Below are 288,358 nucleotides of genomic sequence, written 5' to 3'. Positions count from 1 at the left end.
GGGCTTTCTGGTGCAAGGTTGTTCCTGTTTCAGTTTGGTTTTGGAGCTGAGGAATAAAGTTCAAACTCGCCTTCGTCTCCTGTGTTTTTCCTCATCCTGCCACAGTACAGTCATTTTGTGCTCAGTCAAGGCTTGGTTATAGTCACCATATGTCCACCAAAGGAATCTGAGTAAATCAGAGTTATCATCAGGCACTCTAACCTGGTGAAACATTGCTTCCACATCCGCCATGATTGCAACGGGTTTTTTTCTGAATCAGATTATAATGCCACTTAGACTACTGGTAAGGTGTGGACCTTGAAGAAGCTGCTCATTTAAGGATGTACCCTGATAGGATGCAGCGTAGTCAAACACAACTCTCAGTTTCTGTTTCACTGGGTGGTATACTGCCTGGTGCGGTATATACCACACTTTCCCTTCCATGTGTGTCAATTCACCATTGGACAACTGCACTGCATAGCCCTTTTGAATAAGCTGTTCCTTGAAATCTGTGTATTCCTGTTGAAAGCAGGCATTCCAGATGAACTTCCGCTTTAAGTTGTGTGCTCGCTGTTCAGCTATCTTGCAATTATTTGGCATGTTGACCATTTTGCTCTTTAGTAGTAAACATATGGTGTAATGACCATCCACCAGTTTGGCTGATTCCATGGCCATGTCCATGAACTGATGAACTTCTTTAGACATCTCTACTTCATCATTTTTTTCTCTTTCAGGGAAATCCATCTTGAACTGTTTAAGCCACAGGTTCTCTAAACAGGCCACAGATATACGATTCACCATTGTCTTCATCGGTTTTGTCATATCTGCACGACTGCAGAGTTCCCTTAAGGGCCCATTCACGGTCCAACCTAGTTTGGTTCTTACAGCGTATGGTCCATTACCAACACTGCTCACCACTTCCCACGGTTCCATAGCTTTGGGTACATTTGCTCCAATGAGCAGTCCAATGTCGGCCTCAATTTGAGGGAGGTAGATTTCTTTAAGGTCAGACCACCTTTCAAGATCCTTCTGCTGGGGTATGTTTTCTTTACCTACAGGTATTGACCTTTGCGTGAAGACATCTGGAAGTTCAAGGAACTCGCCGCCTGACAAATTGCTGACCTCCAAGCCAGACACCACGTAAGTGCATACAGGTTTCTCTTCATTCATGGTTCTCAGCAGTATGTCGGTCTTTCTTCCACTGAGCTTTAACTCATCCATCAATGCCTTAGTACAGAACGTGACAGAGCTCCCTGGGTCCAGAAAAGCATAAGTCTGCACCGCCACACTTCCCTTCTTGGCTTTGACTTGGAAAGGAACTATTGTGAGTGTGTAATCATCTTGTCCGGCCCCAGTAAACTCATAACCATCAGACTCTGCACAGACAAATGCACTCAAAACTGTTTGACCGTCACAGTTATCAGTCCTCTTCTTTGGCTCAGCAACCGCGTCCTTTTTCTTAATGTGCAGCAGTGTGGGATGAGCTAAGGAACACACCTGACAGCTCACCTTTACTTTACAGGTTTTGCTCATGTGACCATGTTTCAAGCAGCTAAAACACAGTCCTTTGCCTCTCAAGAATTCCAACTTGTCTTTGTGTGGCTTGTCTTTTAGTTTACTACATGACTCTATGGTGTGTTCACCTTTACAGAAGAGACATGTCCTTGTCATAGGTGTGATGGGATTCGTGTGTTCTGTTTGCACTGCATCTTTCGTTTGACGATCCAATGGTATAGCGCTTGTGGTGAACAACTTCTTGATTCCACTTCTTTTCTGTGCTCTATGATCGTATTGTTTAGTTGTGGATCCTTTAGCAGTTGTGCCGTCCTTTAAATCGCCAAAGATTGGATGACGTGCAATTTTGGCCTGTTTGTTTATGAACTCAACCAGATCTTTAAACCTGACTCTCTTGTCGCATTGCTCCTGTACACTACACACAAAAGCTCTCCACCTTTCATGTAGCTTGTATGGAAGCTTTGCTACGATAGCCTTTAGTAAGTTCACAACATTATCCAGTTCTTCCATTTAACTCACTTCAGTCATGGCATTACAGCATGCCGTTAGAAAGAGTGAAAATACATTTAAAGCTTCTCCATCCTCAGGCTTGATAGGTGTCCAGCTCAAGACCTTGTTCATGTAGGCTACAGCAATCTTGTAATCATTCCCAAAATGCTCTTTGAGCAGCTGTTTAGCCCTGCAATAACCTACATCTGACTTCATATGAAGATATTTTTTTTATCAACTCTTTAGGTGGACCACTAGTGAACTGCTCTAAGAAGTAGAGACGGTCCTTATAGCTTTCGGTGCTGGATTCTACTCCATGCTCAAAGGCTCTTACAAAAAGATTGTAGTCTAAAGGATCACCACTGAAGATGGGGATGTCTAACGGTGGCAAGGTCATAATTTTTTGCTGCTTCACCATCAACTCTGTAATGCTATTCTGGCGTGCCATGACACTGCAGAACGTTTCTACTGCATGATCATCTGCAATAAAGTTACTAGCCTGACCTACACAAGTGGGCTGGGGACAAGGTGGCCTGAATTCTTCACCTCCATTTTCTGTGTTGACAATTGGCTCTGCATGTGGTGGTAGAACTCCAGATTCAATAGTCATTCGACTTGTAGGACTTACTCGGGATAAGCGCTCAGTTTCAAAATTTTCGAATACTTTGGTTTTAGCGTCAGATGCAGCAATGGCAGGTTGTAGTTCTAATGCTTCCCTTTTTTGCCTTCAACTCAGCTTCCTGACGTTCAAGATCTTGCTTCTGCTTGAGAGCAACAGCCCTTGCAAGTAATGTGGCTCTCTCTACCTAAGCCTTGAGGCGCGCTGAGGAAGCACTGGAGGACGCCTTGCTTCCAATGTCTGACCCACGCCTTCTACTCTTAATGCTCGAAGCAAAGGACGCCATTGATACACTGTCTGTAGGCTTTACCTCTGCATCACAGCGTCTAGCTTGCTCTACCCGCTCCCCGACTGCCTTTAGCCGCGTTTCTACTTCTTGTATAAATCCTCTTATATGACTTATTTTATACTCATATGAATTTTGATCTTCAGCGAACTTGTCGTCATGGATTAATTGTTTTATATTATCATTTAGCTTATTTATTTCCCCAAGCGAATCCTGATAATCCAAACGTAATTTCCCTTTCACTACATTGACGTTAGCATCATCTTCCATTAGCCGCTCAAGCTCATTTGCCTGGTTGGTTAGCTGACCTAGCTTAGGTCTTCTAGACAGTGTTAACCTATGCAGTTTGTCCTCGACAGCCTTTTCCGTCATTTTCGCATTCCTCTTTTGACGAGGTCGCTCCTCAAACCCTTCCTCCATATTTCCACGTTACTTTGAAACGTCTCCAAATTAAACAATGGAGAGGAGGCGTACACAGTCCTGAAGGTGACACCACCTGACCTACCTGGTCGTGGATACACACTACGTCTGAAGATAGACACAGGTGCGTCAGGCAACACACTCCCATTACGTACCTTCAAGCAGATGTACGGTGAAAATGCATGCACCCAGAAACGACTGAAAAAAACCAACAGGAGACTATCTGCATACAGTGGTCACGCCATCCCCTGCCTAGACACCATTGACATTCCATGCCAGTAAAAAGAATCCAAATGGATCAATGCAAAGTTCTACGTTGTAGACGTACCAGGGCCAGCCATAGCTGGGCTGCCAACATGTGAACTGTTAAACCTAGTGACTGTCAATGTAGATGCAGTGACCGAGAAAGGAAATGCAAACCAGAAAAAGTCAACACAAGACAGACAAAACCCAAAATGACCATATCTAACAGTGCAGACCTAAAGAGAGCATACCCAGACCAGTTTGACAAAATTGGCAACTTCAGTGGAAAGGCCAAGCTCTTCCTGAAAAAGGATGCTGAACCATCCATAGACCCACCACGTAAGTGCATCATTCACATCAAAGACAAACTGAAAGATGAACTGAATAACCTAGTCGAACAAGATGTGTTAAGAAAAGTAGAACAGCACACAGACTGGTGCTCGAGTCTGGCATACAGCACAAAGAAAGACGGTTCCCTTCGTATATGCTTAGACCCCCAAAAGCTTAATGCCAGCCTTAGGAGATGCCCACACAAGATTCCTACTGTGGAGGAACTGAACCCGAAGTTTGCAAATGCAAAAATATTTAGCAAACTTGATGCAAAAGCTGGATATTGGTCAATACACCTAGAGGAAGAGTCACAACTGCTAACCACATTCCGAACTCCATTTGATAGATACTGCTGGAAACGTTTGCCATTTGGTCTCAGTGTCTCTCAAGATCTCTTCCAGGCAAAGATGGACCAAATCCTGGAGGGGCTCGACGGTGTCGTCAGCATAGCCGATGATATCGCAGTCTACGGAGCAAGCGAAGAGGAGCATGACAGGAACCTGACCAACCTGATGGCAAGAGCAGCCAAGACAGGTATTGTGTTCAACAGTGACAAGTGCACAATCAAACAGACAAGCATCTCATTCTTTGGCAACCTGTACACAGACAAAGGTATCAAACCTGACCCAGCCAAAATCAGGGACATCCAGAAAATGCCGACACCCCAGAACAAAGATGAACTGAGCAGATTCTTGGGGATGCTGACCTACCTATCACCCTACATCCCAAAGTTCGCAGACAAAGCACACACACTGAGGGTGCTGCTGAAAAGTGACGTGCCTTGGACATGGGACACTGACCACCAAAAGAGCTTTGAGGACCTGAAATCAGTTATCAACGAACATGACTGCCTGAAGTACTATGATCCAAACACACCTCTGACACTTGAGGTCGATGCATCACAGAAAGGACTGGGCGTGGCATTAGTGCAGAACAAAAGACCCATAGCTTTTGGCTCAAAGACACTGGACGACTGCCAATCCAGGTACAGCAACATTGAGCGAGAAATGCTGGCCATAGTCTATGGAATGCAGGGATACCATACCTACCTGTATGGGAAGTCATTCATTGTAGTTACAGACCACAAACCCCTCGTTACCATATGCACAAAGCCACTGCATGCCGCCCCGCCACGGCTTCAGCGAATGTTGATAAAAACACAAGGATACAACTACGAGGTCACGTATCGACCAGGAAACCAGATGGTCCTGGCAGACACACTCAGCCGACTACCCAACCCTGAGAACAACAGCAACATCGAGCTGGACGAGCGCATTGACGGAATAGAGGCAGAAGTCGAGGATCCAGAGATGCTCACTGTTGCAATGATAAACTTCTCTCCCGAGAAACAGGACGCACTCCGCACGGAAACCACCAGCGACCCCAGACTAAATGCACTGAAAAAGCTGATCCACCAGGGCTGGCCAGACAACATCAAAGCTCTACCAAGACAACTACGTGAGTACTGGTCATTCAGAGATGAGCTCGCAGTTGAAGCAAGAGTCATATTCAAAGGCAGACAGGTGCTCATCCCAGACTCCATGACTGATTCTATACTCGAACAGCTGCATGTAGGACACCAGGGCATCGAAAAGACACGGCGACTGGCGAGAGAAAGTGTCTACTGGATCAGAATGAACGATGACATCGAAAGAGTCTGCAGGTCATGTAGCGTATGCGTGGAACATCAGGATGCAAATCCAAAGCAACCTCTCATCCCACACAACACACCGTCAAAACCATGGCAATCCCTAGCTTCTGATCTATTCGAGATTGATGGACATCAGTATTTACTGATTGTGGACAGATATTCTAAGTTCCCTCTAGTGGACGAAATGCCCATGCCTGTGTCCAGCCGGGCAGTTGCACAAAAAAATGGAAATGTACATGTCTCTTTTTGGAAGGCCTGACGAGATACTTACAGATAATGGACCCCAGTACACAGGGCACGCGTTCCAGAAATTCACGGCTGACTGGGGAATCAGGCACGTGACAAGCTCACCCCACTATCCAAAAAGCAATGGATTCATTGAGAGGCATGGGCGACACATCAAATCCATTGTGAAGAAAACCATGAGACAAGGAGGTAACATACAAGTGGCCTTACTACAGGTCAGAGCAACACCCATCGACAGTAGACTACCATCACCAGCAGAACTGATCTTCGGAAGGCCAGTCACCACCCTGCTGCCGAGTCGAGGGGACCCAGGCAAGGAGGAAAACCGACTCCACCTGGAGCAGAGAACAGCAAACATGAAGGAACATCATGACCGCAGCAGCGGCAGAGAACTACCTCCACTCGGTCCCGGACAGCACGTATCTGTCCTAAACAAGGAAAAAGGGACTTGGTATCCAGCCACCGTCGTAGAAAAGTGCGATGAGCCAAGGAGCTACATTGTGCAAACATCAAATGGGAACAAACTCAGACGTGGCAGGAGCCACCTGCGGGAAATTCACCACCCCCATGCACTGAGGAGCGCAAGAACCCGCTTCACAGAACCTCAACGGGACACTCATGCAGCTGGAACTTCTTCCAGCCAAACCTGTGAAACACACAAGACAGTACGCACAACATATGGAAGAGCTGTTTCCAAACCAGCTCACTACAAGGACTATGAGTAGAGACAATCACACACAAAAGGAGGGCTCTGAATATGTTTATTGTTTTTTGAGATGGACAATTCTGAGTGTGTTGTCTAAAAAAAAAAAGAAAGAGAAGGAAACCTCTGTGTCATGACTGTACAATGCTGATTAATGATTGTACCACATTGGAATTGTGTGATATGTTGGTTTATATAACCAAATGTTCTAGGGTATTTTGATACTGTAAAAATTGAAAACTAAACAGGGGGGATGTAGTGATATAATGCTATATATATCCACTGGAACTACACTAGGTGTTATGTACTACCCGGACTGTTATTATGGTTACACCACTACCATGTATGGTTATTACGTCTGCCTACTGAGCCACGATTAAACCTGAGTCCTATAACCCGGTGTGGTCATTGATCCTCGACCAATACTACCCCAAGTATTACTTCACTAGTGATAAGTTTTTTACTGCTTACCATGCTGCCTTTCTTTTTACCGTCGCTCACCGTTGCTCGGGTAATCCTCGTCAGCGAGTTTCCTTGCTGTCCACAATGCCTTGAATCCGTCTCAATCTTCCTTTTCCACTTGGAGCAAGAGGGTTTTCTGACAAAGATGTAAGGGCTGCTATAGCTATCCTGATAAACTAACTACAAGAGAAGAGCCTTATGGCTGACGCGTGTTCCACTTGTCTGTTTGGTCCAAGAATGCTTCTTCTGTTGCGTTTAAATTTTTTATTTAAACTTGATTGAAGACACACAGTGAAATAATGAATTGTATCCATGAAATAATAACTTTTAACCTGACGTAATACACGTATACACAAGGCACGAATACACGTAGGCTATGCACGGTAACGTAGGCTACGCATGGTCACATAAGCTATGCACGAATACACGTAGGCTATGCACGGTCACGTAGGCTATGCACGAATACACGTAGGCTATGCACGTCACGTAGGCTATGCACGGTCACGTAGGCTATGCACGAATACACATAGGCTATGCACGTATACACGTAGCCTATGCACGTCATGTAGGCACGGTCAGAAAAACCGTGTAGCTCCACTCTTCCATTGTAGGCAACTCGCCCTTCAGCTTATGTAACCCCAGTTCATGCAACAAAAGTCAAACATTGTATTAAACTCAAGGACCCAACACCTTTCAAAGATCGACCACGTCCAATCCACCCACAGGATTATGATACTGTGAGGCGTCACCTGCAAACACTTCTGGAATCTGGAATCATCCGTGAATCGGAGTCCCCATTCTCATCACCTATGGGCGTGGATTACAGAAAACTGAACATGCAAACAATCAAAGATGCTTATGCACTTCCAAACCTCGAGGAGTCATTCTCTGCACCCACTGGATCTCAATGGTTTTCAGTGATGGATCTTAAGTCAGGGTATTACCAGATTGAGATGGAAGAAAGTGACAAGGCAAAGACAGCTTTTGTGTGTCCACTAGGTTTTTGGGAATGGAATCCTATGCCGCAAGGGATAACAAACGCACCAAGCACTTTCCAACGCTTGATGGAAAAATGCATGGATGACATACACGTACGAGAGGTGCTTGTTTTCCTTGATGACCTTATCGTTTTCTCTAAAACTTTAGAGGAACACGAAGATAGACTGACAAATGTCCTGAACCGCTTGCGAGAGAACGGTTTGAAACTATCACCAGAAAAGTGCCGCTTCTTTAAGACATCAGTGCGTTACCTCGGACACATTGTGTCTCGGAGTGGGGTGCAGACAGATCCTCAAAAGACTGAAGCACTCAAGACCTGGCCAAGACCTCAGACCTTAAAGGAGTTAAAATCCTTTCTTGGGTTCTCTGGTTATTACATGAGATTTGTGCAAGATTACTCAAAAATTGTGAACCCCTTAACAAATCTCACTGCAGGCTATCCACCAACCCGGAGAATGACCAAAGTGACCAAAACAGACGCCAAATACTTCAACCCTAAGGAGCCATTTGGAGAAAGATGGACACCAGCTTGTCAGAAAGGTTTTGAGGAGATCATTGGGAAACTAACATCATCCCCAGTCCTAGGGTTTGCAGACCCTAAGTTACACTATACTCTCAATACGGATGCTAGCACGACAGGCCTTGGTGCGGCATTGTACCAGGAGCAGGATGGGCAGAGTCGTGTTATTGCTTATGCAAGTAGAGGTCTGTCAAGATGTGAGGCTCGGTATCCAGCCCACAAGCTGGAATGTCTAGCCTTGAAATGGGCTATAACGGAAAAGTTTCATGACTACTTGTACGACAACACTTTCACAGTGGTAACCGACAATAATCCACTCAGGTACATACTTACCAATGCCAAGCTTGATGCCCTGTCCACCTTCTCATTCGACATCAAATATCGGGCTGGAAAGCAGAACCAGGATGCTGATGGTCTGTCAAGGAGACCACGTGGAGAGTTGACCAATGACAGCTGCTCTCAAGAGGAAAGCTTGAAGATCCATGAGTTTACCTCTCATCACCTGGCACCTGACGAGGTTGTCAAGGCAACCTGTCAGGTTCATACTATGATACCGAATGAGCCCCTACTATCTACCTGTCTCATTGAGTCATTAGCAATTCATCCAGATGCTATCCCAGCTGCATTTCAAGAGAAGGAAGGGTCCTTTAATGGTCTATTTACAGTCCCAAAATACATTGACACAGAGCTAATCAGGCAGCAGGCAGATCCTATCAGTAAAGTCATCAAGCTGCTTGAATCAGGGGAGCTTGTGAATGTCAGTTCAAGGTCAGAGTCGCCAGAACTTTCCCTGATGCTCAGAGAAATCGCTCGCTTTGAAATTAAAGATGGTCTGTTATACAGGAAATGACAATGTGATAACCAAACAGTGTATCAACGTGTCCTTCCAAGTGTGTTAAGGGCGTCTGTACTCACTAGTCTCCATAATGAGATTGGTCATATGGGGATGGAACGCACACTTGAATTGGTCAGATCCAGGTTTTATTGGCCTAAGATGACATCAGATGTTGAGTCAAAGATCAAAACCTGTGCAAGATGTGTTAAAAGGAAAAGTCAGCCAGAAAGGGCTGCACCTCTGGTCAGTATCCAAACCAGCCGTCCTATGGAACTCATCTGTATATACTTTCTGTCTATTGAACCAGACAGCCTAAACACCAAAGATATCTTGATCATTACTGACCATTTTACAAAGTATGCCGTGGCCATACCGACCAGCGATCAAAAGGGCACTACAGTAGCTTGATGCCTTTGGGAACAGTTTCTTGTACACTACGGATTTCCTGAACGTCTCCATAGCGATCAAGGCCGTGACTTTGAGTCTGCAATAATCAAGGAACTGTGTGCTTTAGTTGGTATAAAGAAAACTAGAACAAGTCCTTATCACCCCAGGGGTAACCCAGTAGAATGGTTTAACCGTACACTACTGAGCATGTTGGGTACTTTAAAGGGGAAAGAAAAGACAAAATGGCGTGAGTATGTGAAGCCTCTCACTCATGCATATAACTGCACGAGGAATGAAGTAACCGGGTTTTCACCATACGAGCTTATGTTTGGGCGCCAGCCAAGACTTTCTATTGACATTGCTTTTGGATTACCCATGAAAGGCAGCTCACCCATATCACACTCGCAATAGTGAAAAACCTCAAGTCTCACCTGACAGTAAGCTATCAATTAGCTATAACAAATGCAAAAAAAAATTGCTGACAAGAACAAACAAAGGTTCGACATGCGGGTGAGAGAGTCTAGTCTAGAGACAGGAGATAGAGTCCTGGTGTGTAACCTCCGTCTCTGCAGCAAGCATCAACTCGCTGATCGGTGGGAATCCACTGTTTATGTTGTGCAAAAGAGAGCTGGAGACCTGCCAGTCTATACAGTGTGCCCTGAATGTCAGGATGGGCCTCCATGCACCCTGCATTGAGACTTATTACTCCCTTGTGAGTTCCTTCATGAGGTAGAGGAAGAACTTGTAAGACCAGCACCAGCTACCAAACCTAGAATGAGACGAAATCCCATCCAAACAGAGGAGAGACCTCTGTACTCAGATTAGGAAGAGGATGGCAGTCCCTCATTCTATCCTTGGGAAATCATTGAGACAGAGACACGAGTCCTTGTTCCTTCTGGTATCATGCAACCTGAGAAAGTTACAGTAACTGGAAGTGGAACATCTACTCAAACAAAATCTTCACCAAGAATGGAACTAACAAACTTAAGAGTGAACTTACCTGATCCTTCTGAAATTGATGTATCAAGCTTACCTGTGGAGGAAGAAAACACAGCCCTGATCGAGAACTTACCTGATTTTGTCCTGGATAACTCTGAACCTGTGGAAAAACATCAAATGGAACACAAAACCGAAAAAAACCTTTGTGTTGAAAACCAAAAAATCAAACAGCTGAACGTCAACAAACAACAAAAGCTAAAACAAACTCACCTGAATTGTCCTCATCAGAAAGAGAGGAAGAACTGCCTGGAAGAGAACAAGAACAGTTAATATCTGTTGACAATAACTCTTCTCACGAGCAGACCAATTGTTACGGCTCGCCCACCCCGCGCCGTGGCCCGCTCACCCGCGCCGGCAGCCAATCAGCTCGTCAGGGCCGGATTTAGCCGTCAGGGATGGGCTTAAGTTTGGTGGCCGTTTGGTGGCCTCCCACGCGCCCGTTGTCGGTTCGTGTTGTAACCTCCTCGCAGTAGCGGCTACTCTTCCCTCACGGTGCTTTTCTCTCCGAACTCACCCCAGGCCTTGGTTTATGTTTTCCCTTGCAAAGTTTCCCCGTGGAAGTATCCTGCCATGTTCCCGTTTGGATTACCCGCGAGTTTTTCCCCTTGGACTTTCAGTTTTTCTTGTCGCTCATTGCCTTCCTGTGTTTGACTAGTTGTACGCGTAAGGAGAAAGTACGCCAGTTTTCGGCTAACCCCATCTCTGTCTGGTGTCGTGTGCTTGGGGTCTTCCACAAACCCTAACAGTACGAACTGACCATGACGACCCCAGCCGACACAGAGAGCGTACCGGCCAGTCCGCTTCGAGCGGCTCTCATCGGACAGATCCAACTGACTAACTCCCACACCCAGCAGCTAGAGGCGGCCTCCGCCGCGGTGAGAGATCTTCAGACTCGGGTCCAGCCCCTCCAGGCCTCTGTGGGTAACCTAACGAGCCAGCAGGCGGCGTTGGCGAGCCAACAAGCAGAGATCCTGCGGCAGTTGCAAACCATCACGGCGGCTCTCACCATCCAGCCGCCGGGCCAGCCTGCCCCTGGAGTAGTGGGTAACCCGCCCCCTGGGCCCGCTGCCCCGGTTAACCCTGTGGGGCTCAACCCATTTCCCCGGGAGCCCTGCCTCTCCAGCCCACGACCATTTGATGGCGACTTTGAGACCTGTGCCACGTTCATCATGCAGTGTGAGCTGGTCTTCACGCACCAACCCAGCATGTTCACGTCTGATGCTGCCCGGGTCGCTTACGTGACCAACCTGCTCACAGGCCAAGCAGCTCAGTGGGCCACTGCTTCCTGGTCCATGAAGGCCAGTTTCTGCCTCACCTACGAGGCCTTTGAGGCGGAATTACGGAAGGTTTTCCACCATCCAGTCGGTGGCCAGGACCCTGGTGCTCGGCTGAGCAGTATCCAGCAGGGCAGTGGCAGTGTCACAGACTACTTGGTGGAGTTCAGGCTGGCCGCAGCTGAGAGCGGCTGGAACAACCAGTCACTTCGGGTCACCTTCCGGAGAGGTCTCAGCGAGGCTGTCAAGGATCAGCTAGCCACCCGGGAGGAGCCCACCTCCCTCGAGGACCTGATCAAGCTCGCCATCCGCATCAACGGACGCCTCCGGGAAAGGAGGCGCGAGCGAGCCCTGCGTGGATCCCTGTCCATTCCCCAGTCGTCCAGCACTCCTAACAGGACCCCTGCTCCTGCTCGCCCCACTTTCCCTGTGGCCGTTTCTCCCCCCGCGCCCCAGACCACGACGGGGGAGGAACCTATGCAGCTGCGGCGCATGCACCTTAGTCTGGCCGAACGGCAGGCCCGGTTCAAGGCGGGATCAATGCCTCTACTGTGGCCAGAAGGTACATCTGATCAGCGGCTGCCCCACTCGGCCAAAAGACTAGGCTCACTGGGGTCCCGGGAGATCCTAGTGAGCCGCCTTTCCCATTCCCGCCGTCCTGCCCCACAGAACCATCTAGTTAGCGTTACCCTGGCCTGGGCTGACCAGCGGCTCACGGTGGGTGCACTCCTCGACTCGGGGGCTGATGAGTGTTTCCTGGACTCAGAGTGAGAAGTCATTTGAGAGCTGATAGATGGCGAGCCACCAGAGTAGCAGTAAGAAGCGGATCTGAACCTCTGCAGGACAACTCTACTTACCATCCAGTGTGGCAAGTTGTGCCAGTCACCCAGACTGGTATCCTTTGAACAAAACCCCAGAGTGCACTCTGACAATTAACTCTGACAATTAATTCTGACTAGTCATTGACTCATTGAAGTGTAGAAAATCACACTTTAGGACTATTTCTTTATTTTAAGGGCCCAGTTTATTATTTTCATTGAATTGTAAATTGTATGTGTATTTTCCAGCACACTAAAGGTACAGTTCAGATTAATTTGTGTGTGTGTGGTTATTACACTCTGCCCTTAGCTCCTCCCGAACCTAAAGCATTGCGCATTCCAAGAGTGGGTTACTGTTGTGGTTCCACCGCCCCGAGCTGCCTCCCCGGCACGTTCAAGCCACTCCCCCAGCTCGGACGTGCCGGAAACATCCGAGCGCTCGGCTCGCGCTCTGAGGAGACGAGCGCTGCACTGCACCAGGTGTTTGCCATCATCCATCAGGCACACCTGCGGCAATCAGGCAGCCCTCTACAAGAAGCCTCCCAGAACACCACTCCGTGCTTCGACGTACTGAACCCTGCGACTCTCCCTCCGCGACTTCCACGGCTCCCCCGTCCCCAGCGACCCTCACGTTTTTCCCCGGACCTCTCCAGCGATCTCTCCCCGTGTCCCCCTACCTGGATCCCTCCTTTCAGACTCGACTTCCCGGATCTCGGACCCCTCCCCCAATAACCCCCCCCTTTTTGGATTTTGAAGTCATCCTGTGTCTGTCTGCCTTGGGTTTCACCACACGGGTCGGGTTCTGGTGCGCGAGCATAACAGTTACACTTCCTCTTCCGGAGCGCATTAACCTAGGAACAGCCTTCTCTGGTTCTTAAAGTGACATGCACCTATCTGAGACTACGCAGCAAACTTAATACATACATAAAGAAAGCAGTTACCTAAAGTATACGATGTGTAAAAAGTAAGTATTTAAACTAATTATTGAAATTACTAATTAAAACATTAATTATTAACCATTAGGAGACATTTGGCTCCTACAGATAAAATGTCCATCCATCCATCCATCCATTATCTTGACCGCTTATCCTGCTCTCAGGGTCGCGTGGATGCTGGAGCCTATTCCAGCGGTCATTGGGCAGCAGGCGGGGAGACATTCTGGACAGGCCATCACAGGGCACACACACACACACACACACACACACACACACACACACACACACACACACACACACACACACACACACACACACACACACACACACACACAAAAGGTTAGCTCCTCATTAAAACGTGTATTTTACACAAATTCAAAATAACTTTACACTGAAAATCCACTGGACAGAGTTAGAATTTAATAAGAACAACATTGATAATAATAAGAAAAATCACCATCATCACGCTTCTTAAAAAAAAGTGAAGTATCCTGGCATCATCATTTCATTCATTCAGTAGCTAAACCAACAATTTTTGTAACCCATGAAAATAGGTTGTGCTGTTGCTTAATTGAAATGCTTGTGAAAAGCAGGAAACACTATCATGTTAAAACATGTGCAGTACACTTGGTTTTGAAATGCGGTTTTGCCATCGGATCACAAGTGGACAGCAATACAAGTGTAAATGATCACCAAAACGTTTTTTGAACCGATTACTCAAACCACTTGCCGAGGTGGTCTGGGACGCATTTGACCACATATCTTTTGTAGTGTAAACGCTGATGCGTCCTGATGTGTCCCCGAGAAGGACGTAACAGGAATTATTATTATTATTATTATTATTCGTCTTTTTCTTCTTCTTTTTAAAATCAAGACTTCAAATATAACATACTGTGGGGGTGCAGGAATGAGGAGACAGAGAGATCGAGTCGAGTCAATTCTGTTTACTTGCCACACAAAACAACACCGATACAGCACAATCTCTCGTGGCAACCAGCTAACCGCTAGGCTGCTGCAAACATGGCTCCACCCCAGAAACTCTAAGCAGTACGTCAGCACTCTGAATGTCTGCCTTAAAGGAGCAGCCGCTCCTGGTGAATCTACCCTCATTTGTGTATCACCACACAGCCCCCCCCCCCCCAGAATTCACCATCACGAAAAAATGCAACACAAACGTACTCAGCGAAACACGAACAGTCCTCAGTGAAACAGTCAACGTCTGGGGGGCGGACCAGGCGGCCAAAACGGCTGTGCTGAATGGGTATGGGGGCGGGGGCAGGGGTAGGGGACAGAGCCGGAGCCCTGGCAGGGGCCGAGGCTGGGCCAGGGGCCTGAGAAGGGGGGCGTCCATGCCGTGAGGGCAGGGCCAGTTCGACCGGCCCACCCAGGTCCAAATGGGCAGGCTTGAGACGGTCCACCGAGACCCGCTCCGGCTTGACCCCCATGTCCACCATAAAGTTCTTAGGCCCCGCTTCCAGGACGCGGAACGGCCCGTCGTAGGGGGGCTGCAGGGGGGTACGGTGGCTGTCATGGCATATGAAGACGTACCTGGCCGACAGCAGATCCTTGGGGACGTAGGACTGAGGGAGGCAGTGATGAGATGTAGGAAGCGAAAGCGTTGGCACTGTCCCGGGCCACAGCCCGATGAGAAGCTGCTGACCAGCTGCTGACGACAGCATCCGGGTGAAACTCACCCGGGACACGCAGCGGCTGGCCGTAAACCAGCTCGGCAGACGAGGACTGGAGGGCTTCCTTGGGGGCAGAGCGAAGGCCGAGCATGACCCAGAGGAGGCGATCGACCCAGTTGCTGTCCGTGAGGCTGGCACGAACAGCGGCCTTCATAGACCGATGAAACCACTCACAAAGTCAGTTGCCCTGCGGGTTGTACGCTGTGGTGCGGTGGAGCTTCACCCCCAGCCCCTCCACGACTGCAGTCCAGAGCTCCGACTTGAACTGCGGGCCCCTGTCAGAGGTGAGGTCAGCCGGCGTGCCAAAATGGGCCACCCAGGACACGATGAACGCCCGGGCCACCTCAGTAGACGTGGTCGATGACAGGGGAACAGCTTCCGGCCACCTGGTGGTCCGGTCCACCATGGTGAGAAGGTGAGTGAACCCGTGGTAGGGGGGCAGGGGGCCCACCAGGTCCACATTCACATGGTCAAAACGCCTCTCGGGCACCAGGAATGGCACCAAGGGGGCTTTGGTATGACGTTGTACTTTGGAACGCAGGCACGCCACGCAGGAGTCAGTCCAGGCCTTGACGTCCTTCCTGAGGCCGGGCCAGACGAACTTGGCCCCCACCAGCTTAGTGGATGCCTCCACACCCGGGTGGGAAAGGCCATGAATAGCACCATGGGGCGGGGCTGGCCCGTGGAAACGTCGCAGAGGAGCGTGGCGTTGGCGCTGTCAAACACCACATCCTCCAACCGCAGCCCTGTAGCGGCCGTCCGATAGGCCTGGATGTCCGCGTCAGCGGCTTGGTCTGCAGCCATGGCAGTGTAATCGAGTCCCAAGTGAACGGACCCTGCCACCGCCCGGGAGAGGCAGTTAGCGACCAAGTTGTCCTTGCCAGCCATGTGCCGGATTTCCGTGGTAAACTCCAAGATGGCAGAGAGCTGACGCTGTTGGCGCCCAGACCACAGCTCGGAGGTCTTGGCCATGGCAAAAGTCAGTTGCTTGTGGTCGATGAAGGCAGTGAACCTGAAGTGTTGGGAGGCGAGGAAGAGACCCATGAGCTCCCGGTCGAAGGTGCTGAACTTCCGCTCGTTGTCCTTAAGCTGTTTGCTAAAGAAGGCAAGGGGCTGCCAGGCTCCGCCCACCCACTGCTCGCACACCGCCCCGACCGCATAGTCAGGGGACAGTGGGGGACGGGTGCGCCAGCAAAGCGGCATTGGCCAGCGCAGCCTTGACGTCGTCGAAAGCTTCGTCCATCCCCGGGGACCAGTCTACCTCGCCCCTGGCTTCCTTGCCCCGCAGGGCCTCGTATAAGGGCCGCATGCGGTGAGCTGCGTGGGGAATGAACCTGTAATAAAAGTTCACCATGCCCAAGAAGTCCTGCAGGGACTCCACAGTGCGGGGGCGTGGAAAACTGGCGACGGCGTGCACTCTGGCAGGAAGTGGGACGGCTCCTTGCGGGGAGAAGCGGTGGCCGAGGAAGTCAATGGACGACAGGCCAAACTGGCACTTGGCTGGGTTGACTATGAGTACATGCGCACTGAGCCGCTCGAACAACTGCCGGAGCTGCGCCGGATGCTCCTCCGCGGATGCGCTGGCCACGAGAATGTCATCCAAGTAAACAAACAAGAACGGCATATCCCGTAGCACAGAGTCCATCAGCCGTTGGAACGTCTGCGCTGCCCCCTTGAGACCGAAGGGCATCCGCAGGAACTCGAAGAGTCCAAATGGCGTGATGACAACTATAGTTATCTTGGGCACGTCCCGAGGATGGACCGGTACCTGGTGGTAGCCCCGCACCAAATCTACTTTGGAAAAGATGGTGGCCCCCGCCAGGTGGGCGGAGAAGTCCTGTATGTGCAGGACGGGGTACCGGTCAGGGGTTGTGGCGTTGTTCAGGCGACGAAATTCGCCGCAGGGGCGCCAACCGCCGCCAGCCTTAGAAACCATGTGCAAGGGGGAGGCCCACGGGCTGTCCGAACGGCGCACAATGCCGCGGCGTTCCATGGTGGCAAACTCCTCCCTGTCGATCGCGAGCTAAGCAGAGTCGAGGCGCCGAGCACGTGCGTAGACCGGGGGGCAGTCGGTGGTAATATGGTGCTCCACGCCGTGCTTGTCCACCGCTGACGAGAATGTAGGTGTGGTGAGGTCAGGGAACTCTGCGAGCAGTCGTTGATACGTATCTCCGGCGGCGAGCATGTTTGACAGGCCGAGCGTCCCTGCACCTCCCAGTGTGCACGGGTATGTAGCGAAAGAGACATCATCGATTAAGCGACAGTTCGTAACATCCACCAGCAGCCTGAAGGCGCACAGGAAGTCCGCGCCCAAGAGGGGAACCGACACTGCGGCCATAACGAAGTCCCAGCCGAAACGCCGCCCGCCGAAACACACCTCCACATACCTGGTGCCGTAGGTACGTATGGGCGTGCCGTTCGCGGCATCCATCGAGGGGCCTTGTCCGCCGGCTATGGTGTCCGCGGCCGATGCAGGCAGGATGCTACGCTGAGCGCCCGAATCGACCAGCAGCCGCCGCCCAGATAAGGCGTCCTTGATAAACAACAGCCTGCTGTTCTCGCCGGCGCTCATAGCTACTATTGAGCGCCGGGCCTAGCGTTTCCCTGGACGCTGAAGCTGCACGGTGGGCGACACTGCTTGGCCCTGTCACCAAACCTGTTGTGGTAATAACACAACCCGCTGTCACGCTGGCGGCGGGCAGCCACCGCAGCCGCGGTGCCCGCTGCGTCCTCCAGAGGCGGGGGCGAAGTCTGGGTGGGGAGCATCGCATGAACGAACTGCTGCCGGTTGGCGAGGAAAATCCTGTCCGCTTCCGCACCCAGAGCGCGGTAGTCTTTGGTGGAGGAGAGGGGGGAGCTGGCTAGCACTGTGCGCACAGGCGCTGGGAGCTGCCGTAGAACAATATGGGTGAAAATGAAGGAGGGGTCCGCCGAGCCCGAAACGGCCAACATCTTCTCCAGCAGCTCAGAAGGTTTGCTATCGCCGAGTCCATTGAGTGACAATAGGCGATCCGCCTTCTCCATCTCCGACAGCTCGAACAGCTGTAAAAGGAATGCCTTGAGTGCGCCGTATTTTCCCACAGCCGGGGGGGCTTCCAATAGCCCCATAGCTCGGGCCGTCGTCCGGGCATCCAACGCTGCCACCACAGGGAAATACCTCGTAACATCCCGCGTTATTCCTCCCAGCTCGAACTGGGCTTCAATGTGCTGAAACCATGGCCGGGGACTGTGCTGCCAAAACTCGGGCAACTTCACCGTTGCTGCTGAGATGCTAGCGCTAATGTTACCGGCCTCAGGTCTAGGGGTGCCTGAGCTAGTAGCTAAAGTTGCTGCACAGTCCTGAAATGGCTGTGGAGCAGTAAGGAACAGACAGGTTTAGTATGCTAGCAACTCAAGGGCCATATTTATTCTGCCCCATAGGCCGCGGAACCGGTATGGTCAGTAGGGCCGTGGCCATACCTACTTTGGCATGCATCAAACATAAACATGCGTAAAAATTCAAATCACAAATACATTACATTCTTAATGTATTGCACTTTTGCGCGCTTCCTGGGCTAATTTCCACTAGCTGTAAGCCTACGTACAGTACGTAGCCTATCACAAGCAACAAACTCTGTTTCCTAACGATTGATTGGTTATTTGTGTCACGTGAGCTTAGCGTCACACGGACGTGAATTTCACAGAACAAAATACCAGCGCTCTATGTAAGTAGACTAACTGCTAGTGTGTTCGCTAAATTTAAGCAATAGTAACGTTCAAATGAATGACGAAGCGTCAAAAAATAACTGATTTCTTCGGGTCAAAGTTAACCAAGGTAGCTGAGACAACCACTGTCACTCCAGCCAACAATGAGCCCTCTGAGGAACCAGAAGTAGAATGCCTAACTGTCGCTGCTCCAACTAGCCCCTCTGCCGCTACCCTCAACGTTATGAGCCTCGCCCCAGCTGACAATGAGCCCTCTGAGCTTGAGGAACCAGCAGTAGAATTGCTAATTAGCCCCAGAACTTGACTTTGACAGTTTACGCGCACAGTTGAATATGCTGCCAGATGCGATCCGAACGTCTGGAATTACCGTCACAACAGTAGCATCAGTAACATCGGCAATGAATGCTGCTCCGGTAGCGAAAACCCTACTGCCAGATGTACACAGGCTGTTGAAATTGTTCTATACAATTCCCGTGTCAACTGCCAGCCCCGAGAGGTCTTTCTCAACCCTTCGTCGTATGAAGACTTATTTAAGGTCAACAATGACTCAAAGGAGACTCAACGACTTGATGTGCAGCCACACACACAGGGATGCTTTGGCCAATGTGGATGGTCTCGCCATTGCCAGTGACTTCATCCAGCACAACGAGAGACGGAGGAACTTCTTTGGGAACGTTTAAGACGGGGTGGTGAGCGTTGACATTTTTTAATCCTATGCAACTGGACTTGACGTGTCAAATGGTTTATGCTTTCTAATCATACTGATTATACTATTTGATTGTGATTCAAGTGTAGGCTATAATCAGGACAAATAAAAACGGCAATAAGAAATAATAATAAATAAAGTTATGCGTTACGAGTGTGGCTTGGGACGTCACGTCATTCGTGGCCCTACCCATACGAAATGCGTTCCGCGGCCTATGTTCTACCCCTGACGTAACCAACACGGCTTGAGTTGGGTGGTTCCCTACTGTACCCGGTATTACAGTGACACCTACTGTCGACCAGAAGATAACATTTAAATGAAATGACGTATAGAAAGAAGACTATTTATAATGGAGCTGGCGATTTACATGTTTTAGATTTACAAAAAAAATAAATAAGGAGGGGGTGTCAATTTTTATTTCACTTTCAATAGAGGCTATTTTCCCACCCTCTACACTCTCCCCTACTTTTAAAGATGTCTCCTGACATATACAGCTACAATAATAAGTCATCACTGTCAAGGGTTCAGCTCAGAAGAAGTCATTGCTGCCTAAAGAATCTGTTAAGTGTCTTGTCCATCATGGATCAAGTCTAGTCTTCAGTCTAGTAAGACCAGACTACTGGCCTTGGCACGTTGTTATTGTCCGGGAAGACTAGACTTGGCATTTCAGTACTTGACATGAGGTAGGGTACACATTGGAACACAGAGTTGACTCCAGGCATCAAAAGTTGATATGAAGGTTGGCCTAAACTGTTATAAGTGAACATTCCCCTGGGTCGTGGTGCACGTGAGGATCTCCTTACAGTTTGTTCACCTGGTGACTCTGGTTCAGGCTCCTCTTCTACTTCACAGTGTTCCTCTTGGACAACATTTACTTCCTCATATGTTTCTCCATCATCTGCACTTTGTGAGATTGTTGGTACTTGTTGCTGCTCTGGCCTGTGAGCTGGTTTTGGCCCTGTAACTGGTTCTTTGTCAGCTGGTACATTTCTCACTGGTTGGAACTCATGAGCGGAGGGATACAGGGGCCTCTGTGGCTGAGTAAGTAGCACGAGGTCTAATAGGAGACATCCTGTACACCGGTATGAGACGGGGGCTATATGAATCCTCTTCTTTGTCCACCTCATACGAGTCCTGCTTTGACAGCCCATTGTTGTTCTCCGTTTCGTTTGTTCCCTTTTTACAGATCCAGTTCCAGTCTCTTCTAAAGGTAAGGCATTCACTGGCAGCAATAGATTTCGATGTAGCACCGGGATGACTTTGCCTCAACTCTCGGCTTGTACTTTGGACACAGGCCCTTCACCGACTCTCTCGATCACACGGTGGACCCTCTCCTCCCAGTATGCATGGAGTTTCCTTGGGCCGCCTCTTTCGGAGAGGTTCTGCACAAGCACTCTGTCACCTGGTTGGAGGGTGGCACCATTCACACCCTTGTCATATTGCCTTTTTCCGTTTGCTGGGGATTTTTTACTATTTTCTGAGGTAATTTTGTATGTCTCCCGCATCCTGCTTGCCCATTTTTGTGCAAACATTTGTCTGTCTGGAGTCTCTTGCTCAGGTTTCAGGTCAAAGAGTAAGTCGATTGGCAAGCGTGGGGCTCTTCCATATAAGAGGAAGAATGGTGAGTATAGTGCAATTGTACGCGTGCACAGTATGAGGCAGATGCTCTTTCCAATCAGACTTTTTCTCCTCCTGTAGGGTTCGAAGCATCTGGAGCAGTGTTCTGTTTAGTCTATCAACAGGGTTCCCCTGCGGATGGTAGGGAGTGGTTCGAGAATGAGATATGCCGGCCAACTGTTGGAGTCTCTGAAACAGTGCATTCTCAAATTCCCGCCCCTGATTGAGGTGCAATTTTTCAGGGTACTCAAACCTAGGGACAAAATCCTGGAATATTTTCTCTGCCGCCGTCTTCCCTGACTTATTTCTAGTGGGGTACACTTAGGCGAAGCGGGTAAAGTGATCAGTTAGAACGAGGATGTATTCACAGCCTCCCTTGCTTTGCTCAAGGTGGAGGTAATCGATTGAGACAAACTCGAACGGGGCACTGGATGTTATGGAGCCCATGGGTGCTTTGTTTGGAACACAGGGCCGCTTCTGTTTAATACACCTTCTGATCACGTAATCCTCAATCTCCTTCTGCATAAATGGACAAAAAAACCTCTCTCTTGCCAGGCGAAGTACTTTGTCAGCACCAGCATGCCCCATGTCATTGTGCAAGCTTTTAAGCACCATTTGTTTAAGTTCAGTAGGGAGCACCAACTGTTTCCTCTGACTAGCATGCCTATAGAGAATCCCCTTGTCTAATTTTAGTTTGGTCCATTCATGTACTAGTCTCCTTGTCTCACGTGACATTTGTTTTTTGTCCTTGTCAAGTTGTGACCCATCCTCTCTTTTTCAGGGTTATGACTTCACTGATTGAAGAGTCATTTCTTTGTGCAGTTCGGATTTCCTCTGGGTAAATACAGGTATAGTACTAGGTAGTGAGTCCTCAGCTGTCGAGGTGAGGACCAATGCGGTGGCCCATGGCACATCCTCGTTTTTCTCTACTTTGTCTCCTTGCCAGATAGGTGCCACTACATCTGTCGGCATCATTTCGGTGTACTCGCCTATGCACTTGTAACCCACATGATTACATGTACCCTGTGACGTATGTAAGTTCCACGAGTAGCCTCTAGGAGGCACACGAGCTACAGAGTTTAAACCATGCAAACAACCGTCGACAATACAGAAGAGAAATACAGATATTTAGAAATACGGACAACTTTGACTATGGATACCTGAATTATTGATATTTGAACTACGGATATTTGAGCTACAGGACATTTGAACTACGACAAAAAAGATCCCTCCCACGAAGCTTCCTTGGTGAGCCGCTAGCCAAAGCTAAAAAGTAAACAGCTTTCTGTGTTCCATGTAATCATAGCCATTTACGTAGGATATCTTGATTTTATCCAAAGACAGATGATCTCCCGTTGAAGGAAGAAGGAAGACTCTTTTCTCTTGTGTTTTGTACGCTGCTGGAATCCTGGTGAGATAAGAGTTTAAAATCTTGAAATCTAAAGACTGACAATTTTCCATTGGTTGCTAAGCTAAGCTAACCCAGCTAAAACGTATATCTATGATCCTTAGCAGTTCCCATATGATTCAGAGCTTTAAAACCAGTCAGGACACCCGGTCCATAGGGTTTATTTGATGTAGGAATGTTAGACATTTTAATATAATAATATGCTTGTTGTTAAAAAAAACTGTAAGCTCCAGTTGCCACTAGCCACCGAGCCAACTCGGGCTACATGGCATGCATGGAACCCATAGCAGCCAGCTAGACGTGAATTCACGTTGATAGTGCCGCAGCCTGGCTGCGATGACATTGTTTTTAAACTGTTCTTACAGCAATAGGCTGTTGTCATTCAGCCGCATATTAGTTATATGTAGGAAATGATTTAATTCTGAGAATTGACTCTAGATTTGGGTATTTTTATTTTGTTTGTAATTGTTTGATAGAGATTGCAATTAATAAGGAATCTGTACAATTTTGTGCAGACTGGTTTTTTAGTACCCCGAACAACCCCCCTTGCTACACCCTTTTGGAACCCTTGGATACCCCCTTTGGATTGCCCCCATCATCGCCCTGGATTTGGATTCATCATCATCGCCTCTACATTAACTTACCCCTGTGATTGTGGTAGGATCTGGACATTGCACCTTGCACAGATTGGAAGACTGAATCATTCCCCCTTTTCTTTTCTTTATTATTTTCTTTGAGTGCACTCGTACTTTATTTTGGATTATTTTCTTTAATTTGTTAGTGTAGAATATGGCTGCATAAGTAATATATTAGAAGGGTATAAAATAGAATATAGATAGATATAGACAATAAATAGAATATTAGGAAGAACTTTTAAAAAGTATAATAGAGTAAAATATATATATATATATATATATATATATATATAAAACACATCTAATTTAGTATTGATATTGAAATAACTTTACTTTGAACTGTTGAAATAAATTGTTTTTTTTTATTGTAAACTATACCCACGAGTGTGTGTGTTGTCTTTGGGGTGAGTACTAGAATCCGGTCTAGAAAAAAACCTACACCAATCTCCACTGAACTTAGACATTAGACTGTAAACTGTCCCTGCGCAAGCATAGGCCCATTCCCCTGTCGTGCAGGTTACACACTCACGGAGCTTGATGGGATAACGTGACAGTGTGTCAGCGTCTGCATTCATCTTCCCTGGCCTATATTTGATGTTGAAATTGAAGTATGCCAACTCGCTGACCCAGCGGTGGCCTACTGCATTCAGCCTGGCTGTACTCAACATATAAGTCAGAGGATTGTTATCTGTATATACAGTGAAAGTAGGGACGTAGTACAGATAGTCTCTGAATTTTTCACAAATCGCCCACTTCAGAGCGAGAAACTCCAGCTTGCCTGAGTGCAAGTGATAGTTTTTTTTCGGCTGGAGTGAGTGCTCTGGAGCCATAGCCTATGACACAGTTTATCTCCCTGCTGTTGGTAAAGTACGGCCCCCACACCTTCATTGGAGGCATCTGTGTGAAGAATAAATGGCAAATCGCAGTCGGGATAACCTAGTATAGGGGAAGTGGTTAGCATGTCCACAAACCTGGAGACAATGGCACTGTACTCAGGAGTCCACTGGAAAGGTGACTTGGATGGCAGCTGACCACTGTTTGTAGTCGGGACTCTGCCTCTGGTGACCTTGGACTGAACAGTTTGATTAGATTCCTTCTGGCCCTGTGCAAGCTCAAAAGGGGGTCTGGCTATTCTAGCAAAGTCCTGGATAAAAGATCAGTAGTAGCTTAAGAAGCCTATTAAGGCTCTAACTTCCCCCACTGTCTTGGGCTCTCTGTCTTTCAGCTGTATTACTGCCTCCAAGTCCTTGGGGTCAATTTGGACTCCCTCATCGGATACTACACGACCTATGTATCTAACCTGCCGTTTAAAAATTTCACATTTCTTTGGTTGCAGTTTGACACCGTGTTCTCTCATTCGGCCAAACACCTGTCGTAGTGTTTGTATGTGACTATCAAAAGATGTGGAATAGCACAGCACATCATCTAAATAGGGGGAACAGCACTCATCCTTCAGGCCTTCCAGAACTCCTTCCATGCATCTCTGAAATGCCGCAGGTGCATTTGTGAGTCCGAAAGGGAGTCGCACCCACTCATACAACCCCCATGGCGTGTTGAATGCAGTGATGTGTTGTGAACTCTCATCCACGAAGCCCTGGTGGTAAGCATTCCCTTGGTCAAGTATGGAGAACCAAGTGTAGCCTCCGAGGTTATCCAGCAGGTGTTGGATACGTGGCAAGGCGTGTCAGTCGGGAATGGTTTTCCAATTAACCTCTCTGAAGTCGACACACAACCGTAGGCTGCTGTCCTTTTTCCGCACGCAGACCACAGGAGACGAATATGGCGATTTTGACTTATTTATTCACCCTTGATTCAGCAGATTCTTTACGTATTCTTTTACTTCCCTGTATAAAGGCTTTGGGATGGCATTGTAGCGCTTTTGCACAGGTACATCATCCTTAAGACTGATTTTGAGTTTCAGATCTTGGATGCAGCCGATATCACTATCATCTTTGGCGAAAACATCCGACTCCTCATACAGCATATTTCTTACTGTTTCCTGCTCCTTTTCCTTCAAGTGTGACAAATCAACGGGTGGCTGCCATTTCTCGTTTACTGGAGGCTTTTGTTTGTCATTTACCTTTTGACTTTGTTTTTCAGAGCTTAGTTGAACAGAGCAGGTGTCAGCCTTCGTGGACGGTTTGGCTGATGCGCCACGTTGCATAGGGCAGGTGAACAGTTTCACATCAGCAACTTCCTGAAGAGTGCCAAGTACTGTTCTTCCTGAGAGAAAAATATCATGTTTGGTCACATTCTGGATAGCGATCTTAACAACTTTGGACAAACCACTGGGGACATCTACGAGCGCAGGGAGCGGCTCTAAACCTTCTGGACAATGATTGTCTATAGCTGGCTCATACAACACTGTTCTCCCTTCTGGCCAAGCTCTAACTCTGCCCCTTAAATTACCTACGTATTTGACCTGCCGAGATTTTAAGCCCTTTCTTCCCTACCTTGACATACTGAGGAGATTCTTCATCTGACACAGTTGCACTGAGGGTAGACACTATGGCTTTGACTGTATATTAATTAACATGTAAAGCTTCCTTTAGCAGTGAGCTAATATCCATGCCATCTGTCTCCTCATTTTCCTTGATTATCTCTGTGATAACATTTGACCCTAACAGGGGGAAACTGACACTTTGGCCTACTAACATGGGGACTTGCATTGCTACATTTCCATGGTTTACACGCACAATCTCCAGGGTTACATCTATCCAGCCGTCAAATGGCACATCAGTTCCGTTAGCTGCAGCGACCTCTAGGGGTTGGTCAGCGAGCAAAATCTCAAGGGGTTGGATCTTTACATTAGGTAACTCATTTTGTATCCACTCTCTCCCAACTATGGTTACCTGAGCTCCTGAGTCTAAGAGCATCTGTACTGGAACCCTGTTGATGGCACAGGTAATGATGCATCTTTTGCCAATGAGTTGTGCAATATTTTTTTTTCTTGTTTTAGGCTGAGCCGTCACTGACACAGGTTTCTTGCCTTGAATTGAGTTGACTGTCACCAGGGACGTTGCCTTTACCTCAGTCACTGGCTTCCCCTCTCCAGTGACTGCAATCCATTTCCTGACCACTGTCTCTTTTAGACAGCCCACAGCACGATGTCCAGCCTGGCCACAGCGGAAGCAGTGAGAGCATGACGCATTTCCCTGTTGCACACATTGAGAACAACGGCCTCTGGTGTCAGTCCTCCCTGTCTGGGTGCTTATCTGGGGCTGCCGAGCATCTCGGGCAGTCTCACGGTCTACTTTTGTGGTCAGTTTAGTCAAGTGTTTTGTCAAGGTGGACACCTGCGCAGTCAGTTCCACGATAGCAGTCTGATTTGCCTGTATGTCACGGTTAACATCAGTCAGCTTTACCTGGTCAACTGGTCGGTTGTCACCCTGCGGAGCTGAGCTAACAGTCGCTGATTTGGATTTAGTCACAGCACCAAGGTGTTTAAGTCTGTCTGCCTCCTCACTAGCTGACTTAGTGATTTGCTCCAACAATAAATCATCAGTCACCCGTAAGTTTCTGAGGTAAGGTTTAAGATCACTCCTTATGCGACTATTTCTCTCAGTTAAACCTTAGTAAAGCGTTTGGAGAAATGTACCCTGTACCAGTCTTTTGTTATAGCTGAATTCAGTATCAATTTGTTGTGAGGCTGATAGAACACGCTGTTTGAGACCCATTATCCTATACAAAAATTGCTGTGGTGTCTCTTTATCCTGCTGTTTAGTATTACTCAACTCGTGAAAGAGTTCTGTGCTACTTTTATCTCTGATGTGAGACCCGAGAAACCGCTTTAACTCATCTACTGTGAAGTCATCTTTATTGGTTAGCATTTCTGTGACGTTACCTGGTTTGGTTACCTTCATCACGGTTCTGATAATCTCAGATTCACTGAACCCCTCCTTAAAGACCCTGATCTAATTGTTTGCACATACTGTTGTAAGGATTTCAGACCCAGAATCAGATAGTTGACCACCATGGATCTTAAACCCCCTACAAGGTAACAAGCTTGCGATGTCAATCAGCCTTACTACCTGATCAGAAGCACATGAAGATGTGCTGACTCTCACACCCTTCACAGAGTCTTTAACTAGAACAATAGACTTAGCTGAGATGACTGCTTCTGGAATTGACTGTGCCTCGTCAACCTCTCCGCTGTTGATCTGTGTCTTGATAGATGCGGGTGAGAATAAGTCATCCTGGTCATCAGCATCTTCGCCTTCCAACGCGGGGGGATCAGTAGGGGTCAACAGTTCCTCGACCATATCAAGAAGAAACCCCAGGCAAGACACGCCTCCATCTTCCATGTTCTTGAACTTCTCACTCCTTATGAAGTCGACAATCACATCATACAGTTCGGGTTCCGTCAATTTGGATCGATCTACAATTGCTTCTTTTCCCACATTACCGATTTCACGTGCCACGGTCTGCAGTTGACTGCAACTCAACTCTGGTAGTTTCTTCTGCAGTTTCCAGATCAGCAGCTGAGGACGAGACATTGTGACTGGGATCCCTGAAGCCGTAGCTCTCTGGATGACACTTTGGAGGGCAGTCTTCCCTGAAGCTCTGGAAACAGGTCACATTTGCAGTTCTGGCGCCCCCAAACAGCTGGTCGTATCCGGGACGAGCCCCCAAATGTTACCGGCCTCAGGTCTAGGGGTGCCTGAGCCAATAGCTAAAGTTGCTGCAGTCCTGAAATGGCTGTGGAGCAGTAAGGAACAGACACCGGTTTTAGTACGTTATCAACTCAAGCGCCATATTTATTCTGCCCCTGACGTAACCAACACGGCTTGAGTTGGGTGTTTCCCTACTGTACCCGGTATTACAGTGACACCTGCTGCCACCAGAAGATAACAACATTTAAATGAGTTGACGTATAGAAATAATACTATTTATAAAGAAGCTAGCGATTTACATGTTTTAGATTTACAAAAAAAATAAATAAATAAGGGGGGGGGGGTGTCAGTTTTTATTTAACTTTCAGAGGCTATTTTCCCACCCTCTGCACTAACATGAGCCATACCGTTAGCATCACTCGGAGCCGGAGCGGTGTTGTCATCGCTTTGGGTCAACATGTTCGTTGTCAATGTGCCGGGTCACCAGTGTGGGAGTGCAGGAATGAGGAGACGGAGACGGAGAGATCGAGTCGAGTCAATTCCGTTTACTCGCCAGACAAAACAACACCGATACAGCACAATCTCTCGTGGCAACCAGCTAACCGCTAGGCTGCTGCAAACATGGCTCCACCCCGGAAACTCTAAGCAGTGCCTACGTCAGCACTCTGAATGTCTGCCTTAAAGGAGCAGCAGCCCCTGGTGAATCTACCCTTATTTGTGTATCACCACAATACAAACACATCAAACAAAGCCAGTATACTCTAAAACAACAGAGTAGGCTAAAAACAGAACATCAAACATATCAAAGACAATGAGAAACCAAACCCAAGGAAACATAAATAGTAAAGTAAAAGGAGATAAATAAAATAAAATAATTAAAATAAAATGAAATAGGACAATACAATATTTCAGGGGTTAAATTACATTAAATTGTTCAAATGCAAAAATAATTTTGGGACATTTCTGTTTTTCATACATTTTAGAGATTTGAACAAAGTTACTAATTCGGTTTTAAATGCTGCTAAACAGGGATACGTTTTGCATTTACATTTGTGCATAAAATATTTTGCCAAAATAATTACATTATTCAACAAGAATTCTATCTTTCCATCTTCCATAAACATTCCACATTTGACATTTACTAGTAGAAATAGCGGTAAAGCACCAATGCTAGACTTCATCCATACATACAAATTATACCAAAACTTATAAGTAATGTTACAGGAAAAATAAATTATCCGTTGTTTCTATGTCTGTCTTGCAAAACTGACAGAAATTACAGTCTCCATTAAATTTTAATCTTATAAATTGACTGGAGGGGTAAATATCATTAATTATCTTGAAGTGGACCTATTTGGATATGGGGGGGATAGGGAATGAAATGTATCTTTTTCTAATTTTATGGGCATTCATATTTGAGTACATGTCTAAAATATGATTCCTTCTTAAAGGGTTAGAATAGCATATCTTCAACAGAGAGTTTCTGATAAAGAGATTATTGCAGGTTCTGTCGACAAATTTTAAGTTGTCAATCATTAAGGGGCAAAGTTTGGGGCTGACAGAGGAGTAAATGAGACATTGTGAGACCATCATCTTAAGTTGTATGGGGAGCGCGCCTATAACCATGTCATAGCCCTTTACAGAGGAGGCTAAGCTATATTTCAAACACAGCTCATTATAATTCACTAAATTGCCTCTGTCATGTATGGTGTGCGTAATGGACCAAATACCCTTCTTCCACCACTCTTCCAAGGACAAAGATTTTCCCTTAAACAGGATACATCTATTATTCAAAATTGGGCTGTATGGGGGGTAAAGTTGTGTTTAAACAACAGTTTCAAGCAAAACTTGTTTATGAAAGGTGGATAAATGTAACGGTATCTTGGACAGTTCAAAATCACAATTCGAAAGAAAAGCAATCCCTCCCAACTTTTCAAAGATTGCATTAGGAATGGCATGCCAAAACACAGTCTCATCCATGACAAAGGCTTTTAGCCACTTCAGTTTAATCACACTGTGGGGTACTTGGGATTTAGTAGCCCCCCATCTATTTTTATTTTATATACTTACCTTCTATTTTATATACTTACCTTCTATTTATATACTTACGTTCTATTTCATATACTTACCTTCATTGACCACTCACTACTAGTAAAGAGGAGAATTGTCTGCTGTGTTGTTGTGATAGCCGGTTCTCGCCACAGGAGGGCACCGCAGGTTAATTGCTTCTAGCCTGTGTGACGAGTGCTGGCTCTCGCGGTGCACTCTGGGGCATTCGGGTAGAATCGTCAGATGAGGGTTGCCTTTCGTATAGTGAGCCATACTCTGAAAACATGTCCTCTGTAATGTCTATTTGACAGGTAAGCAGACTAGTTAGACATATGGAATTAGGATGGTGATTAAATATGATGTGTAGGTGGGATATGGATGCCTATTAGAAATACGCACGAAGGGACTTTCATATTTATTTTGATAACGTCATATCACTGGCTAACGTTAGCTAGATTGCTAGCGAGTTGCTAACGTTAGCATAGCCATAGCTCCCGCGGTCTGAACCCATTGTTCTGTAGCTTGGCTTTGACATTGTCTGTATGTGTGATTAGTCTCCCTTTACTATGTTTAGTGTCTCCACAGCGTGTAAATATGAAGGTAGGCCTATGTGTGTTGCTATTTTGATCCCCCCATGTTCCGTAACGTTATATACTGTTTAGCTTTGCTAGCTGTAGGCTAGACTAATGTGAATTTACAGATGAGTGTTGCCTTTCGTATAGTGAGCCATGCTCTGAAAACGTGTCCTCTGTAATGTCTATTTGACAGATGGAGTAAAACAACAAAAACACCAGCCCTTGTAAGTGTCATTCTTATCAAGTGTGCTACAACACCATTCATAATGTCAAAATCAATGGCATTCAACCCCCTGTTTTCATAACTTTTCAAGAGGTCACTTTTCCTGATATGACACTTGTTTTTCCAAATAAAATTGAAATTAGTTTGGTTTATGGATTTAATCATTCTAGATGAAATACCCAATGAGTAAGGAGGATAAATAAATGTAAGAGAGACTCTCCATTTTGGTGAGTAGAGTCCTCCCAAACAGAGTAATGTCCCTCTGTAACCAGTTGTTTAATATAACTTTACATTTTGTAACGTTATTCTGAACATTCATCTCTTCTCTTGATTCAAGGTTTTTACTTAAGTTAATTCCTAAATATTTAACAGGAACACCAAATAAAGACCTAGAATTTTCAAAAGTCGATGACAACAACGCTCGTTGCCACAAGTGCAACAAATCATTTGCCAGTAAGGGCGGCAATACAAGCAATCTGTCGAAACATCTTTTGTCGAAACATGGTATTAATCTGCAGAAATGCGGCGTTTTCGACTGCTTTCCTCGTAGTGTTCCATCCAAGTCCACTGCAGGTAAGCCGTATGAGCCATAGATACGGAGTTAGCTAGGCTAATAACGAATTATTACGAATAGGCCAATAAATAAAATATAATTGCTTAGCTAATTGTTTAGCTACAATTATATAAGCCATAGATACGGAGTTAGCTAGGCTAATAGCCGGGGACACTATAAGTCAGGAGTGATCACGACTCCTGCCGGAGAAGGCAGATATGTTGATTTTTCTGCAGAAGAACTGTTAGGATAATGTTCTAGGTTCTTGTTTGTTTGAACTTCCGTTGGCCTTTTGCTGTAAAAATTTATTTTTAATATATATGTATTTTTTTCTTTATCTTTATCTACTTTTATTTTTTATCTTATTTGTTGTTGTCGAATGTTGATTATAAAGTCTATAATTCAGACGCATTTAAAACATTGCTGCTGCTGTTGCTGCTGAATTAATAATATTTGTTTATATTTATATAAAGTTATATAATAGAATAATAAAGCAATGTCGATTCTGTTCTTAATTAAGTGTCTTTTTTTCTTGCATAATAATAAAAAAGAACCGATAATATGATCGATAAAGTACCGAACCGATAAGCAGTACCGATAAGAGTAGTAGTATCGATAAAATCCTAACGATACCCATCCCTAGGTACCACCAGGTAAGGATATACAACTGTTTATATCCTTGTATAACATGCTTATGACACCAACAAACCTTTCTCCAAAACCAAAATGATGTAGGGTTTGTAAGATGAAAGGGTGTTCAACAGAATCAAATGCTTTGTGAAAATCTAGAAACAGTAAGAACCCATCATCTTCAACTAAATCACTGTAATCTCGTAGATCCAGAACCAGATGGATGTTATTGTGAATAGATCTTCCCTTGATAAAACCACACTGTGTTTCACTAATTATTTGTGTTATACCTTCTTTTAGTCTGGCAGCTAACACTCCTGACAGAATCTTATAGTCTGTATTTAGCAAAGTGATAGGCCTTAAATTATCAAGAATACATTTATTTTTCCCCGGTTTAGGGATCAATATTTTTACTCCTTTTGTCATAGTTGGGTCATTTCCTGTCTTTCTATGCAGTCCTTTATTGCATTTAGTAATAATTCTCTAATATCTGACCAAAAACCTTTGAAAAAAATTGTAGTAAGACCACTGGAGCCAGGAGATTTACCTGTAGCCATTTTTCGGAAAACATAATCCAATTCTTCTATAAGAACGTCTGAATCACACAAATCTTTGAAGGGTTGATCAACGCTAGACAGGTGACCTTTAACCTTGTCAAAAAAAACTGCATAGAGCCAGACTCAGAAAACGAAGAGGAGTATAGTGACTTATAGAAATTAAATACCTCATTTACTATATCCTTTGGCTCAGAGGATTCAGACCCATCAATAATAAGCTTATTTATTGTGTTTTTTATCTGTCTCTTTCTTTCAAGTTGAAAGAAGTAAGCTAAATTTCTTTCGTCTTCTTCCATCCACCTGGCCCGAGATCTCATATATGCTCCATGGGCTTTTTTAATGTAAAGCTCATCCAACCTAGACTGCAATGAAACAAGATTGTCACTCTGTTCATTACTGTTGTTATTGTCCTGATTAGTATACATGCAGATGTCATTTAGCAATGTACATTCATATTTTCTGTTTTGTTTGCACAGATTTTTTCCTGACGCCAATGGAGTGCTCTCGAATCTTCTATTTCAGAAACTTCCATTTGCTGCAGTTAGATGAGAGTTGAACATCATTTTTAATTTCAGAAATCATTCTTCAAATATTGGCACAATATTCCTAATTTTTTCAATAGATCTGTAGTGTATGGAGATACACACGAAAGCAAATGTTTTTTATTGGCATTAATATGTATTTTATGTTTGACCTCTGACCCTCGATGTCCATTGGTTGTGTATGTTGTATAAATGTACGCGCGCCACTCTGGTGCGCGCCCTTGGAAGAGGACAGAGCAAGAGGTTCACTCGTGTTTTCGTGCCTGCTTAACGCAGTCGTTTTGAAATGTTACTACGGTCTAGCAAATAAAAGAGAACGACCAAGATAAAACTTGATCGTTGTATAATTCAGTTATCCTGTAGATACACGACACTCACTAGCTTCCTTCAGCTGTTTCGCTAGAGCAGGAAAGTCTTGCCACACAGCCTTGACGGTTTTAAAACTACTGGCAACCCAGCGTATCATGAAGATTTTGCCTATCTGTAAGAGTATCGTTTCCAGCGCCAGCTTAGCTTCTTTCAGAGGTCTGGTATTTTGGGGGGATTGATGGTAGATTGCATATAACTTTGAAATGAAAATGTCAAAATAGTTTGTTCCCATAACTGCTTTAAGCCGAGCCTGTGTGGGTTCCATTTCTGCTCGGGAACAATATCGACTCGGGGTCCTTCGCCTACATATGACGTCATGGATTATGTTGCTAGCTAGCGTTGTTTAATGCTAGCTTTATAGTTATTTAGCTGTGTGTTTTTTCGAAACCAAGTTGAAATATAGTTGGTTAGTGACGATAGAGCTGCGTCTAACGTCAATCTAAATTTTCCCGCTGTTCCTATACTGAACTAGCCCCTACCTTAGCCCCTACCCAATCATAATGAGCACATCTGGCAGAGCAATATTTTTTTCCTAGGATGAATCCGGAAAGTTCCCGCCCTCATGCGCTAGGGTGGGCCAGATCTACCTGTCAGTCAACTTTTCGTATTTATCCTAGGAAAAAAATATTCACTTACCGTACACACACACAGTTAAGTTGGCACAGTTAGCTTGGCTGCAAACGCGGCTAATGGCTAACAGTTAGCTAGCAAACGTGGGTAGAGTTAGTGTTAGGGTTGTTGCGCGTTCGCATCAGCCTTGACTGACAGCTAGATCTGGCCAATCCTAGCGCCTGAGGGCGGGAACTTTCTGGATTCATCCTAGGAAAAAAAATCGCATCCGGTAGGGCGAGTAGATCAAGTACCGACACCGGTGTGCCAAACAATGCACTGCCTGATATTGGGGAAATCTGTTTTAAATCGGGCAATAAGTCCAGACACCTTTCCGGTTAGAACGGAGGCCCCATCTGTTGCGATACTAATTAAATGCTTGCGCAACCACTCATCGTCCAACCCAGCATCATGTAGACTTTCTCTCAAAGAGGAATAGATTGATGCAGCATCCGTGCCCTGTTTTAGCTCAACCAAGTCCAAGAAGATATTTCCTAAATCACCATTGCCACTGATGTCAGACCGAAGGTAGATGATGAGGTAAGTGATCCCATACACTGAGCTTTCAATTTCATCTATTGAGATGCTAATTGGCAAGTTTGCTTTTTTCAGATTGGATATTATTGTGCGTTTCATTTCGCTGGCTAAGTGGGTTGTAATCTCGGCCCACGAGTGGTCTGACCTATGTACGTTTCCCATTTTAGACCCGTTTTGTTCTTGCAGTTCTATTAAGGGGCCCATCTACGTGAATGACATTCGTTCTTTTGCAATACAGTAAGCGGTTCTGAATGCTGCTTCTGTCTCATCAAAGTGGTGTGCACTAGCCTCAATAATAATGTTACTCATCACGTCCCTTTTTCTCTGTTTGGCCGCTTCTTCGGCTTGTTTGTGCGCGACACTGCCCTTGTGTTTATATATTTTGTTGCGCATAACTTTTGCACTGTCACTATGCACACTTACTTTTCCCCACTTGCTGGATAAATGAACCCCTCTCTCTGGTCCAAGTAGTATTTTTGCCTCTTTACATGTTAAACATCCGATGCAACCCTCATTGAAAAAAATCCATGGTTGCCGCTCCTGCCACTCCTGCTGCACGCCACACTTTTGGAAAATCTGAAGTAACGTTAGATGGCACAGTCTCAGGTGGACCAGATGCTGGTGGTGGTGAAACAGATGTTGCTGGTGGTGGGACAGACGTTGCTGGTGGTGGGCCAGATGCAGCTGGTGGCAAGGGTTGATGTGCTGCTCCTGCTGGGGACTCCGCCGTTGTAGCTAGGCTAGCAGTACTGGCTATGCTAGCATTAGCTAGCTGGACAACGTCCTTGTTCGTTATCTGCTCCTCCACTTTCTCAATTTATTTTCCATTTTTCTTGTTTGGCCTTTTAGTAAAACCAAACTTTATCAAGTCTATTTGTTTTCGTTTCGACATTTTATACTATGTTCCATCTGACGTCTAATTTTCATCTGACGTGAGACACACAACGGACGACGTAGGCACATAGATACTACGACCTTCAAACAGCAGAACAAGTGTGATCCTGTGGTGATACACAATTGAGGGTAGATTCATCAGTGGCTGCTGCTCCTTTAAGGCAGACGTTCAGAGTGCTGACCTAGGCACTGCTTAGAGTTTCCGGGGTGGAGCCATGTTTGCAGCAGCCTAGCGGTTAGCTGGTAACCACGAGAGATTGCTGTATCGGTGTCGTTTTGTGTGGCGAGTAAACGCAATTGACTCGACTCGATCTCTCCGTCTCCTCATTCCTGCACTCCCACAATCCGATAATTGTCAGCTAAACAATAACAGTTCCTAGTGTGTGCACATGTACATTACTGTTGTGGCAGGATGAGGAAAAACACAGGAGACGAAGACGAGTTTGAAGTTTATTCCTCAGCTCCAAAAACCAAACTACAGCAGGAACATCCATGCACCGGCGAGCCCGGGAATGTAAACCACGCCCCAGCTCACAGTCCTGCTGGGTGAGAGGTATAGACTACCGGAACACTTCCGGGTACCTTGACAACAGGACGCCAGGAGAGGGGGATAGAAAACCCAAGCCGCCAAGCCGCACTGTATTAGATACGCAGCCTAGCCGTAGCTACAAATCAAATCAAATCAAATCAATTTTATTTGTATAGCCCAATATCACAAATTACAAATTTGCCTCAGTGGGCTTAACAGCAACACAACATCCTGTTCCTTAGACCCTCTCATCGGATAAGGAAAAACTCCCTAAAAAACTCATTTAACAGGGATAAAAAATAGGAAGAAACCTCAGGGAGAGCAACAGAGGAGGGATCTCTCTCCCAAGACGGACAGCGTGCAATGGATGTTGTGTTCACGCAATTTACATAATATAACATTGAAAGAGGATAACAGAATTATAATGGACATAACAATTTATGAAGAACATGATGCACAGGATGCCAAGCAGTGTCCACGTGCCAACGGAGCAGTCCGGGACCCAAGCCACCCGACCAGCACCATCATGTAATCAGAGAAAAACTTAGGTGAGGAGTGGAAGGGCAGGCAGCATCCAAATGGCGGCCATCATCACCACGGAAACCTGGGAGGAGAACCGACTGCACATGCACGCAAGAGAGACTCACATGACACCATTCAAACACAGAAAAAGAGAAAAGAGAAGACATCGTTCAGAGAGAGAGAAAAGACATGTTAGAGAAGAGAACAGTTTGCAATAGTCATTAGCCATAATCAATTAAGTTATCAATTCGTCATAATCTATACTGGATACTCTCGTCGGCAGAAGAGTGGTTGGTAAAGCTACGATGCCCAAAAGTTGCTGTGTGGTGGACTGTACTGTTAACAAGAAAAACAACCCAAATATTAGTTTTTTGTATTGCCTAAAAGGCAGAAGGAGGGAGAAAAACGATTGAAATGGCTCCAGGCGATCAGAAGGAAAGACAAGGATGGACAACTTTGGGGTCCTGACAGCAAACATGTTTACGTCTGCGGTCTGCACTTATCACTGGTAATGTTAGCTAGTTTAACTAGCTAATAATAGGTTACGTCTATTCTACATTTTATAATCACCAAAATGTCAAGTTAGAATGCCAATAGATCAGTGGGTCCAGATGGGAAAACGAATTTAGTCAGTGTAATAGGCTAGCTACATTGAACGAGATGTAGCCGAGTTAGCTAGGCTACAACCCGCATAATGTTAGCTACACTGTAGTCTCCCTCGCCAGACTCCCTTCAGCTACACTGTAGAAGCTAGATGTGAAACTCAGTTGCGGGGTAGGTTGATTCATCTCCCTCTTCCCCTCCCCTTGCCTTACCTCCTCCACTCATATTTTCTAAGACCCGCTCTGGCCCCTCCCTCACCTCCTCCCCTTCCCCTCTCTCTCCCTCCCTGGAACAGTTTGGTCTGGCGCAGGTTGAGCCGGCGGCTATATGGAATTCCACATTTAGCTAAACCTCTCTGAATGGGATCACATTCTTCAAACCAGTATGTATTTTTATCCATTAAAAATCATAAAATGGTCCCTTCCCCCTTGAATATTATGTCACATGCTCAATTTTGTTTATCTTTCCTAGAAACAAGGGGTAACTACCCCTGTCTCTCTTACCCAGTTAAAATGCAAACATTGTTATTGTGGTGGACACGTATTGGGGATAGAATTCACCCCAGGAACTAAGGGTTAAGTCAGGGTTGCCCTGGCAGGTTAACGCAGGGTTAAGTTATGGTTGTTCAGCCAGTTTTATGATTATTCTTGCCGCCCCCGCTCAGTCGAGCTGTGGTTTTGTTGTCTCTCTGATTTACCGTTGATTAAAGAAAGTTGCCTACATGGCTAAAGTGTGAACCTACGGTCTTCTCCGTTCCTTCGGCTCTACACTGGTGACCCCGACGTCGGTTTTCGGATAAGTTTTCTGAAACCACACACATTATGGCTACGAACGCCGTTGCAATTAAACTGCCGGAGTTTAGGAAGTCTTCCGCGGCTACATGATTCGCGCAGGCTGAGGCACAGCTCGCGCTCAGAGACATAACAGCAGACGAGACCAGGTACTAATACGTAGTGGCAGCGCTGGGGTGCGCTACGGCTTCCAGGATAAGCGGTTTCATAACCAACCCGCCGACCGATGGTAAATACGCCGCACTTAAAAATCTCCTCCTTGAAACTTTTGAACTATCAACAACGGAGAGAGCACGTCGCCTCTTCGCAATTCAGGGCTTGGGAGATGGCAAACCATCGGAGCTAATGAGCAGGATGTTAAATCTACTGGGTCAAAGAAAAGCCATGTTTCCTGTTTATGGAGCTGTTTCTGCGCAACATGCCGCCCCACGTCCAGACTGCGCTCGCTAACTCCACCATCACTGATCCCCGTGAGCTGGCAAAGGAGGCTGACCGATTCTTCGTTGCTACACAACGTTCCTCCCATGCTGGGGTGCTGGCTCCTACCTTCACTGGCCCCCCGCCGACATCGCGGGCGTGGCCCGACGGTGGCGCCACAGCGTCAGACCGCTACAAGCCCTCTGGACTCTGTATGTACCACGCTCGATTTGGTGCGAAAGCTAAACGGTGCCGTTCCCCCTGCAACTACAGGCCGACGGGAAACGAGAGGGCCAGCACTCAGTAGTGGCCATGAGTGTTGGCGATACGAGCAGGCTACTCTTCATCCTCGACACCATCTCCGGTCGGCGATTTCTCTGTGACACGGGCGCACAGAGAAGCGTGCTCCCTGCTACTGACGTCGACATTATGGGCGGGGAGCGGGGCCCCCAGCTGGCGACGGCTGACGGCAGCCCTATCCACACCTACGGCGTGCGGTCTGTAGAACTGTGTTTTGGTGGACAACGTTTCACGTGGGAGTTCGTCATGGCCAATGTAACGCTTCCCCTCCTCGGAGCTGATTTTTTTGTACGCTTACGGTTTGCTAGTGGACATTCAGAACAGCCGTCTGGTCGACGCCTTAACCTTCTCCTCCTTCGCATGTACGCGGGGGGAAGCGGCCTATGCAGGTCTAGCCAACTCTCTCTCAGAGGCAGACAAGTTCAACCGCCTCCTCGCTGAGTTCCCTGACCTCACCCAGCCTACCTTCTCTGCACCCACCGCTAAGCATGGGGTGGAGCATCACATTGCTACGAAGGGGCCCCCGGTCTACGCCAGAGCCAGGCGTCTCGACCCCGCCAAACTCGCCATTGCCAAGTCTGAGTTCGAGCACCTGGAACGCATGGGGATCATCCGCCGCTCTGACAGCCCGTGGGCGTCCCCACTCCACATCGTCGCTAAGCCTGATGGAGGTTGGCGCCCATGCGGGGACTACCACCGACTAAATGACGCCACCACGCCCGACCGCTATCCTGTCCCGCATATCCAGGACTTTTCTGCAAACCTGTGTAGCCCGTGGAATTAGATACCACACAGGACACAATTACTTCCGGGGTTCTTGTAGCTTTAATTTTATTGTTTGAACCTTCGAATGCAGATCATTTTACTGAGTGCATAAATTTCTGTGTCTTTCGAGCAAACAGCTCATAAATGTTCACAGATGTGGCAAGTTTAACAGAAAATATTTTAAAAGGAAAATAAATACAACATACAACATACGGTGCAAAATACGGCAGTGGACTATGTACGTTAAACAGGGTTTAACAAAGACATGTGGAACTTCCTGAAGATCGCGCAACTTCTCACTCTGTCAGTTACCTTTAAACAGAATTAAAATGCATATAAAACCTTTACATCCCAAATACAATGGCATGGTGTGGCTTTATTCACGCCAACATTACCTTGTCATGCCTGCAATGGCGAACAGTGGTCGACGGCTCGCGCCCAAAATCACCGAACATCAACTCCAGTAGCGTCTAAATCAAACCATCTTGTCAAATTACCGACATACAATATTGTTTGGAATAATGTTACAGGTATATTTCACAAGATATTTACCTTTACTTACTACGGAGTCAGAGCACCGTCACACCGCAATCTTCAGGCGCTCCACACAAGAAAAAAAGAAAGAATACCCAAGATGCACTTGGATAACTTGCACGGAGTTACAATAAAAGTCCGCAACACTGCCACTTACTGGTCAAAACATGCAATGACAACCAAAACTATAAAAATACACTCACAATCTGCTTCACAATTTAACTACATCAAATGACATTTTACATGGCTTGACGGTGTAACAATTACATATATTAACAGTTAAACTATACTAAATTTAAGTGGAAAATCATTTAACATATTTAACAGATTTACCACCCGGCTACACCTGTCTGGCAAACGCGTCTTCTCAAAAGTCGACCTGGTCCATGGTTATCATCAAGTTCCCGTGCACCCCTCGGACATCCCCAAGACAGCGGTGACTACCCCATTCGGCCTATTTGAATTCCTACGAATGCAATTTGGACTCAAAAACGCGGCCCAGTCCTTTCAGCGGCTGATGGATTCAGTGCTCCGTGGCCTTCCTTTCATCTTCGTCTATTTGGACGACATACTCATCGCCAGCGCCTCCGAGGAAGAACACCTGTCCCATCTTCACGCCCTCTTCACACGCCTCAGCCAGCATGGGCTGATCGTCAACCCGGCGAAGTGCCGGTTCGGACTGACGGCCATTGATTTCCTCGGGCACCGCATCACTGGGGACGGGGCGGTCCCCCTGCCCGCAAAGGTGGAAGCGGTGGCGGCCTTTCCGCGCCCCAAACAGCTCGTGCGCTCAGAGAGTTCATCGGGATGGTGACATTCTACCACCGCTTCATTCCCCGAGCCGCCTTTATCATCCGGCCACTGTACGAGGCGCTGAAAGGCAAGTCCCCCAACCAGGCGGTCGACTGGACAGCAGAGCGGGACCGTGCGTTCATCGAGACTAAAGCTGCGCTCTCCCAGGCTACCCTGCTAGCGCATCCTTCACCTACAGCGCCTATTTCCATAACCACGGATGCATCGGACTATGCTGTTGGTGCGGTTCACGAGCAGTGGGTGGGTGGGGGGGGGGCTTGGCAGCCTTTGGCCTTTTTCAGTCGCCAGTTTACACCCCGAGAGCACAAGTATAGTACTTTTGACAGGGAATTCCTCGGTCTCTGGCTTGCCGTCCGGCGTTTCCGGTTCCTGCTAGAGGGCCGCGAGTTTACTGCGTACGTGGACCACAAGCCCCTCACGTTTGCCATGTCCAAGACGGCCGAGCCATGGTCCGCTCGCCAGCAGCGACAACTCTCCTACATTTCGGAATTCACTACCGACATCCAGCACGTCGCTGGTAAGTCTAACCAGGTAGCTGACTGCCTCTCTAGGGCAGCGATTGGAGCGGTCCACCTAGGCCTGGACTATGCACAGATGGCCGCTGACCAGGCCACGGACCCGAGCATCCTCCATCTCCGGACGTCCGACACGGGGCTCCGCCTGCAGGATGTTCCTTGCAGCGACACAGTTGTCACCCTCCTGTGTGACGTCTTCACGGGACAGCCCAGGCCCATCGTCCCGGAGAGCTGGAGACGCCCCGTGTTTGAAGCTGTGCACGGCCTCTCTCATCCAAGCGGTAAGCCATCCGTGTGCCTGGCCTCTGCTAAGTTTGTGTGGGAGGGACTTAAGAGAGACGTGAAAGCGTGGGCAGACTCGTGTGTTGCCTGTCAGCGGGCTAAGATACACCGCCACATTAAGGCGCCCCTGGAACGCTTCGCAGTGCCAGCGAGACGATTTGACCATGTCCACGTCGACCTGGTTGGTCCCCTACCCCCCTCCCATGGGTTCACCTACCTCTTCACTGTGGTGGACAGGACTACGCGCTGGCCTGAAGCTGTTCCCCTGGCATCCACGACGTCTGCTGATGTGGCCCGGGCTTTTATTGGGTCGTGGGTCTCACGTTTCGGTACGCCTTCCGACCTTTCATCTGACCGCGGGCCACAGTTTACCTCAGAGCTATGGAATGCTGTGGGTAAGGCTCTGGGCGTCAAGCTTCACCGCACTACCGCCTACCACCCTCAGGCGAACGGCCTATGTGAGCGCTTCCACCGGTCCATGAAGGCTGCGCTTCGGGCTACTCTCAAGGACTGCAACTGGGTCGACAAGCTCCCATGGGTCATGCTGGGCCTGCGGACCGCCCCGAAGGAAGACCTATAAGCCTCCTCTGCGGAGCTGGTGTACGGCACGCCGGTGCGAGTCCCAGGCGAATTAATGCCCAACGCAACGCGTCCCTGGTCAGCTGTGGACCAACGAGCCTCCTTGCTGGACGGGGTCAGAGCTTTCACACCCGTCCCTACCGCCCAACACGGCGCTCCGGTGTCCCAGGTGCCCCCAGGTCTGCAGTCAGCGGACTACGTGTTCATCCGTCACGACGCACACCGCCCCCCTCTGCAACCCCCTTATGACGGCCCCTTCCGCGTCCTGGAACGGGGAATTAAGCACCTGGTGGTGGATTTTGGGGGCACGGCCGAGCATGTTTCAGTGGACCGTGTTAAACCCGCACACCTGAACTTGACGCAGCCGTTGGAGTTAGCCCAACCTCCTCGTCGCGGTCGTCCCCCAGCTCCGCCTCGTCCCCCCGTGGAGGCCCGCGCTGCCTCTTCTGCTCCTCAGGCCGACCTCCACAGGCCCGCGTCAATGCCTCCCAGAGACACTCCGGCCCCTGTTACCCGGAGCCGCCGCGGACGGCCTGTCGTCCCCCCGCGCCTGCCTGACTTCGATTACTAGGGCGAATTCTGGGGCGGCTCATGTGGTGGACACGTATTGGGGATAGAATTCACCCCAGGAACTAAGGGTTAAGTCAGGGTTGCCCTGGCAGGTTAACGCAGGGTTAAGTTATGGTTGTTCAGCCAGTTTTATGATTATTCTTGCCGCCCCCGCTCAGTCGAGCTGTGGTTTTGTTGTCTCTCTGATTTACCGTTGATTAAAGAAAGTTGCCTACATGGCTAAAGTGTGAACCTACGGTCTTCTCCGTTCCTTCGGCTCTACATTATCACATTATTATTGTCATCCTTATTGAGTAGTATATCATGCATCATTGTATGCAGTCATGTGCAATCCAGTAAAAAGTAATAATTGAATAAAATGCAAACATTTGTTGAAAATGTAGCCTAGTTCCTGTGTCTTTTCCCCATGGCTGCTCTAGGTCATGATGTGTGATTTAATTTTTGCCTTTTATCATTTCAGGGTGTAATGCATGAGTGGGGTTATTAACCCATTCCCCTGTTCGATTGAAAGGACACTGGCCACCGATACTGCGAATTTTTCGCAAATATCGGTTCTTGTCCGCAGCAGCCAACGTAGCGACATAGTTAGCCATTTAAACCGTGTTCAAACTTGCCGACTTCTATCCCCCTCTAGCTCCCCCCGCTCTAACGTTCGAACGCGGAAGTGCAGACGGGGAACCTGGGCCGGAAACACAACTTTGCCTGCCACCCTGTGCGCCGGTTTAAGCCTATCAAGCGCGACTCGCTCCCTACGCCCACCCATATCCAACAAAAAACCCTTAGGACCTGTAATATTTGCTAGTAATATTTGATTTGCTAATGTCCCTTACGGCTTTCCGTAGCGCCACAACAAAGTCACGTGATGTACGTAACAACGTCAGTGGGAATCCGGTCGGTGAATAAACACCCAGCACGAGAGAAGTCGTCCTTGCTTTATTAATATTATAAGTTAACATAGCCAGAGGGCACAGAACATTACATGGTGTCAGAGTAGCGGAGTTTAAATACCCAATATGGATTCGTACGGCGTTCCAGCTCCACGGACGGACTGGGAATCGGCGAACTTACCTGAAGCATGGAGACGATTTCGACAAACAACGGAGCTAATGTTCAAGGGCCCCCTGCGCGGGAAGTACGAAGAGGAGAAATGCAGCTACCTCCTGCTCTGGATAGGGGAAAAAGGGCGCGATGTGCACAACACTTGGACACTCAGCGGAGAACAAGCCAAGAAGCTAGAAACGTACTACGATAAGTACACTGAGTACATCACCCCCAAAGCAAACCCGATTTATGCCAGATATAAATTTCATGAAAAGATGCAGGGAGAGAGTGAATCCTTCGAACAATTTGTAACTGAGCTAAAGCTCCTAGTCAAAGACTGTGGCTACCCAAATGCCGACGAGATGGTCAGGGACCGTATCGTGTTTGCCACCAACTCACCAAGAGTGAGAGAAAAGCTACTTAGCCAGGGAGCTGAGCTAACGCTAGAAAAAGCCATAGATGTAGCCCGCTCACACGAGCTAGCAAAGCAACAGCTAAAGTTTATGGGCCAGGGCAGCACACATGAAACGGTGCACGCAATAGGCAGAAAGATTTACAAGCCGAACGCACCCAAAGCAGCTAACGCTAACTTCAGACAAAGGGAGGATAACGTTAGCACCGCCGCCAGGGCGTGTAGCTATTGTGGAGGGCTACACGGCGCTAAAGCCACTTGCCCAGCTAAGGGTAAACTATGCATTAAATGCAAGAAGCTCAATCATTTTGCTAAAGTATGCAAGTCTAGCTCCCAGGGACAGACAAAGTACTACCGCGGCACAGTACATGCCGTCGGAGAGAACCCAGAAGAGTACACCACTGACAGAGAGCAGGAAGAACTGTACTTCGACAACATTACAGTGGAGGGCACCGCTGTGGGAGAAGAGACAGAGCTGTACATAGACTGCATCTCAATAGAGAACAACGGAAAAAGCAACGAGCAGGCTTACGTAGAGTTTGGAATTGGCACACCTCCACAGAAGGTAAAGTTTAAACTAGACACTGGGGCACAGGCCAATACTATTCCCACCAACCTGTTCCAGGCGCTGTTCAAAAATGTGACACTGAAACCAGCAATACACAGACTCACTGAATATGGAGGAGGCGCGCTGAGCGTGAAAGGCACATGCAAACTCAAATGTAAGTACAGAGACAATGCAATGATGCTGGACTTTTACGTCATTGACACAAACGCCCCACCAGTCATGGCAATGAAAACATGCCGTGACCTAAACTTGGTAAAAATAGTGATGGCTGTGAGCGAGGAAAACAATGTCAAATCACAGAGCATAATGGATGAGTATGCAGATGTTTTCCAGGGAATAGGAGAGTTCCCAGGCGAGTGCACCTTCCGCGTCACACCAGATGCAACGCCGGTCGTCTGCCCGCCACGCAGAATCCCCATCGCCCTACGCAGCAAACTGAGGGACGAGCTTGACAGCATGGAGAAAGGCGGCATAATCTGTAAGGTAACAGAGCCCACAGAATGGGTGAACGCACTCGTCATTGTTGAGAAGCCAAAGACAGGCAAACTTAGAGTGTGTTTAGACCCCAGAGCTCTTAACAACGTGATACAACGACCTCACTACCCCCTCCCCACGCTGGAGGACGCCACCACAAAGCTCGCTGGAGCTGAGTACTTTAGCGTGTTAGACGCGCGGTCAGGCTATTGGGCCATCAAACTGAGCACTGAATCCTCAATGTTGACGACATTTAACACAGTGTTTGGCAGGTATCGTTTCCTCAGACTGCCATTCGGAATCGTGTCCGCTCAAGACGAGTTCCAGAGACGTGTGGATGAAACATATGAAGGATTGGACGGTGTGACAGCCATAGTGGACGACATACTAGTGTTCGGCAAGACTAAAGAGGAACTTGACCAGCGTCTCAGAGCGATGCTGAAGCGCACAAGGGAGCGAGGGGTGAGGCTCAACCCCGACAAGTGTCACATATGCGTGTCCGAGGTAAGCTACTTCGGCCACACGCTCTCACACGAAGGCATCAAACCAGACCCACACAAGGTGAAGGCGGTCAAGGACATGCAACCCCCACAGAACAAAGCAGAGCTGGAGACAGTCCTCGGCATGATCAACTACCTCGCCAGATTCGCTCCACACCTCTCACAGATAAACTCACCCCTCAGACAGCTTCTGAAACAGGACAGTGAGTTTGTGTGGGATGCAGTCCACGACAAGGCGTTCCAAGAGATGAAGAATCTCATTACACAGCACCCAGGTCCAGTACTCTCATATTTCGACCCGCAGAAAGAGCTGCGACTCCAAGTGGATGCATCCAAAAGTGGCCTTGGGGCTGTCATGCTCCAAGATGGCAAACCAATTGCCTATGCGTCCAAGTCACTCAACAGCACTGAAGAAAACTACGCACAGATAGAGAAGGAGCTCTACGCTGTGGTCTTCGGCTGCAAGAGGTTCCACGAGTACATGTACGGACGACAAGTGATTGTGGAGTCAGACCACAAGCCTCTGGAGGCAATACTAAAAAAGCCACTGGCAGCAGCACCACCTCGGCTGCAACGGATCATCCTGGCGCTCCAAAAATACGACATCCAAATCATCCACCGCCCCGGTAAGGACATACCGGTGGCCGACACACTGTCACGCAAGTCAATAGAACACCACGACAGTGACCTACAGGAAGGGATGGAGGCCCAAGTGCACACAGTCCTCAGCAACATCCCTGTGAGCGACACAAGACTCACAGAAATCAAGCAGGAAACAGCGCAAGATCCACAGCTCACCGCACTCAGACGAGCCACACTCACTGGCTGGCCAGACACAAAGAAAAAGTGCCCGCCCAGCATCCAGGAATACTGGAACCACAGAGCAGAAATCTCAGAAATGGACGGTATCCTGTTCAAAGGTGAGAGAATCATTGTCCCCCAAAAGCTTCGCAAGGACATGATACAGCGCATCCATGCCAGCCACCTTGGCGTGGAAAAAAGCAAATGCCGAGCAAGAGACTTACTGTTCTGGCCTGGCATGGGGAAACAGATCGAGGATGCGGTAGCAGACTGCAGCATATGCCAAGAACGGCGCAGCGCAAATGCAAAGGAACCAATGATGTCACACGCCATACCCGAGCGGCCGTGGCAAGTGATAGGCACAGACCTATTCACATGGAACTCACAGGACTTCATAGTCACTGTGGACTACTACTCCAGATTCTTCGAGCTAGAGAGACTTTACAGCTGCACCTCATCTGCCGTCATCATGAAGCTGAAAGCAGCAATGGCTCGACACGGAATCCCCGAGACTATCATCAGCGACAACGGTCCGTGCTACAGCTCTGGTGAGTTCCGCAACTTCTCACAGACATGGGGTTTCTCACACACCACCACAAGCCCCCACTACCCACAGAGCAACGGCCTCTCCGAGAAGACTGTCCAGACGGCCAAACGCATCCTGGACAAAGCCAAAGCTGAGAACAAAGACCCCTACATGAGCTTACTGGAGTATCGCAACACACCGGTGGACAACCTGAAATCACCGGCACAGCTACTGATGAGTCGGAGGCTGCGGTCCATTCTCCCATCAACAGCAAAACACCTGCAGCCACAGATCGCCAGTCAGGAGGATGTTCACAAAAGGAGAGAGGTATGTCAACAGCGCCAGTAGGCATACTACAACCGAACAGCCAAACCTCTGCCCCACCTGCCCGCAGGCACACCAATCCGCTTCCGGCAGGAGGATGGATCCTGGAGACCTGCAACTGTGGAAAGACCAGCGAACACAGACAGGAGCTACCACATCCAAACCAAAGAAGGTCAGATCTACCAACGCAACCGTCAACACCTGCGACAAAGCAGAGTGAACACTCACACTACACACACACACACACTTCACAGCAGACTGTTACCAGCGCTAACAACACAAGCCCATCAGCAAGAGCATGCTGAACCTCCAGACACGAACAATCAGCGACAACCAGACACACAGCCTGGTTACACCACGAGGTCAGGTCGCACGGTCAAACCAAGACAAATCCTTGACTTATGAATGTTAAAAAAAAAGATGAAATGTTATTACGGTGTCACATTTAGACAGGGGAGGAAATGTTTTACACTACTTTGTTGCAGTCCAGTTATATAAGAGTTCCACTTTCATATTCTTTCTTATTAAGATTGTATTCGCTTATAAACGTGCTCAACGTGGTCTGTATCTCTGCAGAGAAAGCAGCACTTTTCAGAAAAAGGGAGATGTAATATTTGCTAGTAATATTTGATTTGCTAATGTCCCTTACGGCTTTCCGTAGCGCCACAACAAAGTCACGTGATGTACGTAACAACGTCAGTGGGAATCCGGTCGGTGAATAAACACCCAGCACGAGAGAAGTCGTCCTTGCTTTATTAATATTATAAGTTAACATAGCCAGAGGGCACATATCATTACAGGACCCGAGTCTCCCTCGCCAGACTCCCTTCAGCTACACTGTAGAACAGGGGTCTCAAACTCAACTTACCTGGGGGACGCTGGAGGTAGAGTTTGGGTGAGGCTGGGCCGCAAGTATTCCAAAAAAAAAAAAAGTACAACCGATCCAATGTTTTCAATCTTTTTTTTATATATACAGGTGATCAAAACAAGACAGGTAACAGTACAAGTGCAGGAACAAAAACGAACAGTGTGAGACAAAAAGGGGACACCAGGTTCTGTTATGACAAGATGGAATACTAATAAGCTAATAAGCTAAAAAAAACAAAACAAAACAACAAAAACAAACAAGCTATCAAATAAGCTCATTGACCTGCACTGCAGGCCAATGAGCTCCATTTGAAGCACAGGAGGGGCATCTTGCACATCAAAGGAGAAGGGGTCATCAAAAATTTGAAAAGTGGCTCTGTGTGTCTTGAACTCTGCAAACCTGTGATCAAATTGCTCCTGTAGCTTCACAATGGCATCAGCATACTTCTCACCACTGAATGGTGTTCCTGCATCCATGAGTGCCTTGCATGCTGGGAAATGGCAGAGGTTTGTCTGAGAGAGCTGGGCTTTCCATAACACAAGTTTTGTGGAGAATTATCTCACGTTGTCATAGGCAGCACTGACAAGCTGCCCCTGGTTTTGTAATTTCTTGTTCAGTACATTCAGCTCATGTGTGATGTCAACAAGGAAAGCTAAGTCCATGAGCCATTTGGGATCACTTAGCACAGGAACAGCCATCCCAGCGTTCTCCATGAAGGCTTTCACTTCTGCTCTCAACTCAAAAAACCTCTTCAAGACGTTTCCCCTGCTGAGCCAACGTACCTCAGTGAAGTAGAGCACATCCTCATATGCTGACTCTATTTCCTCCAAAAAGGCGCGGAACTCCCGGTGCTTTAAACCCCTGGATCTGATATGGTTGATGCATTTCACAACGACAGACATCACATTGTCAAACTTCAGGCATTTGTTGCAAAGGGCCTGCTGATGGATAATGCAGTCCAGCGCAATGGCCTCCTCCACACCCTCCTCTTCCAGTTTTTTTTGAACAAGTGACACCACTCCATTTCTCCTCCCTGTCATTGATGGCGCTCCGTCGGTTGTTATTCCAGCAAACCTCTTCCATGGCAAACCCGCATCCACAATGGCATCACACAGCTGGCGGAATATCTCCTGAGAGGTGGTCTGGCCATGCATTGGAATCACTGTGAGCAACTCCTCCATCACTTCAAAACTGTCGTCAACACCACGGGCATAGATTGCGAGCTGCGCAGTGTCAATGGTGTCTGTGCTCTCATCAAGAGCGACTGAGTATGCACAGAAACGTTTGGCTTTCTCACGCAGTTGATCATATATGTTACCTGACAGGTCAGAAATGCGCTCTGCCACTGTGTTGGCTGAAAGGCTGATGTTGCTAAACTGACCCTTCTTTTCCGGACAGACTATACTTGCAGCCTGTAACATGCACTTTTTAACAAACTCCCCTTCTTTGAATGGCTTTCCCGACTTAGCAATCATCTCACTCACCACGTAGCTAGCTTCGACTGCTGCATCATGATCTTTGCTAGCTTTCTTGAAGAAATCTTGTCGCTTCAGTAAACATGTTTTAAGATTGGCGACCCGTTTCTCTCTCTCATCTCCCTGGTATTTTGTATACTCATCAGCATGTCTAGTCGAGTAATGACGTCTGATGTTGTATTCCTTGTGCACCCTAACTTTCTCGGTGCATATAAGACACGTCGGGCTGCCTCTGTGCTCAACAAAAAAATATGCCGTCTCCCACTTTTCCTGAAATTGTTTGTGCTCGTCACCAACTTTTCTCTTTACGGCAGGTTTTGAGAAAGACATAACTGGGGCTTGCTGACAGGATATATTTTCCTTCCACTTGGTGTCGATCCGGAATCAAGTTTCAACCAAGTTTCAACCGTTGCTAATTCGCGCTGCCGATTAATGGTGCGTCATGTTGTGCTCGGAAGTCGGACTTTCTGAGCTCCGAGTTGGACATTTCAACCGGAAGTCTGAAATCCGAGTCGTTCCAATTTACAACTTCCAACGTAACGGGAACGCACCATGACTTGACAACAAACGCGACACCGGAAGCTGTCATGAGCCTGCGCTATGGTAGCTCATAAGTGAAAAATAAAAGCCCAGGGCAAGCGCGGGCCGCACTAACACTAAACTTTGATGTCAAGTAGGGGACCACAAAATAACGTCCCGCGGGCCGCAATTGGCCCGCGGGACGCAATTAGCCCGCGAGCCGCGAGTTTGAGATCCATGCTGTAGAAGCTAGATGTGAAACTCAGTTGCGGGGTAGGTTGATTCATCTCCCTCTTCCCCTCCCCTTCCCTTGCCTCCTCCATTCATATTTTCTAAGACCCACTCTGGCCCCTCCCTCACCTCCTCCCCTTCCCCTCTCTCTCCCTCCCTGGAACAGTTTGGTCTGGCGCAGGTTGAGCCGGTGGCTATATGGAATTCCACAGTTAGCTAAACCTGTCTGAATGGGATCACATTCTTCAAACCCATATGTATTTTTATCCATTAAAAATCATAAAATGGTCCCTCCCCCCTGAATATTTGGTCACATGCTCAATTTTGTTTATCTTTCCTAGAAACAAGGGGTAACTACCCCTGTCTCCCTTACCCAGTTAAAATGCAAACATTGTTATCACATTATTATTGTCATCCTTATTGAGTCATGCATCATTGTATGCAGTCATGTGCAATCCAGTAAAAAGTAATAATTGAATAAAATGCAAACATTTGTTGAAAATGTAGCCTAGTTCCTGTGTCTTTTCCCCATGGCTGCTCTAGGTCATGATGTGTGATTTAATTTTTGCCTTTTATCATTCCAGGGTGTAATGCATGAGTGGGGTTATTAACCCATTCCCCTGTTCGATTGAAAGGACACTGGCCACCGATACTGCGAATTTTTCGCAAATATCGGTTCTTGTCCGCAGCAGCCAACGTAGCGACATAGTTAGCCATTTAAACCGTGTTCAAACTTGCCGGCTTCTATCCCCCTCTAGCTCCCCCCGCTCTAACGTTCGAACGCGGAAGTGCAGTGGTCTATAGCCCCTAGTGTCCGCCACACAGCCCCCCCAGCCCCCCCCCCGAACGCCCAGAAGGGACTCCCGGAAAGAAAATCAGTGTCTCACTGGAGGCTTAAGCAGCCTGCCACAACGGCTGCGCCGTCCCTCAGCCGAAACTGTAGGTGAAACACAGTCCAATGCCGGCTGAGAAGCAGAATGCTGAACACGTGAAGACACTGCCGGGGTCCTGGAAGGAGGGCTACCCCGACGGGGAACCTGGGCCGGAAACACAACTTTGCCTGCCACCCTGTGCGCCGGTTTAAGCCTATCAAGCGCGACACGCTCCCTACGCCCACCCATATCCAGCAAAAAACCCTTAGGACCCGAGTCAAGAACCCGAAATGGGCCATCATATGGGGGTTGGAGGGGCGAGCGGTGAGCATCATGCCGCACAAAACAAAACGAGCCGACATGAGCTCCGCAGGCACGAAAGACAGCGGAAAACAGTATTGAAAGGGCCTGGAACCCGAGTGCTGTCGGACAAAAAAGGATAAACGGCCGGACGGGGTCGAGGAGCGAAACTCCCATGCAAAAACTCCCCAGGGACGAGGAGCGGCTGACCGAGCACCAGCTCAGCGGACGAAGCGTCGAGGTCCTCCTTCGGAGCCGAACGTAACCCGAGCATAACCCAAGGTAAACGATCCACCCAGTTACCATCCGAGAGCGCAGGGCGCAACGCTGCCTTGAGCCACCGGTGAAAACGTTCACACAAGCCGTTAGCCTGAGGGTGGTACGCGGTAGTGCGGTGTACCTGCACACCCAAGGATCGCGCAAGTTCCGACCAGAGCTCTGACACGAACTGGGGGCCCCTGTCTGAGGTGATATCTGACGGAGTGCCGAAACGGGCGACCCAGGAGGAAAGAAACGTGTGTGCAACGTCCGAGGATGTTGTGGAGGACAGAGGGACAGCCTCTGGCCACCTGGTGGTCCGATCTACCATTGTGAGCAGGTGCGTAAAACCCTGTGAAGAAGGTAGAGGGCCCACCAGGTCCACATGCACGTGGTCGAAACGTCTGGCCGGGATCAGAAACGGTTCGAGGGGCGACTTAGTGTGCTGGTGGACCTTAGCGCGCTGGCACGCCACACATGCAGCCGCCCACCCCTTGACGTCCTCGCTGGGCTGGTCGGCAGCCATAGCGGAGAAATCCACACCGAGGTGCACAGGACACACAAGCACACGCGACAGACAATCAGCAACAGAGTTGGACTTCCCGGCCTCATGCTGAATGTCCGTTTTGAACTCGGAGATGGCCGCTAGGTGGCGCTGCTGACGAGCAGACCACGGCTCAGTCACTTTGGACATGGCGAAAGTCAGTGGTTTATGATCCACATAAGCCGTGAATGAGCGAACCTCCAGCAGGAAGCGGAAATGACGGGTTGCAAGGTGCAGTGCCAGCAACTCCCGGTCAAACACGCTGTATTTGCGCTCGCCATCTCGCAGTTTGCGGCTAAAAAATGCGAGTGGCTGCTACGCATTCGCCACGCGCTGTTCAACCACAGCCCCCACCGGCTATGTCAGACGCGTCGGTTGTTAAAGCTATGGACGCCGTGGATGTGGGATGGGCGAGGAGGGCAGCGTTAGCCAGGGCGCACTTAGCTCCGTCAAAGGCCTGGACTCGTTCGGGAGTCCAGTCGACAGGGTCGTCAGCCTTCTTAAACCGCAGGGCTTCGTAAAGAGGCTGAAGGAGGTGGGCAGCGCGAGGGAGGAAACAGTTATAGAAATCCACCATGCCCAAGAATTCCCGCAATGCCTTAATAGAGACTGGGCGGGGAAATTCCGCCACCGCTTGCACCTTAGAAGGCAACGGGACTGCGCCTTGCGGCGAAATGCGATGACCCAAGAAGTCAATCACCGGCAGTCCAAACTGATACTTGGCCGGGTTGACTATCAGGCCGTGTTCGCCCAGACGACGGAAAACCTGTTTCAGGTGCGCCAAGTGCTCTTCAGCTGACGGACTGGCCACTAATATGTCATCGAGATAAACGAACACGAACGCAAGGTCACGCAACACCAAGTCCATCAGCCTCTGAAAGGTTTGCGCTGCCCCTTCAAGGCAAAAGGCATGCGCATGAACTCGAAAAGCCCAAATGGGATGATCACTGCGGTCTTGGGCACGTCCTCTGCGCGCACGGGAACCTGATGACAGCCGTGCACCAGGTCCACCTTAGAGAAAATAGTGGTACCTGCCAGGCGTATGGAAAAGTCCTGTATGTGTGGGATGGGATAGCGGTCATTGGCGGTGATGTGGTTCAGGCGGCGAAAGTCGCCGCAAGGCCGCCACGACCCATCCGCCTTGGGCACCATGTGAAGCGGCGAGGCCCACGGACTGTTGGAACGCCTCACTATACCCAGACGCTCCATGATGGCGAACTCCTCCTTAGCTGTAGCCAATTTTATCGCGTAGAGGCGCCGCGCGCGCGCAAAAACTGGCGGTCCCACAGTGGGAATGAAATGTTCTACCCCGTGTTTAGTAACCGCGGTGGAAAAGGCAGGTGTAGTCACCGATGGAAAATCCGCCAGCAAACGTTGAAAAAAATCACCTAATGCTAAGAAGTTAGCGTGTGTTAACGGCCCGGCTCCCCCTGTCTCGCATGGAAAAGTGGCGAAAGACAACGCATCAATTAAACGGCGGTTTGCAACATCAACAAGCAGACCATTAGCACACAGAAAGTCCGCGACGATAATAGGGACAGTAAAGGAGGCGACTACAAAGTCCCACTCAAAATGGCGCCCGTGAAAGCAAACAGTCACCAACCTTGTGCCAAACGCCGAAATGGACGAACCGTTAGCTGCACTCAACTGTGGGCCGACGCCTTCGGCTGACATGTCTGTTTTAGCTGGAGGGATTAGGCTCTTTTTTCAGCCTGAGTCCACCAGAAACCGTCTTCCTGACATCGAGTCCGTAATGAAGAGCAGCTCACTATGTCCAGTAGCGCCCACAGCTGCTACTGAGCGCTGGCCCTGGAGTTTCCCGGCGCCTCAAACGTGCACGGAGGGACGCAGCGCCTCACCTTGCCGCCGAACCGCTGGTGGAAGAAACAGAGGCCGCTCCCGCGCCGTCTCCGGGCAATCACTCCAGCCATCACCGCCGGGTCCGCGTCCTCTGACGCCGGCTGCAAAGGCTCCGATGCCACACTCTTCACAGAGAACCGTCTGGTAGCCAGCAGGACCCGATCGGCCTCCTCAGCCAAACCTCGGCAGTCACCAGCGGCCAGACACGGGAAGTTAGCCAAATTCGCGCGCACAGGAGACGGGAGCTGTCGCAGGAAAACGTGAGGGAAAAGGAATCCGCCTTCGTCCGAGCCTAGCAGCTGTGGTTTTATTGTATTGTAGCGAATTCGGGGGACAATGCAACCACGTCCCCGCGCCCAAGCACACCAGCTCCACCACGCCTCAGGGCGCACACGCCTCCTATAGACCACTGCACTTCCGCGTTCGAACGTTAGAGCTGGGGGAGCTAGAGGGGGATAGAAGCCGGCAAGTTTGAACACGGTTTAAATGGCTAACTATGTCGCTACGTTGGCTGCTGCGGACAAGAACCGATATTTGCGAAAAATTTGCAGTATCGGTCTCATGGCGACATCTACAATTACCTCATCGATTCTCCAGGTAGGCAAACATTGATTTCTGTCAGCTAGCTAGCTAACGTTAGAGCTAGCCAGCTAGCTAACGTTAACTAGATATGCCTTTTCGTGTCAAGATATAGGCGTAGCTACGTCTACAACTTAGTCTGTCCACTTTATATTGTAGCGTGCATGGATAAGAAGACACGCTGGCCGCTGGCTCGCGGGTCTGACCCTTTAGTCGAGCGGTTAGCGATGTCTCCTGCGGTGCGGGCGATACGGGTTCGCTTCCCGGCCGCGGCAGTTCCTGTGGTTGCGTTGTCCCCCGAATTCGCTATAATATTGAAGTCATAATATAACCCTATACACGTAACTACAGAAACATAGAGCGAGCGGGAGAGTATTCTTCTCTCCAGAGAGAGGGGGTTGTAGCCAAAACAATGGTTAGTCGTCGTGTCAGAAATGACATGCAGATTAGGCTGCACCTGTAATGTAGCTACGATTGACTCCTGCTTTTGACTGGGACACTAGCTATCGTTGATGTTAGCTAGGCCTATCTAATGGACGTGATTTGATCATGTTTGAATAACCACCTTGTCCGGCAGAGGGAAGTTAACTTTACTCCCCTTAAAATCCGACAGCTTTCAGTATAAGTAATGTAGGCTATATAATGAATGTGAGCACAGTGTCTCAACCTGATTTGAATTTCCATGGTCTCATACAGGTATTTACACGGCGAAGAAAATGAAAAATTACAAATCACTGGAGGCTCACAAGTTTTTTTCAAGTGGGTGGGTATCTGTTGTTGAACACTACAATCCATCGAAGGACATTACCGTATTCAGGACCCAGGTGAAGCCATCGTATAGAGTCACAGAGAAACCCCACAATACATGGGTTGCTGTCAGGATCCCAAAGTTGTCCATCCTTGTCTTTCCTTCTGATCGCCTGGAGCCATTTCAATCGTTTTTTCCCTCCTTCTGCCTTTTAGGCAATACAAAAAAACGAATATTTGGGTTGTTTTTCTTGTTAACAGTACAGTCCACCACACAGCAACTTTCGGGCATCGTAGCTACAGCTAGGCTGCGTATCTAATACAGTGCGGCTTGGCGGCTTGGGTTTTCTATCCCCCTCTCCTGGCGTCCTGTTGTCAAGGTACCCGGAAGTGTTCCGGTGGTCTATGGCCTTACGGTCGCCCCATCCCACTTCAGACAACAATGTAGCGAATTCGGGGGAGAACGCAACCACAGGAACTGCGCTCCAATGGTGGTCATGCCCAAGAAGGACCGTAAAAACGTGCGGTTGTGTGTGGACCTGACCGGCTTGAATGAGTATGTGTGCCGTGATAAATACATTCTGCCGTCAGTAGAACAGAGGCATCGGAACGCTTTTTGGAGCAAAACTGTTCCGCAGATTGGATGCCAACATGGGGTTCTGGAAGATTCCACTTACAGAGGAATCTGTTGTGGTCCAGACGCAAGGCGCGTCTCCGCCTGAGTCTACTGGCAGGGTTCAATCAGCGCGCTCGTTGAGAGCGCAGCCACGCACCAGAGGCTCATCGGAGATCAGCGCACCTGAAGCCAATCTGCAGCCAGCTATAAGAGAAGACGCTGACGTGCAATCGGTGCCAGATTGTGCCATCTAGTACGAACCCCCGGTGCTTCTCGGGCTCCGTCTTCCTCGCGTCCCTTGTGTTCCTCGGACCCCTCCCTTGTGCTCCCACGCTGCCTCCCGCCGAACCCCTACTCCTGGACTTGCGCATCACCAGCACGCACACACCCCCTCCGATCATTTACATTCCTGCACACACGCACCACACTTGCCCTGCACAAAAACACATAGTCTTTTACACACCCCCAATCCAATACTCTAGTTGCACCATACACATCCCGCATTTCCCTTCCCTGAATATAAAGAAACGTGCCTACGGGCTTGACCCTGCCGGACCCCTGCATTGGTTCTTTTCCGACGCACAACAGAATCAGCCAAGTACACTACATTCATTACACCCTTCGGGCGGTTCCACTTTAACCGTCTTCCATTTGGCATCGCCTCAGCACCTGAACATTTCCAGTGCAGGATGGCTGAGGTCATAGATGGGCATGAAGGTGTGGTCTGCCACATCGATGACCTGTTGGTGTGGGGGCGGGACCAGGGAGAGCATGACACTCGACTCCAGGCTGTGCTACAAAGAGTGGAAAAGGAGGCATCACCCTGAATGTGGACAAGTGTGAACTCTCCAAGAGCGAGGTGGTCTTCTTGGGTCATATTATCACAGCCGCGGGCATCCGCCCCAACCCAAGAAAGACAGAGGCCATCACAGAGATGAAGGAGCCTACAAATGTGGGCGAGTTGAGGAGTTTTCTTGGTCAACCAGCTGGGAAAGTTCATTCCCCAGCTGGCGGAAAAAGATAGGCCGCTTCGTGACCTCCTGTCGAAGAAAAACTGCTGGGTCTGAGACGTGGACCAGGGTTTATGGGTTTAAACACATCACCAGCAGCCCAAGGTTTCCACAGAGTAACGGTGAAGCAGAACGGGCAGTCCAGACCGTGAAAAACCTCATGAAAAAAGCAGGAGACCCCTACCTGGCTCTACTCGCCTATAGAGCTACACCTCTCCAGACAGCCCGGCTCAGCTCCTCATGGGCCGACGTCTTCGCACCACAGTGCCGACTCTTCCATCTCAGCTGGACCCTGCTCTGCCCGACAGCATCACTTTGGCCCAGCCAGAAAAGGAGAAGAGGGTGTCAGATGCTGAAAACTACAGGCGACACCGGGCCAAAGCTCTCAGTGACTTGTCACTGGGAGAACAGGTATGGGAAACCAACGCAAAGATGTCTGGAACTGTGCCCCAGAACCACCCCACTCCGAGGTCTTACTTGGTGGATCTACCTTAGGGGGTGGTGAGACGCAGCCGCCAGCACTTGATACCTCTACACACGTCTGCACAAGACAGAGGTTCTCCACCACAGCAACAAACACCAGAGCTAACTCCTATGCAGGTGCCCATGTCACCTGCTGTGGTGCCCCAAGTCTCACCTGCAGAGACTCCTGCTCCCAGAACCAGGTCTGGGAGAGCCATCATTAAACCGAGTAGGCTTAAACTTTAACTGAAAAAAAGAAACCATATGTTATGTTATGTTATGTTATGGAAAGACTATATTAAGGTTTATGGGGTGTAGTTTTGAACACTTTAAGTAACACTGTGAGAATTTAAGAAACAGCTATTGCTAAATTACATTAGATTGAATAATCACTAAAGTGCCTACGTTAACACTGTTCTTCCACACAGGTTTTAGATAGGAACTGACCTTTCAACAAAAGAGGCAGAATATTCCTCTAAGGTCTGATGAGACAAAGGCAGTCTACCCTTTGTTCTCTAGAAAGGGGAGAAGTGGTGTTATTGTATGTTAGTTCATAAGATGATTGATTGACATGTCTTTGACTGGTGGGAGGACTTAGTAGTGGGGGCGCTGCTGGGTGCGTGAGGGGATTGTTGGACATGTTGGTGAGAGCTGAAGAAGTGCATAAAAAAGAGTTGCAGATTCAGATACGGTTTGTCTCACGTGCATATCTTCTTTACAAACTCGACAGCAGCGACAACATATTTTCCATGAGATCCACAGCCGTCCCGTCGCCCAAAACGGATAGGGAAAGGATCCTAGCTGCCCTCTCTGCGGCAGATAGGCTGTACCTCCGGAGCAGAAGATGTTTGAGGGCGACGTATTTACCGTGTTGCGGAGGGGCGCGCAACAGCTGCATGGCACGGCGTGTGGACAGCTGGTCCAGCGCAGCGACGACCAAATAGTATCTGGAGTCGTCCGCGGAGATTCCACGCAGGTGGAACAGCGCCTCGACATGCTGGAACCACGAAGCCGAGTCGCTCTGCCAGAAATCTGGGAGCCTCACAGCCGCGGCGAGAACGGCCGGCTGTGAGAGTTGGGGCGGCGTGGCCGAAGTGGATTCACACTCGTCTTCTGCTCCAAACATGTTCAATTCGGGGTCACCAGTGTGGTAGGATGAGGAAAAACACAGGAGACGAAGGCGAGTTTGAAGTTTATCCTCAGCTCCAAAAACCAAACTACAGCAGGAACAACCCTGCACCAGCGAGGCCGGGAATGTAAACCACGCCCCCAGCTCACAGTCCTGCTGGGTGAGAGGCATAGCCCGTAGTGTCCGCCACACTGTACTGTATTGTACTGCACTGTACTGTACATTACATCCAAATTATAAGTGGATGTAATGTAGCCCTCAGGCATGACACTAGGGGGAGCCAGTGACACAGAAATGGGACACTCCTGAACTTTGTATCTAGGTATTTCATGGCCAGAATTAGGTATGCCAGACACACCGGGGCACCAGCGTAATTCGAACCCAGCTTAGAGCCACCACGGCGAGAAAGTCCAGATGCAGCTACGTTAGCTAGCAATGAAAGTCCTCTTCAAATTTTGACACACGGGTGGTATTACTGTAAGCTATTCAAGTTTCAACTTGTCTTTTTGGTAGTGAGAACGCGGAAGTCTTTCTTCTTCCTTGACTCCTCCTCTCCTTTTTTTCATGACTCTTGTGAAGCATGGGAAATGTAAATTGCATTAATAACTTAATCAAAACAGTGTTTATGATTTTTCATTAACAGATGAATATCAACCTTAACATTTAACACAGAGAAATGCAATTTAGGCTTTATTACAGTAAGAACTCACATAGCACACAGGTTATTTTTAAATGAAGCTTTTTAAATGAATAGGTAGATGGGCACAAGAGCAAACATCATGACCAAGCAGAAACTGAAAGGTCTCACTGAGTAAATGAAAAATCAAAATGTTCACATGGAAGAAAATGATGAAGAGGTGACAGCAGAGTTGGAAGAGAGAAAAAGGAAGACACTGGTTCAAGATTAGAGAGTGCTGGTTTAGGGAGAACGAGAAAGGAGAAACAGAAGGGAAGAGGTCATGAAACCATAGGGAAACATAAAAGACGGAAATGTGATGGACGTCAGGACATCGGGGAGTGAGTACAGCACTTTTAGTTTTTTTGAGGGAGACAAGATTCCTGAGTAGAATCTAGTTTTATTGTTTTATCTATTATGTATTTATTTTTCAAATAAATGAGTTCCTTCGTTTCTAAACCCCACTCAAACCCATTAGGTTGGGCTAATATTGTAACGATCACGGATGAATAGGCTCGGTAGCGCTTGGTTAACGGGTTAGCCAACTGTCGTCTGGTTAACGTTGTCGCTTGCGGTCTGGGAGACACGGGTTCGGCGCCCCGGCTGTGGCGTTGCCCCCCCGAGTTCGCTGCATTGGTGTCAGTAGTGGGATGCGCGCGAACGCGCTTCCCGAAAGAAGGGGGGGCAACCGCAGGAACCGCCACAGCCGGGACGCGAACCCGTGTCTCCCGCGGACATCACTAACCGCAGAGAGCCAAGAGCTAACGTTTCTGCTTATCCGTGTACGTAACGATAATAGGTATATATAGTATGTATATGAATGGTTTAACTGCCATTAATGTTATTTATGTCAGTATTTGATATATTTTGTTTTCTCACATTATATGATTTATTTTCGTGAATTTTGATTTTGTTTGTATTGGAGCTGCACGAGAACTGGGTGTGCAGTTTGTGTTGCACAGGGGACATATTGTAACGTGCACGGATAAATAGACTCGCTAGCCCTTTGATGACGGGTCGGACCCTTTAGTCGACTGGTTAACGTTGTCGCTTGCGGTGCATGAGGTACGGGTTCGCGTCCCGGCTGTGGCGGTTCCCGGATTACCGCCCGAATTCGCTACAATACTTTCTTGTTGCACGTGATGTTTTCCATGTGGCACAGTTTACCTCTAAGAAGTCGACAGGTGTAAGACGTTTTGTACTCCATTTAAAGTCGGGAGTTTTTATTTCTGTGTTCATTTCTTCGAAGAGCCTATTTATTTATACTCAAGTGGACTCATTCCCTCGAGGTTGGTGCAGCCAGCGAGGTATGTTTAAGTCATAATAATAAGTCAATAATAAGTCATGCTATGTTCAGCGTCTAAAGGGCTTGGAACGCAAACTCAAGAGAGACCAGAAATACTATTCAGACTATGTGAACTTCATGGAAGATATTATCGCCCGTGGCGATGCAGAGAAGGTCCCAGATGAGGAACTTATTAATCAACCAGTCTGGTATATTCCTCATCATGGGGTATACCACCCACAAAAGCCTGGGAAGATACGTGTTGTCTTCAGTTGTTCAGCAAGGTTCCAAGACACATCATTAAATGACCACCTTCTCACAAACACCTTGGTGGGAGTTCTTTGTAGATTTCGCAAGGGCCCAGTTGCTGTTATGTGCGACGTGGAACGAATGTTTCATCATTCCACGTAAGACCTGAAGACCAAGATTACCTAAGGTTCTTATGGTGGGAGAAAGGTGATCCAGTGTCTCCGCACTCAATTTTTCGGATGAAAGTCCATCTGTTTGGGGCAGCCTCCTCACCCGGCTGTGCCTATTTTGGACTTAAACATCTAGCCACCGAAGGTCAGTGTAATGTCCGTAGACGCCTTATCTTACTGACATAAGAATAATTCAAGAATGAGCCGACTTCGTAGGTTCTTAACTGTGTAGCTTTTACTAGCGTTCGTTCATCGTACAACCTTCATAACATGAGCCTCTAACTTCCTGTATACGTCACACGCACTGCACGTACGCCCGTGAGTAGGTCAAGTTAAACAAGTGACAGGACCTTCAAAATAATATCTTTCATTCATTAAATTTCCCCCTCTAAGATGATTTTCTAAACATTTCTCTGGACATTTACTGCCAGCAATTTTAACTCCAGTTTAGCAACTCCTGACTTTAACCGTAGCTTTATTTGACAAATAAAATAATACCATTTTCTGTCTTTCAGCAGCTGTAAAACAGAAAGAGCAAAGACATCAAACATCTTTGATTTACAGTGTCCAACATTTTACTGACAGGCCTGGGGTGTAAGCTTTAAAGAGTCCCTAACTCAACTGAAATATTTATATTTTAATTCCAACCTGTATATCACCCCCCTTTTCACAAAAAAAAATAATCTCCCACAGTACACAAGTCCATACGCCTCACAAATCCAGCCGGATTGCTGGCTTGCTCACCCTGCCAGAGCGAGTAACATGTGGTGTGGAAGTTGGCATTTCTGCTGCTCGGGACTCATCCGTGTTTCCACTCTCCCCTTGGAATGACATGGTCAGGATCCCTGCTGACAAAGGTGAGTGTTTGGGGTGTGGCCAACAGGTGGCGCCTGTTCCTTCTGTAATGTTCACCTTGAGCTGTCTCCACTATGTAGGATCTGGGAGTGGAGCTCTGACTGTGAACAACTGCTGGCATTGTCCATGTTTTCTGTCCATCAAGTTTGGTGAGTACTGCGTCACCCGAGTTCAGTGGGCGCAGTGTCCGCACGCCGTTCCTGCGGTTGTAGTAGAAAGCCTGCCTCGATTTGGCTGCAGCGTCAGCGGTTTTGATCAGTTCCTCTTTACACCAGGCCGGTTTCAGGTTATGCTGCAATGTGGGTAAGATGGTTCTGATTCTCCTACCCATGAGCAATTCCGCTGGACTGGCTCCAGTGGAAGAAGAGGGTGTAGCTCTGTATGTCAACAGGGCGAGGAGAGGGTCTTCCTGTCTTAATATGCTTTTGGCTATCTGAACAGCCCTCTCTGCCTGTCCATTACTCTGGGGGTAGTGTGGGCTTGAAGTCACATGGATGAAATCATAATCCTCACTGACCCTCCTCATCTCTTCTGAAACTAGCTGTGGCCCATTATCGCTAACTACAATTTCAGGGATACCAAAACGTGCAAATGTAGCCTTCAGCCTAGCTACAACCTGACTGCTTGTAGTTGTTGGTAGATTTAGGATCTCCAAAAACCTGGAATAATAGACACTATCAAGTAGTTTTGCTTTTTGTACTCACACAGGTCTATGCCAACTTTCTGCCATGGTCTGGATGGGAGCTCACTTGACATTAAAGGCTCTTTTCTCTGTGTTCTTGTTCTCTGCAGAATTGACATTGCTGTGTCTTTGTTGTAATGTGCTCCATCATTTTGGGCCACCACACTGATTGGCTAGCTCTCTTTCTGCACTTAACTATCCCCTGGTGCCCGTCGTGTATTCTCTCTAAGATCACCTCCCTCATTTCTGTGGGAATGACGATACGACTGCCTCTGATGACTAAACCATCTACCTCAGATAACTCCCCTCTCACCTGATAAAAGTCTCTGACTGTCTCCAGCACTTTATCGACATACTCAGGCCAGCCGTGTCTGATGAAGCCCAACACTGTCTGGAGCTGCAGATCCCCATCCGTGCTCTGTTTTATCTCCTGCATCCTTTGAGGTGTGGCAGGCACCTGGCACACGATGGCATCGATGTGCGCCGCAACATCATTATGAGAAGCACCATCTCCGTAGCGCTGCTCTGGGCCTCTGGAGAGTGCGTCAGCCACAGCTAACGTTTTGCCTGGTGCGTATTCAGCCACTGCATTGAAACGCATCAGCCTCATTAACAGTCTCTGGCACCTAATGGGCACATTATCCAAGTCTTTGCTGTTCATGCGAGGCACTAGTGGTTTATGATCGGTGACAAGTCTGAAATTGCCAAGCCCAAGCAAGTACTTCTCGAACCTTTCACATGCCCAGACGCTGGCTAAGCACTCTTTCTCGATCTGTGCGTACCTTGTCTCTGCGTCACTCAGCCGTCGGGAGCAGTAGGCCACGGGCTTCCAGTGTTCCCCGTGCTGCTGGAGCAGAACGCCCCCCAGCCCGTAACTGCTGGCATCTGCTGACACCACCGTAGCCTTAGTGACGTCATAAAAGGTGAGTACCGGGGCGGCGGCGAGTGCTCCTTTAAGGTCTTGGAATGCTGTGTTCTGAGCAGGTCCCCACAGCCACTCTGTCGTTGTTTTAAGCAGTCCATAAAGCGGCTGACCTACAGTGGACAGCTCTGGGACGTATTTTGCCAAATAATTCACCATCCCGAGGAACCTCTTGAGTTCCATCACGTTCTGGGGCTGAGGAAAGTTCTCTATTCCGGCCACTTTGTCCGGGTCAGGTCTGATGCCTGCCTTGTCGATGGCGTGACCAAGGAAGCGGACTTGTTTCTGTTTGAACTTGCATTTCGCTTGGTTCAGTTTGAGACCTGCTGTTTCAATGACCCCCAGCGCCTCTGCTAGGCGCCGGTCATGGATTTCCTCAGTCTCTCCATGTATAAGGATGTCATCCATGTACACCTCTGTGCCCTCTAGCCTGGTCAGAGTTTCCGCCATCTTTCTCTGGAAAATCTCTGGAGCACTCGTTATACCAATTGGAAGGCGGCAGAAAGCATACCTCCCAAATGGGGTGATGAAAGTGGTCAGCCCCCTGCTGTCTTCATGCAAGGGGATCTGGTAAAACCCACTTGCTGCATCCAACGTTGTGAAGAACTTTGACCCTGCGAGCCTTGGCATTATTTCCTCCATAGTGGGCAGCACGTATTTCTCACGTTTCACCGCTCGATTCAGCCTCCTGAGGTCAGCGCAGCAGCGAACCTCTTTCTTGTTCGGTTTCAGCACCGGCACCATAGCGGCGCACCATTCTGTGGGCTGAGTCACTTTTTCAATAATGCCCTCATTTTCCATGCGCTGCAGTTCTTTCTTAACCAGTGGTACAAGTGGCAGCGGTATCCGTCTGGCTGTATGCACCGCGTATGGCTGGGCACCCTCCACCAGAGCTATTTTCACTGGGTCTGTTTTCAGCAGTCCACTTGAACCGAAAACTCCACTGACCTCATCCATCCGCTTCACTAGACCATCTCCACTGCCTCTAGACGACTCATCAGACACCTGCCTCTCCCCTTGATCACATACACTGGAAAGGAGTATTGTTTCTCCTTGTAGTTGGTTGTGGCTTGAAACTGTCCTGTGCAGCTGATGTTTCCACCTGGGCTTCTGAAGCATGTGTCAGGAGGTCCCAGTTTTATGTTTGGCTTCAGCTTTTTAAATGCCCCTTGGTTGATAACAGTAGCGTCAGGCCCCGTGTGAATTTTAAAGGTTATTGGTACATCACTTATTGTTAAACTAACAGTCCAATCTTCCTGACTGCTCTCTTTGCCAACTTCTCCCAGAAAGTACAGCTGTTTAACCTCTTCAGTGACTTCCCTCACCGCTTTAGAGTGACATACACGCTCCCAATGTCCCTTTTTATGACACTTGTTGCACTTACTGTTCATTGCAGGACACTTCCGCTCATCGGTGTGCTGCGTCTTGCCGCACCTCCCGCATTCATCTACTTTGTTGGTTGCAGGACTGCTGCCACCATGACGCTGTCCGCCCTTTTTCTTTTGGTGTCCGTCCCGCCGTCGGACAACATTGACGTTAGCCAGCTGGGCCTCTGGTTGGTTAGCTTGGAGGCTGAGCTGCTTTGTTATTGCCTCCGCCTGGCGCACTTGTTCAATGACTTTCACCAGAGTAAGGTCCGCTGTGAGCTGGAACTGACGGGAGAGCACTTTGTCTTTTATGCCCACTACCAGACGATCTCTGATATGTTCATCCCTCTTGTCCCCAAACTCACAGTGTTCAGACAGCTCATACAATGTACGGATGTACATCTCCGCTGTTTCTCCTGGCTGCTGGCTACGTTGATAGAAGCACGCCCTCTCATGTATGATGTTACGGCGGGGAATAAAGTAGTCGTCGAACTTTTTCAGTACGATATCATAGTCCACTTTATCATCCTCCGCCGCGAAGTCAAACGAGCTGAATATCTTTTCAGCCTCGCTTCCCATTGCATAAATCAGCGAACTCACTTGAATCTTCCCGTCGTCTTTATCCAGCTTTGTCGCTAGCCTGAAGCGCGAAAACCGTTGTTTCCACTCCGGCCATTCAACGGGGCAGTCAAACTTGAATTCACTCAGCGGATTAAACGTCGGCATGACCGCTCGTGTTCAGATACACAGACTATTCTGACACCATGTAATGTCCGTAGACGCCTTATCTTACTGACATAAGAATAATTCAAGAATGAGCCGACTTCATAGGTTCTTAACTGTGTAGCTTTTACTAGCGTTCGTTCATCATACAACCTTCATAACATGAGCGTCTAACTTCCTGTATACGTCACACGCACTGCACGTACACCCGTGAGTAGGTCAAGTTGAACAAGTGACAGGACCTTCAAAATAATAACATCTTTCATTCATTACAGTCAGGATCGATTTAACCAAAACGCTGTTACATTCATCCAAAATAATTTTTATGTTGACGATGGACTTGTGAGTGTAGCATCTGATGCTGAGGCAATCCAACTTGTTAAGGATGCTAGAGAGCTCTGCAGCAAAGGCAAGCTAAGACTACATACGTTCATTTCCAACAGCGAGAAGGTATTAAAATCAATACCAAAGGAAGAGTGTGCTGACAGTGTCAAAGACCTGGATATGGCCTTAGGGGAGCTGCTCATGGAAAGAGCTCTCGGTGTTCAATGGTGTGTGTCCTCTGATGACTTCCAGTTCAAAGTTATTGTCAAAGAACACCCGGTGACCAGAAGAGGAGTGCTATCCACAGTAGCTTCCATCTACGACCTACTGGGGTTTGTAGCAGCATTCATCCTCCTGGGCAAGCAGATCTTACAACAAATGTGTAGAGACACACTTGGTTGGGATGAGCCACTCCCAGAAGAGCTCAGAAAACAGTGGGAATCATGGCTACAATATATTCAAAACCTGTCTAACGTAAAGATCAGAAGGTGCTATATTCCAGAGAACTTCATAGATGTCAAGCAGTATGAGCTTCATCACTTCTCAGATGCTAGCGTCACAGATTATTGGGAGTATACATATCTCAGAGCTATCAACACCAACGGAGATGTCCATTGCTCGCTAGTCATGGGGAAAGCGCGTGTTGCACCCACCAAGGTAACCACAGTCACACGGCTTGAGTTATCTGCAGCTGTGGTAGCAGCAAGGACAAGTGTTATGCTCAGAAATTAGCTAGAATTAGATGGTCTTCAGGAATACTTTTGGACAGACTCGAGGGTCGTACTTGGATATATAAACAATGATGCCAGACGGTTTCATGTGTTTTTGGTGAACAGAATCCAAAGAATCAAGACCACTACAGATCCCAAAAAATGGCGATATGTAAGATCCGAAGATAATCCTGCAGATCATACTTCGAGGGGCCTAATGGCAGATCAGCTTGTGGCTTCAAATTGGTTTACTGGCCCAGACTTTCTATGGGAAAAGGAGCTGCCCATAGGGCATGTTATAGTGGGAGAGGTCATTGACAACGATCCAGAACTTCGAAAAACTCAGGCGCTTAACACCAAAGTGAAGGAAGCCAGGACGTTGCTAGACCGCCTGTCAAAGTTTTCTGACTGGAAAAGAGCTGTCAAAGCCATTGCTTGTCTCAAGCCTAAAACAAGTGAAGCCACAACTGTTGAGGAAAGACAAGAAGCCAATCAATCAAATTGGTCCAAACAGAAGCATTCAGCGGTGAAATCAAAGGTCTAATGCAATGCAAGGAAGTAAAACCCAAAGACAAAGCAAACAAGCTGCACAAACTAAGTCCATTTGTAGATGAGTAGGTGTGCTCAGGGTTGGAGGACATTTGACAAGATCTAGTCTTAAACCCCCATGTCAAGAAGTATGGTCTTCTTTTCACTTGTATGTGCTCAAGAGCCATACATATTGAAATGATTGATGATCTTACTACAGACGCTTTATTCAATGCATTGCGTGCATTCATTGCAATCCGTGGACATGTGAGACAGTTGAGATGCGATCAAGGCACCAACTCTCTACGCGCAAAAGGAGAGTTCGTGAATCTAATGAAGTATTTGGATCATGAACAGTTAAAAGAACATGGATGTGAGTTCATAATGAACACCTCATCATCAAGCCACATGGGAGGTGTATGGGAAAGACAAATAAGGACGATCAGAAGTGTTCTAACAGCAATCTTTGATCAGTCTGCTAAAAGACTTGACAGTGCCTCACTCAGAACCTTTCTGTATGAAGTAATGGCTATTATAAATAGCAGACCGCTGACTACAGAGCACTTAAATGATCCAACAAGCCTTGAACCCCTCACTCCTAACCACACCCTCATGATGAAATCCAGCATAATATCGCCCCCTCCTGGTCAGTTTGTGAGCCAGGATCTATATCTACGCAAAAGATGGTGTCAGGTGCAGTTCTTGGCAAATGAATTCTGGACCAGGTGGAAGAAGGCATACCTCCTTAATCTTCAGCAAAGACAAATATGGCAAAAGGATAAGAGAAATGCAAAAGTTAACGACATTGTCATCCTCTGTGAGGACTGTTCTCCACGGAATCAATGGAGATTGGCAAGAATAACAGAGGTGTATCCCAGTACTGATGGAAGAGTCAGAAAGGTGAAACTGTTAATGAGTGACTCGACCTTAAACAACAAGGGAAAACGCATCACTAAGCCAGTCTATCTTGATAGACCTGTACAAAAGACTGTTCTACTTCTTGAAGCAGAATAAATGTCATGGTTGTTCTTTTCATAGATATTGAGTTCATTGTGTGAAACTGAACTTTGTGACCTGAAAGTGTGATGTGAAGGTGAAATTGTGAAGTGAAATCACCATAACTGTGATTTGGTGGGAATTTAACTGCCATACATATTATTTATGTCAGTATTTGATATATTTTGTTTTCTCACATTATTTATATGATTTATTTTCGTGAATTTTGATATTTTTTGTATTGGAGCTGCACGAGAACTGGGTGTGCAGTTTGTGTTGCACAGGGGACATATTTTGTCACATGTGGCACAGTTTTCCTCTATGAAGTCGACAGGTGTAAAAGGTTTTGTACTCCATTTAAAGTCGGGAGTTTTTATTTCTGTGTTAATTTCTTCGAAGATTCTATTTATTTATACTTAAGTGGACTCATTCCCTCGAGGTTGGTGCAGCCAGCGAGGTATGTTTATTTGTATTTTTGTTCATTATTGTGCATATTTATATTATTGTTTTACAGCTTGTACTATGTGATAGTAATATGTTGTTGTTCTGTGTGTAACAATAGGAACTATTGTTAGGAACCATTGTTTAGTTCCTTGTTTACACAGGGGTCGTTTAGGTTGTTGCACCTGGAATAACGGACCGAGCATGATGCATAACCTTACGTGCCGAAGTTATTATTAAAGTTTATAGCCCCGTGGGGTTGAAACGAGTTGTAACGTCTCATTAGTAGAAGGTAACAACACGCTTTAACATGGTGGCAGCGGCGGACGACTCGGTTTGAAGTTTGGTGCGGAAAAGTTTCTAGGAGCGGGAGAGCGGTTAGTGTTCCTAAGCAACGTTCAGTATATGTTAGCATTAGCTGCTAGCGTGAGACTGCCGTGTGACATGGATGGGCTTAAACCACCGCAAACGTTATGTCTGGACTCAAGCAACCTTTCGAGGACATGGAAGGCCTGGAGGGACGAGTTTGCTCTGTATGTGGATTTAGCCATGGCTGACGCCGATGACAAACAGAAGGTGAAACTGTTCAGCTATCTTGTCGGGGAGAGCGGCAGGGAACTGATGGACTCAGGGCGGATCCAGAGAAAGTGCTTGCCGTTGAGAAGATGCCGGCACCGACTGATGTGAAAGGAGTGCAAAGGCTGCTAGGTATGGTAAATTATCTAGCCAAGTTTTGTCCCCACCTCTCAGACCAGTGCATAGTGTTGAGAGATTTGACACACAAAAACGGAGTGGAACTGGACAGCACAGCATGAGGAGGCTTTCCTCAAATTGAAAGAGACTATAGCAAAGGTCCCAGTACTGAAATATTACAACCCAGATGAGGAACTCACAGTGCAGTGTGACGCTTCAGACACAGGTTTAGGCGCAGCGCTCATGCAGATGGGTAAGCCAATAGCATTTGCAAGCAGAGCACTCACTCAAACAGAGCGTGGGTATGCACAAATAGAAAAGGAGTTCTTAGCAATATTTTTTAGCATGGAAAGATTTCACCAGTACACATACGGCCGAAAAGTGATCACAAGCCGTTGGAAACAATAGTGAGAAAACCTCTACTAAGTGCACCCAAAAGGCTGCAGGGAATGATGCTGCGCATACAAAAGTATGATCTAGATGTAGTGTATGTGCCAGGTAGAGACATGCTGCTAGCAGACACTCTGAGCAGAGCTTATCTTCCTGAGAGTGCACCGGATGCAGAACTAGAGACTGTCAACATGGCACAACACTTACCTATCGCAGCAGACAGGCTACATGATATACGATCTGCCACAAAAGAGGATGAAACACTGCAGCTTCTCATCAAAATGATGCAGCAAGGATGGCCTGACGATAAGTCAAAAACACCAAGGGAAATCAAGCCCTACTTCTCATTCCAAGAGGAGTTAAGCCACCAAGATGGAATAGTGTTCAGGAGTGAGCGCGCTGTCATCCCTGATGCATTGAGGAAAGACATCACTTGCCGCCTACACGCATCACATCTGGGTGTGGAAGGATGCCTACGGAGGGCTAGGGAGTGTGTCTATTGGCAGGGCATGAACGACAAAATAAAATCATATATAGCAAAGTGTGACATCTGCAGATCAATGGACATTAAACAACAAAAAGAAACACTAATGTCACATGATGTGCCAAGCAGGCCGTGGGCAAAGGTGGGCACGGATCTGTTCATGTTTGAAAACAAAGACTACCTCATAATTGTTGATTTTTTCTCAAATTTTTGGGAAATAGATTACCTGGCAGATACCAAGTCAACCACAGTGATACGGAAGCTGAAAGCTCATTTTGCCCGCCAAGGTATCCCAGATATTGTAATCTCGGACAATGGCCCACAGTATTCGTCACAAGAATTCCAGAAGTTCAGTCGACTGTGGGGATTTCAACATAAAACCTCATCACCAGGTTACCCGCAAAGCAACGGCAAAGCTGAGTCAGCTGTTAAGACAGCAAAAATACTCTTGCTCAAAGCCAAGGCTGCTGGACGGGATCCTTATCTCGCCCTTCTGGACCACCGCAACACACCATCACAGGGTACTGATACCACACCAGCACAGCGGCTGCTCAGTCGCCGTACCAAAACACTACTGCCAACCAAGGCAAGCCTGTTACAGCCGAAAGTTGTGCAGGTGAAACAGGATTTACAAAATAACCAACAACGGCAGAGGGCATACTACGACAGGTCGGCTAAAGACTTGGACACGCTTGCCCCAGGTGAATGTGTGAGAGTTCAGCCTGTCGCACCCCACACTGGCTGGAGAGTGGGCAAGGTGCTGAGGCAGGTCGATAGGAGATCCTATGAGGTCCAGCTGCACACGGGTGGTGTCATCAGGAGAAATCGCAGACACCTCAGGCATGCACCAGGGGCAATCTTCACTGACACTATGGACATGGAGATCAGCAGCCCCAGTCAGCCAGAGAGTGTTGAACCCGGACATTCAGAGAGTGTTCCTTCTCGCAGTGTCTTAGCAGGAAACAAAACCAAGGACACTGGTGACAGGGCCAACCCTGTTACCACCAGATCAGGCCGCTCTGTTGTGCAGCCGCAGCGATACAAAGACTTTGTGACCTCACATAGATGAATGGATCTGTAGCACTAATGGACTTTGGGGGGGGGGGCATGAATGAAAAAGAAAAAAAGTGAATCACAAATGTTGTGCAAATGTATTAAAGGTTCTAGAAAAAAAAGAAGAAACTGAAAAGAGAAAGGATGTAACAATAGGAACTATTGTTAGGAACCATTGTTTAGTTCCTTGTTTACACAGGGGTCGTTTAGGTTGTTGCACCTGGAATAACGGACCGAGCATGATGCATAACCTTACGTGCCGAAGTTATTATTAAAGTTTATAGCCCCGTGGGGTTGAAACGAGTTGTAACGTCTCATTAGTAGAAGGTAACAACACACTTTAACACTGTGCATTTTGAATCTTTAAAGTTTGACGGTGGATTTAAGGACGAAAAGCAGTGTAGACAAATAAATCCATCTGTGGCAGATAACTCATGGTTTGGTCTAATTCCTGGAGGGAGTGACAAATGGTGTGTGTAGACTAGTGTAAGCGTAACTGCAATTGAGTGTGCGCTTAAGTCGCATAGTCTTGAATCCAAGTAGGCGGTCGTCTGACACGAGCAGGTTCGTGCGAGTGTTCATGGTTTCAGTGTTGTCCTGTTCAGGAACGGAGAAGTAGTGACTCGGTAGATCCCGCGATGAGCTCGTGCATGTGTCAGGCAAAGCAAGTGTTATGACCTTTAGCTAGATTGGATGCATGCCATTTCTTACCGTCAGCCAATAGATAAGTGCATGGGCCAATATTCTTTCTAATCTGCAACGGCTGAGTGTATTGTAGGTGCGCCATCAGTGCAATCAGTGTAGGCTTTTATTTTTCCCTGACGAAGGGACGCTCTCTGACAAAACGCGTCGGAGTCGGTGTTCGTCAGTGGTGGGGCGAGAACGTTGTGGCGCGTGCGCATTTTCCTGCCATGTAGCTCGAACGAGACACTCCGGTGGTTGTTTCGGATTAAAACTGAAGAGATTTCTTATGAGTGCTGACGCACTAATTTTATCAGGCTCGGACACAACTTCCGGGGCACACAACATCCGGGGCACAACGCCCTTACAACGACACACAGCCGGCAAAGCAGCACCACCCAAATTCCAACAGATGGCAGCAACCGTACCATTCAAGACCCGTAACATCTTCCCTTTCTGAAATGTACTTAGGTAGTTGTGTACTTCGTACTTATCCCTCCATTACTGAACAGCACAAATATTACAAATCAATCTCAAAAATTATACTGACAACAGAGACCATGATACCAAGCTGCTGGCCCTAATGGACCGATGCAGGCAGGTCAAGCTGCGACTTAGCTCCGATATACCCGCTAACTTTAACTTTACCACACTTAAACTAGTAAGCTAATATCACGTCCCTTAGGGAGAAAAGGGTAAGTGTTGCTATCATTCATCCCACTTCTGACACCATGTTTCGGAGTTAAAAATGACGAGCTTGCTCATGAGTGCTAACGCACTAATTCTATCAGGCTCGGATACAACAACTTCTGGGGCACACAACATCCGAGGCACAACGCCCCTACAATGACACACAGCCGGCAAAGCAGCACCACCCAGATTCCAACAGATGGCAGCAACGTGCCATCCAAGTGGTGGCATGTGGAGTAGCGCAGTACACTTGTAGGAAGTCTGTGACTGTAGTCTTCCACGGCTTCTCTTGCACGATAGCGGACTGGATGCATGACTTGAGTACATGGTGAAAGCGTTCAATTGCTCCATTTGCAAATGGGTGGTACATTGAAGTGCGGACGTGCTGTATGTCGCGGTCTTTTAAGAATGCAGTGAATTCCACGGTCAAGAACTGAGATCCATTATCAGACACGATGGTATGTGGATTATCTAATCTATTAAATACTGATGCAATGATGTTTGCAGTACTAGCAGAGGCTGTGAATGCTACTTCAGGCCACTTACTATGATAGGAGCAGTCTTCCATGCTTTCTTCTTTTGGCTGCTCCTGTTAGGGGTCGCCACAGCGAATCATCTGTTTCCATCTCTTCCAGTCCTCTGCATCTTCCTCTGTCACGCCAATCACCTGCATGTCCTCCCTCACCACACCCATAAACCTCCTCTTTGGCGTTCCTCTTTTCCTCTCCCCTGGCAGCTCCATATTCAGCATTCTTCTCCCAATATACCCAGCATCTCTCCTCCGCACATGTCCAAACCATCTCAATCTTGCCTCTTTTGGCTTGTCTCCAAACCGTCCTTCTTCGTCTCCCCCAACGAAAATCTTAGCATCTTCAACTCTGCCACCTCCAGCTCTGCCTTATGCCTTTTCGTCAGTGCCACCGTCTCCAAACCATACAACATTGCTGGTCTCAGAACCAGTTTGTAAACCTTCCATTTAACTCTTGCTGGTACCCCTTCTGTCACAAATCATTCCTGACACTTGTCCACCCACTCCACCCTGCCTGCACTCTCTTCTTCACTCCCTGCTACTTTGAACAGTTGACCCCAAGTATTTAAACCACATTCGTCACCTGTACTCCTTGCATCTTCACCATGCCGCTGTCCTCCTTGTCGTTCAAGCATATTTATTCCGTCTTGCCCCTACTGACTTTTATTCCTGTACATCAGTCACATTAGACGCTATGAAGTCTCTAATCTATCACAAATTACAAACTTGCCTCAGGGGGCGTTACAGCAACACAACATCTTGTCCTTCGACCCTCACATTGGATAAGGAACAACTCCCTAAAAAAAACTTTTAACAGGGAGAAAAAAATAGGAAGAAACCTCAGGGAAATCAACAAGAGGAGGGCTCTCTCTCCCAAGACGGACAACGTGAAAAGGAAGTTGTCTGTAGACAATTTACAGAATACAACATCGAAAGAGCTCTGCTCGATATAACTACGTAATGCCCAATACATAATTCTGTATTGGGCTTTACGTAATTATAGCAACCCACAATTAAATCCAGAAGGTGGCGGTCATGTACCTAAAAACTGTCTGGCAACCGCAATAAAGTGCAAGAAAAGGGAAGAAGCAGAAGAAGAACAAGAGGAGAATTTCCGGTGTAAATATAGCAACTGCGGTGAAAGGGATCGCGGTTTTGTAAAAACAGTTCTCTTCATTCTGAGGATGTCGGAGTGGAACTGGCAGGATGAGGAGATCCGGGAGCTCCTCCTCATCCGCGCCGATGAGGACATTTGCCGCCAGGTGTCCGGGACGGTACGGGACGCGGCGGTTTATAAAACCATATCCTCCCTGCTCTCCGCCCGCGGCATTCGCCGCACCAAGGCGCAGGTCCACAGCAAACTGCGATGGTTAAAGAAGAAATTCAACGCCGTGCACAACACCGTGCACGACAAGAGCAGAGGAACTGGAGCCGCGGTTGGACAGACGGACTGGAGGTTTTATGATCAGTGCCGGACCATCTGGGGGGACGGACCACCCGCTGACCCGGCGTCCGTCTCCGGGAACGTGGCGCGTCCCGTTCAGCAGCGGAGGACCGTGGAGGAAGAGGAGGAGGAAGAAGAGGAGGAAGAGGAGAATGACGAAGAGGACTGTCAGGTGTCCTCAGGCTCCTGCGGTTCTCCATCCGAGACCCGAGTCGTCGTCCTTCCGGAGACCGGGAGACAGCCGCGTCACCCAGATCCAGTCAGACCAATGCACCACACAAACGGTAAGATCAGAAATCAAGTTAAAAATCAAGAACGCAGTCTGCCACATTTCTACAAGGAAATCTTCCACCATTAGCTACAGCAGTGGTTCTCAATCAGGTCCTCAGGCAACAGCAGCACTACGGCTCGTTTTCTATTATACCAGGTAGTTTATTACAATCACCTGTTGTTCCAGGTGTCAAACCTCCCAGAGTGGAGAATAACCGGAACAACAGTTGAACGTAATGAACTACTTGGCCGAATGGTTAACCAGTACTAGTGCTGGTACCTGAGGATCCGATTGAGAACTACCCAAGTACTTAATCTAATAATATTTTTTATGGTAACCAGGGCTAGGCTACTGCTGCTACTATTTGTGCACGGGGACATGGTTTCAGATGTTTAGAAAATAAGTCACACCGAATCTGATCAGCTGACCATTTATTTGAGGTAGCATAGCCTGAGACATGGAGGAACTGCTGGCAATAATTTATTTCTAAAATCACGGCTGAATATTAGTAACTGATTTCGACAATATGGATGAGGCATTTAAATTTGATGGCCCCACGTATTTATTTGAGCAAGAGTATACGGATGAAGAGCTCCTAGAAATTGAAGACGAGGAAAGAGAGGCAAAGGAGGGTGAACCAGCTTCTTTGGCTGGCAGTAGTCATCGATCGTAAGCGGCGATCAGTCGCCAGTTTTATCAGCAATTGGTGGATGCATATGCATTCATATGCCAGGCTGGTTTCATAAACCGACCCCTGTCATTACACATCAGGGTGTGATCCCAGAAAGTTGACTCAGTTCATTTGGACACAAAGTTTAATGGGAGAAATGTTTCATCGCTCATCTAAGTGACAGTCTCAACTGACTGCAGGTATCCCCAACCTTTATAAACAGCACAGCTACATAATGACCCTGCAGTCAGCTGATATTGACTAAGTCTCTTAGATGAGTGATAACATTTTTCTCCCACTATACATTGTGTCCAGACTGTCCCGGGTAGATGAAGCTCGTTAGCCTTGTCAGGCAGTTCATCTAGGAGAAGGAAAACTGATTTAAAACCTCCGCTGCCTTGCAGGTATACTCATCTACGGGAAAGGCTTGGGGAAGAAACCTTGACGAAAAATCTGCATCCGTCTCCATTGCCAGTCTTAGTCTTGCCACTGGTAGTAGGTGGTCTCGGACGAAAGAGTGGGGTTGATGATGCGCAACTCTTTCTCACTAGAATCATCATGCAAATCATCAGTCATCCATCACAGGATTCAGTTCAATTCAATTTATTGTCATTAAAAACAATGTGCAGGCACATGTTAAAAATGAAATGAGGGATGACTAGATGATCCTCATTGCTGTGACGGACGAATAACATGTGTCCAGATAAACTGATTCCTCTGAATGGGATCACATCTGACAACGACCGGTTTCATACCGCCGATCGCCGATCACATATATGAAACCGGCGACTGGTTATGGTCGATGGCTACTGCCAGCTTAAGACGCTGGTTCACCTTCCTCTCCTCTGACTGTTGCCCCTTCTCTCTCTCTCTCTCCTTGTCCTCTCTTCAGTTTCTAGGAGCTCTTCAGAAAAAGAAAAAGAAAACAATAAAAGGGATGTTACAACAGAGGCCAGAAGAAGCGAAACATAAAGATAACGGTCTACCTCTGTAGGGATCCTTTCGATAATGTTGCCAGACACCTAGAATAACAATCTGAGCCTGTCAGTGGAAAAAAAACCAAGCACTTTTAGCGGATGTATGTTGACAGGTGCAGTTGCCCCCAAGGATTACACTGCAGCCCGTTTTGCAACTGCCAGCTGAACCATTACCGCTCAATACTAGAACAATTCCAAAAATAGTTGTCCCTATTATTCATTTACACCCCAAATGATAGGAAAATAGGGCCCAGGTTTAAAAAGACCAGAAATACCCTTGAAGTTATATATCACCATAATCAAAATTCCATACCATATCTAGTGTTATATCATTATATCTATTTTATATTGCTATATCATCTGACTCTAATGGTAACAAGTAAGCAGACCAACACACTCAATATAGACCAAATCACAAACTGAGCTTATTGAACGGAGGAGCCTTTAAATTAATGGCACCTCATCATGTGCCATGGACAGCCATTTGTATCGGGGTTCCAATAAAAACACCACTCTCTTGTCCAGATGGTTGAGTTTACAATGTTGTAAATGGATGTTAACCTCTGTTTTCAGGGTCTAACATTATACGTACCCTGTTTCAAATAGAAAATAAATGCTAAGGAGCTGACATTTTTTCTCATCTGTTTGATTGGTGCTCATGGTCCAGCAAAAAAAAAAAAGAAGACCAAGATGGAGCAGGCCACTGAGACTATGACATCCGCCATCTTCCAGCTGTTGAAAGAGATGGACCAGAGGTTCCAAGACCAGGAAGACTTGCGAGCCCGTCAGTACATGGACTTTGAACGGGAGCAGCGAGAAGCAACGCACAATTCATTAATGGCTCTTCAGATGGCAATGTGCAGAGAGATGAGAGCCATGCAGACAGCTCTCTGTGACCGGCTTCTAGCCAGGATGCCAACTGCTGCAGCAGCTGCCATGCCCCAGTATGCAGACAATTCATTTTCACAGTTCATGTCACATGATGGACAGGGAAGTGACGTTACGGAAGTGATCATAGGACGGGAAGTTGTCTGATGTAACTGAAATCTATCGATTCTGTTAGTTGTAATTTAAGGTGTCTTGATGCATGCTCAATAATCCAGATAAGAAAATCAAAGGTTGAATCAGTTCATTTGGATACAACATTTATTGACGGATACATTTCATCACTCAAATAAGTGACATCTTAAGTCCATACTGACTGCAGGTATCCCCACCCCTTATAAACAGTTTCATAACGACTGAAACCAACGACCAGTTTCATATGCAGATATGGGTATGACTATTAACTAGAGTTTCGATGGCCATGCTATTCACAGACGATTTGTGAATGTTTGCAATCACAGCATTGTAAGATGATGACAGATGCATAACAACAGAAACCAATGATCAGTTTCATGTGCAAATATGGGTGTGATCATTAACTAGAGTTTCAATGGCCATGTGTAGTATTCACAGAGGATTTGGGAATGTTTGCAGTTGCAGCAGTGTAAAATGGTGACAGATGTACTCTTAGGCCCCCCTCTCAGTTCAGAGATTGTTGTTCCCTCTTAACATAAATGGCCTCTTTGACTCCCCATTTGGTCATTTAAGGTGGCTTTCTAAGTAGAAAATTGACATGTTGGTCCAAAAGGTGGGCTTATCAACAATCCCAGGATTGTAAATACAGGAAAATTGTAGGACTGTGGTGTGAAATAGTTGTTAGTCTGAGTTGAGGAAGTGTGTGATAGAGGGGAAGTGTGTTCTGGAGAGTTGGTCTGGCCAATGGATCAAACCTACTTATTTCATGTTTCTTCTCTTTCTTGAGTGCATGTGATTATGTTTACACTGGCATGAAAATGTGTGATTTCCGTGTGCCTAGGCTGATTTCCATGTGACTATGAGCACATGCTAGGTTACGGAATGAGACCCACATGGCTGCATGGTTTTCTATGTAACAGTCACCATTTGGCCATTAATGCCATTGTATCAGAATGACCAGTCAGACTAGTCAAATGAAATCAATCAGTCAATCAGATTTTATTTGTATAGCACGTTTCATACAAACAAAGTGCTTCACACAATAAAACAATAAAATCTCCCCCCTCACAAAAAAGTACAAGCACATTTTATAAACGATAAAAGTACAGACAAGTTTAAAACTGAGTTAGTAAAATAAATAAAAGTGACATAAACACTGATTAATTAAATGTAACAACAATGAGAGCAGAATATATAAAAAATAGCAAAATATATAAAACACACAATAATATCAACCACTGAACCATATCTCAGCATCTTTTCTAACAATTTTCTTTTCTTTATGGCTTTGTAACTTTGATCGGTCCTTTTGATCTTAGAACAAGAGCATTTTTACACTTGACTTACTGTAGCTCTTAAACATAAATGGTAGATTTTCATGATTGATTCCCTGTTTCACAGAGAATGTTCAACCTACTCAGGGTACTTTACTAGTGTTAGGTCTTGTATAGCTACTAAGACAGTCACAGATAAACAGTCCCAATCAACCCACTCTGTCAATCCAGATTTTTCTAGGCGGGTTATAAGTGTCTTGATGTAAAATGGGTTGTGTTCATATCAAATAGTCATTCACTTTGATATGGACACATCCAGAGTTCCAGAAAAGTGTGTTTTCTCAAGAGAAAATTAGAATAGCTCACACCAAACCTTCTAACATTTTAGCAAAAAATAATGCTGAATGGCAATAGTTGTGCAAGACTCTGAAAGGTAGAGCGCCACTGTGCATAGAGAATATACAGTAGACCTGTTTCCAATAGAGCAAACCAACAGTGTCTTTATGCATGCTCAAACTACAAACCAAACAAACCAACAGTGTGTTTCTGACTCTCTCATAACCTTACCCTGTGATCAAACCTCATGAACCCTCCTTTAAGTTTTCTTATTGTGTTTGTGTGTATAAAAGTCAAGACCATGTACAACTTAAATAAGTCACCAGTTCATGTTAAGTGTATATAAATCAAGCAAAATGCAATTTTACACAGGATGAAATTAATATAACGAAATCAAAGCAACCAATTTCAATTTGGATACCGTAAATATAACATACACATTAGATAAATGCTAGTCTGTAAATGCATAAAATATGTCACTTTCTGGGCACCAGCAAAAATTTCATAGAAAAGCATGGGATGCATCTATTTTTCCAGCCAACTTTAGATCAAACCATGCCCCTAAACTAAACCTAATCCTATCCTTAACCTATCGCTTAACTTAAAGCTGGGGTAGGCAGTTTTTTTGTTTGTTTGTTTGTTGTTTTTTTTGTATCATTGGGCAAAAATTCCATAATAACCTTTAGCATATTGTCATTCAAGTCATCCGAGATAAAACTACACTTCTGTATCTCCTCTTGGCTTTGTATTCAGGCTCTAAAAAAAAATCTAGCCCGTAATGGGAGACTTCAGCCAATCACGGGTAATTTCAGAGAGAGGGTGTCCCTATTGGCTGTTCTACAAAAGCCGATGCGTGTGTACATGTATAACTAGTGAATATGACTTGTAAATATGAGATTAGTGAGCATCGTAATATGACTAGTAGATACATGTTAACTAGTAAATATATTTACTAGTTACAGTTACTAGGTTACAGGAACCCCGGGTTACTGAGCATTCTGATTGAAACAAAGTAAATGACCTGCTGCCCCCCCCACTCCCCAGATTTCTACATTTAAAACGTTTTTTTTTTGCTATTTTGAAGACATTCTTGATGACATGCCAGGTTTTATCAGTACCTGATCCGTGCCGGCAGCATGATCCGTTCTGCACATGCACAGAATTTAACCACGGTCTCTAATCCTACTACGCATGCGCAGAATGGGTCGAGCGCCGGCAAATTTCATGCATTTTGATTTGATGTTTTTCACATTACTGAACAGCAGAGGTCAGCATTCAGTGGGTTATTTCATAATATACCTTACCATAGTTTGATTCTTCATTCTTACTTTTTATCTGCACTTTTTTATACCCATTCAACGCTGTTATAGAAATTCACAAAACATAATTGGTTTATTTTTGTGTTCATAAGAATAATGTTTTCCTCTTCCTGACAAATTAAGATTTTAGTTATGCCATCCTGTGTACCCAATGAATAAATGGGAGTGAGATTGAGAGAAGACGGGTGATCTTCCACCACCAAACTGAAACTAGCTAATAGCATTTGATGTCTGTGTCTTTCTAAAAATGCCTGACTATTATTGGCTGTCATTCAAATCAAATTCTCGATCTGCCGAGCTGCATCAAATCACAGAAGTAGGCAGTGGTTAGATGTTGTTTCATGAGACCTTTAAACTGTAGATAAATGTAAAATATTTCGCGGAAATTATTGTCAAGTGAAAAATGAAACTGACATCCATCTTTGTTCACATTTATGTAATCCTACTTTAAGGTGCTTTGGCTGATATGACAGCCTGTGTAATCTGCTCTGAAGGAGGTCAGTCAGTGCTCTATCCTGCTTAAAAGTGAGACACCATCACAACAATGAAAACCCTGGCAGGCTAAAGACCAAAAATAACTCTCTAACCTTCCAACCTCACACCGCAAACAAAAGGGCCCAAGACTTTCCTGTAAATCATGTGAATGCATTTTCCTCTCTTGCCTCATTCTGCTAACGTCAGAACATTCTGTGTGAAAGTTAGGAGCGTGTGTTGGGATGTGTCTTGGATTAACACCTGGGTTTGATGTTTTTATGGATTTTTTTGTTGTTATTTTATTTATTGAGATAAGGTGGTACAAGCCCTTTGGAAAATGTTTAATCTCCCTCATACATTAGTACTTTCATCTGTGTTTGTATTATTTTGTATATTATTTGCATTTAACTTTATAGGTCAAAATTTCCATTGTGTCACTCTTTTAGATAAACTTAACTAATAAATAACTTAAAAATAATAATTTTAAAAACTAGTATTTACACAGATCAAGTGGTTTCAAAGCATACTTTTACCTTGAGGTGAAAAGTTTATTTTCCAAGCTTGACTTGAGTAGGATTTTGCAGTGGGATGATCTTTGCACCTTTTTTTTAGCCCAATAGTAGAATAAACACCGACAGTCAACCAGTTTCAATCTGTTCAGTCATCATTAATCTGTAGCAATCGACCAAATCTGCAACTGTTGATTGGGAAGCTACGTCCCCCTAGCGAAACTCCTCACTGTCAGGTGAAATAGAAATGGAAATGGTCTCAGTTGAAATAGAAATTGTGTCAGTTTGATGCTCACGTGAAACATTTTTTGGCTTAAGATGAAGTAGGAAATCCAGCATTTATAACCAAGTTTTTTTAAGATATTTTCTGTGTAACACAGCACTTACCACATTGATTTTGCAATATATCATCTTACCTGAAGCATAATATTACCAGTTAATATCAAAGCAAACCAAATGAGCCTTAACAGTTGAATCAGGTTCAACTTCTTAAGCACAACCTTCAAGTCTATTACACAAACTCTTCATTCCTTTAATTTTGTGTTAAATGTTTATAAAAATTACTCAACTTACTGTAAAACAATTCAAATCGTATGCATAGGTAGAATATTTGCTATACACTAAAGTTGACAGAAGTCCCTGCATGAACTTTAGCGACTACTTCTGAGAGCGCTATATTCAAGTCATATATGAAGAATATGATGAGGAGGATGCCAACCAGTGTCCGGATGCCACCGGAAAAGACCAGGACCCGACTACCATCACCATGGAGACCTGGCAGGAGGACAGACTACATATGCACACAGGAGAGACTCACATCACACCATTCACATACACGGGAGAAAAGACAAGAAAAGGCATTATTCACATCGGAGTGAGAGAAGGATATAACATTGAAACAGGATAACAAAATTATGTGGATTTTATAAGATAAATAAACAACGTGATGAGGAGAATGCCAAACAGTGTCCAGGTGGCGACCACCATCACCATGGAGACCTGGGAGGAGGACAGACCACGTGCATGCAGGGGAGACTCACATCACACCATTCACATATACAGAAGAAGAGAAAGGAGAAGGTGTGGCGGACACAAGGGGCTATGCCTCTCACCCAGCAGGACTGTGAGCTGGGGCGTGGTTTACGTTCCCGGGCTTGCTGGTGCAGGGTTGTTCCTGCTTTAGTTTGGTTTTGGAGCTGAGGAATAAACAGCAAACTCGCCTTCGTCTCCTGTGTTTTTTCCTCATCCTGCCACATTGGTGACCCCGAATTGAACATGTTTGGAGCACAAGATCAGTGTGAATCCACTTCGGCCACGCCGCCCCAACTCTCACAGCCAGCCGTTCTCGCCGCGGCTGTGAAACTCACAGAGTTCTGGTAGAGCGACCCGGCTTCGTGGTTCCAGCACGTCGAGGCGCTGTTCCACCTGCGTGGAATCTCCACGGACGACTCCAGATACTATTTGGTCGTCGCTGCGCTGGACCTGCAGTCCACACGCCGTGCCATGCAGCTGTTGCGCGCCCCTCCGCAACAAGGTAAATACGTCGCCCTCAAACATCTTCTGCTCCGGAGGTACAGCCTATCTGCCGCAGAGAGGGCAGATAGAATCCTTTCCCTATCTGGTTTGGGCGGCGGGATGGCTGTGGATCTCATGGACAACATGCTGTCGCTGCTAGGCTCGGACGAAGGCGGATTCCTTTTCCCTCACGTTTTCCTGCGCCAGCTCCCGTCTCCTGTGCGCGCGGCTTTGGCTAACTCCCCGTGTCTGGCCGCTGGTGACTGCCAAGGTTTGGCTGAGGAGGCCGATCGGGTCCTGCTGGCTACCAGACGGTTCTCTGTGCAGAGTGTGGCATCTGAGCCTCTGCAGCTGGCGTCGGAGGACGCGGACCCGGCGCTGGTGGCTGGAGTAACTGCCCGGAGACGGCGCGGGAGAGGCCTCTGTTTCTTCCACCATCGGTTCGGCGGCAAGGTGAGGCGCTGCGTCCCTCCGTGCACGTTTGAGGCGGCGGGAAACTCCAGGGCCAGCACTCAGTAGCAGCTGTGGGCGCTGGCGGACGTGGTGAGCTGCTCTTCATTAAGGACACGATGTCAGGAAGACGGTTTCTGGTGGACTCAGGCTCGCAAAAGAGCCTACTCCCTCCTGCTAAGACAGACAGGTCGACCGAAGGCGGCGGCCCACAGTTAAGTGCAGCTAACGGTTCGTCCATTGCGACGTTTGGCACAAGGTTGGTGACTGTTTGTTTCCACGGGCGCCATTTTGAGTTGGACTTTGTAGTCGCCGCCATTACTGTTCCTATTATCGGCGCGGATTTTCTGTGTGCTAATGGTCTGCTAGTTGATATTGCAAATCGCCGTTTAATTGATGCTATGTCTTTCGCCACTGTTCCGTGCGAGACAGGGGGAGCCGGGCTGTTAACACACGCTAACTTTTTAGCATAGGGGATGTTTTTCAGCGTTTGCTGGCGGATTTTCCATCGGTGACTACGCCTGCCTTTTCCACCGCGGTTACTAAACACGGAGTAGAACATTTCATTCCCACTGTGGGACCGCCAGTTTTTGCGCGCGCGCGGTGCCTCGACTCGGTAAAATTGGCTATAGCTATGGAGGAGTTCGCCATCATGGAGCGTCTGGGTATAGTGAGGCGTTCCAACAGTCCGTGGGCCTCGCCGCTTCACATGGTGCCCAAGGCGGATGGGTCGTGGCGGCCTTGCGGCGACTTTCGCCGCCTGAACAACGTCACCGCCAATGACCGCTATCCCATCACACACATACAGGACTTTTCCATACGCCTGGCAGGTACCACTATCTTCTTTAAGGTGGAGCTGGTGCGCGGCTATCATCAGGTTCCCGTGCGCGCAGAGGACGTGCCCAAGACAGCAGTGATCACCCCATTTGGGCTTTTTGAGTTCATGCGCATGCCTTTTGGCTTGAAGGGGGCTGCGCAAACCTTTCAGAGGCTGATGGACTTGGTGTTGCGTGACCTTGATTTCGTGTTCGTTTATCTCGACGACATATTAGTGGCCAGTCCGTCAGCTGAAGAGCACTTGGCGCACCTGAAACAGGTTTTCCGTCGTTTGGACGAACACGGCCTGATAGTCAACCCGGCCAAGTGTCAGTTTGGACTGCCGGTGATTGACTTCTTGGGTCACCGCATTTCGCCGCAAGGCGCGGTCCCGTTGCCTTCTAAGGTGCAAGCGGTGGCGGAATTTCCCCGCCCGGTCTCTGTTAAGGCATTGCAGGAATTCTTGGGCATGGTGAATTTCTATAACCGTTTCCTCCCTCGCGCTGCCCACCTCCTTCAGCCACTTTACAAAGCCCTGCGGCTTAAGAAGGCTAACGACCCTGTCGACTGGACTCCCGAACGAGTCCAGGCCTTTGACGGAGCTAAGTGCGCCCTGGCTAACGCTGCCCTCCTCGCCCATCCCACACCCACGGCGTCCATAGCTTTAACGACCGATGCGTCTGACATAGCCGTGGGAGCTGTGGTTGAAGAACGTGTGGCGAATGCGTGGCAGCCACTCGCATTTTTTAGCCGCAAACTGCGAGATAGCGAGCGCAAGTACAGCGTTTTTGACCGGGAGTTGCTGGCACTGCACCTTGCAACCCGACATTTACGCTTCCTGCTGGAGGGTCGCCCATTCACGGCTTATGTGGATCATAAACCGCTGACTTTCGCCATGTCCAAGGTGACTGAGCTGTGGTCTGCTCGTCAGCAGCGCCACCCAGCGGCCATCTCCGAGTTCAAAACGGACATTCAGCATGTGGCCGGGAAGTCCAACCCTGTTGCTGATTGTCTGTCGCGTGTGCTTGTGTGTCCTGTGCACCTCGGTGTGGATTTCTCCGCTATGGCTGCCGACCAGCCCAGCGACCCGGACGTCCTTGCTCTTAGGTCAACGCGTACCGGCCTCAAGCTGGAGGACGCTGTGATGCAGGAAGGCAGTCCTGCCCTCCTCTGCGATGTGTCCACCGACCGTCCCCGCCCCGTTGTTCCAGTGGCCTGGCGCCGTCGAGTTTTAGATTCGATTCACTCCCTCCCGCACCCTGGAGTTCGGGCGTCGGTGAAGTTGGTCGGTTCCAAGTGCGTCTGGCCTGGCCTCCGCAAGGACGTAAAGGGGTGGGCCACTGCATGTGTAGCGTGCCAGCGCGCTAAGGTCCACCAGCACACTAAGTCGCCCCTCGAACCGTTTCCGATCCCGGCCAGACGTTTCGACCACGTGCATGTGGACCTGGGGGGCCCTCTACCTTCTTCACAGGGTTTTACGCATCTAATCACAATGGTGGATCGGACCACCAGGTGGCCAGAGGCTGTCCCTCTGTCCTCCACAACAACCCCAGGTTAAGAGTCTGGATGTCATTTTGTACAGCACATTATCTTTTGAAGCTCACATCAAAAATGTTACTCGGTCTGCGTACTTCCACCTACACAATATTAATTGTCTTCGCCCGTCACTTACACCTAACAGCACCACCATACTCATTCACACCCTGGTTACATCCCGTATTGACAACTGCAATTCTATCCTCTTTGGTCTTCCTCTCAAGTGTCGTCATAAACTTCAATTGGTCCAGAATTCAGCTGCCCGTATCATTACCAGAACTCCTTCTATAGATCATACCACTCCTGTTCTTCAGCAACTTCATTTGCTCCCTGTTAAATACCGTATTGACTACAAGATACTGTTTCTCGCCTTTAAAGCCCTTAATAGCCTAGCTCCTTCATATCTTTCTGAACTCCTTCATATTCATACACCCTACCACACTCTCAGATCCTCTTCTGCTCTCCAACTCACGACACCATTGGCCCGCTTGACTACGATGGGGTCTAGAGCCTTCAATCATTCTGCCCCCCGGGCTATGGAACTCTCTCCCACAAGACATTCGCAACATTGACTCTCTTTCAATCTTCAAAACCCATCTGAAAACGTATTTTTTCAAACGGGCATATTCAGTCTGATCCACGCTTCATTGAGTTTTGTGCAGATGATGATTTTATACTTGTATTAACTTTTTTATTGTCTACCCTGTTTTTATTTTATGCTGTCTGATACAGTGCTGCTGTTTTTTTTAGCTGTGTTCTGTAAGGTGTTCTTGAGTGCTCTGAAAGGCGTCCACAAATACATGTATTATTATTATTATTATTATTATTATTATTATTATTATTATTATTATTATTATTATATTAATAATACCCATATCCGGCTTCCCACCCGCAGACACGGCCAATTGTGTCTTCAGGGACGCTCGACCAAGCTGATGATAACACGGGGATTCGAACCGGCGATCCCCCTGTTGGTAGGCAACGGAATAGACCGCTACGCGAGGAGGCGCTACCGAACGCGAGGAGGAGGTTTCTGACCTCAAGTAAACAAACAGGATTACACATACTATATCTTGCAACTGCTTTTAACATTTTTTTTTTGGAAAACAGCATTTCTGCTTTGTATAATTTAGAGAATTTGCTTATCAATAACAGAATCAGCTCAATATAAACAGCACAAAAAGTAAGGAAATTGGCAATAAATCTTATATCAGGCACCTGATTGTCAGCACCTGGGGTACCAGAAGCTCAAAACAAGAGTCAATAGCAACAGCAAAATAAGCTGTTTGGCACTGGCAGAGAAGATTTGTCAAATTTTTCATGGGCGCAACCCACATACTCAGCTCTGCTGCTCATCCCAAAAATGCATGTTCCTTACAAATGTGGCACCATTTAAAAGGGGAATAAACAGGCTTTCCAACGGTATAAGATTTATTGCCAAGAAGCATTGTTACAACAAAGAAATAATCTACCAAACAAAGATGTCCTTATTTTTTGTGCTTAGTATATTTAAATTCTACTCATTGACTGAGACTGTATGTTGCCTTTCGGTGAGATTGAAAAAGTGAACCCATTCAACATCTAAACCAGCGTTTCCCAATCCAGTAAAGGAACCCCTATCCTGCAGATTTTCATTGTAACCCTGCATAGGTAGCCCTGCTTGTACTTACTCAACCAATAATTTCACAGCACTTAATTATGCAAGGTGTGCAACATCTGACATAATTAATTGCTGATTGTTGATTAACTACAAACAGGTACCTATTCAGGGTTGCAAAGAAACTCTGCAGGATAGGGGTTCCTTGAGGACTGGGTTGGGAAACACTGATCTAAACATCACTTACTAAGTCTTTTGGCGCAAATCAATATGAAGAGAGTGGAATGAGTCCACACCAAGGGATTATATAAATGTGTTTTATCCCTATGTATCAGTCAACAAAAAAATCTTTGGCTTGGAAAATCAATGAAAGAATTCAATAACCATGTAACAACAAAGATCTGTGTTAATAAAACCAGGACATCCAGCGATCGAAGAGGTTGGTGCCAAGGCTGAAGAGAGTCGCAAACTTTCTTTATTCGACATTCTTAAAGAACAATATAACACTTTTAGTTTTAAACTCTGTGTTTATATTTCTGTCACCCATATGACATATAGGGCTACTAATAGTCATTGATTTAGGTGTAGTGACATGCCGCTCCTTAAGTGGCGCACTATGCAACTCGCTATAGGGTAGAAACTGCTACACGCAGTCGTCATCTGTTTTTCTTTTGTTTTTGTTATCTTCTTGGAAATTGTGCTCTTGAACCAACGACTGAATTTCATTATAAATAGCCTCAGAAAGTATTGACATTTTTTGATTCTGAAAAGTGTTATGTATATAATCAGAATCTCATCTGTGAGCTTACGAGACAAAGGTCTGTTGAGTTTTAAGTATTTGGAACTCCGGTGAGTGAAGCACGTTTTTGTGCTAGCTTATTGCTAACCGAAGGGAAAAGATAACGCTGGATCATATAGCTGTTAAGATACTCTTCATAAAACCAGTCGGAGTTATAAGAATGTCTCATGTTTGAATAGCCTGTACTTTGGTACGTATTGTATCATAGTAATGAGAATGTTAATGTTTAGAACTCACTTTGGTGCATACTGTATCACTGAGTCATGTTGAATGTTTTAGAAGATAGCTCACGCCAATAGTTGGCTAGCTTAGTCAGTGAAGCATTGGGGAATTGTGTAGCATTAAAGATTCGTGGCACTTATCCCGTTGATGTTAAAGCCATTCGGATTAAGTGGTTAGCGCACTTAAATGGTTTGTATTAGGCTACACTGTGATTGCACTGATTTTGTGTAACAGAATTATATATGTGTAGTGATTAAGTAATGATATTGCAATTCATATACATGTTAATGGAAATCATATTGTAAGATGTTCTGAATGAAAAGAAGTTAATGAGATCTCATGTTAGAAACAGATATAGAATGGAATACTTGCTGTTCTGCACTATTTCTGTAGATTGTTTTTTTTGAACTACCAGATAGAATTTGGAAGATTGTGAAGGCAAGCCCAGCCCAGTGAGACTGTGGACGATCATAGAAGCGGTGGCCTACCGTAGGATCTGTCCCAGGAAATGTCTGAAAAGCCTGAGTCATTCATCCAGACACCCAGGGGTGTCAATTCACCAGAAGCGAAGGTATGGCAGAGTCAGATGACTTCACATCTGACATCACGTGACATCAAATCAAGTCCCTCAAATTCTAATTCCATCTCAAACATGTGGCTCTGTGCTGGTTAGCTACAACCATTTATTTCATTTATACAATCGCGTCACCCTAATACAGTCAGAGCCTTGACTGATTCACCTAGACATTCCTCATTGCCCTAAACGGAATTTGTATCCCCCGCAATAGGTGCAACGCCTTGGCCCTGCTACAGATGATAATATGGCAAGTATGTATTATTGTTTTTCACGTTTTCAAATTGAAACTTTTTCCACAAAATTAAAGATGGCTGCTAAAAATAAAAAATGGTCACCGGTAAATGGACACAACCTCACTGGAGAAAATCACACAGTCAACAATTTATTTTTCCAAGATTATCAATGTTTCAAAATTGCTTTGGAATAAGGCCTATGGTTATACATCTATGCCACTGGGAATTCCAACAACGTAGTTTGACTTTCTGATCGAGGGGGGGGGGCAGTTGCCAAAATAGATTATATAGTAAGCAAAAATATGATCCCTGCAAAAACATTCTATTGTGCTCCTCCGCCTATTCTGTTACAATTAAGATGTCAAATAACGTGCGCAGATTGTTTTAAAATTTTATCTACACTTCGTTTACATTAGCATGCTAATGGCAATTATTATGGAAGTATTTTCTTTTGCGGTTGCATCCGTAATTAGGCTATGATATTATTGTTTGCATTAAATAAAGAAAGAACAGTGTAATGTTAGTTTATTGCATCCTCTTGAACACTCTCTTGTAACATTTTATAGGCGAATAATAGGCTACGTTTTATTTATCAACCTACATTAATTACATAAATAAAAACAAAAGGCATACTAAAGCTATCCAATTAATTGATTCTGCGAGTTTCTTAAAACATCCTAAACATAGCTTCCTATCAATATGGAACTGCCATAGCCTATTATCCTATAATCATAAAGAAATACAAACAAGACATTTTTAAATAAAACACGGTAATAAAGTTCGGTCAAAAGCTATGTTGCTATTTACAAAGCCCATTCTCCTTCACCAACTAAAATTGCTACGTCAATAATAAACAAAATATTGTTCTCAGTAATAATATGTATAATTAATACATTACAATAACCAAATTAAAGATGTCAATTTTCAGGATTATGGCTCGCTCTTGGCTGTTTAAAAACGTTCAAGACAACGCAGATACTGTCTGCAGTGAGTGGCGTTGCGAGATGGGGGGGGGGGTGCAGCCGCAGTTTCGCTCGCTCTATTCATTTTTCCAGGACAGGAGAGAGATTCACGCACTGGAAATAAAAAATAAAAATAAACAAAAATTAAGAATTTTTCATCGTTTCATTTCATTTTTTACTGGTCCCTTCTTTTGGAAGAAGCTTGACTTCTATGAATAATCGTCCATTCAATTAGATTAAAAAAAATCTTAATTTCTCGCTGAGGGTAAACTAACCACTAACAACAAATATGGCGAGCTGCAGTTTGCGCCTCTGGACGCTAGGGGGACAGTGACCCCACTTGCCCTAGCCAAACTACGCCCATGATTCCAACATAGACCCAGGTTATGATATCTAGAGCGAAATTCCTGGGTGCGATTGCAGACATTAAAGCGTCTAAGAGCATTACATCTTAGGGCTATATCAGAAGTTCTGATGCAAGTATTTGTGCAATATAACTCGATGCGCTATAGTTATATATCACTGTATTTTTTCTTCCCACATTTATTCAAATCGGTGAAGAATTATACCTTGCAGAGTGCTCACAAGCTCCATTAAATAGGCCAAACCCACAACGTTTAACCCATACAACAGTCACATATTGAAATACTTTCAAATTTTTCAAGGGGCCGTGCCTATAGTCCCCGGGTCCTATATTCCCCGGGTCCTATGTTCCCCGATCGGGGAACATAGGACCCTTTCGAAAAAAAAGGGTCCCATATTCCCCGTTTTCCCCTAAAAAGGTCCTATAATCCCCATTGCAATAGACACCGGGGAACATAGAACCCTCTTTTGGAAAAAGGGTCCTATATTCCCCGCTGTTTCCAGGGGAACATAGGACCCTTTTTATAAAGAAAGGTCCTATGTTCCCCTGCACATACAAAATGGGGAACATAGGACCCTTTTTGGGAAAAGTGGGGAATATAGGGCCCTCTGTATACAAAAAGGTCCGATATTCCCCGGTCTCATACAAAGCGGGGAACATAGGACCCGGGGACTATAGGACCCGGGGACTATAGGGAGGACCAATTAAAGTCGCCAGCTATTATGTATTTCCCAGGATGATTTGAAGCAGTCAAAAACAGACTATTATAGAATTTAGAGTCATCTTCATTGGGGCCGTAAACATTTATCAAAGTTAAGGTTTCAGATAATAACCCACCTGTAATGACCTACTTTTCACTCTCACAGATGATAACACCGTTTCTGAATTAGCCGTGGAACTTCGGCATGTTTATTTCGCTCCATGCATAACGTGCACATAATCCGACTGACTCTCGTCTACCTTCTCACTCCCGTGGCTGCTCTGTTTACTATCCCATAACTCCCTGTGTCCTTAAAGGTGTATTCCCCTAATACTGAACATCACATCCCTCCAACATTCCCAAGAAAGTAAACATTACATTCCTGCTATAGGATAGGGGTTGAAGTTTAAACACTACATTCCTGCTATAGGATAGGGGTTGAAGTTTAAACACTACATTCTTACTATAGGATGGGGTTGAAGTTTAAACATTACATTCCTGCTATAGGATAGGGGTTGAAGTTTCTTTGTAGCAAATCCCACTAGAGGTATCACAACATAAACATTTTTTTTAATTAACGGCATACAAAAACCAAACTAATGCTCCACTACAACACAGTCCAAGGTGTTATGTTATGGCACAAAATCATTAAGGTACTCTGGCCGCTTCACGGCAACCCTTCTTGGGTAGCAAGGGGCGCCTGAGGTCACTGGGCCTGACGTTGGGTTGAGTTCATCATTGTAAACAAAGTCATTTGGGTCAGTCTCACTCCGCGTGCTGTTGTCCTCTCCCAGTGTACCAGTTGGACCAAGTGTGGGGGACACTCGCTTGAAGTGTGACGCATTTCTTGTCACCACCTGCTGCCTCCTTTGAGCAGTGATCATTGTTCCTTTTGCTGCAGTGACTTGAAACGGCTCCGGATGGAAAAAGGACTGGAATTTGTTCTCTGGTCGCAGTCTTTTCACCAGCACATGGTCACCCACTTTCAGAGCAGGGGATGGGCGACAGAAGTGTTTGTTGTGATGCCCTTTCATCTTCTCTTTTGCTTGAGTGTCTCTGGCTCTCATGAGCTTGTCTGGAACTGTGTTTTGGACATTGGGTAGTGCTGTGCGCACCTGCCTGCTAAAGATGGATGTGGCAGGTGGTTTCCCAGTGGTGCTGTGTGGGGTTGTTCTGTATGATCTCAGGAAGCGATTCAGTGCGTGTTGAGTGTTTTTGCATTCAAGTGTGGCAATCTGGATCGTTTTTTTCAACGTTTTCATAAAGCGCTCAACCTCCCCATTTGCTTGGGGCCAATAAGGGGTTATCTTTCTGTGGCGGAAGCCTAGGCATGAAGTAAACCTGGAGAAGTCCTCAGAATTGAAAGGAGGACCATTGTCACGCTTGACAACTTCTGGGATGCCAAATAATGAGAACATGCTGTCTAGCTTTGGTATAACAGCTTTTGCAGATGTGGTGGACACCTTCTCCACCACTGGGAAACTTGTGTAACCCTGTGGTTAAATTATAGGCCTTAGATATATTATATTGCACTATTAGATAAGAGTTTGGCCTGTGTTTGTTATTTTGTTTACCTTTTGAATATGAATATATTATATTGTTGATATTGTTCTGCAAAACAGTTGTTGACCAATGTGAAATGCATTTACTTTTATTGTTGAAAACTTACCATTGTTGTGATTGGTTGGCTGTGGAGAGAATAACTTACCTTGAATGTGATTGGTTGAGAGGGCAGCGGGGAACGTCAGCGCGAGCAGACTGAACTGTGAGAGAAAGGAGGTCACTCGTCCCTTGTGTGAGCAAAACGGAGCAGTTTGATGTCAAGTTGTTATATGCTATTTTGCGGTGAGAGAAATGTAATTGAAGTTTAGTGAACAGTGATGTGTGCGGGTGTCTGACCGAGACCCATCCCGGGAACTGTTTATGTGGACTGGGGAGACAAACTGACTACTCGTCAGTCCCATATGTGGACCCAGTGACGTTACGGAGCGAGCTAGCCAGTCGGTGTTCGTTGCTAGCACAGCAAGACGCGCGAATGGACTGGATGCGGTAAGGGGCTTGCCCCACAGTGAGTCGGGCCGTCTTCTAGTTTAGCGAAGTAACGTTATCAGTTACAGTGTAGTGTTGTGTTCATGCGACCATCGAAAGACGGTTCGACCGTGAGATGGTGCTAACGGCTAACTAGCCAGTTGGCTAGGAGGGCTGCCTGCCTGACGTTCGCTGCTGCGCTGCGGCGGGAAGCGCGAGACGAAGGGGAGCATTCCTTCTTTGTGAGTACAAGCTGGATGTGCGGGCTCCCAAGGGGAGCGAAGAGGGCTGTTTAGGGCCCCAACGTACCCGATAAAGAAACAGGCCTGCAACTGGGGGTTGACTTTCTTTTATTTTTATTGCCGGCTTAGTTATAGGGTTGTTGAGCTGTATGCTAATGTGTTGGTCTGATTCATTTGTGTGTATATGAATGCAGATGCTTGTTAGCCATTGAGGCTTATTACTTTCATTCATTCTAATAATTATTACTCATAATACATTTGTATATATAATTATATGTACCTGTGTGAGTGTGGATTATTGATGTGTGTTTATTCCTGTGGTGTCTAGGCTATGGTAAGTGACATGTTGAGTTAGCCTTAAAGGGGCCGTCCACCATATTTTTACAACCTTAAAGGGCTAGTCCACCTTTTTACTGGAAGTAACCTAGTGACACCCAGAGATGTGTAGACCATAGTATATAACCTTAAAGGGCTAATACACCATATTTTAGAACCTTAAAGGGCTAGTCCACCGTTTTAATATAAGTTACTCGGTGACACATTGAGGTGTCTAGAATGTTAGATTGCCTTAAAGGGGTCATATGCCATATTTAAGCGCCTTAAAGGGGAAGTCAACCTTTTTAGTTGGAGTTACCAGATGACACTGTAAGACATTTAGAGCCTTTAGAACATACTTTAAACACATAAAAAGCGAAGTTAGCATACTTCAATAGTTTATTGGATACCGAGTTGTATAGAGAACTCAGGAGCGTTGTCCTTGACAGTTAAAAGGGATAGATAGCGCTACACTTGAATAATCATCCTTCACTACAAGTAAGTACTCTCCATTTGGCAATGAGCAGAAATCCACAATCACCTCAGTCCAGGGTGCAGCTGGAAGGGGAGTCATCTGGAGTGCCGCGTGAGATTGTGTTGTGTTTGTCACTGCTTGGCAAGCAAGACAGGTTTTGACACAGTCTTCTGTCTTTTGGTCTATACCAGGGAACCACACTTTTTCCCTCAAAAGTTTCTTTGTCTTTACCAACCCCTGGTGGCCTTCGTGAGCAATGTCAATCACTCGGTTATGCAGGGATGAGGGTATTACCAGCTTGTTACCTCTGAGAAGGAGGTCAGATGTGGACACCATGAGCTCTGACCTCTGTGCATGAAAACATCGGAGGAGTGATTTTTGGGCTGGAGACATGTCTGCTGTCTGTTCCAGGAGAGTGTGCCACTGTCCTGTTCTGGCCGCAGCTATGACCCTCTGGAAGCATGGGTCAGATTGTGTGGCAGTGTGGATCTCTTGCAGTGTCATAGCGTGGGGAACATCATGGTCAATGATGAAATGCACGTGTGCTTCAGCCAGCTCGGTGGCATGTGTGCTATTCGACTTGTGTGTGGGGACTGGGTGTCTGGAGAAGTAGTCTGCTGGGTTACCAACACCTGCCTTGTAGGTCACAGAGAAGTTGAAGTTCTGTAGCTTTAGTAGCCAGCGTTCAATTCTGGGAGGGGGAGAGGAAGATGGCTTCTTAAACATGGGCACCAGCGGCTTGTGGTCAGTAACCACTGTGAATGGGCATCCGAGTAGATACAGCTGGAAGTGAAGGCAGCCCCAGATTATAGCTAAAGCCTCCCTCTCAGTCTGTGAGTATCGCTGTTCTACAGGTGACAGTGTTTTGCTGGCATAGGCAAGTGTGAGCAGTGTACCATCAGAGTCAGTTTGGGTAAGAACAGCCCCTAGGCCTACAGGGCTTGCGTCCACAACAACTTCTGTGTGTTTCGATTGGTCAAAATAGGCCATGACTGTGTCGCTGCTCAGTGCATTTTTGAGTTTGTCAAAAGCTGTCTGGTGGGTTGGGGACCAGTCCCACAGCTGGTCTTTCTTTGTGAGCTCTCTGAGAGGCTGTGTAAGGGTGGCTAGACCTGGAATGAAACGACCACAGTATGTGACAAGGCCAAGGAAACTTCTGACCTCTCCTAGGTTCCGTGGGGCTGGGGTCTCCTTGACTGCAGCCACCTTCTTGGGGTCCACTGAGATGCCTTGATCTGAGAATACATATCCGAAAAACTCCTCCTTTGTCTTGTTGAAGTCACATTTGTCAGCATTGAGTGTGAGGTTACATTCACTGAGATGCGTAAGGACCGCCTCTAGGCTCTTGTCATGTTCTTCTTGGCTAGTGCCATACACCAGCATGTCATCACTGACGTTCAGAACACCCGGGATGTCAGACAGTGTCTCTCTCATGGTGTTTTGGAAAATCTCTGCCGCTGAAGATATCCCAAAGTTGAGTCGTTTGTAGCGCCTCAGGCCCACATGTGTTGTGAAGGTTGTTATGTAGCGGGAGTCAGGATGGAGTTCAATCTGGTGGTAGCCAGCTGTCAGATCAAGTGTGGAAAACACTTTTGCCCCATTGAGGTCTGCTAGAATGTCGTCCACTGTGGGAGTGAGGTGCCTCTCACGCTTGATGGCTTCGTTTGGGCGTCTCATGTCAACACACAGTCTGATTTTTCCTGGTTGTTTGGGCTTTGGAGCTACCACCACCGGAGAGACCCACAGCGTGGGGCCTTAAACACGTTCGATGATGTCTAGCGCCTCTAGTTTCTCCAGCTCCTGTTCCACTAGCTGTCTCATGTGGAAGGGGATGCGCCTGTGTTGTTGAGCCACTGGTTGCACTGTAGTGTCAATGTGGATTTTTACTTGGTGATCCTTGAGCTTTCCAATGCCTTGAAAAACGGTGGGGAATTTTTTTTGGAGCATGAGCGGTACACGTACATTGTTGACAAGGCGGACTAGGTCGAGGGCAACTGCTGTCTGGCAGCTTACTACAGAAATCGCTGGCTTGTCGACCACGAAGAATGTTTCTCTGACAATTCTGTCTCGGAAGCTGAGTTGTGAGCAGAATTGCCCGCGCATTGGCAGAGGCGTGCGGGAGCCATAAGCAAAAATCTGGACTGATGTGTTCTGCAGTACTGGGCGGGCTGGGAGTGACTGAAATGTGTAATAGTCCATTACATTGACTGAGGCTCCTGTATCTACCAGCACTTCGAGAGGCGACCCATTTATTTGACTGATCTGTTTTGGCGCTGTGATAGCTGGGTCTTTCAGTGTAAAAAGATATCTGGGGGAGTGGTCTGTGCTGTCTTCATTGGGACGCGGTGAGTGGGCATTTGATTTTGAGGTGTCATCTGACTGTTGACATTGTACATAGTTCATACTTTGTCTTGGGCGCGACCGGCACATTTTTGATAAATGATTTTGTTTGCCACAATTGCGACATGCAAGTCCACGTACTGGGCAGTCACCTTGATGAGGGAATGAGCCACCGCAGTTGAAGCACTCACGTCCGTGCGCGCCTGGGGCCGCATGTGAAGGCTGCCGGGCAGAATGAGCAGGTTGCCTAGCCCGCTGATTCCTGCGCTCTCGGTGGCGCAGAGCTAAAATACCATCCGAAACGGTGTCTGATCGTTTCTCCATTTCACGTGCTTGTTGTTCAGACGCTTCTTCCAGCCTGGCTAGTTCTCGGAGTTTTGTCAGATTCACCGTGGGATCAGCGAGAGCTTTTCTCCTAAGCTTGTGCGATACGCAGGTTTGCACAATGTGGGGTCTTATTTCTGCGTCAACATCAGAGAACTCACAGGATACTGCACGTGTGCATAAGCGGACATAGTATTCCCCAACGGTTTCATTCTGAGACTGTGTAGATTGCCTAAACTTGTACACCTCAAAATCCACATTCCTCTTTGGTGAAAAATAAGTCTCAAGTGCTTTAACGGCGTTATCAAAGTCTTTAGCGTCTCCCTTATCAGGCAGCTTCACAAAAATGTCATATACCTGTTCGCCCGCATAATGAATTAGAATGGCACGTTGACTAGTGTAGCCGGGTGGTAAATCTGTTAAATATGTTAAATGATTTTCCACTTAAATTTAGTATAGTTTAACTGTTAATATATGTAATTGTTACACTGTCAAGCCATGTAAAATGTCATTTGATGTATTTAAATTGTGAGGCAGATTGTGAGTGTATTTTTATAGTTTTGGTTGTCATTGCATGTTTTGACCAGTAAGTGGCAGTGGCGGACTTTTATTGTAACTCCGTGCAAGTTATCCAAGTGCATCTTGGGTATTCTTTCTTTTTTTTCTTGTGTCGAGCGCCTGAAGATTGCGGTGTGACAGTGCTCTGACTCCGTAGTAAGTAAGGGTAAATATCTTGTGAAATATACCTGTAACATTATTCCAAACAATATTGTATGACGGTAATTTGACAAGATGGTTTGATTTAGACGCAACTGGAGTTGATGTTCGGTGATTTTGGGCGCGAGCCGTCGACCGCTGTTCGCCATTGCAGGCATGACAAGGTAATGTTGGCGTGAATAAAGCCACACCATGCCATTGTATTTGGGATGTAAAGGTTTTATATGCATTTTAATTCTGTTTAAAGGTAACTGACAGAGTGAGAAGTTGCGCGATCTTCAGGAAGTTCCACATGTCTTTGTTAAACCCTGTTTAACGTACATAGTCCACTGCCGTATTTTGCACCGTATTTTGTATTTATTATTTCCCTTTTTAAAATCTTTTCTGTTAAACTTGCCACATCTGTGAACATTTATGAGCTGTTTGCTCGAAAGACACAGGAATGTATGCACTCAGTAAAACGATCTGCATTCGAAGGTTCAAACAATAAAATTAAAGCTACAAGAACCCCGGAAGTAATTGTGTCCTGTGTGGTATCTAATTCCACGGGCTACACTAGTATTGTCTTTGATGTCCCTGGCCAACAAGAAATTTTCGAAACGAGCCCTCCATTTCTCCCATCTAGGCCCCAACGTCTCCGGGGCACCTCCATGGATGTCAAACGCCGGGAATGCGTCGTCCGACGCGAAAAACGTTTGCATGATTAGATGGCGGATGACTTGGGTGAATTTGTTGATTCGTGCTAGCTACCTCAGCTAATGCAGTTAGCTGAACGTTATTACCCTTTTGTTACTACTGATTAGAGTTCATAATTCAATTCCGCAGTGCAGGTTCCGTCAATCCACAAAGTCCTCGTCGCCATTGCAATGACCTACTTTTCACTCTCACAGATGATAACACCGTTTCTGAATTAGCCGTGGAACTTCGGCATGTTTATTTCGCTCCATGCATAACGTGCACATAATCCGACTGACTCTCGTCTACCTTCTCGCTCCCGTGGCTGCTCTGTTTACTATCCCATAACTCCCTGTGTCCTTAAAGGTGTATTCCCCTAATACTGAACATCACACCACCCTGGACTATAATATACCTCCCTGCAGGGTCCTTAACTACATGCTGTACCTGTAATGGAACCGATTTATGAATTAGTATCATAACTCCTCTAGCATGAATGGTGTAAGGAGCAGACAATACTTGACCCTGCCATCGTCTTGCTATTTTGGGAACATCCTCATCCACCATGTGTGTTTCTTGTAAAAAAAACGATTTTTGATTTCAAGGATTTTATCCTGCTCATTACCTGCTTCACCTTTGTGAGTTTGATCAAACCCCTACAATTCCACGAAGGAAATTTTACCTTGCAACTCTCTGACATTGATTCCGGTATGTTATATTAGGAACCGTAGTGAAAAAGTACTTTGACAAACCACACCCACTGATGAAAGAATAAATAATAAAATGAAACCACAAAAACCCACCCTCAACCCCATACGAACCTAAAGTCCACGAACTCTGGACATCTCCTCCCATCCCACGTTTAACTACCGCTAAAACGAGTTTCTCTAACTTTTATTTTCGCTCTAGCTCGCTATCTTACTTTTTCTAAATACTAATCACACATAACATCAGTAATAAACTGTTCAACGTTTACAACATGTAGGCATATATAAAATTAACCAACCGAACACATACACAAACCTGGAACCCGTGCATGTAGACTGGAAGACAAGGAGAGAGAAACGTCTGTAGCCTGGTCACAAGAGTCCGCGATGCATTGGGCCTTCCTCCGACAGGCGCATAAACCAATGATGACTCTGTCCATTAGGCCTAGGCCTACTTGGATGTGCCCATGTCATTTCGGCTGGTGCTTGGACATTGTCTCTCATTCAGGGTTAAGTGCATTCCACAAAAGCTGAATAGTCTATAAACGAGACTCATTCCTGTCCAGATAGAAAAAGAAAACCTAAACCAAAACAAAATGGCAACAGTCCGAACACGTAGCTACATCTTTCGTGTAAATGGAAATAAAATAAAATAAAGTGGGCTTAATAGCCTACTGCGTCAGTCCTTATCCAAGGGATTGAATAAACCTCTCCACTTCTGCTGGGGTTTGAAAGGTGTGGGGTCTCTCGTCGTGTGTTACCAGGAGCCGGGCTGGAAAGATGATTCTGTGCTTGTGGATCCCCCTATCTCTCAGCTTCTTTCGGACCTGATCGTAGTCGCGCTGCATCTTGTGCACCCCAGCAGAGAGGTCGATGTGAAAACGGACCGGGGTGTTCTTGTAAAGGACCTGTCCCTTGGTTTTGGCTGCCTTTAGTACTCGCTCCCTGTCCTTAAAGTTCATGAACCTCATGATCAATGTCCTTGGACGACCCGTGCGAGAGTCTACCGGAGCGCCGATTCTATGAGCTCGCTCCACTACCAAGCCCTCCCGTGGGTCCATGTTCAGAGCCTCCGGCAAAAACTTCTCCAAAAATGCAGGTGCATCCCGGCCCTCTTCTTTCTCCGGTAGGCCCACCAACCTTACGTTATTTCGCCTACTCCTGCATTCCAAGTCATCCACTTTGTCAGTAAGGCTTTTCACGGTGCTTTCCAGCGTGCTAACTCGGGGTGTTAGCTTCTTAACGTCGTCCTCCACGTCAGAAATCCGTTGTTCGGCCTGTTCCATGCGACCCATGCATTCCTGTATTTGTTTCTTTACATCCGCAATTGTCGCTTGCACTCCATCAATTTTCTTGTAAAGTCCACTTTTCAAAGACTGTATGGCTTTCATGATATCTTGGTTGCTATTCTTATCTGTGTCTAACATTTCGTCATCTTCTTCCTCGTGGTCGTCTTCTTCGTTAGCCATATTTTCAACCTGCACGGCGTCGCTAGCCTTCTCAGCCCCTTCCTCGTGTCGCGATTTCCTTTTCTCCTTCTCTTTCTCTCTCTTTGCCTTTTCTTTCGGGTTTTTCCCTGACATTTTAGTTCTGGGTACTCTAAAACACGTATTGCGTGACTTTGGACAATATTCAGATTAGTATTGTAGGATTAATCTACACGGTATCTGCAGAGCTTGAGATTTGCGACCTCCTAGTCCCTCGCCATAACCGGAAGTCGGGAATGACCACTGTTGTTCCTTTCATTACAATGTCATTGTCCAACCCATTGTCGATGGTGAGCTCATCCCGGAATGCAAAGAATGGTCTTGCAGCGGCTGCAGTACTGCTTGCTCGGTCGGGCCATCCTTGCTTTATAGTGCGGCAGAGAGCTTGCATTGAAGAGTCTGCAGCTGTGTGTTCTCGCAGCTCCTTCAGGCGATTTGATGAGATGGGCTGGACTGCCATCACTTTGTAATCGTTCTGTTCAGTTTGATGCTGTGATGTGCTCTTCCTTGGTGCAAGAGACAGCGTGTCGGCCAAGTACATGAACTTCCCTTTCTTGTAGACAAGCATCAAGTTGAACTTGTGCAGCTTCAGCATCATGCGTTGCAGACGCGCTGGTGCGGTGTGGATTGGTTTGTTCAGGATTGTGATGAGAGGCTGATGGTCGGTTTCAACTGTGATTGGCTTGCCGTAGACATAGTCGTAGAACTTGAAACATGCAAACACCACCGCCAGCAGCTCCTTTTCTATCTGTGCATATCTTGTCTCAGTCTCCGTCAAGGTGCCATATGCTATGGGTTCGCCTCCCTGTAGGCAAGCTTTACCAAGGCCATACTGTGATGCATCACAGGTGAGTGTGACAGGCTTTCTCATGTCGTAGTATTTCAGCACCGGAGGGCTTAATATGTGGGCCTTCAGTCTGTTGAATGTATCTTCATGTTCCTTTTCCCAACACCAGGCTACGTCACATTGCAGTAGCTGGCAGAGTGGTGCAGACAGTTCGCTGGAGTTAGGGATGAACTTTCCAAGGTATGTTGTCATTCCTAAGAATCTCTGAAGAGCAGCCGTGTCTTCAGGTGGGGGTATCTCAGCGATTGCTTTTATCTTCGTAGGGTCAGCTTTGAGTCCCTGGTCTGTGAAGACGTGTCCCACGTAGCTCACCTGTTTGAGTCTAAACCTGCATTTCACCGGATTCAGTCTGAGCTTCACTTTCCGAGCCCTGTCCAGGACCTTTTTGAGGTTGGCATCATGTTCCTCTACTCCGTTGCCGCCCACGATGATGTCATCGACGATGATCGCATATGGATAGCCTGTGAAGACCTGCTCCATCGCTCGTTGGAAGACCTCTGATGCCGAACTGATTCCAAAGGGCATTCTCAGGAATTTGAACCTCCCCAGGGGTGTGGCAAATGTTGTTCGGATGGAGGATTCTGTGTCTAGTTTGATTTGCCAGAATGAGTTTTTTGCATCCAGCACCGAAAACACAGTGGCGTCACACATTTGTGTATCCACCTCTTCGACCGTGGGCTCTGTCATTGGTGTGATTACTCCCAAAGTCACCATCTGATCCAGCTCTTTTTTGACTTTGTCCTTCATCGCTACGGGGATGCGCCTTGGTGGTCTCACGACGGGTGTGACATTTGGATCGACTTTCATTGTGTATGTTACTGGTAGTGAGCCAATCTCGTCGTTGAACAGGTCAGCATATTCAGATAATATTTTGTGTGAAAATGTTGAATCCTCGCTGACGTCAACTTGATGTACGTCATTGTTTAGAGTGATTAAGTCCATCTTTAAGCAGTCTGGTAGGCCAAGTAGTGGTTGGACATTGTTTTTGACCACATGGAACTGCAGTGTGTGTGTCTGCGTCCTCATTAGACAGTTTAGCAGCGCAGTGCCTTCTGTGTGGATCACGGTTCCGCCGTATGCGACTAGTTTGGCTGTCTGTGTCTTGTCGATTTTCTCTACCTGTTTCACGAAGTTGTAAGTGTCTGAGGAGATGACATTACACTTGGCCCCAGTGTCTACTTTTAGTTTCAATGGTTTGCCATTCACCGTGATGGAGCAATAGATCTCCTTTTTGTTCTTTATGTTCTCCAGGTTGATTGTGCTGATTTCTCTAGTGTCTATTGATAGTCCATCTACATGAAATGAGCCATCGCTGCTGTCTGAGTCCTATGCTGTGACCAAATGATTGACAGGTTTGTATGCACGGGCTTGTCTAGCGGACCTGCAGTACCTTTTGAAATAGTTATATTTGTTGCAGTTGTGGCACTGCTGCCTGTATGCCGGACACTCCCTTGGTGGGTGATTTCCACCGCAATTTTTGCAGTTGGTGATCCCTGTTGTTGAAGTTTGTTCACTCTGCAAAGTTAATTTGACTCCTTTCTGCTTTTTTCTAAAGGCTTTTGGATATTGGACAGCATCCACGCTGACTGGGGCATGCATTGGAGTGGTCAGAGTTTTGCTGTGTTGCTCAGCTAGTTCACTTATTTGACACATACGAATAGCCGTAGCCAGAGTTAGCTCACTTTCCTAGAGTAGTGATTTTCTGACACTATCACTGGTAATGCCACACACTAAACCGTCTCTGATCAGCGCCTCCTGGAGAACTCCGAAATTACAGCTTTTAGATTTGATCCTGAGTGTGCTCACATATGCTTCCACTGTTTCCCCAGGTTTCTGGTTTCTGGTGTTGAAGGCCTCTCCATGGTGATGTTTGTCTGAGGGTTGCAAATTTCCCTGAATTTTCTTTTCAAACATTCTGGGTCTTCTCGTGTCTCTGCTCGCCTTATGACGACCCCATCTTCTGCGAGCACCGCTGGTAAATACGTGAATGAGCATTCACGTTCGATCGCCTCTGCTCCTGCTAAATTTAGCAGTATGTATGCTTGCGTTTTGGCTGGTTTGTCACTGTGCGCCGCGGCGATGAATATGTCATATTCCTGCTCGAATATGCGCCAATTCTCTGCTACATTACCATCGAAGGTAATAGGGTCTGGTCGCCGAAATCCGTCTGCCATTGTCGTCCTTTTAGCGAGCTTTTTCTTCTTTCGTCTTTGTGGAGTTCCTTGCGTGCAGAGGGAACGGCTACGTTAGTTAGCCTGTGCCGCTAACTGAACTCACTTTGCCGAACAAGGCGTCGGATCTAACTATGTACCTATCGAGTCGGGAAAGTATCAGGTTTCACTTCTGAAACCATGTTGAATGACTCGCATGGAGGCAGTGTTAGCGTCTAGGCTTAACATTTAATAATCATTGCAGGGGAACTCAGGTACAGTGTACAGGCATGTAGCTGTGTGTATAATGCCGCCACTAGGCTGCACGATCACGTGACTACTCTGCAAGTACGGAATGCAGGTTAGTACAAACATAACGCTACAAGGTTATCGACGTTTGGTACGTATTGTATCATAGTTATGTTAATGTTTAGAAATCACTTTGGTGCATACTGTATCATTGTGTCATGTTGAATGTTTTAGAAGATCGCTCACGCCAATAGTTAGCTGGTGCCAAGCGCTAGCTTAGTCAGTGAAGCATTGGGGAGTTGTGTAGAATTAAAGATTCGTGGCACTTATCCTGTTGATGTTAAAGCCATTCGGTTTAAGTGGTTAGCGCACTTAAATGGCTTGTATTGAGGCTACACTGTGATTGGACTGGTTTTGTGTAACATAATTATATATGTGTAGTGATTAAGTAATGATATTGCAATTCTTATACATGTTAATGGAAAGCATAATGTAAGCTGTTCTGAATGAAAAGAAGTTAATGAGAGCTCATGTTAGAAACAGATATTCATGGGTTTCACGTCATTTGAGTGGTGCGTCACACCGCCATCTTGAGGACCAACGGATGCCAAGATGCCTTCGATCTGTTGTGCTGTGGGTTGTGACCACAAAACGTCACAAACAAATGGATTACAATTTTACAGAATCCCTAAAAACCACGATCATCGAAATAAATGGATCTCAGCGATCAAAAGGGACCACTGGATTCCCACAGAACACTCCAGGCTATGCAGTGAGCACTTTGTTTCGGGAAAGTAGCTGACGTTAGCTAGCTAACGTTAGATAGCTGGCTACCGCGTTAGCTTCATAGCCTTGTAACAAGACAGTCTTGTTGCAAGGCTAGCTAGCTTCATAGATGTGTCCTGTGCACTGATGCTAATATGACATTTATCAACAGACTGTCATTTACCCTTCCTGTAAAGACGAACAGTCTTTTCGTTTTTACATGATTAATTTTGACGTCCTTTACCCATCCTGCGGGGAAGTAGCGGTAGGCTTCAGTGCTTTTGAAGGCTTTCAGGGCTTCACCTGACTATGGCGAGGGATTGTGGACGAGGTACACGTAAACGTCGTGAAACGTAAAATTAGGAAGATCTATAGCAGACTGAAGTGGGGTTCATTGGTCTTTGGATAGAAGATAAGGATCCAATTCTAAAAACTCGATTTTTTGCAGATAACGCTGCTTCTCCTCCGTGGTTAAGTGAGCGATTCTGGACAGTCTTTCAAACTTCCCGGGGACCGCGGTCCTCAACATGGCGCTCATATTAACAAAAACCACGTGACTGAAACCCGTATAGAATGGAATACTTACTGTTCTGCACTATTTGTGTAGATTGGTTTTTTTGAACTACCAGATAGAATTTGGAAGATTGTGATGGCGAGCCCAGCCCAGTGAGACTGTGGACGACCATAGAAGCGGTGGCCTACCGTAGGATCTGCCCCAGGAAACGTCTGACAAGCCTGAGTAATTCATCCAGACACCAGATAAGAACCCATTAAACACTGGCCTATTTCCTCTACCAGGGTAGAAATAGTCATCGTTGAAGTATATTCAATACACTCATGGATCAGGAACTGAGCTCTTGGACCAACACATACACTCAAGGAAAGGAACTGAACTTTTCTTTCATCTCAAACTGCTAACACTCATTGAGGGTTGTGATTTGAATGAGGTTTTCTTTGGTTTATTATTTTATTTACTTTAAGAGCTCTATTTTGTTTTATTTCAAGTATTTTATGTAAAAGTCAGCATTCTGTTTATTTTGCTGTTGTGAAGCAATAACATTGTCAACTGTTCAACTACACGTCAATTCCTCTTGTGAGTTAGTCAAGGCAAACCCCTCACCGAACCTAGTTAGATGTTAGCGCCTTTACTGCTACCCCTAGTTTGCACTGGAGGTGCTACATTTCCTTTTGTAATGGGGCTGGTCATGAATGTCACTACCGTTCATCACCTATACGACTTTAAGTGTTTTTCCAAGTCAGAGAATATGACTGTCCCAGATGTTCCTCTTCTAAGAGACCATCCATCCATCCATCCATCCATCCATCCATCCATCCATCCATCCATCCATCCATCCATCCATCCATCAATCCATCTGGAAGATGGCTCATTGTTGTTAACTCGACTTGATCCAACAGAGAATCTGAAAAGTTTGATGGAGCACTAGGTCTTTTAAGTCCAAGCTACCCTGCCATCCTCTTGATTTTCGTACAACAGACAGACAGATTTTACTGAGAGAGTAAAAAACAGATTGCACTGCTAAATATCCCCCTAAAATATAAAAAATGAACAGCGATAATATTTGGGATCAGGTGATTACAGTTACTGCAGGTGCAAGTAATCATGAAAAATCATCAAAATAAAAAAAAGACTCCGCACATTGTTAAAGAAAGACTGGGGCAATGTTATAATTCAACAATCAAAATATTTATTCCATAGTACACATGGAACACATATTTTGATTTTTGAACTGTAACTATGTCCAAGACTTTCTTTTGCGGTGTACCAATATCCCAAATATTGGGGTTGCTGTTGAAATTATTTTGTATTATGACATAAGGTGAACCCTGGCTGCATAACAAATTTCCACTAGTGGGACAATAACGATTACCTTGAACCTTGAACCCCCTGTGTTGTGAGTGAAGGTTTACAACCGGTTGTAAACACAGGGAGGTTTTAGGAGATTTTTGTCTACCTTTGTCTGTCTGTCTACTTGTAATGTTTCACTTTACCAATGGGTGAATTCCGATTTCTGTTTCTGAAGTAGAGTCAAGAAGAAAAAGAAGAACGAAGAAAGCCGCTTTATTTTGTCATTGTACAGGTTACAATGAATACGTTCTCTGCATTTAACCCATCCTATTGTATGGGAGCAGTGGGCAGCTGCAGTGCCCGGGGACCAACTTCAGTTCTTCTTTCCATTGCCTTGCTCAGGGACACAGGTATGAGTATTAACCCTAACATGCATTCTTTTTGATGGTGGGAGGAAACCAGAGCACCAGGAGGAAACCCACGCAGACACGGGGAGAACATACAAACTCCACACAGAAAGGACCTGGGACATTCTGGGGTTCGAACCCAGGACCTTCTTGCTGTGAGGCAACAGTGGACCACCATGCCGCCCTAAAACAAGTATAGAAGTAGAGTCAAGTGCAAGAGGTTTGTCTCATCAGGAATGATGTCGTAATAAATTTAAAAAAAAAACAGAATCGTCTAAATACCTTCTGCATGCTTTTAAAGGTTTTCCTTGCAACATGGTGACATACAGTATATCTGATATTAAGTCTGTGTGAGACCAAAAATGTCAATCAAATGTTACACACATATAACACACTTTGTCCTAACATGAGACATACTTCATCCTAACGTGTAACACACCTTGTCCTAACATTCTAACATTTTACATCCTAGCTGTACTTAGACACGTTGCTGTAAGCAGGTGAACAAGTCTAGTTTAGCTGTGAACATGGAACAAGTTTAGATTACATTAGATTCGATCAGGAGGGAATTTAACGGTTGCTGCATCAGAAAAATGAATAGAATTGATAGGTCTCATAAAGAAAATAAAAAAGCACAACATAGACTGATAAAAAGGTATTAAAGAATTAGAAGAGAAGAGGTGGGAGGAGGAGAGGAGGGAGTAAAAGGAGGAGTCGGGATGAGTGGAAGGAGTATTTGGACAGGGATGTGATAGAGCGGGGGGGCAGGAGAAAGGAGGACAGGGAGGAGGAGGGGGTGAGTAGGGAGGTCCAGCAGTGGAGAGGAGGAATGTTTCCCATGGCTGTCCTCTGAATGACCTCGCCTCCCTGGAGTGTGGGAGTTACTGGGGATAATTAGCCTCCTTTACCACAGGAGCTGTTTTGCCCCGCGCCTCACCGGGGTTAGCGGAGGCATTTCGGAGAGCCAGTGTGTTCCGCTGCTGTCATACTGAATAGGCTTCGCTTCGTCTTTTTTACATAAAGTCACTGATGCCATTTTGGTGGCGTTGTTAAATCCTTGTGATGTTTCCCATCTTATCTTTTCATTGGGTTTTTATTCCATCTCGATTTTGGGAGCAGAGAAGCAGCTGCAAACACTGGCAGTTGAAATACACTGCAGTGGGCTCCATTAGTCTGAAATGGAGCATGTTTCATTCAGTTCACCCCCACCCACTCCCCAACCAGACTAAAGGTGACCCATTTTACCCTGGACAGATCTGATTAAGGCCCATCCCAACGGCAAAATTGTCTTTCTTATGTCAGGGAAGAAGAATCAAAGTAGACAGCGATGAAGATAAAGGGGGGCTAAAGATCATTATGTAAAAGTCCCTTTGGGCTCAATCATGAACAGTATAGATCACCGTGTTGACCAGAGAGCCCTGAAACATGACAGCATGTGAGGGTAATAGGAATAGGAATAGTAGTAGTAGTAGTAGTAGTAGTAGTAGTAGTAGTAGTAGTAGCAGTAGTAGTAGCAGCAGCACCAGCGGTAGTGGCAGTAGTAGTAGGCTCAGACTGAAATTCACAAACATAAACGTGACGTTTCATTTGTATTGAGACTGAAAGAACCGTCGACGCTACCTGCCACAGGAAAACAGTCAGCATTTCAAGGTCTTATTACTATTATTCCAAAAATTCGTTTTGCTTGGTGAGATATCAGAGGTTTGTGAGAATACAACGGCTGGCATTAGTGGTCAGTGAATACTTTGATCAATGGTGTTCACTTCTCAGTGGGGATGTTTAAAATGATCCAGACTTGATCCATATGATGTATGAAACAGTATCTGATAGAGATGCGTGTGTGTTGTATTGTACAATTACAACATTACGAGTCAGTTTTGGCAACTACTTTGGAGCTAATGTGGGATAAATACAGGCTAGGTAGAAGATGTCTGCTGACATTCTGAGATGTTATAAATATGTTTATGTAGATATGAGACAGCCTATGAGTTGTTGATCTGCATCTTCTAGATCGTGAATATGAAATAAAAGTCACATACTTTTTGCACGATGTTCCATCACATTTGTTGTTTCTGTACACCGTCTTGGAAATAATTCTGAAAACTAATTTTTTTTAAAGAAAATTACACTCTTTAAATTATAAATAGCTTTTTTATTTTTATGCTATAAACTGAAGCGTTGTAGTGACATGATTTATTATCAGATAGATAGATAGATAGATAGATAGATAGATAGATAGATAGATAGATAGATAGATAGATAGATAGATAGATAGATAGATAGGAGCTGTGGGTGGTGTCAAATAGAGGTTGGGTCTCTGAAGGGTTCATACAAAGTTCAGTTGCATATATTATATTATCATTCCATTCCATCGGGGGCTGTGTGACATAACCAGTATGAAAAGGCGAAACCATCCGTCAGAAAACAAGAGATAAAAAGTCCGCATTAAACTTTATGTAAAATCTGTATTCAGGTTCACGGGGATCTTCTCCACAGGACAGCATCAAGACGTTTTGTTCGTTATCTTCGCTGGAAGGAAACACAGGCAGCACAGCCGCCGGAAATCTAAATATCTAAATATCTGTAGAGTTGGAGAATATGGACGATGTGAAGACAATCATTTAAAATGTACCTTCGATAAAAACTAAAGAGAAACAGGATTTCGCCGGAGTGCTTTTTCCCCCCTCTTTCATTTCTTCGGTGTGGATGGACACACCTCGAAAAGGACTTACATTTGAACGAGGGTATTTCGGATCATGTTCGACTATATGGATTTTCTGGACTTGGAATTCGGAGAAGTTCTGGATTTTTACACTGCCAGCAGCACCAGCAGCAGCCCGTCCTGCACGCTGCCGGACCCGGACGAGCCTTTCCCCGCGTTCTTCGGCGAGCTGACCGAACCAGACCGCCAGATCCACCGGGTCGCCCCGTGTAAGGTCCACTACAATCCACCTGCTAATAAATCATTTTTTACACGGTCCGAACAGAATGCACGGTACACAGTGCTTATCATCAGGAACACTGCAAATGTAGCCCTATCATTGGCTTTGACGTGCTGCTGTACACGATGTAATCCATAAGACTTTTATTATCTTAAATTCTAATAAATCACCCAAACACACCGGAAAATATTTCGTCCAAAATGTTAAAACCGTTTATATTAGATATTATATTATATAGTCTGTATTATAGATCCTGTTCTGTATAGGTAGTGTTGTTGGCTTTTAGGAAGCCTCTCTCGTTTCCATATGTTCGTAGATTTTTTTTAATCTAAAATTAGATAATAACTTTGAAATTATTTTTTTTCAGATTATAAACCACCCGTTTCGTCTATTGCTGCTTTGAACAATCATATTGTTTTTATGCAAGATTTTTTTTTTCGTGAAGTCTTTTCACAGAGTGGGACTACTGACCACTGAATGCTACGTAAAAATGTTTATTTAAAAATTAAACAAGCAAAAAAAAAAATCGACAAATTTCAGTATGTATGGTCTGTAGTTTGGATAGAAAACAGAATAGTCAGTTTGGTTTTGGTTCACTGGATTCACTGGCTCGTCGCTGGTTCAGAAGGGCAGACAAGACCCCCCCCCCCACACACACACAGAGCCGTTTTCCAGAAAATGGCTTTATCAAATACCTCCCAGTCTACAACTATCTGAATTGTTTATTTTTTTTCTAATCCATGCTGATATGTTACTAATAGATGACACAAATGAAGCAAATCCATATACATGAAAAACAGCCAAAACAACCGCCTTAATGAGGTTAATCTCTCTAACCCCCTTCCCCTGTCCGGGGATAGCATCCTCCCCCACCTCACTCTCACTCTCACTCTCCACATACACACACACACACACACACACACACGCACACACACAGACACACGGGAGTGAAGAAAAGAATAGAACCTCAAATCCTAAAATGAGCCCTCAACTTAACCCTCATACAACCAAAATTTAAACGTTACCCTAACCCTTAGCCTAGTTCTAATGCCTAATTTTAATACTATACCTAAATCTACATATAACCCCAATTGTAATCCTACCCTTAAACTCAACCTAGCCCATAAATAGCTGCTTTCCTCATGGGAACCTAAAAATGTCCCAGTGAGCGTGAGTAGGTGGCTTGAACTATCATTGTGAGGACATATTTGGTCCCCACGAGGATAGATAAGCGCGCGCGCGCACGCACGCGCACACAGACATATATACACACACACTTTCTGTTTCTCTCTGTCCCTCTCTCATCTGTCAGTTGTGCTTGTGGCAAGCTGTCACATTGTTTTGCTCTGCAAGACAATGAAGGCTAATGGGGGCGTCCCTGTTTGACCGGTTCAGCCAGAGGTCACGAGGTTCAAGGGGAAGAAGATGAGCAATTTTTCTTCTCCCGAGCTCCCTTTGAGAATGACTCCCTCACTTTCTCTGGCGGTAAAACTGAGGAGGGGCTGTCAGAAAGGCAACACATGGGACCCTTGTTTTCTTCGTAAGAAACATCGGAGCTGGATGTTTCTCTTATTGATGGTGGAAAAGGATGACACCTTGAACAGAAAAGTGATACTGAGCTAAAAACTATGAGGTCCGCATGTTTTTATTACATATTTTGTCGATGAATTTTTTTGTTTTCAGTGTCATTGGTTTTGAGTGTCTATTTTCATGCATTTTTTTCATGCATATTTTCATTCATCAGCACATTTTCTTTCCTGTACTCCAAAAACACTCCAAAAAAGGAAATTTGAATACTCTTAAAATGTTATGTTCACGGGCGTCCGGGTAGTGTAGCGGTCTATTCCGTTGCCTACCAACACGGGGATAGCCGGTTCGAATCCCCGTGTTACCTCCGGCTTAGTTTAGCGTCCCTACAGACACAATTGGCCGTGTCTGCGGGTGGGAAGCCGGATGTGGGTATGTGTCCTGGTCACTGCACTAGCGCCTCCTCTGGTCGGTCGGGGCGCCTGTTCGGGGGGTGGACTGGTGGGAATAGCGTGATCCTCCGAAGTGCTACGTCCTCCTGGCCAAACTTCTCACTGCCAGGTGAATAGAAGCGGCTGGCGACTCCACATGTATCGGAGGAGGCATGTGGTAGTCTGCAGCCCTCCTCGGTTTGGCAGCGGGGGTGGAGCAGCGACCGGGACTGTAGTGGAACATCGGGCCTATAGGGGGCGCTAGACATTAGGTCAAGACAATAAGTCATACGAAATGTATGTTGTGCCAGGGCACAACAGTCCATGTGGTGGCCTGGGATGACAAGAGATATCAGAGAGCTGGTGGAAAGATGTGACAGGTGCTGCCAGTTTTCCAGTTATCGAACAGAGCCTCTGATGACAACACCATTACCTGCAAGACCATGGCAGAAAGTGGCTGCAGACATCTTTCAGTGGGGAAAAGGCCACTACTTAGTTGTAATTGATTACTTCTCAAGATATGTTGCCGACGCTCACAACTGCTACCACGGTGGAGAGGTTGAAAGTCATCTTTGCCAGATTTGTCATTCCTGAGGTACTAGTGTTGGACAATGGGCCACAATTTGCCTCTTCTGAGTTTACAGCTTTCACTCAAGAATATGACTTTGTGCATATCACTGGTAGCCCCAGATATCCACAGAGCAATGGAGAGGCAGAGAGAGTGGTGAGAACAGTAAAACCGATACTGAGCAAGAATCAAGATCACCAGAAAGCTCTCTTGGCTTACAGAACAACCCCGTTAGCTGATGGAGTCTCACCAGCAGAACTGTTGATGGGGAGAAGATTGAGGTCTACAGTTCCAGCCCCTCCTCGAACACAGACCAAAATGGCCAGACCTCCCAGCTTTTAAAAGGAAAGATATGAGGATGAAAGAGAATCAAAAGAAAGCTTATGGAGCAAGACACAGAGCAAAGGAGTTTCCAATACTTGAACCGGGCCAGAGAGTCTTGATTAGAACAGCAAAGATTATTGGAACAGTACAAGCACCGGTTTCAACTCCAAGATCATACAAAGTAGAGATGGCGCTGGGAACACTGAGAAGAAACTGAACTCAGTTTACTGCTCTTCCAGAACCTGACCAGCACGACCAGATCCAGCCCGACCCTAATGTGACTGTGACCAGATCAGGGAGAGTCTCCCATCCACCTGAAAGACTGGACTGGTAAAACGGGTCATGTTCAGTATTAGGAAGAGCTGCTGTGAAAAAGGGCAGAATAAATCCCTGCAGCAGTCAGAAGGGTCAGGTAGTCCACCCTGCCCTTAAGATTAGAATATATATATATATATATAACACTGTTCATGTTCATGTCTTGGGGGCACTAGACTTTAGGTCCAGACAATAAGTCATACGAAATGTAAAGAGAAGACAATAAAACGTAAGCATGATTCTACAGAGTTGCCTGTGTCGTCGTGATATTAAAACCAAGGTTCAATACAAAACATTATACAGGGACGGCTCGCAAGAGTGGGGTAATGAAAAATCTAAAAAAAATTTAAAAAATGTTTTGTGCAGTGGCTCCACGCAGCTGTATTAAGTAACCTCTAATTCCTTGAGAACATATGAAGTTTCTTGGGATTTACCCGTGGAACCACTTCACATAACAATTTAAAGTAAATCCAACATTTCGTTTGATGAGTGTAACTGTTACATCCCCGCAATGTTTTTGAGAGGTGAAATAAGACAAAAGATGGGTTTGTTTATGTTCCGATGAATCTTCTTAAACAGAAACTCATCCAGTTTGATCCACAGCTGCTCCAATAGAGACTCAAGGTAGATGACTGATTGTACTGGTCTTACTCGTTGTCCTGGGCATTTCTCAGGTGTGACCAATGCACTATATACTGTGAATGTAAACAAAAGTGTTTATTAAAAAGAGGATGGTCGGTCAGCTTCTCCTGGATAAATGTTAGATCAGATATCGTAACTTGGTCTCTAATCAGCACCTCCTCCTTCTCCTCGGTACTGTCTCTACTACCAGCAGTGGAGATCCAGGGCTTCAGCTCAGAAGAGCTCTTTGCCGGTCCTCCGTCTCCTCTTCCTCTTCCTCCTCGTACCTACAAGCCGTGCTTCGTGTGTCAGGACAAATCCTCAGGTTATCATTATGGAGTCAGCGCCTGTGAGGGCTGCAAGGTAACATCGTCCTCCATCATGTTTTATCACAGCATCCTCCTTTCTTTGCAGAATAGATATGTTACATAGAGATAAAAATACATTATTTGGTTAAACTAGTAGAATGGCCTATAGTGGTTAGAAAGCCTGTCTGTACTTTAATAGAAGAAGAGAAATCCACCCAGTGCCGTCTGTATCAACGCAAAGCGATCTGATCCGTATAGCTAACATGATGTTACAGACAACATAAAGCAGAAGTAAATGACCATTTTACTTTGCAAAGCTGTAAAATATCTCGCAATACAACTACTATTCTACTACTGTAAATAATAATAATAATAATAATAATTATTATTATTATTGTAACATGCATGGAGAAGTAGACACGTTAGCCCTTGGCTAACGGGTCGGACCCTTTAGTCGAGTGGTTAACGTTGTCGCCGGCGGTGCAGAATACACGAGTTTGCGTCCTGGCTGTGGCGGTTCCCGGGTTGCCCCCCGAATTTATTTCACTGGTGTCAGAAGTGGGATGTATGCGGGCGCGCTTCCCGAAGGAGGGGGGTAGTGTAACGTGCACGGATAAGTAGACACCTTAGCCCTTGGCTAACGGGGCGGACCCTTTAGTCGACTGGTTAACGTTGTCGCCCGCGGTGCGGGAGGTACAGGTTCGCGTCCCGGCTGTGGCGGTTCTCGGACTGCCCCTCTTTAATTTGGTACATTGATGTCAGAAGTGGGATGGTGAGACCGTGAGGCCATCGGAAGCGCGTGCGCCCAGAGGCGTGAGGGAGCTGATATGCTAAAGCGCGTGGACGCGCTTCCCAAAAGAAGGGGCTAGTGTAACGTGCATGGAGAAGTAGACACGTTAGCCCTTGGCTAACGGCTCGGATCCTCTAGTCGACTGGTTAACGTTCTCGCCCGCGGTGCAGACTACACGAGTTCGCGTCCCGGCTCTGGCGGTTCTCAGGCTGCCCCCCCAAATTTGCTGCATTTGCTACAGGTGAGTGTGCTAGAATGAAGGAGAGAAGTAAACTGACCCTGAAAAGGGGAGAAACAGACGTACAGCTAGAATTTTGGCTAGCAGACATACGAGAGGGCTGTATCCTTGGACTGGATACTTTGAGAGCCATTGGTGCGGTAGTACGGGCGGCCGGATCACAGCTGGAGGTGGGCAACCAAGTGCTGAATGCCATTACCGTACACAGCAATCCGGGAGGCAATGCATGTGGACCATGAATCTTGTGCTTGGCTTCAGGGCCATGGGACGGTACATCACCAGAAACGGCCTCTGTACTGGAAGAACTGTCCCAAAAGTGCATGGAGGGGTTGAGCCAAGAAGAGCGGGAGCAGTTACGGAACCTGCTGATAGAGAACAGACACCTCTTCACTTCGAGTGATCTGGAGTGTGGCCGCACCAATCTTGTACAGCACCACATTGACACTGATAATGCGGACCCAGTCCGCCAGAGAGCTCGCCGTCTCCCTCTGATGAAGTTTCACGAGACAGAGGCAAAGATCCGGGAGATGGCAGCTGCGGGCATCATTGAACCCTCAGATAGCCGGTGGGTGTCCCCTGCTGTGCTGGTTACCAAGAAGGATGGGTCCCTCCTATTCTGTGTGGCCTATCGGCGACTCAACAACCACACCACAGAGAGTACCAGCACCAGGACAACGTATGGGTGTATAACCCACGGCGAAAGAAGGGACGGTCCCCAAAGCTGGACAGCAACTGGGAGGGGCCCTGTCTCATCCTGAAGAGGATCTCAGAGGTTACCTACAGAGTGAAGCTGCACAGCCGCCCTCGGATAGTCATCTTTCATCAAGATCACCTCGCACCTTATGTCAGCTGGGACAGCGACCAAGCCGAGACTGAAAGTGCGGTGGGTGGAAGTGGGGTGCCAGACCCCTCTTCCTCTGTAGACCAGGCTACCGGTGTCCATGGAGAGGGTAAGGACACTGCTGGATCAGAGCCAACCTCCCTGGATGTCAGCAAGGAGCTACCACCAGAGGACCTTGTTTTGGGCCAGGGAGGGGACGGGGACACTGGGCTTGCTTACAGAGCTGCCCTCCCTGGCCAGGAACGGAAACAGCGGTGACGTCAAGGGCGGGGGCTGGGACCTAGCAGATACAGTGCCACCCCCATCATCCATCGGCAGCCCGCTGCAAGGAGCAGCCCAGGATGGGAGGGGTGCTCGGCGGAAGAAACCCTCATGGTGGATGGACCCATCCACATGGGATTTGGGTTAGGCCAACGGGACGTTGGTCTTTCAAGGAAGAGGGAAGTGTGGCGAATTTTATTGGAGGGTTCCTGCTGGGAGTCAGGGGGTTCATTTGCATATTACCCACAATGCAATGCAGATGAAGAGTGTTAATGTTTTGTGTTATATTGTATGATATTGAACATGTTAAGAACGGAGGCATATTTGTTACAGATAGCGGGAGTGTTGTGAAAGGTAATGGGGACGTTATTAGAAAAGTTGTGTTGGACAGCATGCTATTTCCCACCATGGGTGTAAAGAGTAGGCAGATAAGTAAGGTCGTTTCTGTGGCCATTCAAAGGGTGAAGCTGAGACAATACTAACCTATTTGTGTTATCACTGGCTTGTCTTAAGGTCATTAAAAGATTGCTGGTTAACTCTGAAAGGTTGGCTGAGGAGTCCATTATTTGATCACGTTACTATTATTATTATTATTATTATTATTATAAATACTCCTACTCCAGTTATAATAATAATGATAATCATCATCATCATCATAATAATTACTACTACTTACTATGACTACTGTTGCTACCACTACTATTACTAATGATAATTATGATAAAAATACTAAATAATAACAACTACTCAACAGCAAAAACAATAATGACAATAATAATAATAAAAAAGAAAACATAATGTATAATTTCTCACTTAGAAATGCAACTAGTGATGTTTTATTAGTTACCAGCTCTATTTTTACAAAATGTCTTTAATTTATAACTTTCAATGGTTAATTGCAACTTGCTAAAGGAATTTTCTCATTGTGTGTGAAAAAGCTAATTGTTTTTACTCACTTTGTCAATTAACAGAACTTATAATACCACCAACGTGTTTCTAGTTGACCCTTTTCACTTTGGCTAAAATAATGTTATTACTTCTATAGCTATCCTTCTACTAGCAAGTCAAAAATATCAGTTTTTACTTTAAATTCAGCCCATGGGCGTCAGTTTGTTTTGAAAAGAGCTGGGTTCATCGTGTTCTCATCTTTTTTCAGTGGACCATATATTGCCGATAGATGTAAACGGCCTCCTTCTAAGGATTGCCTTGAAAAGCTGCTTGCGCTTTTTATGTGTTATGCTGCTATAACATTAAATCTGCTTATATGGACGACGATGCATCTACTTTACCACATCATGGTAAAGTAAATGCATTTGCATATTTTTTAATTCAAGTGTTTTAAAAGTCAATGTCATGTAAAACAAAAAGTTTATGAAAGCAACATAACGGACATGTCTAAGTTATGTATGTCAAGCACACCAACTATGCATGTGTAGCGAATTCGAGGGGGCAGACGGGAACCGCCGCAGCCGGGGACGCAAACCGGGGTCTGTCGCACCACGGGCGACCACGTCAACCAGTCGACTAAAGGGTACGACCCGTTAGTCAACCAACTAGCGAGTCTACTCATTCATGATCGTTACCCCCTCCTTCAGTAGGCGCGTCCCCGCGCTTCAGCATATCAGCTCCCTCACACCTCTGGGCGCACACGCTTTCGATGGTCTCATGGTCTCATATCCCCCTTCTGACACCAATGTAGCGAATTCAGGGGACAGCCAGGAACCGCCGTGTGCGGGACGCGAACCCGGGTCTCCCGCACCACGGGCTACTACGTTAACCAGTCGACTATAAAGGGTCCGACCCGTTAGCCAACTTGCCAGCGAGTCTACTCATTCATGATGTTTTGCCAAATGCTGAGAGCGTGTTAGACCTACGGATACCGCTACGCCCGGCCATATTGCGGCACATTAGAAACAGGTAATGCTGAAATCAGTGCCGACATCAAAAAGGTTTTTCATTGTGTAGCCCGTGGAATTAGATACCACACAGGACACAATTACTTCCGGGGTTCTTGTAGCTTTAATTTTATTGTTTGAACCTTCGAATGCAGATCGTTTTACTGAGTGCATAAATTCCTGTGTCTTTCGAGCAAACAGCTCATAAATGTTCACAGCTGTGGCAAGTTTAACAGAAAAGATTTTAAAAGGAAAATAATAAATACAAAATACGGTGCAAAATACGGTGCAAAATACGGCAGTGGACTATATATGTTAAACAGGGTTTAAGAAAGACATGTGGAACTTCCTGAAGATTGCGCAACTTCTCACTCTGTCAGTTACCTTTAAACAGAATTAAAATGCATATAAAACCTTTACATTTCCCTTACTACGCAAATACAATGGCATGGTGTGGCTTTATGCACGCTAACATTACCTTGTCATGCCTGCAATGGCGAACAGTGGTCGACGGCTCGCGCCCAAAAATCACCGAACATCAACTCCAGTAGCGTCTAAATCAAACCATCGTGTCAAATTACCGACATACAATATTGTTTGGAATAATGTTACAGGTATATTTCACAAGATATTTACACCTACTTACTACGGAGTCAGAGCACCGTCATACCGCAATCTTCAGGTGGTTCACACAAGAAAAAAGAAAGAATATCCAAGATGCACTTGGATAACTTGCACGGAGTTACAATAAAAGTCCGCAACACTGCCACTTACTGGTCAAAACATGCAATGACAACGAAAACTATAAAAATACACTCAGAATCTGCTTCACAATTTAAATACATCAAATGACATTTTACATGGCTTGACAGTGTAACAATTACATGTGTTAACAGTTATACTATACTAAATTTAAGTGGAAAATCATTTAACATATTTAACAGATTTACCACCCGGCTACAATTGGTAGAACTGATATTCATTGCCAGCCCCCAGACATGCTGACATTAAACACTGATAGTCAAGTGCAATACAGTCCCTAGAATAGAAGAAGGATATTCCAGAGGCGAATGCAGGCAAAGGACAAATTAAAGGTTCGGGCTACCAAAACTGCCCCTGCTATAGCCATGCGTCCATCCATTATCTGAACCGCTTATCCTGCTCTCAGGGTCGCGGGGATGCTGGAGCCTATCCCAGCAGTCATTGGGCGGCAGGCGGGGAGACACCCTGGACAGGCCGCCAGACATGCCAATATGAAAATCGGCTGGCTTTGCTATTCGCATCGGTCTATGACTGTACGCAAATAGCCCAATGTAATTGTTGCCTGTAATACACAACCAGTTTAGCTAACGTTAGCTATATCTAGCACCGGCTACTTTCTGCTGCCAACTGCTGCTATACCCAAGTTTAACTAGGATAGCTAGCTAGCATTAAAATAGCCCAAGCAGTTGTGGGCAAATACATATCGAACTTAGCTAACAACAGTAAAGTTTATTAATAAACCAGTCTTACCTTCATATTGTCCACTAAAAATTTTCCATGTAGCACCTAGTGCTTTTATGTCCATAGTTATTTTCATAGTAAGTTGCTTGATTACTTTCCAAAAGCAATGTAGTTTCCAGTGAGACAAAAGTAAATTGCAGGCTAGTGTGTGTTGCTAGGGTTATCTCGTGAAATATGACTAACCAATGTCATGAGTACAATCCACCAATCATGTCCTTTATGTAAATTAAACATGTGAATGAAAATTCAATAACAGTGAAATTCATTATGACTACGCTACCTTTATTTAACCACATTCATGAAACAAGTAACAGTCATGAATGGCAGCTTTATTTTTATTTTAATTTTATTTTCTTTTTTTTTTGACAAAAACTAATGATCTATGATTTGACTGATTAACATATTTAACACACTTTCAACCAGACAGACGATTCATCAGTGAAATAAGATGGTGTGGTGCTGATTTGGAAATAAAACTGCAAACATATGGCTGTCTATGGTACATGAATAATTATCACTAATCCACAAGTTATAGTTATTTTATTCATTAAATTACTTTCGTTGATAATCATGCATAACATATAAAAATCATCCAAATACCCTTACTGATGTGTCTAAGTCTCATCCTGTTTTTCTTTTCTTTTTCAATTTATCTCTGTTTGTCTTAATTGAATCTTACTGAGCTGCAGTTGTTCCAAATAGACATTTTAATTGTTTTTACAACAATGAACAAACAGACTAGCATAAGTGACTATTTCTCTGTTCATCTGATGTTGCAGGGTTTCTTCCGGCGCAGTGTGCAGAAGGACATGGCGTATTCCTGCCACCGCGACAAGAACTGCATCATCAACAAGACGACCAGGAACCGCTGTCAGTACTGCCGCCTGCAGAGATGCTTTGCTGTCGGCATGTCTAAGGAGTGTAAGTGTTTGCCCCATTTCCCCAACATGCTCCATACTCATACTGTTATGATCAGTAGAGGCAGACCCAAACTCAGACATACACAATGGAATCAAGTGATATAAGGGATTTGTTGTAAGAATAAAGGGGAATGAGGAAGGCAGGCAAGGGAGAAGTGAGGCGATGGCAGACAGAAGAGCTTAACTGGATGGTGGATGGCAAAACTGAGCTGAGCAGGATAGTGGTTAACAGAGTTGAGCTGAGCAGGATAGACGGATGAGGGGGTGAGCGTGGCTGGCTGAAGATAAACTCTGGGGTTTAGTAAGCGAGCAGGGGAGGCAGGCAGGTGGACTGGAGGTTATTGGTCCTGGAAGCACAAGGAAACATGGTAAATACAGGTGATGAAACCAACATGAGGAATGACTGAATATGATATTGCAGAGTGGCTGAGAGTAATAGACTACCACTGTAGTTAAAACAACGATCTGGGGATGAGTGAAAGGAGAACCGGAGTAGATGTACTGTTGGGTTGATGAGTTGATGGAAAGCAGATGTGCAGGCTGGACAGGTGAGGTGAATGAGCTGCAATCAGGAGGGAGAGTGCCAGGGAAGGAAGTCACGCCCACACCACATACACATACACAGACAGAAAGGGGAAAACAGGGGAAAGGGGAAAGACATGAAAACACAAGGGAAACAACTGGAGGCACAGCCAGGGCCATGACACTCAGCTATACATATTATTCGACTGTACAGCCAGAAATTCTTTGTTTGCAACTAGATTGTATTATGTTTTCCAAACAAGTAATTTTAAGGTAAGTAAGAATAATCAAGGTAATGTCCTCGGGATTTCAACAGAAAAAAAAGAAAAACAATGACGGGAATGGTCTTAAGTCATTCATTCTAAATAAGAACATCAATTCTGACATATTTATTCATTATACAGTGAAATCACAGGAAAAGGTTTGATGGACCTCTCCTCTCACTCCTTCTGTTCTTAATGATAAATACAAATTTCCGGGCAGGCATCCCATTATGCATTGCATAACAGTTAAATTAAAATTTGCATCAGTACACTGTCGTTTTTGAAAAAGTACCTAAAGTGAGTTGCATTTCACAATGAACACATGAATACAATCATTAATTAGAAATTTGAATGTGAAATCCTAGCAGTTACATTACTAAGCTCCATTCAGTCACAAAAAAAAACCAACAGCACACCATTACCCACAAGCCCAGTGACCCAAATAACAAAATCTCTATTACAAGATGTAGCTGAGGACAATCCACACAGACACATGTTTTATTGTTCCCTATCCATGACACACAGACACATTACATAAATCCATTACGTGTGTCTGGTGGCTGGAAGCCCTGTGACCATTGGCTGGCTGTCTGCAGAAGCTACATTCACTGATTGGTGGTTCATATAATCTCTCTGCTAGCGTTTTAAACAATGACAATTGGAATGTAGGCCATCCAGACTGTCTCTGATAGGAGGCTGTCACTGTGTCTGTTATGTAAGAGAATTCCTCTGACAGATCAAACGCGGCTTCGGCCCGAGCCAGCAGGCTGAACTGAAAAATGTCAACACTGTTCCTGGAGTGTTTATGAAAGGTTACCCTACTTCAGTTACTTGAGCCCACTTTACCCGATTCCTCAAGAAGACCCAGTGAAAGACTCTGGTGGACCAAAAGATATGGATCTTCATCAGATACCAGTTTACAAAAGAACACAACCAGTTTAAAACATTGCTGTAATGATTGACTCAAAACTATAGATTTTAAGATTTCAAGTTGTTAAATTCATTTGCCATATATGAAAGCAAGTTTACACTTATTCTCATAATGAAATGCTTGTTTTGCTGACTCAACACACAAGTGGGAAATAAAAGTACATATAAGAATACTTATATGTACTTTTCAAAGAAGTCAAAGTGCAAGAACAGGATATGTACAAAAACAGTCAGACAGTGCAGACTTTGGATATATTGTTGGAAAGTCTGCTACAGTGGGGAATATCTGTACAATAGTTAGGGGCCATATACAATGGTATTGTAACCAGTAAACTTGTGCAAATAACAGATTGTGCAGTCAGTAAAAGTAACCATAATGAATGGGTATTTCAACATTCAAAGTGAAGATAGCTGATGGCAGAGTTGGTGTCAGCAATCATAATGAAAACAGTAAAACAGTGAACAATACAGCTTGTACAAATAGTAATGAGTGATCAGTGTTATGAGTCTTATGGTTTGGGGATAGGTGCTGTCTCGAGATCTGTTGGTCTGAGATTTGATAATCCAGTCCCTCGTGCCAGATAGAAGAAGAGAGAACAGTTTGTGGCCGGGTTTTGTGGGCCTTCTTCAGGCATCTCTGGGATTAAATGTCCTGCATTGTGAACAGACCCCTGCCAGTGATGTACTCTGCTGTTTTCACTTCCCTCTGCAGAGCTTTGTGAACGATGGCAGAGCAGCTGCCATACTGTGCAGTGATGCAGCCAGTCAGAATGCTCTCAGTGGTGGATTGGTAAAAGTTAGTAAGGGTCCATGGGGCCACACCAAATTTCCTCAGCCCCCGGCTTGCTATCTTAGTTTAGTTTATTGTTTAGTTTATTGTTTATTTGACAGGGACAATGCACAATTTTACAATTGCACCAGAGTTAGCCAGCAGCTAATTTGCATCTGCAGTCCCTGGGCAGGCAAACAAACAACAATTAATACAGAAGTAAAAACACAACAATACATAAGAAAAATATTGAACAGGCAGACAAAGAACAATCAAGACAAAATAAAAACATGAAAATACATCAGAAAACCAATCTCAAAAGCTATAAGTTAAATCTGATCTATTTAAAACAGTGGATATAAATAGCAATCTGGCCTATATAATAACAACATAATGAATATGGATTTCAGCTATTCAGCAACAATAAATTTAATTAGTAAACTGACCTGAAACCTCAATAAATAACACTCTGACCTAAACTATGACAACAGCTACAAAAATCAATCTGGCCTATTCAATGGCAAGAATTATAAATTACACACAGTCTACAGTCATGTTGCACCTGGGCTGGTTCCAGCCAGAACCCTAGGCTGCTCCTGACTAAGAAAAATATAGTAACTACTCTGAATAAAAAGTAAAACAAAAACCCTAAGTGAAATTTAAAATATGTACAAAATATTAAAGCAAGGACATTTATTTTTGATTACACGTTTGTGCTGATTTTAACCAAAGCTTAAGACGCTTTTTAAACACTGCAAAGCTGGCTGACTCTCTGACATTAGGGGGAAGGGAATTCCACTTTTCCACCACTTTTACTGAAAAGGCTATTGACCAAAAGTAGTCTTCCTAAACTGTGGTACCCAAGCTTCCCTTGAATATGCTGTGGTCCTGACCCTTACAGTTCTGTCACTGTCGGGAGAGGCCAGGCATGCTCTCAGAGGGGGGGGGGGGCTGTGCGAGTCCATGAATAATCTTAAACATCAGGCATACATCTAAATAAAACAAAAAAATTATCAAAATTAAAATAGTTATATTTTTTCAGGATATGGCAGTGGTGAAATTCCCTTGGGTTTTTTTTATCCAATACTTTTAAAATCTGTTTATATAGAGAAGATACTGGCTTGAGGGTGGTCACACCTGCTTGGGACCAAGTGGTTATACAATACGACAAATGAGGGAAAATCATGGCATGTAGAAAAAGATTTGTGGCAGATGAAGACATTTTTATGCCTGATGCTCTTAAAATTATTCAAATTGAACGTAACATTCCTGGTTACCTTACTGACATATTTTTAAAAGACAAGTGCTTGTCCATTATGATGCCTAAATATTTTACATGAGTCACCATATTAATAACTTCACCGTTTAATAAAATGTCCGGATCAACTGTATTGTTGGTCCTTGATGTAAAGTACATGCAGACTGTTTTGCTTACACTGGGAGTTAAGCATGAGTTTGTAAGCCAGTCAGATACCTTGCACATGGCAGCTGTTAATTTAGCTGCAACTTGCTGTGTTGAGCTTGCATGAGTGAAGATGACCGTATCGTCGGCATACATTTGAATGTTTACACCTGGACAGGCTTGTGGAAGGTTGTGTATGTATATACTAAATAAAATTGGTCCTAGTATAGACCCTTGACGGACCCCAGCTGTACAATATGTGTTTGCTGAACACTTGTCACCAATTTTAGTACACCGTTTTCTCTTATTTAAATAGGACTCCATCCAGTGTAATGCATCAACGGAAAAGTTAAATAGTGAAATCTTTGAGAGTAGGACGTCATGATTAATGGTGTCGAAGGCCTTTGTAAAATCCAAAAACACAGCTCCGACCACACCGCCATTGTCAAGATAATTTTTAATCTGCTCCACAAAATAAATGATCGGAGTTTCTGTAGAATGATGCTTATGTAAACCCAATTGCATTGGGTGTAAATTATATGCACCTTAATTTAAGTGGGCGACTAGCTGGTCACACAATCTTTTCAGCAATGTTAGAGGCTATTGGGAGAATACTGATGGGTCTGTAATTTGATGGAACTGTACTGTCCCCTGACTTAAAGACAGGTGTCACTATCGCAGCCTTACAGGAAGATGGAAAACATGATTTTTTATTGATAAATTTATCAGATGAGTTAAAGGTTTACAAATAATCGATATATAATTCTTAAGAAATGAGAGTCAAGGTCGAAGACATCCTTGGATTTGGACCGTGTTAAGCTGTCAAGCACTTTCATAACAGCAGCTTCAGCGACACATTCAATTGTGAATCTTGATCACAGTGTCTGTACAAAGGGATCAAGACAAGTCCTCTGTGATGCGGACACAGAGGAACTTAAAGCTGCTGACCCTCTTTGTTATTGTAAGTTATTGCAAGATACTACAAATATGTAGTATCTTGACTACATGAAACAAGCACACACAGGATTTGTTTAACATTATATTGATGAAAACTTCGGGAGCACAACACAGCACAGCCATCTAAGCAGGCATTCATTACAGGCATTCATTACGTGCAATCTTTCTGGCACACCAAACTTCATAAACCATTCCCTGAGCAGGACTTTAGCTGTTGTGTCAGCTTTCTGATTTTTGGTGGGGTAGGCTTGTGTGAATTTAGTGAGCACATCGGTGACCACTAGGACATTTTCACGGCCATCTGAAGCCGGCTCCAACACAGTAAAATCCACCGCCAGCACCTCAAGTGGTCTAGATGCTAAAAATGCTTTCACAGGAGCATGTATTTTAGGCTGAGGCATCTTTGTAAGTACACTTCTTTACCCAGTTTTCCACATCTTCGTACATCCCTACCCAAAAACCACCTCTGCCTTAGTAGGTTCACTGTACGTTTGATTCCTTGGTGCCCCATACTGTCATGGACACTTTCCAGGACCTGGTCTCTCAAGCAAACAGGTAAGAGTAACTGCCAACACTGGTCGTTTGTGACACGATACAGCAGCCCTTCTCGCTAGTTTATGTAACCCCACTGTTTCAGAAGGCGTTAGACAGAACTAGACAGCCCTACTATCTCTGTGTGATTTGGTTTCTTATCACTGTCCCAAAACCTCCTAAACTCTCTAAGAGTAGGATAATTTTTCTGGAATTCTGCCAACTGCTTTTGGGTATACCCTGGAAGAGTATTTGTGTTCCCCTGTGGCTCATTCACTTCAGTGGAGCCTGACTCTAAAGCACGGATTTGCCGCAACTTAACACACTCCACACTGGCAGAGACAAGGTCAGGCTCTAAGACTGTTCCTCTTCTCATGAGGTTGCAAATTGCCACACAGTCATCATATTCTGAGTCAGAGTTTGGTCCAAGCTCCCCTGCAATCTCCTGCCGAGAAAGGGCATCTGCAGCAGCATTACTATGCCCATGACGATAGTGGACCTCAAAATCGAACACTGACAGCTGCACAACCCATCTCTGCTCTATGGCACCAAGTTTAGCGGTCTTAAGGTGACATAGGGGGTTGTGTCGGTAAATACGACAAACTTCGATCCAAGTAAGTATTCCCTGAATGTTTCAGCCATCGCCCATTTTAACGCAAGTAGCTCCAGCTTCATGCAGTTGTAGTTGCGGTCATTCCTCTCAGCCTTACATAGTCTGCGGCTAGTATAGGCTATGACTATTTTTGTGTCACCTTGCTGCTGGTACAACACAGCCCCTAACCCATGCTGGCTTGCATCCGTCTCGACTATGAATGGCTGTGTGAAGTCAGCAAAACCTAAGATGGGAGCAGAGGTGAGTCTTTCTTTCAGCTGCTCAAAAGCATTTGGACATTCAGTAGTCCTTTGGGAACTAAACATTCGACTCATCTTATCTGACTTCCCCTCACTTAGACAGTGATTTACCAAGTCATGCAGCGGTCCAGCTACCTGACAAAAGCCCTGTATGAACTTCTTATAGTAGCTGCAAAATCCAAGAAACGATATAAGCTCTTTGACAGTGCTTGGGACCTCCCATTCGCTCACAGCTGAAACCTTGCTAGGATCTGTACCAACACCGTCTGCAGACACCTGATGATCTAGAAACCGTACACTCTCCTGCAGAAAGTCACACTCCTGCAACTTTACTGTGACGTAACTTTATTAGAATGTGAGAAGAGTATTTTTATTTTGAAGTTCATTTACTCCCTCTAGCCTTCCTCACGCGACTTTAATTCAGGAAATAGTTTGCTGCCTGGTAGTCATGGTAACAGTACAGTCCAGCTTTCCACGCAGAGTTTCATGTTTGCCCAGCTCCTGTGTTTATTGATTGTATCTACGTTTGTGCCTTGGAGAGCATCGTCTGTAAGTTCAGCTGTGACATTATTTATGTGATTGATGATGTCTGTTATAAGAACTTCGTTGTATTCATGTTAATATGAAAATAGCTATGTGTAACGTTAGCTTCTCCCGTTTTCTGTTAGCTAGTTAGCCAGCCGGGCTTTCAGTTGCTAGTTAGCTGTGTCAGCTCCGTGGTAGAAATGTCACGTTATTCTGTCTGCCCGTATTCCGCCTATATTATAGCATATTGAGCTATGTTATATATACATTATTTACATGCAGTCATGTGCAGTTATTTACATGTGTTATGTAGTTATTTCATAGACATAGACATGTGATAACATTTTCTAATTTATGCAATGTTTATTGAAACATTTTTTCTCTGTATTCCCCCCTTATACAGTTTTAAGAAAGGTTTGAATTCTCAAAGTTCTTCAGTAAAGTTCCTCAACTTGGACCGGGGCTCTGTATTTCTTTGGGATTCTTCATGTTAGTGTAACGGGGGCAGTCCTATACTGTTCTATGCTGGTCAGTCTGCTGCACGCCCGTCACTCTCATCGTTAGTTCTGCGTTGTGTTCTAGTTGAGTGGGGCCCCAGGTGTTGTGGGGGGCCCTCAGTCTCTCATCATCATCATCATCATCATCATCAAGGAAGGAGGGGGGACACACAGGACTCTATTTGGCCCACCTTGCCATTTATTTTGGTTTCAAACCCTTCGACAAACGTCCAGTCCTCCAGCTGGAGTGGTGTTTCTTACGGACGTGGGGATCGAAGCTCAACCACTGCCCGGACTTCACTCGTGTGCGTTAGAAGGAGAAACCGTCCACGGGACTCCGATGTAAGAAAGGATAATCAAGTATTTTATCCAACAGCTTGCAGTATCTTCTTACAGGGATACTCAAGGTTACGTTCTCCTCAATCAGCAAAACTGTCCTACGGTAAGAAACACGCGTGGCTCGGCTCGATCGCTGCTTGAGACTCCCCCCACAAAACAAAAATGGCCTCTCCCGCGTTCCCTCTTCCGTGTACCCACAAGACCTCTCTCTTAAAGCGACAGTACAAGTATATGACGGTCGTTATAAAACATACATAAAAGTAAATAATGACATAAAATAAAATGTAGTAAACACAAATAACAGCACACAGACAGGATTTGGTGATATTTCATACTCAAACAAAATAAAATAAAAACATTAATTTTAACCTGGTTACATTCACCCCTCCTGAAATTCACCAACATCCTGACGGCAGGATAAAAAGAGAAAGAGGAAAGGAAAAGCCCATCACTGACTACTGGCACAAGTGAAAAGAAGGACCTAGTCCTCCAGTCAACTTAGGAGCTACCTCGGTTACGAGGTCCAGAAAATAATGAGGTTGATCAAGTCTCAGAATTCCCTTAGATCAATGTGACGCCTGATACGCCACACCATGCACTTGGCCCAAAACAACCCTGTCTGATAGACACCTAATAACTCACATTAAACTAGTTTGAATGACTCCAACCTCCATCAAAGTTCAAACCCTCACACTCCGTAGAAATGGCATCTGAGCCATAGATTCTATTAACCTGTTCACTGTCCTCACCACCCTCCCTGTGCGTGTCCTAACCCGACCATCGCTCTCTACTTGTGTGCGTGAGACAGTGCGAGCTGCAACATCTGTATCGAGTGAGGGTGGTGCCCCTGTGTGCGAATCAGTGTGAGATATAACACCTACATCGAGTGAGTGTGATGCCTCTATGTGTGGTGCATGTGTGTTGTGTGGTGCGTGTGTGTTGGGTGGAGACTGAGCAGTGGCCTCCACAGGACTGACTACCAGAGTAGACGGAATGAACTCTTCCGCTTCTGCCCACTCAGATCTAGGCGAGTCTCCAAGTGATGAGACTGCTAGCCCCACTGCATCCCCTGAGACCGTCAGGCCATCTGCACTGTCCTCCTCATCGGACTCTGCGCAGTCAAGCAACTGACTGGTTGTACTGGACTCCTCACCCTGATCTAACTCAGGAAGGGGCAAGAAGTTGACCTCCAACAAACGGTTCCTGTGCATCACCCTGGTGTGCCCCTCTGCATCCTGAATCTTGTAGACGTGGATATTGGGGTTGACACCGACAACCGTGTACACTCCGTTCTCCCATTTGTCAGCCAACTTTCTCTTCCCTCGCTCACTCTGGTTCGCAACCAAAACACGATCCCCGACAGACAGGACAGTGCCCTTGGCGTGTCTGTTGTACTGTCGCGCCTGATGCTGCTGCTCAGCCGTGGAGTGCTTCTGAGCGATCTCCATTGCACTCCTTAGACAGGAAAGCAGAGACTGAGCATAAGAGTCATAGTCAACAACGTGAGGGTCATGCAAAACCTGCTTGAACATAACATCCACCGGCAGTCTTGGGACACGCCCATACATCAGGAAGAAAGGTGCGTAACCCGTGGTCTCGTGAACAGTGGCATTGTATGCGAGCGTGAGAGAATGGATCTGCTGAGGCCACTGTTGCTTCTGCTGAAGCGGAAGGGAACGGAGCATATCCCCCATCGTGCGATTAAACCGCTCTGTCCCGCCATTACCCATAGGATGGTAGGCCGTCGTGTGGGACTTCGCTACACCCGCCAACCTGAGAAGCTCTGCAATCAGGTTGCTCTCAAAGTTTGTGCCCTGGTCAGAATGTATTCTCTCCAGAAACCCGTAAAAACAGAATACATGAGCCCAGAGTTTCTTGGCGACCTGCTTCGCTGTCTGATTGGCGCAGGGGAACGCGTGAGCAAGCTTAGTGAAGTGGTCAGTAACCACTAGGGCATCGACCGACCGCTGCTTACTGTCCTCAGCGGACCAGAAATCCATACACACAAGCTGCATCGGTGCGGAGGTTTTAATGCTCTCCAGGGGCGCGCAAGCAGCTGGCTCCGGGGTCTTCCCAACCACACATCTCCGACAGCATCTGACATATGCTCTGATATCCCTCTCCATGTCAGGCCAATAAAAACGCTGCCTTGCAAGAGAGAGAGAGTACGGTCCTGGCCCTGATGACCAGCGTGATCGTGGATGCCAGACAGTGCCTTGTCTTTCAGACTCAGAGGTAAAACCTACTGAGACCTCCTCTGCTTGGACACTGGGTCCTTTGTCACCCTGTACAAGACACCATCATTGACTTCCAACTTCTCCCACTGTTTCAACAGCCTGAGGACCTTCTGGTCAGCACCATGCCTCTCACGTCTCGATGGCCGCTTCCGAACAGCGACAAAGGGCAACACCTTGGAGATGCAGGGGTCCTGCTCCTGACTCAACCTGAGCTCCTCGGTGGATAACATCGGCAGTGTATCCTGACCACCCGACAGATGCTGAACGTGCTGGACCAAACTGAGTGCTGTGAATACTGATGCATCAGGCCAGTCACATTTGGCTTGACAAAAAGCCTTGACCTCAGCTGCATCACAAGCAAACCCAGATCGCGCACAACTCACTGTTTGGGACTGGCAACTGAGTCTGAAAACATCCTGCAGAGTCCCCCTCAACCCCGTCGGCTTCCTGAACAAGGGCCGGGTAGGGCTCCCTAAGTAGCCTCTGACTGACGGGCTTGGAAAAAGGGTCGCGACTCAACGCATCCGCCACCACGTTTTTCTTCCCTGGCAGGTGTTTGAGATCGAAGGTGTAAGACGCCAACTTAGACACCCAGCGGATCTCACACGCGTCAAGCTTCGGCTTCGTTAGGAGATAAGTCAGCGGATTATTATCTGTCCAAACGGTGAAGCTTTGACCCTTCAGCCAGTGGCTGAACTTTTCACAAACACTCCACTTCAGCGCCATGAACTCCAGTCTATGAGCTGGATACTTCCGCTGTGAGGCACTGAGGGACTTGCTCGCAAAACCAACAGGTCTGGCCTTGGACTCTCCTCGGGGTACTTGAGACAGCACCGCGCCGAGTCCGTCCAAAGACGCATCGACCGACAAAATGAAAGGCACCTCAAAGTCTGGATGGGCAAGCACCACACACTCCAGTAACATCGTCTTCAACAGATCAAATGCTTCCCCACATTCCGCCGTCCAGTCTGCGGAGGTAAGCTTATGGAAGCTGCCATGGGGCTTCTTATCCTTAGCTGACCTCCCCCTCCTCTTTTGTCCAGCTGTAAGGGCGAACAGGGGCTTAGCCACGGAGGAGCAGTTCGGGAGGAAATGCTGGTAGTAAAATACCATACCAAGGAAAGATTTGATCCTACGAACAGAAGGCGTGCACCCATCACCTCCCATGAGATCCTGCACTGTCATGTTGGAGATTACCTCTATTTTGGAGGGATCGACAGACACACCTCCGCCATCAACCACGTGCCCAAAAACCGCACCTGCTTCTGCAGCAGATGACACTTTTTTGGAGCCAGTTTCAAGTTGTTCTCCCTCAACCTCTGAAACACAGTGCGGAGCCTCGACAGAGCCTCAACCTCTGACGGCGCGAAGACAAGAAGATCATCAAGATAGCACAAAAGCTTCGTGAAGTTCAGATCCCCAAAGATCCCAATCATCATTCTCATGAAGGCTGCATGGCTATTACAAAGGACCTGTGGCATGCGATTGTATGCATGCAACCCAAGGGGAGTCGTGAAAACAGTGTACTTCTTGTCATCTTCATGCATTGGGATGTTGAAGAAGCCAGAGGTGAGGTCCATCGTACTAAAGAGGCAGTTACCACCCAGCGCGGCAAGCCAGTCCGACTGGTGTGGCAAAGGGATGAGCGTCTTTCAAGGTCCGAGCATTCAGCCATCTGAAATCAGTGCAGATCCGAAGCCCGCCATCCTTCTTCATACCATAACCAGCAGTGAAGCGTATGTGCTCGAGGACTTCCGGATAATCCCTTTCTCCTCCATATCAGTGAGAACCTGTCTCAACTTCTGATAGTGGGCTGGGGGAACCCTCCTGTAGGGCAAGCGAAAGGGGTGCTCATCCACCAGATGGATGCGATGTGTGTATCCTGTGACCTCGCCACAGTCCAGAGAGTCCCTGGAGAAGATGTCATGGTACTCGGTGAGCAGCTGAGTGAGCTGGGACTTGCATGCCTCACCAACCTGACAGGAGCTGAGGTCAATGTCACTGAGTCCGAGCTCTGACAAACTCCTAGCCGGCTGGACAGGGGGACAGGCACTACCTGTGGTGTTGGACTCATGCCTCCCTGCAACTGATTGCAGTCCCTGGAAAACATTAAAGTCCTCAATCGCCAAGCATGGAAACACATCAGCCAACTTGCAGTTCCTTTTCAGCGTGATGGCTTTGCCCTGCGGCGCTAGCTGGTGGTTGAGTCTGCGTCGGTGTCCGGACTGCAGCGCTAACTGGAACCTGAGTCTGCATTGTGACCAAACGTTCTAGCAAGCTTACCAAACTCCTCATATAGTCATCACCGTCAGAGACAGGTGCGGGAGACGGTGTAGGAGACCTTGCACAAAATGGTGTAGGAGATGACGCATGAGCCGGGACGGGAGATGGCACCACCGGCACGGTCGTGTTCAAGTCGGGAGCCACGTCGACTACAGGGACATGAACCTGTGAATGGAACCTACGCTCTACCGCGCCTGCTTCACGTTGTCCACCTGCAGCAACACGGGACTTCCTCTCCAGCATGTGCTCATCAAGCTTCTCTTGGATCTCGCTAGCAGACCATTTCCCTGCGGACTTGAACTTAAAAACATTGGCAAGAGACTGATCTGGACAGTGTTTGATAAACATCATGCTTACCTCGTGGCTTGGCTCTTCAATACTACGGCCCTGCCACTTCAAGCATTCGTCAGCCACCTCCACTGTTTTATTAAGCCTAATCCAATACTCCATAGCGTCCTCACCTGGCTTGGGCAGCGTACTGTAAAAGTCCGCCAGGGGCATGCTCGAGTATGTGAGGTCACTAAAGTGTTGCTTCAGTACATCAAAAATAATGCGGGGGATCGCTATGTGGTCGACTTCTGTGTTGCGCAGCTTTATCCCCACCGCGTCCCCTGCTTTCCCCATAAGCTTAGCTAGAATTTCATGTGACTGCTCACTAACTGGAATGGCTCGCTTCCTCAAATACAAAGTCATAAGGCTCTCCCACTCATGAACTGTAAACTTATCAGAGCTATCGCCCCTGAAAATAGGAGGCTCCCTAGCGTCTGTCTGCATTACTACTCTAACACTAGGCACTGTCTCCGAACACTGTTCAGCAGACCTAGCACTGTCTGTGTGTGTGTTTCTAAGTATTTGTGTTTCCTGCAGCTTAGCAGTGATTGACTCTCCTATCTTCTCTGCTAACTGAGTAATGAGCATGGCTAACTCACCCACTGGCTGCTCGCTGTTACCTAGCACAGCCCCTTCGCTGATACCTGGCCTGGCCCGTTCTACGTAGCGTGTGGAGGTGAACTGAGGAGTGCCAAATGTGGTCGGGTCTCTAGGTCCTGGTGCTCTGGTGTCTGGTTCCCCGCCCTCTAAGAGCTGCCCGAAACTCCTACCTACACCTAGCCGTAAACCCCCACCCACATCTAACTGGTACCCCCTCTCCATAGCACACTGGCGATCCAAAAGATCCTGATCAGCAATGTTACCCCCACCTACGTACGAACCACCCTCTGCCATGTTCCTACCTCTAACACTCAGATAAAATAAAAAATAAAATAAAAAAGTGAAAAGCTCAATTCATTTAAATAATTGAATCTAGAAAGCACTAAGAGATTGAAACAATCACATACAATCAACAAATTCACCAATAGATTAATCACATATGCCCATATCTAGTAGTTCACACGAGTCCTTCAATCACATCAACATTAACTTTTTTTCCTTTTTTTTTCGTGTGTTTTTCTTCCTTCAATATATACAAATGTCCTGTTCACAAGCCCAGTCCATGGTAACCACAGCTATGACTGTCCAGTGTCCACACAGCTCAACTCCAGTCCACTGTAACATGAGTGTGCAGTCTATAGAAATACCTGAGGACGTCTGGGGCTTGATGACGACAGCAGCCTCCCGCGGCGAGCAACTGATGTCGCTGTCAGGATCCAGGAGGATCACGGCACCAATGTAACGGGGGCAGTCCTATACTGTTCTATGCTGGTCAGTCTGCTGCACGCCCGTCACTCTCATCGTTAGTTCTGCGTTGTGTTCTAGTTGAGTGGGGCCCCAGGTGTTGTGGGGGGCCCTCAGTCTCTCATCATCATCATCATCATCATCATCAAGGAAGGAGGAGGGACACACAGGACTCTATTTGGCCCACCTTGCCATTTATTTTGGTTTCAAACCCTTCGACAAACGTCCAGTCCTCCAGCTGGAGCGGTGTTTCTTACGGACGTGGGGGTCGAAGCTCAACGACTGCCCGGACTTCACTCGTGTGCGTTAGAAGGAAAAACCGTCCACGGGACTCCGATGTAAGAAAGGATAATCAAGTATTTTATCCCACAGCTTGCAGTATCTTCTTACAGGGATACTCAAGGTTACGTTCTCCTCAATCAGCAAAACTGTCCTACGGTAAGAAACGCGTGGCTCGGCTCGATCGCTGCTTGAGACTCCCCCCAAAAAACAAAAATGGCCTCTCCCGCGTTCCCTCTTCCGTGTACCCACAAGACCTCTCTCTTAAAGCGACAGTACAAGTATATGACGGTCGTTATAAAACATACATAAAAGTAAATAATGACATAAAATAAAATGTAGTAAACACAAATAACAGCACACAGACAGGATTTGGTGATATTTCATACAAACAAAATAAAATAAAAACATTAATTTTAACCTGGTTACATTAGCTATCTGTCGGCCTGTTTATGCATGGACACAAACACGTAGGACATGATAGTAAAAAGAAGACTTCACGGCGGGCACTACAGCAACAGGATCAATAAACAATGACGGACAACGGCGTAACAAATGGAAACATTGAAGATGATGAGACGAAACAGGACCGCTCACCTGACGCTGCATCTCTGCATTCCGTCTCATCATATGGATCTAAAACCTCCTCAACTGGCAAAGCTGCAATCAGGGCTCGCGCCAAAGTCGAAGCTGCCCGCGCACGTGCATCCTACGGTCAACGGGAAGCTGAATTATAGGTAGAGGAGGCCCGTATAGCAGCTCACCTGAAATGAGAAGAGGCTCGTCTAGCAGCTGACATTACATTTAAAGAAGCTCACATAGCCGCCGAGTTATCAACATTGGAGAATGAGAAGGAGGTAGCGGCAGCTATAGCAGAAGCTCAAGTTCTCGAAGAAGCGGCTGAACTTGAAGATCGTGAGGGAAGTGAGAAGAGTCGATACAAATCGGTTAGCAACAGCCTTCAACGCACACGTGACTACGTCGAACACCACTCTCAGCTACAGACTAGTTACGAGGAGCCCCCAGAAATTGAACGATATACGACGCTCAGAGCCCCTCACCTCTCAGCCACGAACGATGTTCATGCAGTACAGCAACCTGCAACCACAACGCCAGCTGCAGCACATCAACCTGCAAGTTCAACGCCAGCAGCTCCGGCACAGCAACCTGCAAGTTCAACTCTAGCAGCTCCGGCACAGCAACCTGCGAGGTCGATGTCAGCTGCAGCACAGCAACCTGCGAGGTCAGCGCCTGCAGCTCCGGCACAGCAACCTGCGAGGTCAGCGCCTGCAGCTTCGGCACAGCACCCTGCGAGGTCAGCGCCTGCAGCTCAGGCACAGCAACCTGCGAGGTCAACACCTGCAGTACATCACCAACATCCTGCTCCGCTGCACCACTCTCCTCTCAGAGCCTCACCGCAGCCACATCGTGATGACACGACTGGTATGAATGACATTGCGAGGTACACTCCCACCACCCTATCTACCGCGCAAAGGAATGAGCTCAACGTCTTCTCTGATGCTTCAGTGAAGGCTATCGCCGCTGCAGCTTACCTCAAGGTGATCGACAGTGATGGAGAGTGTCATGTCTGCTTTGTCCTGGGAAAGGCGAAACTATCCCAAGACTGGAGCTCGGCGCCGCTGTGCTGGCAGTGGAAATGGCAGAGCTGGTGGAGAGGGAGTTGGACATCAGTGTAGACACGATGCGGTTCTACACAGACAGCAAAGTTGTCTTAGGATACAAATACAACCAGACCAGGCGATTCTATGTGTACGTCTGCAACAAAGTGCAGCGAATCAGGAAGTTCACCAAACCAGAACAGTGGAGCTACGTCCACACAGCTCAAAACCCAGCGGAACATGCTACCCGATCGGTACCTGCCGCCGCGCTAACAAACACTACATGGCTCACAGGACCCCCTTTACTGTCCCTGCCTGACGGAGTTCACACTCCTGAAGAGGAGCCTCACGAACTCGTCGACCCGGATTCTGACAGTGAGGTGTGTTCTCATCCCACGACTCTCTCCGTCCCTCCAGCTAACCTGGGATCTCATCGTTTTGAGCGGTTCTCCTCAAGGAAGTCTCTTGTGCGAGCTATCGCATCCCTAACCCGCATCTTGGAGCTCAAAAAAGCTGCAGTGGAAGACAACCTCAAAACCTGTACTGGTCCCACAAAGCCTTGCACGGCGGAACAGCTATCGATGTCAGAGAGTCTCCTCGTCAGTTGTGTGCAAAGAGAGACCTACAGAGAAGAGTTCACCTGCTTGGCTGCTGGGAAAAGTATTCCCAAACACAGTCCTCTAAGAAAGCTGGACCCCTACGTGGATGAAGATGCTGAGGATAGGGGGAAGGCTCAAGCATGCAGCAATCGACACAAGAGAACAGTTCCCAATCATCATCCCAGCTCGCAGCCACATCGCGACGCTCCTTGTGAGGCATTACCACGAGAGAGTCAAACATCAGGGTCGTATCTTCACGGAAGGGTCCATCCGCACAGCAGTATTCTGGGTCGTCGGAGCCAAGCGGTGCATCAAAAGCACCCTCCGAAATTGCGTGGCTTGCAACAAACTTCGAGGGAGGATGGCCGAACAGAAAATGGCGGACCTACCCTCCGACCGTCTGAGCACAGAGCCACCCTTCACCTACGTAGGACTCGACGTGTTCGGTCCTTGGGCTGTCACCACAAGACGAACCCGTGGTGGTCAAGCTAACAGCAAGAGGTGGGCAGTCCTCTTCACGTGCATGAGCACGCGTGCCGTGCACATCGAACTCATCGAATCGATGGATACATCAAGTTTCATCAATGCGTTACGACGATTCTTTGCACTGAGAGGCCCTGCGAAGCAGATTCGTTCTGACTGTGGTACGAACTTTACAGGCGCCTGCAAGGATTTGCATATGCTCCTCACAGATCCCAAAGCGCCCAACGTAAGGAAGTACTTGGGAGAGGAAGGGTGTTCATGGATCTTCAACCCTCCTCATTCCTCCCATATGGGAGGAGCCTGGGAGCGTATGATTGGAGTCTCCAGACGTATTCTTGACTCCATGCTCAAGGAAATCAGCCAATCACGCCTTACTCATGAGGTGTTGTCTACCTTAATGGCAGAAGTTACGGCAATCATCAACGCCAGGCCCCTCGCACCAATCTCCTTGGACCCAGAATCTCCATTCCTCCTGACCTCCGCTTCACTACTGACGCAAAAGGTGTGTACTCTCCCTCCCCCTACGGGGACCTTCGACAGCAAGGATCTCCACCGCCAGCAGTGGAGGCAGGTGCAACATCTCGCCAACACCTTTTGGCACCGATGGAGGCGTGAGTACCGCCCCACACTCCAAAGTCGCAGCAAGTGGCAGGACATGCTTCCTAACGCCAAGGAGGGCGACCTATTGTTACAAAGACATTCCCTGGCCAGGATGGAAAGGTCAGGAAGATTGAGCTCAAGGTCACAAGATCTGGATCTACAAAGACCTTCCTGATGTCTGTCTCCGAGACAGTCCTACTCATGCCTGCTGAGGATATGGACTGAGTTAGTTTGTGTTCTCCGGACATGCTCCTCATGTTACTTTAAGATAGTGGTATAGTAATTATACAACCCAGTCGCACGGACTTTCGTGATGACATCATGTTAATTAATCTATCGTGATACCATCACGATTATGACCTGATTTACGTGATGTGGTCACGATCTGATAGAACCCTAACCCTAACCCTAACCTTCGTGACCACATCACGTAAATCAGGTCATAATCGTGATGGTATCACGATCGAAAGTCCGTGCGACTGGGTAGTAATTATACCAGGCGGGGAGTGTGGCGTTACTTTATTAGAATGTGAGAAGAGTACTTTTATTTTGAAGTTTATTTACTCCCTCTAGCCTTCCTCACGCGACTTTAATTCAGGATATAGTTTGCTGCCTGGTTGTCATGGTAACAGCACAGTCCAGCTTTCCACGCAGAGTTTCATATGTTTTCCCAGCTCCTGTGTTTATTGCTTTCTATCTACGTTTGTGCCTTGGAGAGCATCGTCTGTAAGTTCAGTTGTGACATTATTTAAGTGATTGATGATGTCTGTTATAAGAACTTCGTTGTATTCATGTTAATATGAAAATAGCTATGTGTAACGTTAGCTTCTCCCATTTTCTGTTAGCTAGTTAGCCAGCCAGGCTTTCGGTTGCTAGTTAGCTGTGTCAGCTCCGTGGTAGAAATGTCACGTTATTCTGTTTGCCCGTATTCCGCCTATATTATAGCATATTGATCTATGTTATATGTACATTATTTACATGCAGTTATGTAGCCTACAATTATTATTTATATGCAGTCATGTGCAGTTATTTACATGTGTTATGTAGTTATTTCATAGACATGTGATAACATTTTATAATTTATGCAATGTTTATTGAAACATTATTTCTCTGTATTGCCCCCCTATACAGTTTTAAAAAAGGTTTGAATTCTCAAAGTTCTTCAGTAAAGTTCCTCAACTTGGACCGGGGCTCTGTATTTCTTTGGGACTCTCATGTTGGCTATCTGTTGGCCTGTTTATACATGGACACAAACACGTAGGACAGAATATTTACCTTAAGGCCCGCCTCAGCTAGACGCCTCAACACAGTCTCCAGTCCATCTAGATGATCCTTGAATGTTTGTGACTAGACCAAGATGTCGTCTAGATAAACTAACATAATCTGAAAGATAAGGTCACTCATCGTAGCCTCCATGAGCCTTTAAAATGTTACAGGACCGTTGCAAATCCCGAATGGCATCCGTGAGTACTCAAATAAACCAAACGGTGTGGTAAAGGCTGTCTTTGGTCTATCTCTCTCATGCATGGCCACCTGGTGATAGTTACTTGCCAGATCGATTGTTGGGAAGAACTTGTCTCCCCTCCATGCATCAAAGCTCTCGTCTATTCTAGACAAGGGGAACACATCGTGTTTTGTCTTAATCTACTGTAGCCCGTGGAATTAGATACCACACAGGACACAATTACTTCCGGGGTTCTTGTAGCTTTAATTTTATTGTTTGAACCTTCGAATGCAGATCGTTTTACTGAGTGCATAAATTCCTGTGTCTTTCGAGCAAACAGCTCATAAATGTTCACAGATGTGGCAAGTTTAACAGAAAAGATTTTAAAAGGAAAATAAATACAACATACAGCATACGGTGCAAAATACGGCAGTGGACTATGTATGTTAAACAGGGTTTAACAAAGACATGTGGAACTTCCTGAAGATCGCGCAACTTCTCACTCTGTCAGTTACCTTTAAACAGATTTAAAATGCATATAAAACCTTTACATCCCAAATACAATGGCATGGTGTGGCTTTATTCACGCCAACATTACCTTGTCATGCCTGCAATGGCGAACAGTGGTCGACGGCTCGCGCCCAAAATCACCGAACATCAACTCCAGTAGCGTCTAAATCAAACCATCTTGTCAAATTACCGACATACAATATTGTTTGGAATAATGTTACAGGTATATTTCACAAGATATTTACCCTTACTTACTGCGGAGTCAGAGCACCGTCACACCGCAATTTTCAGGTGCTCCACACAAGAAAAAAAGAGAGAATACCCAAGATGCACTTGGATAACTCGCACGGAGTTACAATAAAAGTCCGCAACACTGCCACTTACTGGTCAAAACATGCAATGACAACCAAAACTATAAAAATACACTCACAATCTGCTTCACAATTTAAATACATCAAATGACATTTTACATGGATTGACAGTGTAACAATTACATATATTAACAGTTAAACTATACTAAATTTAAGTGGAAAATCATTTAACATATTTAACAGATTTACCACCCGGCTACACTACGTTCAGACCAAAGCCGGCGCGAATTTTTTGGGCGGCGCGAATGCATGCAAAGTCAATGGGAGGAGGCGAATGGGCGGAATAATTCGCGGCGAAATTACGGGCGGCGCGAATTGGGCGAATCGAGCGACGAACGCGCCTTCGCGGGAGTTCAAAAATGTCCAACTCGGGCGAAGATTTCGCCAAGCGATAGCCAATCACCTTCAAGTAGGGTTAGAACCCGCCTTCATGTTGGGAAAGAATACACGCCCCCTACCCAGAATTCCGGTGAAATTTGCCAAGCTGGGCATGTCTCCGGTTTATGCTATGAACCCAAACCGAACGCTGACGCCGGTTTCGGCGGCGCAAGTTGATATAAAGCAGAGCCACCGCAACTGATCTCTGTCATTCATCCATGATGATCACAAGTAAACACAAACTGCTCGTGTGTGGTATTTGTTGTGTGCGGTCTAGCAAACTTGCTAGCAGCGTTGGTGTAACCAGACTGCTTGTTGTGACGTCAACACAGCGAATTCGCGTTCTGTTCGAACACACCTGGCGGAGCTGGCGGCCAAACTCTGGCGAACAAAGTGGCGCCAACTCTCTCGCCGCCTTTGGTCTGAACGTAGCATTAGAGTTTAGTCTCCTTTAATCAACACATCCTTAGACTACCATCGACCTTGCGCACAAGCACCACAGGCGAGGCATATGCACTTGCACTCTCTTGAATGACACCCTTTTTCAACAGCTTGGCAATGTGCTCTTTAAGCTCCTTATATTGTGTTGCGGTAATTCGTCTGTAAGGTTGTGTCACTGGTACATCATCAGTCAATTGTATCTCATGTTACACTTTGTCAGTGTGGCCCAAATCCTCATCCTCAGAGGCAAAAACAATAGAGTACTTCTCAAACAGTGCTCTCAACTGGGCCTGCTGTTCTGCGCTACCTCCCATCTTGAAATTTGCAAAAATTGACTGTGTGTCTATCGGCTGGCCTATGTGGGTGTCAATAGTGACCTCCTCTGTGTCTGCTGAGATTCTCTGAAACTTAACCTCACAGAGCTTTTCTGTGTCCACACTCTGTATGTGGGACATCACACCTAGCCTAATTCTAGGCTGTCACCAGACATCTTCCTGAGATAGATTCATGACTTGGACTGGGAATATATGACCGTCAGATATCACCAAAGTGGGCACAACTACAAAACCACTTGGTAAAGGAGTGCTTACGAGCTCTAACAGCAGTAACGGGCCGTCATCGTTCACAGTCCTAAGTCCCCAAGCCATAACTGTAGCCACAGATGAGGCTGGTACATGGACTACATCTCTCCCAGAGACTCGAGCGAAAGTAGCCTGCTCTGTCACCCAGGCTGATTGTATTTGCTGAAAAGCCTCTCTCCAACCTGAATCAAGCTGGCCACCCAAGATTGTGTAAAATTCTGCCTGTGCTAGCTGCCTACACCTTTCTTTATTTTTTCTTTATTTTTTTGTGTTATCACTCTAAATTGAATTGAGTAATTAAGTTCCGCCTTTATGGTTTAGACAGAAAGATTTAATGAAAACCAAATACAAATAAAACCTCAAAAACAAATCAAAATACGGCAGTGGGCTTATCACTAAAAGAAAACACGAAAATGTACAAAATAAACATACATGCCCTCTGACCCCACTAGTAATAATGAAAAATGTGAGAATTCAACTCAACAGTAATACTTAAAGCACACTCACATTCAATTTCCCTTCACAGGGACCTCCAAGTTGAGCTTCTGGCTTTGTACAAAATTCCTAATATCTACATGAAATAAAGATATATTTATAGAAACATTTGTTAAACTTAACCAAATACATAGTGTAGTGTATGGAGATACACACGAAAGAAAATGTTTTTATTTGCAGTAATATGTATTTTATATTTGACCTCTGACCCTCGATGTCTATTTGGTTGTGTATGTTGTATAAATGCGCGCCGTTGGTAGAAGACAGAGCAAGAGGGTCACTCATGTGTTTTCGTGCCTGCTTAACGCGGTCGTTTTGTAATGTCACTACGGTCTAGCAAATAAAAAAGGAAGACCAAGATACACCTTGATCGTGGTATAATTCAGTTATCCTGTAGATACACGACAAGTTTTGGCGACGAGGATGGGATTTTCCTCTTTATTTGTGTGTGCAACGGGTTGCTCCCGTCTTGACTGGTAATTTTTGAATGATGCTAGCAGCTTAGCAGCTAACGTACGCGATGGCACTCTGTAGTACAGATATAGGACTGCAGTTCGACGAAACGGCAGAAACCTTCGACAATTATGAAGAAACGCTTATGTAATTCTTGTCTGCTAACCAAATTGAGCAAGATAGGAGAAGAGCCGTATTTTTTTCCGTGGTTGGACAGAAGAATTTTGCCTTGCTAAAGGGTTTGATATCACCGAAAAAGTTCAGTGAAGTTGCTTTTGCTACCTTGCTACAGACGTTGCGGGATTTTTACACGCCAAAGAAGAACGTATTGGCGGAAAGATTTGCCTTTAGAAGCCGTCGACAACAGTCTGGGGAGACTTTTGCTGACATTGCTAGCTTGAAAGGTTTAGCTTCTACATGCAATTTTGGCGCGAGCTTCGAGGAGCAGCTCCGAGATCAGTTCGTGTGTGGGACATCTAACAAAGAGCTGCGTCGAAAGTTACTGAATGCCGCCATTGGCGAGGGATTAACATGGCAAAATATGGTGGAATTAACGAACAATTTCGTATGCATGAGTTCTGGATTATAAAGCATGCAGAAGGGACAGTCATCTGTGCATATGCGAGCGGATCATGTCGGAGTGCGGAGACACCGAGAGCCCAGGACTGCGCGGAACCAGAGGGAGGTCAGCGACAGCCACCAGGACTGCTACAGGTGCCTCGGGAGAGGACACGGACCGGGGACCTGCCGTTTCAAAGTCTTCAAGCGTCGTGGATGTGGAAAGAACGGACATCTGGAGCGAGCCTTTCGGAACAAGCGAACCGACGCCGGTAGGGACCAAGGGATGCGGTCTGCTGGACATTCGTCTGCCCGCCCGCCTCGGACCATAGGCGGCTCCGAGGTGAACTTTGTGGACCAGACAGACGCAACTCGCGAACCGGACTCAGGGACTGATTCTAAACAGCGAACTGAGATGAGACTGTATTCAGTAAAGACTGAGTGTGAGTGTGTGAAACCTTACAAGGTGATGGTAAAATGCAATGGTGTTAGGATGTACATGGAGGTAGATACCGGGGCAGCAATGTCAGTTATCTCAGAGAGCCTGTACAAATCGAAACTGAAAGGGTCGAAATTACATTCATGTGACGTTACATTGAGAACATACACAGACCTACCGTGAGCTTTGTTGGGTAAAATCCTAATGAATGTGCAATGTGGGAAGCAGCATTTACAGCGGCCCTTCCTAGTGGCCCGTGGTAAAGCACCGGCGCTGATGGGGCGTGAGTGGATTCGAGTGCTCAACTTAGATTGGTCAAACGTGAATCGCGTTGCCGCATCTGACCCAGTGGAGCAAGTGTGCTCAGAGCACAGAGAAGTTTTCAGCGCAGAAGTAGGCCGCGCAAAAGGCGTCACTGCATCCTTGCGTGTATCAACGGATGCTATACCAAAATTTTGCAAAGCGAGGCCAGTGCCTTATGCACTCCGTGAAGCCGTGGATAAAACGTTAATCGAACTCGAACAACAGGGAATTATCTCTCCTCTGCAGTATAGTAAATGGGCTGCGCCGCTAGTGTGCATTCCGAAAAAAGATGGGTCAGTGCGCATTTGCGGAGATTATAAGGTGACGGTAAATCAGTGGCTTGATGTAGATCAGTGCCCACTTCCAAAACCGCAGGATTTATTCTCCACTTTAGCAAGTGGAAAGCATTTCACTAAACTTGACTTGACGCAGTCCTACACTCAGCTCGACATGGATGGGAAAAGTAAGCCGTTTCTCACCATCAACACGCACAGAGGTCTCTATGTATGCAACCGCTTGCCATATGGGGTCGCTAGCGCGCCCGCTATTTTCCAGCGCACTATGGATGAAGTATTACAAGGGCTTGATGGCGTGGTATGCTACTTAGACGATATTTTGATAACACGTACTTAGCCATGCTCAATTGCTATGGCAAATTTATACTAAACCTGTCCAGCGAGATTAAGCGTATGACTGAGTTCCTACGTAAAGATAAAGAGTGGGATTAGACAAGAACATGTCGAGGCGTTTGAGCGTAGTAAAGCACAGCTTGTAGCCGCGCCAGTGCTTACACATTATGATCCTAAACTGCCTGTAATTTTGGCATGTGATGCTTCTCCTTACGGCATAGGTGCCGTGATTTCACATCAATTTCCAGACAACAGTGAGAAACCTATAGCCTACGTGTCTAGGACACGTCAACTATTCTCAGATAGAGAAAGGAGCACTTAGTATCATCTTTGGGGTGACCAAGTTTAATGACTATCTGTATGGACGAAAGTTTACTCTGCTTACAGACCACAAACGACTCCTAAAGATACTAAGGCCCAAGACTGGAGTGCCTACATTGGCAGCAGCTAGGCTGCAGAGGTGGTCATTAATTTTAGCAGCATACCAGTATGACATACGTTACAAGCCATCCTTAAAACATGCAAATGCAGATGCATTATCGCGTTTACCACTACAGACTCAAGAGGCAGACTCAGATTATAGTTCTGTGTTTAGGGTCTCATTCTTAGTTAAAGTGCCAGTGTCCTCACAAGAGATTGCAAAACAGACAAAGACTGATGCAGTACTACAGAAAGTGAAGCACTTCACATTGAATGGTTGGCCAAAGCATTTCAATGAAGATAAGTTAAGGCCATACTTCATAAGAAACACTGAACTGACTGTTGAATCTGACTATGTGATGTGGGTTTTTCCGGGTAATCATACCAGAGATGTTAAGACCACAGATGTTACGTGAATTGCATGAAAATCACCAGGGAATGGTAAAGATGAAGGCATTAGCCCGTAGACACTTTTGGTGGCCAAACCTTGATTCTGACATAGAGTCACTGGTAAACAGTTGCCAGACATGCCAGTTAAACAGACATCTACCTGCCACAGCTCCTGTTCACAATTGGAGCTGACCTAACCATCCTTGGCAGAGGATACACATAGATTATGCTCAGAAGGGAAAGTTCAACTTCCTAGTGGTCACTGATAGCTATTCACATTGGCCAGAAGTAGTTTTGATGAGTAGCACTACATCTGAAAAGACCACAGAAGTTTTGAGGGGATACTTTGCCACTTGGGGTCTTCCAGACGAACTTGTGTCTGATAATGGACCACAATTTGTATCTGCTGAGTTTGAAACATTCCTGAAAAACAATGGGGTGAAACACATTAAGAGTTCTCCTTACCGCCCAGCTTCTAATGGGGCTGCACAGCGTTTGGTGCAGAACCCGAAAACAGCTCTGGAAAAGGGAAAGAGTAGCAATATGACATTGCAGCACTGCATACACAATTTCCTATTCTGTTATAGGAGTACACCACAGTCTACTACAAGGAAAACACCTGCATAATTGTTTCTCAGACGTCAATGCAAAAACAGGTTGTCTCTCACCAAACCTAATTTCGCAGAGTCCATGCAACAGAGACAGGACAGTCAACAGTCCAAGCAAGCAGATAAGTTGGCACAAGTCAGACACTTCCTATCAAAACAGAAGGTGTTGGTTCGAAACCACAATGGAGGGGAAGGTGTTAAGTGGGTCCCTGGGTGCACTGTAAAGGCACTTGGTCCTGTCACATATCTTGTGAAAGTGTATGGAAAGGTGTACAAGAGACATGTCAATCAAATGATCAATACTGAGATTGAGAACTGTAATGTATCAGATGAATCTGATGATGATCTGAGGGTTGTTCCAAATGTATCACATGCATGTGTAGCAATGCCTGTAACGTTCCAGAATCCACTGAGAGGGTTGTGCAGCAAGGATCCAGTGATACTGCTCCCTCCTCAGTTGCAGAGGGTGTCCAGAGGCCGCAGCGATATGTGAAGCCGCCTGATAGATTAAATCTGTGAGAACCCAGTTGTTGTTACAACAATGTAATGTTGAAAAGATGTAAAAAATGTTGTTTTTAAAATGAAATGTTGTTGTACTGTAAATGTACTGGGTTCAGATGTCAGGGGATGAATAGTGTATGGAGATACACACGAAAGCAAATGTTTTTATTTGCAGTAATATGTATTTTATGTTTGACCTCTGACCCGCGATGTCTATTGGTGTTTATGTTGTATAAATGTACGCGTGCCACTCTGGTGCGCGCCCTTGGAAGAAGACAGAGCAAGAGGGTCACTCATGTGTTTTCGTGCCTGCTTAACACAGTCGTTTTGTAATGTTACTACGGTCCAGCAAATAAAAGAGTATGACCAAGATCCCCCTTGATCGATGTATAATTCAGGTATCCTGTAGATACACTACACATTGTAGTGATATAACGCCATGTATATACACTGGAACTACACTAGGTGTTGTGTACTACCCGGACTGTTATTATGGTTACACCACTACCATGTATGGTTATTACGTCTGCCTACTGAGCCACGATTAAACCTGAGTTCTATAACCCGGTGTGGTCATTGATCCTCGACCAATACTACCCCAAGTATTACTTCATGGTGGCAGCGGTAAAGTACTCTCTATGAAGAATGAAAATAGACTGATAAAATTGTCCGTGGATAATTTATGTCATCATTCAAGCAAGAGTGCGCAGGAGCTGAGCTAGCCGCAAAGCTAACTAGCTAGCTAGCAACAGGAGACGTCATGGCATCGCATCTACCAACGATGAATTGGTCAGACCCGGACCTGGGTGAGGCAATTTCACTGTATAAACAGAAAATGACTCTGTATTTAGAAGATGAAGAAATAAATGGCGCAGCTAAACAAGCTAGGAAAATATGTCGTGGAATCGGAGATGAAGGATTAAAAAGACTGAACGCCAGTGGTCTCACCGATGATGAAAAGAAAAAGCCTGCCAAACTATGGGACTTCTTTGAAAAACAGCTGAAGTTGAACGTAAATTTCAGAATCCATAGACTGCAACTGATGCAACACAGACAGAAACCAGATGAGAATATTGATGATTTTGTGACCAGAGCCAGAACACTAGCACAGAAATGTCAGTTTTCAGACGAAGAGCTTAACGAGCGTATGATTGAGCTTATTATTGCGAGCACTCCCCATGATGCCCTGAGGAATGATCTATACAGCAAGCCAAAAGGATATTCCTTAGCAGAGGTTCTGGCCGAGGGACGAAAATATGAAGCCCTAACAGCAGGCAATGAAAAGTTAGACAAACTTAGCCTGTCACACAATGAGAGAATCCACGCTGTGGACAGGGACCGCATATGTCGTAACTGTAGGAGAAACCACAAACCACGTCGATGTCCTGCATATGATGATGAATGCAATGCGTGTGGTGCAAAAGGTCACTGGGAGCGGTGCTGCAGGAAAGCCAAACGAGAGCGCCAGGAACACTCCAGCCAGAGCAGGAGCGGGGGAAGTAAGTCCCACACACCACAACACAAACAGCACAAGCGCAAAACCTATATAGACAAAAAGCAACAGAGCAGGACTCGCATACATGCTGTAGAGAGTAGCAGTGAAACAGACAGTGAGAACGAAAGTACTTACCAGAAACAGTTCCACTCCATAACTATCAGTGAAAAGTGCATGCATAGCATAGACAGCAAGCCGACCAGAGAGGAGGTGTACACAGTCCTGAAGGTGACACCACCTGACCTACCTGGTCGTGGATACACACTACGTCTGAAGATAGACACAGATGCGTCAGGCAACACACTCCCATTGCGTACCTTCAAGCAGATGTACGGTGAAAATGCATGCACCCAGAAACGACTGAAAAAAACCAACAGGAGGCTATCTGCATACAGTGGTCACGCCATCCCCTGCCTATAGTCCATGGGCCAGAGCCCAAATTTTCCTATTTCGGTACACTCAAGGTGGCAAAACTTACTTATAATTTTTGAAAGGATCCATGTCTGTAGATGATATTTTGGTATGATAACCATTCCTGAGTGGCAGCTGTATCACAGTTATCAGCTCATGAAGTTAACCACCCCCTAAAGTAAATTGCATTTTAGACGCTGGTGCATATCCTGGTTTAGCCTCATGGTCAGGACATTTTTCAATGTTCTATAATAATGTCGTTGGTATCATTTTAAAGGGGACCTTCTTAGCTTTCATTCAAGCCCTGTTGTGGATATTTCTCACAAATATAGAGGTCACTTGAGCTCTTCAACCCGTCAATAACACACATCTTTCTGCAATGTTCGCCTAAACTATATACTTTCTTTTAGCCCTGTGGCATCTAGGAATATCAGGGACACAAAACACAAAAACTGGAATACTCACAGGACTGTAAAGATTCAGGAAATGTATAATATACCCATACTATTTCATTGTGTGAGGTGATGGTGAACCTTAAATTAGAAGGGCATTATTACTAAGAAACTAACTAGACCAAAGCCTGTTAGTCCATGGGTCAGACCAGATATCGATATCACCCAAGGTGACACAACTTCACTGGTGCCATTTTATTTGGTACACTAACAGAAGTAAAATAATACATGATAACCTTTCCAAATGAGCAGCTATTTCATTTTTCTTTCAGGAAACCTGTTTCTGTGCCTCTCACGATTGTGTGTTTGCCCAGATTTTTACAAATATAGCATTTCAACACCCCTGGTACTGATTAGCCTAGCTTAAACTCTGGGACAGTTCTTAGTTGGCCAACAACCAAGGATAACCAGTACTGTGTACTTCCATTCATTGTGCTAAGCTAGGCTAACGTGCAGCCAGATAGCTTTCTACTAAACACATATAGAGGAAACTGGTATCTATCTTCTTGTCTCACTCTGGAGAAGATTGTAAGCTAATTTCCCATAATGTTAGCATGTTCTTTTAATGTATATGTTAATATGATTAGTTAAAGTGGCTACGAGGAACTTTCATCTTGTGTTGATTTTAGCGGCCTCATGTGCACAAAATACAGCTGTTGCATAGCAACTAGGTAATGTATCTATTTGTGGCTATGTAAGATAAATAATGGTAATATGACGCTGGTGAAGCAAAGTAAACTTTGTTTTAGTAGTGTTCATACACCTAAGTTACATGTATTTGTTTGTATGTGGCAGGTGAAAACAGACTGAATATGGCCACTGGTGAACAAGCAAGTTTTTACCCAATACCAAAGCGCCCACGGGTGGAGTGCATTATCCACTGTTCTGATGATACAGATAAGCTGGTTTCACTACAAAGTGTCGTCTCATGGAGAACTCTGCTCAGGGCAGCTCAGATACGAAATCATGCACCAGTTTTGAAACTGGCAAAAGACATTCCTGAGGGTCAGATTCCAGCAATCTACTACCACAGAAAGTGTCGCAGTATCTTCACTATGAAGCAAATTCTTGATGGCCTCCTTGCAAAAGAAAAGAAAAGTTGTGTCTCTGCTGAAGAGAAACAATCTAAGAGAGTAGCTCGACATGCTCCAAGTAAATCTAGGACTTATGATGCAGAGTGCATATTTTGTCAGAAAAACAGCAAATATTCCAAGAGACAGAATACGAGAGAAATACTGGTGCAGTGTCGAGAACTGCGAGCTGATGCAAAGATCAGGAGTGCAGCCACAAAGAAAAGGGACAGCAGAATCCTTGCCATTGTGAGTAGAGACCTTGTAGCAGCTGAAGGGCACTACCACAGGTCATGCTATAGACTTTACACCAAATAAGAGGTTTCCAACGGAGAGGTTGCCAGCAATGAAGATGATGATGCTGCAGCCCAGCATGAAGCTGCTGTGAATAAGGCATACAATGAGCTGTTCCTCTTCATCAGGATGGAGCTTTTTGGCAATCCTCAAGTGATGACAATGACTGATCTCTCTTCTAGACTGGTAGCTTCAATGAACTCCCAAGGCATTGCCCAAGTCAAGGAATCAACCAAGAAGCACATAAGGCGAAACCTGGAGGGTGAGTTTGCTGGAGCCTTGCAGATATTCCCTGATGAGAAAGGAAAATTCCTCCTCTATCCCGATAACTTGTCCATGAGGGAACTTGCCAAAGAAAATCAGTCTCTCAAAAGGGAGCTGCAGACCCTGAAAAGTGTCAGTACACAAGATGTTATAGCCAAAGCAGCCATCAAATTGAGAGCAGACATTAAAAGTCAAGATGTTCCTCAAACCTGGCCGCCTGAAGTCAAACCAGAAGCAGAATGTCCTACCATTCCAGAGTCGCTCATTATCTTCCTGTACTCTCTACTCACAGGCTCAAATGATCCTGATCATGCATCCCAGAGAGTGCAGTGCCTTCTGCAGTCTTTTGGCCATGACATAGTATATGCAGTGACATGTGGAAATACCAAGCCTTCCAAGCACATTGTTCTGCCATTCAGTGTCAAATCGTTGACAGGAAATGTAGAGTTGATAAACATCCTCAACCGACTTGGTCACAGTGTGTCCTATTCACAGATGGAAGAGATCAACACTGCCCTGTGTCTCCAGAAACTCTCATCACCAGGGAGTGGTATTGCCCTTCCAGCTAACATCCATCCTGGCATATTCACAACTTTAGCCTGGGACAATATCGACCGTCTTGAAGAAACTGTCAGTGGTGAGGGAACATCTCACAGAGTCAATGGGATTGCTGTGCAAGCAAAGCCAGTCAACCCTCTTCCTGTCCAACCCATGCCCACTGTTCCCAAAACAAAGAAGAGAAGCATTGATGGACCCCCACCAATGTTACCAACTTACAATGCTGGACAACGGGTAGGGCCACCACAAAGCAAAAAGTCAGATGCCAATACTGCAGTCAATACTAAGCTTGCCAGAGAGAAAAACCTTCTTTGGGTCCTAGCACGCATGTCACAACAAGAAGAACAGTCAGTCAGCAGCTGGACAGGCTTCAACATCCTGACTCGAGGAGAGATGACGGTCATCCCCGACAATATAGGCTATCTGCCTACCATCAATGCTCCAGCGACACAAATGTCTACTGTCAACGAGGTGCTTAACCAGTCACTGAGCATCATGCAGTGCTTAGGCCTGAGGAAGATTGTCTGTGTCTTTGACCAAGCCCTGTATGCGAAGGCTGTCGAGATCACATGGAAACACCATGACAAGTTCCATGATATCATCGTTAGGCTTGGGGTATTCCACACCATCTGCACACTGCTGGCAATAATAGGAAAGCGTTTCCAAGATGCTGGACTCAAAGACCTCTGCATTGAGTCTGGCATGATTGCAGAAGGCTCAATTGCTGGTGTTATGGATGGCCGCAAGTACAACAGGGCAGTGCGACTTCACAAGCTCCTGTATGAGGCTCTCATGCGACTGACCTTGAATGGTTTCCTGTCCTGGTTGGAAGAAACTCACAGGAATGACATGGTTCACCTGAATGAGACACTGAAGACCATTGACAGCCTTGGGAAAGAAGTCTCACAACATGCTTTGGGGGAGGTCCTCGAGAACAGCTCCTGTACACGCATCATGGATCTATTTGAAGTCTACCGTGAGTTCCTTAGAGGTGGAAACGGCAGCCTCTCGAACTTCTGGATGTCCTATTTGGACATGGTTGAAATCTTGTTGGGGCTCATCCGAGCATCCAGAGAGGGAGACTGGATGCTACACTTGGCTAGCATTCGAGCAATGATCCCATGGTGCTTTGCTTATGACAGGATGAATTATGCACGCTACCTCCCCTACTACTACGCCCAGATGTCTGAGCTGCCCATCACACACCCAGATGTGTACACAGAATTCATGGAAGGAGGCTTCTCAGTCCAACTGGGCTCCACCAATCCCTTTGGCCAAATCCCTGTTGACCAAGCTATAGAAGAAACGGTGAACAAAGACACCCAAACAGCTGGAGGGACAAAGGGATTCAGCTTGAAGCCAGGAGCTGTGACCAAATATTATCTCACAGCTGAGTATAGAAGCATGTACCTCAGACAGCTGAGAGACCTGACAGGTCAAGGCAGGTGCAAATGGTCTCATCCAGATCTACAGAGTCCAAGGATCAAGAGAGATGAAGCAGATGTCCAGTCTGTCATGGACCTTATGGAGAATAACTGGCTCAATCCTATGTCCCCTGATGAGATTGATTTGGTTAGCCTCTCCACTGGCAACATGGCTCCACCTGATGTGACCATAGATCTCTTGAGAGCTCTTGAGAAAGGAGAAGAGGCCTACCAAGCATTCCAGCAAACAAGGTTAGATGCAGACCCACCACCTGTGAAATTCCACGACAAGATGACCAAGCAAAGTCTGAAAACATTCTCCAATGTCAGCACAAAACAAGCTCATGGAAAGAAAGCACAGGATGTGGTTCTGAAGGCAGATAGAAACCTTTTCAGTCACATGATCCTGGTGGCTGAAAGCAGGAAGGTGAATCTGAAGGATGTCCTTGCCTACCCATTGGGCCCACTACCATGGGCACTGGCAAATGCTGATGGGTCCTTACGAAAAACAAACAAGGCTGCACTTGCCAGAGAGCTTGAAAAGAATGTATGTCCTGCAGAAGACATCCCAATCCCATCTACTTCCATCATTGATGGGATGAGCCTGGTCCAAAAAATGAATGGCAACAACAAAACCTTTGCACAGGTGGCAGAGTCAGCCTTGACCCAGGTCCTCCATGAGGGAGCACAGAGTGGGAGGATTGATGTTGTTTTTGATGTCTATCACCAGACTTCGATCAAAGATGCTGAACGACTGAACCGGGGTGGAGACATCACTCTCCAGTACAAGAATCTTGCAGGGGGACACCACGTCCAGCAGTGGAGAAAATTTCTGTGCAGTTCCTCCAACAAGACCAGTCTCATCAAGTTTCTGGTGGAAGAGTGGAAACTCCCACGATACAGAGCTATGCTGCATGGCAAGGTGTTGTACATGACCTGTGAGGAAACCTGCTACAAGTTGACAGAAGATGGGTGTGAGGAAGCAGCAGAACTGCACTCCACACATGAAGAAGCTGACACCCGTCTGCTCCTGCATGCATTGCATGCAGCAAATGCGGGCTCAAAGTCAGTTATCATCACAGCTGAGGACACTGATGTCATGGTGCTTTGTCTTGGCTTCCAGAAGGACATCACCTGTCCCATCTACCAGAAGTGTGGGACTCAGAACCGCACACGGTTTGTCGACATCACCAAACTGGCAAGTTCACTTGGAGACAGCATCTGTGACAGCCTAATTGGCTTACATGCCTTCACAGGCTGCGACACTGTCAGTGCATTTGCTGGTCGAGGGAAGCTGAAAGCCCTGAAGATAGTGAGAAAGCACACTTCCTGCCAAGAGACTTTTAGTCAACTGGGACAGACATGGAATGTGAGTGATGAGCTGTTCCAGAAAATTGAGCAGTTCACCTGTCGGATGTATGTTGCTAATAGCAGCACTGCTGAGGTGAACAAACTGCGTTACCAGCTCTTCTGCACCAAAAGGGGAGAGGTTGAGTCCAGCCAGCTGCCACCATGTAGAGACTGTCTCTTTATGCATGTTCAACGAGCCAACTATCAGGCAGCAATATGGAAGTGCTGTCTGCAGGCTAACCCTGTGGTGCCAAGCCCTACTGAGTATGGATGGACAGACGATGAAGGCAAGCTGGCCATTTACTGGATGCGCTCCCCACCTGCACCAGATGTGGTCTTGGAAATGCTAACATGCAAGTGTGTGCATTCATGCAAAATGCCAAGCTGCATGTGCCTGTCAAATGGACTTCCATGCACAGACATGTGCAGGTTACAGACCTGCAGTAACCAAAAACAGCAGGATGGTCCAGAACTGGACTTTGAACTTGGGGAGTCAGATGATGAGAGAAACGAGCAGTTTGATGAATGACAGTGTGATGATTCTGATGGTATTACTGTGGTAGTAGTCTATTGATGCACAGGATTTTGATTCTGGACTTGGTTACCCAGAGCTTGATAACAATAATGTAACCATATTCACATATACCCATTACCCTACCCATTACCATTACATATACCCACTAATGATATGGGATTACATGTATCATTGACTAAGTATATGTAAATGTCAATTTTGTTTAAAATATTAAAATAGTTCATTACCTCACTATGGTATTCCTTTTTATCATGTATTTTGATTGTGTATTTAAACAAATGTATAGAGACCAGTTTGTGACCTAACTGGCTTTGGTCTAGTTCTCATTTAAGGCTCACAATCACCTCACACAATGAAATAGTATGGGTATATTATACATTTTCTGAATCTTTACAGTCCTGTGAGTATTCCAGTTTTTGTGTTTTGTGTCCCTGATATTCCTAGATGTCACAGGGCTAAAAGAAAGTATATAGTTTAGGCGAACATTGCAGAAAGATGTGTGTTATTGACGGGTTGAAGAGCTCAAGTGACCTCTATATTTGTGAGAAATATCCACAACAGGGCTTGAATGAAAGCTAAGAAGGTCCCCTTTAAAATGATACCAAAGACAATATTATAGAACATTGAAAAATGTCCTGACCATGAGGCTAAACCAGGATATGCACCAGCGTCTAAAATGCAATTTAGTTTAGCGGGTGGTTAACTTCATGAGCTGTTAACTGTGATACAGCTGCCACTCAGGAATGGTTATCATACCAAAATATCATCTACAGACATGGATCCTTTCAAAAATTCACAATCACCTCACACAATGAAATAGTATGGGTATATTATACATTTTCTGAATCTTTACAGTCCTGTGAGTATTCCAGTTTTTGTGTTTTGTGTCCCTGATATTCCTAGATGCCACAGGGCTAAAAGAAAGTATATAGTTTAGGCGAACATTGCAGAAAGATGTGTGTTATTGACGGGTTGAAGAGCTCAAGTGACCTCTATATTTGTGAGAAATATCCACAACAGGGCTTGAATGAAAGCTAAGAAGGTCCCCTTTAAAATGATACCAAAGACAATATTATAGAACATTGAAAAATGTCCTGACCATGAGGCTAAACCAGGATATGCACCAGCGTCTAAAATGCAGTTTAGTTTAGCGGGTGGTTAACTTCATGAGCTGATAACTGTGATACAGCTGCCACTCAGGAATGGTTATCATACCAAAATATAATCTACAGACATGGATCCTTTCAAAAATTAGAAGTAAGTTTTGCCACCTTGAGTGTACCGAAATATCGTCTGGCCCATGGACTACTAGGCACCATTGACATTCCATGCCAGTACAAAGAATCCAAATGGATCAATGCAAAGTTCTACGTTGTAGACGTACCAGGGCCAGCCATAGTTGGGCTGCCAACATGTGAACTGTTAAACCTAGTGACTGTCAATGTAGATGCAGTGACCGAGAAAGGACATGCAAACCAGAAAAAAGTCAACACAAGACAGACAAAACCCAAAATGACCGTATCTAACAGTGCAGACCTAAAGAGAGCATACCCAGGCCAGTTTGATAAAATTGGCAACTTCAGTGGAAAGGCCAAGCTCTTCCTGAAAAAGGATGCTGAACCATTCATAGACCCACCACGTAAGTGCATCATTCACATCAAAGACAAACTGAAAGATGAACTGAATAACCTAGTCGAACAAGATGTGTTAAGAAAAGTAGAACAGCACACAGACTGGTGCTTGAGTCTGGCATACAGCACAAAGAAAGACGGTTCCCTTCGCATATGCTTAGACCCCCAAAAGCTTAATGCCAGCCTTAGGAGATGCCCACACAAGATCCCTACTGTGGAGGAACTGAACCCAAAGTTTGCAAATGCAAAAATATTCAGCAAACTTGACGCAAAAGCTGGACATTGGTCAATACACCTAGAGGAAGAGTCACAACTGCTAACCACATTCCGAACTCCATTTGGTAGATACTGCTGGAAACGTTTGCCATTTGGTCTCAGTGTCTCTCAAGATCTCTTCCAGGCAAAGATGGACCAAATCCTGGAGGGGCTCGACGGTGTCGTCAGCATAGCCGATGATATCGCAGTCTACGGAGCAAGCGAAGAGGAGCATGACAGGAACCTGACCAACCTGATGGAGAGAGCAGCCAAGACAGGTATTGTGTTCAACAGTGACAAGTGCACAATCAAACAGACAAGCATCTCATTCTTTGGCAACCTGTACACAGACAAAGGTATCAAACCTGACCCAGCCAAAATCAGGGACATCCAGAAAATGCCGACACCCCAGAACAAAGATGAACTGAGCAGATTCTTGGGGATGCTGACCTACCTGTCACCCTACATCCCAAAGTTCGCAGACAAAGCACACACACTGAGGGTGCTGCTGAAAAGTAACGTGCCTTGGACATGGGACACTGACCACCAAAAGAGCTTTGAGGACCTGAAATCAGTTATCAACGAACATGACTGCCTGAAGTACTATGATCCAAGCACACCTCTAACACTTGAGGTCGATGCATCACAGAAAGGACTGGGCGTGGCATTAGTGCAGAACAAAAGACCCATAGCTTTTGGCTCAAAGACACTGGACGACTGCCAATCCAGGTACAGCAACATAGAGCGAGAAATGCTGGCCATAGTCTATGGAATGCAGCGATACCATACCTACCTGTATGGGAAGTCATTCATTGTAGTTACAGACCACAAACCCCCCGTTACCATATGCACAAAGCCACTGCATGCCGCCCCGCCACGGCTTCAGCGAATGCTGATAAAAACACAAGGATACAACTACGAGGTCACGTATCGACCAGGAAACCAGATGGTCCTGGCAGACACACTCAGCCGACTACCCAACCCTGAGAACAACAGCAACATCGAGCTGCACGAGCGCATTGACGGAATAGAGGCAGAAGTCGAGGATCCAGAGATGCTCACTGTTGCATTGATAAACTTCTCTCCCGAGAAACAGGACGCACTCTGCACGGAAACCACCAGCGACCCCAGACTCAATGCACTGAAAGAGCTGATCCACCAGGGATGGCCAGCCAATATCAAAGTTCTACCAAGACAACTACGTGAGTACTGGTCATTCAGAGATGAGCTCGCAGTTGAAGCAGGAGTCATATTCAAAGGCAGACAGGTGCTCATCCCAGACTCCATGACTGATTCTATACTCGAACAGCTGCATGTAGGACACCAGGGCATCGAAAAGACACGGCGACTGGCGAGAGAAAGTGTCTACTGGATCAGAATGAACGATGACATCGAAAGAGTCTGCAGGTCATGTAGCGTATGTGTGGAACATCAGGATGCAAATCTAAAGCAACCTCTCAACCCACACAACACACCGTCAAAACCATGGCAATCCCTAGCTTCTGATCTATTCGAGATCGATGGACATCAGTATTTACTGATTGTGGACAGATATTCTAAGTTCCCTCTAGTGGATGAAATGCCCATGCCTGTGTCCAGCCGGGCAGTTGCACAAAAAATGGAAATGTACATGTCTCTTTTTGGAAGGCCTGACGAGATACTTACAGAAAATGGACCCCAGTACACAGGGCATGCGTTCCAGAAATTCACGGCTGACTGGGGAATCAGGCACGTGACAAGCTCACCCCACTATCCAAAAAGCAATGGATTCATTGAGAGGCATGTGCGACACATCAAATTCATTGTGAAGAAAACCATGAGACAAGGAGGTAACATACAAGTTGCCTTACTACAGGTCAGAGCAACACCCATCGACAGTAAACTACCATCACCAGCAGAACTGATCTTCGGAAGGCCAGTCACCACCCTGCTGCCGAGTCGAGGGGACCCAGGCAAGGAGGAAAACCGACTCCACCTGGAGCAGAGAACAGCAAACATGAAGGAACATCATGACCGCAGCAGCGGCAGAGAACTACCTCCACTCGGTCCCGGACAGCACGTATCTGTCCTAAACAAGGAAAAAGGGACTTGGTATCCAGCCACTGTCGTAGAAAAGTGCGATGAGTCAAGGAGCTACATTGTGCAAACATCAAATGGAAACAAACTCAGACGTGGCAGGAGCCACCTGTGGGAAATTCACCACCCCCATGCACTGAGGATCGCAAGAACCCGCTTCACAGAACCTCAACGGGACACCCATGCAGCTGGAACTTCTTCCAGCCAAACCTGTGAAACACACAAGACAGTACGCACAAGATATGGAAGAGCTGTTTCCAAACCAGCTCACTACAAGGACTATGAGTAGAGACAATCACACACAAAAGGAGAGCTCTGAATATGTTTGTATTTTGATACTGTAAAAATTGAAAACTAAACAGGGGGGATGTAGTGATATAACGCCATGTATATACACTGGAACTACACTAGGTGTTATGTACTACCCGGACTGTTATTATGGTTACACCATTACCATGTATGGTTATTACGTCTGCCTACTGAGCCACGATTAAACCTGAGTTCTATAACCTGGTGTGGTCATTGATCCTCGACCAATACTACCCCAAGTATTACTTCACACATAGTTAGCTAAAGAGGCTATAATGTAGGCTCGGTTACCTTGCTAATCATGTTTGGACTTCCTCAAACAGTCTGTACATTCCATGATGCCATCGAGATGTGACGGTCGGAATTATTGCCTCCGCCTTGTAGGGGTAACAAAGTCCTTAATCTGGGGAGGACTGAGTGGGACAAGATCTAGGTCCTCCCCACCCAATGCTTATGGTGTAGTGGTTATAGAGATACATAATTCCCCTTATTGAGCTGGTAGGAACGTTTGTTTACAGCTGCTGTTTTCTCGGTTCGTGTTTACAGTGATACACGTCCGCTGCGCGGGTTTTTGTTGTTGTTGTTGTTATGGTGAAGGAATAAATGGTGCACGTTGTGTAGCCGAAAGAGAAAGTTGTCACGACTCCTGATTGAGCTCCTCTATACTGGTGCGCTTGTCTCTTGGTAGTTATCAGAGACAATTTTTCAAACGAACATGGTTGAGTTGCCAGAGTTCTGGGAGTCATCGGCAATGACATGGTTCGCCCAGGCGGAAGCGCAGTTTGCTATCCGCAAAATAACAGATGATGCTCATAAATACTACTACGTGGTATCGGCGCTCGGGTGTTCGACTGCAACTAGAGTAGTGAGTCTCCTGGTGGACTGCAGCTCACTCTACCAACTCATTTTCATCTATGTGAGAGCGTAGTCCTGCGTGTTTGTTGATAAAGCAATAGGAGAAGATGTTCGGTCTCAAAACCATCCGTTTTATTTAGCAGTAAATGGATAAAGCATACAGAGCTCTGGGTCTAGATCTTTCTATCCCTGACAAGCAACATATTGTGTCAGTTCACGAAGTCTGACTCTCTCTCCTTTCCCTCGCCCAATCTTTATACTATACAAAGTGTTGACTAAACATGAATGTGTGGTCTTCTTTGTGATTGGTCCGTTGACCTGACTCCATCTCCACCTCAATGATATCCGGACTCCAAGCAATCTTCTTCTGCAGCTGCTGTGACCTCCTGCTCCTATTTCTGAAACCACAGATCACAGCATATCCTGTCTCTACTCCCCCAAGGCCACAGCACCCTTATTGTTTTCTTTTACCATTTAGAGCCGCTAAGGTTAGCGACCCTCACTCTTTTACCTTCTCTGGAGATAGACACAATCCTCTTAGGACATCTTATCCTGTTCTTGCCCCCCACTTCTTTTCCTATAGCTTACTGTGCATTTCTCTGTCTGCTGACATACTCAATACTTTTCCACTGCCACTATAGCCCCTCATGTCCTTGTAACAAGCCTTGTTCCTTATGCATATGATTTCCCAATGATTAATCTATCCTTATATTCCCTATTCCAATCAATATGTTGTAATCATCATTATTAAACATCACACCATTGCATTTATCCACAAGTCCCCCTTTTGGTCTCATATAAATGAGACCAACCAACCAATCGGATTCAAAAATCACATTCAGCCTCTGTGTCACTGCCCAGTTCTTCACACCCTCCATCCTCCATCAGAGCCACCGTCTCCATCTCGACTTGAGCCATCTGATAGGGTGATGGGGGACTCTTCTTTTCGATGGCAGTGACAATCAACCTTTCAAACAGAGATCTGATAAAGGGGATACAACAGCATCCACACAACACAAGTGCAGTCATCATGCCTACCAGGGACAGAAACACAGACACTATCACACCTTTCTACTTCCCAAACCACTGTTCAAAAATTCCTCCCAGTGGGTTGTTTATACCTGAGTGTTCATGCATCTCCTCCGACAGGGTCCTAAGTCCTTTTAGGGCTCTAGTTACCGAGCCATCTGGAGCAGTGTTGTTGGGGATGTACGTGCAACATTGATCATCAAACATAGAGCAAACACCCCCTTTTTCAGCTAATAACATGTCGAGGGCCATTCTGTTTTGAACTGTCATCAACGAGGTGGCAGCTAATTGTTCAGATAAGCCTGCTACAGCGTCCCTAGTTTTATTGGCGAGCCTCAGGACGTTATAATGGATATAATTAATTCTATCCACATTCTTATTGAGAGTGACTGGAAATAGCGCAGTAATGATTGGGATGTTCTTAAATCCTGCTGCCACTTGATTTACCAACTTATACTCATCTGGAACTCCCCTGGGAACGCCTATGGCATCTATGTATGTGGTAGAACCATAGCCAACCTCAAATATGTCTGTCCTGTGGCGGGTATATGTGAAATTTGCCTGTTGGCGTGGCCCTAGCAAAAACAGGGGTAGAACCAACCTGACCATTGCACACGTTCCAGATCAGTCTGCTGGCAGGCTGATATGTAGAGTCCTGTCCCTGCAATACCAAAACAGGTCAGCCCTTCCCCACACCATAGAGCTAGGGGCCAACCAACGGTTGACATCAAGTATGTTTTGCACCAGCCGTCAGGCATGTGTCCCATCTTCATACCGGAGCTGGAGCTCCTAGAAAAACACGTATAGTTATTAGCTCTCGGGGTGAACGCCGGCGGCACCGTGGAGTTTTTAACGGGTGGAAAAATAGAGCTGAGAGTAGTACAGTTAGGGGGGTCAGCTTGCATAGTTAGGGCCATCATGCAATGAAATCCTATAGGATCTGTATCGGGAAACAGAGGTGCTGGGACGGTGAACAGAGTTGGTCTGGCTGAAGAACATGCAATACAATTACTCATGTTCATGGAGGCAGCAGTAGCTGCCATCCAATCTAACCACAGGTTTTGTCCCCATATCCAGTAGCCAATTTGACAATATCGCCTCTCGTTAGTTTATTGTAATCTATGATGATTACATCCTTGCTCTGTCTAGGTTTAATTTCGAATGCGCTAGTCGTGGCTTCTGTTTTCTTGGGGGACGGAGGTGTTAACAAATTCACCTTCATGAGACCCATGGTGTCCGTGCCATCTTGATGTACTCCCACAACCACATAGAATGCCTTTTCTGACCTGTCACGATTTGATCATCCCACAGGTCGTGTATTGTCAACAACAGGGGATTAACCCAACCCGACTTATGTCATAGTTGACCGCGTATGAAACTAATCTTGTTAACCGTATCTGCATGTTTGACCGCGGTTTTGATAGAGGTCCATGATGGACCAGTATACTGCCAAACCAATTCCCATCCGGTACACAAACTGCCCATGCCAGAGTTCCTAAGCGGATCCCCTTGCCTTAGACAACTAGAGTGAGTTTCTGGACTTCTGCACAGGTATAAATCATATCTTCTCCACATCTCCTGGCGTTTCCCACAATTAATAACATGGCATAAGTCAAATTGAAATGTCGCGTTCGTTCCCAGAGTGTAGTCTACGTCTATACCTCCATATGGTTTAATGCAGTAATCTGGTTGGCTCTGGCCTTCCCTCTTTGTTCTGTTGTGGTGTTGGTTTTGATCTGTGTGTCTGTCTCTGATGGATGACACTCCCAACCACCGCCATTTGGCTTGGTGGGTTTTTCCCGTTCCCTCAAACATCTTAATCAACATATATCAAAAATTCTTAGCAAGCAAAACCTTCTTGTGTTCTGGTTATCAGTTCCTTGTATCCTAGAAAACCTTTTCTGGGAGAGCTTTTGACATTCTATAGTAACATCAGAATATTCTTTCCGCACCTGGCAAAATTCGTCATTCCAATCTTGAGTATTGTGGCTTGCCTGAGCAAAGCCGGTTACTATAAATCTTATCCAAAAGTGATAGCTATAATAACTGTCGCCACAGATAGTGGCTCGTGTCTCTACACTTATTGAGAGTCAACTGTGGTGTTTCTTGTGTGTTCCAGTGTCCTAGCGGGTGAATCCGCTGCTGCACACTGGCACCAGTGGTACCAGCTGTCTCCTTTGCCCTGTAGTCGGACCGCGTGTGATGTCCTCTCAACCACCTTGTAGGGCCCTGTCCACCTTGCCTCCGACCACTTCCTCTTGATCACCTTCAGCAGAACCCAGTCCTTAGTGGGCGGTGTCTGACCCTCTAGGTTCCCCTCTGCTGCTGCAACCTGTTTTGAGAAAGCTGACACGAAAGCTGTTAGTTGGTCATAGTAAGGTTTGTACTTCAGTGGATCTCTTTCCTTTTCCGTGGTTGGGATTCCAGCTCCCGGGAACTGCTGCCCTGTTGTCAACTCATATGGAGTGTAACCTGTGATGGAGTTTACTGAGCTCCTAATTGACATTAGAGCTAGGGGTAGGGCATCCACCCAATTCGTTTTTGTTTGAGCACACACTTTTCCTATTTTTCCTTTAATGGGCTGATTCATTCTCTCCACCTTTCCCTGTGATTGGGGGTGATACACTGTTCCAAACGCATGTTTCAGTGCTAGGGCCGCTTCTACTGCCTGCAGGTCTTTGTTCTTAAAATGTGTGCCATTATCTGACCTGATTCTTTTTGGAAACCTATGCATTGGTATGTATTGGTTGATTAGGAATTTGATTACCGTTTTGGCATCTTCATTTTTAGCAGGTACTGCTTCTGGCCAGCCAGTGTATGCATCCACAGCGACCAAGAGGTACCTATACCCATTTACTCTTTCCAACATGTCAGTGTAATCAATTATGATTTATTGACCTGGCATTTTTGGCAAAGGAAATTTTCCCTCGTGTGGCTTTACTGTAGCCCTGATATTGTATTTTGTACATATTTTACATTCCCTGATATGGTTCACAATTATTGCGGGCAAAAATGGATGCCACCAATGGGTCAGATGTCTCTGCATCTGTGCCTTTCCACAATGTGTTAGACCGTGCGCCTCCTGTAACACGGAAGCCATCCACCCTGGGGGTAACACAGGTCGACCGTCCGGCGACCTCCACACTCCTTCGGATTCCGTTGCCCCTCTCTCTTTCCAAACTGTGAACTCTTGAGGAGAGGCTTTCTGTTGTTCCTTTATTAACATATTTACATCGCAGGCAGGTAGTAAATCATACACCGTTTTTCCCACCTGCATCATCATGTATTGGGCTGTGTAACCTGCTGCCCTTTTAGCTGCAGAGTCTGCCTCCTGATTTCCTTTTGCTATCATTGTTTCGGTTTTGTCGTGACCTCTGCACTTTATTACTGCTACCTCTGTTGATTTCATTAGAGCTTCTACCAGTCTCTTGATGTCTTTCTCATGTTTGATTGGGGTTTTTTGCTGCTGTCAAAAATCCTGCTCTGATCCACTGACTGAGCTCCACCTGTATTGCTCCTACCACGTATCTGTGTAGATGTTTACTCTTTTCCCTTCTGCCCATTCTAATGCAGCTATCATCCCCTGTAATTCAGCTAGCTGCGCTGATTCTTTTCCTATTACTCCCCTTGTCACTACCTCCTCAAATCCTTCATCTGTTTGTCTTACCACGGCATATGCTGCCTTCAGTCCCTCCGTGGGATGTCTGTAGCAACAGCCATCTGTGAACAGCACTTCCTCTGGGTCAGCTAAGGGTTTTGCCCATAAATCTGCTCTGACCTTAACATCTTTCTGTACTCTTTCTTCACACACATGTGGCTCACCTTCCCCCATGTTATCTGCCATGTTGAGTCCCTCGTGTGTAAACGTTATGTGTGGTGCATTGAGGATTTTTTCCAACCTTGTCTGTCTTAATGATGTCATGGTGAATGCTGCTGAGTTCACATAGGCCACTATGCTGTGTGTTGCCAGGACTGTTAGAGCATGTCCCATGACTATGTGTGCTACTTTTTGCAGAATTTTTGCTACCCCTGCTGCATGTCTTGTGCATGGTGGATGTCTATCTTCTGTTGGATCGAGTGTCACACTTGCATACATCATCACCTGCCTACCTCCCCCTTTTTTCTGAAAAAGAACACCATTTACCTTATGTGATTTTTCTGAAACATCCAGATAGAATGGCTCTTTGTAGTCAGGCACTGCTAAGTCAGCAGCGTTTGTGAGAGCCTGTTTGAGGGGAATGAAATTGTTCTCTGCTTCAGTGGTCCATTGTAAGCATGCTGGTAAATTTCTCATCCCCTGCTCATTGACCATGGCCCTTAAGGGGTGTGTGAGTTCCCCATATGATGCTATGTACTGTCTGCTGTTGCCCGTCAACCCCAGGAATGAGAGCATGTCTTTCACTGTGACTGGTTTAGGATGGTGTAGGATTAAGGATCTATGGGCTGGGGACACACATGTTCCTCTACTAGAGATAATTCTCCCTAGGAACGAGACCATCTGTCTGCAGCACTGGAGTTTGGTTTTTGAAACTTTGAACCCAATGTGATACAGCTGAGTTAATAGGATTTGGTGGCTGCTAGGCAGGAGACATGATCTGGAGCTGCCAGAAGGATGTCATCCACATACTGAATCAACACCACCCCCTTTAGGAGGGTGAGATCAGTGAGCTGCTGTTTCAGAACCTGATTGAACAGCCCAGGAGACAAGATGAAACCCTGGGGAACCCTCTTATACCTTAGCTGTTGGCCTTTATAGGTAAACGAGAAGATGTCTCTCACATGGTCAGCTAGTGGTAGGCAGAAAAATGCATTGGCCAGATCAATACAGGAAAACCATTTGTGTTCTGGGGACAGTGCAGACATAGCAGTGTATGGATTTGGTACTGGGACTGTAGGAGTTGACACAACACTATTGACCCGTCTAAGGTCGTGAGCCATTCTATATTTCCCAGTATTTTGCTTCTCTACTGGTAAAATAGGTGTGTTCCAGCCAGATTCTGAGGGCTCCAACACCCTAGTTGCCAACAATCCCTCAATAGTATCTGTGATCCCTGCTTCTGCCTCAGGTTTTTGGGTCCAAGCCCAGTCTGTCAGTGCCATCAGACGCTTGCACATCGGCCCAAGATCTCTAGCCTGGTGTTTAACATGCACTGCTAAGGTGATATGGGGCACCGCCTCTTCAGACATCTCATACTGCCCAAATTGTTCTGGTGTCAATTCAACAGCAGCTGCCACACCTTCATTCCCCACTAGAATACAACTAGACAATACTTCCCACTGTGTCCCTTCAATGTCATTGTGAAAAGTTTGCTGATAAATTTCATCCCCGTCCCTATCATAGTACAGAGTAACATGGAGGGGGTCGGTTGGAGGGGAGTAGGGATGTAGCATTTGGACCCACGGCCGCCACTGATGATACAGAGTCTGTACGCCTTTGCTTTGCTTGCTTCCAGGTTCTAGGAGTCCCCAGCATATATCTGCCCAGAGTCCTTCAGCCGTGGGTGAAACATCAGCTGACAACAACATTTGAGAGCTGGACTGGATCATTGACAGAGAACAGTTCACAGAATACCCACTGGGAAAAATCACTACCAGTCCCTCTGGCCCACACATGACTGATGCCCCACACCTCACCAACACATCCCGCCCCATCAAATTGACTGGGCACGCTGGTGATGAAATGTATTGATGTAAAAAAGTCTCTCCTGCCACCGTGGTAGTCAGAGGTGTCATCAACGGCAGATTTTCTGGTTTACCCGAGAACCCTACTAGCTGGACGCTGGAGGATGAAAGGTTGGACCGAGACATGGCGCACGTGATAGTGGTAACTTGCACCTGTGTCAACTAGGAAATGCAGATCCATGTCCATTACCCTTATTTGCAGGTAGGGTTCTGCCAGCCCCACCTGCCCTTGAGTTCCCGGGCTCCTTCAGTACTCATACCCCTGACCACCCAGCATGGTCTGGGGTTATTGTCCCTGCGGTGGAGCTGCTGCTGCATGAGGGGCTTGATGAAGTGGAACCATAACTGGAGGCTGCCCTTGCACCGGGGGCTGCACATAACCACCCCTGTTGCTGACTGGACCTTGACCTCCCCTGGGTGCTCACAGCACGGGACACTCCCTTCTCCAGTGTCCAGGCTGGCCACATCCAAAGCATGTAGGTGGCATACCTCTGGGTCCTCCGCGACCCCTCCCTCTACCTCTCATGCCTCCTGTTACTCCTACAGGCCTGCCCCCATAAGGGGAACTAGGCACCCATTCAGGCACTGGGTACAAATTTGGGGTGTAGTTTTGTGGTGGCGGCTGTTGAACCATCTGATTGGCTACCTTTTGGTTTGTCTTTTTAGCATAATTTACCCTTTTCCTTGCCTCATCCAATTGGAGCTGTAGGAGCTGCACCTGGGCTGACTCTGTGCTCTGTCTCTCCTCATCCTGTGTAGCCTTGTGTCTTTTCATATGATAAATCAGATGTTTTTCCCATTGCTCAATAGAGCAGCTTTTCTAAACAATGTGGTCTGTAACTGTCCTGAACCTGGATGGCTTCCTGGGGTGTCTGTCCATATGCCTTTGCATCTGCCTAAAAATGCTGACATGTCTTCTCCGTCTTTCATGGAAAAGGTCAGTGAATGCATTGCTCCGGGAGGAATGGGGAATTTATCCCTCATTGCCCTTCCCACAGCTGTGGCTTCTCTGGTAAATGGTTCTGAATCGGGTACAAAACTAGTGCCTGACACAGCCTCAATCTGATGTATTTCCCACATAGCTAGTTGTTTTCCCAATAATGCTCTCCAGTCTCCCATAGCTAATTTGTGTCCCAAGGTGTGTTGGCAAAATTTCTCCATCCAGGGCCCTCCTCCCTCAGTGGGAGGGGGCATCTTATCCAGGATGCAATTCATGTCTGTGAATGAGAATGGTTGACACACATCCCCCGTTTGGGGTCCTTTATATATCAGTGGCAGTTGATGATATCTAGCGGGTGGTTGTATCTGTTCCCTGTCCCTAAGCTGGTGTCTATGCCTGTGGTCAGCACGGGGCACTATATGAGTCTGGTTGTGCCTGGTTAGTGCCCCTATAATTGTGACCGGGTATGTGTCTTTGTTTTCCTCATCACTCCTCATACCCTCTGCCTCTGTACCTGCCTCCGAGCTCTCCTTGTGACCGTCTACCCTATTCACTTCCTCTCTTATCTCTCTGAGCTGTCTCTCCTGGAACCCATCCATTGTTTCCCCCTCCTGACTCTGTATCTTCCCCTGTCCTGCTCCTCCCCCATGTCAAATTCCCCTTCCATTGTGTTTTATCTATCCCCACTCAGTAGCCAGCTGGTTTTTATGACACTTGCGTTCTGAGCAACCAACCCAATCAGAGAAGAGTTCAGTAGCCAGTCAGTTTGTATGGCACATACGTCCCGAGCAACTGACCCAAACAGTGAGTTTTATCAGGCAGTTTACGTTGACACCAGTTAGGTTTCCACTGCTGATTCTTTCTCACTGAGACACTCCCTCCTTCCTCTCTGAGACACTACTTAGTTTCTACCACCCTTATACACAGTTTTATCAAACAACACACTTTTTAATCATACAAAATACCAAACATTCACACTTGCCGTTAAAACACAGCACATATCATAAACCAGTGAGCGCTGCTTTTATGGGTACTTCTCTTTTTTTTTTTAACCCCAAGGGTCTGTAAACCTACTCACTCGGGCCTCTAAGGCCTTATACGGACATGCGCTGCTTTTATTGAGACTTTTATCCGTATGGGTCTCTAAACCCGTCTCTATTTCCCACGCGCATGCGCTGCTTTTATGGGATTTTTTAACCCATGGGCCTCTAAACCCGCACATCTTCTTTTCAGTACTGTTGTTGCTTTCAAGGGCCTCTCACCCCAGGACTTTAAACCCGTGCACAATTTATTTCAATGCTTTATTCATCTACTTTAACTCGGACACTTGTTGTATAATGACAACACACAATATATATATTGGTATAGCCAATAACAGAACTTCGATAAAACAGGCGTCTGTTTACCTTGGTTTTTTTCAGCGGCCGCTTGTTGTTGCCATCACACTGCAGTTGTCCGTTGTGTTTTTCTTCTGTGGTCAATCCGTCACTTCTCCGTCTTTATCACGTTGGGGTCACCAAATTGTTGGACTGCAGCTCACTCTACCAACTCATTTTCATCTATGTGAGAGCATAGTCCTGTGTGTTTGTTGATAAGGCAATAGGAGATGTTCGGTCTCAAAACCATCCGTTTTATTTAGCAGTAAATGGATAAAGCATACAGAGCTCTGGGTCTAGATCTTCCTATCCCTGACAAGCAACAGACTGTGTCAGTTCACGAAGTCTGACTCTCTCTCCTTTCCCTGACCCAGTCTTTATACTATACAAAATGTTGACTAAACATGAATGTGTGGTCTTCTTTGTGATTGGTCCGTTGATCTGACTCCATCTCTGCCTCAATGATATGCGGACTCCAAGCAATCTTCTTCTGCAGCTGCTGTGACCTCCTGCTCCTATTTCTGAAACCACAGATCACAGCACATCCTGTCTCTACTCCCCCAAGGCCACAGCACCCTTATTGTTTTCTTTTACCATTTAGAGCCGCTAAGGTTAGTGACCCTCACTCTTTTACCTTCTCTGGAGATAGACACAATCCTCTTGGGACATCTTATCCTGTTCTTGCCCCCCCACTGCTCTTCCTATAACTTACTGTGCATTTCTCTGTCTGCTGACATACTCCATACTTTTTCACTGCCACTATAGCCCCTCATGTCCTTGTAACAAGCCTGCCAGCGGCAGACAAATACAAGGGGCTCAAAGATCACCTCTTGAAGATTTTTTAACTTTCCGTCTCTTTTCTCTGCAAGGCTTGGGTGACAGCAAGCCATCCGAGCTCATGGACAAAATGCTGAATCTGCTGGGACCGGCGCACACACCAGATTTCCTCTTTGTCCAACTGTTTCTGCGACAACTGTCTGCTCAGGTGCTGGCCGCTTTGGCTAACACCAGCATTACCGATTGCCACAAGCTAGCTGAAGAAGCTGACAAGTTCTTCCTGGCCAGCCAACAGCAGCACTGCGCGTCCGCGCTCACCCTTACCCACCCCCACACGCCACCACCTGGTGACTCAATGGTGGTCGCCGCGGCAACCCCCAGTCGGCGACAGGAGCCCGGCCTGTGCTTTTACCATGCAAAGTTCGGGGCCAAGGCGAAAAAGTGCAACTCCCCGTGCAATTTTAGCTCGTTGGGAAACGCCAAGGCCTGCGCTCACTAGTGGCCATGGGCGTCGGCGTGGAGGACAACAATGCTACTTTTTCTGCAAGACTCCATCTCGGGGCGGCGTTTCCTATGCGACACTGGGGCGCAGAGGAGTGTCGTACCTGCATCGGGTGTGGACGCCCTGTCGGGCACTCACGGCCCTCCCATGGAAGGTGCTAACGGCAGCTCTATCCGTACGTACGGCACGAGGCACATTGACATGTGTTTTAACGGACAGCGTTTCAGCTGGGATTTTGTCACCGCCGACGTGGCATTTCCCCTCCTCCGTGCAGATTGCCTTTGTGCTCATGGGCTGCTGGTGGACGTCAGGAATCGACGCCTGATTGACGCCGTCACCTTCGCTTCACACGCGTGTACACTCAGCGATACAGGGTCCTTCAGGCTGTCCAGCATGCTCTCCAACGAGGACGTGTTTCTCCATCTTCTCTCTGAGTTCCCTGACCTCACTCAGCCCACATTCTCGTCATCTACGACCAAACATGGGGTTGAGCACCACATCGTCACCACTGGCCCACCGGTGCACGCCCCAACTCGGCGCCTCGACCCGACCAAGCTCTATGTCGCCAAGGCGGAGTTTGAGAACATGGAGCGCCTCGGCATCATCCGCCGCTCCAGCAGCCCGTGGGCTTCACCCCTCCACATAATGCCTAAGCCTGGCGGTGGGTGGCGTCCATGTGGTGACTACCGTCGGCTCAATGACGCAACAACACCGGACCGCTACCCGGTCCCTCAGATCCAAGATTTCTCCGCCCACCTAGCTGGGAAAATGATCTTTTCCAAGGTGGACCTCGTCCGTGGATACCACCAGGTGCCCGTCCATCCCGCTGATGTCCACAAAACGGCTGTGACAACTCTGTTCGGACTGTTCGAGTTCCTGCGCATGCCGTTTGGGCTCAAGAACGCCGCGCAGTCCTTTCAACGCCTCATGGACTCCGTGTTGTGGGACCTGCCTTTCCTCGTTGTGTACCTGGATGACATCCTGGTCGCTAGCGCCTCTGTGGCCGAGCACTTGTCCTACCTCAGAGCCCTTTTCGAGAGGCTCAGCCTGCACGGGTTGATAGTTAACCCGGCCAAATGCCAGTTTGGTCTGTGCAACATCGACTTCCTGAGCCACCGGGTCACCCAGGACGGGGCCGCCCCCCTTCCATCTAAGGTGGAGGCCGTCGCAGACTTTCCACGCCCACACATGGCCCAGTCCCTCCGGGAGTTCATTGGCATGGTGTCCTTCTACCACCGGTTCATCCCCCGGCCTGCCAATCTCCTCCGCCCCCTATATGAAGCTCTGAAAGGCACAGCCCCCAAACACACCGTGGACTGGTCTCCAGAGAGGGACAAAGCTTTTAAGGACGTGAAGGCCGCCCTGGCTGACGCGGCGATGCTTGCACACCCTGTGTCTGGAGCGCCCATCGCCATCACGACGGATGCTTCGGACTACGCTGTCGGCGCGGTTTACGATCAGTGGGTGAGCGGTGCGTGGCAGCCGCTTGCCTTCTTCAGCCGGCAGTTGAACCTGAGAGAGCACAAATACAGCACCTTTGATCGTGAGCTGCTTGGCCTTTTCCTCGCTGTTAGGCACTTTCGTTTCCTACTGGAGGGCCGTCAGTTCACGGCTTTCGTCGACCACAAACCGCTGGTGTTCGCGATGGCCGTGGTCAGCCCGCCAGCAGTGACAGTTGACCTACATCTCAGAGTTTACCACCGACGTGAGGCATGTTGCTGGGAAGTCCAACACGGTCGCCGACTGTCTCTCCCGGGCCATCGCTGGTGCCGCCCATTTGGGACTCGACTACAGCCAGATGGCAGCTGACCAGGCCGCCGACACAGGAGTGCAGGCATGCAGGACCGCCGTCACAGGGCTGCAGTTGGAGGATGTGGCTTTCAAAGACGCCGGCACCACGCTCCTGTGTGATGTCTCTACGGGTCAGCCCCGCCCTGTCGTTCCGACTGCTTGGAGGCGGCGGGTCTTCGACGCAGTCCATGGGATGTCTCACACTGGCAGAAAGCCTTCACAGAGGTTGGTGGCGGCAAAGTTTGTATGGCATGGACTCAAAAAGGAAGTGAGGAACTGGGCTGACACCTGTGTGGAGTGCCAATGCTCCAAAGTGCTCCGGCACGTCAAAGCGCCCCTGATACCTTTCACGGTACCTGAGAGGAGGTTCGACCACGTGAATGTGGACCGCCTGAAGCCTGCTCACCTGGACTTAGACCGCTCTGTTGGTCTGGCCCTACCCCCACGGCGGGGGCGCCCCCCGGCCCTGTCCCCCTCCCCCGGCGAGCCGCCCCCTGCTTCCCCAGCCCCTCCCTTTCCCCGGTCCAGCTGTGAGGACTCTGCTGCTTTGCCTGCGGTTAACCAGCCCCCAGCTCCTGTTCAGCGGAGCCGTTGGGGCAGAGAGATCCGGCCCCCTCGCCACACTGACTTTTCGTATTAAGGCGAATTCTGGGGGGACGTGTGTAGTGGTTATAGGGATATATAATTCCCCTTATTGAGCTAGTAGGAACGTTTGTTTACAGCTGCTGTTTTTTCGGTTCGTGTTTACAGTGATACACTTCCGCTGCGCGGGTTTTTGTTGTTGATGTTATGGTGAAGGAATAAATGGTGCACGTTGTGTAGCCGAAAAAGAAAGTTGTCACGACTCCTGATTGAGCTCCTCTACAATGGCTTCAATATTCAGGTTAGTGAACAAGTGGTGCGCTGTTTAGCAGCCTGGACCAACGGTAGCTTCTTAGACTGTGTAAAGTAGGCTCCAGGGTACTTATAGAGTCCTAAGGGGCCGACTGAAGTGTGTGCAGTGTGTGCAAGGTAAGTACCGAACTGACCTGATACCACCCCCCTACTTTACAAAGATCTAGCTAAACAGGTGAAGCGCCCCTACCCCAACGTAAGTATCCCAATACACTGGTAAATTACATAGAAAAATTGCAGCTTTTTCTCTCTGATGTTTACTTTATAATAAACACAGGGCATTTAGGAAAATTATTAAAATAAAACTTGGTAACAGTATGACTTCATTTAAACACTTGGCCACTAATACGAAACCCACGAATGAAATCCATGCAGTACCCTTACCATTTAACATTAACATTTAAACGTGAGAAACAAACATCCCATAATGCAGCCCTATTATGACAACGGAAATGGCTCCTTTCAAACAGGCCAGAAACTTACTTTAGAATACAGATTATCTCTAGACAGGCATTTAACATTCAAATGACATGTCACTCAAAATCACGGTTTCCATAAAGGGTTACATCACGCTAAAAGCATTTGGCTTCAGCAATAACAGGAAAGTAAAACACTTCTTTCTGATTAAACGATTATTCAGTAATGGCAGACGTCTGCTGTATCAGTCTGAATGACCGTGTTGCTCCGTTAATAGTGTGGTGTGTGTTTGTTTCGCGTGTGCGTGTGTACCAGCGCCTTTGCTGTGCGGTCGCGTTCAGTTCACTGGGCGCTGATGTGTGCTTGTGTGCGGGTGTATGCACGGAATGCACAGCGGTGCAATGTCCCTTCCAGTGCGTGTGTGTGTGTGTGTGTGTGTGTGTGTGTGTGTGTGTGTGTGTGTGTGTGTGTGTGTGTGTGTGTGTGTGTGTGTGTGTGTGGGCGCACGAGCGCAGCGTTAGTTTGTTCAGTTCACAGACAGTTCTGTTCAGGCTGCGCACGGTAGCATATGTGTGTTTGTCGATATCAGTGTTAAAGTGTGGTGCAGAGTTTACCCATACAACAGCAGAGATCGCACGTCAGAGATGTATGATGGCTGGCAGGGCAAACTTCTCACGAAACGTCTTGTATGGCACAGAGAACACGCAGGTTTGTCTTCTGCTTTCTGGCCGCTTACAGTAGCAAAGCGTTTTCCCTCACGATTCACACACGGAGTGGGGGGAGCGGTGTCCGTAACGTGTTTAACTAGCCCCTCACACCCTTCGATATTGACGACGTGCAGGCTTGCTCTTCCAAAACAAAACTCTCAAAAAGTTAACGTTGTAGAGCCGAAGGAACGGAGAAGACCGTAGGTTCACACTTTAGCCGTGTAGGCAACTTTCTTTAATCAACGGTAAATCAGAGAGACAACAAAACCACATCTCGACTGAGCGGAGGCGGCAAGAAATAATCAGAAAACTGGCTGAACAACCATAACTTAACCCTGCGTTAACCTGCCAGGGCAACTCTGACTTAACCCTTAGTTCCTGGGGTGAATTCTATCCCCAATACGTGTCCACCACATGAGCCCCCCCAGAATTCGCCCTAGTAATCAAAGTCAGGCAGGCGCGGGGGGCCGACAGGCCGTCCGCGGCGGCTCCGGGTAACAGGGGCCGGAGTGTCTCTGGGAGGCATTGACGCGGGCCTGTGGAGGTCGGCCTGAGGAGCAGAAGAGGCAGCGCGGGCCTCCACGGGGGGACGAGGCGGAGCCGGGGGACGACCGCGACGAGGAGGTTGGGCTAACTCCAACGGCTGCGTCAAGTCCAGGTGTGCGGGTTTAACTCGGTCCACTGAAACATGCTCGGCCGTGACCCCAAAATCCACCACCAGGTGCTTAATTCCCCATTCCAGGACGCGGAAGGGGCCGTCATAAGGGGGTTGCAGAGGGGGGCGGTGTGCGTCGTGACGGATGAACACGTAGTCCGCTGACTGCAGACCTGGGGGCACCTGGGACACCGGAGCGCCGTGTTGGGCGGTAGGGACTGGTGTGAAAGCTCTGACCCCGTCCAGCAAGGAGGCTCGTTGGTCCACAGCTGACCAGGGACGCGTTGCGTTGGGCATTAATTCGCCTGGGACTCGCAGCGGCGTGCCGTACGCCAGCTCCGCAGAGGAGGCTTGTAGGTCTTCCTTCGGGGCGGTCCGCAGGCCCAGCATGACCCATGGGAGCTTGTCGACCCAGTTGCAGTCCTTGAGAGTAGCCCGAAGCGCAGCCTTCATGGACCGGTGGAAGCGCTCACATAGGCCGTTCGCCTGAGGGTGGTAGGCGGTAGTGCGGTGAAGCTTGACGCCCAGAGCCTCACCCACAGCATTCCATAGCTCTGAGGTAAACTGTGGCCGGCGGTCAGATGAAAGGTCGGAAGGCGTACCGAAACGTGAGACCCACGACCCAATAAAAGCCCGGGCCACATCAGCAGACGTCGTGGATGCCAGGGGAACAGCTTCAGGCCATCGCGTAGTCCTGTCCACCACAGTGAAGAGGTAGGTGAACCCATGGGAGGGGGGTAGGGGACCAACCAGGTCGACGTGGACATGGTCAAATCGTCTCTCCGGCACTGCGAAGCGTTCCAGGGGCGCCTTAATGTGGCGGTGTATCTTAGCCCGCTGACAGGCAACACATGAGTCGGCCCACGCTTTCACGTCTCTCTTAAGTCCCTCCCACACAAACGTAGCAGAGGTCAGGCGCACGGATGGCTTACCGCCTGGAGGAGAGAGGCCGTGCACAGCTTCAAAGACGGGGTGTCTCCAGCTGTCCGGGACGATGGGCCTGGGCTGTCCTGTGGAGACGTCACACAGGAGGGTGACACCTGTGTCGCTGAAAGGAACGTCCTGCAGGCGGAGCCCCGTGTCGGAGGTCCGGAGACGGAGGATGCTCGGGTCCGTGGCCTGGTCAGCGGCCATCTGTGCATAGTCCAGGCCTAGGTGGACCGCTCCAATCATTGCCCTAGAGAGGCAGTCAGCTACCTGGTTAAACTTACCAGCGACGTGCTGGATGTCGGTAGTGAATTCCGAAATGTAGGAGAGTTGTCGCTGCTGGCGAGCGGACCATGGCTCGGCCGTCTTGGACATGGCAAACGTGAGGGGCTTGTGGTCCACGTACGCAGTAAACTCGCGGCCCTCTAGCAGGAACCGGAAATGCCGGACGGCGAGCCAGAGACCGATGAGTTCCCTGTCAAAAGTACTATACTTGCGCTCTCGGGGTGTAAGCTGGCGACTGAAAAAGGCCAAAGGCTGCCAAGCCCCCCCACCCACTGCTCGTGAACCGCACCAACAGCATAGTCCGATGCATCCGTGGTTATGGAAATAGGCGCTGTAGGTGAAGGATGCGCTAGCAGGGTAGCCTGGGAGAGCGCAGCTTTAGTCTCGGTGAACGCATGGTCCCGCTCTGCTGTCCAGTCGACCGCCTGGTTGGGGGACTTGCCGTTCAGCGCCTCGTACAGTGGCCGGATGATAAAGGCTGCTCGGGGAATGAAGCGGTGGTAGAATGTCACCATCCCGATGAACTCCCTGAACGCACGAGCTGTTTGGGGGCGCGAAAAGGCCACCACCGCTTCCACCTTTGAGGGCAGGGGGACCGCCCCGTCCCCAGTGATGCAGTGCCCGAGGAAATCAATGGCCGTCAGCCCGAACCGGCACTTTGCCGGGTTGACGATCAGCCCATGCTGGCTGAGGCGTGTGAAGAGGGCGTGAAGATGGGACAGGTGTTCTTCCTCGGAGGCGCTGGCGATGAGTATGTCGTCCAAATAGACGAAGATGAAAGAAAGGCCACGGAGCACTGAATCCATCAGCCGCTGAAAGGACTGGGCCGCGTTTTTGAGTCCAAATGGCATTCGTAGGAATTCAAATAGGCCGAATGGGGTAGTCACCGCTGTCTTGGGGATGTCCGAGGGGTGTACGGGAACTTGATGATAACCACGGACCAGGTCGACTTTTGAGAAGACGCGTTTGCCAGACAGGTTTGAAGAAAAGTCTTGGATATGCGGGACAGGATAGCGGTCGGGCATGGTGGCGCCATTTAGTCGGCGGTAGTCCCCGCATGGGCTTCAACCTCCATCAGGCTTAGCGACGATGTGGAGTGGGGACGCCCACGGGCTGTCAGAGCGGCGGATGATCCCCATGCGTTCCAGGTGCTCGAACTCAGACTTGGCAATGGCGAGTTTGGCGGGGTCGAAACGCCTGGCTCTGGCGTAGACCGGGGGCCCCTTCGTAGCAATGTGATGCTCCACCCCATGCTTAGCAGTGGGTGCAGAGAAGGTAGGCTGGGTGAGGTCAGGGAACTCAGCGAGGAGGCGGTTTAACTTGTCTGCCTCTGAGAGAGAGTTGGCTAGACCTGCATAGGCCGCTTCCCCCGCGTACATGCGAAGGAGGAGAAGGTTAAGGCGTCGACCAGACGGTTGTTCTGAATGTCCACTAGCAAACCGTAAGCGCACAAAAAATCAGCTCCGAGGAGGGGAAGTGTTACATTGGCCATGACGAACTCCCACGTGAAACGTTGTCCCCCAAAACACAGTTCTACAGACCGCACGCCGTAGGTGTGGATAGGGCTGCCGTCAGCCGTCGCCAACTGGGGGCCCCGCTCCCCGCCCATGATGTCGACATCAGTAGCAGGGAGCACGCTTCTCTGTGCGCCCGTGTCACAGAGAAATCGCCGACCGAGATGGTGTCGAGGATGAAGAGTAGCCTGCTCGTATCGCCAGCACTCATGGCCACTGCTGAGTGTTGGCCCACTCGTTTCCCGTCGGCCTGTAGTTGCAGGGGGAACGGCACCGTTTAGCTTTCGCACCAAATCGAGCGTGGTACATACAGAGTCCAGAGGGCTTGTAGCGGTCTGACGCTGTGGCGCCACCGTCGGGCCACGCCCGCGATGTCGGCGGGGGGCCAGTGAAGGTAGGAGCCAGCACCCCGGCATGGGAGGAACGTTGTGTAGCGACGAAGAATCGGTCAGCCTCCTTTGCCAGCTCACGGGGATCAGAGATGGTGAAGTTAGCGAGCGCAGTCTGGACGTGGGGCGGCATGTTGCGCAGAAACAGCTCCATAAACAGGAATCATGGCTTTTCTTGACCCAGTAGATTTAACATCCTGCTCATTAGCTCCGATGGTTTGCCATCTCCCAAGCCCTGAATTGCAAAAAGGCGACGTGCTCTCTCCGTTGTTGACAGTTAAAAGTTTCAAGGAGGAGATTTTTAAGTGCGGTGTAGAGCCGAAGGAACGGAGAAGACCGTAGGTTCACACTTTAGCCGTGTAGGCAACTTTCTTTAATCCACGGTAAATCAGAGAGAGAACAAAACCACAGCTCGACTGAGCGGAGGTGGCAAGAATAATCAGAAAACTGGCTGGACAACCATAACTTAACCCTGCGTTAACCTGCCAGGGCAACCATGACTTAACCCTTAGTTCCTGGGTTGAATTCTGTCCCCAATACGTGTCCACCACATGAGCCCCCCCAGAATTCGCCCTAGTAATCGAAGTCAGGCAGGCGCGGGGGGACAACAGGCCGTCCGAGGCGGCTCCGGATAACAGGGGCCGGAGTGTCTCTGGGAGGCATTGACGCGGGCCTGTGGAGGTCGGCCTGAGGAGCAGAAGAGGCAGCTCGGGCCTCCACGGGGGGAGGAGGCGGAGCCGGGGGACGACCGCGACGAGGAGGTTGGGCTAACTCCAACGGCTGCGTCAAGTTTAGGTGCGCGGGTTTAACTCGGTCCACTGAAACATGCTCGGCCGTGCCCCCAAAATCCACCACCAGGTGCTTAGTTCCCCGTTCCAGGACGCGGAAGGGGCCGTCATAAGGGGGCTGCAGAGGGGGGCGGTGTGCGTCATGACGGATGAACACGTAGTCCGCTGACTGCAGACCTGGGGGCACCTGGGACACCGGAGCGCCGTGTTGGGCGGTAGGGACGGGTGTGAAAGCTCTGACCCCGTCCAGCAAGGAGGCTCGTTGGTCCACAGCTGACCAGGAACGCGTTGCATTGGGCATGAAATCGCCTGGGACTCGCAGCGGCGTGCCGTACACCAGCTCCGCAGAGGAGGCTTGTAGGTCTTCCTTCGGGGCGGTCCGCAGGCCCAGCATGACCCATGGGAGCTTGTCGACCCAGTTGCAGTCCTTGAGAGTAGCCCGAAGCGCAGCCTTCATGGACCGGTGGAAGCGCTCACATAGGCCGTTCGCCTGAGGGTGGTAGGCGGTAGTGCGATGAAGCTTGACGCCCAGAGCCTCACCCACAGCATTCCATAGCTCTGAGGTAAACTGTGGCCCGCGGTCAGATGAAAGGTCGGAAGGCGTACCGAAACGTGAGACCCACGACCCAATAAAAGCCCGGGCCACATCAGCAGACGTCGTGGATGCCAGGGGAACAGCTTCAGGCCAGCGCGTAGTCCTGTCCACCACAGTGAAGAGGTAGGTGAACCCATGGGAGGGGGGTAGGGGACCAACCAGGTCGACGTGGACATGGTCAAATCGTCTCTCCGGCACTGCGAAGCGTTCCAGGGGCGCCTTAATGTGGCGGTGTATCTTAGCCCGCTGACAGGCAACACACGAGTCGGCCCACGCTTTCACGTCTCTCTTAAGTCCCTCCCACACAAACTTAGCAGAGGTCAGGCGCACGGATGGCTTACCGCCTGGATGAGAGAGGCCGTGCACAGCTTCAAATACGGGGCGTCTCCAGCTGTGCGGGACGATGGGCCTGGGCTGTCCTGTGGAGACGTCACACAGGAGGGTGACACCTGTGTCGCTGAAAGGAACGTCCTGCAGGCGGAGCCCCGTGTCGGAGGCCCGGAGACGGAGGATGCTCGGGTCCGTGGCCTGGTCAGCAGCCATCTGTGCATAGTCAAGGCCTAGGTGGACCGCTCCAATCACCGCCCTAGAGAGGCAGTCAGCTACCTGGTTAGACTTACCAGCGACGTGCTGGATGTCGGTAGTGAATTCCGAAATGAAGGAGAGTTGTCGCTGCTGGCGAGCGGACCATGGCTCGGCCGTCTTGGACATGGCAAACGTGAGGGGCTTGTGGTCCACGTACGCAGTAAACTCGCGGCCCTCTAGCAGGAAACGGAAATGCCGGACGGCGAGCCAGAGACCGAGGAGTTCCCTGTCAAAAGTACTATACTTGCGCTCTCGGGGTGTAAGCTGGCGACTGAAAAAGGCCAAAGGCTGCCAAGCCCCCCCCACCCACTGTTCGTGAACCGCACCAACAGCATAGTCCGATGCATCCGTGGTTATGGAAATAGGCGCTGTAGGTGAAGGATGCGCTAGCAGGGTAGCCTGGGAGAGCGCAGCTTTAGTCTCGGTGAACGCACGGTCCCGCTCTGCTGTCCAGTCGACCGCCTGGTTGGGGGACATGCCTTTCAGCGCCTCGTACAGTGGCCAGATGATAAAGGCGGCTCGGGGAATGAAGCGGTGGTAGAATGTCACCATCCCGATGAACTCCCTGAGCGCACGAGCTGTTTGGGGGCGCGGAAAGGCCGCCACCGCTTCCACCTTTGAGGGCAGGGGGACTGCCCCGTCCCCAGTGATACGGTGCCCGAGGAAATCAATGGCTGTCAGCCCGAACCGGCACTTCGCCGGGTTGACGATCAGCCCATGCTGGCTGAGGCGTGTGAAGAGGGCATGAAGATGGGACAGGTGTTCTTCCTCGGAGGCGCTGGCGATGAGTATGTCGTCCAAATAGACGAAGATGAAAGGAAGGCCACGGAGCACTGAATCCATCAGCCGCTGAAAGGACTGGGCCGCGTTTTTGAGTCCAAATGGCATTCGTAGGAATTCAAATAGGCCGAATGGGGTAGTCACCGCTGTCTTGGGGATGTCTGAGGGGTGCACGGGAACTTGATGATAACCACGGACCAGGTCGACTTTTGAGAAGACGCATTTGCCAGACAGGTTTGCAGAAAAGTCCTGGATATGCGGGACAGGATAGCGGTCGGGCGTGGTGGCGTCATTTAGTCGGCGGTAGTCCCCGCATGGGCGCCAACCTCCATCAGGCTTAGCGACGATGTGGAGTGGGGACGCCCACGGGCTGTCAGAGCGGCGGATGATCCCCATGCGTTCCAGGTGCTCGAACTCAGACTTGGCAATGGCGAGTTTGGCGGGGTTGAGACGCCTGGCTCTGGCGTAGACCGGGGGCCTCTTCGTAGCAATGTGATGCTCCACCCCATGCTTAGCGGTGGGTGCAGAGAAGGTAGGCTGGGTGAGGTCAGGGAACTCAGCGAGGAGGTGGTTGAACTTGTCTGCCTGTGAGAGAGAGTTGGCTAGACCTGCATAGGCCGCTTCCCTCCGCGTACATGCGAAGGAGGAGAAGGTTAAGGCATCGACCAGACGGCTGTTCTGAATGTCCACTAGCAAACCGTAAGCGCACAAAAAATCAGCTCCGAGGAGGGGAAGCGTTACATTGGCCATGACGAACTCCCACGTGAAACGTTGTCCACCAAAACACAGTTCTACAGACCGCACGCCGTAGGTGTGGATAGGGCTGCCGTCAGCCATCGCCAACTGGGGGCCCCGCTCCCCGCCCATGATGTCGACGTCAGTAGGAGGGAGCACGCTTCTCTGTGCGCCCGTGTCACAAAGAAATCGCCGACCGGAGATGGTGTCGAGGATGAAGAGTAGCCTGCTCGTATCGCCAACACTCATGGCCACTACTGAGTGTTGGCCCTCTCGTTTCCCGTCGGCCTGTAGTTGCAGGGGGAACGGCACCGTTTAGCTTTCGCACCAAATCGAGCGTGGTACATACAGAGTCCAGAGGGCTTGTAGCGGTCTGATGCTGTGGCGCCACCATCGGGCCACGCCCGCGATGTCGGCGGGGGGCCAGTGAAGGTAGGAGCCAGCACCCCGGCATGGGAGGAACGTTGTGTAGCGACGAAGAATCGGTCAGCCTCCTTTGCCAGCTCACGGGGATCAGTGATGGTGGAGTTAGCGAGCGCAGTCTGGACGTGGGGCGGCATGTTGCGCAGAAACAGCTCCATAAACAGGAAACATGGCTTTTCTTGACCCAGTAGGTTTAACATCCTGCTCATTAGCTCCGATGGTTTGCCATCTCCCAAGCCCTGAATTGCGAAGAGGCGACGTGCTCTCTCCGTTGTTGACAGTTCAAAAGTTTCAAGGAGGAGATGTTTAAGTGCGGCGTATTTACCGTCGGCCGGTGGGTTGGTTTTGAAACCGCTTATCCTGGAAGCCGTAGCGCACCCCAGCGCTGCCACTACGTAGTAGTACCTGGTCTCGTCTGCTATTATGTCTCTGAGCGCGAACTGTGCCTCAGCCTGCGCGAACCACATAGCCGCGGAAGACTCCCAAAACTCCGGCAGTTTAATTGCAACGGCGTTCGTAGCCATAATGTGTGTGGTTTCAGAAAACTTATCCGAAAACCGACGTCGGGGTCACCAGTGTAGAGCCGAAGGAACGGAGAAGACCGTAGGTTCACACTTTAGCCGTGTAGGCAACTTTCTTTAATCCACGGTAAATCAGAGAGAGAACAAAACCACAGCTCGACTGAGCGGAGGTGGCAAGAATAATCAGAAAACTGGCTGGACAACCATAACTTAACCCTGCGTTAACCTGCCAGGGCAACCATGACTTAACCCTTAGTTCCTGGGTTGAATTCTGTCCCCAATACGTGTCCACCACAGCGGCGTATTTACCATCGGCCGGTGGGTTGGTTATGAAACCGCTTATCCTGGAAGCCGTAGCGCACCCCAGCGCTGCCACTACGTAGTAGTACATGGTCTCGTCTGCTGTTATGTCTCTGAGCGCGAACTGTGCCTCAGCCTGCGCGAACCATGTAGCCGCGGAAGTCTCCCAAAACTCCGGCAGTTTAATTGCAACGGCGTTCGTAGCCACAATGTGTGTGGTTTCAGAAAACTTATCCGAAAACCGACGTCGGGGTCACCAGTGTAGAGCCAAAGGAACGGAGAAGACCGTAGGTTCACACTTTAGCCGTGTAGGCAACTTTCTTTAATCAACGGTAAATCAGAGAGACAACAAAACCACAGCTCGACTGAGCGGAGGCGGCAAGAATAATCAGAAAACTGGCTGAACAACCATAACTTAACCCTGCGTTAACCTGCCAGGGCAACCCTGACTTAACCCTTAGTTCCTGGGGTGAATTCTATCCCCAATACGTGTCCACCACAACGTATCACTTTTAGCGACCTAGACGATATCTACGCACTAGACTAACACTTGAATGCCCATGCAGCCGTCTTCCTCCGTGTCTAGCCTATCCGTGCATCGCCATGCAGCTCCAGCTGATAGCAGAAGTTAACAGTATTTCAATGCAATACTCGCACTCGCGCTCGCACTAGCAAAGAAAACGAAAACACATACGTAATCACGTTACTGGTATCCAAAGTGTCACCGCCTATGACCACTTGATAAGGTTTTAACATTAATCTGTTTTGCACAGCAGTAGAGCTCATCCACCATGACCGCTCCGTCCATGCTGCTCGCACTCTCTCTCTTGCGCCTTTCGTTTCTTCGTACGCGTTCATGTGTCTTAAAGGTGCAGTCAATATTTGCACCCGCTACAGAGAGATGGCATCATTAAGGCATATTCACCCATGGATTTCATTAGATGGACTCAGAATGCATGTCGCCTGCATCTCTCAGCTTACTAAACCGGAAAAGGGACCAGAATCCCCTGAGCACAAGAAGAAATGCGCCAATCTCGCCCTATAGTGGCACCAGATTGTAACAGCTAAGAGTTAATCCTTTTTATGATCTTTGTTGTTCCCTTAGGTACAATCTTACATTTTAAAATGATTTGTACATATGCATTATATTTTAACATAACAATAACTGTAAATACCTCTTCCCTTGTACATAGTTAAACAAAAATAAAATCTATTCTCTTTTTTACACTGAACACATTTACACAGGGTACATAGAATTTACCACCTGGCTACGTCCTGCAGACATTTTGCCCCTGCAGGCAGTTATGGATTTCGTTCAGAGGAAGCTTTTACTGTGTTTGGGTTCCAGAATTGGAGTAAAGCACAAGCATCTTTCAAACCCCACAACGTAAGTGCTGTACATACGTTTTCCATGGAAGCATGGTGTGAGTTTAAGCAGAGAAAGCAGGATGATTCGAAAATTGAGAAAATGCTCGATAAGGGACATTCAAAGCTGGTTCAAGAAAACCGGGAGTATTTGAAGGCGGTAGTGGAGAGCCTGCGATATACAGCGTGCCAGGAGATAGCTCAACGAGGCCACAGAGAGGACGGTCAGGCGGCTAACTGTTGTGGTTACACCGCCCCGAGCTGCCTCCCCGGCACGTTCAAGCCACTCCCCCAGCTCGGACGTGCCGGAAACATCCGAGCGCTCGGCTCGCGCTCTGAGGAGACGAGAGCTGCACTGCACCAGGTGTTTGCCGTCATCCATCAGGCACACCTGTGGCAATCAGGCAGCCCTCTACAAGAAGTCTCCCAGAACACCACTCCGTGCTTCGACGTACTGAACCCTGCGGTAAAGTTCTGACAAGCCCCCCAGCGGTCCTTGCATTCTGTTTATTCCCCCAGTGTCTTATCTTCGTGTCTCTGTTTCCTCCCAAAACTCTCCCTCCGCGACTTCCACGGCTCCCCGCGTCTCCCTCGTCCCCAGCGACCTTCACGTTTTTCCCCGGACCTCTCCTGTGATCTCCCCCCTTGTCCCTCTACCTGGACCCCTCCTTTCGGACTCGACTTCCCGGATCTCGGACCCGGACTTCCTCGGACAACCCCTCTTGGATCACGGACTGGACTTTCTTGCCAGGTGCACGCACATTATTTCAATACCTCCTGGTAATTTACATACCGCACCACACATAGGCTAAAAAAAATCACACATAGTTATACACGCAAACCACGGGACACCACACATAGTTTATTCACACATCCCACTAACAGAACGTTTTTCGCACCATACATTCCCCTCCCACAATAAAACCACCTTTTTGGATTTTGAAGTCATCCTGTGTCTGTCTGTCTTGGGTTTTGCCACACGGGTCGGGTTCTGGTGCGCGAGCATAACAGAACGTCGAAGCCATTATGGACCCAGGCAAACCCAAGGAGCAGACGGTCGCTGTGACGCCCCAGAGTCCCGTCCCCCTAGAGGCAGTAGTAAGAAGTCACAGCTGCCAACTTGCCTCTCTCCACTCAGAGCTTACTACTGCCTTCACCCGTGTCACCAGAGAGATCGGCGATCTTCAGTCTGGCTCCCAGGCCGCGACGAGCGCGTTAGACGCCCTCTTCGCGCAGATCGCTGCACTCTCAACAGCGGTCTCCAGGATGAGCGACCACCCTGCTCTGACCTCGGTCTCTGCCCCCAGCTCGGCCTCCGGTTTCCCCGTTCCTGGTCCCTACGTTCCCCCTCCTCTGACTCGACCCCCGGTGCGAGCCTAACCTTCCCTGTCCGAAGGCCTTCGGTGGGGAGTTCGAGCTGTGCAGGGGTTTCCTTGGTCAGTGTGAGCTCCTGTTCAAACACCAGCCAGGTATAGGACAGGAGAGACCAAGGTAGCCCTTATGTCCCTCCTCACCGGCAAAGCCCTCAGCTGGGCCATAGCGGCGGTTGGCCATACCAAGCGGCTCGCCTCGGACTATAGTGCCTTCCGCCGCGAGTTCAATCTGATGTTCGACCACCCAGCTGACGGGCAGGACGCTGCCAGCCGCCTCCATTCCATCCAGCAGGGAGCCAGGTTGGTGGCAGATTAATCCTTGGAGGTGAGGATACTCGCGGCAGACAGTGGGTGGGATGACACTGCGCTCAAGAGCGCGTACAGGAGGGGGCTGAGTGAGCCCATCAAAGATCTCATTGTTCGGGACCGCCCTGCCTCCTTCAACGAGCTCTTCACCCTCGCCCTCCTGATGGACGAATGGCTGCGGGAGCGGCGCGAGGAACGCGCCCCGCGCACTGGCCCCTCCCATGGACCAACCCCCGTCCGTTCTACCGGTGCCTTCCCCTGGTCAGCGTCCCGTGGGCTCTCTTCACCCTCACACTCCCCCTCGCAACCCTGGGTGGCTTCTGGATCCAGGCCGGAGGAGGAGCCCATGCAGTTGGGTCGGTCACGGCTCCCGCTGGAGGTTAGGGAGCAGAGGATGCGTGACCACCTCTGCCTCTACTGCGGGAGGTCGGGCCACTACATCAAGGCCTGCCCGACTCGCCCAAAAAGACCCGGCTCACTAGCGAGGGGTGTCCTAGTGAGCCTGACGACCCTTCCTCAGCCCCAGCCCAAGAAGGAGCACAACCAGCTGTTACCGGTCACTCTCACCTGGGGTAACGACTCACTGTCTATTGGTGCACTCCTGGATTCGGGGGCGGACGAGTGTTTGATGGACATCTCGCTGGCCCGGCAGGCCGGCATTCCACTCGTCCCCCTAGACACACCCCTCACAGCCCAAACCCTAGATGGTCGTTCACTTGGTGAGATCACACACAGCACTGCTTCCCTCATACTTTAGGGTAATCACGTGGAAGCTATGCGTTTTTTGGTTTTGCACGCCCCCACAGTGCCCCTGGTGTTAGGAAGACCGTGGTTGGAACGGCACGATCCCTACATCTCTTGGTCTACTGGGCGGATTTTGGGTTTGAGCGTTGCGTGTCATGCCAACTGCCTTCGCTCCGCCCACTCCCCGTCCAGCGGCCTCAGACCCGTGCCGCCTCCCACGGATCTCACTGGTGTTCCTCCCATTTATCACGATTTAGCCCCTGTATTTAGTAAGGACAGTGCACTTTCCCTCCCCCCTCACCGTCCCTATGATTCTGCCATAGATCTCTTTCCCGGGGCCGCCCTTCCCACCAGTCGGTTGTATAACCTCTCCGTCCCGGAGAAGGAGGCTATGCGCAATTATATCACAGAGTCCCTGGCCTCAGGAATCATAAGGCCCTCGTCTTCCCCGGTGGCAGCGGGCTTCTTTTTTGTGGCAAAGAAGGAGGGCAGCCTGAGGCCTTGCAGAGATTGACTGTTAAATGACATCACGGTGAAAAATAAATATCCACTCCCCCTTATTTGTTCCACGTTCAAGCCACTCACTCACGCCACGGTGTTCACGAAGCTGGACCTGCGCAGCTAGACCTGCTGGAAAACAGGCTCTTCGTGAAAGCTGAGAAGTGCGTGTTCCACTGCGCCTCCATAGAGTTCCTTGGCCACATCGTGGAGAAGCGGCTCGTCCGCACCGACACCAGGAAGACCCGAGCGGTGGAGGAGTGGGCACCGCCCACTAACAGGACGCAACTCCAGCGCTTCCTGGGGTTTGCAAACTTCTACCGGTGCTTCATCAGGGGTTTCAGCCGTGTGGCCGCCCCCCTCACTGCACTCACCTCCGCCTCTTCTCCTGGACCTCGGAGGCAGAAGCCGCCTTCTTGGCCCTGAAGAGGCTGTTCACAACGGCTCCGGTGCTCGCCCACCCGGACCCGTCCAGGCAGTTCATCGTGGAGGTGGACGCATCGGACACGGGCATCGGAGCCGTCCTCTCCCAGTGGTCGGAGGAGGACCAGAAGATCCACCCGTGCGCCTTCTTCTCCCGGCGTTTCAGTCCTGCGGAGAAGAACTATGACATCGGCAACAGGGAGTTGCTGGCTGTCCACGCCGCCCTAGAGGAGTGGAGACACTGGCTGGAGGGAGCAGGGCAGCCGTTCATCGTATGGCCCGATCACAAGAACCTGACCTACATGCGGACGGCTAAGAGGCTCAACCCCAGGCAGGCGCGCTGGGCTCTCTTCTTCAGCCGGTTCGACCTCACCCTCACCTACCGCCCGGGCACCAAGAACATCAGGGCAGACGCCCTCTCCCGTCTGTTTCCCGAGGGGTCCCCTGACGCCCCAGACACCATCCTTCCCCCGACCCGGGTGGTGGGTGTCGTCACCTGGGCCATTGAATGGGTGGTGAGAAGGGCCCAGCGTGCCCAGACCGACCCAGGCAATGGACCCCGGAACCGGCTATTTGTGCCTCCCTCTGTCCGGCCCCAGGTGCTGGAGTGGGGCCACTCCAGCCGTTTTGCCTGCCACCCCGGTGTCCACCGAACGGCGGCCTTCATCCGCAGGGGTTTCTGGTGGCCCACCATGGAGGCAGACACCAAAGAGTTCGTGGCTGCCTGCACCACCTGCGCCCGCAGCAAGGCTCTCCATCGCCCTCCAACAGGTCTCCTGCGCCCCCTTCCTGTCCCCGGCCGACCTTGGTCCCACATTGCCTTGGACTTTGTAACTGGCCTCCCCGTGTCCCGAGGCAATGACACCATTCTGACCATTGTCGACCGGTTTTCCAAGGCCGTCCACTTTGTTGCCCTCACCAAACTCCCCTCTGCAGCCGAGACGGCGGACCTTCTCTTCTCCCACGTCTTCCTACCCCATGGGATTCCCCTGGACATTGTCTCTGACCGTGGTCCCCAGTTCACTTCTAAGGTGTGGCAGGCCTTCTGTAAGGGGATTGGGGCCACGGTCAGCCTCTCCTCCGGGTATCACCCCCAGACCAATGGGCAGGCAGAGCGGGCCAATCAAGCCCTGGAGGCGGCTTTGCGTTGCGTTACCACCAGAAACCCCGCCTCCTGGAGCAAGTACCTGCCCTGGGTGGAGTACTCGCTCAACTCCATGGAGAGTTCGGCTACCGGTTTGTCCCCCTTCGAGTGTTCCCTTGGCTATCAACCCCCTCTGTTCCTCCATCAGGAGTTGGAGGTGACGGGCCCTTCTCCGCCGATGTCGTCGAGTTTGGAAGACCGCCCGGGCCGCTATGTTGCGAGCTACAGAGCGGGCCGGCGGAGAGTTGCCGGCCCCAGCTTATCGACCTGGCCAGAGGGTATGGCTCCTGACCCGGGACCTGCCCCTCCCTACCCTCAACCGGAAGCTGGCTCCCCGCTACGTCGGTCCCTACACCATCGACCGCATCGTCAACCCATCGGCGGTGCGTCTCCATCTCCCCACCTCACTCAAGATCCATCCCGTCTTCCATGTCTCGCGCCTCAAACCGGTAGCCTCCAGCCCCCTGTCTCCCCCTGTCCAAGCTCCTCCACCCCCCAGGGTCCTCGACGATGGTGACATGGTCTGGGATGTCGACCGGCTGCTCGCCGTACGCCGCCGGTGGCGTGGGTACCAATACCTGGTGGACTGGGTTGGCTATGAGCCTGAGGACCGCAGCTGGGTTCCCCGGTCCTACCTGGCCGACCCCGCACTCCTGGAGGAGTTCTATCGGGCCCAACCCAAAGCCATCGGACGGTCGCCCGGTGTCTCCCGTAGAAGGGGGGGTCCTGTTGTGGTTACACCTCCCCGGCACGTTCAAGCCACTCCCCCAGCTCGGACGTGCCGGAAACATCCGAGCGCTCGGCTCGCGCTCTGAGGAGACGAGAGCTGCACTGCACCAGGTGTTTGCCATCATCCATCAGGCACACCTGTGGCAATCAGGCAGCCCTCTACAAGAAGTCTCCCAGAACACCACTCCGTGCTTCGACGTACTGAGCCCTGCGGTAAAGTTCTGACAAGCCCTCCAGCGTTCCTTGCATTCTGTTTATTCCCCAGTGTCTTATCTTCGTGTCTCTTTTCCTCCAGAGACTCTCCCTCCGCGACTTCCACGGCTCCCCTCATCCCCAGCGACCTTCACGTTTTTCCCCGGACCTCTCCTGCGATCTCCCCCTTTGTCCCTCTACCTGGACCCCTCCTTTCGGACTCGACTTCCCGGATCTCGGACCCGGACTTCCTCGGACAACCCCTCTTGGATCACGGACTGGACTTTCTTTCCAGGTGCACGCACATTATTTCAACACCTCCTGGTCATTTACATACCGCACCACACATAGGCTAAAACACTCACACATAGTTATACACGCAAACCACGGGACACCACACATAGTTTATTCACACATCCCACTAACAGAACGTTTTTCGCACCATACATTCCCCTCCCACAATAAAACCACCTTTTTGGATTTTGAAGTCATCCTGTGTCTGTCTGTCTTGGGTTTCGCCACACGGGTCGGGTTCTGGTGCGCGAGCATAACACTAACCCAGGAAACATTCTCCAGCTCCTAGATATTACTGTTATGTTTAACAAAACAATTGCTAAAAAGATCTCAGCAACCCATCAAACGCAAAATACACCCACCATGAGATACAAAACAAAACGAAATGTTTAGTATTATGGCTGACATGGTGAGGATACAAATAAGTGATGAGATAAAGGAAGCTGGGCATTTTGCCATAATGGTCTATGAGAGCAAGGACATCAGTAAAAAAGAGCAAATCTCAGTGGTGGTCCGCTATCTGCACAACGAAATTGTGCTTGAAGAGTTTTTACACTTTATGCCAGCTGATGGATTGGATGCAGACTCCCTGCTGAAAAGTATTAAAATGACACTTAGCCAATGCAACATTGACGTAAGTAACTGCATCGGCCAATGCTACGATGGAGCCGCAGTGATGTCGGGATGTAATAACGGGGTACAAGAGAAGTTCAGGAAAGAGGTGCCACAAGCTCTATATGGCCACTGCCATGCGCACCGGTTACATTTGGTTCTGGTTGATTGTGTAAGTAACGTGCACCCTGCAGCCGAGTTTTTTGAGACAGTGCAACTATTGTACAATTTCTTTTCTGGCTCGGTGGTCCATGACATGTTATTGAAAAAGCAGATCTGCAACCATCAGAACAGGATGTTGAGTTGAAAAAACTATCCGATACACGCTGGGCCTATCAATACACGGTATTGTGCGCAATTAAAAAAATGCTCCCAGCCATCCCGGCTACTCTCCAGGACATCATCTACTACTACTTTCGGCTGCTCCCGTTAGGGGTCGCCACAGCGGATCATCCGTTTCCATTTCTTCCTGTCTTCTGCGTCTTCCTCTGTCACACCAGCCACCTGCATGTCTTCCCTCACCACATCCATAAACCTCCTCTTTGTCCTTCCTCTTCTTCTCTTCCCTGGCAGCTCCATATTCAGCATCCTTCTCCCAATATACTCAGCATCTCTCCTCCACACATGTCCAAGCCATCTCAATCTTGCCTCTCTTGCTTTGTCTCCAAACCGTCCAACCTGAGCGGTCCCTCTAATATAATCGTTCCTAATCCTGTCCTTCTTCGTTACTCCCAGTGAAAATCTTAGCATCTTCAACTCTGCCACCTCCAGCTCCGCCTCCTGTCTTTTCGTCAGTGCCACTGTCTCCAAACCATATAACATAGCTGGTCTCACAACCATCTTGTAAACTTTCCCTTTAACTCTTGCTGATACCCTTCTGTCGCAAATCACTCCTGACACACTTCTCCACCCACTCCAACCTGCCTGCACTCTCTTTTTCACCTCTCTACCGCACTCCCCGTTACTTTGGACAGTTGACCCCAAGTATTTAAACTCAAATGCCTTTGTCACCTCCACACCTTGCATCCTGACCATTCCACTGTCCTCTCTCTCATTCACGCATAGGTATTCCGTCTTGCTCCTACTGACTTTCATTCCTCTTCTCTCCAGTGCATACCTCCACCTCTCCAGGCTCTCCTCAACCTGCACCCTACTCTCGCTACAGATCACAATGTCATCCGCGAACATCATCGTCCATGGAGACTCCTGCCTGATCTTGTCCGTCAACCTGTCCATCACCATTGCAAACAAGAAAGGGCTAAGAGCCGATCCTTGATGTAATCCCACCTCCACCTTGAACCCATCTGTCATTCCAACCGCACACCTCACCATCGTCACACTTCCCTCATACGTATCCTGCACCACTCCTACATACTTCTCTGCAACTCCTGACTTCCTCATACAATACCACACCTCCTCTCTAGGCACTCTGTCATAAGCTTTCTCTAAATCTACAAAGACACAATGCAACTCTTTCTGGCCTTCTCTATACTTTTCAATCAACATTCTCAAAGCAAACATCGCATCTGTGGTGCTCTTTCGTGACATGAAACCATACTGCTGCTCGCTGATCGTCACCTCTCCTCTTAACCTAGCTTCTATTACTCTTTCCCAAATCTTCATGCTGTGGCTGATCAACTTTATACCTCTGCAGTTGTTACAGTTCTGCACATCGCCCTTGTTCTTGAAAATCGGTACCAGTATGCTTCTTCTCCACTCCTCAGGCATCCTCTCACTTTCCAGGATTGTGTTAAACAATCTAGTTAAAAACTCCACTGCCATCTCTCCTAAACATCTCCATGCCTCCACAGGTATGTCATCAGGACCAACTGTCTTTCCACTCTTCATCCTCTTCATAGCTGCCCTCACTTCCTCCTTGCTAATCCGCTGAACTTCCTGATTCACTATCCCTACATCATCCAACCTTCTCTCTCTCTCTCATTTTCTTCATTCATCAGCCCCTCAAAGTATTCCTTCCACCTTCTTAGCACACTCTCCTCGCTTGTCAGCACATTTCCATCTCTATCCTTGATCGCCCTAACTTGCTGCACATCCTTTGCAGCTTGGTCCCTCTGTCTAGCCAATCGGTACAAGTCCTTTTCTCCTTCCTTAGTGTCTAATCTGTCATACAACTCACCATACGCCTTTTCCTTTGCCTTTGCCACCTCTCTCATTGCTTTATGCTGCATCTCCTTGTACTCCTGTCTACTTTCTTCATCTCTCTGACTATCCCACTTCTTCTTTGCCAACCTTTTCCTCTGTATACTTTGCTGTACTTCCTCATTCCACCACCAAGTCTCCTTGTCTTCCTTCCTCAGTCCTGATGACACACCAAGTACCTTCCTAGCTGTCTCCCTCACTACTTCTGCAGTGGTTTTCCAGCCATCTGGCAACTCTTCACTACCACCCAGTGCCTGTCTTAACTCCTGCCTGAACTCCACACAACAGTCTTCCTTCTTCAACTTCCACCTTTTGATCTTCGGCTGTGTCTTCACTCGCTTCCTCTTCTTGGTCTCCAAAGTCATCCTACAGACCACCATCCGATGCTGCCTAGCTACGTTCTCCCCTGTCACCACCTTGCAGTCTCCAATCCCTTTTAGATGGCGCCTTCTACATAAGATATAGTCCACCTGTGTGCACTTTCCTCCACTCTTGTATGTCACCCTGTGTTCCTCCCTCTTCTTGAAATATGTATTCACCACAGCCATTTCCATCCTTTTCGCAAAATCGACCACCATCTGTCCTTCCACATTTCTCTTCTTGACTCCATACCTTCCCATCACCTCCTCATCACCTCTGTTCCCTTCACCAACATGTCCATTGAAGTCCGCTCCAATCACCACTCTCTCCTCCTTGGGTACCCTCTCCACCATGTCGTCCAACTCACTCCAGAATTCTTCTTTTTCATCCATCTCACACCCAACTTGTGGGGCATATGCGCTGATAACATTCAGCAATAAACCTTCAATTTCCAGCTACATACTCATCACTCTGTCTGACACTCTCTTCACCTCCAGCACGCTCTTGACATACTCTTCCTTCAGAATTACCCCTACCCCATTACTCCTCCCATTCACACCATGGTAGAAGAGTTTGAACCCACCTCCGATACTCCTGGCCTTACTCCCCTTCCACCTGGTCTCTTGCACACACAGTATGCCTACCTTTCTTCTTTCCATCATGTCAGCCAGCTCTCTCCCTTTACCAGTCATAGTGCCAACTTTCAAAGTTCCAACTCTCACCTCCACATGCCTACCCTTCCTCCTCTCTAGCTGCCTCTGGACATGCTTTCCCCCTCTCCTTCTCCTTCGCCCAACAGTAGCATAGTTTCCACCGACACCCTGCTGGTTAACGGTACCGGTGGCGGTCGTTGGTAACCCGGGCCTCGACCGATCCGGTATGTAAGTCTTATTTATGATCCGCATATTTGATTTGGCAAAGATTTTACGCCGGATGCCCTTCCTGACGCAACCCTCCCCATTTGTACGGGCTTGGGACCGGCACTAAGGATGCACTGGCTTGTGCATCCTCAGTGGCTGGGTTACTCTCCAGGACATCATAGGCCAGACAAATGCGAAAAGAAAGACAAAGGCTAGGGCTGTGCAAGGGCTTATCGATGAACAGCTCATTTTAAACCTCATTTTACTTGAGGATGTATTCAGGATGAGCAAGTTTTTCACGGACCAGTTACAGTCACCCAACCTGGATATCTCGTCTGCAAATGATCTGGTTCAGTCAGTCATCGCAACGTTTTTGGAAAAACGGTCAGAAGAGTCATGGAACAACATACAAGAGCATGCTAAGGAGCTGTGTGTTAAGGCTAGCATAGCACAGCAGAGACTGCCACCACAAAGGAGAGAGGATCGGCAGCAATCCAGCCATTTACGGGACTATGTGGTTGAAGCCCCGAATCTGATACACCGCACACATTCATCAGATGAATTGAGGAGACGCTTCTCCACAGATGCGGGTCATGTGCTGACAGGGGTCTCAGCCCTCAACCCAAAACAGAAATCTTTCTTAGATAAGCAGTGCATAATGCCAATGGCACAGAATACCAAATATCATTTAAATGCTGAGTTACAAAAAGTCCGACGTCTACTCGAAAGGAAATTGTTAAGCTCGCGCACCAGAACCTGACCCGTGTGGCGAAACCCAAGACAGACAGACACGAGATGACTTCAAAAGCTACTAAGGGAGGTTTTATTGTGGGAGGGAAATGTATGGTGAAAAAGGGCGTTCTGTTAGTGGGATGTGTGAATAAACTATGTGTGGTGTCCCGTAGTTTGTGTGAATAACTATGTGTGAGTGTTTTTAGCCAATGTGTGGTGCGGTATGTAAATGACCAGCAGGTGTTGAAAAAATGTGCGTGCACCTGGCGAGAAAGTCCAGTCCGTGATCCAAGAGGGGTTGTCCGAGAAAGTCCAGGTCCGAGATCCGGGAAGTCGAGTCTGAAAGGAGGGGTCCAGATAGAGGGACAAGGGGGGAGATCGCAGGAGAGGTCCGGGGAGAAACGTGAAGGTCGCTGGGGACGAGGGAGACGCGGGGAGCCGTGGAAATCGCGGAGGGAGAGTCTTGGGAGGAAACAGAGACACGAAGATAAGACACTGGGGAATAAACAGAATGCAAGGAACGCTGGAGGGCTTGTCAGAACTTTACCGCAGGGTTCAGTACGTCGAAGCACTGAGAGACGTTCTGGGAGGCTTCTTGTAGAAGGCTGCCTGATTGCCACAGGTGTGCCTGATGGATGATGGCAAACACCTGGTGCAGTGCAGCGCTCGTCTCCTCAGAGCGCGAGCCGAGCGCTGGGATGTTTCCGGCACGTCCGACCTGGGGGAGTGGCTTGAACGTGCCGGGGAGGCAGCTCGGGGCGGTGTAACCACAACAGGACCCCCCCTCCTACGGGAGACACCGGGCGACCGTCCGATGGCGTTGGGGTGGGCCCGATAGAACTCCTCCAGGAGTGCAGGGTCGGCCAGGTAGGACCGGGGAACCCAGCTGCGGTCCTCGGGCCCATAGCCAACCCAGTCCACCAGGTATTGGTACCCACGCCCCCGGCGGCGTACGGCGAGCAGCTGGTCGACATCCCAGACCATGTCACCACCGTCGAGGACCCTGGGGGGTGGAGGAGCTTGGACAGGGGGAGACAGGGGGCTGGTGGCTACCGGTTTGAGGCGCGAGACATGGAAGACGGGATGGTTCTTGAGTGAGGTAGGGAGATGGAGACGCACCGCCGAAGGGTTGACGATGCGGTCGATGGTGTAGGGACCGACGTAGCGGGGAGCCAGCTTCCGGTTGAGGGTAGGGAGGGGCAGGTCCCGGGCCAGGAGCCATACACTTTGGCCAGGTCGATAAGCTGGGGCCGGCACTCTCCGCTGGTTGGCGCTGCGCCGGGCCCGCTCTGTAGCTCGCAACATAGCGGCCCGGGGGGTCTTCCAAACGCGCCGACATCGGCGGAGATGGGCCCTCGTGGATGGGACCGCCACCTCCAACTCCTGATGGGGGAACAGAGGGGGTTGATAGCCCAGGGAACACTCGAAGGGGGACAAACCGGTAGCCGAACTCTCCATGGAGTTGAGCGAGTACTCCACCCAGGGCAGGTACTTGCTCTAGGAGGCGGGGTTGCTGGTGGTAACGCAACGCAAAGCCGCCTCCAGGGCTTGATTGGCCCGCTCTGCCTGCCTATTGGTCTGGGGGTGATACCCGGAGGAGAGGCTGACCGTGGCCCCAATCCCCTTACAGAAGGCCTGCCATACCTTCGAAGTGAACTGGGGACCACGGTCAGAGACAATGTCCAGGGGAATCCCATGAGGTCGGACGACGTGGGAGACGAGAAGGTCCGCCGTCTCGGCTGCAGAGGGGAGTTTGGTGAGGGCAACAAAATGGACGGCCTTGGAAAACCGGTCGACAATGGTCAGAATGGTGTCATTGCCTTGGGACACGGGGAGGCCAGTTACGAAGTCCAAGGCAATGTGGGACCAAGGTCGGCCGGGGACAGGAAGGGGGCGCAGGAGACCTGCTGGAGAGCCTTGCTGCTGGCGCAGGTGGTGCAGGCTGCCACGAACTCTCTGGTGTCTGCCTCCATGGTGGGCCACCAGAAACCCCTGCGGATGAAGGCCGCCGTTCGGTAGACACCGGGGTGGCAGGCAAGATGGCTGGAGTGGCCCCACTCCAGCACCTGGGGCCGGACAGAGGGAGGCACAAATAGCCGGTTCCGGGGTCCATTGCCTGGGTCGGGATGGGCGCGCTGGGCCCTTCTCACCACTGATTCGATGGCCCAGGTGACGGCACCCACCACCCGGGCCGGGGGAAGGATGGTGTCTGGGGCGTCAGGGGACCCCTCGGGAAACAGACGGGAGAGGGCGTCTGCCCTGACGTTCTTGGTGCCCGGGCGGTAGGTGAGGGTGAAGTCGAACCGGCTGAAGAAGAGAGCCCAGCGCGCCTGCCTGGGGTTGAGCCTCTTAGCCGTCCGTACGTAGGTCAGGTTTTTGTGATCGGACCATACGATGAACGGCTGCCCTGCTCCCTCCAGCCAGTGTCTCCACTCCTCTAGGGCGGCGTGGACGGCCAGCAACTCCCTGTTGCCGATGTCATAATTCTTCTCCGCAGGACTGAAACGCCGGGAGAAGGCGGCGCACGGGTGGATCTTCTGGTCCTCCTCCGACCGCTGGGAGAGGACGGCTCCGATGCCCGTGTCCGATGCGTCCACCTCCACGATGAACTGCCTGCACGGGTCCGGGTGGGCGAGCACCGGAGCCGTTGTGAACAGCCTCTTCAGGGCCAAGAAGGCGGCTTCCGCCTCCGAGGTCCAGGAGAAGGGGCGGAGGTTGGAGGGGAGTGCAGTGAGGGGGGCGGCCAAACGGTTGAACCCCCTGATGAAGCGCCGGTAGAAGTTTGCAAACCCCAGGAAGCGCTGGAGTTGCGTCCTGTTGGTGGGCCGTGCCCACTCCTCCACCGCTCGGGTCTTCCTGGGGTCAGTGCGGACGAGCCCCTTCTCCACGATGTGGCCAAGGAACTCCACGGAGGCGGAGTGGAACACGCACTTCTCGGCTTTCACGAAGAGCCTGTTCTCCAGCAGCCGTTGGAGGACCAGGCGGACATGCTGGTGGTGTTCCTCCTCAGTCCTGGAGAACACCAGTATGTCATCCAGGTACACCACCGCGAACGTGTTCAGCATGTCCCGGAGCACGTCGTTGACCAATGCCTGGAAGACGGCCGGGGCGTTGGTGAGGCCGAAGGGCATAACGAGGTACTTGAAATGCCCTAGGTGGGTGTTGAAGGCCGTCTTCCATTTATCCCCTTCCCGGATGCGCACCAGGTGGTACGCGCTGCGCAGGTCCAGCTTCGTGAACACCGTGGCGTGAGTGAGTGGCTCGAACGTGGAACTCATAAGGGGGAGTGGGTATTTATTTTTCACCGTGATATTATTTAACATTCGATAATCTATGCAAGGCCTCAGGCTGCCCTCCTTCTTTGCCACAAAAAAGAAGCCCGCCGCCACCGGGGAAGACGAGAGCCTTATGATTCCTGAGGCCAGGGACTCTGTGATATAATTGCGCATAGCCTCCTTCTCTGGGACGGAGAGGTTATACAACCGACCGGTGGGAAGGGCGGCCCCGGGAAAGAGATCTATGGCACAATCATAGGGACGGTGAGGGGGGAGGGAAAGTGCACTCTCTTTACTAAATACAGGGGCTAAATCGTGATAAATGGAAGGAACACCAGTGAGATCCGTGGGAGGAGGCACGGGTCTGAGGCCGCTGGACGGGGAGTGGGCGGAGCGAAGGCAGTTGGCATGACACGCAACGCTCCAACCCAAAATCCGCCCAGTAGACCAAGAGATGTAGGGATCGTGCCGTTCCAACCACGGTCTTCCTAACACCAGGGGCGCTGTGGGGGCGTGCAAAACCAAGAAACGGATAGCTTCCACGTGATTACCCGAAAGAGTGAGGGTGAGGGAAGCAGTGCTGTGTGTGATTTTACCAAGTGAACGTCCATCTAGGGCTTGGGCTGTGAGGGGTGTGTCTAGGGGGACGAGTGGAATGCCGGCCTGCCGGGCCAGCGAGGTGTCCATCAAACACTCGTCCGCCCCCGAATCCAGGAGTGCACCAACAGACAGGGAGCGGTTACCCCAGGTGAGAGTGACCGGAAAAAGGTGGTTGTGCTCCTTCTTGGGCTGGGGCTGAGGAAGGGTCGTCAGGCTCACTAGGACACCCCTCACTAGTGAGCCGGGTCTTTTTGGGCGAGTCGGGCAGGCCTTGATATAGTGGCCCGACCTCCCGCAGTAGAGGCAGAGGTGGCCATGCATCCTCTGCTCCCTAACTTCCAGCGGGAGCCGTGACCGACCCAACTGCATGGGCTCCTCCTCCGGCCTGGATCCAGAAGCCACCCAGGGTTGCGAGGGGGAGTGTGAGGGTGGAGAGAGCCCACGGGACGCTGACCCAGGGAAGGCACCGGTAGGACGGACGGGGGTTGGTCTATGGGAGGGGCCAGCGCGCGGGGCGCGTTCCTGGCGCCGCTCCCGCAGCCGTTCGTCCATCTGGAGGGCGAGGGTGACGAGCTCGTTGAAGGAGGCAGGGCGGTCCCGAACGATAAGATCTTTGATGGGCTCGCTCAGCCCCCTCCTGTACGCGCTCTTGAGCGCAGTGTCATCCCACCCACTGTCTGCCGCGAGTATCCTTACCTCCAGGGAATAATCTGCCACCGACCTGGCTCCTTGTTGGATGGAATGGAGCCGGCCGGCAGCGTCCTGCCCGTCAGCTGGGTGGTCGAACACCAGATTGAACTCGCGGCGGAAGGCACCATAGTCCGAGGCGAGCTGCTCGGTATGGCCTACCGCCGCTATGGCCCAGCTGAGGGCTTTGCCGGTGAGGAGGGACATGGCAAGGGCTACCTTGGTCTCTCCTGTCCTATACCTAGCTGGCTGGTGTTTGAACAGGAGCTCACACTGACCAAGGAAACCCCTGCACAGCTCGAACTCCCCACCGAAGGCCTTGGGGCAGGGGAGGTTAGGCTCGCACCGGGGGTCCAGTGGGGGTTGACTCAGAGGGGGAACGTCGGGACCAGGAACGGGGAAACCGGAGGCCGAGCTGGGGGCAGAGACCGAGGCCAGGGCAGGGTGGTCGCTCATCCTGGAGACCGCTGTGGAGAGTGCAGCGATCTGCGCGGTGAGGGCATCTAACGCGCTCGTCGCGGCCTGGGAGCCGGACTGAAGATCGCTGATCTCTCCGGTGACACGGGTGAAGGCAGTAGTAAGCTCTGAGCAGAGAGAGGCAAGTTGGCAACTGTGACTTCTTACTACTGCCTCTAGGGGGACGGAGCTCTGGGGCGTCACAGGGACCGTCTGCTCCTTGGGTTTGCCTGGGTCCATAATGGCTTCGACGTTCTGTTAAGCTCGCGCACCAGAACCTGACCCGTGTGGCGAAACCCAAGACAGACAGACACGAGATGACTTCAAAGGCTACTAAGGGAGGTTTTATTGTGGGAGGGAAATGAATGGTGAAAAAGGGCGTTCTGTTAGTGGGATGTGTGAATAAACTATGTGTGGTGTCCCGTGGTTTGCATGAATAACTATGTGTGAGTGTTTTTAGCCAATGTGTGGTGCGGTATGTAAATGACCAGGAGGTGTTGAAAAAATGTGCGTGCACCTGGCGAGAAAGTCCAGTCCGTGATCCAAGAGGGGTTGTCCGAGAAAGTCCAGGTCCGAGATCCGGGAAGTCGAGTCCGAAAGGAGGGGTCCAGATAGAGGTACAAGGGGGGAGATCGCAATAGAGGTCCGGGGAGAAACGTGAAGGTCGCTGGGGACGAGGGAGACGCGGGGAGCCGTGGAAATCGCGGAGGGAGAGTCTTAGGAGGAAACAGAGACACGAAGATAAGACACTGGGGAATTAACAGAATGCAAGGAACGCTGGAGGGCTTGTCAGAACTTTACCGCAGGGTTCAGTACGTCGAAGCACTGAGAGACGTTCTGGGAGGCTTCTTGTAGAAGGCTGCCTGATTGCCACAGGTGTGCCTGATGGATGATGGCAAACACCTGGTGCAGTGCAGCGCTCGTCTCCTCAGAGCGCGAGCCGAGCGCTCAGATGTTTCCGGCACGTCCGAGCTGGGGGAGTGGCTTGAACGTGCCGGGGAGGCAGCTCGGGGCGGTGTAACCACAACAGAAATCACAGCAAGTCTGTGAATGTTGTCATTCATCCAGGTCATGGTTATCCAAAGGAATTTAATCAAGTGCAACTGGACTTGGTACAGTGCATCCGGAAAGTATTCACACCCCTTCACTTTCCCCACATTTTGTTATGTTACAGCCTTATTCCAAAATGGATTAAATTCCTTTTTTTCTACACCCAATGCCCCATAATGACAAAGTGAAAAAGGTTTTGTAGAATTATTTGCAAATTTATTAAAAATAAAAAACTGAAATATTGCATGTACATAAGTATTCACACCCTTTGCTGTGATACTCAAAATTGAGCCCAGGTTCATCCTGTGTCCACTGATCATCCTGGAGATGTTTCTACATCTTGATTGGAGTCCACCCGTAGTAAATTCAATTGATTGGACATGATTTGGAAAGGCACACACCTGTCTATATAAGGTTCCACTATTGACAGTACATGTCAGAGCAGAAACCAAGCCATGAAATCAAAGGAATTGTCTGTGGACCTCCGAGACAGGATTGTATCGAGGCACAGATCTGGGGAAGGGTACAAAAAAATGTCTACAGCTTTGAAGGTCCCGAAGAGCACAGTGGTCTCCATCATTCGTAAATAGAAGAAGTTTGGATCCACCAGGACTCTTCATAGAGCTGGCCGCCCAGCCAAACTGAGCAATCGGAGGAGAAGGGCCTTGGTCAGGGAAGTGACCAACAACCCGATGGTCACTCTGGCAGAGCTCCAGCATTCCACTGTGGAGATGGGAGAACCTTCCAGAAGGACAACCATCTCTGCAGCACTCCACCAATCAGGCCTTTATGGTAGAGTGGCCAGACGGAAGCCTCTGCTCAGTAAAAGGCACATGACAGCCCACTTGGAGTTTGCCAGAAAGCACCTAAAGGACTCTCAGACCATGAAAAACAAGATTCTCTGGTCTGATGAAACCAAGATTGAACTCTTGGGCCTGAATGCCAAACGTCACGTCTGTAGGAAACCAGGCACCTCTCATCACCTTGCTAATACCGTCCCTACAGTGAAGCATGGTGGTGGCAGCATCATGCTGTGGGGATGTTTTTTAGTGGCAGGAACTGGGAGACTAGTCAGGATCGAGGGGAAAATGAATGGAGCAAAGTACAGAGAGATGCTTGATGAAAACCTGCTCCAGAGCACTCAGGACCTCAGACTGGGGCGAAGGTTTACCTTTCAACATGACAACGACCCTAAGCACACAGCCAAGACAACGAAGGAGTGGCTTCGGGACAAGCCTGTGAATGTCCTTGAGTGGCCCAGCCAGAGCCCAGACTTGAACCCCATTGAACATCTCTGGAAAGACCTGAAAATAGCTGTGCAGTGACGCTCCCCATCTAACCTTACAGAGCTCGAGAGGATCTGCAGAGAAGAATGGGAGAAATACCCCAAATATAGGTGTGCCAAGCTTGTGGCTTCATACCCAAGAAGACTTGAGACTGTAATCGCTGCCAAGGTTGCCTCAACCAAGTACTGAGTAAAGGGTGTGAATACTTATGTACATGCAATATTTCAGTTTTTTATTTTTAATAAATTTGCAAAAATTTCTACAAAACCTTTTTCGCTTTGTCATTATGGGGTATTGTATGTAGATTGATGAAAAAAAGAATTTAATCCATTTTGGAATAAAGCTGTAACATCACAAAATATGGGGAAAGTGAAGGGGTGTGAATACTTTCCGGATGCGCTGTATATATCCGTGAAGACGTTTCGCCTCTCATCCAAGAGGCTTCATCAGTTCATGCCTTTCTGACTAGACCAAGCTAGTCTGACTGGCTGGTGATGAAACTCAGATATGTATCCTATTTGGATTCGTTATCAGAGCTATTGATGTCCATGGCTATTTGTGTTCCGATGTTTACCAACGCCCGTCGTTATCAGAGGTATTGATATGCGTGGCTCTTTTGTGTTCTGATGTTTAGCCACGCCCATCGTTATCAGAGCTATTGATGTGCATGGCTCTTTGTGATCCGATGTTAAGCAGCGACGGTCGTTGGGGGTGCTAGTTTCGACTTCGTTAGTGCTCCATTCAGTGGTCATGAGTCGTTGGAGCCGTTAGTGACCGACTGTTGTTCTTGGAGGCTAAGCTTCTTGAGTCTCCTGGGTAGAGATGAAAGGACGGCATTGTAAGTGGGAGATAGGTGGTGTCACAGACCTCCTCCTCTGTTGGGGGATGGTTTTTCCAGTTTCGCATAGATGGCTTCCTTCACCCCTCTTTCAAACCATCTATCTTCCCTGTCCAAAATGTGTATGTTGCTTTCCTCGAAGGAGTGTGTCTTCTCCTTTAGGTGTAGATAAACTGCTGAGTCTTGTCCTGAGGAGTTTGGCCTTCTGTGTTGGGCCATCCGTTTCTGTTGTGGTTGTTTGGTTTCTCCTATGTATAGGTCAGTGCAATCCTCATTGCATTGTACAGCATACACCAGATTGCTTTTTTGGGTGTGTGGTACACGGTCTTTGGGATGAACCAGTCTTTGTCGGAGTGTGTTGCTGGGTTTGAAGTATACCGGGATGCAGTGTTTGTTAAAAATTCTCCTGAGTTTCTCGGAGACCCCAGAAACATACGGGATGACTATGCTATTCCTTCTGTTCCTTTTCTCCTCATCGCTCAACCGGTTGATCTTTTTGGAACGTGTTGCAGTTTTCACAAAGGTCCAACTGGGGTAGCAGCAGGTTTTTAAAGCTCACGGTGGTGTTTGTGTTCTTCCCGTTGGGCCTGAGTGCTGCTGGGCACATTGTCAGCTCTGTGTTGCAGAGTTCTGATGACACACAGTTTGTGTTCCAGAGGGTGGTGTGAGTCGAAAAGTAGATATTGGTCTGTGTGTGTAGGTTTCCTGTATGTAAATCACAGCAAGGACACACCGTTAATACCAATTTGGAATTTTTGTCACTGATGGCACCATACAAGGATGCGTTTATGGACCTGTACAAACTCACATGTATATCTGCATCCTGTGAGCGAACTTTCTCCTGTCTCGACGCTTGACTACATACTTGAGGAGCACCAGCGGAGATGCTTGTATCGGTAACCTTGGACTTTTGGCCGTGAATATTCGGAGAGCAAGAGCCTTGGATGTCCACCAGATCATCTATACATTTGCCCTCAGCCACAACAACCGACGCATTGTCCTTCTGTGAAACGTCGACTGGTAATTGACTGGTGTTTTGTTTTTGTTTTTTCCCCTATGGCGATGGATTGAATATTGTGTTGTATATTGTGAATGATTGTAACTGTGTGTTGAATATTATCATATGAATAGACATTTAGTTGTTTTGGTATCATATGGCATTGATGGTTATAACCAATTGTTTAATAATTATGTGGATACTGTGTTTGAATTCCCTGCAGTTTTGTGTTTTGACATAGAGACCTCTGGTCTGTGCTTCGCATCGTGCATGTCGTGTTCTGATTATGCTATAAATCTAGCTGTTTATCTAAATCTGTGTGAAACGCCAAATTTGACTTTTGTGTTGAGTGAATGTCAGCCATTGGCATTATAGCAATTACAGTTCTGTGATACTTGCAAACCAATATTAAATTAGCATGCCCACGCCCGTTTTTGTGTTTTGTAGCTCCCCCAGTCAATGATCAAGCACTCCCATAGCACCGGCAATCAAAGTTCTCTGGCGCCGCCACTAGATGATGGAGATGTGCTTCGTGACCTCACGGTGGAGCCGGAGGGCCGAGCAGGGGGCTGAGCCACAACAGTACCCCCCTCCTGACAGGAGACACCGGGCAACCACCCAGGAGCGTCAGGGTGGGCACAGTAGAAGTCGTCCAGCAGAGTAGGGTTGGCCAGGTAGGAAGGGGGAACGCAGCTCCAATCCTTAGAGCCACAACCCTCCCAGTCATCGAGATACTGGACCCCCCCCCCACGACGGACCGCAAGCAGCTGCTTGACCGACCAGACTGGGTCGCCATCGTTCAGGACACGGGGAGGTGGAGGAGCTGCAACATGGGGAGACCCGGAACTGGAGGACACAGGCTTGAGCATCGAGGCATGGAACACCAGATGGACATTCAGAGATGATGGCAGAGTGAAACGTACCGCAGAGGGATTGATGATGCGTTCGATGGGCTGAGGCCCCACGTAGCAGTGTGCAAGCTTCCAGGAGGGTGTTTGGAGGGGCAGGTGCCTGGCCAGCAGCCAGACCCACTGTTCCGGACAGTAGGCAGGAGCCGGGACCCGACCCCCGGTTGATGCCACGGTTAGGACCGCTCCACAGATATAACCAGAGCGGTACGGGCAGCCTTCCAGACGTGGTGACACCGGCGGAAATGGGCACTCGTGGACGGGACCGCAGCCTCCAACTCCTGACGGGGAAACATAGGGGGTTGGTAACCAAGCGAGCACTCAAAAGGAGACATACCCGTGGCTGTGCTGGTCATGGAGTTGATGGCGTACTCTACCCATGGGAGATGTTTGCTCCACAAGGCGGGTTTGCTGGTGGTCACACAATGCAGGGCCGCCTCAAGGCACTCGTTCGCCCACTCCGTCTGCCCATTGGTCTGGGTTTGGTACCTGGAGGAGAGGCTGACCGTGGCCCCAATCCCCTTACAGAAGGCCTGCCACACCCGGGAAGTGAACTGGAGACCACGGTCAGAAACAATGTCCTGGGCAATGCCATGTAGGTAGACAACATGGGTGACCAGGAGGTCCACTGTCTCGGCTGAGGAGGGCAGTTTGGGGAGAGCCACAAAGTAAACAGCTTTGGAAAACCGGTCGGCAATGGTCAAAAGGACGGTGTTACCTTGGGACATGGGGAGACCAGTTACGAAGTCCAGGGTGATGTGGGACCAGGGACAATTAGGATATGGGAGGGGACGTAGGAGACCAGCCCGGGGCCGATTGGTGGTCTTACTGCAGCGCAGGTGGTATAGGCGGCCACAAACTCCTTCCTGTCCACGTCCATGGAGGACCACCAAAAGCACCGGCGGATAAAGGACAATGTCCTATGAGCGCCGGGGTGACAGGTGAAGTGACTGGAATGGCCCCATTCGAGCACCTGGAAACGCACGGAGGCGGGCACGAAGAGGCGGTATGGGGGTCCGTTGCCCAGGTCAGGCTGAGCGCGCTGGGCCATTCTTACCACGAAGTCAATAGCCCAGATGACGACAGCCACCACCCGGGCCAGAGGAAGGATGGTATCAGGAGTGCTCTGGGCCTCCCCCGGGAACAGACGGGGGAGCGCATCAGCCTTGGTGTTGCAGGAACCCAGGTGGTAGGTGAGGGTGAAATTGAACCTGTCATGGGTGTCTGAGTCATTGGGGCTGTCCCATACCCTGATTGTTGTTTTAGTTCACCTGCGCCAGTGTGCCTGAGTGACTGTGATTGCCCGGCTTCACTCACCTCCCCTTTCTCTGATTAGCTGTACGGGTCCTGCGCACCTGCGCCCAATCTCCCTAATTGGTCTCCCCTGGGTATATATGCCCCTTCGTCTCTCGAGCGCTTGGTCGGTTCATCTCACACACTCACTGAGACACTCCCAGAGACACTCACGGAGACTCTTGGTTTGTCAGATCGCCACGCCATTTTGTGCACTTTCCCGCTGTCTGTACCTGCTGTCTGTTCCTGCTGTTTGTAAGTGTTTTTGTTATTAAAGCTTTGTTCAATCCCAGCCTGTCCTTGTTTTCTGCATTTGGGTCTTCTCCTTCTTCGGCCGTGACAGAATGAACCGACCTCAGCTACCACTGTGACAGAAGGGACAGAACAAACTATTTCATGTATGGACCCAGCAGACCTGCTCAGCCTGCCATATACGTGTGGGGAGTTTGGTGTATTGAGGGGCACTTTCCTCCATGAAGAGCCAGGCTTCTTTGAGCTTCTCACCGTACTTTGGAAGCAGGACCCTAATGTAGCCCAAGAAGTGGCTTTATTCAGGTGGAAATTCCAATTGAATCCGGTTATCCCAAGCCCTGCACGACAGCGTCTAATCTGCCCAGCACCCCCGAGCCTAAGCTGCCCGGCGCCCTGAGCCTAAGCTGCCCAGCGCCCCAGAGCCTAAGCTGCCCAGTGCCCCCAAGCCTAACGTGCCCAGTGCCCCGGAGCCTAAGCTGCCCAGCACCCCCGAGCCTATGCTGCCCAGTGTCCCAGAGCCTCAGCTGCCCAGCGTCCCAGAGCCTCAGCTGCCCAGCGTCCCCGAGTTCCAGAATGGTCTGTCTGTTCCTGTCCCGCCGGCCACCCTGGCCAGCGTACGGGCTGTTCCTGTGCCACTGGCTGGTTTTCGGTCTGTTCTTGTGCCCCCGGCCGATGTGCGGTCTGTCCCTGTGCCCCTGGCTGGTGTGTGGAGTGTTCCGGTGCTCCCGGCTGGTGTGCGGTCTGTTCTTGTGCTGCCGGCCAGCGTGCGGTCTGTTTCTGTGCCAACGGCCACCCTGGCCGGCATGTGGTCTGTACCTGCACCGCCGGTCATCCTTGCTGACATGCTGTCTGTTCCTGTGCTGCCGGCCGTCCTTGCCGATGTGCTGTCTGTTCCTGTGCTGCCGGCCGTCCTTGCCGACGTGCTGTCTGTTCCTGTACCGTCAGCCGTCTTTGACGACGGGTGGTCTGTTCCTGAGCCATTGGCCGCCCCGCCTCCGAGGCCTGCCCCCCAAGTGACTGCCGTGCCCCCTCCGAGGCCTGCTCCCCGAGCGACTGCCCCGCCGCCTCCGAAGCCTGCTCCCCAATCGGCTGCCCCGCCGCCTCCGAAGCCTGCTTCCCGAGCGGCTGCCCCGCCGCCTCCGAAGCCTGCTCCCCGAGTGGCTGCCCCACCGCCTCCGAAGCCTGGTCCCCGAGCGGCTGCCCCGCCGCCTCCAAAGCCTGGTCCCCAAGCGGCTGCCCCACCACCTCCAAAGTCTAGTCCCGGAGCAGCAGACCTCCCGCCACCTCCGAAGTCTGGACCCTGAGCGGCGGTCCTTCCCCCTCCTCCCAAGTTTGGTCCCCAAGCGCCGCCCCTTCCGTCGCCTCCGAATTCTGGTCCCCGAGCGCCAGCCCTTCTGCTGCCTCCGAAGTGTGATCCCCGAGTGGCCCTCTCACCGCCTCCCATGTCCGGTTCCCGAGCGGCCCTTCCACCTCATCTGAAGTCGGCTCCTGAGTGACTCTTCCGCCACCTCTGAAGTTCAGTTCCTGAATGGGACTTCTGCCACCTCCAAAGTCCGTTTCCCGAGCGGCCGTCCCGCCGTCGCCGATGTCTGTTTCCCAAACGGCCGTTCCATCACCTCCGAAGTCCATTTCCTGAGCGGCCATCCCGCCGCCTCCGAAGTCCGTTCCCTGAGCGGCCATCCTGCGGCCTCCAAAGTCCGTTTCCCAAGCAGCCATCCCCCCGCCTCTGAAGTCCTGGGATAAGAGTATGTCTGTCACCATCTTACCATCTTACAATCCCTTGATTGTAACCATTCCCAAATCCTCTGTGACTAGTACAAATATCCATTGAAACTCTAGTTAATGGTCATGGCAATTTGTATGTGAAACGGATCATTGTTTTCATTTGTTATGCCACAGTATTGTTGATAAGGGTTGGGATACCTGCAGTCAGTTGAGACTGAAGAGTTCACTTAGATGAGCGATTAAATGTTTTTCTCTCAATAAACATTGTATCAAGATGAATTGATTTAATTCTCTGTGATTTTCACATACATGTTCCTCTTATCCAGATAGGAAATGGCAGTGTGCAGAGTGGTAGCAATGGTGTTGTTGGTGGATCAGTTTGGTCTGTAGGCAAACTGCAGTGGGTCCAGCTTATTAGAGAGTGATGGGGTGATATGGGTCTCAACTAGCTGCTCAAAACACTTCATGATGACTGGTGTGAGTGCTGCAGGGCGGTAGTTTAGCAGGTTACCTTGGCTTTCTTGGGAACTAGGACGATTGTGACCTTTTTGAAGAATATGTCCGTCAACACGATGGTCAGCTGGTCAGCACAGGGAGAACCTGCCCTTGAATGCCAACCAAAAATGCAAACAGAAAAGGTCAAAATAACAAAATATCTAGTATGTATAGTCAGTTAAAATAATTGCACTATAATACGGGAAGGTTCAGGATCATGTTTATAAAATGTTCAAAGGTTATGAGAGTTGATTTTTAGTATGGTTTGAGCTTTAAGTGTGAAAAGGATGTTGACATATTATCTTGACACCTTTTGTATTTTTTTTGTGTTTCAAAAAAAGGGACATCAAACTCAACCCAAACAAAAAACAAAAAACAAAACAAAAACCTAGTTGTGTTAGGTGACGTCAGGCTCCACTGTTTACTTTTAATATCTTATGTTCATTCATTTAGCCTCTCCTATCCAAATATCTTTCTCTCTGCTCTCACCAGCGGTGAGGAATGACAGGAAGAAGAGGAGGGAGAAGAAAGAGGCGGTGAAGATGACAATCATAGAGACATATGAGCTGACGGCGGAGCTTGGCCTCATCGTGGAGAAGATCTGCAGAGCTCACAGAGAGACCTTCCCACCACTCCGCCAGCTGGGAAAATACACCACCGTGAGTTCACATCTCTAAAACCTGCCTTTCCACATGGACATCACAGAGTGAACCTGTGGTCAAATGGACCGTCTAATTCTTGTCTTATCTAAACCATTTTGCTTACAAGAGCTTTGTGTCCTATCAAACTGGCCCTCAGGACACTGAGCCTCAAACTGCTGATTTATTGTTTGGATGTCTAAATCATGTAAAAAATCTCCGGTACCAAACCCCTTCCATAAGATGAGACATCGTGTCATCGTGTCATGGCCTGAGGAAATTTTTTGAGGAAGCCAAGTGAGACAAGACTTCAAATCTGTGTCGTTTGTGTGTGTGTGTGTGTGGGGGGGGGGGTCTTAATTGACAGGAATATGTCGCCTCTTTAACAGCCAAGGTAATGTAACCAGATGAGCTATTAGAGCGCCCGGTATTATTTTATACAAAATTGTATCAAACAGATGCAGGACTTGCACATGCTATCAACCTTCGTGTTGTACAAATTATAGGCTATACAATATCGCCCAGTTACTCAGATGTACAGTACAGATTTGGTAATGAATATAAGAAGTATTCATTCACAAATTCAATCAAATGACGTTTTACATTCACATCATAAAGTATCAGTAGGCTACATGTATAAAACACGCGATTTACAAACACCATTGAATGTGCTTGACATACACAAATACTTTCCATATTGTTTAAAACTAGGCTAAATGTAGCAGTGGTTCGGCCTGGATTCACCTTGTCACGGAAGTGGCGAGGCATCTCCTTCGAGACTGCCGGCCGGAGAGACGCAGTTGACGAACGCATATAGTACGAGGGTGGTTGTTTGAGCTAAGAATAGAGAGCATTTGGCCACTAAAATGGGAGAAAAGGAGAAAAATCAGAAATAAATTTATAGAACACTAGGCCAAATGTTCATTATACAACATGACATAAAAGACTAAAAACCAAGTACATGACCTGCAGAGGCTATAAACAATCACCATCTCATCTACACAGGTAACCTGGCCCTATGGCTGCTGTCTGTGGTGCCTATTTTCTTTGTGTAAACAACGGCAATAAAACAGCTAGTGGTGTGTACTGTGGACTGACTAACACATGCAGCTAAACCCAGTCAAGCAAGGCACAATACATCTAAGCAATATAACCACATCAAAAAATTGCACTTAAAACTTTATGGGTAGCTCCGTCAGCAATAACACCACAAAGAGAGAAGGGTGATGTGTATTCCACGTCCCCTATTTGAAGAGGAAGGCCATTCTCATGACGGCCAGCAAAATAACCGCAGAAATTTAGTGCTAGCAGCTAGCCACCCGTGCAGACATAATTTTCTTCTTTGAAAGTCCGAATCCCTCCTTTCTTTTTTCCTCTCAGTACACAGCTCTAGTTTTGCCGTTGGCCTGCCGTCTTAATTTTAAATTCATTCTTGCAGTGGTAGTTTGGTAAACTTGTTTTTTTTATTAAAAACTCCAAATCACCACCCTCTATAGCTGCACGCCTCTACTTGCTTTTTTCTCGTTTATTCTATAGAAAAAAACATTCAAAATACAACACCAAACAAACAGGGACATAAAACATTTCATAAACCCATCGAACTCTACAGAATCAAAGATTACAACACAGGACGACAAAACAGAAAATAGTGAGGTAACCTGTAGGCCTTGGCATGGCTTCCGGCCTACAGACGACCCCCCCCACCACCACCAGATCAAAGAAATCAAACAAAAAATACACATATACCACACAGTATACTGGGTTTTTTTTTTCCAAATTTTTTATTGGGTTTTTAAAGACAATATATATCAAGCAAGAACAGAGGGGGCATATAACAGCCCCCCCCCCCATCATATTCCCCTCCCTCCCAACAACACGGTCCCCTGGAAAATAAAAAATAAAATAAAATAAAAGATAAAAACACGTAAAAATACAAATAAAATAAAAAATATACTCAGACAACATCAGGAGAAAAAGAGAAAAGAACAAGGGAAGGTACAAACGAGAAAAAGTAAACGAGGCTTGGTCTAAATTAATAAAAATTAAAAATTAAAATTAAGATTCAAAATCATTGCTGGTCGTCGGAGGGGAGCCTCCGCAGAGCGGTGAAGTATGAAATGAGGGGCTGACACCTCACAGTAAATTTGTGGGCACAGCCGCTGAGCGAGAACTTGATTTTTCAAGTTTTAGAAAGTGGATCACATAATTTAGCCATAGGGAGACCGAGGGGGGGGGGCGACTTCCAGTGAAGAAGAATCCTGCACCGCGCCAATTTTTGTAAACAGTGATGACGTAGGTGTGGATGCGCGCGCATTTAGGCAACGGAAGTATGGCGGAGTTAGCTAGTTTGTCAAACTATGCAAGGGGATTAACGACAAAAGATCGCGCAGTTACCTGAATAAATTAATTTTGGCGAACGGCAACCGACTTCCAGATCCGTGTGGTATTACCGATTGGGTGGAAAACATTACTAAATGGCCTAATATCCAGAACCCAGATATATGTACATATTTGGTGGAGAAACCGAGCGTATACACAAGAGACAAGTTACGGGCATACAAGTCACTGGGTGGTTACAACTATGTTGTTTGTGGTCACGTACAAAATGTAAAATACCATGACATAGACTCTGAGTTTTTTGTCCTGAAATCCGAAGTCTTGCCAAATCAAAGACAAGGACACAAGACGGCTATGTACGAGGCATGGGTCATCATAAACAAACCCGAGAACTATGTCCTCACAGCCAATTGTACCTGCATGGCAGGCCAGGGTGATTATTTTTTGTCCTGTTGCTTTTCTAGTTTGCTCAGGGTTAATGATATCGGCCTAGTTGTTGTGCAAACATGAAATCTGCTTCTATTTTACTGTCAGTTTCTCCCCTCATCACATCAAAATGTGCCTTTCACTGTAACTCAGTCATGATAAACGGGGCATGAAATTCACATTATCTTGAACTACGCAGTGTCTTGTTGATTCTGAGTTCCAACTGTGGATGTTATTAATTTGCAGTGGAAAAATGTGAAATTATATAGTAGAATTTACAGTCTTCTCAGCCACAGCCTAATTTTGACTGAGATTAAGTGTTAATTGCAAGTCCTGGTCATCAAATTGAAACATATTGGATAAGTCAATATGTTTTATTCTGTCTTTTTCACATTTCAGACTTGGATCATGCTGCCGCTATGCAGCAGCAGTTTTATTTAAAGTTGAGCTCTGTGTTAGGATGGGGAGGACAGAGAAAGCAGCAGTTACAGTTGAAGCATGTGTGTGGAAAGAGCTAAGCAGGAAAGATGTCAAGCCAGCTCCACTTGGGGAAATCAGCTCCCATAAATCAAAGAGGCTAGGCAGGCAGCCCCCAGCAGCTTCCAAAACTTCTAGGAGGAACAGTGTCAAACCAGGAGGCATGTAATAGTTGACAGAGGCTAGATACGTTTCATTTTGTCATTGTGCATTTAATTCATTTCAAAAGTTCTCTTGCCTCTTGTAACACCATAAACTACCCTGAAAACCGAGCTTTTTTATAATACAGATGAAAATCATAAATACGTATAGACACTGAGTCATTTCAATGTATTTGTTTGACCTTTACCTTCAGATTATTTATTCTGGAAATCAGATTGTCTAGTTTCTATTGTTTACTGTTTCTGTTTTAATGCTCTGCTTCATGACTTTAGTAAAAATTCAAACGAGATTCATAAAATCTTGAAAAAAAATTATTCAGCATAATAATTGACTTCTTGTTGCCCTGTCATCATTTTCATTGCTAGACCCAGTAATCAGTCAGATTACTGGATCTAGCAATGAAAACCTCTGTGCAATCTATTATGCACCGGCATCTTTTAAAGTTTCACTTGAATATTTTAGGCATGTTCTTTAGTATAGCTCCCTTACTTGGCCATTTAATGAGTGGCTTGAGGACTATGGCCATAGCAGGTATCCAGCTCCGATAAATATAGGATAAGGTGGTTTTTGATACCTTAAATCTATAGGCTAAATCAGTATTAGTTAGGCCCAGCCTTAATTTCATTAGCACAAACAATAGATGATCCTGTAGAGACAAGTTTTGGCTAATTCTTTCTACACACAGCACACAGCCAGTCAAAGATAATGGAGGTACGTCCTGTGAAAAAAATCAGTTGTCCCATGTTGAACTTAGTAGTGGCATAGGAAAACGTAGAGTTTTGCAGCTCCTCTTTAAGCTTCTAATTTTCAGCCCGTCGTTTTTCACACTCCTGCTGCAGGTTGACATAGTCATTCTGAAGCTGAGTGTACCTCAGGTTCAGATCATCATATTCTGTCCTTGGAACTGGGATGTCCTCTTCAGCTTTAACAGAAAAGCGAACAGTTAGGATATGCCGGCACAGGCTCACAACAAATTCGTTGATTGCACAACAAAAATATATCCTTACCAGGACAGTGATCCATGCTGTTGACTTGTCCTGGAGTTTCAGAACGAGCAGGCTGATTTGGTGGAGTGTAAACCCTTTCATCTCGTCTCCATTTCCTATGGTACCTTAACATAAAAAAGCTAAATTATTGAACAGAAATACTGATCAGAGGCCATATTACAGGAAATTCCTAACTTGCAGATCCTATCTTAACTGTTTGGTTACAATTAGATATTAGGTTATGATTTGCTTAATACCAACTGGAGAAAAATCCTATCTTAGACATCCCTATCTTCACTTTAAACTTTGTAATCTCCTCTTCCTCGTCTGAATCCGTGAATGAATGGGAGACTTGGGGATGGCATTTCACTTCCGTTGCCTAAACGCGCGCGCATACTTTTGATGACGTAGGCTGCCTTTTACAGCATTCGTCAAGAGCAGATTACAAAGTTTATTCAGAAGTATAACCAGCATCAAAATGTCTGGTTGTTTTGTGTTTGGCTGTACGAATCGCTACTCTACCAACAGCAGACTGAAGTTTTGCCGAATTCCGACGGGATCACAGCCATTTCAGAGCAACCGGAGGCGCCTGTGGTTGCAAGCCATCAAACGTATTGATGAAAACTGGACTGAGGACACGATCAAAAATGCTGGCGTTTGCAGTGCCCATTTTATATCAGGTAAGTTATCTATCTACTCTTTGGTTTCACTGGAATGCCTGGTTTAGATGTAGACTAATATCTAAAGTAACCGATAAGCAGCGTTAGATGGTATTATTTGGCTAATGTGGTGTGTCTGGCTATTTACAGGTGAGGCGTCACTGGAGTCACAGAATCCTGATTTTGTACCCTCTGTGTTTAAGTACACAAAACAAAGTCAGAACCCCGAGGCAAAGGTGGAAAGGTAAGAATAATTAAGCCTTACACTTCCTAATCGTTTTAGAATTACTTTTCCCCTCTTTCGTTTCATGCTATTCAGTGCACTCTGGAGCTTGCAGCTGCTGGCTTTGAGAAAATGGGGCTGTATTACAAATATTTACCGTCTTAAGTTTAAAGTGAAGACAGGGATGTCTAAAATATGATTTTTCTCCAGTTGGTATTAAGCAAATCATAACCTAATATATAATCGTAACCAAACAGTTAAGATAGGCTCTGCAAGTTAGGAATTTCCTGTAATATGGTCTCTGATCTGTATTTCTGTTCATTAATTTAGCTTTTTTATTTTAAGGTACCATAGGAAAAGGAGACGGGATGAAGGGGTTTACACTCCACCAAATCAGCCTGCTCCTTCTGAAACTCCAGGACAAAAACTACGGGCTGAAAATGAGAAGCTTAAAGAGGAGCTACAAAACTCTACGTTTTCCTATGCCACTATTAGGTTCAACATGGGACAACTGCTTTTTTTTCCACAGGACTTACCTCCATTATCTTTGACTGGCTGTGTGCAAAAATAACAGACAGTGTAGAAAGAATTAGCCAAAACCTCTCTCTACAGAATCATACTATATTGGCTGTGCTAATGAAATTAAGACTGGGCCTGACTAATAATGATTTAGCCTGTAGATTTAAGGTATCAAAAACCACCTTATCAAATATTTGTCGGAGCTGGATATCTTCTATGGCCATAGTCCCCAAGCCACTCATTAAATGGCCAAGTAAGGGAGCTATACTAAAGAACATACCTAAAATCTTCAAGCGAAACTTTAAAAGATGCCGTTGCATAATAGATTGCACAGAGGTTTTCATTGCTAGACCCAGTAATCTGACTGCCAGGGCCCAGACATGGTCAAATTATAAACACCGCAACACCATTAAATATTTAATTCAATTCAATTAAATTGTATTGTCATTAAAAACAATGTGCAGGCCCATGTTAAAAATGAAATGAGGGCTGTGGCTTCACCAAACAGTGCAAGACAGACACAGACAAACACAGCAAACACAGTATAAGATATACACACATGAAGACCAAAAGCTAAAAATAAGTTAAAAAAGAGCTGGAGTACAAAATATTTAACAATATCTACAGACATTCAGTGAGTAGCCAGGTTCATGTGGGCAACAGCTTGTGGAAAGAAGCTGTTTTTGAGCCTGGTAGTGCGGGCTCTAAGGCTCCTGTAGCGCCTCCCAGAGCGCAGGGGGGAGAACAGTCCATGGTTGGGGTGGGTGGGATCTCTGCTGATGCTCAAACCCCTTCGAAGGCAGAGTTTGTGATAAATGTCTTTTATGGTTAGGAGCTGGGTACCGGTGATATGCTGGGCTGCCTTGACGACCCGCTGCAGAGCTTTCTGGTCTACTGAGGTGCAGTTGCCATACCACACTGAGATGCAGATGGTCATTGGCATGGTAATTGGTAATTGGCATCACTCCAGCTGTAGCAATTTAATTTCTGTCCCCTGGTTGGGGCGGGCTGGTTTCTGACAAGCAGACAACAAAGGAATCAGGGTTTTTGGAACTTTTGGAACATAACGACGAGATTCAGGCAGATAGGGGATTTCTAATCCAAGACGAACTTGCAGTTTATGGTGCCACCCTTCGTATACCTCATTTCACAAAAGGAAAAAAGCAACTCTCTGCAGAGGAGGTGGACTCATCGAGACAACTGTCTCGTGTAAGGATACATGTGGAACGAGTAATTGGACGATGGAAAAACTTTAAGATTTTGCAAACAGTAATTCCAGTGTCACATGTAGTGTGTGGCGCTCTCACAAACCTCTGCAAAAGTGTTGTTCCCAAAAAAATCGAAAAAATTAGCGAATTCTATCATTCATATGTTGCCATTTCACAAACAGCACTGCACTGTGAATTGTCAGAACATTAACATTGTTGTTTTCCTCTCAAAATAATTTAGAACTGCAACTATTAATTGAGAGCTGTTATTAAATATACATTTTGACAACACCTTGATCTGAGTCATTTAGAAGAAAAATTGTGCAAATTCTCTGCTTTTAGCCTCTTACATGTGAATATTTCTCTGGCTTATTCCCTCCTCTGTGACAGTAAACTGAATATTTGTGTTGTGCACAAAACAAGACATTTCAGGATGTGATCTTGATCTTTGAAAAACACCGATCAACATTTAATCATCTTTTTCAGACATTTTAGAGTCTAAACAACTACCGTAACCGATTAATCCAGAAACTAATCAACAGAAAAAAAAAGATAATTGAATGCAACCCTTAAAACAATTCAAATGATGTAATGCATTTTGAACATTTAATCTTATTCATGAATGAATTATTATGGCAATGGTATTTTACATTTTGTACGTGACCACAGACGACATAGTCGTAAGCATCCAGGGACTTGTATGCCCGCAACTTCTCTCTTGTTTATACGTTCGGCTTCTCCACCAAATATGTATATATATCTGGCCACTGGATATTAGGCCACTTAGTAACGTCTTCCACCCACTCGGTAATACCACACGGATCTGGAAGTCGGTTGCCGTTCGCCAAAATTAATTTATTCAGGTAACTTTCGCGATCTTTTGTCATTAATCCCCTTGCATAGTTTGACAAACTAACTAACTCCGCCATACTTCCGTTGCCTAAATGCGCGCGCATCCACACCTACGTCATCACTGTTTACAAACTGTAAAAGGGTCTATAAGGATGTGAAAGCCACCATGTCCGTATGCTTAGGGGTCAGAGATAACAGATCTTCTGGGACACCAAAGAGAGCTATCCGGGGGCATGGTTGCAGATCCAGCACCTCGGATAGGATTTTGAAAATAGAGTCCCAGTACGTTCACAGCTTAGGGCAGTGAAGAAACATGTGGGTAAGGTTGCATAGAGAGGCGTGGCAGCGATCACATTCATCACTCACATTCGGGCAAATCTCAGATAGTCATGATTTTGAAAAATGTACTCTTTGTAAAACCTTGAACTGAATGAGACCGAGGCAGGACGTAGTGGAGCATACTCTGTCAATCGCCCCATCCCACCACTCATCCGCCAACTCAACCCCCAACTCACGCTCCCAGGCCGCTTTAGTTTTGTTGGTAGAATGTTTTTCCAGTGACATAATACAACAATAGAGCTCAAAAACGGCCGCTTTCCGGCCAGGTATAGGGGTCAATAAGTCCTCCCAGCACTGGCGAATAGGTAGGGCAGGGAAGCCGGGAAATTGGGAGGAAACAAAGTGTCTAATTTGGAGGTAACGGAAGAGGTGGGATAGAGGCAGAGTGTGTTTAGCGGCCAAGGAAGGAAAGCCGGGGAAAATGTCATCTGAATACAGGTGTTGAATGGTTTTGATACCTTTCCTTTTCCAGTGGGAAAAAGCATTATCTATCAAAGAGGGGGGGAATAAATGATTCTTTTCAATGGGGCCCAGACTGGATGCAGAGTGGAGTTTAAAGTGACGCCAAAATGTATACCTAATTTCGAGTGTGGAAATTTCTACAGGGTTGCCTGTGTGGCGCGAAGGAGGGGTCAGGAGAGAGGAGCAAAGCAAGGTGGGGAGAGGTGAGGAGACACAGGATCGAGCCTCCAGATGGCACCATGGAGTGTCTGAGTCGTGGAACCAGAATGAAAACTTCTGGATTTTGGCTACCCAGTAGTAATATAGAAAGTTGGGTAGCGCAAGGTCTCCACTGAATTTACACCCTTGCAACAGAGATAGCAACTCTGGGGGATTTTCCATCCCATATAAATATAGTAATGGCCCGATTAACTGACTTAAAAAAGGGATTTAGGCAAAAACAGGGGAATAGACTGAAATAAATAAAGGAATTTGGGCAAGCTATTCATTTTTACTGCATTAATCCTACCTATAAGCAATAAAGGCAAGCTACCCCATCTCCGAAAATCGGCTTTAATTTGGGTGAGAATGGGAGCGAAATTTGCTGAAAAGAGGGCAGGCCACGAGCAAGTCACGTTCACTCCTAGATATTTGAAGCCGGAGTGGCATAGTGTGAAAGGTGAGTCCATCTGCTGAAGCTGTGACGCCGCCGAGCTAATCGGGAAACACTCACTTTTCTGGAGATTCAACTTATAACCAGAGAAGGAGCCGAAGTTCTTAAGAATAGAGAGAATAGAAGGCAGACAGGTCACCGGGTCGCTAACATAGCGCAGTAAGTCATCCGCGTATAGCGACAGCCTATGTTCTACTCGCTCTCGCACTATGCCTCGGAAGGAGGCGGACAACCACAACATGATCGAGAGGGGCTCGATGGCGAGGGCAAACAACAGCGGGGACAGCGGGCCCCCCTGATGTGTCCCACGTTCAAGGGGAAAGTAGTTACAACGGGAATCACTGGTGCAGACACTGGCCTGGGGGGATGTATACAAGAGGTGAATCCATGAGCTAAATTTGTTCCTGAAGCGGAACTTCTCAAGAACAGTGAACAGATAATCCCACTCAACTTGATCAAACGCCTTCTCAGCATCGAGTGAAATGATTATTTCAGGGAAGTTAGAGACTTGTTTTGAATAAATAATGTTAAATAGCGTTCGAATGTTAAAAAATGAGTGCCTGTCCTTAATAAAGCCAGTTTGCTCCTCTGAAATAATGCCTGATAAGACCACCTCCAGACAGTTTGCCAACACCTTCGCCAATATTTTTACATCCACATTAAGGAGGCTCAGGGGTCTAAAAGAGCTACACAAAGTGGGGTCTTTCCCCTTCTTAAGAAGTAGCGATATCAACGCCTGTGGTATGTTGGGCGGCAGTGAGCCACACTCAAGTGATTCATTATACATAGATAAGAGTAGAGGGGCCATCTTGGCACGAAATTTCTTAAAGAACTCCGTTGGGAACCCGTCGGGTCCCGGGGCCTTGCCACTCTGCATTGACATGATAGACTGACTAACTTCATGTAGAGTGAGAGAGGAATCTAGGTCGTTCGCAGTCTCAGCATCAACAGAAGGAGTGGCTAGATCGCCCAGAAACTGATTCATATTGGAAGGATCCGGAGGGAATTCAGATTTATACAGGTAGGAATAGAAGGACTTGAACGTGTCACTGATCCCCGCAGGGTCGGAAATCAGAATACCGGAGGGGTCTTTAATTTGGGGAATCAGACGGGAAGCGGCGCGGCGCTTTAACTAGTGAGCTTGCCTTAGAGGGCTTGCCTTGTCGCCATGTTCATAATAGGTGCCGCGTGAGTGCAGTAGTAAGTGTTCTGCCTTGTCAGTGGTCAAAAGATTAAATTCAGATTGTAGGTTTAGGCGCTGTTTGTATAGTTCAGGGGGTGGTGTGGAGGCGTATTGGCAGTCCAAATCAAGGATATCTTTAGAGAGTCGATCCTGTTCAGCCTTTATAGTTTTGTATAGGTGCGAGAAATAAGAATTAATTTGCCCTCTAAGGTATGCCTTAAGCGTCTCCCATAGGAGAGAGTGGGAGGTCGAGTCCGTCAGATTTAGGGAGAGGAAGACATCAGAGGAGCTTTAGACATATGTGCAGAAAGCTGCATCTGATAGGAGGAGGGAGTTGAGTCTTCAGTGTGGCGAGGTGCGAGTCTGCGCGGACAGGGCGATGTCGAGGGTGGCAGGACTGTGGTCTGAGATTACAATGGGTAAGTAATCGGAGGAGGTGACTTTTGGTAATAATGAGTGGTTGACGGAAAATAATCAATGCAGGAATAAGAGTGGTGTACATGTGAGAAGAAAGAGTACTCCCTTGCCTGGGGGTTCTGAAATCTCCAGGGGTCAGCGCACCCAGTCTGAGCCATAACATCAGAAAATGTCTTAGACATAGCAGAGGGAAGCGTGGGATTGAGGGTGGAGCGGTCCAGGGCCGGGTTAATGACACAATTCAAATCACCGCCGAATATCAGAAGATGGGAGTTTAAATTTGGAATTTTACCCAACAATCCCTTTGCAAACCCTACATCGTCAAAATTAGGGGCATATACATTCACTAGCACCACAGGAGTGTGCCAAAGTTTACCAGTTATGATTAAGTACCTCCCATTCTTGTCTGAAATAACATTGGTAGTAGAAAACTGGATTGTTTTACTAATTAATATGGCAACACCGCTGGCTTTGTTGTTGAAGTCTGAATGAAAGACCTGATGAAATCCAGGGTGCCATCTATTTTGGTCTTTAATGTGTAAATGTGATTCCTGTAGGAAAACCACGTCTGCTTTTAGATTTTCACGTGGGAAAAGACCCTAGACCTCTTCACAGGATCGTTCAACCCCTTGACATTCCACGACAAGAACGTCACCGAGTCAGGGCTTCCCATTCCTAGGTTGTTACTACTAGCGTTGCCAGCCATCTAAGTTGTTGGGAGAAAAGAAAAAAGGGAGAAAGCAAACCAAGCACCCGTAAAAAGAAAGAACGAAGCAAAAAAAAGGAAGCCCCCCCCCAAACCCAAAGTCTCCCCCTCTTCTAGGGGAGATAGCAGGTCAAAGCACACACATGACATCCAACTGTGGAACAGAACCCCTGTGTGATGAACCGCACAAGACTCCCTATACGTTACTCACCCCTACCAACCCCCAATCCCACATATAAATTCACACATGTATTTTTGCCCTGAAACTGAGAACAAAGCGCCATAAAAAAAAACTAAAAAAAAACTGCTCACACTGTCGTCAGCTATAGTAGTGAACGTTATAATACAATCAAGTTACTGTTGCCTTGTACCGGTGTGTAATTCAATTGTTTGAGGCTAAGGTTGCTACGTCACCGGTTGCGATGTCAGCTAACCCGTGAACCGGAAGTACCGCCATATTCGGTAGGCTACGCACGAAAGCCAACCAGACATCAAGGGTCCGGATTTATGCCTGGTTTATAGTGTATTGCATCTAATAACAACTTTAAACGAATTAATATTGTTAGCTACCGCAACAAGCGGCACAAATCGATAAGAGGCAGTAAAGCTAAGCTAGCTACGTCACCGGGTGTGTAATGCGACCCGGAAGTATTTCGACGCTTAGCAGTCTACGCACGAGGGTCAGCGAAACCAAAGACTCTCTTACTTTCAAGAAGCTCTGTGGCGAAGCTAGGGTATGCTAGCGAAGCTATGGTAAGCTAGCGAGCTAACGAAAGCTGTTAGCCGAGTGTCCGAACGGTGAACTTACCGACACGGTGGCCAGCAATCGCAGGTCCGGACCCCAACCGTATTTACGTTTCACACCAGGCAACAGGTCCTAGACATCAAATCAAATAGACAGTGTTGTGCTGCCAGCTAGCACACCACACCATGCAATCAACAAAGGCGATGTGGCGTGTTAGCCCACCAAGGCCAGAGGTGTCTATTAGCACAATAAGTTTATGCAAGCACGACAGTACATTTTGGTGATATCCCCATCAGTCCCCCAAGTTAGGACGGCCAAAAACTGTCTTTAAGGCGCAGTGGAACGTTCAAACATAAAACAACACGGCGTGTCCACTTAACCCAGTACTAGCTAGCTGTATAGTTTAGGAAGAATGGGCTGGCTATATGTCTGTAAATTAAAAGACGATTTCTCAAAACGGCACTATTACTGAGAAAAAAATCATGTTTTCCCACCCTGTCCGGAATTAGCTAGCTTGCCGACCGATGCGAACAATGTTGATAGCTAGTCAACATAGCATGCCCGCTGCAGGCCAGCAGACATCAGTTCCCCGACCCGTCCGGCAGCGCTGCACGGTGAAGCTGGTGGGATGTTGCAAAATCGTTAGCTTCTCGAACTGAGGCGATCCTCCGGCGGGATCCATCTTGGGCTGTGACTAGTAGCCTAGCTGGGAACAGGAGAGAAGGCCTGAGGCCTAGTTTATACAACTTAGCCATGACATCCTTATAAGCGGCCCGTTGATCCAGGACATCGGGAGAAAATTCTTCATACAGATGGATTTTTTGCCCATGGTATTGCAACGACCCCCTGCGCTTACGAGCCTCGCGGATCACGAGCTCCTTTACCTGGAAACGGTGAAAACGTGTCAGGACCGCCTTTGGCCTTTGATCAGGCGCTGGTTTATCAGTGAATGAACAGTGAGCGCGATCCAATTCGGGTGGAGACTCCAGCAACTCCGAGCCCAGGACTTCAACCAGCAGGTCGGCGAAAAAGGTCGTTGGACGGTTGCCGATAATTCTAGTGTTATTTCTAGCTTAGTGTAGTCCTCAGCTAAAGTAGCACAAGACGTCTCGAGAGCTTGAATGCGCTAGCTAGTCGTCTCGGCATGGGATTTGAGAGATAGCAACCTCTGCCCATTGGTCCGATACAGTGACCTTGATATTGTCCAACTTGGTGTCCAGGCTTGCAATGGCCTGTTTGAGCTCTGAGTTTTGAGTTGTGAGGTCAGCTTTGAGATCGCCGAGCAATACTAGCTATGGTAGAGAGGTCGGCGGGTACCTCGTGTTTCCTAGCCTCATCCTGTCTCGCCGCATGTCTCGTGGTCTTACCGGCAGTGGACATATGATCAAAACAGTATTTAACTGTGTTCAAAAAATCACAAAGTGTGCTTTTTAAGTGATAAAAATGGGCAAATAATAAAAGCAGTACTGAAAACTCGTGGGAGGTTGGGACGACACGTCTAGTCCATCAGAGCGTTCCACCAGAAGTCCACACAGTGTACTGTAGCGAATTCGGGGGGCAGCCGCGGGAACCGCCACAGCCGTGACGCGAACCCTTATCTCCTGCACCGCGCGGGCGACAACGTTAACCAGTCGACTAAAGGGTCCGACCCGTTAGCCAAGGGCTAACGTGTCTACTTATTCGTGTACGTTACAATACTGTTTAACCAAAATCCAACATTACCCTCCCTCCTTCCCCAATCACAACAAAAGTGCTCTCCTCTACAAATCCACCAACAAACTCTTCTTCTCTAACATAACCATAGAACATATTGTGGTGAATGTAGAACGTGCCACCTTCCTTCGGGATTCACGTCCCCACGAATCGCCACAGCCAGGACACGAACCTGGGGTTCCCGCACCGCAGGCGACAACGTTAACCAGTCAACTAAAGAGTCTGACCCGTTAGCCAAGGGCTACCGAGCCTTCATCCGTGTGGTCGTTACATTGTCCCCTTCCTTCGAGAAGGGCATCCCCGGCCGGACCGTCACAGCCGGTGGCGCGAACTTGTGTGTTCCGCGCGTATCCCACTTCTGACACCAATGTAGCGAAATCGGGGGGGGGGGGGGGGCAACCACAGGAACTGCCGCAGCCGGGACGTGAACCCGTAGTTCCCGCACCGCGGGAGACATCGCTAACCGCTCGACTAAAGGGTCCGACCCGTTAGCCGACGTGTCTACTTATCCATGCACGTTACACTACTCCTCTCCTTCGGGAACCGCGTCCGCGCGTATCCCACTTCTGACACCAATGTAGCGAATTAGGGGGGCAGCCCGGCCGGACCGTCACAGCCGGGACGTGAACTCAGATTTCCCGCACCACGGGCGACAACGTTAACCAGTTGACTAAAGGGTCCGACCCGTTAGCCAAGGGCTACCGAGCCTATTCATCCGTGATCGTTACAATATGGTTAGGGTTTATATACCTGTCTGTGCCCCTGACCGAGGCATGGCAAGACGAACTGGAGTTGGTCCCCGGGCGCTGCACGGTAGCTGCCCACTGCTCCTAGCTACACAGCTAAGATGTTAAATGCAGTGGAAGAATTTCCCCACGGGGATCAATAAGTAGTAAAATAAATAAAATAAAATAAACATATTAACTTCTCTTTCCATTATACTCCTAAAAATATTCCACACCTCAGCTTTCCTCTTTTCATAATGGGCTATATACCTCCTTGGCTTGACAGCAAACTAAAAACATAATTTAATAAATTAACATTACATCCGCTGACTTTGCCAGCCACCCCAAACAACCACAATTCTCTCCATTTCATTCTGCCAACATACCCACCTCTCCAACTTCTACTTATTAATTCTTTCATTTTCAACATCTACCGCTCCAGTTCACAACATTCAACAAACCCATGCATAAATGTTTCTATTGTATTTAGAAATCACGTCAGGACACAGCGCTGTCGCTCGACACAACCTCTCCGTGGCATTCTTTATTTAGACTGACACAGCATCACAGGCAGACCCGATCAAACAACCCAGAGCCCGCAGGCATCACCAATCGATCCCAGCACAATGGAACAGCACCAAATCAAATGCAGCACTGTCGATGTGTGCAGACATAACATTCCCCGCCCCCCCGGCAGGATTTCAAACATGAAAGGTTGACACAAAGTCCTCTAGGTGGCCAGGGCGTAAACGTGTGCGAACAGGTCGCGGGGCGGCCTGAGGCTGGGCAGGCCGAGGTGGGGAGGGAGAAGGCAGGGGAAGCTGAGGCCCAGGAATGTCTGGGGCCCGTGTAGGAGCTGCATGAAGCCCCGGGGTGTCTCGCCATGCTGAGGGAATGGCTAAGGTTGTGTCACCAGCTGTGTGTGGCGGAGCTGACACCTTCCGTAGACGACTGGAGTGCCACTGAGTGCCATCGCTGAGGAGGTAAGTGGCTGGGCCCAGCTGACGGGTGACTTGGAGAGGAGAGGACCAGTATGAAGCCATTTTATTGTCCCTGTGGGGCCTGCGGACCCTGACCCAGTCTGACACATTGATGTCTGGCACCCTGGTTCGTTTTGACTGGTCAAACCGTTGCTTCATCCGCGTCTGCTGATGAGTGACTGAGGCTCTGACCCCAGAGGGAGGTGCCTGGGGTGTGGAGGGGCGGAGCCTGTCAAGGGGCATGCACAGTTCCCGGCCTAGCATGAGAGAGGCTGGGGAGACGCCTGTGGTCGAGTGCTGTGTGGCCCGATAGTGCAGAGTGTGACGGATGGCCTGCGTGAAAGAGCACCCTTGGGCCATGTGTGCTCTGAGGCCGTTCTTCAGTGACTGGTGAAAACGTTCAACGCCACCATTGGCCTGGGGGTGGTAGTACGCAGTGCATATATGACGGATGCCCTTGCTTTCGAGATAAGCAGTGAACTCAGCAGAGACCAGCTGAGGGCCGTTGTCAGTGGTGATGGTCTTTGGGAGGCCCCAGCGAGAGAAAAGAGAGTCCAGGAAGTCGATGATGATCTGTGAGGTCACAGTGCCAGAAGTGGTGAGTTCAGGCCATTTTGAGTGTAGATCGTAGGCGACCACCATGAAGCGTTGGTGGTGGGGAACTCCATGGATCTCACCACAAATGTCCAACTGCAGGTGTTCCCAGGGCTGAGAGGGCCAGGCAAGAGGTTGCAGGGGTGGGGGAGGCTGGTGGCCAGACTTGCCACTCACAAGGCGGGCAGAACAGTCCTTCACCAGAGCCTCAATATCTCTGTCTATCCCCGGCCACCACACCAGGTCTCGGCAGCGCTGTTTCAGTTTCACAATGCCAAGGTGGCCTTCATGCGCCATATTCAAAACACGTGCACAGAGAGCAGCTGGGACCCCTGTGCAAAACCCACGTGCCACACAGGTGTCGTACCAGCAGGAGAGTTCCTGCCTGCCTCGGGCGAACGCAGCCAGCTCCTCTGGGATCTTGTGAGGCCAGCCGTTCTGGATGTAGGTGCGGAGCTGGGAGAGGACAGGGTCCTGTTCGGAGGCTGCCCTCAGCTTCTGCAGAGAGACAGTGGCCTGTCCCAGATGTGGACAGCAGCGCTGTCAGGGCCTGGTGATCTGTCCTGAGGGTGAAGGAGCGGCCATAGAGGTAGAGGTGCCACCTTTTACAAGCCCAGATACAGGCTAACGCCTCACGCTCACCCACGGAATACCGCTGCTCGGTCAGGTTGAGGGCACGGGAGGCGAAGGCGATGGGCTTCTCCACACCGTTCTGGGTTTGAGACAGCACAGCCCCTATCGCTGTGGCTGATGCGTCACAGGTCACAAAGGTGGAGCTGGAGATGTCTAAGTGAGCCAACACTGGTGGTGAAGTCAGTTGAGTCTTGAGATCATGCACAGCGTCACTGCATGCCTTTGACCACACCCATGGCTCGTCCTTACGCAGCAGCTGGCGCAGGGGGGCTGTGGTCGCAGAGTACTGGGGAAGAAACCTCAGGTAGTAACTTGTCATACCCAGGAAGGAGGCGACCTGGGCGGCCGAGCTGGGCTCAGGGATGGCCTGAATGGCGTCCACGTTGGATTGTAGTGGAGTTACACCGCTCGCTGACAGCCGGAACCCCACGAACTCGATGGCTGGCACAGAGAGGACACATTTCTCAGCATTGAGAGTTAGCTTGTGCTTGGACAGGGCTGCGAAGACCATGTTGAGGCGCTTGTCGTTGATTTCACTGGTGGGCCCGTGTACCACTATATCGTCCAGATAAATTGCCACGCCCAGTATGCCAGCCAGCACGGAGACCATGATTTTCTGGAAGCAGCTAGGGGCGGAGCTGAGACCGTAAGGCATCCTGGTGTAGCGAAACACTCCTGCATGTGTCACAAAGGCTGTGACATTTCGGCTGCTGGGGTGGAGGGGCACCTGTAAGTACCCCTGTCTGAGGTCGAGCTTGGAGAACACCTCAGAGCCATAGAACTGAGCAGTGAGTTCTTCTGAGGTGGGCAGTGGATACTTATCAGGGACCACTGCCTTATTTACTGCACATAGATCGATGCAGACACGCAGGCCCCCCGACTTCTTCTTAGCCACCATGAGGTTTGAGACCCAAGGTGACACGTCCACCGGTTCAATGATGCCAGCTTCCAGCAGTTGTTGCAGCTTGGCGGAGACCCCATCACGGAGAGCCAACGGGATGCGGCGCAGTGGTTGGATGACAGATTTCACAGCAGGGTTGAGGAGAGGTTGATGGGCGAAGGCAGAGGCAGCCCAGCCCCATAAACAGCGATGGCCACTTCTGCTGCCAAGGTGTGGCAACAGTCAGGATTGCTGTCCCCCTTGTGTCTAAGAGGGAGAACCCCAGAGCGGAGAACAGGTCCAGGCCCATCAGGTTGGCCCCACGGCGTGCCACATGAAAAACTGCATTGGGCACCAGCTTGGTTCCATAGCGGACAGTCACTTGGAGAGAGCCAACCAGATCGATTTTGGAGTCACCATACCCACAGAGGACAGCTGAGGGTGCGGGCAGTGGCAGTGAACCGAAAAATTGACTGTAGGTATCAACATTCAGGAGAGACACACCTGCACCGGTGTCCAACAGCAGGGGGATGCACACATCATTAATGTTAACCGTGTATGATTTGAATGACACTGGCCCAGAGCTCACCTTGTGAATGACGGCGGTTGAAGACTGGAGGGTGTGGCCCTCTGACCCAGCCGGGGAAGATCGACAGACGTTGGCAAAGTGATTTTGCTTACCGCAGCTACGGCATGTCTGGGCACGGGCAGGGCAGTTCTGAGCCCTTGAAACATGAGACCGAGATCCACAGTTACCACAGGACTGTTGAGGGCGGGGCCGAGAACGCCGTCGTTGCAGTTGCAAGACGTCCCCAGTGGAGTCGGCGCCCGCCTCGCTCTGGCTGGGTTGCGTCCCGAGGGGCAGCCGTGAGTAGAGGGAGGAGTCGTTGGCAGCTTGACTGGAGGTGGCCACTTGCTGTGTATTTAGCATAGCAGCACACTCAGCTGCTCCCTCAACCTGTAGTGCGATGGTAAGTGCTCTGGACAGCAGCAGATCGTCTTTTTCCAGCAGGAGAGTCTCACGCACCTTTGCGTTGTTGGTGTGTTCGATTAGCTGGTCGCGAACCATCTCGTCCTGAAGCGCGCCAAACTTGCATGAGCTGGCTAGCCCTCGCAAATTAGCTACATACTGCTGCACAGACTCACCAGGCAGTTGGTGTCGCTGACGGAATATAAATCGCCGAAGGAGGGCACTCTGTGGAGCAGCGAAATGGGTGCTCATAAGTCCCACAGCTTCGTCAAAGTTTGTGACGTTCCCCAGAGTCCCGAGCACACGATGACCCTCTGCTCCCAAGCAGTGTAGCAACAGAGCCGTCTTCCTAGCCTGGCTCACGTCGTCGAGCCCTGAGGCGATGATGTAATTTTCAAAACTATGTAGCCAGCGAGTCCATGGTACCGGAGGCTCGCCAGGTAATGCCAGGAAGGGGGCAGGTGGTGGGAGAGAGATATCAGCCATCCTCGTCGCCAATATTGTATTTAGAAATCACGTCAGGACACAGCGCTGTCGCTCGACACAACCTCTCCGTGGCATTCTTTATTTAGACTGACACAGCATCACAGGCAGACCCGATCAAACAACCCAGAGCCCGCAGGCATCACCAATCGATCCCAGCACAATGGAACAGCACCAAATCAAATGCAGCACTGTCGATGTGTGCAGACATAACAGTTTCCACACCCACACACATCACAGTCTTTCTTCACATTCACATCAAACTTACTGATTATTAAATTATTGAATACCCTATTGTGCCTTAATAAAAAAATCAAAATTCTCACATTCAACACTGTTCCACTTCACTCTCAGAATTCTCCATATCCTCCCTACATCCATTTCATTCATAACGCTCCCCCACACTTTCTCCACAGCCGGTCTTCTCACTTCTTCCCCTCTTAAACATCTATACATCACTTTCGTTTTCACACTCAGCAGACTCACTCTCCTCTCTCCTCCCACTATCTCTCCTTCCTCAACCAACCCAGCCTCTCTCTCAATCATACTGACCCAATCTCTCGATACCCTCCCCCCGATCTTTCCAAATATCCCCTCCGCCGTTCCCAACCACATTCCATCACCCCTTCCCCTCACTTCATCTACCAGTACCTGTGCCTTCATAAACCCTAGTACATAGTCATTGATTACATCACTTGTCTTTCTAAACCCCGCTCTCCAATTGCTAACGGTGGTGTCAATGCCAGAATAAATAAATAAATAAATAAATAAATAAATTGTTGTCAGAGTTGAATTGTTCAGCGATGCTGGCGTGTATACCCAGTGCTAGACCGAAATAAATGTTAACTTTACGGAGGAATAAATGCACCGTGGGGCGTCAGCTCTGTTCTTACCGGGATCAAACGTAGAAAGAGGAACTTTATTGACAGATGCACTGTTATATACGCACAGACCACATGTCAGTCTCAGTGCATTTCATTTGCTGTTGTCATTGTCCGTCACACAGTACCCGTATGTACTCATGACGTTTGCCTGTGTTAATACAAAAATAAAGATGTACTTCTACAATTGAGTGCACACATTTCATATATGTCAACCTAAATAAATAAATAGGGCTAAAAAAGACTAACAGTTAAATCTACCTTTTTTTCATTTCAACGAAGTTAATAACATGCTATGATTTGATTGGTGTGAGGTCAAAGGGCGTCTGGTTTCCTTTGACTTACTTCCCTTGGGAGGTGGCCGGTAAAATGGTGGACTGAGCAGTTGTACTTGTTACAGCGTAGGCTAAAGTTCCTTATTCTTAAATAAGGAATTTTCCCCTGAAAGAAGTTTTGGATTACAAGTCTAAAATGCCAAACAAAGGAAAGGAAGTGAAATCTATGAGGGAAAAAAAAGCTAAAGATATGACGAAGCACACCGAAGCTAGCAACAAGGATGATGTACCGGACGCGCTTCTACTTCATGACTACATGATGGAGGCTACTAATACCGGGCCCGATACACGAAGTGTCGACGAGCTAGAAGATTTCCCATTAAACACACCATCTAAGGGCTCCCATATTCGGAAATGGGTAAGGCCAAATGAGGAATCTGTCCGTTTTGGCTGCAATAAACACACTGGGCACCAGATTTGATAAAAAAAAAAAATTTAAGAAAAAAAAAAGAAGCCGGAAGATATCAATACTCTGATTAAGGAGAACAGTACAATGATTGGCAGCCTGGCTACAGCACTGGAATTCAATGCGGCGAAACTCAAAGAATGCAAAATTAAAGTAACTGCTTTAGAAGAGAAAGTGGCAACTCTGGAAAAAGAAAACACCGGTCTTAAAGAAAGAGCGGACGAACATGAAAGGTACAGCAGACGAGTGGAATCTGAGAATAAAAGGCATGAAAGAAACGGTAAATGAAAACACAAGGGAGGAGGGGATTAACCTACTCAAGAAGGTTGCGCCGCAATGGGCACAGAACATGGATGAGATAGTAGACGCTGTTCATCGGGTGGGGAGAAAGGAGGAGAAGAGAACGCGTCAGGTCATTATCCAATTTGACAAAAACGTCAACACAGAGATGGGATTTGGAGAATGACGAAGGAGTCGGAAATATGCAGGAAAGCGGGAGTTCGCTTTACTGAATACCTACCATGGCAGATAAACAGGCTAGAGAAGCTCTTTGGCCTCGGATACAAGAAGTGACTATCGCGGATCCCTTGGATTCATCGATGGGCAACGGATCTAGTTGACAGAGTGAACATTGATATGTAATCCTACCGGTAAAGACATTAAACAAATGATGGAAGGGCATGGATGATTTTTTAGAGGAACTTCTGAGTGGGGGATACGTTTAAAGAGGGTGGTTCTTTTCATTGTTCCTAACAAGTGTTGTGAGGTTAAACTTTTTTTTCTGACTTTATCTCTTTAAATCTCTGACTTTCTCTAAAGTCAGCGATTTCTTTTTTGTCTTTAAATGCAAGAGGACTTAAGGATAATGTAAAACGCAAGGCTCCTTTTTTGTTTTGTTAAAGGTCTTAAAGCACACTGGACGTTTTTGCAAGAGACTCATTCATGTGAAAATGACACTAAATTTTGGAAGAACCAGTGGGGAGACAATTCTTTTTTCTCACGGTAGTAATCGATCTGGGGGTGTGGCTATATATTTTTATAGATTCCATGTGGAGGTAGTAACATTCAAAAATGATAAGGATGGTCATTGGATTGTTGTGGTTGTAAATTTAGAGGGGTCATTTGCAATTATGATTAATATCTATGGAAAAATATTTGTCAAAACAAAATATTATTAGGAGATCTTATAGAAATTATTGCTGAATATGAGCAAACTTATGGTGTAAGATTTACTTTAATAGGTGGAGATTTTAATATGGCACCAGATGAGTGGTTAGATAGATGTCCATCTTTTCATAATGATTACTATTACAACACTGTATTGAAAGAATTCATAAATGTCAATTATTTTATTGATTTTTGGAGAGAAAAAACCCATATAGGAGACACTCCTCTTGGATAAAACCCAGTGCGAGATCAAGATCCAGAATCGATCTTTGGCTGATGACTCCAGAAATCACAAATTCTCTGACTAACATCGCAATATCTGCTGCTCAATTGGCAGACCATTGTGTAACTGAAGTAGCTCTGAAACCAGATGGTAATCATACATGTAGAAAAACTTATTGGAAGTTCAGTGCTGATCTGTTAAACTTAGAAGAATATGTTAAGGAAATAAAGGCATTAATGGTGGAAAGTAAAAGTGAGAACTGTTATTTAATGCCCTAAAAGAATGTATTCAAAACAATAACTTAATGTCGGCCATGAAGCAAGGTATTATTACTTTGTTACCTAAACCTGGTAAGGACAAAAGATTTATTGATAACCTGAGATCAATAACTTTATTGAATGTGGATTATAAATTATTTACGCATATAATTTCATCCAGTCGGATGAAAATAGGTATAGGATGTCAGTACAGGCTTGGACTCAAAACGCACTCAGTCTCAGTTCACAAAAATCAGTCCTTTTAATCGGAAAGAGGTCGGTACACAGGTGATCAGATAACAAGGCAACAGTGTGCAAATCGGCAGGCGAAAAGCACGGTCGAAAAGGCAAAAAAAAAAGTTTAGGAAACTATAGGGCTAAAGAAACTCACACAAGGGAAAAAGTGCTGGAACGCTGTCACAAGGAACAAGACGAACTGGCACAGAAGGAAGAGAACACCAAGACTATATACTCTGGAGGAGGGGAGACAATGAGACACAGGTGCAACACATTAAGGCAGGGCAGGTAATCACACAGGAGGGAGACACGTGAGGGCAGGAAGTAAAGGACTATCCAGACGGGGCGTGACATGGGAAAGATAATAAGTGAAACTCAGTCGGGTTTCTTAAAGATGGGTCCATACATAATAACATTAGGCTGGTTCTAATTTACTAGATTACAATTATATGATTGATGACAATGTTTCCTAATGTTTTTAGATTTTTACAAAGCCTTTGATTTAGTTGAACATCCCTTTATAATATTTTGGTTTTGAGTTTTGTTTTGTTTTTACTGTTTTTGTTTTATAATATTGTGGTTTTGTCTTTAGAATATTTTAGTTTTGGTCCAAAATGTATAAAGGTAATTAATATGATGCATAATGGCATTAATAGTTCAGTTTCTCTCCCTAAAGGAACATCTAAAAGATCTGAGGTTAAATGAGGGATTTGACAGGGTTGTTCTTGCTTCCCTTTATTTTAGTTGCAGAATTGTTGGCTATTTATGTATATATATATATATATATATATATATATATATATATATATATATATATATATATATATATATATATATAAAATCCAGACATTGAGCCTTTTTAAATGTGCTAGGCAATCATCTGGTCATAACTCAGCTGGCAGATGATACTACCATCTTCCTCAAGAGGTCAGAACAGACCCCTATTGTAATCAAGAAGATAGATGAGTTTTCTAAAGCATCTGGACTACACTTCAATTGAAAAAAATGTGAGCTAATTGCCATACATGACCATCCATTAATAGATTTGTATGATATCCAATAAAAAAAATGAAATAAAATACTTAGGAGTGGTTATAACTAAAGTTTGTAAAACTAGAGAAGAACTAAATATTGAGACTGTTATAGCAAAAAGTAAATCTATACTCAATTCTTGGTTAAAGAGGGATTTATAAATCATCGGACGTATTTTTATTACTAAAATTGAAACATTATCTAGAATTATGTACCCAGCTTTTTCATGAGCCATTCCTGACAAATTAATTAATCAAACAAATTTAAACTTTATTTGGAAAAACAAACATCATTATATTAGAAAAGGGGATGTGGTAAAATTGTTAGAAGAGGGCTTAAATGTGATTGACTATGAGGCAATGAATGGAATTATAAAACTAAATAGGTACAACAATTCATACAAAATAATAATGGATTCTGGTTTAATTGTTGTGGTTTCACCGCCCCGAGATGCCTCGCCGGCACGTTCGAGCCACTCCTCCAGCTCGGACACGCCGGGAACATCCGAGCGCTTGGTTCACGCTCTGAGGAGACGAGTGCTGCGCTGCACCGGGTGTTTGCCATCATCCATCAGGCACACCTGCGGCAAACAGGCAGCCCTCTACAAGAAGTATCCCAGAACGCCTCTCTGTAAAAGCTCTGACAAGCTTATTCCAGTGATTCCGAGTATCCCTTTTCTCGTGTCTATTCCCACGCTGCTGTTTTGTTTCTCCCAGTATCTAACTCCTGTGTTCCTGTTTTTCGTCTCGCTATTTTTGTTTCCCTCAAGACCCTCCCTCCGCGACTTCCTCGGCTCCCCGCGTCTCCCTCGCTCCTTGCCCCCAACGACAATCACGTTTCCCCGGCCCCCCTCCAGCGATATCCCTCCGCGTCTCTCTCCCTTGACCCCTCCCTTCGGATTTGACTTCCTGGATAATGTACTCCGGCTTCCTCGGACAACCCCTCACTCAACGGATTTGGACTTTGGTAGCTAGGCGCACGCACATCGTCACAACACCCCGCCAAACATATTTCCATTATTACACGTAGGTTAGATTTTGCAAGTTAGACACCAGCTTTAATTACACACGTGTAGTATAGCACACATCTCATAAACAGGCCCTGCTATCCGCAGCATACATCCCCCGCCTTAGATCACTGGAGAGATCAGCGGGCTCCAGACTAACTCACGTACCTTGGCGAGCGCCCTTGCATCACTCTCCGCGCAGATCGCCGCTCTGACAGTGGCAGTGTCCAAGATTAGCGATCATCCTGCTCTGACCCCAGTCTCTGGCCCCAGCCCAGTTCCAGCTCCCAGTCCCTCCGAGCCTCCCTCCGGTCAACCGTATCATGATTCCCGTGTTGAGCCTAACCTCCCCTGTCCTAAATTAGCCTTCGGTGGGGAGTTTGAGCAGTGCAGAGGTTTCCTCGGTCAGTGTGAGCTCCTGTTCAAACACCAGCAAGCCAGGTATAGGACAGGGGAAGCTAAGGTGGCCCTGGTGATATCCCTGTTAACTGGCAGAGCCCTCAGTTGGGCTATGGCGGCGGTTGGCCATCACGAACCATTCTCTACCGACTATGATGCCTTCCGCCGCGAATTCTGCCCAGTGGACAGGGAAGACGCAGCTAGCCGCCTCCATTCTATCCAGCAGGGAGCTAGGTCAGTGGCAGACTACACCCTGGAGGTTAGGATACTGGTGGCTAACAGTGGGTGGGGTGACACGGCGGTTAAGAGTGTGCAAAGGAGGGGGCTCAGCGATTCCATCAAGGATCTCATTGTTACAGACCGGCCCCGTTGCTTCAACGACCTTGTCAACCTCACTCTCCAGATAGATGAACGGTTGCGGGAGCAGCGTCTGGAGCATGCTCAATGCGCCGGAGCCTCCCATAGACCTAGCCCCGCTCCTACTACCAGCGGGTCCCCTGTTCTAGTGTCCTGCAGCCACTCTCCACCCTCTCAGTACTCCATGCAACCCCCAGCATCATCTGTATCCAGGTCGGAGGAGCAACCTATGCAGTTGGGTCGGTCACGGCTTCCACTGGAGGAGTGGGAGCAGAGGATGCCTGACCGACTCTGCCTCTACTATGGGAAGCTGGGCCACTACATCCGAGCCTGCCCGACTTGCCCAAAAAGACCAGGCTCACTAGTGGGGGGTGTCCTAGTGAGCTTGACCATCCTGCCCCAGTCCAAATAAGAGCACAACTGGTTGTTTCCTGCCACTCTCACTTGGATAAGGAATCACTTTCTATCAGCGCACTGTTAGATTCGGGGGCCGACAAGTGTTTGATTGACATCTTGCTGGCCCAGCAAGCCGGCATTCTACTCGTCCCCCTTGACACGCCCCTCACAGCCCAAGCCTTAGACGGTCGTTCACTCGGTAGGATTATGCACAGCACAGTTTTTCTAATGCTCACTCTTTCAGCTAATCACATAGAGACAGCACGTTTTTTGGTCCTGTACGCCCCTACAGTGCCCCTATTGTTAGGTAGACCATGGTTGGAGAGGCACGATCCCCACATCTCATGGCCCACTGGGCGGATATTGGGTTGGAGTGTTGCGTGTCATGCCAACTGCCTTCGCTCCGCTCTCTCTCCGTCCAGTGGCCTCAGTCCCGTGCTCTCTCCCCCGGATCTCACTGGTGTACCATCTGTTTATCACGATTACGATTTTGCTCCCGTGTTTAGCAAAGACAGTGCATTTTAACTCCCCCCTCACCTTCCCAATGATTGTGGCATAGACCTCCTTCCTGGGGCCGCTCCTCCCATCAGTCGGTTGTATAACCTCTCGGTCCCGGAGAAGGAGTCTATGCCTAATTATACCAGAGAGTCCCTGGCCTCAGGAATCATAAGGCCGTTGTCATCCCCGGTTACAGCAGGCTTCTTTTTTTGTGACAAAGAAGGATGGCAGCCTGAGGCCCTGTATTGATTATCGTTAGTTAAATGACATCACTGTTAAAAATAAACATCCACTTCCCCTTATGAGTTCCACAATATGTACCATTTGGTACATATTCATTCGGGAGGGTGACGAATGGAAGACGGCCTTCAACACGCATCTAGGGCATTCTGAGTACCTCATCATGCCCTTTGGCCTCACCAACACCCCGGCCGTCTTCCAAGCGCTGGTCAACGACGTGTTGTGGGACATGCTAAACACATTTGTTGTGGTATACCTGGACGACATCCTCTTGTTCTCCAGGACAGAGGAGGAACACCAACAGCACGTCTGCCTGGTCTTCCAACGGCTGCTGGAGAACAGGCTGTTCATAAAGGCCATGAAGTGTGTGTTCCACTCCGCCTCCGTGGAATTTCTCGGTCACATCGTTGAGAAGGGGCACACCTGCACTGACCCCAGGAAGATCAGAGCGGTGGAGGAGTGGGTGCGGCCTACCGACAGGATGCAACTCCGGTGTCTCCTCGGGTTTGCCAACTTTTATCAGCGCTTCGTCAGCCGAGTGGTCGCCGCCCTCACTGCACATACCTCCACCCTCCATCCCTATTCCTGGACCCCGGAGGCAGAGGCCGCCTACTTGAAGGGACTGTTTACGATGGCTCAGGTGCTCACTCACCCAGACCCATCCAAGCAGTTCATTGTGGAGGTGGATGTGTCAGACACGGGCATTGGAGCCGTCCTCTCCCAGCGGTGGGAGGAGGACCAGAGAGTCCAGCCATGCGCCTTCCTCTCCGGGCGTTTCAGCCCAGCGGAGAGGAATTATGACATTGACAACAGGGAGTTGCTGGCAGTCCATGCCACCCTGAAGGGGTGGAGATACTGGTTGGAGGGAGCGAAGCAGCCATTCATTGTGTGGTCAGACCACAAGAATCTGACCTACATGCGAACGGCAAAGAAGCGTAACCCCTGCCAGGGGCGCTTTCCTCTCTTTTTCACCGTAACCTACCGCCCGGGTTCCAAGAACATCAGGGGAGACGCCCTCTCCCATCTGTTTCCAGAGGGATCCCCTGACGAACCAGACACCCCTGACACCATCACACCCACCACCCTAGCCCGGGTGGTGGGTGTCGTCACCTGGGCTATCGAATCGGTAGTGAGAAGAGCTCAGCGCACCCAGCCCGACCCATGCAACGGACCCCAGCATCTCCTGTTTGTGCCATCCACCGTGCGGTCACAGGTGCTAGAGTGGAGCCACTCCAGCCGGTTCGCTTGTCATCCCGGCGTCCACTGGACAGTGGCCTTCATCTGCAGGCGCTTCTGGTGGCCCACTATGGAGTTCGTGGCCGCTTGTGCCACCTGTGCCCACCGTAACGCTACACATCGCCTGCCGGTGGGTCTCCTGCGCCCCCTTCCTGTCCCCGGTCGACCTTGGTCACACATTGCCTTGGACTTCATGACTGGCCTCCCCGTGTCCCAAGATAATACTATCTTAACCATTGTTGACCGGTTCCCTAAGGCTGTCCATTTTGTCACCCTTCCCAAGCTCCCCTCTGCGGCTGAGACGGCGGACCTCCTCGTCTCCCATGTTATCTGTCTCCATGGGATCAATCAGGACGTTGTCTCCGACCATGGTCTCCAGCTCACTTCTAAGGTGTGGCAGGCCTTCTGTAAGGGGATTGGGGCCATGGTCAGTTTCTCCTCCGGATACCACCCCCAGACCAATGGGCAGGTGGAGCGGGCCAACCAAGCCCTCGAGGCGGCCTTGCGTTGCGTCACCACCAGCAACCCCGCCTCCTGGAGCAAGCACATACCCTAGGTGGAGTATTCCCTGAACACCATGGAGAGTTCTGCTACCGGTTTGTCCCCCTCAGATACCAACCCCCTCTGTTTCCCCGTCAGAATTTGGAGTTGGCGGTCCCATCCACCAGGGCGCATCCCCGCTGGTGCCGTCACATCTGGAAGACCGCCCGGGCCGCTATGATGCGGGCCACAGAACGGTCCCGGCGCGGCGCCAACGGGCAGAGAGTGCCAGCCCCGCCCTATCGTTCTGGCCAGAGGGTGTGGCTACTGGTCCGGGACCTGCCCCTCCCGACTCTCTCCCGGAAGCTGGCCCCTCGCTACGTCGGTCCCTACACCATTGACCGCATCATCAACCCCTCCGCGGTACGTCTCCTCTTCCCTGCCTCACTCAAGATCCATCCTGTGTTTCATGTCTCTCACCTCAAACCGGTAGCCTCCAGCCCCCTGTCTCCCCCTGTCCAAGGTCCTCCACCTCCCAGGGTCCTCGACGGTGGCAATTTGGTCTGGGACGTCAACCGACTGCTCGCCGTTCGCCGCCAGGGCCGGGGTTACCAATACCTGGTGGACTGGGTTGGGTATGGGCCTGAAGACCACAGCTCGGTCCCCCGATCCTACCTGGGCGACCCCGCACTCCTGGAGGGGTTCTATCGGGCACATCCCGACGCCGTCGGACGGTCGCGCGGTGTCTCCTGTATGAGGAGGCATCCTGTTGTGGTTTCACCGCCCCGAGCTGCCTCGCAGGCACGTTCAAGTCACTCCGCCAGCTCGGACGCGCTGGGAACATCCGAGCACTCGGTTCGCGCTCTGAAGAGACGAGCGCTGCGCTGCACCAGGTGTTTGCCATCATCCATCAGGCACACCTGCGGCAATCAGGCAGCCCTCTACAAGAAGTATTCCAGAACGCCTCTCTGTGCTTCGACGTACTGAACCCTGCAGTAAAAGCTCTGACAAGCTTATTCCAGTGATTCCGAGTATCCCTTTTCTCGTGTCTATTCCCACGCTGTTGTTTCGTTTCTCCCAGTATCTAACTCCTGTGTACCTGTTTTTCGTCTCGCTATTTTTGTTTCCCTCAAGACCCTCCCTCCGCGACTTCCTCGGCTCCCCGCGTCTCCCTCGCTCCTTGCCCCCAACGACAATCACGTTTCCCCGGCCCCCCTCCAGCGATATCCCTCCGCGTCTCTCTCCCTTGACCCCTCCCTTCGGATTTGACTTCCTGGATAATGTACTCCGGCTTCCTCGGACAACCCCTCGCTCAACGGATTTGGACTTTGGTAGCCAGGCGCACGCACATCGTCACAACACCCCGCCAAACATATTGTAACGTGCATGGATAAGAAGACACGCTGGCCGCTGGCTGGCGGGTCTGACCCTTTAGTCGAGCGGTTAGCGATATCTCCTGCGGTGCGGGCGATACGGGTTTGCTTCCCGGCCGCGGCAGTTCCTGTGGTTACGTTGTCCCCCGAATTCGCTACATTGGTGTCAGAAGTGGGATGGGGCGACCGTAAACCCATCGGAAGCGTAGGCGGCGTGAAGGAGCTGATATGCTTAAGCGCGGGGACGCGCTTCCCGAAGGAGGGGGGTAGTGTAACGTGCATGGATAAGTAGACACGCTGACCGCTGGCTGGCGGTTCTGACCCCTTAGTCGAGCGGTTAGCGATTTCTCCTGCGGTGCGGGCGATACGGGTTCGCTTCCCGGCCGCGGCAATTCCTGTGGTTGCGTTGTCCCCCGAATTCGCTACAATATTTCCATTATTACACGTAGGTAAGATTTTGCAAGTTAGACACCAGCTTTCATTACACACACGTAGTAAAGCACACATCTCACAAACAGACCCCGCTATCCGCACCATACATTCCCCCCACCTTAGATTCCCCTTTTATTATTTTGTGGCGGTTTGTTTATTTTGTCCTGCATTAAAATTTTCTTCGGGTTTCTCAGTACGCTGTGTCCGTCTGCCTTTGGGTTTCGCTACACTCTGGTCTTCATTCGAGAGTGGTAACATTAATATTCCTTCTAAAATATTTAGTAAGTGCGGTGGGATAGATTTTCTGTTAAGATGTTATTTCTGTATTGCTAAGCTACCTATTAAGCTGTCTAGATTTCATCAGCAGGCTCTCTTATATTAGAAACTGGTTTATAAGCACAATTTCACACCTCATAGCTCTCCGATCTGGAATAACAAATGTATCTTGTTTAAAAACAAAATCTTCATGTTGTTGTGATTGGGTGGAGAGAGGTATTTGGTCATTATATTTTTTTTTTCATTTGATGCATTCAAGAGGAAATCTTCTAGAGTATAATGAATTCATTGATAAATTCAAGGTGATGTGTACAAAAAAAACCAATACTCAGTGGTTATCAAGGCAATCCCATAAGTAATGGTGAATATGATAAAAGGAATTTTGACTTATGACGTGTAATACCATGTATGCCTTCGCTTTACATAGACAATCTCGATTTTATGGAGAAAAAATGCACAAACAAAATTGTAAGGGGTGCTCTTACCTCCCATACCCTTTCCTCTACCATTGAAAAGAAAAACATCTATTAAAAAATTATCCAAAAGAGATTATAGGCAGAATTAGTACCAGATACCTCACTCTTCCTATTTCACCAAAAGCGAAGGAAACTCGTGTTAAATGACAAATTATATATTTATCCTAATGAGACAATGATTTAACATTGAAAAAAACAATTATATGTTTTGTGATTCTGTTATCGAAATGTTAGAACATTTGTGTTTTACTTGTAATTATACTATAGCCTTTTGGGAATTATTTCAAAATTGGATATCTGAAAACGACTTTCATTTGCCCAATTTAGATTATAGGATATTACATTTTGAGTTATAAGGGAGATAAAAACATGGAAATGTTGTACAATAGCGTGATTATTATGACTAAGCAATTTATCCATAGATCTAGATTTATTAAGGCCAGGCCACTGTTCTTAGTCTTCATGAATGAATTAATACATTTTAAGAAAGCACTGAAATGTATACAAACCAAACAAGCTTAGCATATTTACAAAAACATAGATATATTGATTTCTGATTAGACCTCTTTCTGTCTTTTTCTCTTTTTATTATTAGTTTCCTTATTTTTTATATTGTTTTGTGAAATACTAAAAAATTGTAATAGCTCAGTCTGATTTGTACTATTTGTTAATTAGTTATTGTTATGACCATACTTTGTTCTTTTGTTCATATAATAAAGGTACTACTACTACTACTACTACTACTACTACTATTACCACTATTATTACTACTACTACTACTACTACTACTACTACTACTACTACTACTACTACTGCTACTTTCGGCTGCTCCCGTTAGGGGTCGCCACAGAGGATCGTCCGTTTCCATTTCTTCCTGTCTTCCGCATCTTCTTCTGTCACACCAGCAACCTGCTTGTCCTCCCTCAACACATCCATAAGCCTCCTCTTTCGCCTTCCTCTTTTCCTCTTCCCTGGCAGGTCCATATTCAGCATCTCTCTCCCAATATACCAAGCATCTCTCCTCCACACATGCCCAAGCCATCTCAATCTTTGTCTCCAAACCGTCCAACCTGAGCGGTCCCGCCAATATAATCGTTTCTAATCCTGTCCTTCTTCATCACTCCCAATGAAAATCTTAGCATCTTCAACTCTGCCACCTCCAGCGCCGCCTCCTGTCTTTCCGTCATTGCCACTGTCCCCAAACCATATAACATAGCTGGTCTCACAACCATCTTGTAAACCGTCCCTTTAACTCTTGCTGGCACCCTTCTGTCGCAAACCACTCCTGACACTCTTCTCCACCCACTCCATCCTGCCTGCCTCTCTTCTTCGCCTCTCTTCTGCACTCCCCGTTACTTTAGACAGTTGACCCCAAGTATTTAAATTCATACATACGCATTCATCAACTCTACTCCTTGCATCCTCACCATTCCGATGTCCTCCCTCTCATTCACGCATATGTATTCCGTTCGTATAATAAAGGTATAAAAGAAAAAAAATACGACTAACCACAGTTTGACATGGCATGGTGTCAGCCTCATCTAATTGGCTAATCCTTCAAAAATGTTCCCCAAGGGAAGCCAACTCTGGCCTAGCCTCCTCGCGGACTTGACATGACTACGTCTACAGTAGGAGTGCGATAGTGTTTCATCACACACAATGACTGACATTCACTACATGTTAACATTTCGAGGGACGCTGTTTCAATTATTGTAAAGTACGCGATGAAAATGGGGAAGAGATGGCAACAACAGCACAGAAGAATTACCGAAACGAAGTGTTTTTATTAAAATTATAACCACAGTCTGACAAAAAAAGAAAGAAAAAAAGACTGGCTTCCGATGGCCTCCAGGAGAAAACGCCACTGCTGCTCATCATGGTTTTTTCATGTCCCTAAATAACGAAAATAAACAAAAGAAATGTTCACACATTCAAGGATTCCATGCAGTTTAATTCAACCGACCTTTCACCTGACAAGCTGGTTTCATCAGTGTTTAGACATTTCAGTTACCACAAGGCTTAAAGAAGTTCAGAATTAGAATCAGGTTTATTGGCCTTGTACGTTTGCACACACATAGAATTTGTCTCTGTTTTCGTGGCTTACACAGTGTACTTAACATTGAATCACACAACAATATTCTGTTATATACACAATCATTGACTATATACAGGTGAAACAAGAGGCAATAAAGTGCAATGGTACAGAGAATATATCAAGAGATGCTGAAATAAATGCTAGCAGGTTACTAACATACATGCCTGAGCATGCTGGCCATTCCAAAGTGTACCAGTATACGTACAATGTACAGAATGTACAAAATGATTGGACTTATTTGACAATGTTAAGCGTTCATTTGAATGAAAGCCCGCTGTAAGAGACTAGTTTTTATATCTGTCTTTTGATGTACAGGGCTCTATAGCGCCTACCAGAGGAGAGGAGTTGGAAGTGACCAGGGTGTTTTGGGTCTACAGTGATGTTGCCGGCCCATTTCCTGACTCTGGAGACGTAGAAATCCTGAATTGAGGGCAGGTTTGCGCCAATGATTTTCTCTGCAGACTGAACTGTCTGTCCCTGTCCTGTTTGGTGGCCGATCCAAACCAGACAGTGTTTGAAGTGCAGAGAACAGTCTGGATTATTGCAGTGTAGAACTGAATCAGCAGTTCCTGAGGCAGGTTGAACTTCCTGAGCTGGCTGGGAAAGGATATCCTCTGCTGAGCTTTTTTGATGATTGTGTCTATGTTGGATAACCACCTTAGGTCCTCTGAGATGGCGGAATCTAGGAATCTGTTTTCACTGCGGACACTGTGCTGCTGAGTATGGTGAGGGGAGGTAGTGTTGTGAGGCTCCTCCTGAAGTCCACTGTCATCGCCACAGTTTTGAGCATGTTCAAGTCTACATTGTTATGGCCGCACCAGAGGGCCAGCTGTTCAACATCCCATCTATATGCAGACTCGTCACCATACCAGATAAGACCAATTATGGTTATCATCCGCAAAGTTCAGGGGTTTAACAGACAGATCTCCTGAGGTACAGCCATCTGTGTACAGGGAGAAGAGTAGTGATTTTCTCCAGCCTCACCTGCTGTCTCCTGTCTGTCAAGAATTTTTAATCCACTGGCAGATGGGGGATGGTACAGTGAGATGGGTGAGTTTGGAGTGGAGGATATCTGGGACGATGGTGTTGAACACTGAGCTGAAGTCCACAAACAGGACCCTTGCGTGTGTCCCTAGGAAGTCAAGGTGTTGGAAGATGTAGTGCAAACCCATGTTGACTGGATCCTCACTGACCTGTCTGCCCAGTAGGCAAACTGCAGAGGGTCGAGCAGGGGGCCTGTGATTTCCTTCAGGTGAGCCAACACCAGTCTCTCGAAGGATTTCATGACCACAGATATTATCAAACCTGCAGTAAAAGCCATTTACATCATCAGCCAGTTGATGGTTCCCTGCAATGTAGGGGGATGGTCACCTGTAGTAATATCTTTCAAACCTCTTCAGACTGATGCTGGGTTGTTGACAGAAAACCGGTTTTTCAACTTTTCAGAGTAGCACCTTTTTGCCACTCTGATCTCCTTTTGAGTGTATTTCTAGCTTGGTTGTACTGGATCCTATCTCCACTCCTGTAGGCTTTTTCTTTGGCCTGGTGGAGCTGCCTGAGTTTTGCTGTGAACTGGGGCTTGTTGTTGTTGAAGGTACAGAAAGTTTCGGTGGGCACACACATATTCTCACAAAAGCTGTAAGATGTCACAGTGTCAGTAAGTTTGTCCAGGTCTGAAGATGCACCCTCAAAAATACTCCAATCAGTGCAGTCAAGACAGGCCTGGAGCTCCAGTTTTGACTCATTGGTCCATTTCCTCAGTTTTAAAAACATGCTTTGCAGATTTTAGATTCTGCCTGTAGTTTGGGATAAGATGAATCAGACAGTGATCAGCGAGTCCCAGGGCTGCATGGGAGACAGAGCTTTAGCATCCTTTAATATTGTGAAGCAATGATCCAGAGTGTTTTTGTCACTGGTGGGGCATTTAGCATTCTGTCTGTATATCACAGAAAATTAAATCAGTTCATCTGGACATAAGGTTTATTGAGAGAAACGTTTATTTCGAGAAAAGTTACTCATCTAAATGACCTCTTCAGTAACTGACTGCAGGTATCCCCACCCTTATAAACAATACAGTGGCATAATGACTGAAAACAATGATCGGTTTCACATGCAAATTGCTGTGAGTGTCACAATCGATGTGCTCAAGTTCTTTCGCACCCCAGTGCAATTTCAGGACAGACGACTAACAACAGGTATTTCTTGAGGTAGCAATTTAATTAAGGAAAAAGTAGAAAAACAATTTAAAAGAATTGTTCATTGAAATACGTCCATAAAAATAGTGTCTTTTGTGGTTTTCCTATAGACTACAAAACATTCCAAACAGTGTCTCTAGATCCGTAGTCCAAAAGGTTCCTATAATCCAATACTGCAAGGATTCCTATACTCCATGTAGGCTACTCATCCCAATTTTGTCAGTCCCAGGCATCTGGTCTCCTCTTTAGGGAGTGCCTTCTCGTTCGTTGGATTAGTCGTCCCTCGTCGGGTGGATGCGGGATTCCGGGTAGGCGGCTGCGACAGCCAACCGTGGCCGCACTCGTTCTCCCTCCATGTCCTGCTTGGTCTCCTCATTTAAAAGAGTCTCTCCATTTACTACACCTGGGCACAATCAAGATAATCGGGAAAAGGCATGCAGAGCGTTACTCAGTTCATGGGGAGAAGGCGTATCATTGGTTGAACGTCGATCTGCGAAACACGTGAAAAGGCAGACTTCGTCACCAAGTGACACTCCTCCCCCTTTTGAGAGTTGACGTCCCGGCAACCTAAGTTAGCGTTCTATGATTGGTACCTTAGTGGTCTTTGCCCTCTAGTGGACCGCTGGGACTTTCGGGGTCTGTCCTCAGCTACGTCAGGGCAAGCGGGGGGCACTCATGGCACTTCTGGTTCTATATCTGGGGGAAGCAGGGGTCTCACCTCTAATGTTTGAGCCACTCGGTGTGCAACCCAAGGTTGTTTGAACCACTCCCATCCAGCCCAGGGCGTGGTCGTGTTTTCCTGGACTGGCTCCTCCCCGACATGCCACTGTGCCGGACATGCTCGCAGGTGATTCCTGTGTATGGTCCGCTCAGGGTCCTCCTCTTCTTCGGGGCGGATCCGGTAAGTTGGGTGTCCGGACCGTAGAGCGGCCACCACCACATGGGCTCTACGGGTCTCAACGATCTGCCAGCTTTCCATGTGCTCTCCTACGGAAACAACGAACAAGCACCCGCTCACCAGGTAGTAGGGGTGGGGCAAGTGGCCTGTTGCTCCTGCGCTGTTGGTCGTAAGCCTGCCGTTGTCTGGTAGCTTTCCCGCCTTCTCATAGGTCTCCAAGAGAACCTCGTGATGATGTAGCACCCACTGGTCCACTGATCCACCTGTGCGGGGAAATTTAACTCCAAGGGTACATTCAATGGGCAACCGTGCATGTCTACCAAACATTATATAGTGTGGAGTGTACCCCGTTCCACTGTGGACTGTGTCATTATAGGCCTGTAGGATAGCGGGTAGTTGTTCCTCCCAGTGTTGCCGCCCTTCAGTGCTCAATGTATTTAACAGTCAATAGTGTCTGGTTCATCCTTTCACAAGCCCCATTCCCTTGCGGCCAGTATGGGCTAGTTCTGGTTTTTATACCCCTATATAGTTCACAAAGCTGCTTGACCACCGCTGACTCAAAAGTCGCCCCTCTGTCACTATGGAGACGCTCTGAGCAGCCGAAAGTTTGGAAGAGATGTTTCCATAGCACCCGAGCTGTGGTGTGGGCCGTCTGGTACTTTGTTGGCACTGCATATGCATATCTGGAGAATATATCGACCATCACCAATAAGTAGGGACATGCATCACCTGGGCGACCCAGGGACAGGTAATCAATAGCCACCATTTCCATCGGGGCACTAGTGACTACTGGCATCATGGGCGCATGAGTCGAGGACCCAGGTTTACTCACCACACATTGTTGACATTGGCCAGTTCATTCTTGGATGTCTGCTCTAATTTTTGGCCAAAAGAAACCCCGCTGTAATACAGATAGGGTCTTCTCTGCCCCTATATGTTGTAGTGCATGGTGGTAGTGTCGCCATACTTCTTACCGTTTCCCCTCAGGGACTACAATCTGGATAGGCTGTTCTCCTGTCTGTTCACCTAGTGCCTGTCTGACTATCAACCCCTCCTGTTTTTTGAGCAGGTTCCACTCCTGCAGGAAGCTTTTGATGTGCTGGGGTACTTCTTGCAGTCTTGAAGCATCTAGCAGTGGTACTCACTAATTTTCTTAGGAGAGCCACTTGTGAGTAAGACCATTCCTCAAAGAGCCACAGAGATTGCAGATATAACTCGGGTGTTTTTTTATCATCACTGTCAAGATATTTACCATCTTTGTGTATGTTTTAAAAAATATATAGTACCATGCTTTCCATCCTTACATCTCTTTTTATTCTAATAATAAATCTGTCCATTTTGAGAGGGGTGGAGGTCGAGACAATATTTGATATAACCTTACGCGCTAAACTTGCAAAACATTTCGCAAATACAAAGCTACACACATAGGCTATACGTCTACCCATGATCCCACGCTGTTACGTAGCCTACGTTCTTTGACGTATCTTCAGTATGCTGCCATCTGCTGGATAATTCATTTCAATGTGCTAAAACAGGACACAAACGGAACCTATAGAAGTAAGTTATAGCTATGTTCTTATTGTTATCAGTGCATCTATATGAGGCGCAAAACAAAGTCTCACGAGTCGCATGTGGCTCGCGAGCCGCGTAAAGAGCAACACTGATAGGGGCTGGTCCTGGTCTAACAGTTCTCCCATTGCTCGAAGGGCCTCATCGACTTGTTGCCAAACGCTCCAGGGCCATAGGTTTGGGCTCCCTCAGCCTGGGCTATGGGTGTCTCTTCACCTTGTTTACAAAGCCTGTCTACTAGGGTCCCTCCAACATCATGGACCTGGATTTCCTCGCCCTCTTGCTCTGGGAGCCTGGAGAGGACGTCGGCATTGATGTTGCGAGCTCCCGTCGGTACTTTATGTCGAACTGGAAATTTGCCAACTTTGCAGCCCAACGCTGCTCAATTGCCCCAAGGTTAGCTGTTTGCAGATTAACAAGCAGATTATTGTCTGTATACACTGTGAACTTGGAGCCCCACAGGTAAGGTTTACATTTCTCAGTTACTGTCCATCTTAGTCCCAGCAGTTCCAGCTTGAATGAGCTGTAGTTTTGGTCATTTCGCTCTGTCGGGATCAGGCTCCGGCTACTGTAGGCGATGACCCTTTGCAGTCCACAGGATACAGGTTAACATTTCGTACTCTAACCAGACAATCATTCCCTTCAATATGGACCAGAGCCCGAGCAACCTGCCATTCCGCTTCATCCTGCATCCCTTCCACTATGCCACAAAATGGTTGTTTTACAGCAGGGCCACATACCTCAGTCCATACCACCATCTCGCTTTCCGGGGGGATAAGGACTGGTGATTGTGGCCGGAGGCAGACGGTAAGGTGTACTTCTTCCCCTCTTGCAGCTTCCTGAACTTTGTTGCAGAGGGTAAATTCCTTCTCCCACTCCTTCCGGGCCTCAGATCTCATGGTGGTCTGAAACTTAACATGTTGAAGAGGAGTAGCTCCAAGGAGTTCTTGCCAACAGGCAGTGATCACATTCATTCCTAACACTCCCCAATCGTTCCCCAAACAATCATCTCTTACTAGGACCACTCCTCTTTGGGGGATCTTTACCCCTCCTACCTCAAAATCCAAGACAGCGTATCCTACATATGGGATCGACAGCCCATTACCAGCTTTCAAAGTCAGCCTGTCAATGTCTTTTGGATCATATCGTGTCTGGTTTTGAATCAACTTCTGAAAGAAAGGTTCACTAAATAAAGTTACTTGAGATCCTGTGTCTAATAGACATGGGATAGTGACACCCCCTATTTCGACTGATACTGATGGGCAGTTTCCAACTAGAGTTAAGGATAATGGTGGGGGTTGGGGCAATGGACAGGGCCCAGCCACTTGCTCTACATTGGCTGGGGGGGATAATTTAAAGCCGGTGCATGCTCACCTTGACGACAGCGTGCTGCAATGTGACCACCTCTCCCACAAAGATAGCAGATGGGGCAGCCCCTCTGGTCCCACTGGTAATTTGGGGCAGCTCTGTCACCCCGCCTTGCAGCACCACGCTCTCCTAATAGTCTATCAGGTACTTGGACAGCCTGCAACTGGGTATGAATCTCTGTGGACAAGGTGTCGGTTAAGGTTTTCATTTCACCTCACATTTCAGTCAGGAGTTCCGCTCGTACTTCCCTCTTCCACTTCTCCATGTCGGTAGGCCCGGGAGGTGCTTGGTAGCCAGCCGCAGCACACTGTGCTTCCCCCCTAGGTGTCCGGCCACTTCCCTCCAAGGCCCGGCCCTCCCGAGTGGCCTCGGCAAATGGCAAAGTTGTTTGTAAAGTTCTTGACTGACCGGGCCTGCCACCAACTCCTGTAGCCAAGTCTCAAGTAGAACAGTGTCTGTTAATGTTTCACCTGTGTTTTGTTCTACTCTTTTTGCCAGCTCTTTCAGTCTAAGAGTATAGCTGTTAATGGCCTCCATTTCCCCTTGTTTGCATCCAAAAAAAGGGTCCTCAGCCTAGCTACTGGTGTACTTGGCCCATACAGTTCTTGGAGAAACTTAAAAATTTGAGTCACATTAGCTCTGTCAACAGCAGGTAGAATCAGGATCTCCCTTTTCGCCTCACCTTCTAAGGCAAGCAACACACAATCCAGCTGTTGTTCTGGATTTAACATTTGTGATCGAATCAGAAACTGAATTTGGTCTTGCCATTCAGCATAAGAAGCGGCATTGTCTACCCCTTTAAATTTAGGCACCCATGGTGCTGCCATCATCCATGGCATTAACACTGTATCTGTTTGGGGAGCTGCAATGTTTTGTCCTTCCTGATTACTTCATGAAAAGCACTGGGCGTCCGTCCGACACAACGCCAAATGTCACAATCAATGTTCTCAAATTATTTTGCACCCCAGTGCAATTTCAGGACAGACGACCGACAACAGGTATTTCTAGAGGTAGCAATTTAATTAAGAAAAATGTAGAAAAACAATTTAAAATAATTGTCCATTGAAATACGTCCATAAAAATAGTGTCTTTTGTGGTTTTACTATAGACTACAAAACATTCCAAACAGTGTCTCTACATCCGTAGTTCAAAAGGTTCCTGTAATTCAATATTGCAAGGATTCCTATACTCTATGTAGGCTACTCATCCCAATTTTGTCAGTCCGAGGCATCTGGTCTCCTCTCCAGGGAGCGCCTTCTCGTTCGTTGGATTAGTCGTCCCTCGTCGGGTGGATGCGGGATTCTGGGTAGGCGGCTGCGACAGCCAACCATGGCCGCACTCGTTCTCCCTCCAGGTCCTGCTTGGTCTCCTCATTTAAAGGAGTCTCTCAATTTACTACACCTGGGCACAATCAAGATAATCGGGAAAAGGCATGCAGAGCGTTACTCAGTTCATGGGGAGAAGGCGTATCATTGGTTGAACGTCGATCTGCGAAACACGTGAGAAGAAGGTAGACTTCGTCACCAAGTGACATGAGCATTAACTGGAGTTTCAAAGGCCGTGTTCACAGAGGGTTGGGGACTGGTTCAGTATTGGAAGATGGTGTTACGGCCCTTCTGCCATGTGTTGAGTGTCTGTGCAATTTTCCCTCTCCAGGTAATTCCCCGCCTCCTTTGGAGCTGCTGGTTGAGCCCAGATGAGTCCAATCATCATCAGCTGGGTATATAACTTGGACAGAGACGCCCAGCAGTGCCAGTGGGCCATTGTTGGCAGCCAGAGAACGAGCTCTTGTGTCAATACTCAATACTCATTGAGAAGGAGGGTGAAACCTGTGTTAGTATCCTTGTTTCTTTCTTTTTAGTCTGATCTGAGTTTTTGTTAGTTAAGAGCCAGCTTCTTCAGTTGCCCTTTTTGGTGTATATATTGACTTAGGGTTAGTTTTTGTTAATAAATCTGTTTTGTTTTTTCACCTGGTGCGGCCTCCCACCTTTCTTATTTCCTTACTTTCCCTCATCCCCTGGACCTTAAACGGGGAACGTTACAATTGGGGGCTCGACTGGGATGCGCAGTTAAAAGTCCATCTTGCTTGCCTCCAGTTGGAAAAGGGGGAATGGAGAGGGAATTTCAGCTTCACAGAGAGTTGGAATTGAAGAAATTGGAGGCAGAAACGGCTATTAAAATGCGACAGCTGGAGGTGCAGTATGAACAAAAAGTGTCCACTCTGCATCAGGCTGCAATGTTGGCGGAGGAATTTGCGCTCACACACAAAAGCGTTTTTGTGCCATGAAATATTTCCTCCCACTGCTGCGACTCCTCACGAAATGCTAACCTGCATATTACTCAAGCTTCACGTGTCGGTACCCCTCCAAATCCTAAAGTGGAGAAACAGTGTTTTTCTTTTTTTTTTTTTTTGCCATAGGTCTGGACATTTGGTTGCCGATTGTGAGGCGTTAAAATGTAAGCGGCAGAACCTCGGCGGGCGGTCGTGTCCCAGATGAGAGAGAATAGGGAGGACCTAAACCAGCCTCAGAAGCAGGAGGTGAGAATTGCACACCTCGAGTCGAGTCTGCCTCACACGCCAGGGCCATTGCAATGCATGTTGAGGCAGAGAAGCTTCGTTTGGAACTGGCAAATCAAGAGGAAAGAGATGGAGCAGCTGAACATTGTCTGTGCAGAACTCAGAAAACATGCACCCAAGTAGCAGAGGGACAAAGTCCAGCTCATGGCGGCTGAGAGGACCAAGTCAGAGGCAGAGGAGTTGAGGCAGAGGCTGAAGGACCTGGAAGAGGGAGCAAAGGGAAGGCAAGAAAATGGCTGACGAAGAGGCCCTGGGGAAGATTCACTCTGTAGAGGAGCAGCTCGACATCCTCAGCAACAAGCTTTCAATAGTGAAACAGGAGGGCAATGCCTTGCTCAGCGAGATGGATGTGACAGGCCAGAAATTTGAGAACATGCAAGAGCAAAACATCTGACTGATGGAGCAGCTCAGGTGCCAACTTCAAACTGAGTGAGCGGACCAAGTCCAACCAGATCCACAAGTTTCCCAAGGAAGAGCTGGCCAACCAACTGCTCACTCTCAAAAGACAGGTGGATGCACAGCTGCAGGTGATGAGGGAGCTGGAGAACAGCAGGGGTGAGACAGAGAGATACAGGCAACAGGTGTGTACAGGATTGGAGCGAGAGAAGGCTGTCGGCCAAAGGTGTGTTCAAATAGCCTTGGAGTGACAGAGGCGCTGTGAGGATGCCAAGGATAAGCATTACCTAGCCAGTGAGCAGTTGATACAGGACCTCACGCAGGCCAGGGACCAGGCTCAAGCAGAACAAAAGGAGCTGACAAGCTGGTGGCTGATGCTCTGTCCCATGGGTGAAATAGCTACCCTGTTACCATGCAACAGGGTGTGTAAACTTAAAAGAAAGAAGATATTTTTTTGTCACTGTGCATACTTACAAGAGGTAAGTAGTAATGGTGTCAATTTTTGAAGAGGATTACCCTCTTGAATACAAATCTAGGGTTTGTATTTATGGGAGGGGGTGGTATGTTATGGCCCCAGTGTTGTATGTGTAATTACCCCCCAAAACATAGGGTTTTATTTTATGGGAGGGGGTGTTATGTTAGTGCAGTGTTTTGGGTTTCTGTGGAATTTTCCTTCTCCAGATAATGCCCTGCCTCCTGTTGATCCCAGGTGATTCCAATCATCATCAGCTGGATATATAACTTGGAGATGCCCAGCAGTTGGCAGCCAGAGTGAGAGATGGCCAGTGGGCCAGTGTTGGCAACCAGAGAGCGAGCTCTTTTGTCAATACTCAATACTCCTTGAGAAGGAGGGTGAAACCTGTGTTAGTATTCTTGTTTCTTTCTTTTTGGTCTGATCTGAGTTTTTGTTAGTTAAGAGCCAGCTTCTTCAGTTGCCCTTTTTGTTGTATATGTTGACTTAAGGTTAGTTTTTGTTAATAGATATGTTTTGTTTTTACACCTGGTTCCGCCTCCCACCTTTCTTATTCCCCCGGGATATTTTCATTTTCTTTGTTACTTCCCCTCATCCCCTGGACCTTTAATGGGGAATGTAACAGATGGCAACAGATGTTCTCTTAGCCCCCCCCCCCCCAGTTCTGTAATGGTCGGTCCCTCTTCACATAGATGGCCTCTTTGACTCCCCATTCAAACCAGCGTTCATCCCTATCAAGGATGTGCCCATCCTCGTACTGAAAGAGTGGCCACTGGCCTGTAGATGGGTGTAGACTGCGGAGTCCTGGCCTGCGTGTTTGCTCTTCTGTGTTGTGCCATTCTATTGGCCTGCGTCTGTTTGGTTTCCCTGATGTACAAGTCACAGCAATCCTCCCGGCACTTAACAGCGTACACTATATTGCTCTGTTTGTGCCAGGGGACTCGATCCTTGGTGTGGACCAATTTCTGGTGTAGCGTGTTTTGGGGTTTGAAAGCAACCGAGAAACAATATTTGGTGATTGGTGATCACCAAGCAGTGATTGGTGACAAAGGTTTTATAATTGTTTTTTTTTCCCCAGCATGATGCATCATGGATCCAGACAGGTTCTGATGGTTTCTCTACTGGTGATAGGTCCACCCACACCACCTGATTCTCTTATGTCTGAACAATATGTCACAGATTTGTCTTTCAGAAAACCCACAATCTACCAAAAAAAAAACAACTACAAACAAATAGAAAATCAGAAAAAAATACAAGTGTGCCTCTACTATTCCATGAAACTCTACAGTACTACACATAAATGAACTATCCAGCCTGGGATAGGTTCCAGCATCCCCGCGACCCTGAGAGCAGGATAAGCGGTTTGGATGGAAGTCTGTGTTATTCATGACCTCACAGCTCCTGAACTCAGAACTTTATCAGAGCTGCTGGTTGACAGTTGGTCAGAAAATGAGCCGACATCTCACAAATGACTGCAATTCAAATGGTTTATCTGGGATGTGTTATTCAAGGCCATGAATCACATATCTGTGGTTTTTTCACGTTAAACTCCCTCCAAAGTATGATTCCCTTTGGAGAGGGAAGGAATATCTGAAAGTTTCCTTATCAAGTTGAATTAATGGAGCTCTAAGGTCCACACTTAGACCCAAAATGAAGGAATGAACATCAGCGATAGTGACTTATTTCATTCAAGAAAGAACTAAACACTTTCCTCTTCCAGGCCAACCTTAATCCATAGACGGTCTCTGGTGGCACTTTACAGCTAATAAGAATCGTCTTATGCTACTATTGGTGTCAGCTATTTCTACTGCACTACTTAGACACCAATATTATCAATATCTACTATTGTGTCCTGTCTCCTGCCTGCACTTGACATTTAATGTTCTTGTGATGATAATATGTTATACTGATATATATCAGTGTAAATATACTTAGTATTCTTATTCAGCTATTCACCACCTCTTCATTATCTAAGACACGTTTACACTAAATGTACTTCATATGACATGTTCTCTTGATAATCATATCATTATGATACATATCATATCATTCGATACAAAGCAATTATATAATTATGATTGCTTTTTATCAAATGTACTGCTATTACTACTTCATATGATACTGTTATGATACGATTACCATGTGGCAAATGTACTACTGCTACATAAAGTATTACTATGTGGTAAATATGTAGCTGATGTACTACTATTACCACTTCATTTTGTTTTAATATGATCAAATTAGTATGTAGCAAATGCACTACTAGAACTACTTTATATAGTGCTATGCAGTGTTCGAATTACCCCGAGGCTTTCAGGGGTGCCCACCTATGTAGGGTTTTGTGTGCGTGTGTGTGTGTGCTGGAGCGCAATATTTCAATATGACGTCATCAACATAAACGGTTCCACTATGATTATTGGGAGGCCCCAGTTCCACATTATTTGTAAAAGGTGTGCATTAATTTATAGGGTGACACTGGGTGACCGCGGGGCACATAGAGTATACAGTATATTACACAATAAGAAATATAAATACCACAATAACCTTTTGAAAATGTATTAGCCTTCTTTTATTTTTTACATTGTACAAATCATCCCATTTTAAGACATACAAATACCATCACCATGTGCCTTTTTTAAATTATTATTTCATGTTTACCATTTTGCAAATCATCCCATTTCAAGCAGTCTGTTCCATTCATATCCAAGGTGTGCCAAAGCCATCATCACCTATTGGATGCAGCCCCAAAGTGGCCTCTTTTCCATTCTCTTGACATCTTTTCCCGATTTCCATGAAGTTGAAAGACGATGGCCGGCCTTCAGCCACGACCTCACGAAAGGTTTTGGGTTGAAATATTCCAATGGGGGTCCATTAATGTCCAAAAACAGAAGTGCGCTTAAACTCTGCTCCCGTAGACGGTTCCACGTCTTGCGATCAATGTCATTGAGCGCAGAGAAACTTCTTTCGCACTCTGCAGAGCTGGGTAGAGAAGTTTTAGCAGCAATAGCAAGTCTCCTCAGAATGCTCCCTTCAGTCCCCTGCAATTTCCAGTCTCTGTACTCCTCATCAGTCTCCGTCGATGGCTCCCCAAGCAGCTTGGCTAGTTTGTGGACCGCTCGTTCACCAAACAGAACCAGCTCGCCACGATCCGTCGGCCAGCAGCTTTTGTCCAGCGGTTTGAGTAGTTGTACAAGATCGGAGTCGGGTAGACGTTTCACTAGATTGTCTACTACAGATTGCTGAAACTGCAGTCTGTTGATGTTCTCTTTGCCATCGACCAGTTGCACACCATGAAATGTGGCCATTGCGATGCGCTCCTTGGCGACGTGGAATGATTTGCCGCCCATTTCTTTCATTGCTGTTAACGCTTCGATAGTTTGTGTGATGTCATGGCTTGACTGATTCAGAGTTGTATATCTTTTCTGTAGTTTTAGAGAGAGGGTTTGGAGCTCACGTAGAAAGTCCTTCATACATGCAAAATCAGCAACAAAACCTTTGCTTACAAGCTGATTATGAAGGCCACTAAACTGCTGCCTTTCGGCATCCGTGCGCTTTGTATCCTCACTAGCGTCCTTCAGCTGTTTCGCTAGAGCAGGAAAGTCTTGCCACACAGCCTTGACAGTTTTACAACTATTGGCAACCCAGCGTATCATGAAGATTTTGCCTGTCTGTAAGAGTCTCGTTTCCAGCGCCGGCGCAGCTTCTTTCAAAAGTCTGGTATTTTGGGGGGATTGATGGTAGATTGCATATAACTGAAATAAAAATGTCAAAATAGTTGGTGGCCGTAACTGCTTTAAGCCGAGCCTATGTGGGTTCTATTGTATTTAGAAATCACGTCAGGACACAGCGCTGTCGCTCGACACAACCGCTACGTTGCATTCTTTATTTAGCCTGACACAGCATCACAGGCAGACCCGATCAAACAACCCAGAGCCCGCAGGCATCACCAATCGATCCCAGCACAATAGAACAGCACCAAATCAAATGCAGCACTGTCGATGTGTGCAGACATAACATTTCCCCGCCCCCCCCCCGGCAGGATTTCAAACATGAAAGGTTGACACAAAGTCCTCTAGGTGGCCAGGGCGTAAACGTTTGCGAACAGGTCGTGGGGCGGCCTGAGGCTGGGCAGGCCGAAGTGGGGAGGGAGAAGGCAGGGGAAGCTGAGGCCCAAGAATGTCTGGGGCCCTTGTAGGAGCTGCATGAAGCCCCGGGGTGTCTTGGCATGCCGAGGGAATGGCTAAGGTTGTGTCACCAGCTGTGTGTGGCGGAGCTGACACCTTCCGTAGATGACTGGAGTGCCACCGAGTGCCATCGCTGAGGAGGTAAGTGGCTGGGCCCAGCTGACGGGTGACCTGGAGAGGAGAGGACCAGTATGAAGCCATTTTATTGTCCCTGTGGGGCCTGCGGACCCTGACCCAGTCTGACATATTGATTTCTGGCACCCTGGTTCGTTTTGACTGGTAAAACCGTTGCTTCATCCGCGTCAGCTGATGAGTGACTGAGGCTCTGACCCCAGAGGGAGGTGCCTGGGGTGTGGAGGGGCGGAGCCTGTCAAGGGGCATGCACAGTACCCAGCCTAGCATGAGAGAGGCTGGGGAGACGCCTGTGGTCGAGTGCTGTGTGGCCCGATAGTGCAGCAGAGTGTGACGGATGGCCTGCGTGAAAGAGCACCCTTGGGCCATGTGTGCTCTGAGGCTGTTCTTCAGTGACTGGTGAAAACGTTCAATGCCGCCATTGGCCTGGGGGTGGTAGTACGCAGTGCGTATATGACGGATGCCCTTGCTTTCGAGATAAGCAGTGAACTCAGCAGAGACCAGCTGAGGGCCGTTGTCAGTGGTGATGGTCTTTGGGAGGCCCCAGCGAGAGAAAAGAGAATCCAGGAAGTCGATGATGATCTGTGAGGTCACAGTGCCGGAAGTGGTGAGTTCAGGCCATTTTGAGTGTAGATCGTAGGCGACCACCATGAAGCGTTGGTGGTGGGGAACTCCATGGACCTCACCACAAATGTCCAACTGCAGGTGTTCCCAGGGCTGAGAGGGCCAGGCGAGAGGTTGCAGGGGTGGGGGAGCCAGTCTTGCCACTCACAAGGCAGGCAGAACAGTCCTTCACCAGAGCCTCAATATCTCTGTCTATCCCCGGCCACCACACCAGGTCTCGGCAGCGCTGTTTCAGTTTCACAATGCCCAGGTGGCCTTCATGCGCCATATTCAAAACACGTGCACGGAGAGCAGCTGGGACCACTGTGCAAAACCCACGTGCCACGCAGGTGTCGTTCCAGCAGGAGAGCTCCTGTCTGACTCGGGCGAACGCAGCCAGCTCCTCTGGGACCTTGTGAGGCCAGCCGTTCTGGATGTAGGTGCGGAGCTGGGAGAGGACAGGGTCCTGTTCGGAGGCTGCCCTCAGCTTCTGCAGAGAGACAGTGGCCTGAAGGGGTGTGTGTAGCATTTGGACAATGTCGTTTTCCACACAGTCAGTGTCCGTCTGTGGAGCTGGGGTGGAGACAGAGCGAGAGAGCAGGTCGGTGACAACATTGTCTCTGCCTGGGGTGAACTGCAGGCTGAAGCTGTACTAGTGGAGGCGGTCAGATCAGCGGTGCAACCTCAGGGGTTTGTGGCCTGTCCCAGATGTGGACAGCAGCGCTGTCAGGGCCTGGTGATCTGTCCTGAGGGTGAAGGAGCGGCCATAGAGGTAGAGGTGCCACCTTTCACAAGCCCAGATACAGGCTAACGCCTCACGCTCACCCACGGAGTACCGCTGCTCGGTCAGGTTGAGGGCACGGGAGGCGAAGGCAATGGGCTTCTCCACACCGTTCTGGGTTTGAGACAGCACAGCCCCTATCGCTGTGGCTGATGCGTCACAGGTCACAAAGGTGGAGCTGGAGATGTCTAAGTGAGCCAACACTGGTGGTGAAATCAGTTGAGTCTTGAGATCAGGCACAGCGTCACTGCATGTCTTTGACTACACCCATGGCTCAACCTTACGCAGCAGCTGGCGCAGGGGGGCTGTGGTCGCAGAGTACTGGGGAAGAAACCTCAGGTAGTAACTTGTCATACCCAGGAAGGAGGCGACCTGGGCGGCCGAGCTGGGCTCAGGGATGGCCTGAATGGCGTCCACGTTGGATTGTAGTGGAGTTACACCGCTCGCTGACAGCCGGAACCCCACGAACTCGATGGCTGGCACAGAGAGGACACATTTCTCAGCATTGAGAGTTAGCTTGTGCTTGGACAGGGCTGCGAAGACCATGTTGAGGCGCTTGTCGTGGTTTTTACTGGTGGGCCCGTGTACCACTATATCGTCCAGATAAATGGCCATGCCCAGTATGCCAGCCAGCACAGAGACCATGATTTTCTGGAAGCAGCTAGGGGCGGAGCTGAGACCGAAAGGCATCCTGGTGTAGCGAAACACTCCTGCATGTGTCACAAAGGCTGTGAGGTTTCGGCTGCTGGGGTGGAGGGGCACCTGTAAGTACCCCTGTCTGAGGTCGAGCTTGGAGAACACCTCAGAGCCATAGAACTGAGCAGTGAGTTCTTCTGAGGTGGGCAGTGGATACTTATCAGGGACCACTGCCTTATTTACTGCGCGTAGATCGACGCAGACACGCAGGCCCCCCGACTTCTTCTTAGCCACCACGAGGTTTGAGACCCAAGGTGACGCGTCCACCGGTTCAATGATGCCAGCTTCCAGCAGTTGTTGCAGCTCGGCGGAGACCCCATCACGGAGAGCCAACGGGATGCGGCGCAGTGGTTGGAGGACAGATTTCACAGCAGGGTTGAGGAGAGGTTGACGGGCGAAGGCGGAGAGGCAGCCCAGCCCCATAAACAGCAATGGCCACTTCTGCTGCCAAGGTGTGGCAACAGTCAGGATTGCTGTCCCCCTTGTGTCTAAGAGGGAGAACCCCAGAGCGGAGAACAGGTCCAGGCCGATCAGGTTGGCCCCACGGCGTGCCACATGGAAAACTGCATTGGGCACCAGCTTGGTTCCATAGCGGACAGTCACTTGGAGAGAGCCAACCAGATCGATTTTGGAGTCACCATACCCACAGAGGACAGCTGAGGGTGCGGACAATGGCAGTGAACGGAAAAATTGACTGTAGGTATCAACATTCAGGAGAGACACACCTGCACCGGTGTCCAACAGCAGGGGGATGCACACATCATTAATGTTGACTGTGCATGATTTGAATGACACTGGCCCAGAGCTCACCTTGTGAATGACGGCGGTTGAAGACTGGGGGGTGTGGCCCTCTGACCCAGCCGGGGAAGATCGACAGACGTTGGCAAAGTGATTTTGCTTACCGCGGATACGGCATGTCTGGCCACGGGCAGGGCAGTTCTGAGCCCTTGAAACATGAGACCGAGATCCACAGTTACCACAGGACTGTTGAGGGAGGGGCCGAGAACGCCGTCGTTGCAGTTGCAAGACGTCCCCAGTGGAGTCGGCGCCCGCCTCGCTCTGGCTGGGTTGCGTCCCGACGGGCAGCCGTGAGTAGAGGGAGGAGTCGTTGGCAGCTTGACTGGAGGTGGCCACTTGCTGTGTATTTAGCACAGCAGCACACTCAGCTGCTCCATCAACCTGTAGTGCGATGGTAATTGCTCTGGACAGCAGCAGATCGTCTTTTTCCAGCAGGAGAGTCTCACGCACCTTTGCGTTGTTGGTGTGTTCAATTAGCTGGTCGCGAACCATCTCGTCCTGAAGCGCGCCAAACTTGCATGAGCTAGCTAGCCCTCGCAAATTAGCTACATACTGCTGCACAGACTCACCAGGCAGTTGGTGTCGCTGACGGAATATAAATCGCCGAAGGAGGGCACTCTGTGGAGCAGCGAAATGGGTGCTCATAAGTCTCACAGCTTCGTCAAAGTTTGTGACGTTCCCCAGAGTCCCGAGCACACGATGACCCTCTGCTCCCAAGCAGTGTAGCAACAGAGCCGTCTTCCTAGCCTGGCTCACGTCGTCGAGCCCTGAGGCGATGATATAATTTTCAAAACTATGTAGCCAGCGAGTCCATGGTACCGGAGGCTCGCCAGGTAATGCCAGGAAGGGGGCAGGTGGTGGGAGAGAGATATCAGCCATCCTCGTCGCCAATATTGTATTTAGAAATCACGTCAGGACACAGCGCTGTCGCTGGACACAACCGCTACGTTGCATTCTTTATTTAGCCTGACACAGCATCACAGGCAGACCCGATCGAACAACCCAGAGCCCGCAGGCATCACCAATCGATCCCAGCACAATAGAACAGCACCAAATCAAATGCAGCACTGTCGATGTGTGCAGACATAACAGGTTCCATTTCTGCTTGGGTACAATATCGAACCGGGGGCCTTCGACTACATATGACGTCACAGATTATGTTGCTAGCTACGCTAGCTTTATAGTTATTTAGCTGTGTTTTTTTACAATCCACACTGACATAGAGTTGGTTAGTAAAGGTCATAGCTGCGTCTAAGGAGCGAGGCCGTAGGCTCGGGGGGGGGGGGTCCTGGACGAGCGGACTCGCGCGAGGGCCCAAGGTCCGAGCTGCGTCTAACATCAATCTACTGTTTCCCGCTGTTCCTAAACTGAACTAGCCCCTACCCAAGCCCCTACCCAATCATAATGCGTGAAGTAGTGATGTCATCTGTAGTCGTAGGACCCCGAGCACATCTGGTAGGCCAATATTTTTTTCCTAAAATGAATCCGGAAAGTTCCTGCACTCAGGCGCTAGGATTGGCCAGATCTGCCTGTCAGTCAACTTTCCGGATTCATCCAAGAAAAAAATATTCGCATCCGGTAGGGCGAGTAGATCAAGTACCTACGCCGTTGTGCCAAAAAATGCACTGCCTGAACATTGGGGAAATCTGTTTTAAGTCAGGGAATAAGTCCAGACACCTTTCCAGTTAGAACGGGTGCCCCAAGTGTTGCGATACTAATTAAATGCTTGCGCAACCACTCATCGTCCAACCCAGCATCACGTAGACTTTCTCTCAAAGAGGAATAGAATGATGCAGCATCCGTGCCCTGTTTTAGCTCAACCAAGTCCAAGAAGATATTTCCTAAAACACCATTGCCACTGATGTCAGACCGAAGGTAGATGATGAGGTAAGTGGTCCCATACACTGAGCTTTCATCTATTGAGATGCTAATTGGCGAGTTTGCTTTCTTCAGATTGGATATTATTTTGCGTTTCATTTCGCTGGCTAAATGGATTGTAATCTCGGCACACGAGTGGTCTGATCTATATACGGCACACGAGTGGTCTGATCCATTTTAGACTCGTTTTGTTCTTGCAGTTCTAGTAAGGGGCCCATCTACGTGAATGACATTCATTATTTTGCGATACAGTAAGCGGTTCTGAATGCTCCTTCTGTCTCATCAAAGTGGTGTGCACTAGCCTCAATAATAATGTAAGGCATCACCTCCCTTTTTTCCCCTTTTTGGCCAATTCTTTGGCTTCTTTGTGCGCGACACTGTCCTTGTGTTTATATATTTTGTTGCGCATAACTTTTGCACTGTCACTATGCACACTTCTTTTTCCCCACTCGCTGGATAAGTGACCCTCTCTCTCTGGTCCAAGTAGTATTTTTGCCTCTTTACATGTTAAACATCCGATGCAACCCTCATTGAAAAAATCCATCTTTGCCGTTCCTGCCACTCCTTGCTTTGGCTCACAATCCACACTATGGGAAAGTCTGCGGTAATGTTAGATGGCACAGTCTCAGATGGGCCAGATGCTGCTGGTGGTGAAACAGATGTTGCTGGCGATGGGCCAGATGCTGCTGGTGGCAAGGGTCGATGTGCTGCTCCTGCTATGGACTCCGCCGTTGTAGCTAGGCTAGCAGTACTGGCTATGCTAGCATTAGCTAGCTGGACAACTTCCTTGCTCGTTATCTGCTCCTCCACTTTCTCAATTTCTTTTCCGGTTTTGTCGTTGTTTGGCCTTTTAGTAAAATCAAACTTTGTCAAGTCTATTTGTTTTCGTTTTGACATTTTATACTATTTTCCATCTGACGTTTTAATTTCCATCTAACGTGAGGCACACAACCGACGACGTAGGCACATTGACACTACGACCTTCAAACAGCCGAACAAGAGTGATCCGATAATTGTCCGCTAAACAATAACAGTTCCCCCTAGTGTGTGCATATTTACATTACTGTACTGTACTGCACTGTACTGTACATTACATCCGAATTATAAGTGGATGTAATTTAGCCTACAGGCGCGCCACAAGGGGGTGCCGATGACACATAGAAATGGGACACTCCTTGTATCTAGGTATGCCATGGCCAGAACTAGGTATACCGGACACTCCGGGGCACCAGCGTAATTCGAACCCAGGTGCTATGGTATGATTGCTTTATAGCGCTCTATGATGCCAGTTGGTGACACGTGAATGTATCTGCTATCTTCTGACTCTTGCAAGTCGCTATGGATAAAAGTGTCTGTTAAATGAATAAATGTTGGCCGTCCAGGTAGCATAGCGGTCTATTCTGTTGCCTACCAACGCGTGGATCGCCGATTCGAATCCCCGCGTTACCTCCAGCCTGGTCGGGCATCCCTACAGACACAATTGGCCGTGTCTGCGGGTAGGAAGCCGGATGTGGGTATGTGTCCTGGTCGCTGCACTAGCGCCTCCTCTGGTCGGTCGGGGCGCCTGTTCCGGGGGGGAGTGGGGAACTGGGGGGGATAGCGTGATCCTCCCACATGCTACGTCCCCCTGGCTTCTTTTCACTTGACAGTCCTCACTGTCAGGTGAAAAGAGCGGCTGGCAACTCAACATGTATCGGAGGAGGCATGTGGTAGTCTGCAGCCCTCCCCGGATCGGCAGAGGGGGTGAAACAGCGACCGGGAAGCTCGGAAGAGTGGAGTAATTGGCTGGATACTAAATGTTAACGTCAGTTTAATATCAATATTTAACAGTTAACCAGTGAACGACAACGGTGGTACAGATCCTTGTCTCTCTCTCTTTCTCTCGCCATCTGTCTTTGCAGAACTCGAGCTCGGACCACAGAATCCAATTGGATCTGGGACTCTGGGATAAGTTCAGCGAATTGGCCACCAAATGCATCATTAAGGTGGTGGAGTTCGCCAAGCGAGTGCCTGGTTTTACTGGACTGACCATTGCAGACCAAATCACCCTACTGAAAGCCGCCTGTCTGGACATCCTGGTGAAGCTGTTTTTTTTTGTTTTTTTTTTAATTGTCTTTTAATGTTTATGTGCTGCGTGAAGGTTTCACAGTGAAAAGCGACCCTAAGAGGTCTGTTCATCGAGATTCACACTCAGCTCTTCAGAGTACATTTAAAGTACAAGGCACAACATATTCTAGAGCCTTAATATCGTAAATAAGTGTATATAAAATAATTCAAAAAGGTCACTTTCCTCTCATTGTCTTTTGCTTTCCTAAACAATGAACTGAACATTTAAATTTAGCTTCCCTGCAACTTCATAGTTGTCAATCCATCCATTATCCAAACCGCTTCTCCTGATCTGTGTCTGCTTACAATTTTTAAAAGTGAACAGAGCAGGGTGTTCAGGCTGTACTTTAAATTTGAGACTCATCACATACGTTGACCTTTACAAATCATATGACGGGCTCACCCTTGAATGTGAAATGATCAGTTTCTCCTCTCTCATTCATCCTCTCTCTCTGTTTCTCTCTCTCTCTTTCTGCCTATCTCTGTCTGTCTGTCTTTCTCTCTGTAGATCCTGAGAATCTGTACTCGTTACACTCCAGACCAGGACACGATGACCTTCTCAGATGGACTGACGCTGACCCGGACTCAGATCCACAATGCCGGGTTCGGACCATTGACGGACCAGGTCTTCACCTTTGCTGGCCAGCTCCTCCCCCTGGGGATGGATGACACGGAGAGTGGCCTCCTTAGCGCCATCTGCCTGGTGTCTGGAGGTATGGCAACCACTAACAGGAAAACTTAATAGGTGCTAGTCAATGATATGTAAGAGACAGTGGTGACATAAGTAACAGCTGTTCATGAAATTATCATGGTGAAGAACATCTGATACTTTAAGAGAAACAAGTTACAACAGAACAAAGTGCAACTGTGTACTTTTAGGAAAGAATATTTGAAATGTTAAAAATGTTGAAAATGTGGCTTTGAGAGTTAATAAAGATAAAGAGTTAATAAAACATCACCTCTCAGTTCTAGACCATCTGTTTATAAGGATCCAACACTTGTTGTGAAAGCAGGATTTGTTTTTCTATGTTAAGATTTATTCCAGAAAAAAATATAATTAGCTTTTTTCTGTTTCACTTCTCAACAATGAACTGTCTGGTCTGTTTCTGAGGTCAGGTATCTGAAGACACCTGGTGATATTACAAAGCTCAAAAGGTCAAGTGTGTCAAGCACTGAACTAGAAAAGGACCCAGAATGCAAACACACTCGAGGATAAGGCAAAAATCAAGTCCTTTATTCACCAGAAGGTTCAGTACACAGGCGTCAATCAGCTCAGCAAAGGTATCAAAAAATGACAGGCAAAAGGCAAAGTCCAAAAACACTCAGGTCTGATCTAGAACACTCACGGCGAAATCACAAGAGAAAAAAATGCTGGAACACTGTCACACACAGATCAAGACGAACTGGCACAGAAGACAGGGAGCACACAGACTAAATACACTAGGGAGGGAGACAATTAGACACAGGTGCAACACATTAAGGCGGGGCAGGTAATCATACGCGGGAAATACAGGAGGGCAGGAAGTGAAGGTATCGGCAACGAGGAACACGTTGAGTATCAAAATAAAACAGGAAGAACGAGACAAGGAAACAAGAGGGGACAAAAACAATAACTAAACTAAGATGGACTGTGACAGTAAACCCCCCCCCCCCCAACGGCCGGCACCTGACGGCCCAGTATCATCTGGATGAGAACGGTGGAAGTTCCGGATGAGGTGAAGGTTCATAATGTTGCTGGAGGAAACTCAGGAACGTTCCTCTGGACCTTAACCCTCTCAGTCCACCAGGTATTGGCGACTCCAACCACGGCGTCGGACCGCCAGCAGCTTGCATACTGAGAAGACTGGCAGGGAGGTGGGGGTCTGGAGGCGCGAACTAGGGAGCTCTGTGGCTTGACTTGGCTGATGTGGAAGGTGGGATGAACTCTCATGGACCCAAGCAATTTGAGTTTCACGGCAACAGGATTAGTAACTTTGGAAATGGGGAATGGACCAACAAACCTGGGAGCCAGTTTCTTGGATTCCACCCGAAGAGGAAGGTCCTTGGTGGAGAGCCACACTCTCTGTCCACTGGTGTAGTAGGGAGCCAGGGTACGCCGCCGATCTGCTGCTCTCTTATACCGTTCAGAGTTGTGCAGAAAAGTGCGTTGAGCCCGGTCCCAGGTGTGTCGACATCGGCTGACGGAATGCTGACCTCCTGCTCGAGAGCTACGAATAGGAGCGGCTGATAACCATGCACACACCGGAATGGAGAGAGGCCAGAGGAAGCAAAGGGGAGGGTGTTGTGTGCATACTCGACCCAAATGAGTTGTTTAGTCCATGTATTGGGCTTCTGGGGGGCCAAACAATGCAGGGAAGTCTCCAACTCCTGGTTCAGCCTCTCCGTCTGGCCATTAGTCTGGGGATCATGACCAGACGAGAGGCTGACTGAGGCTCCGATGAGGGTGCGGAAAGCTTTCCAAAACCGTACCACGAACTGCGGGCCTCGGTCCAACACCACATCCGTGGGGGGAAGCCGTGTAGGCAAAACACATTATGTAACATAACCTTGGCCGTTTCCTTGGCCGAGGGCAGTTTGGGTAGGGGAATAAAGTGAACCATCTTGGGGAACCTGTCGACTACTATGAGTATGGTGGTGTTACCTTCCTGTGAGTATGGTGGTGTAACGCTATGGTGTTACCTACAGATCATAAGCCGTTGATCTACCTCTTCAATGAGGAAAAAAAACATTCCACAAATGGGTTCCCCAAAAGATCAGAGATGGGCTGTGTACCTGAGCGCCAACGAGTGCATTCATGGTGGCCAGGAATGGACCAGGACAGTGAAAAGGCAGTCTTTTGAGGGGTGTCAGACATACAAAAAGGCACCACCTACCGCACCGTTACACCCCTGGGAGTGGCCGGAGTCTCCATGGTCAAGGATTCATGTGGACGTCTTATCCTATGCAGGGCCTTTCCTAGAAGAAATGTTCCTACTGATAGTGGACGCTCATTCAAAGTGGATGGACATGAAGACAGCGACATTACAGGCTACCATAGAGAAACTACGTCAGAGTTTTGGTGTGTTTGGCCTACCGAAAATGTTGGTGTCAGACAATGGAACCTGTTTCACAAGTGCAGAGTTCGAGTCTTTCATGAAACAAAATGGCATCTGTCATGTGAGATCAGCGCCGTTCCACCCATCCTCTAATGGGCTAGCAGAGAGGGCGGTCCAACCTTCAAAGAGGGGATGAAAAAAATGAAGGGGGGAGACTGCGCAAACCAGGCTGTCAAAGTTTCTGTTTCAATTATTGCATCACACTTCATGCGACAACAGGCGTGTCACCTGCAGAGTTGATGATGTCATGGACACTCAGATCTGCTTTGGACTTGATCATGCCAGATGTGAAAACTAAAGTGCAGAAAAAACAACTGAAGCAGAAAAGGACACATGACACAAACAGGAAACTGAGAAGTTTCTCACCAGGAGATGACGTTTTCATCACAAACTACTCATATGGATCTAAATGGATTTCTGCTGTCATCAAGAGCTTCTCAGGTCCAGTATCCTACATAGTACTCGTTGGAAGTGATCAAACCATGAAGAGGCACGTGGATCAAGTGAGAGCTAGACTAACAAACGCCGCGCCAAACTTGGAGTCTGAAAGACACTTGGTGTTGTTGCTGGACACTGACCAAGGTTCTGTGGGCCCCTTGCCTGCAGTGATGACTGAGGGAGACCTATCACCTTCAGGTGAGCCACCGGAGCCACAGCCTGCTCCAGATATCCAGGTTCAACCAGACTCACCTGTTGCCCCAGATATGCGACGCTCAGACAGGAAGACACGTTCGCTTGCGCACCTCAAAGATTTTGTTAGTGAGATCTTTTCCAGGAATAAAGCTCTGATCTCACTGGAAGGACCTACCTTCCAGGTTTGAAAAACAAACACGAAAAGAATTCCTGTAGGATATAAAAAAGAAGAAAAAAGACATCCAGTGGAATATAAAAAACGGTTTCCAGAGCATAATAAATGTGTTATTGTGAGTTAAAGAGTTATGGTATTTTCTATTAGTAACTGTATTTTCTGTAAGTAACGACTTAAAGGTTTGGGGAGATGTGGTATCCTAGCATTTATACTGTTATTTCGTAATGATAAATACTTACCTGCTAATTGCTAAGAAGAATACTAAATAATACATAATCATACTCACCTTGGTTAATCCTGTTGTAGAGTAAATATATGGGTTATTACTTAAGAGTCCACTAGGCGGCGATCCTCTTATGCTGCTGTTCAGAGTGATCTTCTTATGCTGTTCTGTAATCGTAGAAGAGTTACCGGAGTCGGCGTCCGGAAGCTCGGCGTTGATAAAACGTTAGACATGTAAATGTAACGTGTAATGGTGCCACACGTTAAGTCAGTAAATTGTTGAAACGAAGTTTGAGAAGTTGTGGACAATACATTCTTCATAAGATACAACACATCTGAACCTGAATCAATCAAGATAGTTTGTCCAGTGGAGTTTGAAGGGGTGCACAAAGAAACTTTAGACTGAATAAGAGAAGGGCTGGAAAAAGTCTGAGTTCTGCTCGAGAGAGCTCTCACCTTAACAAGGGCTCTTTCTCTTAGCTGGCAGGTGGCAATAAAATGCCCCTACAGCCCGCAATACAGGCAGCGTCTCGCTGTCATGCGTCGTTGCCTTTTCTCGGGAGTAAATCGTGTGCGCCCGAGCTGCATGGTTTCCTTCTCTAACAGAAGGGAGCGCCGTAGGATGCTCAGGTGAATTACGCCTTAATGAAGAAGAGGATGGAGTGCTCGGGAGCCTCTGCTGGCGAGGCGGCGAACAGCAGGAGCGAGACCGTCCTCTTTCTATGTCTAGGAGTCTTATCAATCTTGATACACAAGGCAATAAGGGGATCCAGGTCAGCAGGTGAGTCGAGGGGATCCAGATGGTCTTTTGAGGGGCTCCAGTTGCTGTCGGCTACCAGTGTGCGGAATCCTATGGCGTAGTCCGAAACCCACTGACGGCCCTGACGAAGCCTCATCAGAGCCCTACCCGCCTCTCAACCCGGCGCCGTCTGCTGGAAAATCTGGGTAAAGGCTTTGTAAAAGGCAGACAGGGAATTGCAGATGGGGGACTTACGACTCCACTCGGCTTATAGCCCAAGCCTCGGCTCAGACTGCCGTTCAGGTGAGAGATGAGGTAGGCGATCTTGGACCGCTCCGTGGGGAAGGCTGCTGACTGAAACTCGAAGCACTGGGAGAGGAAGGCTCTACAATCGCCGGAGTCTTAGGAAAAACGTTCAGGTCGGGACAGAGAAGGACTGAGGCTGAAGTAGGTGGAGCGACGCTGACTGTCGAACCCAGAAGCATAGAGGGAACCGGTCCTGGACTAACTGGCAGAATCTGCAGCTTCTGTATTTTCTCGACCAAGAAGTTCATTTGTGTGCCCACTGCCGTCACGGTAGGATCTTGTCGGTCGGTCAGTTCTCTTATGTGATAGCGAAGATGACCGATCTGCTCATCTTGTGACTGGATATTGAGGTTGAGTGTCTGAAGCACAGAGCGTGCAGAGTCCGTTTCTGCTCGGTCCATGTTTGGCCAGTTCGTACTGTCAAGCACTGAACTAGAGCAGGAAGCAGAGTGCAAAAACACTCGAGGATAGAGCAAAAATCGAGTCCTTTATTCAGCAGAAGGTTCGGTACACAGAGGTCAATTAGCTCAGCAAAGGTATCCAAAAATGACAGGTAAAAGGCAAAGTCCAAAAACACTCGGGTCTGATCTAGAACGCTCACGGGGAAAAAATGTCACGCAAGGATTAAGATGAACTGGCACAGAAGACAGTGAGCACACAAACTAAATCACTAGGAGGGGTGACAATTAGACACGTGCAACAGATTAGTGCGGAGCAGGTGATCTCACACGCGGGAAACACAGGAGGGCAGGAATCTGCAGCAAGAGACAAGGTGAGTATCAAAATAAAACAGGAAGCTCAAGAAGAGGAAACAAGAGGAGACAAAAACAATAACTAAACTAAGATGGACTGTGACAAAGTGTATTGGCGTCCGAGTAGCATAGCGGTTGCCACGCGCTACGTCCACCTCGCGAAGCTCCTCACTGTCGGGTGAAAAGGAAGAAAGCCGTCCCGGCAGGAGCAGCGACTAGAACGGCTCGGAAGAGTGGGGTAGTTGGCCACATACAAATAAGAAAAAGGGGGGGGTAGTCTATGTTTGCAACACAATTTAATTCGCCCCTCAGTATAACACAGTCATTTGATTGAATTGAGGCGATATAGACTGAATATGACTGGTGTCTGATGTGTGCAGTCATATTCAGTCATATTCACATCAGACACCACAGTAGTGTGGTCAGACACACTGTATTACCAACACACTATATCACTTCCTTCTTGGTGTGCTGAGATCACCTGATTTACAAATTAAGCATTGCATATAACATCAACAAGACAAAGAAGCATATTATTCATTCTGTTTGATTTTATTACTTAAAGTATTTCTTCAGATGTGAGTTGGAGTTGCATTGATAAACATTAACTATGCTGTATTTCTCCCCTAAATTTTAAGATATTCACCTCTCTGCTTCAAACAGACCGTTATGACCTAGAGGAGCCGTCCAAGGTGGAGGTGCTGCAAGAGCCCTTGTTGGAGGCGCTGAAGATCTACACCCGCAAACGACGGCCCAGCATGCCCCTCATATTCCCAAAGGCCCTGATGAAGATCACAGACCTGCGCAGCATTAGCGCTAAAGGTCAGAGAGCAGAAAAAAGAGTCCAATCATGTGGGGGGTTTACGCCACATATACACCAATCATTTAACTGAAATAAACCAGTTTGTGCTGTGCAGTGTTATTACTTAGCGTCTTCTCGCCATCTTCTCCTTCTATGTACTAAACTAGGAATTTTCCTCAAACTCATATTCAAATTGTCACTCTAATACAGTAAATCATACTCCCCAAATATGTGGATTTGTCCTGGCCAAACCGCGTCCAGATACATGGACACATACACGAACGTCCTGAAAACGTATGATGTGTCTGCTTCTGTTTCCACAGGAGCAGAGCGGGTGGTTACACTGAAGATGGAGATTCCAGGCTCCATGCCTCCTTTGATCCAGGAGATGCTGGAGAACCTAGACAACCTCCAGAGGAAACAGACTGGGGTGAACAGCGGCCCTCAGCTGCTCTCTGTCTCCACACAGTATCGAGACGGAGAACTCTGAGTGATGGAACAATACCCGAAGGGCCCGTCAAGCCCCAAGGCTGAAGGATATCAGATGCAAATGTTCTCCAGAAGATTGCTGTCTATGTTGCTTTACCTCAACTTCTGGTTCAACAGAAGTCTTTCACAGACTTAAAGGAGACTGATTGTAATACACAGTAAACAATAAAACAGGTCATAGTTTGGTATCCGAATTATCAACAGGGATCATAAGATCATAACATTTTATTTTGATATGTTAACCAGTGATAACCACTCTGTTATCAATCAGTGATGGACTAAAATTGTATTTATAATTGCATGATGCATCGCATTACTTACCTCATTGAATAATAATAATAATAATACCTCTAGTATTAGTGTAGCAAAGTTAGGAAAAATATGAAATTGAACAAATTTATGGAATCTTGGAGTGTTTTCACACGGAGAAATCTTGCAGTTAGTTTCTTTTATATGGATTTGTGTGAATAGAAAGCTATGGACTGATTGAGGAACTTTGGAAAGTTGACATGTCATTTGTATTAAAGGGAAATGTAAATAAAAACGTTTATAAACGTTGTATTACAAACGATAAACTCGAAGGTTGTTCAAGTAGAAAGAGATTGTTGTTTAATAACCAAGTTCATAAACTGATGTCAATCATTTTGAAGTGGAAATTATAGATGTATCTTTAGGTCTGGGTGTTGACCTGTATGCTTCAGAAAAGGCTGCAATATAGAACCTTTTACAGTTGGTAAACGGTGAGCACGTGATTTAGTATGCGCGAGCATTTTGGCAGCAAAAATTTTATTTTATTATTTGCGACCATACGCTCTTATTTTATGGTACAATATAACTTCTATTTGTTATGACACTTATGTATTTATCTAGACTCATTATATTGCTTGTAGCCACAATCCTCGTCTGTTTGCATTGAACGTTCTTTTCACCGATGGAATGCGATAGAAATTAATACCTTTAGTTTTGCTAGACCTGTTCTGGCAACCCACAACACAACAAAATGACAGTTTAAAAATGTAAATATCAATCGACAAAAAATCCACTTGCCCTCTACATTGATTGGAGATGGAGACGATATCTCTTTTGCTGCCAAAATGCGCGTGCATACTATGTGGTGACGTAGGTCATAAAAGGGTCTATTAGTTGCTGTGGGGTGCATGATGCTAACACCTCCCGAGACAGGACTCCATCTCCTACTAGAACCCACCAGTACATAACATATATTTATATTATACACAACAACAAAAAACCCCAGCAAATTACATGTATCATGTTAAACTGTAACTGTTAAATTCACATAGAGCCTTTTCGGTTGAATAATTCCTACACGTTTTATATGCATGAAAATAAAACATTCTGACAAGGGAAGGCAGCAGAGAATAATGATTCGTACTTGTAACTGTACTTGTAACTAAATGTAATATGTGAAACTGGAGAAATCTGCCTGGGAGGTGGTTCCCATATTTAAAGAGGGTGACCGTAGGGTGTGCTCCAATTATTGGAGCATCACATTGCGCAGCCTCCCTAGGAAAGGCTACGCTAGGTTGCTGGAAAGGAGGCTCCGACCGATTGTCGAACATCAGATCCAGGAGGAACAATGCGGATTCGATCCTTGCCGTGGAACAACGGACCAACTCGTTACCCTTGCGGGAGTGCTGAGGGGGGCATGGGAGTTTGACCAGCCAGTCTACATATGTTTTGGGGATTTGGAGTAGGCTTACGACCATGTACCCCGGGTCACTCTGTGGGGGGGGGGGTACTGCGGTAGTATGGACTTCTAGGGCAGTTGCTATAAGCCATCCGGTCCTTGTATAACCAAAGTTAGAGCTGTGTCTGCATTCTTGGCATAAAGTCAAACCCGTTTCGGTGGGTCTCGGACTCCGCCAAGGTTGTCCCTTGTCTCCAATTCTGCTTATGATAGTCATAGACAGCATCTCAAGGAGCAGCGAATGTGATGGTGTTTGTTGGCTTCATTAGAACGCGACCTCGAGCACGCACTGGGGCGGTTTGCAGCTGAGTGTGAAATGGCTGGGATGAGTCAGCACCTCCAAGTCTGACACCATGGTTCTCTACCGGAAAATGGTGGATTGCTCCCTCCGGATTGGGGATGAGGTATTGCCTCAAGTGAAGGAATTCAATTATCTCGGGGTCTTATTCACGAGTGATGGTAGGATGGCGCGGGAGATTGATTGGAGCAGCATCAGCAGTAATGGGAACGTTGTACCGGACGGTTTTGGTGAAGAGGGAGATGAGCCGGAAGGCAAAGCTCTCAATTTACCAGTCAATCTTCGTTCCAACCCTCACCTATGGTCATCAGCTTTGGGTAGTGACCGAAAGGGTGAGATCGCGCATACAAGCGACTGAAATGAGTTTCCTCCATAGGGTGTCTGGGCTCAAGCCTTAGAAATCACAGACCTTTACTTTTACTGAACCACTGGGTGTTTCCCAGGGGTTCGGTATTGGAACCCCTCCTATTTATTATTTACCTACTACCTCTTGGCCACATTTTCAGGAAATTTGGCATTCAATGTCACTGCTACGCGGATGACACCCAGCTTTATCTAGCCACCAAACCTACGTCCACGCTTCCGCTCACTTTCTGGCTGCTTACTAGAAATTAAATCCTGGTTTTCATACCATTTCCCCAAACTTAATAGTGATAAAACTGAGTAGGCACTAAAACTACCTTTGCCAAAGCAGAAAGTTTTTCTCTGACTATTGACAATTCTATAGTTCCTCCATCGCCTCAGGTTAAGAGTCTGTGTGTCATCCTGCACAGCACGTTCTTTTGAAGCTCACATGTTACTCGGTCTGCATACTTCCACCTACGCAATATTAACCGTCTTCGAAAAAAAAGGTGGCGCTGCTGAGCAGGCTTGATGTAGGACGTGTCTTGCAGGTGCTCCGCCGAAATGTGACTTAATTTATACTTCTTTGCACTATTTTACACTTTTGTAGCTTTTCGAGCTTTACTTTTGCAGCTACTTGCTTTAAGTGACTTTTTTTTTCGACTGAGTACGATCTATGATGGCAACTAGAGGGAAATCCGACGCTCCCAAATCAGGTCACGGCAACAAGCCTCGGCTTTCTCCTGAGCCAGAACCCCAGCAGCAGCTAGATGCTAATGAAGCCCTGTTAATGAATATGAGGCAGATGATGGACGAAATGCGCTCCGATATCATCAATAAATTTGAATCCATCGTCTCGGGTGCTGTCAAAAGAGAGATTACGACGGCTCTGGAGTCAATCGAAGCTAAACTGGCCTCTCAGACTGAGACTATAACTGACCTCGAGCGCTCGGCTAACGACCGCGATAGCAGGCTAGCCGACCTTCAAGCTAATGTTAGCACGCTTAACACCCTGGTCGACTCTCTCTCCAAGAAATGCGAGGACCTGGAGGGGCGGTCAAGATGGAATAATGTACACCTGGTGGGCCTGTCTGAGGGTCTGGAAGGCCAGCGACCCACCGCGTTTACTGCCCAACTCTTACAAGACCTATTGGGACTTGATAACAAACCTGTACTGGATCGGGCCCATCGTACCCTCCGTGCAAGGCCCAAAAATGGAGAACCTCCACGTCCGCTTGTTATTCGGGTTAACCTGTTTCAAGTTCGGAACCAGATTCTGCGGCGCGCCGGGGAAGCCTCTCCTCTCTCCTACAATGGCAGGAGGATCTCGATTTTCCCGGATTTCACTCCAGCGGTGGCCAAGAAACGGGCCGCCTTTGCCAAAGTGAAAAAGGAGCTCCACTCTTGCCCAAACATCAAGTTTGGTCTTCTCTACCCGGCAACGTTTCGCATTACCTTACCCAGCGGACAAACTCACAGGTTTGATGACCCTGCTTTGGCATCAGATTTTGTCGAGAAAAACATTACAAAAGTTGTCGATCCTGATGCAGTTTAGCTGACATGCTAACTGGCTAGTTGGTTAGCCGCTAATGCCAGGCAATAAGACTATATTTCCCATAGTGCCTTGCTTCAGGGAGTTAGATTGCCTATGGTTAGAGACCAGTCTATGCTAGAGACTGATGTTACCACTGTTTTCTGTTCACTTTTCGCTGCTTTTTTTTTAAATCTTAAGTTGTTTGCAGTTAAAACTTGAATACAAGTTTGCTGTTTAATTATGCACGAATGCTTCAACTTCGAAGTTTTAACAACAGGAGTTACTTTCATGTTAAGCTTGTTTGACGCTGCAAATTCATGCTGCTTGTCTGCTTTTCTAGGGTGGAATAGTTACATGTAGCTGCTTAGACCATACATAATTTACATTATTAGGCTATAAGCCTGTTTATTATTGTATAGTTTTATTGTTTCCTTAAAATGTCACTTTTCCTTAGTGGACGCCGAGTAGTGTTTGGTGGGTTTTTATCAGAGCTACTAGGAGGCGTAATAGTTTGTGTGTTTTTTGGGGGGTTAAGTTGGGGGGATGCTTCTGCCAGTGGGTGGGTGGAAGGGCTTTTGTTTTTGGTTCGGTTTTGTTTTTCGTTTTTGTTCTTGGTCCTCTTTTTTTTCTGCCCTTGTATATAGCACTGTATATGCTTAGTCATGTCTCATACTAATTTAAAAGTGCCTTCATATGGGGGGGCATTAAATTCGTTAGTTTTAACTGTAAAGGACTCAATAACCCCATAAAACGTAGCAAGGTGTTGCATCATCTTCACACTCTTGGTGCTCAGGTGATCTTTTTACAAGAAACCCATCTTAAAGCTTCTGATCATGCCAGATTGAAAAGGGGAAGGGTGGGTCAGATATACCATTCTACATTCCAGGGCAAATCACAGGGGGTTGCCATTCTGCTGCACAAATCTGTTCCATTTATTTATTCATCTGCTATTTCTGATCCAAATGGTAGATTCGTTATTGTTACTGTTGTACGTCGGAAAGGAACCAGTGCAGGGGTCCGGCAGGATCAAGCCCTTAGGCACGTTTATTCTTATTCATGAAAGGGAAAATGCGGGATGTGTATGGTGCAACTAGAGTCCTGGATGTGGGGTGTGTAAAAGACTATGTGTTTGTGTGCAGGGCGAGTGTGGTGCGTGTGTGCAGGAATGTAAATGACTGGAGGGTGTTTGTGCGTGTGCGTGCTGGTGAAGCGCAAGCCCGGGGGTAGGGGTTCTGCGGGAGGCAGCGTGGGAGGGAGGGGTCCGAGGAATACAAGGGACGCGAGGAAGACGGAGCCCGAGAAGCACCGGCACCGGGGTTCTGGGAGAACGGGGGGAGAGAGACACAGAATTAGACTCAGGAATCACGACATAGGAATTGCAGGAAGAAACACAGCCAAAGAGTCTAGCGATCTACTGGGTAACTACCGTACTAGATGGCACAATCTGGCAACGACTGCACGTCAGCGTCCTCTCTTATAGCTGGCTGCAGATTGGCTTCAGGTGCGCTGATCACCGATGAGCCTCTGGTGCGTAGCTGCGCTCTCAACGAGCGCGCTGACTGAACCCTGCTGGTAGACTCAGGCGGAGACGTGCCTTGCGTCTGGACCACAACAGTTACTGGCCAAATACATAACACTCACTTGATTTTGGCAAATGTATATATGCTCCAAATTATGACGACGAGGCCTTTTTTAAACGTCTCTTCTCAACTCTCCCTGATATGTCCTCACACTGTTTGATTTTAGGAGGTGACTTTAATTGCTGGCTCAATCCTCAGTTGGACCGCTCCTCCTCTAAGGTTTGCTCACCTTCGAAATCTGCCAAAGTAATCCAGTCTTTCATGGAAGAGTTTGCAGTTTCTGATGTCTGGCGCTTTTTCAACCCTTCTAAAAGGGAATATTCTTTCTTCTCCCATGTGCATCACACTTTCACCCATATTGACTTTTTCTTGGTTGATAATAGACTACTTTCATCGGTGTCAGACTGTAAATACAATGCTATTGTCATATCTGACCATGCTCCAATCTCAATGAACATTTTTTTTAAAAACATAATCAACACGCACTCACCATGGCGTCTTAATACACGCTTACTATCAAATGTCAATCTGTTGTTTCACAACAGATTTACTTTTTTGTGAGTGTAAACAAAACACCTAATGTGTCTGCTTCTTTGCTGTGGGAGACATTAAAGGCATATATTAGGGGGGAAATAATTTCTTATTCAAGACATGAGAGAAAAGTTAGAGAGGAAAAATTATCTAGGCTGGCAAAAAGTATTTCTCAACTTGATAACTTGTATGCTTCCTCCCAGTCCCCAGATATTTACAAGGAACGTCTCTCCTTACAAGCTGAGTACGATGCCCTCATGACTCATCGCACTACTGAGCTCTTGCTCCAGTCGAGATCCCGGTTCTATGAACATGGTGATAAGGCCAGCAAGCTACTATCACACCAGTTGGGCCAAATGGCTACATCGCGTCACATTTCTCAGATCCAAACAGATTCAGGTAAAACTACTGACCCTTTAGAAATTAATAATATTTTTAAGGAATTTTATGTATCTCTTTACTCTTCTGATCAAGGTCCATCTCCTCCTAATTATGATACCTTCTTTGAAAATTTAGATATTCCCTCTATTGGTCTATCAGACGTGAAAGTATTAGAGAATTAAATTACTATTTCAGAACTTCACGCAGCCGCTACATCTCTGCAAAATGGGAAGTGCCCAGGCCCAGATGGTTTTCCGTCTGAATTTTTATAAGAAGTTTTGGCATAAGCTGGCCCCTTTACTATTAGATATGTTTAACGAATCACTTGTCACTGGACGTCTTCCTCAAACTCTTAATCAAGCCTCTATTTCTCTCCTCTTGAAAAAAGACAAAGATCCCTTAGCTTGCTGCTCTTATCACCCAATAAGTTTACTGAATGCTGACTTTAAATTGTTATCCAAATTACTAGCACTACGCCTTGAATCTGTTCTCCCTTCTATAATTTCTCAAGATCAAACAGGATTTATTCGAAATAGGCATTCATTCTCTAATCTTAGATGTTTGTTCAATGTAATTTATAATATTCCGCCTTCTGACACTCAAGAGGCTTTGATATCTTTAGATGCCGAGAAGGCGTTCAATAGAGTGGAGTGGAATTATCTTTTCTTCACTTTAGAGAAATTTGGCTTTGGAAAAAACTTTATTTCATGGATTCGATTACTCTATTCTTCTCCACATGCTTCAATCAGGACAAATAATATTAACTCTGACTACTTTCTACAAGACAGGGCTGCCCCTTAAGTCCTTTGTTATTTGCTATTGCCATTGAACCCCTTTCAGTAGCGCTTCAATGCAATCCCCATATTACAGGCATAGTAAGAAATGGCATGGAACTGAAAGTCTCGCTTTACGCGGATGATCTCCTTTTATACGTTTCTGGCTTGCCCACCTCTGTCCCTGCTATACTCGCCACTCTTCAGTCGTTTAGCCTGATATCGGGATACAAATTGAATTTGAGCAAAAGTGAAATATTTCCTATTAATACTGCCGCTAACGATTATCCCTTGCATAATCTACCCTTTAAGATTGCCCAACACAGTTTCACATATTTGGGAGTTAAAGTCACGCAAAAAATGGAGGATCTTTATAAAGCAAATTTTGCCCCTTTGCTGACCCGAATTAAAGGGGATTTGGATCGCTGGTCCGTTCTTAATCTTTCTTTGGTTGCACGAGTCAATACAGTCAAAATGAATATTCTCCCACGCTTTTCCTATCTATTTCAATGTATACCTCTTTTCCTCCCTCAGACATTTTTCCACGAAGTGGACAGCATGATCCTGGAGTTTGTATGGAATAAGAAAGTTCCTAGAATGCGTAAGCAATATCTACAAAGGCCTAAACTGCTTGGTGGCATGGCACTGCCTAACTTTACAATTTATTATTGGGCTTCCAGTATAAGATTTTTTTAAATCCTGGCTTCAACTTGAGGCCTCTCAACCCCCTCCAGAATGGCTTATCATAGAATCCAATTCGGCTAAACCTGCGTCGTTAAAAGCTTTGCTACACTCCCCTATCCATTCCTCCACATCTCCATATACTAAGAATGTAATTGTTAAAACATCTCTTAGAATCTGGGTTCAGTTTAAGCGCTTCTTTGGCCTACAGACTTTTTCTACCTATGCTCCACTAGCCGCCAATCATGTTTTCCCTCCTTCCCTGATGGATAGTGTTTTTTTAAGGTGGGAAAGGCTTGGCATCAACACCTTTAAAGACTTGTATATTGATAATGTTTTTGCCTCTTTTCAGCAATTGTCAGACAAATTTTCACTTCCTAAGCAACATTTTTTCAGATATCTGCCGGTCCGGAGCTTTGCTCATAACGTTTCCCATATTTCCCCACCTACATAATGATTCTGTTCTAGATAGTTTCCTGACACCAATCCTAACCTTAAAAGGCTCCATTTCATATATTTATAACCAAATTTATCTTTTACGTCCGGACTCCTTAAATTCCATTAAGATGTTATGGGAGAAGGATTTGGGGGAGGCAATATCAGAGGAAATTTGGGCGGAGATTTTAAAACGACTTCATAAATCCTCTTATTTGCGCCAGGCCTTATTCAGTGTAAATTGGTTCATCGCACCTATTATACTAATGCCCGTTTGTCAAAGTTCTATGATGGGGTGTCCCCTACATGCAACAGATGCCAGCATTCACCTGCGGATCTTATACATATGTTCTGGCTTTGCCCATCTTTGCAAAAATATTGGACAGAATTTTTTAATATAATTTCTGTAATAAGTGGGGAAAAGGTTGAGCCTGACGCTTTTGGTGCGTTGTTTGGAGTCTTTCCTATGTTACCAACTCTCTCTGCAGTTAAAAAAGACCTCCTCGCTTTTACCACTTTTTTGGCAAGGAGACTAATAGTAATTAAATGGAAGTCACAGGTGTCACCTTCTTATTTTCACTGGACTCGAGACGTTCTGTATTTTCTTACATTAGAAAAACTTCGACTTTCACTAAGTGGTTCTGCTGATAAATTCCAGAAATTATGGGGTCCATTTTTTCAATTTATTAATCACATAAGTTTCCCATTTATCCCGGACTGATAAACTTTTTTATGGTTTACAGGGCTACTGATGCTGGGCAGCGTGCAGTTTAACTGCTGTTATACCAATGTATTGTGGCGTGCGTGGGTGGGTGGACGCGTTGGTCCTTGGCTGGTGGGTCGGGCCCTTTAGTCAGGGCGCTGGCCTGGGTCTCCCGCTCCGCGGGCGGCAGCGTTGGCCGGTCGGCTGGGGGGTCCGGCCCGTTCTTCGGGGGCCGGCGTGTCTGCTTGTCCGTGCGCGTTACGGTATTGTCTAGTGGGGACACCACTGTTTGCTGACTGATGTTTTGTTTTGGGGTTTTTTGTTTTGTTTTTTTTTTCCTTCTTTTTCTCCCTCCTCTCTCTTTTGGCTGCGTTTTTGTTTTTGTCTTAATTTTTTGTTTTTTTTTTATTTGTTTTTTTATTGTTATTTTCAGTTTATTTTCTGAGGCAGTAATGCTGTTTTTGTGTATAACATTTTTGATTGTCACTTTTTTACAGTATTTTGATAATAGAGAAGTTTATCGTATATGTACATATAGATATATATTTATACCTGTTTTGGATAAAAACATTTTGTAATGCACTGGTGGCGCGCTTGTATTTTCATGTAAAACTTAATAAACAAAGTTAAAAAAAATTTAATCGTCTTCGGCCGTTACGTACAACCGAAAGCTCAGCCATACTCACACACCCCTTGGTTACATACTGTATTTCTACCCACTTTGGTCTTCTACTCCAGTGTCTTCATAAACTTCAATTGGTCCAGAATTCAGCGGCCATTACCAGAACTCCTTCCAAAGATCATATCAGTCCTGTTCTTCAACTCCATTGGCTCTGTTGTGCTTACACCGCCCCGAGCTGCCTCCCCGGCACGTTCAAGCCACTCCCCCAGCTCTTACGTGCCGGAAACATCCGAGCGCTCGGCTCGCGCTCTGAGGAGACGAGCGCTGCACTGCACCAGGTGTTTGCCATCATCCATCAGGCACACCTGTGGCAATCAGGCAGCCTTCTACAAGAAGCCTCCCAGAACGTCTCTCACTGCTTCGACGTACTGAACCCTGCGGTAAAGTTCTGACAAGAACTCCAGCGTTGCTTGCATTCTGTTTATTCCCCAGTGTCTTATCTTCGTGTCTCTGTTTCCTCCCAAGACTCTCCCTCCGCGATTTCCACGGCTCCCCGCGTCTCCCTCGTCCCCAGCGACCTTCACGTTTCTCCCCGGACCTCTCCTGCGATCTCCCCCCTTGTCCCTCTATCTGGACCCCTCCTTTCGGACTCGACTTCCCGGATCTCGGACCTGGACTTTCTCGGACAACCCCTCTTGGATCACGGACTGGACTTTCTCGCCAGGTGCACGCACATTTTTTCAACACCTCCTGGTCATTTACATACCGCACCACACATTGGCTACAAACACTCACACATAGTTATTCACGCAAACCACGGGACACCACACATAGTTTATTCACACATCCCACTAACAGAACGCCTTTTTTTCACCATACATTTCCCTCCCACAATAAAACCTCCCTTTGTAGCTTTTGAAGTCATCTCGTGTCTGTCTGTCTTGGGTTTCGCCACACGGGTCAGGTTCTGGTGCGCGAGCACATCAGAACGTCGAAGCCATTATGGACCCAGGCAAACCCAAGGAGCGGACGGTCCCTGTGACGCCCCAGAGCTCCGTCCCCCTAGAGGCAGTAGTAAGAAGTCACAGTTGCCAACTTGCCTCTCTCAGCTCAGAGCTTACTACTGCCTTCACCCGTGTCACCGGAGAGATCAGCGATCTTCAGTCCGGCTCCCAGGCCGCGACGAGCGCGTTAGATGCCCTCACCGCGCAGATCGCTGTGCTCTCCACAGCGGTCTCCAGGATGAGCGACCACCCTGCCCTGGCCTCGGTCTCTGCCCCCAGCTCGGCCTCCGGTTTCCCCGTTCCTGGTCCCGACGTTCCCCCTCCGAGTCAACCCCCACTGGACCCCCGGTGCGAGCCTAACCTCCCCTGCCCCAAGGCCTTCGGTGGGGAGTTCGAGCTGTGCAGGGGTTTCCTTGGTCAGTGTGAGCTCCTGTTCAAACACCAGCCAGCTAGGTATAGGACAGGAGAGACCAAGGTAGCCCTTGTCATGTCCCTCCTCACCGGCAAAGCCCTCAGCTGGGCCATAGCGGCGGTAGGCCATACCGAGCAGCTCGCCTCGGACTATGGTGCCTTCCGCCGCGAGTTCAATCTGGTGTTCGACCACCCAGCTGACGGGCAGGACGCTGCCGGCCGCCTCCATTCCATCCAACAGGGAGCCAGGTCGGTGGCAGATTATTCTCTGGAGGTAAGGATACTCGCGGCAGACCGTGGGTGGGATGACACTGCGCTCAAGAGCACGTACAGGAGGGGGCTGAGTGAGCCCATCAAAGATCTTAAAGTTCGGGACCGCCCTGCCTCCTTCAACGAGCTCGTCACCCTCGCCCTCCAGATGGACGAACGGCTGCGGGAGCGGCGCCAGGAACGCGCCCCGCGCGCTGGCCCCTCCCATAGACCAACCCCCGTCCGTCCTACCGGTGCCTTCCCTGGGTCAGCGTCCCGTGGGCTCTCTCCACCCTCACACTCCCCCTCGCAACCCTGGGTGGCTTCTGGATCCAGGCCGGAGGAGGAGCCCATGCAGTTGGGTCGGTCACGGCTCCCGCTGGAAGTTAGGGAGCAGAGGATGCATGGCCACCTCTGCCTCTACTGCGGGAGGTCGGGCCACTATATCAAGGCCTGCCCGACTCGCCCAAAAAGACCCGGCTCACTAGTGAGGGGTGTCCTAGTGAGCCTGACGACCCTGCCCCAGCCCAAGAAGGAGCACAACCACCTTTTTCCGGTCACTCTCACCTGGGGTAACCGCTCACTGTCTGTTGGTGCACTCCTGGATTCGGGGGCGGACGAGTGTTTGATGGACACCTCGCTGGCCCGGCAGGCCGGCATTCCACTCGTCCCCCTAGACACACCCCTCACAGCCCAAGCCCTAGATGGACGTTCACTTGGTAAAATCACACACAGCACTGCTTCCCTCACCCTCACTCTTTCGGGTAATCACGTGGAAGCTATCCGTTTCTTGGTTTTGCACGCCCCCACAGCGCCCCTGGTGTTAGGAAGACCGTGGTTGGAACGGCACGATCCCTACATCTCTTGGTCTACTGGGCGGATTTTGGGTTGGAGCGTTGCGTGTCATGCCAACTGCCTTCGCTCCGCCCACTCCCCGTCCAGCGGCCTCAGACCCGTGCCTCCTCCCACGGATCTCACTGGTGTTCCTTCCATTTATCACGATTTAGCCCCTGTATTTAGTAAAGAGAGTGCACTTTCCCTCCCCCCTCACCGTCCCTATGATTGTGCCATAGATCTCTTTCCCGGGGCCGCCCTTCCCACCGGTCGGTTGTATAACCTCTCCGTCCCAGAGAAGGAGGCTATGCGCAATTATATCAGAGTCCCTGGCCTCAGGAATCATAAGGCCCTCGTCTTTCCCGGTGGCGGCGGGCTTCTTTTTTGTGGCAAAGAAGGAGGGCAGCCTGAGGCCTTGCATAGATTATCGAATGTTAAATAATATCACGGTGAAAAATAAATACACACTCCCCCTTATGAGTTCCACGTTCGAGCCACTCACTCACGCCACGGTGTTCACGAAGCTGGACCTGCGCAGCGCGTACCACCTGGTGCGCATCCGGGAAGGGGATGAATGGAAGACGGCCTTCAACACCCACCTGGGGCATTTCGAGTACCTCGTTATGCCCTTCGGCCTCACCAACGCCCCGGCCGTCTTCCAGGCATTGGTCAACGACGTGCTCCGGGACATGCTGAACACGTTCGCGGTGGTGTACCTGGATGACATACTCGTGTTCTCCAGGACTGAGGAGGAACACCACCAGCATGGCCGCCTGGTCCTCCAACGGCTGCTGGAGAACAGGCTCTTCGTGAAAGCCGAGAAGTGCGTGTTCCACTCCGCCTCCGTGGAGTTCCTTGGCCACATCGTGGAGAAGGGGCTCGTCCGCACTGACCCCAGGAAGACCCGAGCGGTGGAGGAGTGGGCACGGCCCACCAACAGGACGCAACTCCAGCGCTTCCTGGGGTTTGCAAACTTCTACCGGCGCTTCATCAGGGGGTTCAGCCGTGTGGCCGCCCCCCTCACTGCACTCACCTCCAACCTCCGCCCCTTCTCCTGGACCTCGGAGGCGGAAGCCGCCTTCTTGGCCCTGAAGAGGCTGTTCACAACGGCTCCGGTGCTCGCCCACCCGGACCCGTGCAGACAGTTCATCGTGGAGGTGGACGCATCGGACACGGGCATTGGAGCCGTCCTCTCCCAGCGGTCGGAGGAGGACCAGAAGATCCACCCGTGTGCCTTCTTCTCCCGGCGTTTCAGTCCTGCGGAGAAGAATTATGACATCGGCAACAGGGAGTTGCTGGCCGTCCACGCCGCCCTAGAGGAGTGGAGACACTGGCTGGAGGGAGCAGGGCAGCCGTTCATCGTATGGTCCGATCACAAAAACCTGACCTACGTACGGACGGCTAAGAGGCTCAACCCCAGGCAGGCGCGCTGGGCTCTTCTTCAGCCGGTTCGACTTCACCCTCACCTACCGCCCGGGCACCAAGAACGTCAGGGCAGACGCCCTCTCCCGTCTGTTTCCCGAGGGGTCCCCTGACGCCCCAGACACCATCCTTCCCCCTGCCCGGGTGGTGGGTGCCGTCACCTGGGCCATCGAATCAGTGGTGAGGAGGGCCCAGCGCGCCCATCCCGACCCAGGCAATGGACCCCGGAACCAGCTATTTGTGCCTCCCTCTGTCCGGCCCCAGGTGCTGGAGTGGGGCCACTCCAGCCATCTTGCCTGCCACCCCGGTGTCTACCGAACGGCGGCCTTCATCCGCAGGGGTTTCTGGTGGCCCACCATGGAGGCAGACACCAGAGAGTTCGTGGCAGCCTGCACCACCTGCGCCAGCAGCAAGGCTCTCCAGCAGGTCTCCTGCGCCCCCTTCCTGTCCCCGGCCGACCTTGGTCCCACATTGCCTTGGACTTCGTAACTGGCCTCCCCGTGTCCCAAGGCAATGACACCATTCTGACCATTGTCGACCGGTTTTCCAAGGCCGTCCATTTTGTTGCCCTCACCAAACTCCCCTCTGCAGCCGAGACGGCGGACCTTCTCGTCTCCCACGTCGTCCGACCTCATGGGATTCCCCTGGACATTGTCTCTGACCGTGGTCCCCAGTTCACTTCGAAGGTATGGCAGGCCTTCTGTAAGGGGATTGGGGCCACGGTCAGCCTCTCCTCCGGGTATCACCCCCAGACCAATGGGCAGGCAGAGCGGGCCAATCAAGCCCTGGAGGCGGCTTTGCGTTGCGTTACCACCAGCAACCCCGCCTCCTGGAGCAAGTACCTGCCCTGGGTGGAGTACTCGCTCAACTCCATGGAGAGTTCGGCTACCGGTTTGTCCCCCTTCGAGTGTTCCCTGGGCTATCAACCCCCTCTGTTCCCCCATCAGGAGTTGGAGGTGGCGGTCCCGTCCACGAGGGCCCATCTCCGCCGATGTCGGCGCGTTTGGAAGACCGCCCGGGCCGCTATGTTGCGAGCTACAGAGCGGGCCCGGCGCAGCGCCAACCGGCGGAGAGTGCCGGCCCCAGCTTATCGACCTGGCCAGAGGGTATGGCTCCTGGCCCGGGACCTGCCCCTCCCTACCCTCAACCGGAAGCTGGCTCCCCGCTACGTCGGTCCCTACACCATCGACCGCATCGTCAACCCTTCGGCGGTGCGTCTCCATCTCCCTACCTCACTCAAGATCCATCCCGTCTTCCATGTCTCGCGCCTCAAACCGGTAGCCACCAGCCCCCTGTCTCCCCCTGTCCAAGCTCCTCCACCCCCCAGGGTCCTCGACGGTGGTGACATGGTCTGGGATGTCGACCAGCTGCTCGCCGTACGCCGCCGGGGGCGTGGGTACCAATACCTGGTGGACTGGGTTGGCTATGGGCCCGAGGACCGCAGCTGGGTTCCCCGGTCCTACCTGGCCGACCCTGCACTCCTGGAGGAGTTCTATCGGGCCCACCCCAACGCCATCGGACGGTCGCCCGGTGTCTCCCGTAGGAGGGGGGGTCCTGTTGTGCTTACACCGCCCCGAGCTGCCTCCCCGGCACGTTCAAGCCACTCCCCCAGCTCGGACGTGCCGGAAACATCCGAGCGCTCGGCTCGCGCTCTGAGGAGACGAGCGCTGCACTGCACCAGGTGTTTGCCATCATCCATCAGGCACACCTGTGGCAATCAGGCAGCCTTCTACAAGAAGCCTCCCAGAACGTCTCTCAGTGCTTCGACGTACTGAACCCTGCGGTAAAGTTCTGACAAGCCATCCAGCGTTCCTTGCATTCTGTTTATTCCCCAGTGTCTTATCTTCGTGTCTCTGTTTCCTCCCAAGACTCTCCCTCCGCGATTTCCACGGCTCCCCGCGTCTCCCTCGTCCCCAGCGACCTTCACGTTTCTTCCCGGATCTCGGACCTGGACTTTCTCGGACAACCCCTCTTGGATCACGGACTGGACTTTCTCGCCAGGTGCACGCACATTTTTTCAACACCTCCTGGTCATTTACATACCGCACCACACATTGGCTACAAACACTCACACATAGTTATTCACGCAAACCACGGGACACCACACATAGTTTATTCACACATCCCACTAACAGAACGCCTTTTTTTCACCATACATTTCCCTCCCACAATAAAACCTCCCTTTGTAGCTTTTGAAGTCATCTCGTGTCTGTCTGTCTTGGGTTTCGCCACACGGGTCAGGTTCTGGTGCGCGAGCACAACAGGCTCACTGTTTAAAAAAAAAACATATTGAGTTCAAGATCCTTCTCCTCACCTTTAAGGCCCTTAATAACCTAGCTCCTTCGTATCTTTCCGATCTCCTTCATATCCAAAAATCCCCCCACACTTAAGATCCTTTTCTGCTCTACAATTCACTGCACCATCGTCCTTGACCACCATGGGAACAAGAGCATTCTGTCCCCCGTCTATGGAGCTCTCTCCCACAAACAATTTAGCAACATTAACTTTCTTTCAACGTTCAAATCCAATCTCAAAACGTACCTTTTTTTTACACTGGCATATTCAGTCTGATACACGCTTTATTGAGTTTTGTGCAGAAGATGATTTTAGACTTATATGTTGTATTAACTTTTCATTGCTACTTTGTTTTGATGTTATGCTGTCTGATACAGGTTGTGCTTGTTTTTGCTGTGTTCTGTAAGGTGTCTTAGAGTGCTTGGAAAGGCGCCCAGAGATAAAATTTACCATTATTGTTATTAGAGATAGGGTGAGGAGCTCGGAAATCCGGAGATAGCTCAGAGTAGAGCCGCTGCTCCTTCGCATTGAAAGGAGCCAGTTTAGGTTGTTCTGGCATCTTATTGGGATGCCTCCTGGGCGCCTTCCTTTTGGAGGTTTACTGGGCACGGCCAACTGGGGAGAACCCGGGGCAGACCCAGAATTCACTGGAGGGATAACGTATCCAATCTGGCATTGGCACGACTTGGGATCGCCCAGGTGGGGCTGGAGGGCGCTGCTAGGGAGAGGAACATCTGGAGTGCCCTATTTAGCTTCCTGCTAATGCGACCCGACCCCGGAAATAAATGAATGAAACTGGAGCAGTTGGGAAAGCTGGTACCCGTGAAAGTGAGATCCACTCGGGACCGTTTTTTGGTGTGATATACACTCACTGGCCACTTTATTAGGTACACCTTGCTAGTACCGGGTTGGACCCCCTTTTGCCTTCAGAACTGCCTTAATCCTTCGTGGCATAGATTCAACAAGGTACTGGAAACATTCCTCAGAGAGTTTGGTCCATATTGACATGATAGCATCACGCAGTTGCTGCAGATTTGTCGGCTGCACATCCATGATGCGAATCTCCCGGTCCACCACATCCCAAAGGTGCTCTATTGGATTGAGATCTGGTGACTTTGGAGGCCATTTGAGTACAGTGAACTCATTGTCATGTTCAAGAAACCAGTCTGAGATGATTCGAGCTTTATGACATGGCGCGTTATCCTGCTGGAAGTAGCCATCAGAAGATGGGAACACTGTGGTCATAAAGGGATGGACATGGTCAGCAACAATACTCAGGTAGGCTGTGGCGTTGACACGATGCTCAATTGGTACTAAGGGGCCCAAAGTGTGCCAAGAAAATATCCCCCACACCATTACACCACCAGCCTGAACCGTTGATACAAGGCAGGATGGATCCATGCTTTCATGTTGTTGACGCCAAATTCTGACCCTACCATCCGAATGTCGCAGCAGAAATCGAGACTCATCAGACCAGGCAACGTTTTTCCAATCTTCTATTGTCCAATTTTGGTGAGCCTGTGCGAATTGTAGCCTCAGTTTCCTGTTCTTAGCTGACAGGAGTGGCACCCGGTGTGGTCTTCTGCTGCTGTAGCCCATCTGCCTCAAGGTTCGACGTGTTGTGCGTTCAGAGATGCTCTTCTGCATACCTCGGTTGTAATGAGTGATTATTTGAGTTACTGTTGCCTTTCTATCAGCTCGAACCAGTCTGGCCATTCTCCTCTGACCTCTGGCATCAACAAGCCATTTTCGCCCACGGAACTGCCGCTCACTGGATATTTTCTCTTTTTCGGACCATTCTCTGTAAACCCTAGAGATGGTTGTGCATGAAAATCTCAGTAGATCAGCAGTTTCTGAAATACTCAGACCAGCCCGTCTGGCACCAACAACCATGCCACGTTCAAAGTCACTTAAATCACCCTTCTTCCCCATTCTGATGCTCGGTTTGAACTGCAGCAGATCGTCTTGACCATGTCTACATGCCTAAATGCATTGAGTTGCTGCCATGTGATTGGCTGATTAGAAATTTGCGTTAACGAGCAGTTGGCCAGGTGTGCCTAATAAAGTGGCCGGTGAGTGTATGTAGAGTGGGTTGCTGCAGCGTCATGTGATGTAGGCTGAAATATTCAGGCTACCGATTCCTGCATGCATGACAAACCCCGGGTAGGCCCCTCTTCGCGGTATTGACCGGACTTCACTTGTGGAGTTGGCGTAACCTGGGGAGCACTCAGCTGGCTAAAGCCTAACGGGACCACGGACTGGCGGTTATAAAAATTCCACACATCCCTGACTCGGAAGTGCTTAACAAGCGGACACTCCCAATCAGACCATCACTTAGGTGCAACCTGTGGCGGATCCCATCGTTGTGTTGCCATGGAACTAGATCCTCCCAGGCCAAGCAGTGTGGACCAGCGTCGCGACCTGATCACCACTTTAATCAAGGCTCTAGCGAATGGCTCCAAGAGTTTTTTTCTATCTCTTGGAATGGATCCTCGGACACGAGAGACGCTAACGACGACGACGACGACGATATGTAGAGTTTAAGACAGAGATTGTTACTGTACAGCGAATCACATTTGGGTATCAAACATCCAACACTGTCTCCGTAAGTGCCCACAGAGTGGGTCCAGATTTTCCTTGATAAGAATTTGATGTCCTGGCCTTGGTAGAACTGTTCATGGAGTCTGATTTGGACATTCAGAATCACATGTTCTTCAAATTCAGAGTTTCTTCTGATCTCAGATTTGTTTGACTTCATGATATATATTTCTTGACATAAAGGTGTAAGGCTTTACAAGCATGTATGGTGATGCATTACAGATACGTTTTCTTTCTGACAAAAACAGAGGTATCAGAAAGAGAAATAAATGTCTAATTGGTGTTCAGGAAACAATGTGATGGCATGAGTGCCTAAGTCCATTTTCGACATATTCCACATGGCTTAGCTTTTCTCTGTGATTTTTTTATTCGACATTCATTTTGCGATATTACTAAGGAATTTTTATTTCATATCACTCTTTGGTCTATTAAAGAGTAGCTGTATATTCAGCCTATCTTTGCTGTTGTGTTCTTAATGCTCTGCTGTTGGATTTTCTTTTATTCAACTGCCCACTGACTGTTCATACTGTTTCTAGACGCAATGCAAGGAATGACATTGCAGAAGACCCAGACATGTTTGCTAGTTTCGTTTTCTTTGCAATGCAGCAAATGGCAAACGTTAATGCAAAGATAAAAAATAAAAATTGAAAAATAATTGTCTCTGATTTACAAAAGTACATGAAAAGATATTCCCTTAGTTGGCC

At 47.8% G+C, this 288,358-nt stretch overlaps 2 protein-coding genes across 2 annotated transcripts; both read left to right on the top strand.

Annotated features, from left to right (window-relative positions):
• The first annotated feature begins 74,522 nt into the window (after nucleotides 1-74,522).
• On the top strand, nucleotides 74,523-78,837 carry LOC130118394 (uncharacterized). Its single transcript, XM_056286828.1, has 2 exons — nucleotides 74,523-75,132; nucleotides 77,434-78,837. Exons 1-2 carry the CDS (start codon nucleotides 74,589-74,591, stop codon nucleotides 77,799-77,801), a joined length of 912 nt encoding a protein of 303 aa, XP_056142803.1. The 5' UTR covers nucleotides 74,523-74,588; the 3' UTR covers nucleotides 77,802-78,837.
• A 30,923-nt stretch (nucleotides 78,838-109,760) lies between these two features.
• On the top strand, nucleotides 109,761-269,294 carry LOC130117571 (retinoic acid receptor beta-like). Its single transcript, XM_056285688.1, has 9 exons — nucleotides 109,761-109,925; nucleotides 110,519-110,531; nucleotides 113,944-114,095; nucleotides 120,348-120,489; nucleotides 208,108-208,274; nucleotides 261,836-262,012; nucleotides 262,549-262,753; nucleotides 268,626-268,784; nucleotides 269,088-269,294. The coding sequence occupies exons 1-9, from the start codon at nucleotides 109,761-109,763 to the stop codon at nucleotides 269,252-269,254; spliced, it is 1,347 nt and encodes a 448-aa protein (XP_056141663.1). The 3' UTR covers nucleotides 269,255-269,294.
• Nucleotides 269,295-288,358: the final 19,064 nt, after the last annotated feature.

This window comes from Lampris incognitus, chromosome 9 (assembly GCF_029633865.1).
Source record: "Lampris incognitus isolate fLamInc1 chromosome 9, fLamInc1.hap2, whole genome shotgun sequence".
Lineage (NCBI taxonomy): Eukaryota > Metazoa > Chordata > Actinopteri > Lampriformes > Lampridae > Lampris > Lampris incognitus.
The sequence above is the reverse complement of the archived record's forward strand: the minus strand, read 5'-3'. Positions and strand labels throughout refer to the sequence as shown.

Excerpts from the sequence above, each read along its gene's own strand:
- LOC130118394 (XM_056286828.1), top strand. The coding sequence starts at position 74,589 with ATGTCGGAGTGGAACTGGCAGGATGAGGAGATCCGGGAGCTCCTCCTC. Across the intron at positions 75,133-77,433 it reads ACCAATGCACCACACAAACG|CAAAAAAAAAAAAGAAGACC; the intron begins GTAAGATCAGAA and ends CTCATGGTCCAG.
- LOC130117571 (XM_056285688.1), top strand. The coding sequence starts at position 109,761 with ATGTTCGACTATATGGATTTTCTGGACTTGGAATTCGGAGAAGTTCTG. Across the intron at positions 114,096-120,347 it reads GCGCCTGTGAGGGCTGCAAG|GGTTTCTTCCGGCGCAGTGT; the intron begins GTAACATCGTCC and ends CTGATGTTGCAG. Across the intron at positions 262,013-262,548 it reads CCGCCTGTCTGGACATCCTG|ATCCTGAGAATCTGTACTCG; the intron begins GTGAAGCTGTTT and ends TTCTCTCTGTAG.